The sequence below is a fragment of the Ranitomeya variabilis genome, chromosome 5 (genome assembly GCF_051348905.1).
Source record: "Ranitomeya variabilis isolate aRanVar5 chromosome 5, aRanVar5.hap1, whole genome shotgun sequence".
NCBI lineage: Eukaryota > Metazoa > Chordata > Amphibia > Anura > Dendrobatidae > Ranitomeya > Ranitomeya variabilis.
The window spans coordinates 496,993,856-497,282,213 of record NC_135236.1 but is presented as its reverse complement, the minus strand read 5'-3'; the positions used below and the strand labels follow the sequence as shown (position 1 = coordinate 497,282,213).

The following is a 288,358-nucleotide window of genomic DNA, read 5'->3' as shown; positions in this document are numbered from 1 at the left end:
CCGCGCTGGGACTGGTTCCTTCGCAGCCATTTTCTGTCCAACCAAACAGCCGATTCGTGCAGGGAGCCAACCAGGGCCGCACTGGAGGTTTGTGCCTGGCTTCGGCCAATGATCGCTAACCGATTCTCCCTGTAGCTCAAATGAAATGTCCGGAGCCGGCAGTGCTTGTGCCGCCCGCCTTACTAAAGTGCCCGAGTATTTAGGGAGGCACCGGGAAGCGGCGGCCGGGCACGTCTCCCTTTGTCAGCACTGCCGCGCTCAGTGTGATGGCAGCTGCGGGCATGCAGCGCACATCCCGTGCTGTGCTTGGCGGCGTGGGCTGGACGGGGATCCCAGCTGTGGGGTGACCGGGGAAGGAGCGGGACGGGGGTGATCGGGCAATGGCCGGGGGTGCTGCTGGGAATGGTGGCGGGAGGAGGGGGCACAGCGCACTGCAGCCTCCATTGTGTGATCCCGGGGCTGGCGGCGGATAGCGCCCAGTGCACACAGCTCTGCGAGCCGCTCCTCTGCCGGGGACAGGCAGCGGCGTGTGATATGGCGTGTAATGACCGGTGTGGTGTGTACATACATGTGATATAGCCGTGTAATGACCGGTGAGGTGTGTACATATGTGTAATATGGCCGTGTAATAACCGGTGTGGTGTGTACATACGTGTAATATGGCCATGTAATAACCGGTGTGGTGTGTACATACATGTGATATAGCCGTGTAAGGACCGGTGTGGTGTGTACATACATGTGATATAGCCGTGTAATGACCGGTGAGGTGTGTACATACGTGTGATATGGCCGTGTAATGACCGGTGTGGTGTGTACATACGTGTGATATGGCCGTGTAATAACCGGTGTGGTGTGTACATACGTGTAATATGGCCATGTAATAACCGGTGTGGTGTGTACATACATGTGATATAGCCGTGTAATGACCGGTGTGGTGTGTACATACATGTGATATAGCCGTGTGGTGTGTACATACGTGTAATATGGCCGTGTAATAACCGGTGTGGTGTGTACATACGTGTAATATGGCCATGTAATGACCGGTGTGGTGTGTACATACATGTGAAATGGCCGTGTAATAACCCGTGTGGTGTGTACATACATGTGAAATGGCCGTGTAATAACCGGTGTGTACATACGTGTGATATGGCGTGTAATAAACGGTGTGGTGTGTACATACGTGTAATATAGACGTGTAATGACCGATGTGGTGTGTACATACGTGTGATATGGCGTGTAATAACCCGTGTGGTGTGTACATACGTGTGATATGGCGTGTAATAACCGGTGTGGTGTGTACATACATGTGAAATGGCCGTGTAATAACCGGTGTGGTGTGTACATACGTGTGATATGGCGTGTAATAACCGGAGTGGTGTGTACATACGTGTGATATGGCTGTGTAATAACCGGTGTGGTGTGTACATACGTGTGATATGGCGTGTAATAACCCGTGTGGTGTGTACATACGTGTGATATGGCGTGTAATAACCCGTGTGGTGTGTACATACGTGTGATATGGCGTGTAATAACCCGTGTGGTGTGTACATACGTGTGATATGGCCGTGTAATAACCGGTGTGGTGTGTACATACATGTGAAATGGCCGTGTAATAACCGGTGTGTACATACGTGTGATATGGCGTGTAATAAACGGTGTGGTGTGTACATACGTGTGATATGGCCGTGTAATAACTGGTGAGGTGTGTACATACGTGTGATATGGCCGTGTAATAACCGGTGTGGTGTGTACATACGTGTGATATGGCCGTGTAATGACTGGTGTGGTGTGTACATACATGTAATATGGCTGTGTAATAACCCGTGTGGTGTGTATATACATGTAATATGGCCGTCTAATAACCCGTGTGGTGTGTACATACGTGTAATATGGCTGTGTAATGACCCGTCTAATAACCCGTGTGGTGTGTACATACGTGTAATATGGCCGTGTATGACCGGTGTGGTGTGTACATACAGTACGTGTGATATGGCTGTCTAATAACCCGTGTGGTGTGTACATACGTGTAATATGGCTGTGTAATAACCCGTGTGGTGTGTACATACGTGTAATATGGCCATGTAATGACCGGTGTGGTGTGTACATACATGTGATATGGCCGTGTAATAACCGGTGTGTACATACGTGTGATATGGCGTGTAATAAACGGTGTGGTGTGTACATACGTGTAATATAGACGTGTAATGACCGGTGAGGTGTGTACATACGTTTGATATGGCCGTGTAATAACCGGTATGGTGTGTACATACGTGTAATATGGCCATGTAATGACCGGTGTGGTGTGTACATACATGTGATATGGCCGTGTAATAACCCGTGTGGTGTGTACATACGTGTGATATGGCCGTGTAATAACCCATGTGGTGTGTACATACGTGTGATATGGCTGTGTAATAACCGGTGTGGTGTGTACATACGTGTGATATGGCTGTGTAATAACCGGTGTGGTGTGTACATACGTGTGATATGGCTGTGTAATAACCGGTGTGGTGTGTACATACGTGTGATATGGCTGTGTAATAACCGGTGTGGTGTGTACATACGTGTGATATGGCCGTGTAATAACCGGTGTAATGTGTATATACGTGTGATATGGCCGTGTGATATGGCTGTCTAATAGCCCGTGTGGTGTGTACATACGTGTAATATGGCTGTGTAATATGGCTGTATAATAACCCGTGTGGTGTGTACATATGTGTAATATGGCTGTGTAATAACCTGTGTGTTGTGTACATATGTGTAATATGGCCATGTAATGACCGGTGTGGTGTGTACATACGTGTGATATGGCCGTGTAATGACCGGTGTGGTGTGTACATACGTGTGATATGGCCGTGTAATGACCGGTGTGGTGTGTACATACATGTAATATGGCTGTGTAATAACCCGTGTGGTGTGTACATACGTGTAATATGGCTGTGTAATGACCCGTGTAATAACTCGTGTGGTGGGTACATACATGTAATGACCGGTGTGGTGTGTACATACAGTACGTGTGATATGGCTGTGTAATAACCCGTGTGGTGTGTACATATGTGTAATATGGCTGTGTAATAACCCGTGTGGTGTGTACATACGTGTAATATGGCCATGTAATGACCGGTGTGGTGTGTACATACATGTGATATGGCCGTGTAATAACCCGTGTGGTGTGTACATACGTGTGATATGGCCGTGTAATAACCCATGTGGTGTGTACATATGTGTGATATGGCTGTGTAATAACCGGTGTGGTGTGTACATACGTGTGATATGGCGTGTAATAACCCATGTGGTGTGTACATACGTGTGATATGGCCGTGTAATAACCGGTGTGGTGTGTACATACATGTGATATGGCCGTGTAATAACCGGTGTGTACATACGTGTGATATGGCGTGTAATAAACGGTGTGGTGTGTACATACGTGTAATATAGACGTGTAATGACCGGTGAGGTGTGTACATACGTGTGATATGGCCGTGTAATAACCGGTGTGGTGTGTACATACGTGTGATATGGCCGTGTAATAACCGGTGTAATGTACATACATGTGATATGGCCGTGTAATAACTCGTGTCATGTGTACATACGTGTAATATGGCCGTGTATGACCGGTGTGGTGTGTACATACAGTACGTGTGATATGGCTGTCTAATAACCCGTGTGGTGTGTACATACGTGTAATATGGCTGTGTAATAACCTGTGTGGTGTGTACATACGTGTAATATGGCCATGTAATGACCGGTGTGGTGTGTACATACGTGTGATATGGCCGTGTAATGACCGGTGTGGTGTGTACATACGTGTGATATGGCCGTGTAATGACCGGTGTGGTGTGTACATACATGTAATATGGCTGTGTAATAACCCGTGTGGTGTGTACATACGTGTAATATGGCCGTGTAATAACCCGTGTGGTGTGTACATATGTGTGATATGGCCGTGTAATGACCCGTGTGGTGTGTACATACATGTAATATGGCTGTGTAATAACCCGTGTAATAACTCGTGTGGTGGGTACATACATGTGATGATCGGTGTGGTGTGTACAAACATATAATGTGGCCGTGTAATGACCAGTGTGGTGTGTACATACTTGTAATATGGCCGTGTAATAACCCGTGTGGTGTGTACATACGTGTGATATGGCCATGTGGTGTCTGTCCATATATCTAACCTGTCGTGTACATACATGTAATAACCGGTGTGTGTGTACATACATGTAATGTGGCCCCGTAATAACCCGTGTGGTGTCTGTCCGTATATATCTAACCTGTCATGTGTACATACATGTAATAACCCGTGTGGTGTGTGCATGTATCTAACCTGTCGTGTGTACATGTAATATGGCTGTGTAATAACCTGTGTGGTGTGTGCATGTATCTAACCTGTCGTGTGTACATGTAATATGGCTGTGTAATAACCTGTGTGGTGTGTGTCCACACATGTAACCTCTTGTGTGTGCATACATGTAATATCCCTTGTGTATGTCTGTGTCGTGTGTACATACATGTAATATCCCGTGTGGTGTCTGTCTGTGTATCTAACCTGTCATGTGTACATACATGTAATATGTATGTGTAATAACCTTTGTGGTGTCTATGTATGCAACCTGTGTTATATGTGAACTTACATGTACCATGTCCATGTCACTCGTGTGATATGTGTCTGCGCATGTAACCTGTGCCATATGTGTACATCCGGTACATGTAATGTTCATGTAGCCCATGTTATGTGTCAGTGCATGTAATTTGTGGTCTGTGTGTGTACATACATGTAACATGCGTTATTTGTACATTTATGCTGTTTGCATGCTTGGAGCCTGAGTTCATATATATGGAGCCTGTGTACACACATGAAGCCCATGTATGTGCACTACATACATGAATATTAAACCCATATTCCGTAAAGTATCATACGGATTTAAAAAGGAACCACTGGATAAAATCAATAATTCTTTATTTAGAAATGTAATTAAAAGTGTAATTTAAAATAAACTGAGTGGCCAATAAAGGGGACTCCACAAAAAGGTGAGTGATCAGTCGCTGTGTAGATGGAAAGCATCAAAAAATAATAGTAATGAAATTTGGGATAGGAATATCCAAGTGGCTTCCTATATGAAATATGTTTCCTAAACATAAATACCCAAATCTTACTAATACAATAGATAAGAATGATGTAATCCCAAAAAACCCCCCAGAAATGACTGAACAAAATATGACACCCAGTAAAGCCTGACCCTAGGACCTGCCTGCAGTAATGCCCAGAAAGTATCTAGGTGAGAATAGCGGAGTCCAAGGTTAATAACCACAATAGTGACTGAGTACATGGACTCTATAGAACCCCCTATAGCCATGGGGACAATCAAAATAGAGTGTAAAGCAGATCACAGACATGGCACAAAACTAAACTCATTTCAAATGACAACTTTCTGGCTTTAAGAAACACTAAAAGAAATCAAGAACAAAAAATGTGGTAGTAATGGTTACTTTTTTTAACCAAGCATAGGGGAAAAACTTTGGAATCGCTCAGTTCTGAGGAAAAAAAATTATGGAATCACCCTGTAAATTTTCATACCCCAAAATAACACATGCATCAAATTAAATCTGCTTGTTAGTCTGCATCTAAAAAGGAGTGATCACACCTAGGAGAGCTGTTGCACCAAGTGGACTGACATGAATCATGGCTCCAACACGAGAGATGTCAATTGAAACAAAGGAGAGGATTATCAAACTCTTAAAAGAGGGTAAATCATCACGGAAGGTTGCAAAAGATGTTGGTTGTTCACAGTCAGCTGTGTCTAAAATCTGGACCAAATACAAACAACATGGGAAGGTTGTTAAAGGCAAACATACTGGTAGACCAAGGAAGACATCAAAACATCAAGACCGGAAACGTAAAGCAATATGTCTCCAAAACAGGAAATGCACAACAAAACAAATGAGGAACGAATGGTGGAAACTGGAGTCAACGTCTGTGATCGAACTGTAAGAAACCGTCTAAAGGAAATGGGATTTACATACAGAAAAGCTAAACGAAAGCCATCATTAATACCTAAACAGAAAAAAACCAAGGTTACAATGGGCTAAGGAAAAGCAATCGTGGACTGTGGATGACTGGATGAAAGTCATATTCAGTGATGAGTCGCGAATCTGCATTGGGCAAGGTGATGATGCTAGAACTTTTGTTTAGTGCCGTTCCAGTGAGATTTATAAAGATGACTGCCTGAAGAGAACATGCAAATTTCCACAGTCATTGATGATATGGGCTACATGTCAGGTAAAGGCACTGGGGAGATGGCTGTCATTACATCTTCAATAAATGCACAAGTTTATGTTGATATTTTGGACACTTTTCTTATCCCATCAATTGAAAGGATGTTTGGGGATGATGGAATAATTTTTCAAGATGATAATGCATCCTGCCATAGAGCAAAAACTGTGAAAACATTCCTTGAAAAAAGACACATAAGGTCAGTCATGGCCTGCAAGTAGTCCGGATCTCAATCCAATTGAAAATCTTTGGTGGAAGTTGAAGAAAATGGTCCATGACAAGGCTCCAACCTGCAAAGCTGATCTGGCAACAGCAATCAGAGAAAGTTGGAGCCAGATTGATGAAGAGTACTGTTTGACCCTCATTAAGTCCATGCCTCAGAGACTGCAAGCTGTTAGAAAAGCCAGAGGGGGTGCAACAAAATACTAGTGAGGTGGATTGTTTTTTGTTTGTTTTCCATGATTCCATAATTTTTTCCTCAGAATTGAGTGATTCCATAATTTTTCCCTATGCTTGGTTAAAAAAAAGTAACCATTACTGACTACCACATTTTTTTGTCTTGATTTCTTTTAGTGTTTCTTACATCCAGAAAGTTGCCATTTGAAATGACTTTAGTTTTGTGCCATGTCTGTGATCTGCTTTTTTTTTTTTCTACAAAATTAAACAACTAAATGAACATCCTCCAAGGCCGATGATTCCATCATCTGGGGTAAGACGAATATTCCCAGCCTAGGTACATTACTCTACATTTCTCAACAGTTATTTAGTTTGTGTCTTGCACTGTCCACACTTTGTGCTTGTTGTCTATGTGGTCGATCACTAGTTACTGAGAACATCCTATACCCTCCAGCTCTCTTACCTCGTCTACATATATGAGATCAGATGTGACCTCTTTACTTTAGAGATCTGAGCTCTTTGAATTAGTAGTTCTCTAAAGATGATGTTTCCATTTTCAGATGGACGGTGATAACTCTACAACAGACACATCCCAGTTAGGAATTTCCGCTGATTACATTGGCGGGAGCCATTATGTAATACAGCCCCATGATGGTAAGTCTGGAAACCATGCTCTCTGTGCCTTGCTTCTTGTTCTTGACTTTTAGAATGGATTGTGAGAACTGTCAAAGTTCTGTCCTAAAAGGACCCTCCTATAATTTGCAAGTTTACTGAACAATTATTATACAGTACTCAGTTGTCAGATAATGTAAAGAGAATATAGCGTTATATCTATAATTCTGGGAGGAATCGATGAAGGTTTCCATTCGATGACTTGAAAACTATTGGAAACGGGTGCAGAAAAAATATAAAAAAATTGAAAACTTTTCCATTGTTCAATGACTTATATTTTACTTCTAAAATTGTAATATCCATTGACCGTAATTCTGTCTTACAGTCCATACCAGAATGATGCTAACTCAGCCTATTCTTGTTTTCTCTGTTTCAGGAGATACAGAAGACAGTTTAAATGACCCAGATGACACAAATGGCTCAAAAGAAAGTTTCAGAGAGCAAGATATTTACCTACCAATTGCCAATGTGGCAAGGATAATGAAAAACGCCATACCACAAACAGGAAAAGTAATGTCTATACATCCCACTTTTTGTATCAATATTGCACAGCTTTTTTTATTTTCTGGTCAGTTCCATGTTTTTTTTTTTTTTTCTAATGGGTTCCTAACTGCTGTCTATGAAATAAATGTCCAACTAGATTTACTTACAAGGTTGTAGATTTGTACTTTTGCCAATACAATTCGTAGACCTGGCAGCTTCTGGTAGAGCGTTGGTTTTTGATATGAGACCCTTTAGACAATCCGCAGAGACATGCGTGGTGGTCAGCTCGCCCCTAATACTAAGGTGTGAGCACGATGCTGCCAGTGGCAGAGAAGGAAATAAGCATAAATTGGTTACCTATTATTCATGACCAGGGCCGGACTGGGACTAAAATTCAGCCCTGGCATTTGAAGTCACACAGGCCCACTTGTCACATGGTGACTGTATAATATCTTTGTACACTTGTAGGCTACAAGAAGTGAGGGGAGTGTAACACGACTATATAACATATAATTACAGCTGTATCCAGCATTACAGCTCAGCCCCCATAGAATGTAATACAGCACAGCCCCCATAGAATGTAATACAGCCAGCCCCCATAGACTATAATACAGCACAGCCCCCATAGACTATAATACAGCACAGCCCCATAGAATGTAATGCTGCACAGCCCCCATAGAATGTAATGCAGCACAGCCCCCATAGAATGTAATGCAGCACAGCCCCCATAGAATGTAATGCAGCACAGCCCCCATAGAATGTAATGCAGCACAGCCCCCATAGAATGTAATGCAGCACAGCCCCCATAGAATGTAATGCAGCACAGCCCCATAGAATGTAATACAGCCAGCCCCCATAGAATGTAATACAGCCAGCCCCCATAGAATGTAATGCAGCACAGCCCCCATAGAATGTAATGCAGCACAGCCCCCATAGAATGTAATGCAGCCAGCCCCCATACAATATAATGCAGCACAGGCCCATATAATGGAATGCAGCACAGCCCCATAGAATATAATGCAGCCGAGGCCCATAGAATGGAATGCAGCCAGCCCCATAGAATATAATGCAGCACAGGCCCATAGAATGGAATGCAGCACAGCCCCATAGAATATAATGCAGCAGAGGCCCATAGAATGGAATGCAGCACAGCCCCATAGAATATAATGCAGCAGAGGCCCATAGAATGGAATGCAGCCAGCCCCATAAAATATAATGCAGCACAGGCCCATAGAATGGAATGCAGCACAGCCCCATAGAATATAATGCAGCAGAGGCCCATAGAATGGAATGCAGCCAGCCCCATAGAATATAATGCAGCACAGGCCCATAGAATGGAATGCAGCACAGCCCCATAGAATATAATGCAGCATAGGCCCATAGAATGGAATGCAGCACAGCCCCATAGAATATAATGCAGCAGAGGCCCATAGAATGGAATGCAGCCAGCCCCATAGAATATAATGCAGCACAGGCCCATAGAATGGAATGCAGCACAGCCCCATAGAATATAATGCAGCAGAGGCCCATAGAATGGAATGCAGCCAGCCCCATAGAATATAATGCAGCACAGGCCCATAGAATGGAATGCAGCACAGCCCCATAGAATATAATGCAGCAGAGGCCCATAGAATGGAATGCAGCACAGCCCCATAGAATATAATGCAGCACAGGCCCATAGAATGGAATGCAGCACAGCCCCATAGAATATAATGCAGCCGAGGCCCATAGAATGGAATGCAGCACAGCCCCATAGAATATAATGCAGCACAGGCCCATAGAATGGAATGCAGCACAGCCCCATAGAATATAATGCAGCAGAGGCCCATAGAATGGAATGCAGCCAGCCCCATATAATATAATGCAGCACAGGCCCATAGAATGGAATGCAGCACAGCCCCATAGAATATAATGCAGCATAGGCCCATAGAATGGAATGCAGCACAGCCCCATAGAATATAATGCAGCAGAGGCCCATAGAATGGAATGCAGCCAGCCCCATAGAATATAATGCAGCACAGGCCCATAGAATGGAATGCAGCACAGCCCCATAGAATATAATGCAGCAGAGGCCCATAGAATGGAATGCAGCCAGCCCCATAGAATATAATGCAGCACAGGCCCATAGAATGGAATGCAGCACAGCCCCATAGAATATAATGCAGCAGAGGCCCATAGAATGGAATGCAGCCAGCCCCATAGAATGGAATGCAGCACAGCCCCATAGAATATAATGCAGCAGAGGCCCATAGAATGGAATGCCGCCAGCCCCATAGAATATAATGCAGCACAGGCCCATAGAATGGAATGCAGCACAGCCCCATAGAATATAATGCAGCAGAGGCCCATAGAATGGAATGCAGCCAGCCCCATAGAATGGAATGCAGCACAGCCCCATAGAATATAATGCAGCATAGGCCCATAGAATGGAATGCAGCACAGCCCCTACCCCAATAGCTCCACAATCCAGTCATCACTCATTGATTAAAAAAAAACACTCTACTCACCTTTCCTCCTGCCCCGCGCTGCTCTGGCTCTGGTCTCAGCAGTCGCAGTCTGCCCGCCCGGACACACAGCAGGTGCGCGATGATATGACGTCATCGCGCACCCGCAGTGTCAGCGGCAGGCAGAGCGGGGAATGATGGGAGAGGGGGCGTCAGCAGACGCTCTCTCCTCCATCATTGCATTCAACTGTACCGGCTAGTTGAATGCGGGGCCGGGAGTGTGCCGACAGCGGGGAGAGTGTGCCGACAGCGGCACACTCGAGCGGCCCACTACTGCCACCGGCCCTTCTGGCATTTGCCAGAACTGCCCGATGGCCAGTCCGGCCCTGTTCATGACCACGCGGTTCTGCAGAACATGATCCATTTTGTTTTGTTTTTTACCTAAAGTAACATTATTTTTTCATATTTCCTGAATTGGAGCTACAATATAATATAATGGGATTCTTGTTTGCCAATTTCCAACAAATGAAAGCACCAAGGTGAATATGTAGAGTATATTGTGTGGGGATGTCTGATCAGGAGCCAAGTGTCATCCATGTGTTTCCTATACTGGTGATACACAATGGTGTTTGGGGGCATAGAACCGCTTTTTCCTTGTGATTCAATGGTTAGGTTAGGCTCCATGCATACTAGCATGTCTTAAGTTTATAATGGAGCCATGATGGCTTTAATTTATTAAGACTTTCATGTAGTAGGTATATAATATTAGCAAACCCTTCCAATTAAGAAATATATAATTCTCCTGATTCGCTATGTCGCTTACCCCATGTGCAGGGCATTGCAGTAGCTTAGGTATCCATGGTTATGACCACTCGTATAGTGACAGTTAGTTGTTAGTGGTCGTACTTATTGGGATAGAATCTTGGAGATGGGAATACCCTTGAAGTTTCTCTCAAGGTTCTGCTATTTTAGGTTGTATGAGCAGTACTGCAGACTGTAACCACTTTTCATAACGCAAATGTGAATAGAGTTCAATGAATTCACCCCTCTCTGACATCGGGCATAATAGTACGCCGATGTCAGACTCCCTGTTTAGGGCCGGAGCCCGCACCTTTCCGGGCACATGACAGTTGACATATACAGCTGACGTGTGCCCGCAACAGCCACGGGTGGAATTGAGATTCACCCGCAGCTGTTAACAGTAAGCGTGTCACTTAACATGCCCATTGATGACCTCGTCACATGATCACAGGTCACCGATGGGTCGGCATGACAACCAGAGGTCTCCAGCAGACCTCTATGGTTGTCATAGCCAGATTGCTATGGTCGGCTCTCATAGCACGTGAGCATTTCTGCTACACACATATGCCTATCTTTAAGCTGGACCATTAGTTTTAAAGCATATGATAACCCGCTTAACATTTTGCTGTAGGTAATTCTCATTGGTGATTGATTATACAGCGACCTTCCAGTCTGACATAAGAGTGAATGATTAGGACATTTACCTGGCACCTTCTTTTTCCATAACTGTGCGACTGATGCTGATTGTCAGGCTTCTTTTCGCCCCCCTAAAATGGTGCTTGGTGAAACACCTCAAGGAATAAGAAGGAGGGCATCAGGTAGCGTTACTCTCTTAATAGCGTTACTTTTTTCTGTCCAATTGGAAGGTCACTTTAAAGGGAACCCGATAGCCAATTGGTGCTCCCCGAACCACTGGCAGTATGACTCGGACTGTAGCTCTGTCATTTCGGGTATGCATGTTTTAATGTGATACGCTGCATCAGTTCAGAGTAGACATGCATTTAAAAGCAGACCATGGAACTTGCTGCTCAGGTGACCACTCCTAAAGGCTGGTCCCTGGCACCCTGCTATCCTTGGGTGACAAGCCGCTCCTTACACGTGTGTGAGACCTGTCAGTCAAGAGGAGCAGGGCGGGGAGAAGCCGCCAGACTGGCATTCCTTGCCTGCTTTTAGACATGTTTTCCCTGAAACGCCACAGCAAACCTCGCTGAAGGGACGGAACTCGTATCCACCTCATAGTGATCGGGCTTCGTGCCCCATGAATTGGCTGTGAGGTTCCCTTTAGTTATATGCTCTGTAATTGTCTACTTCTTATCATACAGGACTTTATCCACACTGTTTTGTTCTCCTGCCGGAGCAGGTAGAATTGTCTCAGTATGACCAGTTTCCCCTTTCTTTTTTTCTTAGATAGCGAAAGATGCCAAGGAGTGTGTACAAGAATGTGTGAGCGAGTTCATTAGCTTTATAACGTCCGAAGCAAGTGAGAGGTGTCATCAAGAGAAGCGGAAGACCATCAATGGAGAAGACATTCTCTTTGCCATGTCAACCTTAGGATTTGATAGTTATGTTGAACCACTGAAGTTATACCTTCAAAAATTCAGAGAGGTTGGTACTGTCCTAGTGGGGGAAAAGCACTTATTTACTAACCCCTGTAAAATCTTGTGGAACTAAAACTAGAGGCTTGTTTATGTGCAAGTAGACAGGTGGTAGGCCTATTTAATGCATGGGAACAGGTGGTTCTCTTGCTGCAGAGTGCTGACGTTACTTGTAAAGCAGGCAGGTTGCTGGCAGCACAGCGTGTTTATTCTACAAAGTGAGGAATAATCTAGTCAATCAAGCAGATTTTCTCCATAAGAGAGAGAATTAGAAACTCCACATCTTCACCTACTAGACCTGGACTTCTCCGTACTGCTAAAGTTCTCTCCTGGCTTCCACTTCCAGCAGGGTCCGTCAGGTGACTGCAGCCAATCAGCAGTCATGGTCACCCAACGATCCCTGCTGGCAAAGGAAGAAGACTGGTGGGGGACACCAGGCAGCGTCTATCACATGCAATAGGACTTGTTATAATGGAGGCCATTATAGACAGAATCAGTTTACACTATTATCATAGCCCTTGTACATTACCAACATTCCCCATCACTGACCACTCATCCATTGGGAGTTGAATTTTTCCCTTGAATGTCCCCTTTGCCCAAACTGCAATATTAGGAACTACTCTTAATGCTGCTCTATTACGTGTATTTGCAGAATGATTAATTCCACAATTTCTGGTTTTAAAAGGCAATGAAAGGTGAAAAGGGCATTGGTGGGACTGTAACAACAGGAGATGGCCTTGCGGAGGAACTCACGGACGAAACCTTCAGTAAGTACACATGCAATAATGAGATATGCATAACTGAGCCAGGCCTCTGCTATGTAGAGCCTAGAAATCTATGTTGGGGCACAGGGCTCAATTCTACAAAGCTCTCACTCCAGAATTCAGGCATAAAAGCTTTGCAGAATCGCAAAACACCAGCCTTGTTCATTAGATGTTGATTCTATTGCTGGGATTTTCCCTCCTCCACTTCAGCCAGCACACTGATGCATATTACAGCTGCTGCAGCTAAAAAATTGGAGCAATACTCCAGGATCCTGGATGCTTCTCATGGTTTCCTGCCAGACCTTTTTAGCTTCTTCCCAACCTTATTCTCCTCAAAGATCCTCTTGCTCCTCTTCAAATATTGACCAGAAATTTGCCCAGATTCTGTCAGCCATCAACAACTGTCAAGCCATGATGGTAACTGAAGTGGCCGAACTCCGGCAGCATTTGTGATTCTGAAACATGACTTGCAGAAAATTAGAGAGCGCACAACAGATGCACAGAATCTCGGATGTAAAGGATACTTGGAGGCCTATTCCATCTCAGATTACAGAAATAAAGAAACCAAACAATTCTTATAGTGAAAGAGCGGATGATTTTGAAAATCGGCTCAGAAGAAATAACATCAGGATAGTGGGCCTGCCGGAGAAACCATTCATTGAAAACTGGTTGAAAGATCTGCTGGATGCAGAAGTCTTCTCACTGTTCTTTACCATTGAGCGAGTACGTAGAGTTACCACATGACCAGGTCCTCCTGTAGCCCTTCTAGGCCATTTTTGGCCCAGTAATTGCATTACTGTGACAGAGATGCCGTACTCGGGGCTATCTGCTATAAGGGTGAAGTGCTGTTAGAAAACAAGGTACTCTATTTTCTGAAGTCCGCAGCAAGCTGCAAGAGAAGGGTTACAAATACTTGTATGTTATTCCCAGCAAGGCTGAGAGTAGTGGACGGGAAATCTACCCAATTCTTCACATCTCCTGCCAATGCGCTCATGTGGGTTGAAGCTGCCCCTCATACTCACCGTGAGAATGCGGGAAAAAGAACCCACCATTCCGGCTGCTTTACATATTGCTCTGTGGACTCTTGGACATTATAAAGAGCCCTAGTGGGTGTACTCATCAGGTCTATCTTACCAAATCCTAACTGCTTTAATCTAACCTTTTATTTCTAGGGTCACGGATTTGGAACTTCTAGTACGTATTTGTTCTTGGGTTTTTCTAAAAGACTGTAGTTCTTCAGATAGTGTTTTTAGGGTCTAGGTCTACACTATTTCGGCTATATGCACACGTTCAGGATTTTTAGCGTTTTTAGGTCGTTTTCCGCCGGAAAAAAAAGGCTAAAAAAACGCTTACATAAGCACCCCATCATTTTTTATGCATTCTGCATTTTTTGTGCACATGCTACGTTTTTTACCGCTGCGGAATTATATTCTGGGAAAAAATGCAGCATGTCCATTCTTTGTGCGGAATCGCGGGGATTCCGCTCACATAGGAATGCATTGATCCGCTTACTTTCTGCATGTGGCTATGCCCACCATGCGGGAAGTAAGTGGATCATGTGCGGTTGGTACCCAGGGTGGAGGAGAGGAGACTCTCCTCCAGGCCCTGGGAACCATATAATTGTTAAAAAAAAGAATTAAAATAAAAAAATCATGATATTCTTACCTTCCGGCGGCCCCCACAGCCTTCCCGCTCCTCGCGATGCTCCCGTTCCCAGTAATGCCTCACATAGCATCAATAGTAAAAAGTTGGTCACACTTGTCAAACACTGTTTGATAAGTCAAAAAAACACTTAGTGAGCGGGCACCATCTGTATATATAGTACACTTTAGGGGATCACCACCTGCATACTAGATATAAATAGAACCAAACAAGACAGAGTGTATGCATATAAATTGGGATCACCACAACAATTCAGAATTTATACAAAAAACATCTTTATTTAGGGAACACCACACAAAAAGCATAAAAACATTTAAAAACCCCATAGTACGACCTGGGGTAACGGGTCCATACAAATAACAGGTAAATACTATAACACGGCATACAACATTGTACAGCCAATATGCATAAATACACAAATCACAGAGCCAATATTCCCAACATGTGGACGTGGTATAATGTAATGTGGTACCACAAACCAAATTATATACCCTTAAATAAAGCCAGGCACATATTACTATGCCCCATGAAAAAGGATCCAAAAAGAATTTTGTTGGGAATATTGGCTCTGTGATTTGTGTATTTATGCATATTGGCTGTACAATGTTGTATGCTGTGTTATAGTATTTACCTGTTATTTGTATGGACCCGTTACCCCAGGTCGTACTATGGGGTTTTTAAATGTTTTTATGCTTTTTGTGTGGTGTTCCCTAAATAAAGATGTTTTTTGTATAAATTCTGAATTGTTGTGGTGATCCCAATTTATATGCATACACTGTGTCTTGTTTGGTTCTATGTTTGATAAGTGTGACCAACCTGTCAATCAGTTTTCCAAGCGATGCTACAGATCGCATGCAAAACGCTAGTGTTTAGTGGGAATACGCATGCCAATTCTGCATGCGTATTTCCCGCGGCAGGGAGTTGCAGAATTGCTGCGGAAATTTCCGCAGCAATTCTGCAACGTGTGCACATAGCCTTAGTGTTAGACCAGGTACAGCAGGAATAATGTTGTTACTTGTTGGGGAATGTTATTTTTAATAATTACCCCTGGTTTTCTGTATGGTATGATGTGTGTTGTTTGTGTGTATGGTGATTGCTTGGGGCCCTGGTTCTCTCCCAGTTTTCCTCCCTTCCATCACTCTGACTGTGATACTGTCTGGGTCAGTTTCGATGTTTTGTGATGACCACTCTTAGGCCAGGTGCCCACGATCCGAAAGCTAGCACTTTGGATGGTGTGCATGTTCGCTGCATCCAAAGCGCTGCCGTCTATTGAACGCAGTTAAAATGTGGACCGTGCGGATTCACAGTGTCCAATACATTGTATTGGTGAAATTTCTCTTGCAGAGAGTACTGTCTCCACAAGAGAAATTGGTATGCATCATGTCAGTCTCCGCGGGTGATCCGCAGATGCACGCATTGTGAACATGGCATTGCTTGAAATCCCATCCACTATGCTGTAACATCTGGTTGCTGCGGGTTTGACACTGTATAAATATGCAACGTCCAATCCACTGCAATGCCTGAACATGGGCACGTACCCTTACTGTGCTGAGCTGGAATGTGGGAAGGCTTAATTCCAAATTTAAAAGAGCCATTGTAGTGGATTTTGTTGAGAAACAAGTGCTACACACCAATTGCTTAGGCCTCTTTCACACTTACGTCTTTGAGCTCCCGTCGAAATCCGTAGATTTTTGAAAAAACAGGATCCAGCAAATTTTTCTGCTGGATCCTGTTTTTTCTCATAGACTTGTATTAGCAATGGATTGTGACGGATGGCCTTCCTTTTCATGTGCTGGCTCCGTTGGAAAATCGCTGTCCGTCGTGCGGGGACAGCGCACAGAGGAACGCTTTATCTTTACGTCGGAAAATCTCTCAGCGACGGATCCTGCGCTGTCTGTCGTTGGCTATAATGGAAGCCTATGGGCGCAGGATCCGTCACTGACTGTCAAAAGCAGGAATCCAGTGACAGGTTCCGTCTTTTGAAACTGAGCATGCGTGGAAGAATTTCCAGTCAGGGAAATTCTCTCTCGCGCGCTCTCTCTCTCTCTTTTTACTATTGATGCTGCCTATGCAGCATCAATAGTAACAAGATATAATGTTAAAAATAAAAAAATTGCAATATTCTCACCTTCCGGCGTCCCGCGCAGCATTACCGATGCTTGCGGCAGCTAGCGTTCCCAGTAATGCATTGCGAAATGACCCGATGACGTCACAGTCTCGCGAGACCGCTACGTCATCAGAGGTCATTGCACGTAAGGCATTACTGGGAACACTAGCTGCCGGGAGCGTCGCGAGCATCGGTAACGTTGCGCGGGACGCTTGAAGGTAAGAACATTGCAATTTTTTTTTTATTATTAATAACCTGGGTTGTGTTGTGTATGCGTTTTCGCAGCAGAAAACCGCTGCGAAGACACATACACAACAGGTGTACATAAACTCGACGGGTCCGTCAGAAAAATGGGCCCAGTGCACCCGTTTTTTACAATCTGCACAGGATCCGTCTTTTCAACATTTTGACGGATCCTGTGCAGATTGTAAAAACGGAAGTGTGAAAGAAGCCTTACAGGAGACATCTCACAGGCCAGAAGATTCTTACATTAACAACAGCCTGGATTACTAGAAGTTACCATGCCTCTTATTCTAACTAGATTCCTCGGTGGTTTATGCTCTGCACATGTTGATTTCTGGGCTCACCATACGGATCACCCAAACCCATTAGTAACATGGCAACAGTTAGAGGGGCGTTTATTTCTGGTGTTGCAGGTCAGAGAAGCATTTTTAAAGATAGGGAGATGTCTCTGACTATCGAGGTCTAACGGGCAGTGCCGGCATATATTGCTGATCCCATCCATTGTAAGCAGCAATGGGCCCAGGTAAAGAGGGAATTCCTTACTCTGACCAATACTACGTGGGCTGTGTTATATGCTATGTGACTGTGCTATATTTCTCTGCTGTATCTGTGCAGCATGAATCGTGGTATGTGTTAAAGAGGGAGGGTCACTGAGACACTTTCGCCCGGGGCCCTCAAAAACCTGGAGCAGGCCCTGGCTTCACTGATTGGTCACGCCTGGCCAGGCGTGACCAATCAGCAACAGGCGCAGCCCGGCCGCGAATTGGCGTGGAATTTGAACCACGCTTTGCTAATTGGTCGCGCCCGGCCGGCCGAATCCTGTGTATAAATTGCATTATTCTGAAAACTTCATAAATAAACTACATACATATTCTAGAATACCCGAGCCTTCTGTATATTAAGTTCTATCATATGTCTGCGTAAGATGTTAATCTGGGAGGTGGGATGGGCATGGGGACCGGTACGATTGTGTGTTGTGTATGTATATGACTCCTGTTGTTAATAATTTCATTGTCTTACAAAAAGAGAAATGCCAGCGAGGGCATGGATCTCGGCAAGCCCCATTTTAGGATCTGTGTAACCACCTCAAACGTTGAGTCTCTGCTGTTGTACCGAGCGTAACTTGGACCATCGCTGTGTGGGCAATTCTCTCCATGACCTTGCCTTGTGAACTCGCACAACCCATTGATATCCATTTTGGTAGATCATGCTCACATAACAGGAGATTGAACATGATTTGTGAGTGTTATTCCTGCCTCAACGTGTCCGTTTTACTTTTGTAGCAGGTCAGTTACCAGCTGGTTTAATAACTACAGATGGACAACAGCCCAATGTTATGGTCTATACAACTTCATATCAACAGGTATGGTTCAGGAGCTGCCTATAAAGCCTTTTGACTTCTCTCTGCACTTGTGCATTTTATGGAAAAATGAATATAGGATTTGATAAGTTATATGGAGATGATTCTTCTATATTCTTGATCATTATAATCAATAGAAGAATCAATGCTAGAATGAATCCATATGTATTGCTTTTTTGTTGGAAGGTGTGTAAGTGGTGGAAAAAAATGAGCACAACTATTAGCACTGCTCTCGTCCGGTGTCCTCTTTGATAGGTAGACCAGGGCAACATCTGCACTAAAGTGCCACAGTTCTGGGTGCCTCTTACAATTTCTAGGCTCCATTTACATATACCAAGATGTCACTGGTGCGGCTGCCACAGTGTACTGAAGTGGCCACTGGTCTAGGGTATTGCAAAGTTTTGGGCTCATCTCTAAATGTGGACATTAAGTAATGGTTACATTTATTTTATTTTACTCCATATAACCGCACTTAGTAGTGTTCTCATTAAAGTCGTTGATCACTAAACATTTACACTTGCTTTCTTTAACCACAGATATCCGGCGTTCAACAGATCCAGTTCTCCTGATTTTAAATGGCCTATACAATCTGCAAACATGAGTCAGGAAGAAAGCTATACATATGTGAATGCTACGATGAATTGCGATGGAGTGAGAGGTTGTTTTTTTTCCATTTTAATTTAATTTTTGTATATTAAGTTGCTGTACTGTAGTTTCCTCGGGCATGTGATAGAGGGTGATTAAACACCACCTTTTGTGGTTCCTTTTCCCCCCTTTCATAGATTTTAAGTATTTGGTTTTAAAAACATTTAGAGGTGAGGTTTTGTTTTTGTACAAGAGTTGTTCTGACTCCTGTATGCATTGTAAATTAATGGTTTATTACTGTCTGAGATTTGTAGACAGTTTCTTATTTTCATATTGAATCATGTAACTTCTTTTGTAAATCAAATAAAGAAAATTACATAACTTGCGAGGTGTTTTTTTTTTTTGTTTTTTGTTTTTTTACTCTCTACAGTAAGGTTCTGTTCACACAAACCGACCAGCTCTAAATGACTGCAGTACAATCTGCAATCGATCATTCAGTACGCATAGGCTAATATTGTTCTCGTAAGAAAATATCCCAACAGCACATATTCATCATAGGGTAAGGGACTAGAGCCTAGTGTCCACACATACAGTATATGAAAAAGTTTGGGCACCCCTATTAATCTTAAGCTTAATGTTTTCTAAAAATTGTTTTTTTTTTGCAACAGCTATTTCAGTTTCATATATCTAATAACTGTTGCACACAGTAATGTTTCTGCCTTGAAATGAGGTTAATTGTACTAACAGAAAATGTGCAATCTGCATTCAAACAAAATTTGACAGGTGCATAAGTATGGGCACCTCACCAGAAAAGTGACATTAATATTTAGTAGATCCTCCTTTTGCAAAAATAACAGCCTCTAGTCGCTTCCTGTAGCTTTTAATGAGTTCCTGGATGAAGGTATTTTTGACCATTCCTCTTTACAAAACAATTCCAGTTCAGTTAAGTTTGATGGTCGCCGAGCATGGACAGCCCTCTTCAAATGATCCCACAGATGTTCGATGATATTCAGGTCTGGGGACTGGGATGGCCATTCCAGAACAGTGTAATTGTTCCTCTGCATGAATGCCTGAGTAGATTTGGAGCGGTGTTTTGGATCATTGTCTTGCTGAAAGATCCATCCCCTGCGTAACTTCAACTTTGTCACTGATTCATGAACATTATTGTCAAGAATCTGCTGATACTGAGAGGAATTCATGCGTCCCTCAACTTTAACAAGATTCTTGGTGCCGGCATTGGCCACACAGCCCCAAAGCATGATGGAACCTCCACCAAATTTTACTGTGGGTAGCAAGGGTTTTTTTCTTGGAATGCTGTGGTTTTATTGTCGCCATGCATAACGCCTTTTTGTATGACCAAACAACTCAATCTTGGTTTCATCAGTCCACGGGACCGTCTTCCAAAAAGAAATTGGCTTCTCCAAATGTGCTTTTGCATACCTCAGCCGACTCTGTTTGTGGCGTGCTTGCAGAAATGGCTTCTTTCACATCACTCTCCCATACAGCTTCTCCTTGTGCAAAGTGCGTTGTATAGTTGACCGATGCACAGTGACACCATCTGCAGCAAGTTGATGCTGCAGCTCTCTGGAGGTGGTCTGAGGATTGTCCTTGACTGATCTCACCATTCTTCTTCTCTGCCTTTCTGATGTTTTTCTTAGCCTGCCACTTCTGGCCTTAACAAGAACTGTACCTGTGTTCTTCCATTTCCTTACTATGTTCCTCACAGTGGAAATTGACAGGTTAAATCTCTTAGACAGCTTTTTGTATCCTTCCCCTGAACAACTTATGTTGAATAATCTTTGTTTTCAGATCATTTGACAGTTGTTTTGAGGAGCCCATGATGCCACTCTTCAGAGGAGATTCAAACAGGAGAACAACTTGTAAGTGGCCACTTTAAGTAGCTTTTCTCATGATTGCATACACCTGGCTATGAAGTTCAAAGCTCAATGGGGTTACAAAACCAAAAAAAGTGCTTTAGTAAGTCAGTAAAAAGTAGGTAGGAGTATTTAAAACAAGAAAATAATAAGGGTGCCCATACTTATGCACCTGTCAAATTTTGTTTGAATGCAGATTGCACATTTTCTGTTAGTACAATAAACCTCATTTCAAGGCAGAAACATTACTGTGTCCAACAGTTATTAGATATATGAAACTGAAATAGCTGTTGCAAAAAAACCCAATTTTTATAAAACATTAAGCTTAAGATTAATAGAGGTGCCCAAACTTTTTCATCTAACTGTAAGATTATAATACTGCAACATCAAGTGGTGGAGTACCCCGAACAGCATACACGTAGCAAAGAAAGAACTGGAGTAGCCATAAACCACCAATAAAGTTAAAACAACAGTATTTATTAGAAAAAGTCAATTAAAATAAATATCAAAACAGTGTAACAAAATGTCAAATTATGGAGGATTACCAAGCAGAGAATCACCAGACCAATCTGAACTATTGAGCACAATAACATATATAGTAAGTCACCATATACAGTACAGACCAAAAGTTTGGACACACCTCATTTAAAGATTTTTCTGTATTTTCATGACTATAAAAATTGTACATTCACACTGAAGGCATCAAAACTATGAATTAACACATGTGGAATTATATACTTAACAAAAAAGTGTGAAACAACTGAAAATATGTCTTATATTCTAGGTACTTCAAAGTAGCCACCTTTTGCTTTGATGACTGCTTTGCACACTCTTGGCATTCTCTTGATGAGCTTCAAGAGGTAGTCACTGGGAATGGTCTTCCAACAATCTTGAAGGAGTTCCCAGAGATGCTTAGCACTTGTTGGCCCTTTTGCCTTCACTCTGCAGTCCAGCTCACTCCAAACCATCTCGATTGGTTCACGTCTGGTGACTGTGGAGGCCAGGTCATCTGGCGTAGCACCCCATCACTCTCCTTGGTCAAATAGCCCTTACACAGCCTGGAGGTGTGTTTGGGTTAATTGTCCTGTTGAAAAATAAATGATGGTCCAACTAAGCGCAAACCGGATGGAATAGCATGCCGCTGAAAGATGCTGTGGTAGCCATGCTGGGTATGCCTTCAATTTTGAATAAATCCCCAACAGTGTCACCAGCAAAGCACCATCACACCTCCTCCTCCATGCTTCACGGTGAGAACCAGGCATGTAGAGTCCATCCGTTCACCTTTTCTGCGTCGCACAAAGACACGGTGGTTGGAACCAAAGATCTCAAATTTGGACTCATCAGACCAAAGCACAGATTTCCACTGATCTAATGTCCATTCCTTGTGTTCTTTAGGCCATCAAGTCTCTTCTGCTTGTTGCCTGTCCTTAGCAGTGGTTTCCTAGCAGCTATTTTACCATGAAGGCCTGCTGCACAAAGTCTCCTCTAACAGTTGTTGTAGAGATGTGTCTGCTGCTAGAACTCTGTGTGGCATTGACCTGGTCTCTAATCTGAGCTGCTGTTAACCTGCGATTTCTGAGGCTGGTCACTCGGATAAACTTATCCTCAGAAGCAGAGGTGACTCTTGGTCTTCCTTTCCTGGGGTGTTCCTCATGTGAGCCAGTTTCTTTGTAGCGCTTGATGGTTTTTGCAACTGCACTTGGGGACACTTTCAAAGTTTTCGTAAGTTTTCAGACTCCCTGACCTTCATTTCTTAAAGTAATGATGGCCACTCGTTTTTCTTTACTTAGCTGCTTTTTTCTTGCCACAATACAAATTCTAACAGTCTATTATAATAATAATAATTTTTTATTTATATAGCACCAACATATTCCGCAGCGCTTTATTCAGTAGGACTATCAGCTGTGTATCCACCAGACTTCTGCACAACACAACTGATGGTCCCAACCCCATTTATAAGGCAAGAAATTCCACTTATTAAACCTGACATGGCACACCTGTGAAGTGAAAACCATTTCCGGTGACTACCTCTTAAAGCTCATCAAGAGAGTGCAAAGCAGTCATCAAAGCAAAAGGTGGCTACTTTGAAGAACCTAGAATATAAGACATAATTTCAGTTGTTTCACACTTTTTTGATAAGTATATAATTCCACATGTGTTAATTCATAGTTTTGATGCCTTCGGTGTGAATGTACAATTTTCATAGTCATGAAAATACAGAAAAATCTTTAAATGAGAAGGTGTGTCCAAACTTTTGGTCTGTACTTTATAATAAAGACCCAATGGAGAGGATGAAACAAGAGATTGGTTCATAGGTTGGCATGCTTACCCCCAGTAACGGGGGGGAGAGGAAACTTGGTGGGACACTGCCAGCACTATCCCGATGTGAGTTTCGCATGCAGCTTTCTCAAGGGAAGGTGTCGGTTCTTTAGATCCTATCTGATCTATATAGGGCGTCCACAGGTGCCAAATTAGATTATAATGACAGTGAAGAAGTACACAAATATGGTGACTTGTAACATGATTATATAGTAACAAAAACATATTTTAGGCAAATATAACATGAGAATACATAAAGTGCACAGTGACAATGTGAAATAAGTGATGCATATCACTACTAGAGATGAGCGAATATCTTTGGCTCCCTCTTTATTCAGCAAGCTATAGCGGCTACCGAATAACTGCATCGGTAACCTGGATCGCTCCCGATAATCAGCTGTTCGGTCTCGCGGTTGTTTCACAGTCACAACACACAGGCTTTTCATGCATGTATTGTGACTGTTACACAGCTGTGACACATGCAGCTGTGGCAGCGGGCCGCTGATCATCGGTATCGCTCCAGGTATCCAGGTTCCCGATGCAGCTTATTCGGTAAGCGCTATAGCTTGCTGAATAAGGAGGGAGCCAAAGATATTCGCTCATCTTTTATCACTACAAATATACACATATGAGATACAGATATTGGGAGTCAGAGACCCCTCCCAGATTCATCACATAATATAATACACAGCACCAACATCTATCCCACCACATGTATCTCCATTTAATAAAGTGTCATGATTTAATACAGGATAAAAATTCATGAAAATACACAGTGATCGTATGCAGTCTAATCAAAAAAGCAGAGACCAGATGATGGGGAGTGTTAGGGAGTAGAAGAGGCCCCCACATTCAAATAATGCAATATATGGTTCCTACATAGAAATCTCCACCCCAAAGCACCCATCACCCACGAATGAAGGGAAATCCATCCCCCTATTACAGATAGAAGAATAGATATCACTAAAAATACATTATGGTGAAGAACGGAGAACAAATTCCACAGATACGAGTCAAAGTTGATGAGACGTGTCTCAATTTTGAGGCTCATCAGATGGAGATAATACATCAAATTCATCAAGAGACTATCTTGAATGTGCAAAAGCGGAACATGATTTACAACGAAAAAAATGACATAAAAACAACTATTAAAAACAGGACATACAAACAGAAAATTAAAACAAATTGTAAAGGATAATCACTTGAACAAGAAAATATATATATAGTCATGGAAAGGCCACGCCTTACACAATAAAAGGACCTAATGAGAAGGTAGCTTTACTTCCTTCCTTTAAGTCCTGCCGGTGGTAACAGAAATCCAGCGACATGCCCTCTGGGAAAGTATTTTATTTTCCCCGCTGATACCAAAGCTGATCTTATCGATGCCCCACATCCTAAGATGTAATATGTCTAATATGATACTCGTGCCCAGTCCGAGGAGAGAAAAGAAATCGACCTCACCATGTTGGGACATGCCAGACAATTGCTGTAGGGATAGAAACCAATAGTAGGGCCCCTGGTGCTAAATGGATTAGTGACCTTGGCCACATAGTGACTGTGCACCAGATGGTTCTTTAGGTTTCTACCCCTGCGGGGTGTCATTTTTGGGATAGATGGCAAGTTCCTCACCAGGACCCTACATAAAACAGTCCAGTGTCTTGTCAGGATTATGCGAATGGTTTCCCAGTGACAATTAGAAGTGAATACAAAACTAACATCCTTATTCTTTTTGTCACGTTTTCGTGTTTGTAACAGCAAGTCGTCAGGTGATGTCACCTTGTCTCTTCGGTACCCATATTTGATAATCCTCCTGCTATATCCCCTCGATTTGAATCTCCTCTTTCAAGATGTTAGCCTGTTGTTCAAACTTGGCAATGATTGAACAGATGTGTCAGGCCTGACCAACTGGGATAGCTCTGGTAACTGGATGAAAATGTGCCGATGGATCAGAGTTAACCGTTGTCTCCTTGCGAAACAGGTCTGTTTGTGTAGAACCATCCTTCTCAACACATAATTCAGTATCCAGGAACTCAATCTTTTGTCTTTGCCACTTATATGTAAAGCAAAGATTGAATGAAATTACATTAAGGGTGTGTGTGAATTGGACCAGTTTACTCTACGAGCCCTGCCAGATCATCTATACAACGTAACCAGCCCTGTATTGGATCGGCGGAGTGTACTGCGTTGCCATAAAAAAATCTTCCTCTCCCAAAAAACGAGAAACAGATTTTCACACGCCGCCCCAATGGCTGTCCCTTGTTTCTGTAGATAGAACTTGTCCCTAAAAACACAGAAATTATGCTTAAGGATTAATTCCAGTAGTTCAAGGATAAATTCACATACATGGCCATCGCAGTTAGTCATTCCCAGGAAATATTGTGCTGCCCGTAATCCATCTGTATGGTGTATTGAAGTGTAGAGAGATTCTATATCGATCGTAATCAAGATCATGTTTTGTTTGAGAAACATACCATTAACCCCGTGTAAGGTTTTACTCACTCAGCTGCCGTTTGAGGTAGGTACAGGAAACGATTTTCATACAAAATGTCCAGTCAGGTTTATTAGTTGGGCAGCATGGGGGCTCAGTGGTTAGCACTGCAGCCTTGCAATGTTGGAGTCCTGGGTTCAAATCCCACCAAGGACAATGTTTGCAAGGAGTTTGTATGTTCTCCCCCGTGTTTGTGTGGGTTTTGTCTGGGTACTCCAGTTTCCTCCCACATTCTAAAGACATACTGATAGGGAAATTAGATTGTGAGCCCCATTGGGGACAGCGATGATGTGTGCAAACTGTAAAGCGCTGCGGAATATGTTAGCGCTATATAAAAATAAAGAATATTATTAATATTGGTTCTATAAACCTGCTTAAGCACAAGCAAACAAAAGCACAAAGTGAAAATAAATGGTCCATATAGCACTGCGGATCTGCCCACTCAGGTCAGTGTCTTTAGCAAACACACTGGAGGGCCTCCACCTCCAGTCACAGACACTGAATGAGACGCTCGGTCTCCATTTTATCTGCCAAACCACGCCCGTGGTGTGAGGATATGTGAGCAGTCATTCCCACCTATCTCTTTTGACTGCTCGTAAACCCCGCCCTGGAATGGCCTAATAACTCTCGCAGCACTACATGTGCTGGAGCATGCTTTCCAAGCTCACATCACATAAGCTACCAACTGCAATGATACATATCTCCCCTCAAGGACCTGTTCAGTGGTCATCTTACATACCCCCCCTCTGCTCAAAGCCGGGGGGTTTGGCTCCTTTTGTCATCAAACAGTGGACTTTCGACAGAGCGGCAGCATTGCCATGCAGTTTCCCTGGCCTATGCTCCACATGGAATTTAAAATCCTGAAGTGCTAGGAACCACCTGGTCACTCGGGCGTTGTTTTCCATCTTCTCCCTCATCCACTTCAGTGGCGCATGGTCTGACACTAGCCTGAACTTCCTAAGAGGTGACCGCTCCCAGCACTTTAACCCCCGCAATACTGCGATCGAACATGATCACAGCATTCCGGAAGCCTTAGCATGTCCAACGTCCACTTCATGGCCAAACATTCCTTCTCCACTATGGAGTAATTCTTCTCGCAGGATGACAACTTCCGACTCAGATACATTATGGGGTGCTCTTTCCCGTTCATCTCTTATGATAAGATGTGTTCATCTGGACCACAAACTCCTTGAAGAAATCCGGTGCCACCAGCACTGGCTGTTTACACAGGGCTAGCTTCAGTTCTTGGAAGGCCGTCTCAGCCTCTGGAGACCGCTTAGCCATAGTCGACTTTGTCCCTTTAAGGAGGTCCATCAGAGAGGCAGCTATCATGGCAAAGTTAGGAATAAACTGGCGGTAATGGCCCACAATGCCCAGGAATGCTCTAACCTGTTTCTTTAAGAGGGGACAGCCAACTCTGAATCGACTCAACTTTATTTGGAGCTTTATTTCGCCTCTGTCTATGACATAGTCCAAATATTTAGCTTCCTCCATTCTTATGGCACATTTCTTCGGGTTTATGGAAAACCTCACCTTCCGTAGAGCATCAAGTATCGCCTGGACTTTGCTTAGATGGCTTCCCCATTCCTGGCTGAAGATCACGATGTCATCTAGGTAGGCCACTGCGTACCTCTTGTGGGGAATAAGTATCCAGTCCATGGCTCTCTGGAATGTAGCTGGGGCTTCTTGTAAGGCTATTTTCACATTTCCGTCGGTAGTCGTCCGTCACAAAGCGTCGGCGCGACGTACCGACGGATGTTTGTGAAATAGTTGATATCATGAGCAGCGGACGCAGTTTTTCAACGGGTCCGCTGTCCAGTCTAAAGTCCCAGGGAGGAAGAAGAGAGACAGCGAGATTTCCTGCCGGGCATGCGCAGTCGGAAACACAGGATACAACGTACAGAAAAACGTTCCCTTGAACGTTTTTTGCAAAAGACGGGCCGTCACATTTTGCACGATCCAGTGCACGGCGGACAAAACGCGAGTCCATACGTCGCTAATACAAGTCTATGGGAAGATGCAGGATCCTGCGAATTTTTTTGCAGGATCCTGCATTTTCGAAAATTGACGTATTGCGACAGTAGCAGAAAGACGGAAATGTGAAAGTAGCCTAACCTGCACGACATGCTTGTGTACTGGAAGCATCTGTCTGGCGCTGAGAGGGCCATCTTCTCTTTGGTGTCATGGGACATAGGAATTTGCCAATACCCTTTTGTGAGGTCAAAGGTGGTAATGTACCGGGCCAGCCCTAGCCTCTCAATCAATTTATCGACACGGGGCATCGGTACACTACGAACTTAGAGACCTCATTCAACTTCCTATAGTCATTACAAAACCGCCATTCTCCATCTGGTTTTGGCACTAAGACTATGGGACTGGACCAGCCACTCTTGGACTCTTCAATGACTCCCATGCTCAGCATCCGCTTACCTTCTTTCAAGATCACCTCTCAGCACGCTTCTGGAATCTGATATGGCTTCAAGTTTACCCGGACATGAGGCTCCGTCAGAGCTTCATGCTCTATGATCTCAGTACAACCTGGTAGTTCTTAGAATAGGTCTCTGTTCTGATGTAGCAACTCTCAGCACTGTTGCTTTTGGGCACATGACAGCGTCTCTGCCACTTTAATCCCTTTCTGACATCAGACGTAATATTCCATCCATGTGACCTGGGCCTATTTGACCATGGACGGAATATTACGTCTGAGCGATTGGCCGCGCTCATGGGGTGTGTGCGGGCGATCGCTGCCTTGTGTCAGCTGATTCTGACACCTGGCACTAGGTGCCAGGAGCGGTGACCGCTCCCAGCACTTTAACCCCTGAAATACTGTGATCGAACACGATCGCAGCATTCCGGAAGCCGGCACAGGGCTGACAGCCCCTCTGCCTTTGGATCGGAGACCCCGCGGCGTGACGCGGGGTCTCGATCGTTGCCATGGTGAGCGGATGTCGTCATGATGACATCCGGGTCACCAGACCTAGGAACCTTGTTGATCATGTGCAGTGCATGATCAGCAAGTCTACCTGTCAGTTCAGCGCTGAGTTTCCATAGCATGCAGATGCTGCTTCATCTTCATGCTATAGAAGCGATTAGCCTGCAAAAAATGATTGTCCCATAGTGGGACAAAGTAAAAAAAGTTAGAAAAAAAGTAAAACAATTTTTTTTTAAACAATTGTAAAAATATTTTTAAAAATCAAAAATAATTATAAAAAATCAATATATATATAGCAAAAAGTGGAATGACACGAGATAAAAAAACAGATATAAATAAACATGGTGCAGCTGAAAACGTCATTTTGTCCCGCAAAAAAAACAAGCCACCATACAGCTCCATCAGCAGAAAAATAAAAAAGTTATAGCTCTCAGAATAAAGTGATGCAAAAATAATTATTTTTTGTATAAAACAGTTTTTATGGTATAAAAGTGCCAAAAAATTAAAAATAACTACATAAATGAGGTATCGCTGTAATTGTACTGACCCGAAGAATAAAACTACTTTATCAATTTCACCGCACGCGGAACGGTATAAACGCCCCCCCCCCAAAAAAAATAAATTCATAAATTTCTGGTTTTTGTTCATTCTGCCTCCCAAAAATCGGAATAGCAAGCGATCAAAAAATGTCATGTGCCAAAAAATGGTACCAATAAAAAGGTCAACTCGTCCCGCAAAAAAAACACGCCGTCACATGACTCTGTGGGCAAAAATACGGAAAGATTATAGCTCTCAAAATGTGGCGATGCAAAAACAATTTTTTGCAATAAAAAGTGTCTTTTAGTGTGTGACAGCAGCCAAACATAAAAACCCGCTATAAGGTCTCTTTCACCCGTTCTGATATTTACGGCACCAGAGATGTCAGTGTCCGTTTGTGTAATACTTGCGGCACACGTGTGGCATCTGTGTGCAGCATTAGTACCACACGGACGGGCACCAGGGAAGAAGCGTTACATTAAGCGCTGTTCCTCGGTGCCGGGTGCTGAACACAGCTCACATCATTCTCCCCTGCCGGCGATCGGCGCAAGCAGGGGAGAATGATGAGACTTGCATTTAAGTGATAAAAGAGACAGTAGGCGGCGGCTGATGGGACTATTACTCCCATCAGTCTATCCCTGCTGCTACTAATAAGTGACAGCAGGAGTGGCTGATGGGGGTATTCATCAGCTGCTGCCTGTGCTATAAATGAATAAAACGGCGTGGGTTCCCCTGTATTTTCTCTAACCAGCCAGACAAAACTCAGAGCTACACAGTTACAGGTCTGTGAGAGCCAGAAATCTTGCATGTTTTAATTTGCAAAATAAATCTTGCCAAATCAGACAAGGTGATTTTCTGGATTTGTTTTCTCATTTTGACTCTCATAGTTGTGGTCTACCTATGATGTCAATTACAGGCCTTTCTCATCTTTTTATGTGGGAAAACCTGCGCAATTGGTGGCTGACTAAATACTTTTTTCCCCGCTGTAATCTGTCTACCCAACAACAAGTTCCCCTTATGGAAGTGTTAAAATTCCTTCAAAAAGGCCTTCAAAAAGATGCCTCTCCAATAGGACTCTAAAAGTACAGGTCTCTGCCCATTATTTGATAAGAAAGAAAAAAAAACCAATGACCACCCATGACCACCATCAAAGCTTCTTTCTCTTCTAGACCAGTATGTGCTCCCTAAGGTGGCTCATTAGGACCTAAATTTAGTTTTGAATGCCCTTATAAAACTCAGTTTGAACGCATATCATCAGCTTCTTTTAGGGTCTCCACTTCTAAAAAGATACTTTTAGTAGCTCTAACCTCGTCTAAGCAGATGGGTTGCAGGATATTTCAATTAATCTGCCCTTCACAACTATCCTAGAGGATAAAGTAATTTTAAGACCTGACCCAGCTTTTTTTTTCCAAAAGAGGTATCCAGATTTCATAGAATTCTGGAAATAATCCTCCCTTCCTTTTAAAACAGCCCAAAAATCTCAGGGTAAACTAGTCTTTAATTTCCTAGATATCAGGAGATGTCTCCTTAAACATTGGGAGGTAGCAAGTTCCTGTAGGAGGTCTTCGGCCATGTTTATTTTGTTCCAAGGCCAGAATAAGGGTGGGAGAGCCACTAAATCCACCTTTGCTAGATAGGTTAAGATGGCCATATATTCTTAGCCTACTTGGCCTCGGGTCAGGGTCCCCCTCCGGATGTTAAGGTACATTTTACTAGGGCCACTGCTACTTCATGGGTGGAAAGGGCTAATGCTTCCATTGATCAAATCTTCAGGGCGGCAATATGGTCTTCCCCCTCCACCTTATTTAAGCACTACAGGTTAGATCTGGGGATCTCTAACCTCTCCTTTGGAAGAAAGGTTCTTTCAGCTGTGGTCCCTCCCTAGAGATTTTTTCTATTTTGGTCTTGCAGTACCGTGCTGTCATGGTGAAGGGGGAACTATGATAATTGCTTACTGGTAATTGGATTTTCCCAAACTATACCAGCACCCTGCTATATCTCTCCCTTTAATTTCTGGTGGTGGAATATTTCCCCTCTCTTTTTCACTGGGTATAATTATTTAAAAATAAAAAAGCCATTTAGTATGTGGTGATGAAAACAACCTGGTGTTTGTATAAATATATATAACATACAGTACAGACCAAAAGTTTGGACACACCTTCTCATTTAAAGATTTTTCTGTATTTTCATGACTATGAAAATTGTACATTCACACTGTAGGCATCAAAACTATGAATTCACACTGAATGCATCAAAACTATGAATTAACACATGTGAAATTATATACTTAACAAAAAAGTGTGAAACAACTGAAATTATGTCTTATATTCTAGGTTCTTCAAAGTAGCCATCTTTTGCTTTGATGACTGCTTTGCACACTCTTGGTAATCTCTTGATGAGCATCAAGAGGTAGACACCGGGAATGGTCTTCCAACAATCTTGAAGGAGTTCCCAGAGATGCTTAGCACTTGTTGGCCCTTTTGCCTTCACTCTGCGGTCCAGCTCACCCAAAACCATCTCGATTGGGTTCAGGTCTGGTGACTGGAGGCCAGGATGTTGTACAATTTGTCCTGAGTACGCAGATACCCCATATGTGGGGGTAAACCACTGTTTGGGTGCATGGCAGAGCTCGGAAGCGAAGGAGCGCCATTTGACTTTTCAATGCAAAATTGACTGGAATTGAGATGGGATGCAATGTTGCATTTGGAGAGCCCCTGATGTGCCTAAACATTGAAACCCCCCACAAGTGACATCATTTTGGAAAGTAGACCCCCTAAGGAAATTATGTAGATGTGTGGTGAGCACTTTGACCCATTAAGTGATTCACAGAAGTTTATAATGCAGAGCCGTAAAAATAAAAAATCATATTTTTTCACAAAAATGATCTTTTCGCCCCAAATTTTTAATTTTCCCAAGGGTAAGAGAAAAAATTGGACCCCAAAAGTTGTTGTACAATTTGTCCTGAGTACGCTGATACCCCATATGTGGGGGGGGAACCACCTTTTGGGCGCATGGGAGAGCTCGGAAGGGAAGGAGCACCATTTGGAATGCAGACTTAGATGGAATGGTCTGCAGGCATCACATTGCGTTTGCAGAGCCCCTAATGTACCTAAACAGTAGAAACCCCCCACAAGTGACACCATTTTGGAAAGTAGACCCCCTAAGGAACTTATCTAGATGTGTGGTGAGCACTTTGACCCACCAAGTGCTTCACAGAAGTTTATAATGCCGAGCCGTAAAAATAAAAATCATTTTTTCACAAAAATGATCTTTTCGCCCCCAATTTTTTATTTTTCCAAGGGTACGAGAATAAATTGGACCACAAAAGTTGTTGTACAATTTTTCCTGAGTACGCGGATACCCCATATGTGGGGTAAACCACTGTTTGGGCGCATGGCAGAGCTCGGAAGGGAAGGAGCGCCATTTAACTTTTCAATGCAAAATTGACTGGAATTGAGATGGGACGCCATGTTGCGTTTAGAGAGCCACTGATGTACCTAAACATTGAAACTCCCCACAAGTGACACCATTTTGGAAAGTAGACCCCCTAAGGAACTCATCTAGATGTGTTGTGAGAGCTTTGAACCCCCAAGTGTTTCACTACAGTTTCTAACGCAGAGCCGTGAAAATAAAAAATCTTCATTTTTCCCACAAAAATTATTTTTTAACCCCCAGTTTTGTATTTTTCCAAGGGTATCAGTTGAAATTGGACCCCAAAAGTTGTCCAATTTGTCCTGAGCACGTTGATACCCCATATGTGGGGGGGAACCACCGTTTGAGTGCATGGCAGAGCTCGGAAGGGAAGGAGCATCATTTGGAAAGCAGACTTAGATAGATTGGTCTGCAGGCGTCACATTGCGTTTGCAGAGCCCCTAATGTACCTAAACAGTAGAAACCCCCCACAAGTGTCCCCATATTGGAAACTAGACCCCCCCAAGGAACTTATCTAAATGTGTTGAGAGAACTTTGAACCCCCAAGTGTTTCACTACAGTTTATAAAGCAGAGCCGTGAAAATAAAAAATATTTTTTTCCACAAAATTTTTTTTTAGCCCCGTTTTGTATTTTCCCAAGGGTAACAAGAGAAATTGGACCCCAAAAGTTGTTGTCCAATGTGTCCTGAGTATGCTGATACCCCATATGTTGGGGTAAACCCCTGTTTGGGCGCACGGGAGAGCTCGGAAGGGAAGGAGCACTGTTTTACTTTTTCAACGCAGAATTGGCTGGAATTGAGATCGGACGCCATGTCACATTTGGAGAGCCCCTGATGTGCCTAAACAGTGGAAACTCCCAATTATAACTGAAACCCTAATCCAAACACACCCCTAACCCTAATCCATACGGTAACCCTAACCACACCCCTAACTCTAATCCCAACCCTAATACCAACCGTAAATGTAATCCATACCATAACCCTAACTTTAGCCCCAACCCTAACTTTAGCCACAACCCTAACTGTAGCCTTAACCCTAGCCCTAACCCTAATGGGAAAATGGAAATAAATAAAAATTTTAATTTTTCCCTAACTAAGGGGGTGATGAAGGGGAGTTTGATTTACTTTTATAGCGGGTTTTTTAGCGGATTTTTATGATTGGCAGCTGTCACACACTATTTTTTTTTGCGTTACCACATTTTGAGAGCTATAATTTTTCCATATTTTGGTCCACAGAGTCATGTGAGGTCTTGTTTTTTGCGGGACGAGTTGACGTTTTTATTGGTAACATTTTCGGGCACGTGACATTTTTTGATCGTTTTTTATTCCGAGGCAGAATTACCCAAAACCAGCTATTCATGAATTTCTTTTGGGGGAGGCGTTTATACCGTTCCGCGTTTGGTAAAATGGATAAAGCAGTTTTATTCTTCGGGTCAGTACGATTACAGTGCTACCTCATTTATATATTTTTTTATGTTTTGGCGCTTTTATACGATAAAAATTATTTTATAGAAAAATAATTATTTTTGCATCGCTTTATTCTGAGGACTATAACTTTTTTCTTTGATGACGCTGTATGGTGGCTCGTTTTTTGCGGGACAAGATGACGTTTTCAGCGGTACCATGGTTATTTATATGTCTTTTCGATCGTGTGTTATTCCACTTTTTGTTTGGCGGTATGATAATAAAGCGTTTTTTACCTTTTTTTTTACGGTGTTCACTGAAGGGGTTAACTAGTGGGACAGTTTTATAGGTTGGGTCGTTACGAACGCGGCGATACTAAATATGTGTACTTTTATTTATTTTTTTTATTTAGATAAAGAAATGTATTTATAGGAACAATATATATATATATTTTTTTTTAGGAATTTTTTTAAATTTTTTTTTACACATGTGAATATATATATTTTTTTAACACTATAACATTGCCCCAGGGGGGGTATCATGTTAGTGTAAGATCGCTGATCTGACACTTTGCTGTGCACTGTGTTAGATCAGCGATCTGACGTGCACTCCTGCAGGCTTACCAGCGCTTGCTCTGAGCAGACGCTGGTAAGCCACAACCCTGCAGGACCCGGATGCAGCCCCGCAACCATTTTGGATCTGGGCCTGCTGCAGGGAGGAGGTAAGAGACCCTCGGAGCAACGCGGATCACATCGCGTTGCCCCGGGGGTCTCAGAGAAGCTCGCAGGGAGCCCCCTCCCTGCGCGATGCTTCCCTATACCGCTGGAACACTGCGATCATGTTTGATCGCAGTGTGCCGGGGGTTAATGTGCCGGGGGCGGTCCGTGACCGCTCCTGGCACATAGTGCCGGATGGCAGCTGCGATAGACAGCTGACACCCGGCCGCGATCAGCCGCGCTCCCCCCGTGAGCATGGCCGATCGCTATGACGTACTATCCCGTCGGTGGGCATACAGGCCCACCCCACCTCGACGGGATAGTACGTCTAATATCAGGGGATAAGGTAATGAATATTAAGCTCCACGCCTATGGGCGTGGAGAAAGGTGAATATTACCTTAATGAGCGGGCACCCGTGAGTATCCGCCTGGATACTGCTGGAAGCCGGCGGCTGCAGCTGTAACTGTGCGCGCGCTATAAGAGAAATGAATATTCATTGCCAGTGCAGTGAATATTCATTTCTCTTTAGCAGCAGGCACAGACTTTAGCCACAGCCGCCAGCTCCGACCTCCTGTGACCCGCTGCTCCACCTCTCCCCCTTCCCCGCTGAAAACTGGGACAATGACTCGCGTATAACCCGGCGGGGGGCGGGGCATTTTCAGCACAAAAAAAATGTGCTGAGAAACTCGGCTTATACATGAGTAGATGTAGTAGTGGTCCAAAATAATACAATAAAACATTGTTTTTCAACTTACATGTTGGAATTTCCAAGCAGAAAAAATATAAACAGCATGTGCAGCAATAAAGGCACCCCTAATTAAAGCTTGGTTGGACCTCCTTTGGCATTGATAACAGCCTCAAAACTTTTTTTTGTAGCCATCTTTAAGCTTCTTGCACTTCTCAGCTGATATTTTCTCCCACTCTTCCTTTGCAGTTTATACAAGCTCTTGATTGTTTGCAGGGTTCTTTTTCCCAATGGCAGATTTCAGCTGACCCCAAGATTTTCAATGGAATTGAGGTCAGGACTCAATGATAGCCATTTTAAAACTGTCATTTTATTCTTTTTCAACCATTCCTGTGTACTTTTGGATGGGTGCTTTGCATCATTATCTTGCTAAAGGACCCATGATCTTTGACGCAACCAAGTTTTCTTACTCTGGGTAGGACATTTCGCTCTAAAATCTCTTGAGAATTTTCTGATTTCATGATTCCTGTGATACGATCAAGGCCTCCAGTACCAGACGCAGCAAAGCAACATTATGGATCCTCCACCATGAACAGGAGGGGAGGATGAAGCTCAACACAAACATCCAGTATATATAATGCAAAAATGTATTAAGGGCATTATTATGACGTTCCAGAAACACGTCAGGTTTTGTTTTTAGTAAATATAGAAAAACTGACTGAACAGCAATATAGTCTGAACTGGCGCATAACCAGAAAAGTCATATAGCAAATAGATCAATGGCTGCACTCAAAATTTACTGTGCTAAGGCAAGGAAATGTGCGATACATGAAATGTGAATAGCATAATGGCTTGTGAAATTTATGAAAAAACACATGAGATTCTTAGCACAAGATTTGGCCAAAAGTTGTGAGCCCATCCACCAAACGTCAAGGTAATCTCAAAACGGATCGGTACCTGAGCTGACTGCCTAGTGTGAACACTTACCTATGGCTAATAACATGGTAAAGCCTGCTTTTATAGGAAGCTCAGAACCAACTGTATTTGGATTTTTCTATATTTACTATGTACTATTTTTTCTGACTTGAACGCCCCGCCCTTCACCATGCTGTGATTTTAATTACATCCAAACACAGTTGGTTCTAACCTTCCTATATATGCAGGCTTTACCATGTTATTAGCCATAGGTAAGTGTTCACACTAGGCAGTCAGCTCAGGTACCCATCCGTTTTGAGATTACCTTGACGTTTGGTGGATGGGCTCACAACTTTTGGCCAAATCTTGTGCTAAGAATCTCATGTGTTTTTTCATAAATTTCACAAGCCAGTATGATATTCACATTTCATGTATTGCACATTTCCTTGCCTTAGCACAGTAAATTTTGAGTGCAGCCATTGATCTATTTGCTATATGACTTTTCTGGTTATGCACCAGTTCGAACTATATTGCTGTTCAGTCAGTTTTTCTATATTTACTATGTACTATTTTTTCTGACTTGAATGCCCCGCCCTTCATGCTGTGATTTTAATTACATCCAAACGCAGTTGGTTCTGAGCTTCCTATAAATGCAGGCTTTACCATGTTATTAGCCATAGGTAAGTGTTCACACTAGGCAGTCAGCTCAGGTACCCATCCGTTTTGAGATTACCTTGACGTTTGGTGGATGGGCTCACAACTTTTGGCCAAATCTTGTGCTAAGAATCTCATGTTTTTTCATAAATTTCACAAGCCATTATGCTATTCACATTTCATGTATTGCACATTTCCTTGCCTTAGCACAGTAAATTTTGAGTGCAGGTTTTGTTTTTAATCATGCTTTTCACTTAACTTTTATTTACTGGAAGTTTGTGCTGAGTTTCATCCTCCTCTCCTGTTCTACATTGCTGCAATCACCGGCTGCATTTAGCACCTTCCAGGAAAATATCGAACCAGGACTTCGCATTGCATGGTGTGGTAAGCTGTTTTTTTCTTTATTAGATCCTCCACCATGCTTAACTGTTGGTATGGCATTATTTTCCCTATAAGCTTCATTGCGCCGTCTATAAAGAAACTGTTGCTTTGCATTGCCAAAAAGCTCTGGTTTTGTTTCTTCTGTCCACAGAACAATTTCCCAGGATTGTGGTTTGTGAAGGTAGGGCAGCTCGGTGGCTCAGTGGATTGCACTGCAGCCTTGCAGCGCTGGGGTCCTGGGTTCTAATAAACATTAGACAACATCTGCAAGGAGTTTGTATGGTCTCCCTGTGTTTGCATGGGTTTCCTCTGGGTTCTCCGGTTTCCTCCCAAATTCCAAAGACATACTGATAGGGAATTTAGAGTGTGAGCCCCATCGGGGACAGCGACAATAATGTGAGCAAACTGTAAAGCGCTGCGGAATATGTTAGCGCTATATAAAAATAAAGATTATTATTATTATTATTAAGGTACTCTTAGGCAAATATCAGTCTTTCCTTTTTATGTATTTTCTTCAGCAATGGTTTCTTCCTTGGCTTTCACCCATAAAGCTCTGCTTGGTTTAGTGTGCAGTCTATGGTACTTGTTGAAACCATAACCCCAGACTGTTTTGGGTTGCCCTTCAGGTCTTTGGATGTTTGACGTGGTGGTTTTTTCCACCATTCGCACCAAGCTTCAAAGACATATTCTTGTCAATTTTCCTCTTGGTTCCATGCTTGGCAAACTTCTGAATAACATTGCACACTGTTGAAACTGGGATTCCAAGGTCTATGGAGATGGGCTTATACCCTTTGGAAGACATGTATTTGCTAATAATAGCAGTTCTGATGTCCTCAGACAGCTTCTTTGTCTTCACAATTTTTTTAAAAACACTGAAGTCATCATTCATTGGCTAATTCATGTCACATTTGCATCGAGAATTAATCACAGGTGATTCTCATTTGTGATTTAACACAGGCGAGTCAAAATGCATTTACAAACTAATTTAATATAAAGGGTGCCAATACCAGTGTCACAGCAAGCTTTAGGTTTTTCTATTTTTCCCTCCCATTGTTTTTTGTTTTAAATTATTGTGTATCATTTGCTCTTTTGTATTTGTGCTCTATACAAAAAACAGTTTTGCTTAATTAATTTATTCAGGAGATATTCCACATTATGTACGTAAACTTCATTGGCGCCAATAATGATGAGCAGGACTGTATGGGGGAAAGATTTGATCCCTTGCTGATTTTGTAAGTTTGCCCACTGACAAAGACTTGAACAGTTTATAAATTTAAGGGTAGGTTAATTTTAACCTTGAGAGATAGAATATCAAAAATAAAATCCAGAAAATCACATTGTATAAATCATAAAAATTTACTGCATTTTGCAGTGAGAAATAAGTATTTGATCCCTTTGGCAAACAAGACTTAATACTTGGCAAAAAACCCATGTTGGCAAGCACAGCAGGAATTTTGGTCCACTCCTCTTTGCAGATCATCTCTAAATCATTAAGATTTTGAGGCTGTCGATTGGCAACGGAGCTTCAACTCCGACCATAAGTTTTCTATTTCTCTATGTTCTCTATGACCTTAATGTGCTTCTTTTTGAGCCACTCCTTTGTTGCCTTGGCTTTGTGGCTTTGTTTTTGGTTATTATCTTTCTGGAAGACAGAGCCACGACCCATTTTTATTGTCCTGGCGGAGGGAAGGAGGTTGTCACTCAGGATTTTACGGCACATGGCTCCATCCATTCTTCCATTGATGCGGGGAAGTAGTCCTGTGCTCTTAGTAGAGAAACACCCCAAAAACATAATGTTTCCACCTTCATGCTTGACAGTGGGGACGGTCTTCTTTGGGTCATAAGCAGCATTTCTATTCCTCCAAATACGGCAAGTTGAGTTAATGCCAAACACCTATTTTTGAGAGAAGGTGCTGTGGTCAGATGAGACAATCACTCACAAAATCATTCAGGTGTTCATTGGCAAACTTCAGACGTGTCTGCACATGTGCCTTCTTGAGCAGGGGGACCTTGCGTTCACCTGCATGATTTTAAACCTTTATGGCATAATGTGTTGACTGTGGTCCCAGCTGCCTTGAGATCATTAACAAGCTCCCCCCGTGTAGTTTTAGGCTGTTCTCTCATCTTCCTCATGATCAAGGATACCCCACGAGGTGGGATTTTGCATGGTGCCCCAGATCGATTTCGATTGACAGTCATTTTGTATTTCTTCCATTTTCTTACTATTGAACCAACAGTTGTCTCCTTCTCACCCAGCGTCTTACTTATGGTTTTGTAGCCAATTCCAGCTTTGTGCAGGTCTATGATCTTGACCTTGACATCCTAATAAAGCTCTTTGGTAGTAGAGGTTGGAGCCTCGCCAACCACCCGAGCTGCCGCCTCACCACCACCAGTGCTGCAGCACCCCGACCTCCTGTCTCTTCCCCATTATCCTGAAGAATGTAAGCCTGCAAGGATCTGTCGTTGCACACACTCAACTAGCACCACTAGGTACTTGGTCCCCAGCCGCCACTATTTCTCCCAGTGTGCCGTCCCCGCATTACACAAGCACGTGTCCCACAACATTAGCCATTACCTCAACAATGCTGTTACTGGGAAAGTCCAACTAACCACAGACACATGGACAAGTGCTTGTGGGCAGGGACGGTACATCTCGCTGATGGCACACTGGGTTAACATAGTGGAAGCCTGGGCCCAGTCGGACCTTGGGATGGAACACGTCCTCCCAACGCCGAGGATGTCAATCAGGGTTGCCCCCACAGTCTACAGCTCCTCCACCTCCTTCTCTTCAGCCTCCATCTTCATAATGACCACATCAGTCACAAGCTGGAAGCACTGCCTCAGCCAATTGGCAACAGGCTGTGCTGAAGCTAAGATGCTTAGGTGACAAACCGCACAATGCTGAAGTGTTGTGGACAGCTCGGAAAGAGCAGGCAGATCTGTGGCTGACATCGTTGATCCTACAGCCAGGCATGGTCATGCTTGACAATAGCCGGAACCTCTTGGTGGCTCTTGAGGTGAGCTCACACACGTACCATGCCTGGCCCATGTGCTTAACCTCGCTGTTCAACGGTGAGTGGCAATGACACCATAATTAGCATCACCATCTCGCTCCTGTGTTCTGAAACACTCTCTGCTCACAATCAAAGAGGATGCATTGCATGCGGCGCATGATGAGATGGAGCAAGGACAACATACAGGGTGATTACACATAGCCCAGCCTCATGTTATCCCAACGTGGATTGGTTGTCAATGAGGAAGAGGAAGAACAGGAGCCACTTTCATGCGCTATAGACAGTACTACAAGCACAGCTGTCATACCGCCTGTTCAGCGTGGATGGCCTGCGGAGGAGAGCATGGTCAGTCGTCCTCTTGGTGAGGACACGGAAGTCTTGCCTGTTATCAGTCTGGCACGTATGGCTGACTTTATGTTGCACTGCCTTTCCCGTGACCCTCGTATTCTCAAAATTTTGGGTGACAGTCATTACAGGTTGGTGACACTTCTAGACCCACGCTACAAGGAGAACTTTCAATTTCTTCTTCCAGAGGCAGACAGGTGTACTAAAATGGTGCAGTACCAGAAGGCCCTTGTTGTGGAATTATTAAAAAATTCCCATCTGAAAACGTTGGTGGCAGAGGTCACAGTTCTTTGGACAACCAAGGAGTACAGGTGAGAGAGGCACAACTCCAATCCAGCAGAGGCAGGGGAACACTGGAAAAGTTCTGGGAGAGTTTTCTCAGACCCTCTCATCGTAGTGGCCCTGAGGCGTGGGGTATTGTCACAAGGAGTGCAAAGTTTTGGAAGATGCTGAGGGAGTACCTTGCTGATGTAACATCCTCCATGATTTCTCTGTGCCTTATAATTATTGGGTTTCCACGTGGTATGAACTGACTCTCTACACCTTGGAGGTCCTGGCGCTAGCGTTTTGTCAGACCAGATTTTTAGTGTCGCTGGTGGAATTATAGCTGATAAGTGCATCCGCCTGTCAACTGAAAATATTGACAGACTGACTCTTATAAAAAAATGAACAAGGGCTGGATTGGGCCAAAGGAACAAGGGCTGGATTGGGCCAGACTTCTCTACACCACCGAATGATAACAGCGAAACATAACCTCAAATCCAGTGTCATTTTTTTGGAGGTATATTCCCATGCACCTCTTCACACCCACACAAGGGTATACATGATTTTGGCTATTTGCTGTTATCCTCCTCCTTCTCCTCATCATCCACCACTAGATCAGCATGGTGACTGTGGTCCGCGATGCAACAGCCACGTTACTGTGTTAAAGGGTGTTTTTTTGATTCACGTAATAACAATGTTTACACAGTATGTTGATGTGTACCCCCCAGGAGGAAATGATTGTCAGCCCATACACTTAAGACCCCGTCTCACATAGCGAGATCGCTGCTGAGTCACTAGTTTTGTGACGCAACAGCGACCTCAGTAGCGATCTCGCTATGTGTGACACGTACGAGCGACCAGGCCCCTGCTGCGAGATCGCTGGTCGTGTCGGAATAGCCTGGACCGTTTTTTGGTCGTTGAGGTCCCGCTGACATCGCTGAATCGGTGTGTGTGACACCGATCCAGCGATGTCTTCACTGGTAACCAGGGTAAACATCGGGTTACTAAGCGCAGGGCCGCGCTTAGTAACCCGATGTTTACACCCTGGTTACCAGCGTAAATGTAAAAAAAAACAAACAGTACATACTCACCATCTGATGTCCGTCAGGTCCCTTGCCGTCTGCTTCCTGCTCTGACTGAGTGCCGCCGTACAGTGAGAGCACAGCACAGCAGTGACGTCACCGCTGCGCTCTGCTCTCACTGTACGGCGGCACTCAGTCAGAGCAGGAAGCAGACGGCAAGGGACCTGACGGACATCAGATGGTGAGTATGTACTGTTTGTTTTTTTTGGTAACCAGGGTAAACATCGGGTTACTAAGCGCGGCCCTGCGCTTAGTAACCCGATGTTTACCCTGGTTACCCGGGTGCTGCAGGGGGACTTCGGCATCGTTGAAGACAGTTTCAACGATGCCGAAGTCGTTCCCCTGATCGTTGGTCGCTGGAGAGAGCTGTCTGTGTGACAGCTCCCCAGCGACCACACAACGACTAAAGGCCCCGTCTCACATAGCGAGATCGCTAGCGAGATCGCTGCTGAGTCACAAGTTTTGTGACGCAACAGCGACCTCAGTAGCGATCTCGCTATGTGTGACACGTACCAGCGACCAGGCCCCTGCTGCGAGATCGCTGGTCGTGTCGGAATGGCCTGGACCTTTTTTTGGTCGTTGAGGTCCCTCTGACATCGCTGAATCGGTGTGTGTGACACCGATCCAGCGATGTCTTCACTGGTAACCAGGGTAAACATCGGGTTACTAAGCGCAGGGCCGCGCTTAGTAACCCGATGTTTACCCTGGTTACCAGCGTAAATGTAAAAAAAACCAAACAGTACATACTCACCATCTGTTGCCTGTCAGGTCCCTTGGCGTCTGCTTCCTGCTCTGACTGAGCCGCCGTAAAGTGAGAGCACAGCAGTGACGTCACCGCTTTCTCTAGACACTCAGCTTTTCCTTTCTCCTAGACAAAGGTAACTTACCCCTTTTAAATTACCTCTCGAGTCCCACCTGACATCTTAGCGGGTCCAAAACCTGGAATGTGGTACAGGAGTGAGCATCCCACCCAGTATTTACACTCACTCCTAAATCCCAGACCATAGAGTCCACTAAAGAACAGACTTGGCAACTAAATGCGCACATTTTTCCGAGATTCATACTACTGAGATCCCAACCTCAGTGACACGTACCTGCAGTTATTTGCAAAATAATAGCAGTCTAATATCACTAATGTGTTTAATTACTTTGTCCGAAAACATGGAAAAAAAATTACTACTGTCTAGCTGTAGGCAAGTAATAGGCATCCAACAGAATCAAGTCATGATATGCAAGCTGCTATTTGGGTGTAATTGACTAACTTATGGAAGTTGCCCACTACTTGAACAACTTCTTCTCAAACCCCTCCTTTGGCCCCCATAAAATAATAAAGCCTATACTCCCCTCCAGTGATAGCACTCCATGTTCCCGGACTCCCGTCTGTTGTGGCACGTGACGCCGCTGCTCCCTCAGCGCTGGCATCACTGTCCCCAGCTCCTGTCGAATTGAGAAAGAAGAGGAAGTCAGAGCAGCTGCAGCCTGGACTTCCTCTTGTCCTAAGTTGGGGACAGAGATGGAGTTGACTGGGTGCCAGCGTGGCGTCACAATAACCACGAGAGCTCCAGGATCACGAGTGCCAACACCACGGAAATGGCACTGGCACAGAGAGTATAGGCTTCATTATTTTGTCGGTGCAAAACATTTTGATCACGAAGGGGTTGTTCTGGTAGTGGACAACCCCTTTAAAGGGAACCTGTCAGCAGGATTGTGCACAGTAACCTATAGACCGTGTCAGGTCGGCGCCATTATACTGATACCTTGGCTTGATTAAATCCACTTTGTGGTGGTTGTTTAATCTTTAATTTTCAGTTAATGATATGCCCGTGCTCCGGGGCGGCCTGGGTGTGGGGGTCTTCATGTGGTGCTCTGATTAGGTATTCAAGTGTATGACTTCTGACGGTTACTGATCTCTCAGGCCCTGGTCAATAGTGTAGAAAATTAATATTATATGTATAAAGCTTGGGAAAAAAACCCTTCTGCCTGATCACATATCTATTGTGCATATATTCAATTTTGTTTCATTTTATCCTTATATTGATTTTAAACAAATCCGTTTGAAAATGGCCGTGCCTGCACAGTAGCAGCTGATATCTGCTAGTGTGCAGGTACCAGCAGCGCCATCTTGCTAGTGAAAAAAAATTGTCCTCCTCCAAGATGGCAGCGCAGGCGGCGCCATCTTGGAGGAATTGGTTTTTTTTTCTCTAGGAAGATGGCGCCACCAGCGCCTGCACACTAACAGATATTGGATCACCAATCGCTGCCACCAGTGCCTTCACACTAGCAAATATTCGATCACCAATAGCTGCTACTGCGCGGTCGGCACCATTTTCAAATCGATTTTTTTTTAATGAATATAAGGATAAGATCATACAAAATGATTATGTGCACATTACATATGCGATCAGGCTGCAGCGCAGGCGCCACCTCCTGCACCTGCCTGCAGAAGGTTTTTGTTTTCTAAGGAGATCTTCAGTTACCTAGGTGCCTTCTAACGTTTGCAGGATTCATATGTGTAGTTACACTATTTGCAAGAAACCCTCGTAAAGTACAACTGGTTAAAAAAAAAACAAGGACATGTTACAGCTTGCTAAATAACACAAGGACTGGCCTAAAAAGAAGAGGCATAACATTATATGGCCAGATTGGGAACAAAATTGTTCTTATTAGGGCCAAAGACTGCAGATGGCTTGTGAGATGACCCATAAACTCTGAATTCAAGCCACAGTTCACTGAGTACTGTAAAACATGGAGGTGCAAGCATAATGGTTTGGGGAGGTTTCTCATCCTATGGAGTTAGGCCCATTTATGACACACCAGGCACCATGGACCCAGTTTGAATATATCAAAGTACTGGAAGAGGTCATGTTGTCTTATGCTGCAGAAATGCCCTTGAAATGTGTTTCAGCAGGACAACAGCCAAACACACCAGAAAGTGGGCAACATCCTGGTTCCAGCCCAACAAGATGGAGGTTATGAAGTGACAATCCCCAGACCTCAATCCAATTGAAAGTTTGTGCAGGGACCCAAGAATGAAAAAGAACTGTGGAATATAGTCCAGTCAGCTTGGGCTGGGATATCTGATGGCAGGTTTCAGATGTCAGTTGACTCATGCCACAGATATAAATCAGTTATCAAAAAAATAGTGTCCGCATTTTCATTTACAAACTCAATTCTTTACAGTATAAACTGAATTTTTTTCAGACTTCGCTTTTCTGTTAATCATAGTGATGAGCGGGCTTGTAGACAATCCTTGCATGTGTTGCGGCTGTCGAACAGGCTCAAGCCATGCAGCCGCGTCAACTCAAACATAGTATTATAGCACACCGAAGATCCTGTATTTTAACCCCGAGCATGCTCGGATACCACCTTATACAAGTACACTCGCTCATCACTAGACTGAACTAATATTTATTCATATGACCTTTAACGTATGAGCAGCCTATTCCTGTTTCTTCATTTTCATTTTAAAAATTGATATTTTGTTCACGTTTTCATTTGGAATTGAATGTGCCAGTGACTTTGTGTATGTGGAAATAAATGCTATTATGAGGACTGAGCTTTTTCGCAGTGGTTTTCAACACACTGCTATTATTTTGCACATGACTGTACCTGCTGGCTACTTGCTAAATGCCAAGCACAGACGTGGTTAACGTAAAAAGGATTCCAAGCTTTTGTTCTATCAGTACACTAAGGCTCTTGTAGATACTGTATAAACTCATGGGCAACGCAAATGGAAAATATGCAGCCCATTACAAGAAAAAAAAACAAGCTATGGCTTAATCAAGAGCTATCTGCCACCCACCGAGGAGCTCCGTAATGAAATATTTCTTCAGTGTCATAGATGAAGCGTTAAAGTCAATAATGACAACCTTAAACAATATAATGCAAGTTTATTTCATTCATTTATAACATGAAGCTTCAAAGTTCAAGCAAAAGGCCGATTTACTGTAAACAGGTAAAGAACAAAGTCATTTTGATACAGGCAAAGCGCACTTTGGTCAAAATTAACAAATGACAACACATTAATTAAAATATTCAGTTTGGCAAAACGAATCATATTTTATAAAAAACAGAAAAAGTGCCACAGAGCAAAAGCAAACTATATAGTCCTTGTATATTAAAGCATGCAGATAAGGCAATATACAGAAAAAGCAGTGATTGTCTTAATGTTCACCACGTAAATACCCATTTACTAGAATTCCTGGACATGGTCAACTCACTTCTAGCGAACAAGGGTCTTTACTATTTCTGGCCATCTATAGCAGATAGGTGGGAGCCTAACTTGCGGCATCACTGAGCCGGCTGTTTTAGGGGACCATAGCCTGGTACACAGCTCAGGCACAGCCCCTATTAAAACTAAGGATCTGTGCGTGGTAAACTATGAAGGGGACGTGGCGCTCCCTAGAGTGCTGTAATGATACTTAATCTTTAGTGGGATCATCTAAATTTGTTAATATTTATCTATTCTATGAAACATCAGTGAACTGCTTCAGGAAAACACTTCGGTGGGGTGGGGTGATGAGCCAAGACCCTGTAGGTAATAAAGGGGACTGCGAGTTCCTTTGAAATCCCAAATCCTTCACTATTTTGGAGGCATCAATAATTTCAAAACTGAGCGGAGTCCTAGTATAGATTTCCTGATCGTTGTGAACATTTGGGGAAATTCATGCTCTAGGAGCCTTTATACAGCTCTTTCCCCCCCCCCCCCCCCCCCCTGTGAGCAGAATAGAAAATATGCTATACTATGCTGCCATTACATAGGGGATCATAGCAGTCACTTTTGATATGTCACATTGATGTGCCAATAAGCTGGAAAAAGTGTCAATATTTTACAGTGTAGTGTCAGGAAAAGGAAATCTCTATTCCAAGGATTAGGGGGTATCCAAATTTGCTGCCCCTCCCCCAAGAATTCCAAAGCCTGTAGTTCATATTAATTCTAAGGGTATACAGATTGTGGCACGCAAGTCTAAACTAAATACTGCTAGTGAAAGCCATGTTCTAAGCAACTAACTCGACACCATGTGAGAGAAGCACAACTCTCTTAAGATATAGATATATATTTGATATATATATAAAAATGCATTTTTAACATTAATATAATCTGTGTACAAAATCCATGACGGCACAAAATATATATCATTTACTATTAACTCACTTACGGTTACATTAAGGAACAACAAGAACTTTTACGAAGTATAAGCAGCACTGTGGGAAATGGGGTTTCCATTTTACCCCTCAATATTGTGCATGCCAGTATTGCAGCATGCAAGCTTTGCGGAAGCAGAGTTTCCACGTTCCTATAACTCTGGGCCCATCACCCGCTCATATTTGCACACTAGGCTCGCACCGCCTGGTCATGAGGACACTATTTCTACTTAACAGGACGACGGCTTTTATTCATTGCACATGGAGAGATGTCAGACAACTATTCTGTAAAGTGCGGCAACCTAAAGCCACATGCATGAGGTCAATAATGAGATTAGTGCAAAGCCAGCCTGAATCTAATGGAGGAGACAATGAGCTGGAGCGAGCTGTAAACATTGGTGGGTAAGGCTTGTAACCATTTTACATTAAACTTGCATTTATGACTAGAGAAAAGGCAGCATTACAAGCGGATACTTAGAGGCACACAAAAGGCTTGCACCACACAATTCACAATCTGATATGGAGTCAGTACAAAGCAGGCAGCGACAGTACAAAGCAGGCAGCAACAGTACAAGGCAGGCAGCAACAGTACTGTCAACGCTAAGCCACTTTAATGTCACACCGGCAACAAGAGTACAACTTGGTAGCATGGGACACTGGCAACACTGGATCAGATCCCTACTCTAATCCTATCTGCATATTTCTCAGGACAGGTAGAGGACTAGTAACTGAATACCAGCCGTAGTATTTCTGGAAAACAAGTACATTATTATACAAGTTAGAAATATTAAGTATCTAGAAGCAAAAATAAAACTTTCATTAGCTAATGTAAATATTGGGTTTGTCCTCCACGTATTTATAGAAAATATTTCTCAAAATTGTATAAACTGTATTGAACTATTCTTATTACAGCTAAGATTTGCCATAGAGTGTTCAGTGCCATCTCCACAGACTGATATACAGCCCGGTAGTCAGGCATTTGAAAGGCTGGGCACTTCATTAAATAAATGTATTAAAAATGATAGCGCCGCCATTGCCTAAAATAAAGAACATCTCACCCAAACCCTGGGTTTGAGGTCTTACCAATATCCCCCCTGTAGTGGCTGCTTCTGGCACGGTTACATTAGTTTGAAGCATTATTTCACAAAAGCACTATCTGCAGAATACAAAAAATATTCCCTTTATTGTTCTGAATATAGGCACAGCAATAAAATATGCTCATATACACTCACACACAAATTATATCATGTGTATAATATATACACACATGCACGTGTATATGAAACCTCCTGCCAAATATGGGGCAGGCTTCCTTGTGCTCTGACTCCTCAAAGCATGCACTCCACAAGAACTATGGTGGTGTCCTGTTTTTTCTGGAACCAAGATGTTAGCAGCAGATTAGTTGCTCCATGGTTAAGTTCTGAAACATGGCGCAGGATCAGTGATGGCACTATGGCTGGTCTACATGGCCCCAGTGATGGAAGCCGTGGTTTGAGTAGTATGGCATGTGACGACAGCAGTCATTGATTTCATCTGTCACACTGATCACATCTAAATAAAGACTATATAGACGGAAATGCCCAGAGCTGCAAGTGTGAAAGTTGGAGAACCCCCTAAGGCCAGGGCCACATGAGCATATATTGTCTCATGAGCTAGAACAGGGCCAATTATGCTAATGACACTTGGCTCAAACTTTCGCAATTCTCTTGCATGAAAGAATCATAGCACAGGTGCAAAGACGGAGAGCTTAATTTCTCCATCTTCTCCATTGTCTGACATCCAAGCGCAGTCTGATGTTTTACACGCACCCAAAGACTTGTATGAGTGTGCATGATCCAAATTCCAGAGCCACTAGCAGCATGCTGAATCGGCGGGAGAAAAAAACCCAGAAGTCTCCACTGCTCCATAGCATAGCATTGGTCCGGGTGATATCCAATAAAATATCAGATAGAACTAGTCTATGTTATACGCTCACGTGAGCGAGCCCTAACTTCATGAACTAACTAATACGGGCCTCTATCTAACAGGAGAAATTGTATTATGTAAGTGACTAGTAACAAGTACGTGTGAAAGTCACGGCCATTTGTCGCAGATTTGTATAGTATATCTCTCAACAATCTACACAACCCTAACTTTTTTCTTATTTTCTTCTTTTTTCAAGGGTTTATAGTCACAGATACAGGTATAGGTGTCTTTAATGGACATGAAAAGGTCCAGTACAAATACAAAGTACACAAAAAATGGCTCCAATATTCCTAATCCACCACCCGTATGGTGATAGAGGTTTCTCTAAGCTGGCCATACCTATGAACATAATTAACCTGACAGATGAAAACTGCCCATACTGGTCACAGTTCAGCTCGAGAATGACACCGATGATGAAGAGAACCCTTATTATTAAAGGGAACCTTCCATGCCCCCAAACGCTATTAACCTGCAAATATGGGGTCAATCTGCAGGCCCATTGTGAGGCCGCTGCGCAGAAAGCACGGCTACCTAAAGGAAAGGAACCTTATTCTTACCAGCAGCCTCCAGCTTTCAGCCATACAGGCGCAGCTTCCGTCACCGCTCAGGGTACACTGCGCGGCGGTTAGAAGCACGCCCCGGCACGGACTGACAGTGGCTCAGCAGTGTATCAACGCAGAGGTGGCTGTCAGTCAATGTGTCAGGACATGCTAAAAGCCGCAACTCGCTGCATGCCGAGCGGTGAGCTATGGAACGTGATTAACCTGTAGATTAATCCCAGATCTGCAGGTTAATTGTGTTTGGGGACAACAGATATAAGAGTATGGCCATCAAATTACATTTTTCTGTTAGGGCACACTCACAATATAACCAGGTTTATAAGAAATACCAATTAAGGTGCCACCTGGTGCTAAAATATCATGATAACTTCACTACTAAACTGACAGTTTTGTGGGGCTAACAATTTATCACAAAAAAAAGCCAGAACACTTGTATTTTTGTGTTGCCAGCTTGACATGTGCTTGTATTTGGCAGAATTAGTCGACGTTTTCATTGCTACGATTTTGGGGCATGTACAACTGTTTTACGGCATTTTGTTCATCTTTTTGACAATTGTATTAAGTATTGTTCGTTCTTCTTTAAAACCACTCACTGTGTGGGATAAAGATCATGATGTTATAGTTTCAATTGCCAAGAATGTGGCATCCTGATTTTTTTTCCCACTATGGCACTCAAACATGTAACCATTACATATAAAACAGTGCAATGAAGAGGTCCTGCAATATATTATGTCTGTCAGTAAAGATGGGAAAATCAATTCGCAGGACTCTGAGCAGGTCAGTAATATGTGACCACTGTACGCGAGTCTTCCTGCTTCCCGACTTTTCTTCTAATTAGCCCAGCATTCTAGGGGGTAAGGAGATTCGCAGATTACTGGCCTGGACCTTAAATGTATGGCATGCCCAACGTTCTTTGTTAGGCCTCCCAGCAATCATGGCAACTTCAGAGATGTGGGGGGTGGAGAGTACGGAGCCTTTGGGCTTACAGAGGGAGCCCCCTCCCAATGTAAACCCCCCATGTGCTCCAGTGGCTACACAACATCTAGGGTGTAATTGGTTGGGATCGAGATCATGTATGTCACAGCTGGCACCCGCACCACATGGTGCAGGCAGCCATCTCTGTGCTGTAGAAATAGGGCACACTAAGATCTACCTCCCAGTGAGGTCATTTTGAGATGTAAAATAGGATTAAATTATTTTGCATTGTTTGTATGATCTAACAGAAAAATTGAGACAACCTATGTGTCCACGAGATTAGCAAGTTCTCTAAATCCCTGGCAGACAAAATTTTATAGCAACCACGACCACTACAGTTTCCCCATTGTATCATTCCCATGTGGTGGCCAGTATGGCGGACAGGTTTAGGCTATAATTGTAAAGCTCATATGCTTATACATTCCTAAAGCATCGCTTCTTCCTCATCTATGGCAATCAATAAGCAATCAGCAGCCTTTAGCTGAACGTGATCGGTATTTATGTCATTACAACCCTATGATGCATTAAATTAACACACTATGCTGTTAAAAAAAACAAAAAAAAACACAACAAAACTCATTTTTCTGGAAATAAAACATATAGGACCAGATTCATTATCTGGCTTTTTTTTATCTTTACGTCACTTTTTTTGTTGCCTTATGGCATTAGTTAACATTTTTTCCCCATCACATTTTTCAAAATGGCGCTCGCGGTTCATGAATTTTATAAAATCCCTAATAATGAATCCGTCAAAAACATCTAGAAACTCCAAACTCTGTAACTATAATGAATATAAGAAAAAATAAACAGGTGAACACATAAAAAAGGCACAAATGAAAATCAGAATACAGCACAACTGAAAAACTAGACTAAAAATGGCACAAATGCAATGATGAGTCAGGCCCATAAGGTTTAAACAGTAAAAATTTGGCCTATGGGGTCCTTGCCAAACTAGGACAATTAAGGTTGGCATCAGCAAATCTATATAGCAGCCAGTTACCTTTAGAAAGCGAATTGGGACATGAGGTCAATACTATGCACAGTAGGTCAAAGTGTGATTTAAAAGGGGTTGTCCACTATATGGACAAACTTCTCAATTGCTATATTCCAAGTATAAAATAAATGACCTATACTCCTCACCAGTGCTGGAGCAGTTCCTCGACATCAACGCCTGGTCTCCGATGGTTCACGTGAAGTTGTTATGCAGTGTGATGTCTGCACCCAAATCACAGCTGCTTCAGTCACTTCCTTCAGATGTAACTGACATCTGGAGGCAGTGAGAGCAGCAGCAGCTCTCTTCATCCGGGTGTCAGTTCTGCATCTGGAGGCAGGGAGAGCAGCAGCAGCTCTCTTCATCCGGGTGTCAGTTCTGCATCTGGAGGCAGTGAGAGCAGCAGCAGCTCTCTTCATCCGGGTGTCAGTTCTGCATCTGGAGGCAGTGAGCAGCAGCAGCTCTCTTCTTCCAGGTGTCAGTTCTGCATCTGGAGACAGCGAGAGCAGCAGCAGCTCTCTCTTCTTCCGGGTGTCAGTTCTGCATCTGGAGGCAGCGAGAGCAGCAGCAGCTCTCTTCTTCCGGGTGTCAGTTCTGCATCTGGAGGCAGTGAGAGCAGCAGCAGCTCTCTCTTCTTCCGGGTGTCAGTTCTGCATCTGGAGGCAGTGAGAGCAGCAGCAGCTCTCTTCTTCCGGGTGTTAGTTCTGCATCTGGAGGCAGTGAGAGCAGCAGCAGCTCTCTCTTCTTCCGGGTGTCAGTTCTGCATCTGGAGGCATTGAGAGCAGCAGCAGCTCTCTTCATCTGGGTGTTACTTCTGCATCTGGAGGCAGCGAGAGCAGCAGCAGCTCTCTTCTTCCGGGTGTTAGTTCTGCATCTGGAGGCAGCGAGAGCAGCAGCTCTCTTCTTCCGGGTGTTAGTTCTGCATCTGGAGGCAGTGAGAGCAGCAGCAGCTCTCTTCTTCCGGGTGTTAGTTCTGCATCTGGAGGCAGCGAGAGCAGCAGCAGCTCCTTCCAGATATCAGTTCTGTCCAAAAGAAGTGAGAGGAAAGCTGATTGTAATGCCATGTGAACCCTGCAGCCAATGTCATGTGAGCCACGGGATACCAGGCACGGATGTCTAAGGACCGAAGCTAGAACTAGAGTTGATGTTCGGCTATTTGTATTTTATACAGGGGGATATAGCAATTGAGCAGGGGTTGTCTGAGTAGTGAACAATCCCTTCAACAAAGTCTAAAAGAGAATCCAAGTGGTGGGTCCCCTTCGGTCTATAGAAACTGTACATACATCCTATACAAGAATAGGCTAAATACTGCCTGCCTAAGCATTACTTAGCTTACCTATAATATATGCAAATCCTCGTAAGTCATATCTCCAAAATCCTGTATTAGTTATTGCACCAAAATGAAACAAGTGGCCCATCATGTCTCCAGCAATATTCAGTCTTGTAAATGTGCTCCCAAGCATCGCATGTGTGCTCAGAACTTCATCTTAATCATTCATTCATTGGGATTCCCTTTTAATATTTTTGTGCAATATTTACTTCACTTTTGAAGATTTCTGCTTACTGTCAGTGAGTGAAAACATTCTTGTTACCATTCATCGGCTGGATATCCATCCTGATCCTGCTGGTTAACATAGCAGCACTCATTAGCAAGGAGAGACAATTTCCAGCTAAGGAGCAGCACAATTCAGGCTTGGCATGACTATTTGTCTGGAAGTTTACACATGGCGATTTAAATTCTGTATTTTTCTGCAATAATTAGGTAAAAACAGAGTGAACCGGCCATTAGACACGTAAAAGAATCATGTATGAAAATATCCAACAAGCCCTGCACTTGTGCCACAGAAGGTTCTGGATTGCAACAAGCAATCGTCCATTCCTGACAGATCTTGAAAATCCTGAGTAATTGATACATAAAACTATGATAGCTCAAGAACTTTCTAGAATGATGGAGATTGGAAATGTATAGGTGTTCCCCATGTTTCCAAGCAACCATCTACTTAGGCGAGGAGGAGGGGGTGTCATAATTGATCATGGTGGTACAGGTATCATGTCACCGCTTCCAAATGAAACGGTGACCATTACAAACTGGTTCTTATACAACAGGACAAACAAAAATACCAACAACCACCTCTGGCCGGTTACACATGTCCAAGTTTCATGGTCCATCTTGGGATTACATTTCTGGTCCAGCCCCAAAAGGTCTCCTGACCATAGCTGGCGTGGAGGCCGCAGCCTGTGCGCAGACCATGACAGTCGGACGTGTGAAACCGGCCTCGCTCCTACAAAAATATTAACAACTTCACCAAATTTGCAGAAAAACCTCAACGTTGAAATTTTGTTCTGTTCTATTTTTCAGTGTGACACAATGAAGTCATCCCGACCCACTGCATAATGTGACACCACCAAGTAGTTTTTAGATGTATAATTCTTCCCACAAAAATAAATGTAAGCACTCTATCGGTCACCAATGCTCAAGTTAAGTCCGTATTATGGGAAAGGCGTAATCAGAAAAACACATCATTTAAAACAGAATTTTTGTGTTAAATATATAATATTTGGCATTTTTTTTTTTTTTTAAATATTACAAACTAATAATAATCTTGCAATTTTCACATTGGCCATTGAGGCTTCTTTAGACTCAACTCCCTGTTCTGTCAGAAAATGCACATGTACACTAGGTGCAGCAGACTGAGCCAGACCTAGCTTTTGTATTGAAGCGTCTAATGAGCCTGCCCAATCGGATGCTGGGGGGCGCTGAGCCGTCGGTGTCTTGATTGACAGTTTAGCCGTCCAATCAGAGTTAGGGTATTGCCTGAGCTTCATCCAGGTGTCTCCTGTTCAGGTAATTACCTAGCTACTTAGCCAGTTCTCTGCCTCAGACTAGTGCCAATTGTAGCCTCATGCTCACTGGTGTATGCTTGCCTTGTTTCCCTGTGCTCCTATCTACAGCTTCCTGACCTAAAACCGCAAAAAAAACAGCATTTTACTGTACCAGCAAATTGAATGCTTTTTATATACTATTTTTTCACCCCATACACTTAAATGAGTGAAAAACGCTTAAAAAAAACAGAAACAAAAAACCTGCTGAAACAATGGACACGCAGAAATTTTAAACTGTCATATCTGCAAGGAAAAAACAAAAGTAGCAATCTGTGCATGAGACTTCAGACATCTCATTCATTTGGGACTGTAAAGCGCAGAGGTTTTGGTGCAGAAAGGTCTTCTGAAAATACTGAATGTGTGCACACAGCATAGAACACAGTATGTTCACATGTTGCATTTTTTGCGGTTTTTCTATACCAACAAAGTTATTGAGAATTCTGAAGCCTCATATAGACACATACCAGTCATTTTTTCTTGCAGATTTGAAGCAATATCAGGTCTTCAGCCTGTCCATTCTTTGAGCATTGTTGCGGAGTATATCACCCATGCAAATGAATGGAGAAATAAACGCATCAAAAAAGCATGCATTTTATGCAGTGTTTGTCCTGCAAAGAGACACCTTTTTGGTGCAGAAATGTTTGTCACAAATACTTCAAGGGATTTTCCCATCTCCAAGATCTTATCCCAATATGTATTAGGTTTAATATTATTATTATTAATATTAATAGCAGCAAATACTTTAATTAGAAATGTAGTATAGTTTTTCTGACTCGCTATGTCTCTTTCCTCATGTGCAGGCATTGCAGGAGCTTAGGTATCCATGGTTATGACTACTAGCAACTAGGTAACTGTCACTATATTAGTGGTTGTAACCATGGATACCTAAGATCCTGCAATGCCTGCACATGAGGAAAGAGACATAGCGAATCAAAAGAACTATACTACATTTCTAATTGGATGTATTTGCTAGTATTATTATTATTTCACCTATTATATATTGGGATAGGATCTTGGAGATGGAATACCCCTTTAAAGGGAATCGGTCAGTGGGATCAACCCTCCTAAGTCACCTATATGGGCCTGCAGGTCATAGAAAGTTGAATAAAATGATAGCTTGATATCTGCCAACTGATGCTTTATTTCACAGAAATCCACATTTTTCTTGTATGCAAATTAACTGTATGGGCCAGGCACAGATCTCTGAGAATCTGTCTCCAGAGCTTATTTGAAATAAAAGGAGGGCGTTACCAGTGTGAGACGTGTAATGATTAACAGCCTGCTCTTATTACTCACACAGCTCTGCAGTGAGATCATAACAGTACAGCAGAAGTGAACTTTGTCTCATTACAAACATTTTCAGCTGTAGTTCTCTCGCCGTATTTCAGGTTCCATCTCATAGGCAGCCAGTGTGGAGGAAGTGCAGTACAGCAGAGCGGATAGCACTGTGAGAGGACAAATATGCTTGTGTTTGTAATGAGACAAGGTTCACTCTGCTGTACTGTGTCAGTTATAATCGGGCACAGTTCTGCAGCAGAGCTGACCACACTACGAGAGGACAAGTGCTGCTCTCAGATATCAAGTTATCATTTTATTCAGCTAACTATGACTGACATGTCCATATAGACGGCTTAGGAGGGATGCTCCTACTGACAGATCCCCTTAAATGGCTGCACATACGCTATCTGAATGGGTAAAAAAAGCATGCAAAAATGCTGAAAGAATTGCATGTTGCAGACTTGAAAAACGCTTTGAGGGTTGAAATCTGAAAGGAAAAAAAAAAAAAAATCAGCATATGCATGAGATGTCAAACATCTCATTCACTTTGCTAGTACAGTAAAAGGCAGCTATTTTTCATGGCAAAAATGTAATGTGTGAACAAGCGCTAAAAGTGGCTGCTTATCCAGAATATATTTTACATATGCTACATTTGTATTGACCCAAAGGGCACAGAAACCAAAACACTTTAGAGTGTTCACATCTGTGTAATATGTAACAGTGCCACATAAAATTTGACCTTCTGTAGAAAAAATATCAGAGAACAAAATTTCAACATATTGATACAAGGCTCAGAATTAGTATACAAGACATGGTATACCCTGTGGTTTCACAATGATAGCAGACAGAAAAAAAAGCTATAAAAAGCATCTGAATGAAGTGAGCACTCTGAAGAAAGCGGACTTCATTCAGGGACTGCACGACTCACGGATAACGCCATTGTCCTGCAGATATAGAGTTAATCTGCAGGTTAATAGCATTAGAAAGGTGCCTGGCTGCTGTAATGAAAGCGCAGCCCCTGGGAGAAAATTAACTTTATTTCTCCCTGGAGCCGCTGGCTTTCAGTCATACAGGTCAACCTGGAACAATTTCGACCACAGCTCAGTACACAGTGAGTGGCGACTGTAAGCATACCCCAGCACTTGGGCTGACAGCCGGTTCTCAGTGGGAGTGCTGGGGCGTGCTTACAGTCACTGCTTACACTATAGTGAGCCATGACTGAAGCTATACCGCCTGTATGACTGAATGCTAGTGGCTCCTAGGAGTAAAAAGGTTAGCTTTCCCCCAGGTGCTGCATTTTCAGTATGGCGGACAGGCATCTTTCTAACGCTATTTTACCTGTAGATTAACGATTATCTGCAGGTTAATCGGTTTATCTGACGTGACAGGTTCCCATTAAACTCCTAGAAAATAGAGGTGAAGTATCCCAAGATCGGTTATTTACTGAGCAGCTAGAGCCAGCTGGGCTACTTCAGAAATATACGGTAATTTACTCCTCCAAGATAACCTGAAAATGCATATGCAGACTACAGGCTGCATATGCAGAATCCAATGCCCCCCAAAAATCTAAATGACCTGAAAAATGGCCAATGTAAAGACAGCTGCAATATTAATCTAGAGCCATTTTTGTACATTATATTGCAAGTAAAAACAAACATTTAATAAAAAAACACAATTTGAGATTATATACATCTATGTTATTTGTTTTTTCAGCTCTCACACTAACATTTTAGAATATATATAAAATTGTTGGTACCCTTGTGTCATCAGGTTTTTGGGACGTAATCTTGAGAACCCTATAATGTAAGAGCAGAGACCCTGATTACAGCAATGTCTCACTCACTGGGCTGTGTTCTGCTGTTTCAGTACAAATCAATGTTTTATAAGCAGATTATCATCACTACAGGACAACAGCCTCGCAGGGTCTCAAGTCCCTACATCATGCTGCCGTCAGATTACATAGCAAAAAGCTGCTGACAGATTCCCTTTAAGACCCACAATGGTCAATGAAAGCTTAAAACTGACAAAAGTAATTAAACATTTCCTGAACTATTGAAATTTAGATCTTTCTTTTGAACTGTGGTTCAATGGAAAACAAAAACAAAACTAATGACCATTTTCACCCTTTAAATAGCTAGACTGACTGATTACAAGGTAGTAGATCCATATTATGCCAATTACAGTGCACACCTTAGTTTAACATGCCCCTAAGGTCAAATTATTTTTGTCCAGGCCATTTTCATTAATTTGATTGTTTTTATTTTGGTTTGACCACAATTCAAAAGCAATGCTTGATTTTCAGTAAATGTGAAATTACTTTGTCAGTCTCCAACTATTTCAGTGACTATCGTGGTTTTTTTCTTACTGTAAAGAGAAGGGAACCAACAAGTTTTGCCAGTGTGTGGTTAGATAATATTATATTAAAAATATATATATATATATATATATATATATATATATATATATATATATATATATATATATATATATATATATATATATATATATATATATATATATATATATATATATAGATATATATATATATATATATAGATATATATATATGTCTAAGATTATTATTGCAGCTGTTTTTGCTTACCAAAATTTTCTGGTCATTTTCATTTTTTGTGTGTATATACTATAAAGGTGCAGTACAGATACACAATGTAATGTAAACATATATAGCTTGAAAGGAAGAAAAATAAAGTATTCTGATGCAACACATTGTTACTTCAGAGTTATTCTTTCATGGGAAAACTGGCAGGAAACCCCTAGATTCAGGGGAAGTGCTATGTGCCTACTATATTGCACTATGAGATCCCTCCCGTCCCTTTGCACAATTTTATTGCTTAAAAACTAGATACAAATATATGCAAGTGGTAAAAAAATGGAAGCAGAAAGGCAGTTTCTATTTAGAAACTGTACCACATTGTCCCACCTGAGCACATATCACTAACATTTATAATATAACATGAAAAAGTATATACTGTCATCATATATTTAGATTATATGTATATCTATACAATTAGAAGCATAATGAAAAAATAAACATTTTGAGATTTACAAAATATTACAAAAAGTGAAACATACAGCTCTAATAAAACACTTTGAAAAAGGATTCCTTCCAGCAAAGTTGCAAACAGATCAGAACTGTCTCTTTGATCAGCCTGCTCTATAAGCCTCAGGTTTTCTCTGAAAAGAAAGCAAAAAGAAGAGAAGAGCCTTTAAGTAGTCAATCACTATAAGTCATCTTATTACTCCACTGCTGTATTGCACCCAGCTTAGCATTATGAACAAATGTGTGCAGGTAAGATTGCTGAATTATGATTGACAGGTCGGCCCAGAAGTACTAGGAAACTGCACCCACCCACTCTCTGTTGGAGTCCCCCAAGGCTCTGTTCTAGGACCCCTACTATTCTCAGTCTATACACTTGGCCTGGGACAACTCAAAGTCTCATGGTTTCAAGTACCACCTTTATACTGATGACACTCAGATCTACTTCTCTGGCCCAGACGTCACCGCTCTGCTGCCCAGAATCCCGGAGTGTTTATCAGCCATATCCTCCTTCTTCTCCTCTCGCTTCCTCAAACTCAATGTGGACAAATCTGAACTCATCATCTTTCCTCCATCTCATAGATCTTCCTTACCTGACCTATCTATCGCAATTAACGACATCATGTTTTCCCCTGTACCGGAAGTCCGCTGCCTCGGAGTAACCTTTGACTCTGCCCTGTCCTTCAAACCGCTCATCCAAGCTCTTTCTACCTCCTGTCGCCTCCAGTTCAAAAATCTCTACAGAATCCGTCCTTTCCTCAACCGTCAATCTACTAAAATGCTTGTGCATGCCCTCATCTCCCGCCTTGACTACTGCAACATCCTTTTCTGTGGCCTCCCTGGTAAAACCCTTGCACTTCTCCAGACCATCCTTAACTCTGCTGCCCGACTAATTCATCTCTCTCCTCGGTACTCCTCAGCTTCCCCCCTCTGCAAATCTCTTCACTGGCTCCCATTCCCTCAGCGTATCCAGTTCAAATTACTAATACTGACCTATATCTCGTTAAAGGGTCAACATTGACTTGTAGGATTGCTACCTTCCAATAGGTGGCACTAGAGTTCTAGCTCTCTTCCTCTCTGAAGAGGCAATTTGCATAATAATGACCTACAAAGCCATCCATAACCTGTCTCCTCCATATATCTCTGAACTAATCTCCCGATATCTTCCCTCACGTAATCTCCGATCCTCCCAAGACCTCCTTCTCTCCTCCACACTTATTCGCTCCTCACCCAACCGCCTCCAAGACTTCTCCCGAATATCCCCCCATCCTCTGGAATTCTTTTCCCCAACACGTCCGACTATCAACCACATTCGGATCCTTCAGACTGAACCTGAAAACCCATCTCTTCAGGAAAGCCTACAGTCTGCACTGACCCTGCTGCCTCCTCATCACTACTGAAGCTACCGCCTCACCAACACCGGAGCTCCTGCAACCCTCAACCTATTGTCTCCTTCCCCATAATCCTGTAGAATGTAAGTCCGCAAGGGCAGGGTCCTCGCCCCTCTGTATCAGTCTGTAATTGTTAGTTTGCTTACTGTAAGTGATATCTGTAATTTGTATGTAACCCCTTCTCATGTACAGCACCATGGAATCAATGGTGCTATATAAATAAATAATAATAATAATAGTAATAAAAGTAAAAAAAAAATGTGAGATGTCCCATATAGTCTTATAGTTATCAAGATCTATTATCATATTAGATAATGTACAGTAGTAAGAGAAGGAAGTCACTCACCTTGCAGCCACCTAACTTGGATAGCTGGACCGTAACCCTTTTCATTCTTGGCAGAAATCCTAAACACCACCGCAGGCCGGGAGCTGCAGTCAACATGCGCATTTGCCAGCTGGGAAGCCGTTACAGTGCACGAGGTCTCTAAGCCACTGTAAATTTTAACAAATGCAAGCTGGTTCTGAGCCTCGGGAAGAGAAGTGCGAATGGCTAGATACGCAGAATATTCTAAGATATTTCCTGTTGGCGAAGAAGGCGATTCCCAGGAAATATGAACACAGTCTGTACTCTGCAAAAGGAAACATTTGTGTTTAATGGATTATTAAATATTTCTAATAGTCCATATAAAAGTTATTCATATTATTGAGAAACCTCCCCTTTGGAATGCTCTGCCACATTGCTTAAAAAGGTTAAAACTGGACAGATTTTGCACTTTTGCTCCTGCTGCTCCACTGATATTTCATTTTTTTTTTTTTTTAAGTGCCAATCATGAGGTTCCAGAGATACTTTTTTTTATTTTATTTGATGGTAATTTTTATGGCCTCAAAACACCAGTCCAGTGTTTTTTTTTTGTTTTTTTTTTAATGTTACCGCTGGAGTGGTACTTCTAATGTAAGGTTCCTGTCCCTACTCTCATACTTACTCACCACCGTCTATACCTTCTATCACTGCAGCTCCGGTCGGTCTCCAGTAGTTTGTGACCTTCTGGATTGCTTCAGTGTTTACTGTGTGAGACGGAGGTCACTTTTCAATGCATAATTAATAAGAGCCTCATTCTGGCTTCCGTTGAGAACTTGTGACGTAACTTCTGACTTCCGGTCAGTCAGAAGCGGTCATAAGATGACGCCAAGGGACAGAGGGGCATCAGGAATAGCTGAAGACTATGGGTGGCGAGTATAATACTAGGGGAAGGGATCTTGTGTTAGTAGCACCACTCCAGTGCTGAAATAAAAAAGCCACTGGAGTAGAGCTTTAAAGAAAGGGGCATTGCTCACAGGATACTGGGGGAGGCAAGGGCGTAACTACCACGGTCGCAGCGGCGACCGGGCCCGGCTGGTCAGGTGCACGCAGGGCCAGCGTTAGGGGCAGGAAGCTGCCTAGGGCCCCCGCTCCCCCAGCCAGTGGCCTGCCGCTAATAGCGGCACATCACGCAGCCGCTGTGGGCCCGCCTGCCGCCAGCACCGACTCCCCCGCCGCATTGAACTATACCGTAGACGCCGGTACAGTTCAAAGCAATGATGGAGGAGAGAGCGTCAGCTGACGCTCCCTCTCCAATTATTCCCCTCTGCCCCTGACACTGCGGGTGCATGCTGATGTCACTTCATAGCGCACCCGCTGTGTGCCGGGCCCAGGCAGTGCAGCATCTGCACAGGTGATGGCGGCTGCCATATTGGTGGACCCTGTGGTGGCTGCTGGGACTGGGAACAGGCGGCTCCAGAGCTGGAGGGGGGCGCGTGGACCAAGCCGCCCAGGAAGGGGATGCCGCAGCGGCTCAGCCATCTGGAGGATCCGGGGGTGAACATGGAGGTGTATGGGACCGGCGGCAGTGAGGTGTGTCTGCTGCCCGTGTGTCGCCGTCCCCGGCCACCAGCCACGTTTCCTCCCTGCTCTCCAGTGCCCCATGTCCTCGTAGGCCCCCAGGTTCAGGTCATCGTGCTCCTCCGAGACCCCATACGTGCCTTGTCCCTCTTCCCGTGGTTCCCCAATGCTCCCCATCTCCCGTCCCTATCTACTCTGCCCTAGGAGTCCCCCTTGTGTCCTCTTGTGCCTGTTTCCCTTGCCCCCTAGTCCTTGTGCCCTCCCCTTCCTCCTAGTCCCCATGAGTCCCCTTGTGCCTGTCTCCCTTGCCCACTAGTCTCTGCGTGTCCCCTTGAGCCTGTCTCCCTTGTCCCTGTGTGTCCCCTTGTGTCAGTCTCCCTTGCCCACTAGTCCCTGTGGGGTGGCTGCATTATACTGTATCGAGGACTATGGGGAATACATTATACTATAAGAAGAACTGTGGGGTGCATTCTACTATGGGAAGTGAATTGTACGACATGGATGACTATGGCGGTGTATTATACTATATGGAGCACTATGAGGAGTGTATTATACTACTGTATATGGAGGACTGAGCAGTGTATTATACTATGTGGAGCACTATGAGTATATTATGCTATATGGAGCATTATGAGGAGTGTATGTTAATATATGGAGGACTATGAGGAGTGTATAATACTATATGGAGGACTATGGGGAGTGTATTATACTATATGGAGGACTATGAGGAGTGTATTATACTATATGGGGGACTATGGGGCACATTATATTATATCGAGGACTATGCGGTGTGCATTTTACAATATGGAGGACTGTGGTGCACATTATAATATATGGAGGACTATAGGGAGTGTATTATACTAAATAAGCAAAATGCTGCATATTCATCAAGTGATTGGACTGTTTATGCCGGAACAGAAATCAATGTTCTCAGAAGCACATTGCCGGTGTAAACTGTAGAAGTGCTGCTGATAACATGACCTGAACACAGCGCACGTAAATACAACAAAAATGCTTCTGTGTGATGTGCGATATGTTAGCATTTGGGGCCCTTGCCCTTGTCTTGTGGGAGGTGATGAGTTCTATGTTTCTTTTTCCACTGTCACCACCTTTCTCACTTGGGCTGGGGATGAATTATTGTAACTCATTCTCTTTTGGATGTTTCAATAAGGTGGGCCCATGGTAACCTGTATCTCCCCTCTATACATTGACATATGTGGGATCGCAAGGTTCCCACTTATCTGTAGACTGGGGGTCCTTATAAACAGGGCAGCCCACGGAGAAGAGTGATTGGTATAGCGGTAGCGCACGAGAGACCACAGCTCCATTCAATGACCACCGCTCCATTCCAATCAACATCGGACTGGTCATCTGGCAACACTCGCAAATGCCAGACAGGTGGTCTGGCGGTGGGCCACATCTGCCCACAACACTCATAATATTTTATGGAGGACTATAGATGTGCATTATACGTCTTATTGGATCCCCATGACTTCTATGTAAGCCTCTGATGAGTATAATGGTTTATTTTCTTTTATACATTACAGAACAACAAAATCTATATGCACATCCTCAATTTAGCGTACACAGGCAAGACGATAAATTGCAAAGCATAAAAGATTAAAAATTGAATCTTCATTATTATTTAAAAAATAAAAAGGTTAAAAAATTATATTTAATCAAGCTTCAGGAACAAGAAAAGTGTACGGGAGCATGGAATCACAAGGTAAGTACCAACAATCATGTGCACATAGGGTACTCAAACTCAAGTGAGATAGAAAAAGTCTTCATTAAAAATGATAAGTTATATATTAGGTGGCAATAGTTAATACTATAATATAATAATAAAGATTAATTTTTTAATCTTTTTTTACGCTTTGCAATTTATCGTCATATCTCTATATACTAAATTGAGGATGTGCATACAGATTTCGTGAGCAGATGTTTTTGCCCTACTCTTTATAAGACTGTGTTAATATATTACAGAACAATGGCAGTACGGGAGACAGACAAATATATAACAGGATGGGGCACCGGATAGTTAACGCCACTGAGGTCAGACTCTACAACCTTGCAACAAAGCTATAGTGTGCAAAATGAATAGGGAAAATATTTTGACATGGGGGGGGGGGGGGGGGGAAGACATTTGTAAGTTCGCACATAACTTTGTAGTTACACCACTGCGGGGAGGGCATGTCTACCATATATGCTGCTTTGCAAGATTTTTCATAGCAACATTTTATTAAGAGTTGTAAAAGTGAGGAAGACAGGGAAAAGCAAAGGAAAAGGGGGTGCAAATGCAAGGTGTTCAGACATGCAGTGATCTCCGGCATCAATATCTTTACCTATGATATACATACACACACCCCTGAAGTAATATTCAGTAAGAGTCATCCCTAACACGGTACACCAAAGTGTGAGAAACACTTTAGGGTATGTGCCCACGATCGCTGTTCGCTGTGTTCAAAGCGCTGCCATTGAACACAGGTGAATCTGCATGTGTTCAATGAACCGTGCGTATTCACCACATCCAATACATTGTATGGGTCAAATTTCTCTTGCGAAGACTAGCGTCTCCGCAAGAAAAGTTGACATGCTGCGGTCTGGAAAGAAGCGCTACATGTCCGTCTCCGCAGGTGAGCCATGAGCATCGGTGGATGCATAGTGGACATGAGATTTCTAGAGATCCCATCCATTATGCTGTAACATCTGGACACTGCGGGTTGGACGCTACACAAGTACACAACCTTCAACCCGCAGCGTTTACGGATTGTGTGCACATACCCTAAGGGGATGAAAAATTATAATCAACAAATTACCCAAAAGGTAAATAAATCCTAATTAAAGGGAAGCTGTCACCCACCCCCCACCCAGGCGTTTTAACTAAAAGTGCCAACTGGTGCAGCACTAATGCTGCATTCTGTCAAGGTGGCTCTTATAGTTCGGGTCCCTGCCAACGCTGAAATAATCGTTTTTACAATTTGCCCCTCATACCTGCAGTTTGTCAGGGGGGCATGTCTTTTCCCCCCTGACATAAACACCTCCCAGCTGTCACTCAGGACCTCCGTGCGCCACCTCCAATTCTTTCCTGAACGTCCCCGGCGCCTGCGCTGTAAGTTCCCATCATGTGATGGGAATCGAAGGGCAGCACAAACTGCACATTCCAGAAAAAAAAAAAAAACAACTCACAGTGCAGGCACCGGGGACGTTCAGGAACGAAATGGAGGCGGCGCCCGGAGGCCTTGAGTTACGGCTGGGAGGCGTTTGTGTCAGGAGGGAAAAGACATGACAAACTGCAGGTATGAGGGGCAAATTCTAAAAACGATTATTTTAGCATTGGCAGGGACCCGAAATAAAAGAGCCACCTATTAGACAGAATGCAGCATTAGTCCTGCACAAGGTGGCTCTTTTAGTTAAAATCGCCTGGGGGGGGGGGGGGGGGGGGGGGGGGGGGGGTTAGTGACAGGTTCCATTTAAGTGATGCAGTAAAACACGACTTTTTAATATTCATTAAAAGGTGGTCTAAATTTAAGATTACTAGAGTGAACGTGTATTATTCCAATATCTCAATGACTATCCTAATAATGGAACCCTCCCCCCATTAGCCAAGAATGTTTAACCTGTTCGTAAACCTATGCTTTCTTCTCTAGATCATGGATGCAGTCCATATTGCACTTTTCAGGTACCGTACATTATGTTCATTTTCTTTCATAGACCTATCACTCACGACACTAAAAAATACATACGGTATATAGCCTCCCAAACAAGTTTCACCTATACAGGTCTCCTTTTCTACCCAATACGAACATCTCACTTGCTGCATATAAAAGCTTATACACAATAAGAAGAATATTAACTTCACATATCCATGCAGGGCCTTTGTGGATGTTCCCACTTTAGTGATATAACTTTTTTAAGCAATATAGAAATATTTTATACAAGCTGTGAGTAGTAACGCTTAGACACAGCTCACTCGCCAGTCCAGACAGACCTAAGGATGGGGCTTCATAAATTCCAGAAGATCCAGTTAATAGTTTTATAGTATTCCACACTCCCAGAACATATGGATTACAGTCCCATAATCCATTCGACATGTTGGAAATTCCACAGATCCCAGCCTACCCATTGTATACAATCGTGAGAGGGTGTAATAGATCCTATTGAGGAACTTAAAGAGGTATTCTCATGTTGTCTCTTAAGCAGCTCAAAGCTATGCAGTCTCCTTAGCTTCCTGGCTTCTGGCAGGGCAGGCTCTCCTCCTTAAATGACAGTTCCGGTGAATAGTGGAGCTGTAGCATTAGTAGAACTATAAAGCTCAGAACAAGTTCTGCTGTATCATATTCAGCCATCAGTGATTTGTATGGAGTGTACACTGTTATCAATGTATTTCCATATAAAGAAAAGAGCATTTGAGAAAGCCACACAGCTCAGGTCAGAGAGGATCCCAGCCATCATCAGAAGACCTGCTCAAGCTGGTGATTTCTAACTGCAGCTCTCCCAAAAGATTGTTGGGAGGAGGAAGTGCACAGCTATTCAGCTGTTGTATATATGGAAAGAGCGGACCGAAATGTTAAACGTTAACCACTCTCCTGGCATGTAAGTTCTGCACACACTGGCCAAGGTCTAGAGGCCAAACTCCAAGGAAGCCAGCTTCTTCAAGTTTGCAATTGACTTGCCTTTTTAACCAATTAAAGCAATTTAAAAACTTGAGAATACCGCTTTAATTTGTTGTATCAGTTTATCCCACACATTGACAAGAGTCCGTGGGTATTGAAGCTAGAACCGCAGGCATCTTCTTCATCTATATCAGTTATATCCTCCCCGCATTGCTGCAGAATTTTTATTTTCATCGGGACAATATGTCTAGTTAGATAAATATAAAAGCTATAGACAGTGGTTTAGCAAGGAGACTGCTTTGCATTATTAGCCTGTGAGCACTACCTCCTTGTTAAAGACCATAAATATTAGCTTTAAATTAAAAGGCCTATAAACTCCAGTCCAGTATGGAAGAGCTCAGCAAATTAAAAATAAATAAATAAAAAAAAAATGAGTACTTGACGGAGCAGTCAGAATAAAGTAAGATTAAAAGATAGATTTTTGGTACTCACAGTAAAATCTCTTTCTTGGAGCTTTGATTGGAGGACACAGGTAACCATGGGTGTATGCTGCTGTGACTAGAAGGCTGACACTAGGCAAAAAAAACAATTAGCTCCTACCCAGCAGTATACACCCATCGACTGGCACAAAGCTTGTCAGTGAGTGAAAAAGCATTAGGAGAACAATAAATAACTATATACAGGCAACAGAGGCACTCAGGCCCAACATAGGCAAAAACAAAGGAGGGGTGCTGTGTCCCCCAATAAAGGCTCTAAGCAAGAGATTTTATGGCGAGTAAAATAATCCTACTTTCTTTATTGCTGCATTGGGGGACACCGGTAACCATGGGATGTCCTAAAGCAGTTCCAAGGGAGGGAGCAGAAAAACTTGCACAAATCAGGATGGACAGCTTGCAGGACCGCAACTCCCTGGAGGAAGATTTTGACCTGGGGACGAGAAGCTAAACTCTTGAGAGTACTGAGAGAAAACCTGGAGGAGTCGAGGATTTACTGGAAGAAAGCCAGGATGGATCGAAGAGAACAAGACATAGGGGCTGAGTGGGTTTCTTCACATCAACAAAAAAAAGGTCTTCCAAGTCAGATGATAAATGCATGAGGATGAGGGCTTTCTTGTATTGATCATGGTCTGTATGACCTGGGATGAAAAACCTGCTTCCCTCAGAACGGCAGGACCCTGTGAGAGTAGGTCTGGAAATTTCCAGGGAACGTCAGAGCAGATTTACTAACTCTCCGTACCAGACCCTTCTGGGTCAGTCTGGAGGGATTACTGAGACTTCCTCTGCCTCGTTCTTCTTGACGACTTTCGGGATCAGCGGGAGAGGTTGAATGAGGTAAGGAAGCTGAAAATGAGACCATAGAATGACCAGGGTGTCGTAACCGACCGCCAGTGGGTCATGAGACCTGGCTACAAAGAGAGCCACCTTGTGATTCATCCGAGATATAGAACCAAGAGAAGAAACAAATCTCTTAAATATAGCTTTTATTAATAAAATTCTAAAAAAGCATCAGTCTGTGTAGACATACACCTGAACAACAGTCTATCGGACACATGCATTCTATTTGGCAGGAGCTGCTTTGAGTCCCTTACTTTGTCTTCCCCAGTTGAACCCCTCACTGCACTGATGGGGGGGGGGGGGGAGAAACTAGTTGGGATAGGGTACTTTGATTTGAAAGATAAGCGACATGAACATTATATAGGAGGGATTTATTATAATCCTATATCTATTATATGTCTTGAATTCGGTTTATGAAACATGTCTTTAATGTAGGCACTATCACAGGCTGTGTAAAGGGGTGTATGATAAGCAGAATCGCAAATATGGCATGTATGGGATTATTAGACATTTTATTATTTGCCTGTGTATTATCATGATATGTTTGGAGTCTGCAATCCCATATGTGCTATACTTGCAAAATTTGTGTAATCTCTTAGTTGTTATCTGCATGTAAGTGCCCATTGAAGAGAGGGTCACACGTAGTAAATCGATAGTAAATCCTATTTGTGACGGATATTGATATATGTGATCCCAATCATTTTATCACATATTTAATCCCTTTAGAGTAAGTGTACTAAATAGGTTCATCTGTAAGAAAATCAAATGAGCATATATTGATCTATTTGTATTAATAACGGGCACTCACACAGCTATTATCATAAAGGAAAATTGAGTGTCAGGTTTTTAGGAAATATCTCTATAGCACTTAAGTACACTTATGCATAGCTGAAAAGAATATGAAGGTGGGCGCCTCAGAGAATGAATCACCAGATGGAGAGCTGAGATCTTTTCCTGTGGAAGAAGGACCTTGGCGCGATCGGTATCAAACAACATCTTCCCCTGATTTCATTGAGCCGGAGTCGGTAAAGATTTTGCCATGTGGACAATCCTGCCAAGACGGGCAAGAGTGTCCAAGGTGATCTGAAGACTCTGGCAACAGTCTCGGAAGGACGGACCCTTGACGAAGAGATTGCCCAGATAGTAATTATCCCCTATCCCCTTAGATCGAAGGGTGGCCATGACTCGAAGGCCACTCTGGGGGCAGAGGCTAGGCCGAAGGGGAAAGCAGTGAACTGATAATGTTCCCCCTGAACCAGAAATCAGAGAAATTTCTGATGGGGTATGCAGATTGGAATATTAAGCATCCTGAATGTCCACCGAGCAGAGGAACTCCTTGGGTTCAATAGAGGTGATTACCGAGTGAAGAGATTCCATCCTGAAGTGACGGAACCAGACTCGGAGGTTTAGACGTTTGAGGTCCAGAATCGGACGGAGAGAAACGTCCTTCTTTGGAACAACAAAAAGGTTGGAATAAAAACCTGAAAAGAAATTTTGAGAAGGAACAGGTACGATGACTCCTGTCCAAAGTAGAGAGGAGATAGCTTGAAAGAAACCTGGGACCTGAGGTAGGAGCCTTGGGGGTTGGGACATGAAAAAAGTCTTACTGGGGGGTGGAGAAAATTATATTCAGTAGCCGGAGGTCACGATCTCTCTGACGCAGGCATCATCGACCAAGGATATCCACAATATGACTCCTCAGGCAAAAGAGAATCTATTAGAGCGGGACCTTGACAGTTTTGATCCACGACCTCTTGTGTGCCAGTTAGGGGCGGGCTTAAATGACTGTTTCCTTCTTTCCCACTGGGCGGAAGAACGACCTGTTAGGAGGGGTTCCCAGAATAGGAGACGAAAAGTACAAATCTGAAGGGAAAGTCTCCTGGTGAAAGGGTGTTTAGGCTTAGGCTGAGGAAGGGAGGTGCCCTTACCACAGGTAGCGTCCGAAATGATTTGATACAGCTTAGACCCAAAGAACCCTGAAAGGGAAGATTGGTAAGAAATTTATTAGAAGCCCGGTTCGCATTCCAGGAGTTAAGCCAGAGGACAATACGTATGACAATGATATTGCTAGCGACACGGGCTGAACAGCGGGCAGCAAGGTCAGCCAGCTCGTCTGGGGGGCACGGCTGATAATATTTCCTGCCAGCGAAGTTTTGCTCAGGTGAAAACAGACTTGTCTACCCACGTGAAAGCAAAGGAAGGAACAGAGGGATGAGCCACCAGCCTCAAAGGCCAATATGGCTAGGGATTCGATCTCCCTGTCGGTGGAGTCCTTGAGAGAGGAACCATCGGGCAGAGAAAACAGTTTTCGCAGGCAGCCGGGAGTCCGGCAAATTGACGGCCGACGATTTTGTCCACTTGTTAATCAGGACTATTTCCTCAAACTCTTTGTGATTGGAGAACCTCTGGGAAGGACGTTTTACTCTCTTGAAACAGAATTGTCCTGGGCATGGGGGAGGGGGGGTGACACTCATTCTCCTCAATATTGAGGGTCTCCTCAACGGATGATATGAGGCTGTCGACCATGTCCTGTAGCTTGGAAGTCTGATCCATGTCGGGCTCAGAATCTGACTCGGACTCTGATTCAGACCCCAGAGCCACCTCGTGGGAGGAGTTGTGGAATACCGAGGGCAACCTGGAGGAAATAACAGGGATGAAAACCTGGATGAGGAGCTAGAGTGAGCCCGCGTTTTGGATCTAATCCTTGATCTGATATTCTGAGAGAGGTGTTGAGGTGCCTGCGAATCGTTTTGAGAAACGTTGGGAGCACTGGTGGCAGCAGACCAGTTAGGAAAGCGTTCTAGGACCTGTACCAGGAACTGAGATGCCTTGGTTAGGTCTGTGATGTTAGGTTAGGCCTGTGATGCTAACATGGAGGAAGGGCTGCAAGTTTGGCACAAGGCAGAGGTCTGGCCAGTGAGCTACTTGTTTTTGCAGAGGGCGCAGATGTATTGAATGATAGTGGTTGAGGGATGGGATTGAGGCTCCCTGGGTTTGGGCATATGAAAAGGAGGAAAAGGAAAACTGCTGTGGGGGGGGGATAAGCCAAGAAAAAAAAAAAAAAAAAAAAAAAGAAATACAGCCTGGACAGAGTCTAACTGGTCCTGAATGAGGAGAGCCTTGCCAGCGCCAATCTGTCGGAGCAGGTGCTGCGGGCACAATCTGGAGCTGCAACTGGATCAATGTTGCTGAGACTGAGTCATTGCACGGGAGAGGAAAGGAGGGTCCAGGTCGGGCGAGATGCGAAACCCCACTGTGAGTCGGGTGTTCCAATAGGATGGTGGAAAAAAGGCACGCACAATGTTTGGCAGACCCCCCTGAAGGGAGCGTAGCGCTCTGGCAGGAAGAAGTGCTGGAATAGGCCAAAAAAGCGTGCGTGAAGGCTCTTCGCATTGATAGGCTGGCGCACACTGGAGGGGGAAGCGAGATATACAACTGCTCTCATAGGAAGAAAAGTGAGCAAGCAAATAGACACGCGGTGAGTGGATGACGGGCTAGGGGTGGGGGCATATCCAAAGGTGAAGGCCATAGGAGAAGTCGGGGGTTAAATTACTGTGTCATAGCGCCCTTTAGTAATGCATTGGGAGCAGCATGTAGCAGGCTCCACCGCTACTCCCCCCAGTAGGAACGAAGAGGGACAATACCTCGTGATTCCCGACTCCTCCTACTCATGTTTGAGGATGGCATCAGAAGCCACCCCAGGGGAGAAGGGGGGGTTCACTGGAAACAAACAGCATCCTCCTCCTCGCACCATCACGGTCCTAGACAATGCCAGAAGACTGTACATAACTAAAAAGGGTGAAGGTCACTGCAAAGTGACCACCGTCTTCCTCCCGGTCTGCTCTGAGGAGGGGGCTGGGGTAGGGAACAAGCAAGGGCAGGCCACCTCGAATTACCATGAAGCACTGTGAAGTCACAGGGGATAGGGTCCTGCCTAGTTGACCCAAGAGTGGACGATGTGGGTGACACCACACTGTTCTCTCAGTCGTTCATGTGCAGGAAAACAGGGTGAGAAAACACATACTGTTACCCTGAGAAGAATCCGAAAGAAAAAATTAATTTAATTTAAAAAAAAACACAAAACAGGGTGACCTGATAAAGAAAAGACGGATCTGAGATCAGATCCAGGTCTGCTTCCTACTGGCAATAAGATTAAAGTGATGAGTTTTGTGCCAGTCGGTGGGTGTCACAAGAGTTGTCTGGTGAACCGGGACCAGGGGCTCCTTTCCGGTCCCTAACACTAGGGGGCGCCCTAGCTCGCCCCGCTCCCAGGGATACTTCAGATGGCAAAGATGCCTGTACCGCCACCCCTGCCTTATCTTCTAAGTTAGCCCTCCGTCTGTTCTCTTCCCCCACCCAGGGAAGAGGGGGCACTACTGCACCAACCAAACAAACAAGGGTACACAGACATGGGATAACTGAAAACTCTAGGCATACAAAATATTCACTCACATGTAACAGAGGAATGCACCGGGTTGTGAAGGTAAGGAAATAAAACCAGAAGAGGTTAAGGAATTACCATGCATACAAACCAAGCAACAGTCACTAATAACTCCTTCAACTCTCCTTCTTATATGTACTCCTATCCCCATAGCCATGCAGCAAATGCTAGCTCTGACGAGGATTAGTAACAGAGCCCAGATTATAAAGGGAAAAGGAGTGGCTAACTGAGCACAGAGATCTCCAACATGGCTGATTAACCCCTTCTGCCAGAAGAAATAAACACATTTAAAATGAAGAAGTGCTTCTTCGCAGCGCCGAAGTAGGAGCAATCAGACGCTGTGGTCTTCTGGTTCCACACTGTCATGGTAACCCCGTCACAGTGGGTGTAAGGAGTCAATGACAGCCTTCTAGCGACAGCAGCATACACCCATGGTTACCTGTATCCCCCAATTAAGCGATAAGGAAAACTGACCACTTTTGGCCAGGTAACAGGTCCTCTTTATAGGCAGGTTATAAGGCTAAGATAGAAAAAAAAAAGACTCATATATGAAACAGTAAATATAGGAAAACTGACTGAACAGCAATCTAGTCTGAACTGGTGCATAACCAAAAAAAGTCTTACATAGCAAATAGATAATGGCTGCACTCAATTTTACTGTGCTAAAGCAAGGAAATGTGTGATACATGAAATGTGAATAGCATACTGGCTTGTGAAATCTATGAAAAAACACATGAGATGCTTAGCACAAGATTTGGCCAAAAATTGAGTGCAGACATTATCTATTTGCTATGTAAGGCTAGGGTCACATTGCGTTATGTGACCGCGTTTAACGGACTACGTTACACCGCGGCATAACGCGGTGTTAACGTAGTCCATTAACGCCGCCATAGCCTGTAATAGTGAGCGCGTCGCTAGCGCCCGCCCACATTGGGCGGGCGCTAGCGATGTCGCGTCATTTGAGTGATGGACCTCGGACGCTGCTTGCAGCGTCCGCGGCGCGCCCGAGGTCCGTTCCTCGCTAGTGCAGATCGGGGATCTGCGCTAGCGGGGACGCCGAACGCGGACCCTAGGGAAGCATTGCATTAGCGCAACCCGCTAGCGCTATGCACTTAACGGATTGCCCTAACGCAATGTGACCCTAGCCAAGACTTTTTTTGGTTATGCACCAGTTCAGACTAGATTGCTGTTCAGTCAGTTTTCCTTTATTTACTATGTACGGTTTCTTCTGACTTGAACGCCCCGCCCTTCACCGTGCTGTGATTTTAATTACAACCAAACACAGTTGGTTCCGACCTTCCTATAAATGCAGGCTTTACCATGTTATTAGCCATAGGTAAGTGTTCACACTAGGCAGACAGGTTAGTTACCCATCCGATCTGAGATTACCTTGACGTTTGGTGGATGGGCTTACAATTTTTGGCCAAATCTTGTGCTAAGCATCTCATGTGTTTTTTCATAGATTTCACAAGCCATTATGCTATTCACATTTCATGTATCGCACATTTCCTTGTTTTAGCACAGTAAAATTGAGTGCAGCCATTATCTATTTGTCATATATGAAACAGTCATTTTCTTTTTTACCTTTGTGACTTTTACTGATGAAGGAGCCCCAGGAAATCCAGGAATACAAGTCTTAAACTGAGTGATCTTACTGAAAGGACCGATACCACGTCCATTTATTGCAGCCACTCTAAATCTGTACACACTTCCGGGCCACAGGTCATGTTTCTTCAAGATCATGTAGTCGGAAAAGTCAACATCACCACCCTACAAAGAGGAAAATACATAGCAACTAAAAGAATATTGCAATGTTAGTCAGTAGGTATTACAAGATTACCATGGGATCTTAACCTTTTAAAAACTAAGAACACGAGGAGAAATGATCCATCTTGAGGCGGAGGAGGCTAAAACTTTGCGAAACTTTATTGGACAACTTGAAAATGTATAATGTTCTTCAAAAAGTATGCATAGCAAACACATGGCACACCAGTGAGGACGATCATCCTCACTGGTGTGCCAGGTGTTTGCTATGCATACTTTTTGAAGAACATTATACATTTTTAAGTTGTCCAATAAAGCTTCAAAGTTTTAGCCGCCTCCGCCTCAAGCTGGATCATTTCTCCTCTTGTTCTCATTTGACATGGGTGCTCACCCCGATCCGTGCTGGGCACTGGCAGGTTTGGGGATTTCATCACAGACCGGTCAGCTGACTTTTTTTTTTTATTTATTTTAAAAACTAAGGCCTTCATATGGCAGGGATAATAGGGAGCAAGACATACATTAAAGAAGGGCCCAAATGTAATAAATCCATGGTCAGCCCACTGATTTCAAGCAAGGCAACAAATTCTTACCCTGGCACGAATATCAGGTTTCTAAAAGAACCATTATTGTGTTAAAGAGCTGTTCAATTTCAGCATTTTTTTTTTTTAAACTCTTAGGGCATGTTATGATTTTTTTTCCCCAGGTGGTTCTGCTCTTAAACCCACCTGAAAAAAAAAAAACTTACCTAGAATATACTAATGGATATATTAGTGGCTATGGCCTTCTACAGCAGAAAATACAATGCTAGTACCTTGTTGGTTGAACTCTGACTGCTGTCTGGAAGTAGAAAGAAGTGTGTAACCACAGCACTATTGCTTTGGAAGATACCGACATCGTACCACAGCCTCCATCCATTCTTCAGCGTAGTCTGTTCTCCAGTCTGACCATTCGTCTGTCAGCAAATCACAAAAGAACACCTTTAGGAAGTCTATCCATAATTTGTGCTTTCTTTTGGTTTCGGGAAATGTCTATGTCAGTATGGTTCGGTTCTCTGAGGAAATCATATAATTTTAAAAAATGATCATGACATACAATGGCAAAAGTGAAAGTCCCTGAAAAATGGCTTTAATGTCATAGTATTACATGCACACATTTGTTGAATGAGCAAATTAGAATTGGTTTGATATTACACTTCTTGTTACATTTACCAACACTGAGAAACTATATTCAAGAAGCTAAGGGGTGCTCACTGAAAATATTGTTGGTGCTCTGAAGAAAACGTTTAAAAAAAATAGCAAAAAACTTCGGCACTCAAACAAAGTTTATTATTCATATGAAAATTAGAGGAAAAAAACAAAAATACATAAAGCGGCCCTTGTGGATCCAGATATAGTTCAGCAACGTTTTGGCATTAATATGCCTTTTCAAGCAATATCTGATCTGGTGTCTATTGTGGAATCTATTAAAGCCCATGACGCTCCAGTTTGCTGCTCTTGTGGTTCCTACCATTCAGGCATCACCACCTAGTGATCCCAACCTCTCACTACAATTACATCAATGATTGATATCTTGTCATCACTTTACATCAGTCTCTGAAATATCATCTTGCAGGACCTCATTCTTGTGATCTTCAATCATTCCAAATTCTTTCAAGAACAATCAGAAGAATTAGTGCATAGCCTTCTTACAAGCTTGTAATGATCCCAAAGGTGCCACCTTTAACATTCAGGGATGTAACCATTACTGGCGTCAGCGTGAACAACTAGCACTGTAGAATGGCATTATTCAGACGTGCGGCAATGTGGAAGATGTCCAGTAAGATATGGCGCTGTGTATGGACTCTCCTCTCCCCCGGGGACCCACTTTCTCCTGAAAGGGGGCATTGACGCTGACAACTCCTAACAGGAGTTTTCGCGCTAACCAAGAACCTGTGAATGGTACTCCAAGGTCGAAAAGACACTATTGCTGAGCCAAAAGATTACATCCTATGGGTGGATAAATCCCATTTAGGCTATGTTCACACTTTGCGGCGTCCTCTGCGGGTTCTCCCGCAGCGGATTTGATAAATCTGCAGGGCAAAACCGCTGCGGTTATCCCTGCAGATTTATCACGGTTTGTTTTGCGGTTTCCGCTGCGGGTTTACTCCTATACTATTGATGCTGCATATGCAGCAATATGCAGCATCAATAGTAATGTTAAAAATTATAAAAAATGGTTATATACTCACCCTCTGACGACCCGATCTCCTCGGCGCTGCACGCGGTGGTCCGGTTCCAAAGATCCTGTGCGAGAAGGACCTTCGTGATGTCACGGTCATGTGACCGCGACGTCACCGCAGGTCCTGCTCGCACACCAACCCTGATACCGGACGGCCGCGTGCAGCGCTGAGAGGTGAGTATATCATTTTTTATTTTAATTCTTTTTTTTTTTTTTACACAAATATGGTTCCCAGGGCCTGGAGGAGAGTCTCCTCTCCTCCACCCCGGGTACCATCTGCACATTATCCGCTTACTTCCCGCATCGTGGGCACAGCCCCATGCGGGAAGTAAGCAGATCAATGCATTCCTATGGGTGCAGAATCGCCGCGATTCTGCACAAAGTAGTGACATGCTGCGGAATGTAAACCGCTGCGTTTCTGCGCGTTTTTTCCCGCAGCATGTGCACAGCGGATTGCTGTTTCCATAGGGTTTACATGTAAATGTAAACGCTATGGAAACTGCTGCGGACCCGCAGCATCAAAATCACCGCGGATCCGCTGTAAAACCCGCAAAGTGTGAACATGGCCTTATCCCATTAAAAAGGTCTTTTTGCTCAATCTACATAATGCATATTTATTTATTCAACTTTCTTTTACCCTTGAAAGTCAGATGTAACCGAAGGGCATTGGCAAAGGTGTCCAACTGAGAAGAGCAAATTGTCCAAGGGACTTGTTCTTAGGTTAACCTCTATTGCTGCAATAAAGTAGCATTAACCAACATTTCCTAGGTGTAAGTATACCCCAAGAAAAAAAGAGGGTTGCTCACAAAATCATATATTTTAAAATTAGTTTTATTAAATATCTTTAAAAGTTAATCAATAAAAAAATTCAAGAGAAGATAAACAAACAGAAAAAAAGATGGATGAGGGAGTCAAAAAAGTAATCAACTGCTACATTGCAAAGGTAGAATCATATCCCCACTAATGGTGAACATTACATTCATAGATAGCTCTTTTTTGTATGGCAAAGAAAAACCACACTTATGAGAGGAGTACCCAGCTGGACGAACAATTAAAGTGCCAAGTGCTTCACACATATACTTATGAATAGGGAGCTGAATTTCTCCAAAAATAGATTTACAGGTGTGTTTATAGTAGCTCAATAAATACAATCAATAAATTTCTATCTCAAAGATCAACCAGTGCACCATGGTTGAGAGGCACAACAGCATAATTAGTTAAGCACATGTGCCTGGAAACCACTGCAAGGTAATCAATATGAGAAACCAGCTGAATTAACATCCAAATCACCTCATTTTGTTAGTTGCCATTACAATGTACTTGGAGCCACTTAAATGTAATATAAATGAAGTAAATCAATAGGGGGCATGAAGCTCCCTTACCTGGATCCTATTAGCATGTAATTAGTCTGTCAGACTCCTGCCCCTCTGCCCCGACGCGCACGTTTCTCCCTGCTTCTTCAGGGGGCGTGTCACAATGTAGCAGTTGATTACTTTTTTAAAAAAATTTGTTTATTAATTGCAAAATAAATCATACAATACACACATTTGCATTTGTGACCATCATTATCAATCCTAACATAAAGAACATTAATTACAATGTATCGTCACGTCTGGGGTATTACAAGAGTAACAAATGGTGTATGTCAATCATTAATATCCTATAAATCTCCTAGTGAGTAACCTTAACTACATTAACTACCAATAGAACGCTGCCAAAAAAAAGAGAATTACTCAAATTTTACCCTGTAAGCAATGCCCCCAAAGCCACGGATCTTACGTCTTACATATATATTAAATTATCGATTATAGAGTATGGTAAGACTTCCATCTACCCCATATTTTCTCAAATTTATCTTGACATCCTCTATTCTGATAGTGTCCGTTCATATGGGATAATTGAGTTCACTAAATCAACCCAAGCTCTAAGAGATGGGCAAGAACCACCCATCCATTGCAGCGCTAGTACCTTTCTCGCCATAAACAGTGTCTCTCGCAGAAAAATCCCAGTGTAATGGTCCTAGGTTTCCGCATCCCACACCTCAAATAAACAGATCAGTGGCTCAAGTGGGACAGGAATCGACAACAAGGATGTCAATAATGTTGTCACCTCCCTCCAATACTGAAGAATAACAGGACACCTCCAAATCACATGAATGAAATCTGCATCATTGGAATGACATCTCAGACAATCCGACGAGTGGAGGCGACCCATTTTAAAAAGTCGAATTGAGGTTAAATAGGATTGGTATATGATGTACAATTGGGTCATCCTATTGTTAATTGATGGGGAAACTTTAGTTGGAGATTCCAAAATATCATCCCATTCTTCCCCCAGTGTATCAGGAAGAAGCCCCTCCCATTTTCCTTTAATTGAATCTATAATAGACCCCCCTCCTGTGGATAACAGATAGATATATAAGGAAAAAAATAAGTCCTTGAGGACCTTGTGAATTTAGAATTCCTATTAGAGGTAAAGATGAGATGGCTCGACCCGTACCCACATTCCGCATGTGCGATTGAAAGGCTGATCTTCTAGATAGCGGAAAAATTGAGACCTCGGGATATTATAGGTATTTTGTAATTGTTCAAAGGAGATAAAAATCCCCTGGTTATGTATATTGCCTACCGAGAGAACCCCACGCGATCTCCAAAATTCCGTGGATGGGTGGCCCAATAATCCCGAGAAATAACTTATTCCACAGTGGCATTTCCGCTACTATATCTACAAATTTAGTGATTTTTTTAATTTGCCTCCATGTTGATCGTGCCAACCGGAGTAGAGGTAGCAGACGAGGAACACTAATTTTCTCCAGCTCCAGAAACCCCAGTGGACAATCGATCCGGGCAGAATAAAGCAGGTGGCTCTCAGAGTTAGTGAGAGAGTTATTGGGCATCCATTTATTTATCATCTTAGCCTGCCCGGCAAGATAATATAGATAAAAGTCCGGCAGAGTCCGCCCCGCCCCCTTGTTTCGGTCTCTGCAAAGCAGATAGCCTAAGTTTAGGCCTGGTCTTCCCCTATATAAAGGACGTAATGAGTGAGTTTAGAGTCGCAAAGAGGGATTTAGGTATTGGGACAGCACTGTGTTGAAAGCAGTAACTTAATTTGGGGAGCAGTATCATTTTGATCAGATTGATACGGCCAGCTACAGAAAGTGGGAGCTTATCCCAGGTAGCAAATTTGGATTTAACCAAATCCAATAATGGGTAAATATTAAAATTGTAAATCAAGTTGACTACGTTGAGACATATGAATTCCCAGATATTTGAAATTGGAGACAATGGGCAACGGCGAGAGAGTTTCGAGGTGTGACATCTGGGTATGAGAAAGAGGCATCATAGCAGACTTATCCCAATTTATATAAAGACCGGAGAATTTGCTAAATTTGTCTATGAGCGTTATTACTTTTGGCAACGTATCCTCTGTTTGATCCATAAACATCACCATATCATCAGCATAAAGACCAATAATGTCTACTCGATCCGCAATGTTTATCCCCTTGATGTCAGTGGAGGACCTCATCCGTATTGCCAAAGCCTCTATCGTTAGGGCAAATAGAGCCGGGGAAAGGGGGCATCCCTGGCGAGTTCCCCTATGTAAAGAAAAAGGCTCAGATATAGAATTATTTACAACCATACGTGCCCTGGGTTTCGTATATAATGTACCTATCCCTCAGAAATTTGTCCCCAAAACCATACTTCCGCAAACACGCAGAAAGGAAGGACCACTCAAGGGAATCAAAAGCCTTAGGTGCATCCAGCGATGCCAATGCCCACTTATTATCCAATTCTAGAGAGCTATATTGGATGACTGATTGAACCCACCTAATATTGATGGAAGTACTTTTTCCAGGCATAAAGCCAGTTTGGTCCGTGTGTATAAGATCTAATATGATCATATTCAGCCTGGTAGCTAGAATTTTAGTAAAGATTTTATAATGTACGTTCACTAGAGATATAGGTCGATATGATCCACAATCCAGGGGATCCTTCCCCTCTTTCCTAAGCACAATAATGCTGGCATCATAAAACGTTTCAGGCACAGACTCTCCCTCCCAAATTCCTTTAAGTACCTTTAACAGAAGTGGTGCCTTCCTCCAGAGTAAACTCAGCATCCATAAAGGCTTGTTGGGATGGGCTCAATAAGGGGAACGTTATATCTGATAAGTAATCCAAACATTCATAGACATCAAATCCGCTACCAGATTTATATAATGATTTAGAATAATCATAAAAACATTGAAGTATTTCATCAGTAGAGGATACTAATGAGCCATCAAGTGTACGAATCTGCAATATTGTGTTGGAGGTGTTATGTTGGCGCACTAAGAAAGCCAGAAGTGTACTGGCCTGGTTCCCCAGCTCAAAGTAGGACTGACGGGTGAAAAATAATTTGCGTTTTGATTTAACGTCTGCATGCTGGGTATACATCCTCTGAGAAGTAAGCCATTCAACCCTGTTACTGCTAGTCTGGTTAGCAATATATGTGGCCTCCGAGTCTTTTAATCGCTGCTCCATCTCATCATCCTCCCTCGCCGTTACCCTTTTAATATAAGAGATCGTAGAGGACAAGCACCCCCTCAGGTATGCCTTTAGGGTATCCCAAAATAAACCAAGATTCTGGGGTTCCGGATCTGTTAAAATAAAACAATTTAACTGGTCGATCGTCCTATCACTAGAATCTATTAATTTCAACCAAAAGGGGTTCAATTTCCAGGATCTATTGTTATTGGACTGCCCATATTTAAGTTTAAGGATAACCGGACTGTGGTCCGAAATCCCCCTATTGCCATGTTCAACACTATCCACCCATAATGCCAAGCCACTAGATCCAAATATATAGTCTATACGAGATAGAGATTGCTTAGTAGATGAGTGGCAAGTATATCCCCTAGCCTCAGGGTGACTTATTCTCCATAAGTTCAGCCAACCGCTGCCATCCATAAACAGCGCCAATTGGGAAGGGGGCTGAGACAAAGACTCCCCAGACACTATCATTCAGTCTCAATCTGTCCATGGAATGATCCATGACTAGATTAAAGTCACCCATACAAAGAACATTAGCATCTGGATATTTTAAGGAGAAACTCATTGCCATACGGAGAACCGACATGCTAGCAGGGGGAGGGTTATAAACACACAGTATCACATATTCACGCGAGTTAATGAATGCATGCACAAAGACAAAACGGCCCTCAGGATCTCGCCATGCTTCCCTGGCCTCCCATCTAACATCCCTGTGTATCAGCAAGGAGACCCCTCTTGAGTAGCTGGTATGAAATGCATGGAGAGACCACTGTACCCACGGCTTTTGCATACACCGAACCGCATCCCTAGTCAGGTGTGTCTCCACTAGTGCCACAACATGAGGGTGATATCTTTTAATCTGCGAAAATACCTTGATTTTTTTCCGAGGAGTCTTAATTCCCCGTATGTTCCAGGTCATACAAATAATTTCAGATCCCATTTTTATATGTAAAAGGAAAAATAATACGCATCATTGTTATTCGGGCGCGGCTCAGAGGCACCACACAGAGCAAAAAAGTAATATTGGCGGCAACCATACACATCAAACAACCAAAACTTATGTAAAACCAAACTAAACAAAACTTGAAAACTTGAACAATGGAGGAGTATGTTTCCACACTCCTACAGTCAGATAGAAAAGGGGATACCCTCACTGAACTCAGTGTCCGGTATTGTTGACATCTTTCGCACCCATACGAAGAGCTCCATGTGAATTGCCGTCAGATAAAGAACCCAGATTAGGAGTCTTTCACATTGGACCCCCGTGAGACCGTAACCAGTCGGCAACCTCCGCTGGGTCTGTAAAGAATAAAGAGGAACCCCCATGGACAACACGGAGCCGAGCCGGATATAGCATGGAATAGATGATATTCTTATCTCTAAGTTGTTTCTTGATGTCCATAAATCGCGCCCTCTGCTTTTGGAGTTCCAGAGAAATCCGGAAATGTTATGGCGCTGGTAACGAAGTGTTTATCTGATAGGGGGACGCAGGGCCCAATTTCTCAGGGCACACACTGCACCACCCCTTTGTTTTCTCAGGTTATGCGCTCACCTTCCAGGCAGCACCGCAGATGTGATAGAAAGCGCCGCTTCCCTTACTGATAGGGCGCGTGCTGTATCAATGGCCGCTACCCCCTGCAGGCTCCGTCATCCGCCCCTGGTTCCCCGGCTCCTATACACGAGCACTCCACAGCTCTCACCGCTATGATCTGATGACCGCCGGTTTCAAGAAGGAGGAGGCCCGGCACCAACAGAAGACGGCGCCGCGTCCTGTATCCTGGAGCGCGCACTCCGAAGATGGCCGCCACTACACGTGGTGTCCTCTGACCGTCTCGGCCCTCGCAGCTCCCGACGTCGCAAATCCTCCCCGCTGTCGTCCGGAGGGTCCACCAGGCTCCTAAGGATATAGGGTTCCAGCCACAGACGGTACCGTACGCCAATGCAGGGTATAAACGGCAGGATGAGCACAGGATGTGTGGAGCTCTCACTAGATGCGTCCTTCTTCCTCGGCTACATAGCCACGCCCCCCAGTTGATTACTTTTTTGACTCCCTCATCCCTCTTTTTTTCTGTTTATGTATCTTCTCTTGAATTTTTTTATTGATTCAATTTTAAAGATATTTAATAAAACTAATTTTAAACTATATGATTTTGTGAGCAACCCTCTTTTTTCTTGGGGTATACTTACACCTAGGAAATGTTGGTTACTTCAGTTGGAAGTTGAAGAGGGTGCACCTATGATTATAGGGCAATTATTTAGGACTTAAAAATTGGTTAAATAAAGTAGCACTATTTTTTTATATTTCATTCCATAAACCATAGTTATGTGTACAGTAAATGTATTAAAATATTTACCGACCGTAATCTACTATTTAACACACCGTACTCGTCCTCCTATGACCACAGTTCTGACTAGCCGGCTGGCACATCTTCTGTGTGGGCTGGAAGGTTCTTTCTCGATGTGAGACGATGTGAGTCTCACAGACTTGCATTAAAGGGTTTTTTCTCACTACTTCCCAGGCCCAAGGAATCTTGTCTGCTTAGGAACTCGCACGTTCCTGCCGATTTAGACCAGAGGCGTTGTTGCAGCACTGAAGCCAACTATCCACTCTCCGACAGTGGAAGCAGAGGGAGCTTTGCCTCTGTAGCACCGCACTAAAGCTGGATTAGATGCTATCAGTGTGCTCCAGTATTTCGGGACAACCTCTGTGTAGTGCTTACATCTCCAAATATTCTGTTTTGAGGGACTTGTGAAATGCAGTCAGCTACTGCAATACCCATCTTCAATGGAGAGTTACAGGCGTGCAGGGTCTCCTCCTCTCGAGAGTATTGACTGGGGGAGAAGAGCACCCAACATTCTCCAGACATGTGGAGTCCTGATATTGGAATATACATCCTTTATACTTTTTTGGCAAATACTTTTGATATGCCATAAACCTTTCAAAAAGTAAACCCATTTAAGTTTTATTGAGGCCCTTAGAGATTATTGAATATGACAATGTGGCCATTGGACTAAAAATGGTGGTGCACCCCTATGCTAGACGTTAAAAAAGGATTCCACAGATGTTATGAAATGGCTGTAGTATGACAGCAAAGATACATTTAATGACACTTACTGAGGTCCTCGTTGTTTGGGAAGTGCATTGTTCACCTGAAGAAACTGCAGCTAAAAAGGTAAAAAAATAAATAAATATGAACTAGATATTCTCTTAAATTAGCAATATGAAGCCACAAACATACAGTAACTGATGTCATTGTTCAATATTTTAACATTTATCAATCAAGTACATACATTTTAGTAGTTAGTTTGTTTATGGGGTATGGTGGCACTACTATTCAAAACCTAAAAGTGTTTTCCCCTTTTGCAAAATATAATAATAATAATAATAAATTATTGCACTTTACTCACCGTCCCCGAGTCCAGAGCAGAGTCTCTGCTGCTTCTCCTGAATTCTAATATTGGCTGTGCGTAGACATCATGCAGACAGTGCTTCAGCCTATTGGCGAGTTCAGCGGCTCCAAGAGCCAAATCAGTCCACATGGGCAGAGCCGCTGAGCTCACTGATTGGCTGCAGCGCTTGTCTACATGATGTGAGTGCTGCAGACAATATCAGACACAGAGTGGCAGCAAACACTCAGCTCTGGACCCAGGAGGGCGAGTAAAACTAGGTTTCATTTTATTACTAATTTCAACCTGGAGACTGAATTTCTGACAGGGGACAACCTATTTAAACAAGAGATTATCAAAGTAAAAGGGGCATTAAAGTGCAGATATATACAGAACAATTACCAAAGAAATTAGATTTTATTAACATACAAAAAAACGCACAAAAAACATAAAACCTATTCTGATACACAAACTATAAAACACCATCATTTGTAATACACACACAATATTAATCTACAGCTCTAGCAATGTTAACCCTGACATTTGACAAACATGGCTGAAAATGCAGTACGTGAAACTTGGATCAAACCTTCAGAGTGTGTAGTGAGTGCAGCTAGTGAAGTCTCATCTCTAACAAGTGCCCCATTTGTACGGGATGACTCAGTTTTAATGCTCTGCTGGGTTACCATAGATTGTGCACTGGAGACAATGCAGGATGCAGAAACCTCAGGTGTTAAAATTCCTATGTCCAAGTCACGCACATCATTCAATTTAGATGATGTATGAAGACCTAGGACACAAAGTAAATGACAACCCATTAAACGTGTCTTTCACTGCACTCCGATACCAAAAAGGTACATTTTACTGCTAAAGGCAAAGCTTCTCAATGAATGCTTTACACTGCAAAGCATGTGTCCAAGATACCGGCAACACCAGTGTCTAGTCGCTCTCTAAACAGACATTTTAATACATTCTGTATGAACCTTAATAGAAGCGTATAAACAGGAGGATTCCTAGTGGAGCACATGGTAAAACACTCATCATGCCTGCCAATACATGCAGGCTGTTCTCTCCAGACAGGTGTCCCTCTTACCTATTTTTGATCCTTTTAATTTGCCATTTATCTCGGTATTTCCACTAAAAACAGATGGTTTCTCGGACAGCGATTCCTTCATTTCCACGACCTCATGATTTGAAGCACTATGCTGCACAAACCCCGACGTAGACACCTGGTAAATAAAAAAGGAACCATAAATTGCAAGCAAATTACAAATAAAAATGCAGAATATTTTAAATCTGGCATTCCTAAATAATCTGGCTCCTCGAGGAACTGAGGCAATGCCATCAGACAAAGGGTTAACAAACAGGATGGATCACACAACAGCACAGATAAATGACAGACTACTCCTGCTCACCTGACTGCTCAGGCCGCTGCTGTTCTGGTGACAAATGTCTTCCCTGACCTCGGGAGACGCCGGACTGTCCACACCTGCCGTACAGATTAGATTAGATTCTCAGAAAGGATTAGTGCCGCCAAGCGGATTACTTGCTCTACATGTTATTAGAGGACTCATCACTTGGGTTACGCTTAGAAGTCACTGGAACGGCAGCGGTGCCAACATACAGGTGCAGCCATCCCAAATATAACAAATGCATACATTGTTCTGTGCTGCTGCAGGCACAACAGATCATATGCGTGTGGGGATACACGTGTGTGCACGGCTAAACATGGCGGCTTTTATTTCCATTTTATAATCAGCCTGGGGAGCAAAAAACAAAACATTCAGCTACAGGACCCATTCATTGGCATCCATTTTTCCTAGAATATTTTCAGTTTGCATCTGTTCTGTAATCAGTTATTTTGTACATTTTCCTTCTAAATAAAAATAATAATAATAATAGCAGTAGAAGGAACTTCCATCACTTGTTTTTATCATTAAAAGTCTTTGCTAAACAGTTCATACTGGTTTGTCATTACATCATCCCTTTAACCCCTTCCCGCCGCGGCCCTTTTTCATTTTTGTGTTTTCGTTTTTCGCTCCCCTCCTTCCCAGAGCCATAACTTTTTTATTTTTCCGTCAATATGGTCATGTGAGGGCTTATATTTTGTGGGACGAGTTGTACTTTTGAACAACAGCATTGGTTTTACCATGTCTTGTACTAGAAAACAGGAAAAAAATTCCAAGTGCGGTGAAATTGCAAAAAAAGTGCAATCCCACACTTGTTTTTTGATTGGCTTTTCTGCTAGCTTCACAAAATGCTAAAACTGACCTGCCATTATGATTCTCCAGGTCATCACGAGTTCATATACACCTAACATGTCTAGGTTATTTTTTATCCAAGTGGTGAAAAAAAATTCAAAACTCTGCTAAAAAAAAAATTGCACCATTTTCCGATACCCGTAGCGTCTCCATTTTTCGTGATCTGGGGTAGGGTGAGGGCTTATTTTTTGCGTGCCGAGCTGACGTTTTTAATGATACCACTTTTGTGCAGATACGTTCTTTTGATCGCCCGTTATTGCATTTTAATGCAATGTCGTGGCGACCAAAAAAACGTAATTCTGGCGTTTCGATTTTTTTTTTTCTTGCTATGCCGTTTAGTGATCAGGTTAATGCTTTTTTTTAATTGATAGATCGGGCGATTCTGCATGCGGCGATACCAAATATGTGTAGGCTTGATTTTTTTTTATTGTTTTATTTTGGATGGGGCAATTTAAACACTTACATTTTTTTAATTTTTTTCATATTTTTAAAAACCATTTTTTTTAACTTTTGCCATGCTTCAATAGCCTCCATGGGAGGCTAGAAGCTGGCACCACTGGATCGGCTCTGCTACATAACAGCGATCATCAGATTGCGGCTATGCAGCAGAAATGCAGGCTTGCTATGAGCGCCGACCACAGGGGGGGAACTCCCAGCAGGCCGGCATCAGTAACCATAGAGGTCTCAAGGACCTCTATGGTTACCATCCTGAAGCATCGCCGACCCCCGATCATGTGACGGGGGTTGGCGATGTGCTCATTTCCGGCCGCGCAGCCGGAAGCGCCGGTTAAATGCCGCTGTCAGCGTTTGACAGCGGCATTTAACAGGTTAATAGCGGCGGGTGAATCGCGATTTCACCCGCCGCTATTGCGCGTACATGTCAGTTGTACAAAACAGCTGACATGTCGCGACTTTGATGTGGGCTCACCGCCAGAGCCCACATCAAAGCAGGGGACCCGACATGCGCCGTTCTAGTACTGCGCATGTCGGGAAGGGGTTAATGGATCTCTTATTAGCACTAGTGATGAGCAAGTGTACTTGTTGCTCGGGTTTTCCCAAGCACGCTCTGGTGATCTACGAGTATTTGTGACTGCTCGGAAATTTAGTTTTTGTCTCTGTAGCTGCATCATTTACAGCCATTAGACAGCTTGATTACATATGGGGATTCCTTAGCAACCAGGCAACCCCCACATGTACTCAGGCTGGCTAGTAGCTGTAAATCATGCAGCTGCTGTCATCAAAAACAATCTCTAAGCAGTCACAAACAAATACTCGGAGACCACCCGAGCGTGCTGGGGAAAACCCGAGCAACGAGTACACTCGCTCATCACTAATTAGCACTTTTAGAGTTCTAGAAAGTCACAATGCTGAGACACATCTACTAAAACTGGACTCATTCAGAGCGGATCAAAAAGGCATACAGAAATAGGGATTTTTCTGTACTCACCGTAAAATCCTTTTCTCCGAGCCATTCATTGGGGGACACAGACCGTGGGTGTATGCTGCTGCCGCTAGGAGGCTGACACTAAGTGATACAAAGAAAGTTAGCTCCTCCTCTGCAGTATACACACTCCTGCTGGCTCTCAGCTAACCAGTTCGGTGCAAAAGCAGTAGGAGAACAATAACAACATATGAGAGTATAGCATATCAAATTATATACATATGACAGTATAGCATGTCAAATTATAAAAACAAGCACAAAGGGTGGGAGCGGTGTCCCCCAATGAATGGCTCGGAGAAAAGGATTTTATGGCGAGTACACAAAAATCCCCATTTCCCCTTCGCCTCATTGGGGACACAGACCGTGGGACGTCCCAAAGCAGTCCCTGGGTGGGGACAACAGCAGATCAGGCCCTGTGTAACCGCTACTTACAAGTAGGCCACCACGGCCTGCAGAGTCCGCCTGCCGAGACTCACATCTGCGGAAGTCAGGGAATTATAGTGCTTCAAGGATGCATGCGGACTGGACGAACCCGCAAAACTGACAGACGTGCCTTGCTGACTCCTGGTGTCTAGAACCCAAGAAAAAACTCGATCGATCGAGTGGAGTGAAAATAGGCTGACGTCTCACACGGAAGGACTTCTGGATGTGTGAAGAAACCACTAGGCTAACATGGCCGAAGAAACGGCTAAGCCCTTCCTGAAAACGTCAGGAAGCCCAAATGAAGTGTCCATCCTCTGGAAGGACGCCAACCTCGACACCTACGTACTCAGGGCCCTCATATTGTCCAGGGTATGGGGAACCCATTCCGTTTTATGGACCGGAGCGGAAAAAGAAGAGGGAAGAACGAGACCCTCGTAACAGTGGAAGTACAATACCACCTTTGTAACAAGAGACGAGGATGGCCTGAAGACAACCTTGCCTGGATGGTAATAAGGAAAAAGGTCTGAAGGAGCAGAGCGTCCAGCTCCGAAGACACAGCTGAATGACATGATCGCAGAGAAAAAAAGGGGAGGGGGGACCTCGCAGTATAGCAAAGTCTATCTAGATCACAAAGAGTCTACTTTAAGACTCCCAGAACTATTAGAGACCCAAAGTGTAAAGACATACGATAGGGAGAGACCACATGTGAAAACTCTCTGCGAGAAAGTCCCTACTTGCAGTTTTCTAGCAATAAGGCGGAAAAATACTAGGTCCACCAAAAAAAGAACCTAACACCTGACTTGGCCAGTGCGGATCTCCCAGGAACACTGGGGTCTTCCTGCTTCCTAAAAGCCCTCTGGAAGAGGCGTGATGGAGCTGGTATCACAAAAGAACCAGAGCATGCACTGCGATTGCTTTTGGGTCTCGAGGTCGAACCATGAACTCGAGTACATTGGCGTCCAGTCTGGACGCCATTTGATCTACATCTGGAGTGCTCCAGTGAAGGCAGATATGTCGGAAGACTTCTGGATGAATTTCCCACTCACATGAGGCGACCCTGGCAGCTGAGGAAAAACTGCCGGTCAGAGTTCTACTCCTGGGATGAGTACTGCCGAGATCACCGAATGATAGATCTCGGCCCATCAGAGAGTGTGAGGTACGTAGGTCAAGGTGCCTGACCGCGGGTACCTGCTAGAGGATAGATGTATGGCACCGCCGAGACAATATCCAACTGAATTTGGATGGGGAGACGTGACAAAAGGCATTGGGACTGCTGTAGGAGCAGAGGTACTGCTGGGGATCCCCAGGAAACTGATCGGGCGACTGGATTCCCGAGATAATCAGTGGCCCTGAGCAGTGTGGTGACGCTCCGTAGTCACTAGTAAGTATTGAACCGGGAGAAAGGATCTCCCCCTTATGAAAAAGACGCTCAGAGACTACCCTCTGGAAACCTGTGTGCCCTGTAGAAAGCAGGCGGAGCGAAGGTAACTGTCTCCATTGCTATTATTTTTCCTAGGGATCTCATTGCCGTTCGGATGGAATGAAGGCAGGAATGGACCAGGGCTGAAATTCAGCCATCCTGAGAACCCGCTTCGTTTATTGACGTAGCAGATAAGATAGCCCACGACCAGACAGGCCGTTCTGGCATTTGCCAGAATTGCCGGATGGCCATTCCGGCCCGGAATGAGGGGATGAGTGACCAAGTGCGGAGGTTCCCTGTGAAGGACCACAGCCTGGTCTCAAGCGAGGATTACCAACCCTCTGGAGGTGGCCAGGATCATCCTTAAACACGATATCTGCTGGGCTGGAAATGAGAAAGAACAGTCTAAGCCTATCCGCCATCCCAGGTGAAGAAGGGTATCGTAAGGTACATATAGAGAGGCTCAGCGTAGACCTGGAAGAACAGCTGGAAGTCGACCAGATAAGGCAGGATGGCCACACACTTAGAGTGCCAAAGGGACATGACAGCCGCCATGATAATGGCGAACACTCTGGGAGCGGTAGCAAAGCCGAAGGGCAAGATTGTGACTTGCCTGTTCAAGCTTGTTAAAAGTTAGAGGTCCAGGATCAGTGTAACTTTTCGGTCCCCTTTTTTGGAACCAAGATCCCTTAGATCTAGACTGTGCTGGACAACTCTTCCACTGTTGGTTGGATCTATAGGACACCTGCGATCCCTTGTTCCGGGGGGAACACCTCCCTGCTCACCGAATAAGCAACCACTCTGTAAGGGAGTGATGTCAGAGGCTTTTTTTTTTTTTTACGCGGAGTACGATTCCGTTCTCTGATCCATCAAGCCCTTCTGAATGAAATGGTATTCGCTGCAGAAAGCGCTGGACAACTAGAAGCATTCAAAGAGGCGTGCACCACAGTCTCCCGCTCAAGAGGTTTGATTGGCCAGCTGTACTGTCTCCAGAAAAGAACAACGGTTCTGAATCAAACAAAGATAGACCAACATAGATAGACCAAAGTAGCTAAGGTCTCCGGCCAGGGGACCATTGCTGTGGCAACCCGTGCGGGGCTAAAGAAAGGCAGAGTGCTGAACTCGGGGCCGCAAGACGGAACGAGTCAGATTGTTTGAGTCCGTGGTATGTTTAAAAGATGATCCATCGGGCAGGGATAAAGGTAGGTATACCATAGGAGTTAAGCTGCTAGGTAGCTGCCGTCATAGAATGTGCAGAGATTCAAAGGTGAACCCTCAATCAACCATCCTCTTAACAGGGAGGTGGAGAGGGATCGTCCGCCTCTACGCATCATCCATTAAATAGTGGAGATGCAGAGGGGGATTGCTCGGACGTCAAAAGCAGGGCGTCTGTACATCTGCGGAGATCAAGTCCCCTGAAGGACCAGGTTGACATCAGGCCCGGCTGTAGCAGAGTATACGTGGAGGCGATACTCCATGTGCTGATTTAATGATGGTGTGAGGAGATCGGTGTCCTTCGAAGGACCTGTCTGTTGTGAATTAGACTTTTTTGGCTCCCTCTTGTGGTCACTAGTGATATGACTCTGGGATTGTCTTTCCCTAGTTTGGCACCCACCTGGGTCGTTAGTCCAGGGGTGATGCTATATAAACTTCCTGAATTCTCAGTCTGGTGCCTGGCATCGTTGTAATCAGTTCCTTTCTGTTTGCTCCTCTCTGCTGGTCGTGGTTCTTGCAAAATTAAGCTAAGTCCTGCTTCCTTGTTTTTGGTTATTTGCATTGCTCTTATTTATTTGTCCAGCTTGTACTAAATGTGATTCCTGATTTTGCTGGAAGCTCTAGGGGGCTGGTATCCTCCCCCCGGGCCGTTAGACGGTTCGGGGGTTCTTGTATATCCAGCGTGGAAATTTTTGCTGACCGTATAAGTCATCTTACTATATTCTGCTATTAGTCAGTGGGCCTCTCTTTGCTAAATATCTAGTTCATTCTTACGTTTGTCTTTTCTTCTTACCTCACCGTTATTATTTGTTGGGGGCTTGTATCCAACTTTTGGGGTCTTTTCTCTGGATGCAAGAAAGGTCTATCTTTTCCCTTCTAGGGTTAGTTAGTTCTCCGGCTGGCGCGAGACGTCTAGAACCAACGTAGGCACGTTCCCCGGCTGCTGCTATTTGTGGTGCTAGGATTAGTTATACGGTCAGCCCAGTTACCACTGTCCTATGAGCTGGTTTTTTGTGTTTGCAGACTTGGTAATTACTTCTGAGACCCTCTGCTATTGGGGTCATAACAGTATGCCAGGCCCAAGTTGAATGTTTAATGCATTGCAGAAGTGGGATAATAAGAAAGGAAATTCTGAGTTTTTTTTTTTTTTTTTCTTTCTCCCTCCCCTTTACCTTTGAGTGGCTTGTGCTTGCTGCAGACATGAATGTCCAGACCTTGATTACAAGTGTAGATCAGCTTGCTGCTCGTGTGCAGGGCATACAAGATTTTGTTACTAGTAGTCCTATGTCTGAACCTAAAATACCTATTCCTGAACTGTTCTCTGGAGACCGATTTAAGTTTAGGAATTTCAGGAATAATTGTCAATTGTTTCTGTCTCTGAGACCCCGTTCATCTGGAGACTCAGCTCAGCAAGTTAAAATTGTTATCTCTTTTTTGCGGGGCGACCCTCAGGATTGGGCTTTCTCGCTAGCGCCAGGAGATCCGGCATTGGCAAATATTGATGCGTTTTTTCTGGCGCTCGGATTGCTTTACGAGGAACCCAATCTTGAAATTCAGGCAGAAAAAGCCTTGCTGGCTATTTCTCAGGGCCAGGATGAAGCTGAAGTGTATTGCCAAAAATTTCGGAAATGGTCCGTGCTTACTCAGTGGAATGAGTGTGCTCTGGCCGCTAATTTCAGAAATGGCCTTTCAGAAGCCATTAAGAATGTGATGGTGGGTTTCTCCATTCCTACAAGTCTGAATGATTCCATGGCGCTGGCTATTCAAATTGACCGGCGTTTGCGGGAGCGCAAAGCCGCTAATCCTCTGGTGGTGTTGTCTGAACAAACACCTGATTTAATGCAATGTGGTAGAATTCAGACTAGAAATGAACGGAAAAATCATAGACGTCAGAATGGGTTGTGTTTTTACTGTGGTGATTCTACACATGTTATATCAGCATGCTCTAAACGCCTAACAAGGGTTGTTAGTCCTGTCGCCATTGGTAATTTGCAACCTAAATTTATTTTGTCTGTGACTTTAATTTGCTCATTGTCCTCCTACCCTGTTATGGCGTTTGTGGATTCAGGTGCTGCCCTGAGTCTTATGGATCTGTCATTTGCCAAGCGCTGTGGTTTTGTTCTTGAGCCGTTGGTAAATCCTATCCCTCTTAGAGGCATTGATGCTACGCCATTGGCGGAAAATAAACCGCAGTTTTGGACACAGGTAACCATGTGCATGACTCCTGAACATCGGGAGGTGATTCGTTTTCTTGTGCTGCATAAAATGCATGATTTGGTCGTTTTGGGTCTGCCATGGTTACAGACCCATAATCCAGTCTTGGATTGGAAGGCAATGTCTGTGTCAAGTTGGGGCTGTCAGGGAATTCATGGTGATTCCCCCCCGGTGTCTATTGCTTCCTCTACTCCTTCGGAAGTTCCTGAGTATTTGTCTGATTATCAGGATGTATTCAGCGAGTCCAGGTCCAGTGCTCTTCCTCCTCATAGGGACTGTGACTGTGCTATAGATTTGATTCCAGGTAGTAAATTTCCTAAGGGAAGATTATTTAATCTGTCTGTACCTGAGCATACCGCAATGCGTTCGTATATCAAGGAATCTCTGGAGAAGGGGCATATCCGTCCATCCTCTTCCCCTCTTGGTGCGGGATTCTTTTTTGTGGCCAAGAAGGACGGATCTTTGAGACCTTGTATTGACTATCGGCTTCTGAATAAAATCACTGTTAAATTTCAGTATCCTTTGCCTCTGTTGTCGGACTTGTTTGCCCGGATTAAAGGTGCCAAGTGGTTCACCAAGATAGATCTTCGTGGTGCGTACAACCTTGTGCGCATTAAGCAAGGAGATGAATGGAAAACTGCATTTAATACGCCCGAAGGTCATTTTGAGTACTTGGTGATGCCTTTTGGGCTCTCTAATGCTCCTTCAGTGTTTCAGTCCTTTATGCATGATATTTTCCGGAAGTATCTGGATAGATTTATGATTGTTTATCTGGATGATATTCTGTTTTTTCTGATGATTGGGACTCGCATGTAGAGCAGGTCAGGATGGTGTTTCAGGTTTTGCGTGAGAATGCTTTGTTTGCTAAGGGCTCAAAGTGTCTCTTTGGAGTACAGAAGGTTCCCTTTTTGGGTTTTATTTTTTCCCCTTCTGCGGTGGAGATGGACCCAGTCAAGGTCCGAGCTATTCATGATTGGACTCAACCCACGTCAGTTAAGAGTCTTCAGAAGTTCTTGGGTTTTGCTAACTTCTACCGTCGTTTTATCGCTAATTTTTCTAGCGTTGTTAAACCTTTGACGGATATGACCAAGAAAGGTTCTGATGTTGCTAACTGGGCTCCTGCAGCCGTGGAAGCTTTCCAAGAGTTGAAGCGCCGGTTTACTTCGGCGCCTGTTTTGTGCCAGCCTGATGTCTCACTTCCCTTTCAGGTTGAAGTGGATGCTTCTGAGATTGGGGCAGGGGCCGTTTTGTCGCAGAGAGGCCCTGGTTGCTCTGTAATGAGACCATGTGCTTTTTTCTCTAGGAAGTTTTCGCCCGCTGAGCGGAATTATGATGTTGGCAATCGGGTGTTGTTGGCCATGAAGTGGGCATTTGAGGAGTGGCGTCATTGGCTCGAGGGTGCTAAGCATCGTGTGGTGGTCTTGACTGATCACAAAAATCTGATGTATCTCGAGTCTGCTAAACGCCTGAATCCTAGACAGGCCCGTTGGTCATTGTTTTTCTCCCGTTTTGACTTTGTGGTCTCGTATTTACCAGGTTCAAAGAATGTGAAGGCTGATGCTCTTTCAAGGAGCTTTGTGCCTGACTCTCCTGGAGTCGCAGAACCTGTTGGTATTCTTAAAGAGGGAGTAATCTTGTCAGCCATTTCTCCGGATTTGCGACGTGTGTTGCAGAGATTTCAGGCTGGTAGACCTGACTCTTGTCCACCTGACAGACTGTTTGTTCCTGATAAGTGGACCAGCAGAGTCATTTCCGAGGTTCATTCCTCGGTGTTGGCAGGGCATCCGGGAATTTTTGGCACCAGAGATTTGGTGGCTAGGTCCTTTTGGTGGCCTTCTTTGTCACGGGATGTGCGGTCATTTGTGCAGTCCTGTGGGACTTGTGCTCGAGCTAAGCCTTGCTGTTCTCGTGCCAGCGGGTTGCTCTTGCCTGTCCCGAAGAGGCCTTGGACACACATTTCCATGGATTTCATTTCAGATCTTCCGGTGTCTCAGGGCATGTCTGTCATCTGGGTGGTATGTGATCGCTTTTCCAAGATGGTCCATTTGGTATCTTTGCCTAAGCTGCCTTCCTCTTCCGATCTGGTTCCTTTGTTCTTTCAGAATGTGGTTCGTTTACACGGCATTCCTGAGAATATCGTGTCTGACAGAGGATCCCAGTTTGTTTCCAGGTTCTGGCGATCCTTCTGTGCTAAGATGGGCATTGATTTGTCGTTTTCGTCTGCCTTTCATCCTCAGACTAATGGACAAACGGAGCGAACTAATCAGACTCTGGAGGCTTATTTGAGGTGTTTTGTTTCTGCAGATCAGGATGATTGGGTGACCTTCTTGCCGTTGGCTGAGTTTGCCCTTAATAATCGGGCTAGTTCCGCTACTTTGGTTTCGCCATTTTTCTGCAACTCTGGTTTCCATCCTCGTTTTTCCTCGGGACATGTGGAGCCTTCTGACTGTCCTGGGGTAGATTCTGTGGTGGATAGGTTGCAGCAGATTTGGAATCATGTGGTGGACAACTTAAAGTTGTCACAGGAGAAGGCTCAGCGTTTTGCCAACCGCCGCTGCGGTGTGGGTCCCCGACTTCGTGTTGGGGATTTGGTATGGCTGTCTTCTCGATTTGTTCCTATGAAGGTCTCCTCTCCTAAATTTAAGCCTCGCTTCATCGGTCCTTACAAGATATTGGAAATCCTTAATCCCGTGTCCTTTCGCTTGGATCTTCCTGTGTCGTTTGCCATTCACAACGTGTTCCATAGGTCTTTGTTGCGGCGGTACGTTGTACCTGTGGTTCCTTCTGTTGAGCCTCCTGCTCCAGTGTTGGTTGAGGGCGAGTTGGAGTACGTGGTGGAGAAGATCTTGGATTCTCGTCTCTCCAGGCGGAGGCTTCAGTATCTGGTCAAGTGGAAGGGCTATGGTCAGGAGGATAATTCCTGGGTGGTTGCCTCTGATGTGCATGCGGCCGATTTAGTTCGTGCCTTTCACGCTGCTCATCCTGATCGCCCTGGTGGTCTTGGTGAGGGTTCGGTGACCCCTCCTTAAAGGGGGGGTACTGTTGTGAATTAGACTTTTTTGGCTCCCTCTTGTGGTCACTAGTGATATGACTCTGGGATTGTCTTTCCCTAGTTTGGCACCCACCTGGGTCGTTAGTCCAGGGGTGTTGCTATATAAACTTCCTGAATTCTCAGTCTGGTGCCTGGCATCGTTGTAATCAGTTCCTTTCTGTTTGCTCCTGTCTGCTGGTCGTGGTTCTTGCAAAATTAAGCTAAGTCCTGCTTCCTTGTTTTTGGTTATTTGCATTGCTCTTATTTATTTGTCCAGCTTGTACTAAATGTGATTCCTGATTTTGCTGGAAGCTCTAGGGGGCTGGTATCCTCCCCCCGGGCCGTTAGACGGTTCGGGGGTTCTTGTATATCCAGCGTGGAAATTTTCATAGGGTTTTTGCTGACCGTATAAGTCATCTTACTATATTCTGCTATTAGTCAGTGGGCCTCTCTTTGCTAAATATCTAGTTCATTCTTACGTTTGTCTTTTCTTCTTACCTCACCGTTATTATTTGTTGGGGGCTTGTATCCAACTTTTGGGGTCTTTTCTCTGGATGCAAGAAAGGTCTATCTTTTCCCTTCTAGGGTTAGTTAGTTCTCCGGCTGGCGCGAGACATCTAGAACCAACGTAGGCACGTTCCCCGGCTGCTGCTATTTGTGGTGCTAGGATTAGTTATACGGTCAGCCCAGTTACCACTGTCCTATGAGCTGGTTTTTTGTGTTTGCAGACTTGGTAATTACTTCTGAGACCCTCTGCCATTGGGGTCATAACACCTGTTACCCTTAAAAACAGTTAAAGCAGGCATGGCATCTGGTGTCGCTTGAAGAGGCATCTGTTTCCAGGGCAAGTCCATTTGCGATTGTTCATGGTGGGGCTGGAACCCTGGACTCCTATGCTGTAAAAAACACCAGTGTTCACCACTGCGCTACCATGGTGCTCGCCAGTGAATCGCTTATCCGGACGCTCGCTGTCCAGGAAAATGGCAAATGCACTACAAAGGAGTTTATCTCCGTTTGGAGTCCTTGTCAAGCCACAGAGATTGGATGATGGTCTAAATAGGTGAATCCAGCTTGTGCTGAGGCTTTGGAGAGTCCAGATCCAAGGTCACCTCCGATTCAGATGCGGAGTCTAGTTCTCAGCAAATCATCGGTGAGGGAGATCAAGAAATGAAGCTCCCGTTTTCTAGATGCCTGTACGTTTCTAGAATACTTGCGGCCCCTGCTAGCCGACGGCTCCTATGTAGGAGAGGATCCATGTGTATTGGTCCTGCGAGCACTCCGAACCACAGCGGGTTCACATAGGGATACAATCTCCTGGTGAGCGAAGCTATGGATTGTGGCAGTGACGAAGCCACTCTGAGGAACTAGCTGGGATCGGCGGCAGGCTCCTGCGCTAATTTGAAGTAGGTACTCTGGGAAAGGTGACCGGCTTCGGGCTGGTTATGCTAGACGTCTGTACGTTTCTATGCCTTTCACACCAGGGTATACTGGTCATGTACATTTCAGACCAGGGAATGCTGTTTATGTACCTTTCAGACCAGGGAATGCTGGTCATGTACCTTAAAAGACCAGGGAATGCTGGTCATGTGCCTTTAAGACCAGCTTTAGGACCAGGGCCAGGAATGCTGGATATAGCGTTTTTGCTGGTCGTGTGCCTTTAAGACTAGGTTTAGGACCAGGGAATACCGGGCATAGCGTTTTTGCTGATCGACTGGGCATAGTTTCCCAATCCATTATGCACCTCTGTATGGGAGGACTGTTGAAGGATATCTTCTACAACTGAGTCCAGAATCGCCAGCTTCAACTGGTGCTGGAAAGCCTGCTCCCCTCAGTGAGATCTTCAACAGTCTCTCCAGCGCTGAATACCGCCGGGTCCGATGCAGCAGCCGCTTCCGGTTGTACACAGCTCGTGTCCAGAAGCGGCAGGAGGATGAATATGGCCGCCGAGAACATGCTGTGTTCTCGTCCTGAACGAGAAGCACCTGAATAGGGGGCGGAGCCATAACGCACGGCCCACCATGGGCGGAGGTGCCGGGTTGCGGCCTACACGAACCCGGGGACTAAATTTTTAGTGGCGGCTGGCGCCGAGCGGGAAAAACGACCCGTCGCTGCAAAAAAGTAAAGGGGAAAAAACGGCGGTTGCGCAGAGCCCTCCAGCCGCTAGATTCTCGGCACTTACCTAGGAAGCTGCCGCAAGGCCGAGTATGCAGCTCTGTTCAACAGGTCAGGGAAGTTAGAAGAGATCCTCTGCTGTCGCTGCTGTTTGGACGGTACAGGGATAAAGAGGAACCCTCAATCCATGGTCCCTTTAGCAGGGAGGTGGAGAGGAACCGTCCGCCTCCTTGTACCATCTGCTTTCAATAGTGGTGGTGCAGTGGGGGCTGCTCAGACGCCATGAGGTAGGCCTCTGTACATCCAAAGGGATAATCACCTAGGATGGGACAGGGCTGAATGTCTGGCAATAGGCCTGGCTGGGGAAGAGGATACATGGAGGAGACACTCCATGTGCTCGTCCGTTCATGGTGTTGGGAAATTGGTGCCCTTGAAGGGACCCGTCGCCCCTAAGACTCAGCTCAGGCGTGGCATCCCACGTCGCAGGAGAGGCAACACTCTCCGTGCTCGCCTGTTGATGGTTCGGGGAGATCGGAACCTTGAAAGGATCCATTGCCCCTTCGTTGTTGAAGGTAAAATCAAAAATGTAAAAGGTAAAAATAAAATAATAAAGAGTTTTGGGTCTGAATAGCAGACCCGTCCGTGTGCCTCCTACAGGCGCTAAGCAAGAACTGGTTAGCTGAGAGCCAGCAGGAGGGTGTATACTGCAGAGGAGGAGAGAACTTTCTGTGTATCACTTAGTGTCAGCCTCCTAGTGGCAGCAGCATACAACCACAGTCTGTGTCCCCCAATGAGGCGAAGGAAAAAGATATAATACAATGTTCTGGCATCCGGTTCTCCGCACCTCTTCTTACTCCCCTTCACTGCATGTCCTGTCTTCTTACATGATTAGGCCTCTGACATCATTCAGCCGTGCCATTCCTCGTGTGCAGCTACGTCAGAGACCTAGTCGTGCTGGAAGCCATGGCCTGAGGTGAAGAGGCGAAGAGGATGCACACAATAGGATAAGAGGGGGGGAAAAGGCGATTTTTTTTTTTAACCATTTAGCCAGCCCTCTACCAGGTGACCGCCATGTTTCTGAATTGTGGAGAACGAACTACAAAAAATACATTCTGGAGGCCACAAATTTTTCGCAAAAGCAGAAGAGAAATCAATTACGCACAAATACATTTGCTCATCTCTAATTGTGATGGTGGGGCCTCATTGGGGTGTTTAGATCAGAGGGGCACATGGTATCACAGCCCCATTACACATGTGTTTTATTGGCCATCTCTGTTATTTTATTATATTTCTGCTCTATTCATAATTACTATTGGTTTAATTTTAATATGAGGAGTTTTACTTTACTTGGTTGTGCTGGGAACTGGGCAGATTTTGGAGCAATTTTTTATTGGAAGTTCAGAGGGGTTAGCACAAGCATGTACCAGGTTTAGTCCTTGGTGCCAAGACAGATGTTTTTTCTTATAGAGGTTTCTGATTGGACAGTGAAAATAGTCAGGAAGGAGTGATGTTGATAAATACCTGGTGTGAAGGTCTTCTCTGCCAGTCAGAAGAAAGAAGAGGAAGAGCAGTGCCTGCCCTCCTTCCCAGAATTATTTTTTAATTTAATCACAATGTTTGTTGAAGGGAGATTATATTGCCCCCCTATGCTGGGTGGACTAAGTGACTGTTTCATGGTTTGGTTATTTTAACGATTTATTAAAGTTTGATTGATATTTATCCATGTCAGTTATTTATTGGGTAACCTCATTAAGAAACATTGTGGTCTATTCAATCCACAATTCCAGTGTCTCTCATAATACGTTGGAAGGTGTTCCAGGTATTAGGGATTGGGGCTTGTGATACCATGTCTCTTCAATTTGAAGAATATAGAAGTCACAGAAATATAATGGAAGACCATCCTGCTGCTTACTTATTTCACTGCTGGCATACTACACAAGTCTGAACAAAGCAACCCATCGCATGCAGAGCGCCAGCCAGCAATCAGGGCATACATGTTAGAGTACCAGCCAGTAATGAAGGCATACATGTCAGATTACCAGCCAGTAATAAAGGCATACATGTCAGATTAATTAAGGCACACATGTCAGAGTACCAGCCAGTAATCAGGGCATACATGTCACAGTACTAGCCAGTAATCAGGGCATACATGTCAGTACCAGCCAGTACTCAGGGCACACATGTCGGAGTGCCAGCCAGTGATCAGGGGATACATGTCAGTACCAGCCAGTGATCAGGGCACACATGTCAGAGTACCAGCCAGTAATCAGGGCATACATGTCAGTACCAGCCAGTGATCAGGGCATACATGCTTTGAACTTACTTTCCTCAAACCGCTGAGGGCACACAAGCCCGCTCTGTGAATGCAGTGGACCAGCACGTGCTGTGGATGTGATGGTAGAACTCAGAGCAGAGATCTCACTGAGGGGAGCAGGCTTTCCAGCACCAGTTGAAGCTGGCGATTCTGGACTCAGTTGTAGAAGATATCCTTCAACAGTTGGAATCTCATTCCATTTCACATGAAAAGAATTTGTGGTGGCCAATACCAGCTGCACCTGTGAAGGCGGAGGAGGCTTCTCTGAAACAGAATGAAACATTCATGAACTGCATGAGGTGATGGCAACTAGCACTTTAACCCCCACGCAATTCTGACCAGTGTCAGTTTATGAGGTAATAACTAAGGCCTCTTTCACACTTTCGTCGCAATGCAGTGAAGCGACGTATCGATGGATGTTGTGAAAGTAGCGGAAAACGTGTGTGTGTGTGTGTGTGTGTGTGTGTGTGTGTGTGTGTGTGTGTGTGTGTGTGTGTGTGTGTGTGTGTGTGTGTGTGTGTGTGTGTGTGTGTTTCCCTGTCTAGAAAATCCTTCCGGGCATGCTCAGAACACAAAAACGTGATACGTCGCTGAATTCCTGTTTTTCAGAGACGGATCCTGCGCCCATAGGCTTCCATTATAGCCAGCGACAGGCAGGATGCGTCGCTGAGCGATTTTCCGACGTACAGAAAAAACGTTCCTCTGAACGTTTTCTCCACCCGATGGACCGTTTTTGGCCGACAGAACCAGTGCACGACGGATGAAACAGATGGCCATCCGTCACAATCCGTCGCTAATACAAGTCTATGTGAAAAAACAGGATCCTGCAGAAAAATTTGCAGTATCCCGTTTTCTCAAAACTCGATGGATTGTGACGGGAGATAAAAGACGAAAGTGGATCCGTCGGGCGGTGAAAACGTTCAGAGGAACATTTTTTCTGCAAGTGGGAAAATCGCTCAGCGACGCATCCTTCGCTGCCCGTCGCTGGCTATAATGGAAGCCTATGGGTGCAGGATGCGTCGCTGACTGTGAAAAACAGGAATCCAGTTACGTATCACGTTTTTGTGTTCTGAGCATGCCTGGAAGGATTTTCTAGTCAGAGAATCTCTCTCATACCTGAAAATTCAGGCAGGAACTCCTTCGACGCATCCGTCATAACACTGGATGCGTTGCACACGTTTTCCACTACTTTCACAACATCCGTCGATACGTCGCTTCACTGCACTGCGACGCACCCGTAGCGACGGAAGTGTGAAAGAGGTCTTACTCTTCAATGTATCCCACTGATTCTGATTCTAAGACTGTTCTTTCGTGACATATTGTACTTCATGATAAAATTTCTTTTACATGATCTGTGTTTGTGGAGAGAAAAATAAATAAATAATAATAATAAAAAAAAAAAAATCGGACATCTGGCTAAAATTATGAAAATTAAACCCTTTACCCCCAAGGGTGGTTTGCACGTTAATGACCGGGCCAATTTTTACAATTCTGACCACTGTCCCTTTATGAGGTTATAGCTCTGGAACGCTTCAACGGATCCCGGTGATTCTGACATGACATATTGTACTTCATTAATAGAGGTAAAATTTCTTCGATATAACTTGCGTTTATTTGTGAAAAAAACGGAAATTTGGTGAAAATTTTGAAAATGTTCGCAATTTTCCAACTTTGAATTTTTATGCCCTTAAATCACAGATATGTCACGCAAAATACTTAAGTAACATTTTCCACATGTCTACTTTACATCAGCACAATTTTGGAACCAAAATTTTTTTTTGTTAGGGAGTTATAAGGGTTAAAAGTTGACCAGAAATTTCTCATTTTTACAACACCATTTTTTTTTTTTTTAGGGACCACATCTCATTTGAAGTCATTTTGAGGGGTCTATATGATAGAAAATAACCAAGTGTGACACCATTCTAAAAACTGCACCCCTTAAGGTGCTCAAAACCACATTCAAGAAGTTTATTAACCCTTCAGGTGTTTCACAGGAATTTTTGGAATGTTTAAATAAAAATGAACATTTAACTTTTTTTTCACACAATTTATTTCAGCTCCAATTTGTTTTATTTTACCAACAGGAGAAAATGGACCCCAAAAGTTGTTGTACAATTTGTCCTGAGTACGCCGATACCCCATATGTGGGGGTAAACCACTGTTTGGGCGCATGGAAGAGCTCGGAAGGGAAGGAGCGCCATTTGACTTTTCAATACAAAATTGACTTGAATTGAGATGGGACGCCATGTTGCATTTGGAGAGCCCTGATGTGCCTAAACATTGAAACCCCCCACAAGTGACATCATTTTGGAAAGTAGACCCCTTAAGGAACTTATCTAGATGTGTGGTGAGCACTTTGACCCAACAAGTGCTTCACAGAAGTTTATAATGCAGAGCCGTAAAAATAAAAATTAATATTTTTTCACAAAAATGATCTTTTCGCCCCCAATTTTTTATTTTCCCAAGGGTAAGAGAAGAAATTAGACCCCAAAAGTTGTTGTGCAATTTGTCCTGAGTACGACGATACCCCATATGTGGGGGTAAACGACTGTTTGAGCGCATGGCAGAGCTCAGAAGGGAAGGAGAGCCGTTTGACTTTTCAATGCAAAATTGACTGGAATTGAGATGGGACACCATGTCGCGTTTGGAGAGCCACTGATGTGCCTAAACATTAAAACCCCCCACAAGTGACACCATTTTGGAAAGTAGACCCCCTAAGGAACTTATCTAGATGTGTTTTGAGAGCTTTGAACCCCCAAGTGTTTCACTACAGTTTATAACGCAGAGCCGTGAAAATAAATATATATATATATTTATTTTTTTCACAAAAATGATTTTTTAGCCCCCAGTTTTGTATTATCACAAGGGTAACAGGAGAAATTGGACCCCAATAGTTGTTGTCCAATTTGTCCTGAGTACGCCGATACCCCATATGTGGGGGGGAACCACTGTTTGGGCGCATGGCAGAGCTCGGAAGGGAAGGAGCGCCATTTAGAATGCAGACTTAGATGGATTGGTCTGCAGGCATCACGTTGCATTTGCAGAGCCCCTGATGTACCCAAACAGTAGAAACCCCCCACAAGTGACCCCATATTGGAAACTAGGCCTCCCAAGGAACTTACCTAGAGGTGTTGTGAGAACTTTGAACCCCCAAGTGTTTCACTACAGTTTACAACGCAGAGCTGTGAAAATAAAAAATCCTTTTTTTTCCCCACAAAAATGATTTTTAGCCCCCCAAATTTTTATTTTCCCAAGGATTACAAGAGAACTTGGACCTCAAAAGTTGTTGTCCAATTTGTCCCGAGTACGCTGATACCCCATATGTTGGGGTAAACCCATTTGGGTGCACGGAAGAGCTCGGAAGGGAAGGAGCACTGTTTTACTTTTTCAAAGAATTGGCTGGAATTGAGATCGGACGCCATGTTGCGTTTGGAGAGCCCCTGATGTGCCTGAACAGTGGAAACTCCCCAATTCTACCTGAAAACCTAATCCAAACACACCCCTAACTCTAATCCCAACCCTAATCCCAAAAGTAAATGTAATTCAAACCCTAACCCTAACTTTAGCCCCAACCCTAACCCTCACTTTAGCCCCAATCCTAACCCTAACTTTAGCTCCAACCCTAGCCCCAACCCTAACCCTAACCCTAATGGGAAAATGGAATTAAATACATTTTTTTTATTTTATTATTTTTCGCTAACTAAGGGGGTGATGAAGGGGGGTTTGATTTACTTTTATAGCGTTTTTTATAGTGGATTTTTATGATTGGCAGCTGTCACACACGAAGACGCTTTTAAGAGAAAAAAAAGTTTTTGCGTCTCCACATTTTGAGACCTACAATTTTTCCATATTTTGGTCCAGAGTCATGTGAGGTCTTGTTTTTTGCGGGACGAGTTGACGTTTTTATTGGTAACATTTTCGGACAAGTGACAGTTTTTGATCTCTTTTTATTCCGATTTTTGTGAGGCAGAATGACCAAAAACCAGCTATTCATGAATTTCTTTTGGGGGAGGCGTTCATACCGTTCCACGTTTGGTAAAATTGATAAAGCAGTTTTATTTTTCGGGTCAGTACGATTACAGCGATACCTCATTTATATCATTTTTTTATGTTTTGGCGCTTTTATATGATAAAAGCTATTTTATAGAAAAAATAATTATTTTGGCATCGGTTTATTCTGAGGACTATAACTTTTTTATTTTTTGGCTTATGATGCTGTATGGCGGCTCATTTTTTGCGGGACAAGATGAAGTTTTCAGCGGTACCATGGTTATTTATAGCCGTCTTTTTGATCGCGTGTTATTCCACTTTTTGTTCGGCGGTATGATAAAGAGTTGTTTTTTGCCTCTTTTTTTACGGTGTTCACTGAAGGGGTTAACTAGTGGGACAGTTTTATAGGTCGGGTCGTTACAGACGCGGCGATACTAAATGTGTGTACTTTTATTGTTTTTTTTTATTTAGATAAAAAAATGTATTTATGGGAAATATATATATATATATATATATATATATATATATATATATATATATATATATATATATATATATATATATATATATATATATTTTTTTTTTTTTATTATTATTATTTATTTAGGAATTTTTTTTATTTTTTTTTTACTTTGTCCCAGGGGGGACATCACTGTATAGTGACAGATCGCTGATCTGACACTTTGCAGAGCAGTGTGTCAGATCAGCGATCTGGCGTGCCCTGCTCATAGGTTACCAGGGCCTGCTCTGGACCCGGAAGTAGTCCCTGCAAAACCCAGAAGTAGCCCCGCGGCCATTTTGGATCCGGGGCCTGCAGGGACAAAACGCTCGGTACAAGGTGAGTACATCGCCTTGTACCGATCGTCTCAGGGAAGCCCGCAGGGAGCCCCATCCCTGCGCGATGCTTCCCTGTACCGCCGGAACACTGTGATCAAGTTTGATCGCAGTGTGCCGGGGGTTAATGTGCCGGATGTCAGCTGCGATAGTCAGCTGACACCCGGCCGCGATCGGCCGCTCTCCCCGCGTGAGCGTGGCCGATCGCTATGACGTACTATCCCGTCGAGGGTCAGATAGGCCCAGGTCACCTCGACGGGATAGTACGTCTAAGGTCAGAGAGGGGTCAAGCAATTTTAAAACTTTGAATTCTTATGCCCTTAAATCAGAGAGATGTGTCAAAATAGTTAATAAATAACATTTCCACATGTCTACTTTACATTAGCAGAATTTTTAAACAATTTGTTTTTGGTCAGGAAGCTATAAGGCAGGAATCACACCAGCGTATATACTTGTTATACGGTAGTGTGACTCCAGCCTAAAGGTTAAAAGTTTACCAGCGATTTCTTTTTTCCACAAAACACTTTTTTTTTTTTTTTTTTAATAGGGATCGTATCACATTTAAATTGACTTTAAGGGACCTATATGACAGAAAATGGCCAAAAGTGACACTTCTAAAAACTGCACCCCTCAAGGTGCTCAAAACAACATTCAAGAATTTTATTAATCCTTCAGGTGCTTCACAGGAACTAAAGCAATGTGGAAAGAAAAAAACATTTTCACAAAAATGTCAGTTTAGATCCAACTTTTTTTTTTTATTTTCACAAGAGTTAAAAGGAGAAAATGGACCCCAAAATTTGTTGTACAATTTCTCCTGAGTATGCAGATACCCCATATATGGGGGAAAACTACTGTTTGGGCACAGGCCAGGGCTTGGAAAGGAAGGCGCGACGTTTGATCTTAACGCAAAATTGGCTGGTATCGGGAACCGACGCCATAATGGGTTTGGAGAGCCCCTGATGTGCCTAAACCGTGGAAATCCCCCACAAGTAACTCCATTTTATAAACTAGACTTCGCAAGGAACTTATCTAGATGTATGGACCCTAAAGTCTGTTGTGCAATTTCTCCTGAGTATGCAGATAGCCTATATGTGGAGGAAAACTACTGTTTGGGTGCATGGCAGGGCTCAGAAGGGAAGGAATGACTTTTGGAATGAAGACTTTAATGGAATGATCTGCAGGCGTCATGTCGCATTTTGAGAGTCCCTGATGTGCCTAAATAGTGGAAACCCCCCACAAGTGAACCCATTTTGGAATTGATCTAGTGTTTCCTGGTATGTGAATTTTATAATGTAGTGACATATGCAAGTTGTGTAGAGTAGTTGGCATACGTAAGTTGTGTAGTTTTCGTCAGGTTGGCATATGTGACCTTTACTTGAAAGGCCACACACCAAAGGAGACGTTCGATGATGAGATGAAAGAGGTTTATGGTGATGATTCCCCATTATATGATGTAGTCAAGAACTGGCATAGTCAATTCAAATGTGGTCAGACTTCGGAGCAAACAGCTCAAATTCCAGGGCGACCCCACTCTGCTATTGATGAACACACTATCCAGCAAGCGGAGTTCGCCATTTTGGAAAATCGCCACGTAACCATTTGCCACTTAACCCAAAATGTCAAGATAAGTGTGGGGTCCGTGGAAAAAATCATCCAAGACCATCTTCACATGCATAAGGTATCTACTTGCTGGGTTCCCCGGCTGTTCACACCTTTACAGAAGCAGGAACAAGTCAAATGCTCTCAGGCTCTATTGACAATGTGCCATGGATACCAGGAGGACTTTTTCAACAGAGTGATCACACAGGATGAAAGCTGGGTCCATCACTGTGATCCTGAGACTAACGTCCAGCCGATGCAATGGAAGCATCATGACTCACCACCTCTCCAAAGAAGGCACGTGACCAACCCTCGGCAGGCAAAGTCATGCTCACAGTATTTTGGGACCAGTACAGAATAGTATTGATTGGTTTCCTAGCAAAGGGTACCACGATCACGGGGGAATACTATGCTTCACTGCTACGGAAATTCACAAGACCTCACACCATTGGACTTCCACCTCTTTCCAACAATGAAGTTATTTTTGAATGGAAAGCATTTTCAAGATGATGAGACTCCGATTTCCGAAGTCACAATGTGGCTTTCGGAGCAACCTGTCGACTTCAACAAGTGAGGTGTTTACAGTTGCTTAAAGAGATGGAAGAAGTGTGTGTCCCTAGGTGGCACCTATGTAGAGAAGGACTAATAACTGTGCCAAGTTTCATTGCTCTCCATCCACAGGAAGTGGGTCAGGGGAAATCTTTAATGAATGTCCCTCGTACGAGAGTTGTACAAGTGACAAGTGAATATAGTAGTCCATGGATGTGTGGTACAGTTTGAAGCATTATTTTATACATAGGCATGGTATGTCAGGGCAAGTGTCGCATTGATTACTGGTGTCCTTGCATATCTCCCTTCTGTAACAAACTTGGCACCTCTTTTACTACCTTCCTTTCTTTGTGGTTTGAGGGACCTGCCAAGAGAAATGTTGGCCTGGTACAATACGAGCACCTTCAGTTCCGGAAGTACGGTACTTGGGCCCACTCCTTCTTAACTTCCAAAGATTAGAGCCTTGATCACTAACTCCTGGAACTGAAGGTAAACGTACCAGTCTGGCCTGCACATCATGATAGCACGAAAGCCTTGTACATTGGCATATGTACGATGTGCACGGCCAGCTTCTTGTTCCACACCTTGGCTTTTCTCATGGCACTGTATGGCTGGAGGACTTGATCAGAGAGATCAACGCCCCCCATGTTCTTTTTGTACCGAAGTACACAGTTTGGTTTGTGGTCCTATGTCGAGGTACCTCGTGCAGTGGTGGGGGTGCTGGAATCACTATTTATGGTGGTCAAGAAAAGGGCGTCTCTCTTGTTCTTGTACTTGACCACCATCATGTGGTCTACATTGGGCTCTGCTCTAGTCCTTTTTAAGCAGCTGACCAATTAGCATCTTAGTGTGGGGTCATTCCATATCAAGTGATCCAAATATGAATATTTTTTTTACCTGACGTCTTTAGATTTTTTTTATTTTTGTTATTATGAAGTACAACTTTAGTTAATTGCAAATTAAAAGTTTTGAATTTTTTTCTTCAACAGTTAATTTTTTGCAGATTTCTAAAGTTTTGAAAAAGCGCGGATTTTGGCCTGGTATGGTTTTACATTTTTTATCATATCTCGAGCTAGAATTAAGATAAAGAGGTGGGAGATGCATCATTTTTCTCAGAACGGTACAGGCTTTCATTTGATATGTCACAAGACTAGGTTTCTTTATATTTTGTTTTGGAGAAATCAAAGTCAAAATTTTGATGTGCAATTGTGAAAAAAACATGTTTAAAAATTGTGAAAACATGCATGTGTTTTACTTGTGTTCTTGTTTATATTTGTACAGGGATTCAACTTGAGACCTATCAAATTTGTATTTTTTTTTTTAAGCCTTGAATCATCTGATTTTATGTTTGTGCGAATTTCTTCCTTTTTTCTTTTCAAATTACAACTAATTGCATTCAACATTTATAAGCAACAATAAAAAAACACAAAGAACTACTGAAGTGCCAGAATAAATACATCTTAATCATCATAGCACAACTTGTTCAATGCATTCAGGTTGAAAATCGTGAGCAAGCCAAAAGAAAAAAAAAAGGTGATCGTATCCTCAAGTGTGATTTTCTAAATACAGTCTAATCCTAATTATATGTTAAAAATCAGATTAAAAGAACCAATATTTTACCACCTATTTATACTTGTAACAATTTTTTTTTTATTAAATCACTAAACATGTCATTTATGAAGTGTTTAAGAAGAATAGTACAGTAGTTAAATCCTTGTTCTATAAAATATAAACTAATCAAACAATTAATAGTAGGTTTTTACACTGGCCTTCTATCATCAATGTGTCCCTTCTAGTGGGTGAAATGTCATCTTGCCCATAAGCGCTCCCTAGCAATGGCCGTTTCCTTCTGTGTCAGAGTATGTGCGGTCTGTCATGGTGCTCGGCTCCACCTGAGTTATATCTGATTTTTGTTAACTTTTAAAATGCCTGGTTTTCTTGGATACACAAAGGATGGCGCTGGACCAGAAGGTGCAGAAAAGTCACTTCTACCTCTTCATTTTCACAATCTTTGGAGAGGACAGTAGCCGTCACCAGCGCCAATCATATTCACAGGTCACATAGCCAGTTGTGTCATCCATTGCCGATCTTGTGCCGCCTTCTACCACGTCATGGACGTCACTGTCTTTATTTCCACTACATGGGATGACAGTCCGGTATTGCTGAGTCCCTGTGATGGGTTCGGCTTCCTGTAACCGATGTTTTCACAAACTCTCCTCCTCTTCGTAGTCCTGGTTTGTACAATACATGAACTGGATGTTAAGAATATTTTTCTCCCTCCATTTGAGGAGTTGCCTGGGTGTTAAGATTAGGTGTGAATATGTCCCCTGGAGGCAGGAGCTGCCGGCCGGTCATTAGCTCTCCATTCACTGTCTACCCCTGGTCATTCTCAGGTTGGGCCCTACCAAAGCTTTCTCCTCTGTCCTCTCCTGCTTCTAAGACTCTGTAACATAATAAAATAATAAAGTAATATCCAACAATCATGGATTATTTGGTAAATATGGACCCCACACTTCTACACCACAGGCTGAACAGATCTGAATTCCAGATTTTCAAATTGACACTAATAGTTTTATTTTTTAAAATATGATCCCAACTTGTATTTTGGTGCAGATGTGGCTAGGAGCATAACAGGCACATGTGCAGTTTTTGACATTTTGAAATTAAACGTTTTTTTTCGGAAATGCGGTTTAAAATTTTGCGTTTCCATTCGCATGGGTAAAATTTTAACAAAGATACTCTTGTGACATTTTCTGGTGAAAGCCTGTACAGTTCTGAGTAGAATGGCGTTTATTTTGTTTCTCTATCTTTTTTCTAGCCTGAGTTATGAGGAGAAATGTAAAGGCAGGCAACACCAAAATTCGCACTTTTTCCAAACTTTGAAAAATCAATTAAAAAAAAAATATCTAGAATTTTTTTTTCTTCACATTTTGCATTCTCTGACACACTATTACAAAATAACAAAATCTCTGGTATAAAAGTTGTCTACGTAGATGTGAATCTTGATCCAGCAGTGGATGCATCAAATCCTACACAATTTTCCCACTCACTTACAGGACAGGGGGATATTCAGAGGGTTCAATCCAGGTGTCTAAACTGTGGGTGTACCCTGAGGTACTCATACAGCTTGCAGAAGTTAATTCCGTACCTGGTTCTTTTGCTGGGCAGGTTTTGCTGGAATTTAAGCATCCCATTGTATTAGGGACTCATCCACGCAGATTTCCATTTAGGGAATGTACACCTCAGCAAACTTGTTGCTCAAGTGATCAATGACTGGATGAACTTTGAAAAGTTGTTCAAAGTTGGGGTCATCTTGGGTAGGACATTGTGCATTATCGTTGTAATACAAAATATTTTGGATTGCCTCAAATCATTTATGGGTCATAGCCACGCGGAACACTGGAGTGTTGCATACAACATCAACACTCCAATATTGTCAAACTTCTCATTTCTTCACTAACCCCATGTGAAGGATCATGCCCCAAAACAATTTTTACTGTGTCTACAGGGGTCCAGTTAGAAACTGACAAAGGGCGTCTTTGTGCCAAAAATTGCTGGGCGTACATTTTTGGAAGTGCATTTGAACAGCAAGGTGCAGGGGTGGGATTCAGCCGGTACGACCCGGTACGGGGCAGCCGTTTACTAAAATTTCTAGCTGCCAGCGTTCCGGTAATCAGGGCCGTATTTCCCACTAGGCACTTGAGGGCACGTGCCTAGGGGCGGGAGGATGCGGGGGGGCGGCGCCTGAGCAAGGTGTGTTTTTGTTTTTTTTTTAATAATGCGGGGTAGCGCCCATCCAAACCCACCCGCCCTCCCTATCTCTCTCTTCCCTATCTCTTCCCCATCTCCCTCTTCTGGCCCCTGCGCTGCGCTATCACATATGCTGCAGTGGAGGCCGGGAGCTGGAGGAGAAATACGTCACACTGCAGGCCCCGCCCCCCACTATTCGAGTGGGGTCTCGAATATGGAGGATTGAGATTTTTCTTCTAGTATGCACCTTAGTTCCTTCACTCCTGCTTCCTTCATGACTTTTAACTGCTCATTGTTTTCTCACCTGCAGCTGGTTAGTTTTTAATAGGGCCAGCAGGTCACAGCCGCCGCGGAGTGGGGGCGCCAAATAATCTATCAGGGTGCCAACCTCCACTGTTAGGCAGGGATAGCAGGGGAGTGAAGGGTTAATCATCAGGTTAGGTGCACCTAGAAATCTCTGGAGCCTATTTGTATATATTTTTTTCCTTTTTTCTGTTTACACTGGGAAGTGGTATTTTTAAAGATATTCTAATAAAGATTTAGATTTTTTAAGGGAATTTATGTCACATGGTTAATTCTTCCCTTCTGGACCAAAATTGTTCGCTTCGAATATTCCCTCTGCTGCTGCCTGTGCCCTGCTGCTGACATGAGGCTGTGAACAGAGGGGGAGGTGCTGAGAGGAACATCACAGTGATCAGGACATGGTTAATGTCCTGCTTCAATTAGGGGGCCTCTGCAGTATGTGGCCGCCCTGCCCCATGTACACCTTCCAGCAAGGCTTGTTTTTATTATTCTGGAGCTGCTGTAGAACCATAAATTCCAGAATTCCCAGCCTTTGTGTAAGGGGGACTTGTACGTTCACGCCCTGACTTTTTTATTCTGTAGCTGCAGAATAACTACAGGTTTAGGTTACATGTCCTGTCGTTCTAATTATGGAGATGTAGGACTGCAAATCCCAGCATGCCCTGTGGTTGGTACTGTAGGGACTGCAAATCCCAGCATGCCCTGTGGTTGGTACTGTAGGGACTGCAAATCCCAGCATGCCCTGTGGTTGGTACTGTAGGGACTGCAAATCCCAGCATGCCCTGTGGTTGGTACTGTAGAAACTGCAAATCCCCAGCATGCCCTGTGGTTGGTACTGTAGGGACTGCAAATCCCAGCATGCCCTGTGGTTGATTCACTAGGGACAGGTAGTGATGGCTACTAGCCAACATGTGCGGCACTTGCGGTGAGACAAAAAAACACTGCTAGCAGTGTTTTTTTTCCGTTGCTGCAAGTGCCGCACATGTCCGCAAGTCCCATAGGGAATGAATGAGGCCGTGTGATCTTACTGTACACCGGACATGAATTACCGGCTTTTCAAAGGACGCCGGTGCATAAAAATCGGACAGCACTCGCATGGTGCGAGTGCTGTAGGATTTTTTTTCTTTGCACCCATTGACTTGCATTGGCGATTCTCAGCTGATATACGAGTGAATTGTCCTGTGCAGTACATTTGCTTTAGTCGTTTGTTTCTTTGAATGACTTTAATACCGTATGTCACAACGTATTCTTGTCATTAAGGGAGACAAACTGCTTCAAAAAATATGAATCGTGCCACTGGGCGTGGCTTATTAGTATGGGCGGGGTTATTGAAAATGGGCGTGGTCAAAATTCGGGCCGCCGCGACTTAGAGGACCTGTTGTTAAAAATTTGAATCCCACCCCTGGCAAGGTGGCTTGTTGTTGAAGGGAAATAGAGGAAAAAAAAAAAAAAAAAAATCTTTAAATCTTCAGCACAGCGAGTGTGAGCGAGCTGAGTGTGACCTGAGCGTAAGTGTGGACGGCGGTAAGTGTGACTTGTGACTCAGTGACTTTGGAATCAGGGAGTTTCCAAGGGAGGAATTGCTGTTCCAAGTGTTAATTAATACTTTGTATTTATTTGTATTTAACGTTTCTGTCTGGTGCAATCCCCATTAGGAAATGTGCTCCACAATTGTTAATGCCATCCAGTGCACATCTTGCCACATGCATGCAGTCCTTGATCAGCTGGTCGAGGGTGCATACTGCTGTGCGAGATGTGAGCACGTTGTGCATTTGGAAACCCAGATACTGGATCTAAATGTGCAGCTGGCAACACTGAGATCCATAGACAATATGGAGAGGAGTCTTCTGCTCACAGAGCAGACGCTCAATGGGATAGATGAGGAGGGGGATGGTAGGATGGAGCTGCAGGACAGTGAGGCAGTTAGCTGGGTGACAGTTAGGAAGCGGGGTAGAGGGAAGAGTGCCAGGGAGGCTAGTCCTGATCTTTCACACCCCAATAAGTTTGCTAAGTTGGCAGATGAGGGGGGTGCCAGTACAGGGGTAGCACTGCTGCAGCCAGGCATGTCCTCTGAAAGCCGGAGGAGTGACTGCTCCAGTAAGGAGGGAAATAGGAGAGCAGGGCAGGCCAGACAGGTGCTGGTAGTGGGGGACTCAATTATTAGGGGAACAGATAGGGCAATCTGTCACAAAGACAGGGATCGTCGAACGGTGTGCTGCCTACCTGGCGCTCGAGTCCGACACATCGCTCATCGGGTGGACAGATTACTGGGAGGGGCTGGTGAGGACCCAGCGGTCATGGTGCACATTGGCACAAATGACAAAGTTAGAGGTAGGTGGAAGGTCCTTAAAGATGATTTCAGGGAATTAGGCTGCAAGCTGAAAGCAAGGACCTCCAACGTGGTATTTTCTGAAATACTGCCTGTACCACGTGCCACGCCAGAGAGGCAACGGGAGATTAGGGAGGTTAATAAGTGGCTCAAGAATTGGTGTAGGAAGGAGGGGTTTGGGTTCCTGCAGAACTGCGCCGACTTCTCAGTGGGCTACAGGCTCTACGCTAGGGATGGGCTGCACCTCAATGGGGAAGGTGCAGCTGTGCTGGGGGAGAAAATGGTTAGAAGGTTGGAGGAGTGTTTAAACTAGGGAATGGGGGGAGGGTATTCATTTTATAGGTGGGGAAGATAGTGCAGATAGAGACCTGGGCACAAATAAGGAAGTTGGGGGTGGCGGAGGCATGGGGGGTGGGGTTAGAACAGTTAGTAATTTAAGAAAGAATAGAGGTACAGAGAGGAACATCAAGTGCATGTATACTAATGCCAGAAGCCTCGCCAACAAAATGGACGAATTAGAACTAATGTTGTTGGAACATAATTATGACATGGTGGGGATATCTGAGACGTGGCTGGATGAGAGCCATGACTGGGCTGTTAACTTGCAGGGCTATAGCCTTTTCAGAAATGACCGTACAGATAAGCGGGGGGGTGGGGTGTGTGTTTGTAAAATCGACCTTAAAACCCATCCTGCGTGATAATATAGGTGAATCTAATGAAAATGTAGAGTCCCTGTGGGTGGAGATAAGGGGAGGGGGAAAAAATAATAAATTACTGATAGGGGTTTGTTATAAATCTCCAAAAATAATGGAAGCAATGGAGAATATCCTTGTAAAGCAAATAGATGAAGCTGCGACTCAAGGAGAAGTCATTATTATGGGGGACTTCAACTACCCTGAAATAGATTGGGGAACAGAAACCTGCAATTCCAGTAAAGGTAATTGGATTTTGACAACTATGAGAGACAATTACCTTTCACAACTGGTTCAGGACCCAACAAGAAGGGGGGCACTGCTAGACCTAATATTAACCAACAGGCCAGACCGCATATCAAATATAAGGGTTGGGGGTCACTTGGGGAATAGTGATCACAAAATAATAAGTTTTCATGTCTCCTTTAATAAGATGTGTAGTAGAGGGGTGACAAGGACACTAAACTTCAGGAGGGCAAATTTCCAACGGATGAGAGAGGATCTTGGTGCAATTAACTGGGACGATATCCTGAGACATAAAAGTACACAAAGAAAATGGGAGACATTTATTAGCATCCTGGATAGGACCTGTGCACAGTATATACCGTATGGGAATAAACATACTAGAAATAGGAGGAAACCAATATGGCTAAATAGAGCTGTAAGGGGCGCAATAAGGGACAAAAAGAAAGCATTTAGAGAATTAAAGGAAGTAGGTAGTGAGGAGGCATTAAATAAATACAAAAAAATAAATAAATTATGTAAAAAGCAAATCAAGGCAGCAAAGATTGAGACAGAGAGACTCATTGCCAGAGAGAGTAAAAATAATCCCAAAATATTCTTTAACTACATAAATAGTAAGAAACTAAAAAATGATAGTGTTGGCCCCCTTAAAAATAGTCTGGGTGAAATGGTGGATGAGGATGAGGAAAAAGCCAATATGCTAAATGACTTTTTTTCATCAGTATTTACAAAAGAAAATCCCATGGCAGCCAATATGACTAGTGATAATAATTCCCAATTTAATGTTACCTGCTTAACCCAGCAGGAAGTACGGCGGCGTCTAAAAATCACAAAAATTGACAAATCTCCGGGCCCGGATGGGATACACCCCCGAGTACTGCAGGAATTAAGTACAGTCATTGATAGACCATTATTTTTAATCTTTAAAGAGTCCATAATAACAGGGTCTGTACCACAGGACTGGCGTATAGCAAATGTGGTGCCAATATTCAAAAAGGGGACAAAAACTGAACTCGGAAATTATAGGCCAGTAAGTTTAACCTCTACTGTGGGTAAAATCCTGTAGGGCATTCTAAGGGATGCTATACTGGAGTATCTGAAGAGGAATAACCTCATGACCCAGTATCAGCACGGGTTTACTAGGGACCGATCATGTCAGACTAATTTGATCAGCTTCTATGAAGAGGTAAGTTCCGGTCTGGACCAAGGGAACCCAGTAGATGTAGTGTATATGGACTTTTCAAAAGCTTTTGATACGGTGCCACACAAAAGGTTGATACATAAAATGAGAATAATGGGGATAGGGGAAAATATGTGCAAGTGGGTTGAGAGTTGGCTCAGGGATAGGAAACAAAGGGTGGTTATTAATGGAGCACACTCGGACTGGGTCACGGTTAGTAGTGGGGTACCACAGGGGTCAGTATTGGGCCCTCTTCTTTTTAACATATTTATTAATGACCTTGTATGGGGCATTCAGAGTAGAATTTCAATATTTGCAGATGACACTAAACTCTGCAGGGTAATCAATACAGGGGAGGACAATTTTATATTACAGGCTGATTTATGTAAACTAGAAGCTTGGGCTGATAAATGGCAAATGAGCTTTAATGGGGATACATGTAAGGTCATGCACTTGGGTAGAAGTAATAAGATGTATAACTATGTGCTAAATTCTAAAACTCTGGGCAATGAAAAAGTCAATGAAAAAGACCTGGGTGTATGGGTGGATGACAAACTCATATTCAGTGGCCAGTGTCAGGCAGCTGCTACAAAGGCAAATAAAATAATGGGATGCATTAAAAGAGGGATAGATGCTCATGAGGAGAACATAATTTTACCTCTATACAAGTCACTAGTGCGACCACACTTAGAATACTGTGCACAGTTCTGGTCTCCGGTGTATAAGAAAGACATAGCTGAACTGGAGCGGGTGCAGAGAAGAGCGACCAAGGTTATTAGAGGACTGGGGGGTCTGCAATACCAAGATAGGTTATTACACTTGGGGCTATTTAGTTTGGAAAAACGAAGACTAAGGGGTGATCTTATGTTAATGTATAAATATATGAGGGGACAGTACAAAGACCTTTCTGCTGATCTTTTTAATCATAGACCGGTGACAGGGACAAGGGGGCATCCTCTACGTCTGGAGGAAAAAAGGTTTAAGCATAATAACAGACGCGGATTCTTTACTGTAAGAGCAGTGAGACTATGGAACTCTCTGCCGTATGATGTTGTAATGAGTGACTCATTGCTTCAATTTAAGAGGGGACTGGATACCTTTCTGGAAAAGTATAATTTTACAGGGTATATATATTAGATTCCTTGATAAGGCGTTGATCCAGGGAACTAGTCTGATTGCCGTATGTGGGGTTGGGAAGGAATTTTTTTCCCCATGATGGAGCTTACTCTTACCACATGGGTTTTTTTTGCCTTCCCCTGGATCAACGTTAGGGCATGCTAGGCTATGGGTTGAACTAGATGGACTTAAAGTCTTCCTTCAACCTTAATAACTATGTAACTATGTAACTATGTACAAATTTGGTTGGGTCAATATGAGGTTTACAAAACCTCAGAGAAAAAGACTTTGAAAAGTCTATTTCTGTGAGACCGGTGGTGTCGAATTTGATTCCTGATTGCACCACAAAATCAGGAATCAGTGGCTTAATCTTCAGGGCGTGAGTAACGGTGGGTGCTGGTTCGTTTTCTGTCCTGGGGCGTCTGCGTGGCAGTTCAGTATCACTTGAGGGAGAAGAGGAGGAGGAAAAAATAAAGGAAGATGGGGTTCTTTCCCTCACTTATCAGCATCGGAGGCACGGAAGGGGCATTCATCCTCCAATGAATACAGTGACTGGGACGAGAGGGACTTTTTTTGCATATGCTGCGTGTGTATTTGGTAACTTTTTTTTTTTTAGAAGAGAAAAATAGTGAAGTAAAGAATCTAGAAAGAGAAAAAATGAATATAAAAATTTGGTAAAATAAAAACTAAACAAAAAAAACTTACTAAACTGACGGGACGTTAGTAAGAAAAAAATTTTTTTACTGGGGGTCCATGAGTATCTGACACTAGCCCTGACTCAATTCAGTAAAAAAATACTGTAGCAGATGCAGATTACTACAGAATATTTTTACAGTCTCTGTTCTACTACTAACAACTCATCAACTTTTTTTTGCCTTTTTTTTTTCCCCACAAAAAAAAAAAAGCAACAACCGCTGCACAACTGAGCAACAAGACAAGTACATTAGTCTGTAGTTTGAAAAATCGACGCCTCATAAGTCCTCAACTGGCAGCTTCATTAAATAGTACACGCAAAACGCCAGTATTAACGTCTACAGTGAAGAGGTGACTCCGGGATGCTGGCCTTCAGGGCAGAGTGGCAAAGAAAAAGCCATATCCGAGACTGGCTAATAAAAGGAAAAGATTAATATGGGCAAAAGAACACAAACACTGGACAGAAAAAGATTGGAAAAAAGTGTTATGGACAGACGAATCCAAGTTTGAGGTGTTTGGACCACACAGAAGAACATTTGTGAGATGCAGCACAACGGAAAAGATGCTGGAAGAGTGCCTGACGCCATCTGTCAAGCATGGTGGAGGTAATGTGATGTCTGGGGTTGCTTTGGTGCTGGTAAAGTGGGACATTTCTACAAGGTAAAAGGGATTTTGGAGAAGGAATCACTCCATTTTGCAATGCCATGCCATTCCCTGTGGACAGGGCTTGATTGGAGCCAATTTCATCCTACAACAGAGCAATGACCCAAAGCACACCTCCAAATTATGCAAGAACTATTTAAGGATGAAGAAGGCAGCAGGTATTCTATCTGTATTGGAGTAGCCAGCCCAGTCATCAGATCTCAACCCCATTGATCTGTTGTGGGAGCAGCTTGACCTTATGGTACACAAAAAGTGCCCATCAAGCCAAACCAACTTGTGGGAGGAGCTTCTGGAAGCATGGGGTGAAATTTCTCCAGATTACCTCAGCAAATTAACTGCTAGAATGCCAAAGGTCTGCAATGCTGTAATTACTGCAAAGGCAGCATTCTTTGACTAAAGCAAAGTTTGAAGGAGAAAATTATTATTTCAAATAAAAATCTTTTTCCAGGTCACCACATGACAGCACACTGGAGGACGTCCTTCTTATCCATCTCGGGACAGGAAACACGAGAGGTTAAAAGGACCCTCCCCCTACTACCCTTCAGTGTTTTTCCTGTCCCATTATGGATAGGAACGGACGAGAGGACTGACCGTTCTGTGCAGGAGTGTGGATCGGGGGAGCTTTGCTTCACCCTTCCCTCCAAGAGGCACCTGCTGGCCGACACCCGCCCGAGGGTCCCTCTGCCTACCAGCGCTGCTCCTGATATAAAGGTCGCTTCCCTCTGCCAGGGGCTCTCGACCCTTCCGTCGCGCCCCCTGGTGCATGCGATCCCGGCGGTGGCCTCTGATGATGGCGGCGTCTCCATGCGGCTGCCGGGGGAAGCAAATCCACGCTGCACTGTGCTCAGTTTCCGGCCGCACATCACTTCCAGTTTGCGGCCGAGGGGGGAGGGCAGCATCTCGGCAAGCGACAGGAAGTCTTGCAGCGGTCAGATGGTGCGGAAGCGCTACATCAAGACAAACAGAATAAAAAAGGTATGTGCCTGGGGCATTAGGCGATCTCCAGCAGGGTCCAGTTCTAAGGAACATGGAGGACGCAGCCAGATCAGAAGGGCAGGAGTCCATAGCGCCAGTAAGTGGGTTTTGCGGGGAGATGACAGTTGATACTGACCATCCAAATATCCCAAGAATCCTTGACTTCCTGCAGGCGGGATTCCAAAAAGGCCTTAGACCTAGTACATTAAAAGTCCAAATAGCGGCCCTGAGTGTGTTTTTCGATTTCCCTCTATCTACTCACCCCTGGATTAGTCGGTTCTCAAGAGCAGTTCAGAGGTTAAAACCGTTAATTAGGAGATCGGTCCCGCCGTGGGATCTTAATCTGGTCCTGAACTTTCTGTGCGAACAGCCGTGGGACAAAACAGGAGACAGAGATTAACAAACTCTCCCTTAAAACCGCGTTTTTAGTAGCGATCACGTCGGCAAAAAGGTTGGGAGAACTAGAGGCTCTATCAGTGCAGAACCCGTATTTACAAATCTTCGGCGATAAACTAGTGCTAAGACTCGATCCGGGTTTTCTCCCAAAAGTCGTCTCAGATACTAATATGAATCAGGAGATTGTCTTACCGTCATTTTGCCAGTTCCCTAAAAACCAAAAAGAAAGTTTCTACCATAATTTGGACATGAGAGAGACGGTACTTAAGTACCGTATATACTCGAGTATAAGCCGACCCGAGTATAAGCCGACCCCCCTAATTTTGCCACAAAAAACTGGGAAAACTTATTGACTCGAGTATAAGCCTAGGGTGGAAAATGCAGCAGGTACCGGTGAATTTCAAAATTAGAAATAGATACTCCATACCATTCATTATGGCCCCATAGATGCTCCACATAAAGCTGTGCCATATATAATGCTCTGCACCGTTGCCCCATAGCTGTGCCATATATATAATGCTCTGCACCGTTGCCCCATAGCTGTGCCATATAGTGCTCTGCACCGTTGCCCCATAGCTGTGCCATATAGTGCTCTGCACCGTTGCCCCATAGCTGTGCCATATAGTGCTCTGCACCGTTGCCCCATAGCTGTGCCATATAGTGCTCTGCACCGTTGCCCCATAGCTGTGCCATATAGTGCTCTGCACCGTTGCCCCATAGCTGTGCCATATAGTGCTCTGCACCGTTGCCCCATAGCTGTGCCATATAGTGCTCTGCACCATTGCCCCATAGCTGTGCCATATAGTGCTCTGCACCGTTGCCCCATAGCGGTGCCATATAGTGCTCTGCACCGTTGCCCCATAGCTGTGCCATATAGTGCTCTGCACCGTCCATTATTGCCCCATAGCTGTGCCATATAGTGCTCTGCACCGTTGCCCCATAGCTGTGCCATATAGTGCTCTGCACCGTTGCCCCATAGCTGTGCCATATAGTGCTCTGCACCGTTGCCCCATAGCTGTGCCATATAGTGCTCTGCACCGTTGCCCCATAGCTGTGCCATATAGTGCTCTGCACCGTTGCCCCATAGCTGTGCCATATAGTGCTCTGCACCGTTGCCTCATAGCTGTGCCATATAGTGCTCTGCACCGTTGCCCCATAGCTGTGCCATATAGTGCTCTGCACTGTTGCCCCATAGCTGTGCCATATAGTGCTCTGCACCGTTGCCCCATAGCTGTGCCATATAGTGCTCTGCACTGTTGCCCCATAGCTGTGCCATATAGTGCTCTGCACCGTTGCCCCATAGCTGTGCCATATAGTGCTCTGCACCGTTGCCCCGTAGCTGTGCCATATAGTGCTCTGCACCGTTGCCCCATAGCTGTGCCATATAGTGCTCTGCACCATTGCCCCATAGATGCTCCACATAAATCTGTGCTGCTGCTGCAATAAAAAAAAAAAAAACAAAACACATACTCACCTGTCTTGCTTGCAGCTCCTCGGCGCCATCTTCCCGGCGTCTCCCTGCACTGACTGATCAGGCAGAGGGCGGCGCGCACACTATATGCGTCATCGCGCCCTCTGACCTGCAAAGTCAGTGCGGAGAGACGCCGGGAATATGGCGCGGCGCCCGGCGTGTGGAACGCGGACAGGTGAATATGCGATACTTACCTGCTCCCGGCGTCCCGCTCTTTCCCCCTGCCTGTCTTCGGTGCCGCAGCCTCTTTCTCTATCAGCGGTCACCGGCACCGCTTCATTAGAGAAATGAATAGGCGGCTCCGCCCCTATGGGAGGTGGAGCAGCCTATTCATTTCTCTAATGAGCGGTCCCACGTGACCGCTCAGGGGAAGAGGCTGCGGCACCCGGAGACCGTGGGACGGGCAGGGGGAGCGCCAGGAGCCCCGGAAGCAGGTAAGTATATGTCAGTGCTCACCCGCCGACCCCACCACCGATCATGACTCGAGTATAAGCCAAGAGGGGCACTTTCAGCCCAAAAATTTGGGCTGAAAATCTCGGCTTATACTCGAGTATATACGGTACCTTGATTTATCTAGACCCTGGAGACAAGATAACCTGTTTGTCCAGTTCAGGTGTCCAAATAAGGGGGGAAAAAGCGTCTAAGGCAACTACTGCGCGGTGGATTAAGTCCACAATCGATTTGGCTTATAAAGCTAAAGGGGAGTGTTCCCCGGTTAACCTTAGAGCCCAGTCATCTAGAACTATGGCCACGTCATGGCAGAGAAAGGGGGGGCTACGGCAGATCAGATCTGCAAAGCTGCATCATGGTCTAGTCTTAGTACCTTTTCTAAACATTATAAATTAGATGTGGTATCGCCTCAGTTGGCTTTTGGTAGAAAGGTACTTCAAGCGGTGGTCCCACCCTAAATACCATTCTCCTTTGGTATTTCTCCAGTGTGCTGTCAGGTGGTGACCTGGAAAACGGTAATTAATCCTACCGGTAATTGTATTTCCAGGAATCCATCCTGACAGCACTATTAGTTCCCTCCCTGTTGTATGATCTTTATACTCATGTGATGTAACATTTGTATCATGGATTATTATGTTGAAATAAACCTTGTGTTTGCATCCATCCAGATGTGTTACTTTGAAAAGCACTGAAGGGTGGTAGGGGGAGGGTCCTTTTAACCTCTCGTGTTTCCTGTCCCAAGATGGATAAGAAGGACGTCCTCCAGTGAGCTGTCAGGATGGATTCCTGGAAATACAATTACCGGTAGGATTAATTACCGTTTTTTCGAACCTTGTCAATGTCTGGACTAGATTTTAAATTCATTTGGCAACTCATTTGATTAATAAAAGTATGAGTTTTTATGGAAAACACAAAATTGTCAGGGTGACCCTAAACTTTTGAACGGTAGTGTACATATATACGCTCGCTTTTTGCAGATATTTTTTTCTCGATATAAAACATAATATATATATATATATATATATATATATATATATATATATATATATATATATATATATATATATATATATATATATATATTTATTAACACACTGTTCAGAATTGAACAGCCAATTACAGCGATCGTAGGAAGACTCCCGATGCCTGCTGAGAATCAGCAGGCATCTTAATGTGATCATTGTGACTGTAGTCGCGGTGTGTGATTAAAGATATGACATATCCATACGTCCAAGGTCAGTAAGTACCTACCGACTTAGACGTATGGATATGTCCAAGGTCATAGGTTATACAGAGCTCAGAATTCAGAGAACTGCTAGATCTTGCAGCAGATAAAACACTGATGTTATTAAAACTGTTGCAAGCACCCTAGTAAGTGATACATCGCTAGAATTGGAGTTTTTCTGCTTCTACATCATGTTTTCAGATGGGGTAGCAGACACCTTGTGACAGATTGTCTTATGAAAAAATGCCAAACTAAGGGAATTTTCAGTAAAACTGTTTGTTTCTTGATATGTGGCCAAATTGCAGTCAAGCCATTAGGACTTAGCAGCCACTGCAGTCTTTAAATTGATTGTTAAAAGGGGAGCATGATTTTACATAACAGTTGTTTCACTGAGAAAACATGGCCGTTAATCATTTTACGAAAGTATTGTCCGTGAAACAGCTGTTCTCCCAGAAATTGCTGGACCAGTTAACAATCAATTTACAAACACCAGCGACTGCATGCGGCTACAGTTTGCAGCCACGTTCGCACAACTCCACCTGACCTTACCCTAAAAACTATGTGAAAGCAGTGAAATGAGAGGAGAGCTCAATCGGCAGTCTGTGTTGCAATGGGCACCGGTCTAACCTATTTTCAGATTGTAAGATTATGACAATGGAAAAACCAAGGTAAATCAGTGCCCCCGATGCTGGAATTAGATTATTATTTCAGTAAGCAGCAGAAAGTCTGAGGCAGTGAGGAATCCTAAGGCCTCATTCAGACACCCATTTTTGTATACGACTGTGATGGATCCGATTTTCATCCATTCCTGTTCCACACATCCATTTTATTAATAACCATTTTTTAACAAGTGTATCTTATTACAGAAAATCAGAAATTATTGTGTTACAGTTTCCCATACACAGAATCTTGTAGATCAATAAAACATTTATCATTGACAAAGATGGCTCAGTTTGTGATTATTTCTCATTTACATAGATTATAATTCGCAGCAACAACACAAATAAGTACTCTTGTCATATTCAGAAGCATACATATCAACTTTATATTTTAAAAAGAAAGCTGAGATAAACTAGAGTCTTAATCCTAAAACTATCAACTTATTGCAGAAACTATTCTAGAAGGAGAAAAGTTTCAAAGGATGCCCTGTGGCTAGAGAGTCACTGTTACGCCAGTTGGTAACTAATTATACCAAGTTATAATTTCAGTTATACTGGTTTGCATATTCTGTCCGCATATTGAAACTGTCATGTGGCAATGAATTCCTAAAATCCCAAACTCTAAAGAATTAGGACAATCTCTAATATGATTTACTGTGCGTGCAAATGGTATTACTGAATTAACTGGTTCAATCCAAGCCCATATTGTAGGCGAGAACCGTCCATCCACCGCAAAGGTAGTAACTTCCTTGCTGAAAAATAAGGTTCCTGGTAATTTGTTTTTTTAACGCACTCATCCGCATGCCTGCGCATATTTGACGGAAATTTGCCACCTCCCCGCCCCAGAAAGCAAAAAGGAGATTTTTGTGTACTCACCGTAAAATCTTTTTCTCCGAGTCATCATTGGGGGACACAGGACGAATGGGTGTTAGGGCCCCTTCACACTGGTCGATTCTGCTACGATTACGACGCATTTGCGTCATATTCGACATCGCAGTACGAGCTCGTAGCCAGCGGTCACACTCTACGATGTTAACGCTTTTTCTGACGTAGTTGCGATGTGAACGTCACGCGTCGCAATCGTACGCTACCCTTCACACCGCCATAGTCCTACGACTCCGAGCGTGACGTATTACCAGCATGGGCGTGCTAAAACGTCACGCCCAATCAGGAGACAGGTATGCGGAAGCCCAACCCACGTAGTCGCATTACGAGCTCGTATGACTGCCGTCACATACTACGATTTCGACCGCCACAGCGAGACATTTACGACGAAAGAAAGTTCTGCTCTTTCTTTCACATCGTACGATGCTGGGCTGCGTCGCAGATCGTAACGCCATGTCACACTTTGCAACCTCGGAACGAGGACGGATAAACGTCACAAATCGAACGCTCGTTCAGACTTTGATTGCACAGTGTGAAGGGGCCCTTATGCTGCTGCCACCAGGAGGACACTAAGTTAAACACACACAAAAGATTAACTCCTCCCCTGCAGTATACACCCACAGGCTGGACAATCCAGAGCCAGTTCGGTAACAAAGCAGTAGGAGTAAGCCAATTAACAAACAGACAACGTGTCATAGTCAAAAGACAGACTGAAAAGAACAATTGAGCCAACTAGGCTAACAGGGAGGGTGCTGTGTCCCCCAATGATGACTCGGAGAAAAAGATTTTACGGTGAGTACACAAAAATCTCCTTTTCTCCTACGTATCATTGGGGGACACAGGACGAATGGGACGTCCCAAAGCAGTCCCTGGGTGGGCCAACAAGAAGTTATAAATGCTGTGCGTGCCTACGAGCTACAGATGAGACACTGCCGCTTGTAGGATTCGCCTACCGACGGACGCGTCTGCCGAGGCCTGAGAGTGCACATGATAGTGCTTCGTGAATGTATGCAGGCTGGACCATGTAGCAGCCTTGCAGACCTGCGCTGCCGATGCCTGGTGCCGGATGGCCCAGGACGCGCCGACTGACCGGGTAGAATGAGCCTTGATCCCCGGAGGTGCGGCGTGACCCTTGACACGGTAGGACTCTTGGATGGCGGAACGAATCCACTTGGCAATGGAGGCCTTGGAAGCAGGAAGTCCCTTCCGTGGCCCCTGCGGAAGAACGAACAAGGCGTCAGACCTACGGAGAGACGCAGTTCTGGAGACGTAACGTCTAAGACCCCTCACTAAGTCCAGAGTGTGGAGCGCCCTTTCCGTGCGGTGGAAAGGAGCAGGGCACAGTGAGGGAAGGACAATCTCCTCATTAAGATGGAAGGAGGAAACGACCTTCGGAAGAAAAGTCGGACATGTCCGCAGAACCACCTTGTCCTGGTGGAACACAAGGAAAGGAGGTCGGCACGACAGAGCTGCCAGCTCAGAGACACGTCTAATAGACGTGACAGCCACGAGGAAGGCAATCTTCCAAGACAAGAACAGCAAAGACACTTCATGCAAGGGCTCAAAGGGGGGCTCTTGAAGAGCACGGAGAACTAGGTTCAGGTCCCATGGTTCCAAGGGCATCTTGTAAGGCGGAGCCATATGAGAAACACCCTGGATGAAGGTCCTGACCTGCAATCTGTTTGCAATCTTTCTCTGAAAAAGAACCGAGAGAGCAGAAATTTGGCCCTTAAGAGAGCTGAGAGCAAGACCCAAGTCTACGCCTGATTGGAGGAATTCCAAAATGTGAGGGATAGAAAAACGGAGGGGGAAACGTCCCCGCTTCCTGCACCAGGTGAAGTATACCTTCCAGGCGCGGTGGTAGATGCGCATAGAAGAAGGCTTGCGTGCGCGGAGCATGGTAGATATCACCGTCTGGGGCAACCCCTTCTGCCTCAGTACCCAGGACTCAACGGCCACACCGTTAAACACAGGGCCTCTGAGTTCGGGTGGTAAATGGGCCCTTGAGACAGGAGGTCTGCGCGACTCGGCAGCCTCCAAGGTACGTCTGAGACCAGTTGAACCATCTCGGCATACCATGTCCTGCGCGGCCAGTCCGGAGCGATGAGAAGTACTGGGATCCGTTCTGCCTTGATCTTCCTGATCACCTTTGTCAGAAGAGGAATTGGGGGAAAGATGTATGGGAGTCTGAAAACCTGCCATGAGAGGACGAGAGCGTCGGCTCCGAAGGCTGAGGGGTCGTGAGACCTGGCCATGAAGACGGGAACCTGGCAATTGAGGCGAAATGCCATTAGGTCCACGTCCGGGGTCCCCCATCGAGAGCATATCTGGTGAAAGATTGCGGGATGGAGAGACCACTCTCCGGGATCGAGGCTGTGGCGACTGAGAAAGTCCGCTTCCCAGTTTTCCACGCCTGGGATAAAGACTGCTGAGAGTATGGAATGATGTGTCTCGGCCCAGCGGAGAATTAGCGTCACCTCGACCATGGCCGCCTTGCTGCGAGTGCCCCCTTGGCGGTTGATGTAGGCTACCGCAGTGGCGTTGTCGGACTGGACTCTGACCGCACGGCCGGAGAGGAACGGCTGAAAATGATGGAGAGCCAGTCTGATTGCCCGAATCTCTAGGATATTGATGGGCAGCTGGGACTCCTGCGGAGACCAGCGACCCTGAGTCGAGTGACGCTGGAACACTGCACCCCAGCCGAAGAGACTGGCGTCCGTTGTGACAACCAGCCAGTGCACCGGAAGGAAAGACTTCCCCCGAGTCAGGGAGGACCTCTTGGTCCACCACCTGAGGGACTGTCTGATTGGGCGAGAGAGAAGGAGACGGCGGTCGAGCGAGGCGGGATTCCTGTCCCATACTGCCAGAATGGCATGTTGTAAGGGACGGAGGTGAAAAACCGCAAAGGGCACTGCCTCCATTGCCGCCACCATCCTGCCGAGTACCCTCATGGAGAAGCGTAGGGAGTGAGAGCGAGGTTGAGTAAGCTTCCGGACTTCTCTCTGAAGAGTGGATACCTTTTCCGGAGGCAAAAGTACTAGACCCTGGGAGGAGTCTAAGATCATTCCCAGGTAGGATATGGTTTGGGCCGGGACTGGGGAAGATTTTTTGAAATTGATTTTCCAGCCCAGGCGCAAAAAGGTATTTATAGTGACGTCTACCGCTTCTGAACAGGACCGGAAAGAGGGGCCTTTTATGAGGATGTCGTCCAAGTAGGGCAACACCACTATGCCCCGAGCATGTAGAATGGCCACGGCAGCTGCCATGACCTTGGTGAACACCCGAGGAGCAGTGGCCAGCCCGAAAGGTAGGGCGACAAACTGAAAATGGTGCCCCTGGACCGCGAAGCGGAGGAAACGCTGATGAGACGGTAGGATGGGAATGTGCAAGTAAGCGTCTTGAACATCTAGAGATGCAAGGAACTCGCCTTCTTCCAGAGAGGCAATTACCGAGCGGAGGGACTCCATACGGAATTGACGTACACGGACGTACTTGTTGAGGAGCTTGAGGTCCAATATTGGACGTACTGAGCCGTCCTTCTTTGGTACAATGAAAAGATTGGAATAGAAACCTTGGTACCTCTCGTTCTGAGGTACCGGGATGATGACCCCGTCTTCCCATAGCGATCTTATGGCCTGAAAATACTGACGGACCCTTGCTCTGGGAGGAGGGGACTGGAAGAAACGAGATGGGGGAAGAGAGACAAACTCTATCTTGTAACCGAAAGACACTAGGTCGCGGACCCATCGGTCGGGAACTACCGAGAGCCACGCGTCCCGAAAGAAGAGTAGGCGGCCGCCAACTCTGTCGGTGTCCTTTGGCGTCTGCCAAGAGTCATTGAGGTGGAGACCTGTTGGGTCTGGGCCCCCTGGACCCCTGTTGTCTGGGTCTGCCTCTCCAAGAGGGAGAAGGTTTGTAAGATGGCTGGGAGGTTCTGTCCTTGCGCTGACCTCTCCCGGCGCCGGGTGGCGCGGAGGGAGAATTGGACCAACTGGAGCCGAAACGGAAATATCGGCCTCGGCCCTGTTGGTTGCGAAAGGGACGAAAGGTCCGTTGCTGGGGAAGGAATTTGCTCTTTCCCCCTGTGGAGTCTGCGATAATTTTATCTAGTTTGTCCCCAAAAAGGCGTTCGCCCTGGTATGGAAGGGACGTGAGAGATTTTTTGGATCCTGAGTCCGCTTTCCAGTCCCTGAGCCAGAGGGATCTGCGGATCGTGACAGCATTGGCCGCTGCCTGTGAGGCACAATTGGCCGCGTCTAAGGATGCGGAAACTACAAAGTCCCCCGCTCTGGCAATCTGAGTGGCCAGGTGTGAAACCTCGGGGGGTAAGTCGGCGTGTAGAGCTGTAGAGGCTAAAGACTCGGCCCAATGGGTCATGGTTTTTGCAACCCATGTGACGGCAAAAGAAGGGAAGAGAGAAGCCGAAGAAGCTTCAAAAGCCGAGCGAGCCATCTGGTCAATTTGTCCATCAGTGGGATGCTTGATGGACGCGCCCTCGGAGGAGGATAGAACCGCCTTGGTGGCTAGCCGCGACACTGGCGGGTCCACGGAGGGTGAGTGAGACCACTCCTTAGCAAGGTCCTGAGCAAACGGATACTTCAATTGCATAGCCTTCTGACCTGAGAAGCGTTTATCCGGACGGACCCTGTGGAGATCGACAATGTCCTTAAATTGAGGATGCGTAGGAAAAAATCTATGAGCCTTTGTGGATCGCCCGAATGACACGGGATGAACCGCCTTGGACGGGGTTTCCTCCTCTAACTGTAGCGTCTGACCTACCGAGTCTATGAGAGAATCTAGGGTCTCCTGGTCGTGACGATACTCTGGGGAACAGGACACGCTGGATGCGTCGTCCAGAAAGGATTCCCTGCTATGAGCTGGGGATGAGTGACGAGAGACTTCGCTCTCTGAGCCGGAGGGCTGATCACGGACCGGAGATATTACCCTGGACTTCTTTCTAGATGAGAGAGGGCTTCTGGAAACGGAACGACCTCTAGGCCGAGAGGGGTTTTTAGGCCGCGTTACATCATCCGTGGAAGCGCCCTGGGTAAGGGACGGGTCACGGAGGGACTGTATCGTCCTTTCCAAGGATGCCACAGATCGAGCGAGGGAGGACGCCCATGCGGGGGTACCAGGCTCACTACATTCCGGGTCAGAGGCCGGGGTATCCTGTGCCGCAGACATTTCGCAGGCGGAGCACAGCGGGGTAGAGTGACCTCGGGGCAGAGATACCTTGCAGGAGGTGCACACAGCAAAAATAACAGAGTGGGTCTTTCCAGTCCGTTTTTGCCTAGACTGTGACATCTTTGCCATAAAGTGAGCGTACTGGCAGGGGAAGAGACAATCCTAATGAGTGCGTCTCACCAAGTTCCGCGGTGCTTGGCAGAGAGATCCTGAAGTCCTGTGCGCTGTGGTGCTGCAGAGCCGCCAGCGCACTTCCTGGTCCAAGATGGCCGCCGAGATGTGAGAAGGGCGCTTCTCGGGAACGAGAAGCGCCCAGAGAGGGAGAGAGAGAGGGAGGGGGGCGTGTCATGGGCGGGCGGTGGATTCCCTGCTATGCGCGTCGGAACGCTGCCATATTCCCTGCTATGTGCCACAGAATGTCCGTGGTGGAATCCGGACCAGGGACGGTAAACAGTGCCACCGCCCTAACAGAGCGCCGAATTGCCCGTGCTCCGCGGCTGCAGCGCCGCATTAGAAAGTGGATCCCTGAACGGGCGGTCCCCTGTCAGCTGGTCGGCCCCCGCACTTACCTTGTGCGATGGGGCCGATGCTCCATCCACCTTCACCTTAGTAGGGAGAGGGTGGAGAGCTTCTGCCGCCGTGCAACATCCGCTATGTTCAGTGGTGGTGCAGTGGGCGGCTGCACGGACGCCATGGTAATCTGTCCGGCTGTGCCCTGGCTCCAGGAAACTTAGGTGGATGATTAGTCCCCGTGGTCGCCTGACAGGGAGGGAGGGAGATCGGAACGCTAGGGAACCGTCGCCACACTGGAAAGTGAGCCAGGGCTGGCATCCATCGTCGCGGGAAAGGATACAGGAGGAACGCTCCATGTACTTGCCCGTTGTTGGTGCGGGAGAGATCAGAGCTGAAAATTTGCCTGTCGCTCCCTTCCGTTAAAAAACAAAAATTGGTGGGGTCCTGAGGACCCAAGTGCCTCCTGAGACACTAAGTAAGAACTGGCTCTGGATTGTCCAGCCTGTGGGTGTATACTGCAGGGGAGGAGTTAATCTTTTGTGTGTGTTTAACTTAGTGTCCTCCTGGTGGCAGCAGCATAACACCCATTCGTCCTGTGTCCCCCAATGATACGTAGGAGAAAATACGCATGTGTAAGCAAACGCAGGCAAACACATGCACCTGCGTCTACACTGTTAAAGATAGGAAATCAAGACACATGCGGATGTATGAGGCAGAAACGCTGCGGACACAACCGGAAATGTGAAACCAGCCTTACACTTCTATATTCAGCCTACCAGTACCCTCACACATCTATCATGTACTGATCCATTTACAAAAACTTGAACGTATAAAAAAATTAAAAAAAACAACCCACACACTTAAATTGCATGCTTGGAGAACCACTTTAACACAAAAGAATTCTTATCATGAATAAAGTATATAATTTATTATTAATAAAAAAAAAAAAAAAAAAAAGCAACAACAGTAATGGCATTGCAACTACCTGTGTCAATGTACCAAAGGTCTTTGCAACAAACTTGGCAGTTCCATGCCTTCTTGTAACCATCCCGTCCACTCCAGATATATAATCGTTTCCCAATTGTGACTGCACAGTGCCCGGCTCTAGGCCATGGCCAATCCTTCCGATCTTCTGCAGAGTCTGACATTAAAGACATCCATTCCATGGAGTCTAGATGAGATCAGGAAAAAAAAAAAAAAAGTCAGTCATTATGTATATCTGCACAACCAAACCGCATACAGAACATATAAAAAGTACAGGTCCGAGTTACAAGTTGTTACCAAATCTACTATATAATTGTCTAAAGGTACCTTCACACTGAACAACTTAACAACGATAACGATAGCGATCCGTGACGTTGCAGCGTCCTGGATAGCAATATCGTTGTGTTTGACACGCAGCAGCGATCAGGATCCTGCTGTGACATCGTTGGTCGGAGCTAGAAGGCCAGCTCCTTATTTCGTCGCTGGATCACCCGCTGACATTGCTGAGTCGGCGTGTGTGACGCTGATTCAGCGATGTCTTCACTGGTAACCAGGGTAAACATCGGGTTACTAAGCGCAGGGCCGCGCTTAGTAACCCGATATTTACCCTGGTTACCATTGTAAATGTAAAAAAAAAAAAAAACACTACATACTTACATTCCGGTGTCGGTCGCGTCCCCCGGCGTCCGCTTCCCTGCACTGTGTCAGCGCCGGCTGGCCGTAAAGCAGAGCACAGCGGTGACGTCACCGCTCTGCTTTACGGCCGGCGCTTACACAGTGCAGGGAAACGGACGCCGGGGAACGCGACAGACACCGGAATGTGAGTATGTAGTGTTTGGTTTTTTTCACATTTACACTGGTAACCAGGGTAAACATCGGGTTACTAAGCGCGGCCCTGCGCTTAGTAACCCGATGTTTACCCTGGTTACCCGGGGACTTCGGCATCGTTGGTCGCTGGAGAGCTGTCTGTGTGACAGCTCTCCAGCGACCACACAACGACGAAACAGCGACGCTGCAGCGATCGGCATCGTTGTCTATATCGCTGCAGCGTCGCTTAATGTGACGGTACCTTAAGGGTTACTTCCGTCTGTCTGTCCTTCTGTCTTTCTGTCCTTCTGTCTGTCACGGAGATTCATTGGTCGTGGCCTCTGTCTGTCATGGAATCTAAGTCGCTGATTGGTCGTGGCAAAACGCCCGCGACCATTGCCACGACCAATCAGCGACGCGCACAATCCGGAAGAAAATGGCCGCTCCTTACTCCCCGCACTCAGTGCCCGCATATACCCCTCCGGTCACCGCTCACACAGGGTTAATGCCGGCGGTAACGGACCGCGTTATGCCGCGGGTAACGCACTCCGTTACCGCCGCTATTAACCCTGTGTGACCAAGTTTTTACTATTGACGCAGCCTATGCAGCTTCAATAGTAAAAACGTCTAATGTTAAAAATAATTAAAAAAATTAAAAATCATTAGATACTCACCTTCCTCCGCCTTTCCCGCTCCTCGCGATGCTCTGGCCGGTCCATGCAAGCGGCACCTTCCGGTGGCAAGGATGGTCTGGGAGAAGCAGCTGCCATGACGTCACGGTCATGTGACCACGACGTCATCACAAGGCCTGCGTGAGAAGGACATGCCATGACGTCACGGTCATGTGACTGCGACACGGTCATGTGACCGTGACGTCATCACAGGACCTGCGCGAAAAGGACCTGCCATGACGTCACGGGCACGTGACCGCAACATCACACCCTGGGACCGGAAGCTGCCGCCTGCACCCCACACAGGCGACAGAGCTACAACGCGCCTGCGGAAGGTGAGTATATGTTTATTTTTTTAACCTGTGACATACGTGGTTGGGCAATATACTACGTGGCTCTGTGCTGTATACTACGTGGCTGGGCAATATACTACGTGGCTGGGCAATATACTACGTGGCTGGGCAATATACTACGTGGCTGGGCAATATACTACGTGGCTGGGCAATATACTACGTGGCTGGGCAATATACTACGTGGCTGGGCAATATACTACGTGGCTGGGCAATATACTACGTGGCTGGGCAATATACTACGTGGACGGGCAATATACTACGTGGACGGGCAATATACTACGTGGACGGGCAATATACTACGTGGACATACATATTCTAGAATACCCGATGCGTTAGAATCGGGCCACCATCTAGTGAATTATACATACCCAGATCCAAAAAGAAAAAGGAGTTGGTGCATTTCCATTGGCTCTCTTGAGGGCTAACATTGTCTAATGTCAGTGGGACCCAGCCACCAAAAACATACATTCTGAAAGAAGGAAAAAAAAAAAGTAATCGTTCACATAATGTAAAGGCAAACAAATTATAAGGGAAGGAATTGAACACTTGGTCCTGGGTCTCCCTCCAGATTGCAGCGGATCTCTGAAGGCCCCAGTAGTGGGATACCATGTGAAGATCTCAATATCACGGGACCATTGTAAAATAAAATGTTAATGGAACGTGGACTTTACAACTACACACAAATGTATATTATTATAAAGAAAAAGGAAGTCAGATGCTGATTTGTCAAAAAAAAAGTGAACAATATTTTATTTCAACCAATAAATCACACGAAAATTCTTTTAAATATATTAAAAAGTTAAAGCGACATATAGAGCAGTATTTCAGAAGAAAATGTAGACACTGGGTCAGTGACAAAAATCCAAATTAGTGAGTACCGATCACAATGCACAAGCACCAAGAGTATTTAGTAGATTGAGTTACTGCTATAGACGTAATGTCAATATGAAACAATGGGTTAATTCAGCTCAGAAGAAGGCAGGGGGTCACACTAAATATCTCAGCAGTGCCTGTCATTGCCAAATGTAGTTGTGTATTTAGTTTCTTTTGCTGCTGTTTACAAAGCGACTGAAGATGACCATTAAGTCTATGTAGAACGCTGAGCTTACCTATTTCCTATAACATTGGCGGTATGAAGACTTCTGGGTAAAGGCAATACTCCCTTGGTCTCCGGACTACTCCATGTCATAGATTCTACAGGAAGCATAGAAAAACATTAACTATGAAAAGATCACAAATTGTAAAATCAAAGCTGACATTGTAGAGTACATGTACAAGCATTCTAATTCGGGAATATGCAAATGTGTCCAGAAAGGTGCCTCACTACCAAAAATGGGACAAATGGTGCTGTCAACTCTTCATCTTAAAGAAGGTTTTCTAGAAGATGTCAATATCCTACACACAGAGAAGTTGACTGTCTCCACAATACTCTGACCTCATCTCAAGTATTGGTGGTCTCCTGACATGGCATCGACAGCCGCTTGTCAGGTTTTGTGCACCTGTCCTAATAACAAAAGGATGTGCACAATACATGGCAAGAGGCCATCAAAGCCATGCCAGCAGTGGCTCTCGCTACTTGAGTAAGAGGCACTAGATTACCAACCTTCTTTCAATTTTGGGGGGTAAAGTAGGACTCAAACTTAAATCAAGACTTGAACTCTCAAGCCTCTGAAAGCTGACAAGTGAAACTTGATGTCATACCATGACCAGCTATCCAATTGTCTTCGGAGGCAGTTTTGATACATCTCTTCCACTGTCTCTTCATGGCTGAACTGATGTCAGAGGTAGACAACAATTAACCACAAAAAAGCTGCTTATTTTTGTGCAAATGTATGCTTATATAATCAGGGTAGATGGCAAATTGGGCTAAAAAAAATAAACCAGAAATGTGCTCAATTCTGAGGAAGTAAGACTCTATAAGCATCGCTGGATTGTAGGCATTTATTTGGAATGAGGTTGGTTACACAGGAGCCAGTGGGCCAAGTGAGTCAGGAATATGAAATTACCAACCAGTTAATTAGAGCGGCTTTGTCGTATCTTGTGTGCCATGCTGTATGGTGGATGCTCAGGACATATTGTTGTCTATGGTTTCATTCTATATTTGTCATGTAAAAAGCTGTTTAGCTGCTACCAAAAATCATAGAGAAAGCCTGAGTGCTGCTTCTCCTGTACCAGACAAGGTACGAATCTGCAGATCTCTCACCCATGTCTAGTTCCCAAAGGTCACAGAGTCGACTTCCAGACATTCCTCCAAATATATATAGCTTTGATTTCCCACGATCTTTCTTGCTGTATATTACTGCTGAATGGGACTCCCGTGTTGTAGGAGGGGAACCTTTGGTTTGAGGTATACTCCAGCCCACAACTCCACTTCCTTGACGCAACTCAAGCTCATAGAAGTCATTTAGATACCTTACATGTGAAGAAGAAAATGAGCACAGATTAAACTAAATCATTTACATTAGACTCTAATCCACAATTCAAGTTTTTGAAGATGGACTTTGCATTTGCAGACTCTACAGTTAATAAATGCAAAGTACATCATCCCCATGTCATTTTTCGTTTGCATTGGTTTTTTTTTAGTAGCCTTATGCAAAAAAAACACAGCAATATTGTATAGGAGCAAACAAAGCACAATACAGTTCAGATAACAGACAATAGTACATTTTTAATTTCTGTAGTGCTGACAAATCCCACAGGCTTTACAGAGAAGAGCCATATTATTGGAAGGTGTGCGTTATGTGTATCTGTGCAAAAATTCTCACTTTTGTTGTATGTTTTTTGTCGGACCTGCCATTTTTAGTTCAAAAAGTGGGTGAGGTTTAGCAGGATGGCAAAGACAACCACTGCCCGCCGGATTCATTATGATTTACATGAAGAGTGATGCAAGTTACAATCTACTCCAGCTCATAGCTTGCATACATTTCAGGTTCTTGACAGTCTAAAGCCACGTTCACACGTTGAGCATTTGGTCAGTATTTTACCTCAGCATTTGTAAGTCATAACCAGGAGAGGAACAATCAGAGGAAAAGTATAATAGAAACACGTCACCACTTCTGTATTCATCTCCCACTCCTGGTTTTGGCTTACAAATACTGAGGTAAAAAAACCTAAGGCTATGTTCACACGGTGCGTTTTTTGGTGCGGATCCGGAGCGGAATTTCAGCTGCGGATCCGCATCCGTTTTCCATGTAGGTTACAGTACAATGTAACCCAATGGAAAACAAAATCCGCTGTGCCGACGATCCTTTTTTCCCCAGGAAAATCCGCGCGGATTTGCCTGCGGAAAAAAGAAGTACCATGTCAATTCTTTCTCCGGATTCCGCTGCGGGTTTCCAGCAGCACCAATAGGAAACTGCATTTGGAAACCCGCAGTGGAATCCGCAGAAGAAAAAGGATCAAAATCCGCAGCTAAAATCAGCGCTGAATTTTAGCTGCGGATTTTCAAAACAGGACAGGAAAAAAAACTGATGAAAAAACTGAACGTGTGAACGTAGCCTAATACTCCACGAGTGCACATGGCCTAAAAGGTGCACAAAATCTATTAGGGCTGTCCCACACGTCCAGATAATTCCGGTACCGGAAACAATCGGTACCGGAATTATCCGTGTCCGTGTGCCCCTGCGTTTCTGGTGAACATCAGTGTGGCACACGTGTGCCGCCCGTGTGCCCACTGGGTACCACACGCACCGTGCTGGGTACCACACGTACTACCAGCATCTGGTGCTGAATCAGCAATTCATATGTTCCCTGCAGCAGCGTTTGCTGCAGAGAAAATATGAATAATAGTGTTTAAAATAAAGATCTATGTGTCCGCCGCCCTCCCACCCCCTGTGCGCCCCCCCCGCTGTTCTGAATACTCACCCGCTCCCTCGTTGGCTGTCGCTCCTTCCTGGTCTGGCCGCGGCTTCCACTGTATGCGGTCACGTGGGGCCACTCATTTACAATCATGAATAGGCGGCTCCACCTCCCATAGGGGCGGAGCCGACTATTCATGATTGTAAATGAGCGGCCCCACGTGACCGCATACTGTAGAAGGCGCGGGGCAGAGAGGAAGCATCTACAGCCAAAGTGGGAGCGGGTGAGTATTTTCTGAACAGCGGGGGGGCGCACAGGGGGTGGGGGGGCGGCGGACACATAGATCTTTCATTTAAACACTATTATTCATATCTTCTATGCAGCAAACGCTGCTGCACAGAAGATATGAATCGCGGCTTCAGCACCATGTGGGGGGGACAGCGCTTACTGTAGCGCTGTCTCCGGCACGCCACACGGAGAACGTCCGTGTGAGGTGCGTGTTTTACACGGACCCATTGACTTTAATGGGTCCGTGTAATACGTGCGCTCCCACGAACACTGACATGTCTCCGTGTTTGGCACACGGAGACACGGTCCGCAAAAAATCAATGACATCTGCACAGATGCATTGATTTTAATGGGTCTACGTGTGTCAGTGTCTCCGGTACGTGAGGAAACTGTCACCTCACGTACTGGAGACACTGACGTGTGAAACCGGCCTTAAGAGGACTGTACCTCTTAATTTTTCTTGCACCAAGGCTGGTGGATGAAATGTCAATCTTGATAATGTCCCTATAAGTACAACAGCCTAAACAGGAAAGCAATAACACAATGACAAGTCAAAGCATGTTCACATAGGCACAATAGGCCAGTTTTATGAATCTGTTTCACGTTATCTGACTATAGACGGTGATGAACGGACTGGCCACGGGTTTCCTCAACCGAACATGACAGCTACATAGGCATATTTGTGGCTGTTGAGCCCAGGACAGGAGACCTGTGCCCAGTGCAAGCATCGGGGTCTGTACTCTGACCGTAAAACACAGACGTGTGAATCCGGCTTTAGAGTAAAAGATGAATTGAGAGCAGGGCAGAGAGGTGCTGGTAGAGGGGGACTCCATTATTTGGGAAAACGAGAGGGCAATCTGTCACAAAAACAGGTATCACTGAATGATATATTGTCTTCCTGGCGATAGAGTTCTGCACCCCGCTGATCGGGCTGACAGGTTACTGGGAGGAGCTGGGGAGGACCCAGAGGTCATGATGTACATTGGCACCAATGACAAAGTTAGAGGTAGGTGGAAAGACCTTAAAAAAGGAACCTGTCAGAAATCCCCCCACCCCCCGTGCCCTCCAATCCAGCAGCATTCAGCCATTTGTGATTAAACTCCCTCCCTAATCAGCCCTGTTTAAAATAATGCCTTTTTAAAGCACTTATTCAACTGAATTTAAAACCTCCGCTTTCCTTATGCTTATCAGGACTTTGACTAGAAATCTCTTCAACCAAAGAAAACCAACAGCACACAGCTGAAGGCTGCACGCTCCAAAGTCCAGGGATCCAATAGGACCAATACTCACAATAGAAAAAGAAGGAGCAGCAACCATTCCAGGTGAAAAAATGTCCAAAGTCTTTATTCCGCCATAGTAAAATTACAACGTTTCGGCCATGATGGCCTTTATCAAGTATACTTGATAAAGGCCATCATGGCCGAAACGTTGTAATTTTACTATGGCGGAATAAAGACTTTGGACATTTTTTCACCTGGAATGGTTGCTGCTCCTTTTTCTATTTTGACTAGAAATCTGTCTGCTCAGTGCAGAATAAATGTGAGCCGAGCCTTAGGCTGCCGTCACACTATCAGTATTTGGTCAGTATTTTACATCGGTATTTGTAAGCAAAAACCAGGAGTGGGTGATAAATACAGAAGTGATGCATATGTTTCTATTATACTTTTCCTCTATTTGTTCCACTCCTGGTTTTGGCTTACAAATACTGATGTAAAATACTGACCAAATACTGCTAGTGTGATGGCAGCCTTATTGCGATCTTTGGAAGGCAGAATTTAAAAAAAAAAAAAAAAATCAATTGCAGGTGAAGAATCTGTTTTATATATTTTTTACGCCGGTCCTCATGCGGTAGAAGTGATTAGGCGACTATTTTTCGGGTTGGTGTGATTGCAGCGATACCAGATTTATATCAGGTTTTTATTTTATTATATTTGGCTGCTGTCACAGACTAAAAAAAATGCTTTTTATTGCAAAAACTAGTTTTTGCATCACCATATTGTGAGAGCTAACGTTTTTTCCATATTCTGCCGACAGTCATGTGAGGGCTTGTTTTCTGCAGGACGAATTGCCGTTTTTATTAGTATGGTTTTTGGTCACAATGTTTTTTTTTTTTTTTTTATAGCTTTCTATTCCGATTTTTGTGAGGCAGTAGGAACAAAAAGACAGCAATTCAGGAAAGGTTTTGCAGTGAAATTGATAAGGCAGCTTTATTATTCTGGACAGTACGAGTACAGCAATACCACATTTATATTTTTTTTATATTTTGGCACTTTTACACAGTAAACTATTTTATAAAAAAAATAATTATTTTGCATCAAATCATTCTGAGAGCGAACACTTATTTTTCTGCCGATGGAGCTTGTAAGGTGGGTTGTTTTTCTTGCAGGACAAGATAACATTATAAAACAAAAAAATAAATATGTTACACAAAGATGTACCTGCTATTATTTTTTTATTTAATACACAAAAAAAACCTGAATCCGGCATTTTTTGTTGCCCTTTAGCACTTACCCATTGCATTCTATGGGTGAAAAAAAAAACAAACAAACAGGAGTGACAGCTGAAAATTGGCATAAAAAAACCCAAAACACAAAGTGTGAACATAGCGCATGCATGCGTTCAATCCATCATAAAAAAAAATACAAAGCACATGTACATGTCCATGAATGAGCCCCAATGCTTACAAATACTGAATAAGGATATGTTTCCACGTTCAGGAAACGCTGCGTTTGACGCTGCGCAGAGTCTAATGAGGGCACACGGCTAGACTCCCAATACCAGCAGATTAACAAGACAAAAGTACAGCGCTGACATATGCACATCACTGGACAGAGTTGATAAATGATGCCTTGAAAAACATGAATCAGAATATACCTGGGAATATTGTTATTGTTGTCTTCACTCTCATTGGCAAGGCCACCGAATAAATAACATTTATTGCCATGGAGTGAAAAACTGTGCCCGAGACGAGGACAGGGCAGGGACCCACTGGGTAAAGGGTGAGGCTTCAACTTTTTCCATAGCCAACGACTTGCCTTAAAGGAAAAAGAAAATAAATGTACGATTACAATTTATAGACGTTATACTTATTCTTCATATATTATAGCTTATATACCACACAACCCTCATTGAGATGCCATCATATTGCGGGGGGGGGGGGCTGTGTATAGATATTTCAATTTTTAGTTTTTTTTTTTCCTTCTCTGAAGCACTATTACTTTTTTGTGTGGCAACTCAGAGGGCTTTATTATAGTATGTGGGGGATTCAGGAGTGGTTATGAAATACTAAGTGGAAATTTAAGAGGCATTTTTACATTATCGGGGCAGATAGTACATTGCAAGTATCAAACAGACTCACAGAAGGCATTATTACTTTCTAGGGCACTCACAAATGTCGTTCATATTTTTGAAGGAGCAATTTTACTTTCAAAGGGACACTACTATGTGTGGAAGTAAGAGGAGCGCTGTTGCCACAAAGCAAGTGCAGAGTGAGGTAACAGGGACAAATACAGCAGCAGCCAGCTCAGCGCTGGGGTATCAGTAGGACGAGGAATGTCTGTGGGTTGGGAATAGATGGGGGACGGGGCTGGAAGAGTGAGAAGTCAAAATGTTTCTTTGCAGAAGTTATGCCAACTACTCCAGATTTTCTCAATATCTGACATGAAATCAGGATAAACCTTTCCCTAGAGCGGGGATCCCCAACCTGTAGCTCGGGAGACACATGTGGCTCGCGGGCCCATGAATTGTGGCTCGTGGCTGTCTGTCAGCTTGGTACATTAGCTCCAGTACTAGCAAACAGATATGAAGAGCACATCTGAAAATGGTGAAATTTGTGAGCAGCCCTGCACAAAAGAGCAGATCTGGGAGCACATATAATGGTCTTAGGGGTTTTGAGATGATTTAATTATGGTACGTTGGACACAAGATGACCCCACCTGTCAGAGGAGGTTACTTAAGCTGGATGTGACAGTGTCTTGGGAGTGCTTTATAGGAGAAAACGGAATGGGGGGGTATTGTAGGAACCCCTGGATCTTTGTATATTGCTTTGGGGTGACTGATTTTTGTGGTAAAGCTTTGGTTACCATTATTCCTGTAATGGGGGCTTTGGGTGCCACTATTGTGAGAGGGGCGGGAGCTGAATGTGGTTCGCGACCCTCTCTCAAAGCTGAATGTGGCTCTCAAGGTCAGAAACTTTGGGGACCTGTGCCCTAGAGGGAGAGAGCGGGAGAGGGAGAGAGATGCCCTCCCTCAACTTCTGGCACTTTATTCTGTGTAGCTTTCAGCTCCCTCTTCCCTCCTCTTCTTTCTGTCTCTAAGGCTACTTTCACACTTCCGTCGGTACGGGGCTGTCGCAAACCGTCGGCCCGACAAACGTTGTGCTAAATTTAGCACAACGTGGGCAGCGGATGCAGTTTTACAACGCATCCACTGCCCATTGTGATGAGCGGGGAGGAGGGGGCGGAGTTCCGGCGGTGCATGTGCGGTCGGAAATAGCGGATCCGACGGACAAAAAAAACTTTACATTTAACTTTTTTTGTCACGACGGACCGCCAAAACATGACGCATCCGTCGCACGACGGATGCGAAGTGTGTCCATCCGTCGCAATCGGTCGTCCATTAAAGTGTATGGCAAAAAAACTAATCCTGCGGGCACATTTGCAGGATCCGTTTTTTTGCCATAACGACAGAGGAAAAAAGACGGAAGTGTGAAAGTAGCCTAAGGGGTTATAAGCTTTTATCATGATTTTGTTAAGTTTCCTCACAGGATCATGTGTATGAAAATCTGCCTGGCAACAAGATTCTCATTGGCTGTGCTAAATTTAGCAGGCTCAGTGCAGGTATTTAACCCCCTGCGCTCTGGCTACTAGGCAGTTTACCTCACGATCAAGTAGAGGAGCCTCGTTTTGGATATCCTTCCACAAGCTTCTCACAATAGTTGGTCAGAATTTGGGCCCATTTCTCCTGACAAAACTGGTGTAACTGATCCAGGTTTGTAGGTCGCCTTGCTCGCATCTGACTTTTCAGATTTTCCCATATATTTTCAATAGGATTGAGATCAGGGCTTTGTGATGGCCACTCCAAAACCTTGTTATCCTTAAGCAACTTTGTTACAATTTTGGCAGTATGCTTCAGGTCATTGTCCATTTAGAAGACTCATTTCCGCCGAAACGTTAACTTCCTGGCTGGTATTTTGTGAAGTGCTCCTATCCCTCCTGCAGCAAAACAACCCCACATCGTGATGCTACCACCCCCTTGTTTCATAGTTGGGATGGTGTTCTTAGGCTGCCAAGCTTCTCCCCTTTTCATCCAAACGTTACGATGGTCATTATGCCCAAAAAGTTCACATTTAGTTTCATCAGACGACAGGACTATGTCTTAAAAAATTAAGGTCTTTGTTCCTGTGTGCATGTGGAAACATTAATCTGGCTTTTTTTAATGTTTCTTTTGGAGTAATGGCTTCTTCCTGGCAGAGTGGCCTTTTAGCCTATGTTGATACAGTACTCGTTTCACATTGGATATTAATACAATCTTACCAGCTTCTGCCATCATCTTCACAAGGTCTTTTGCTTTTGTCCTTGGGTTGACATGCATATGTCGGACCAAAGCACGTTCATCTCTAGGACACAGAACTCGTCTCCTTCCTGAGCGGTATGATGGCTGGACTTTCCCACATTGTTTATACAGATTAATGAGGCACCTTCAGGTATCTTGAAATTGTACCCAAAGATGAGCCAGACTTGTGCAAGTCCACGATTCTCTTGCAGATATCTTTGCTGATTTCTTGAGACTTTCCAATGATGCTACACAAAGAAGCAGTGTGGTTCAGGTGTGCATTAAAATACATCCGCAGGTGTGTCTCTAATTCAGATGTTGCCAAAAAAACTATCAGAAACTTGACATCATATGAGCAGTCCAGAATTGTTAACCCCTTTACCCCCAAAGGTGGTTTGCACGTTAATGACCAGGTAAATTTTTTTTACAATTTTGTCCACTGTTGTACTAACTCTGGAGCGCTTTAACGGATCTCGCTGATTCCGAGACTTTTTTCGTTACATATTGTACTTCATGACAGTGGTAAAATTACTTCAATATGACTTGTGTTTATTTGGGAGAAAAATGGAAATTTCGCCAAAAATTCGTAATTTTTAAACTCTGAATTTTTATGCCCTTGAATCAGAGATTTGTCACACAAAATAGTAAATAAATAACACTTCCCACATGTCTACTTTTACATCAGCACGATTTTGGAACCAAATTTTTTTTGTTAGGAAGGGTTAAAAGTTGACAAGCAATTTTTCATTTTTTCAACGAAGTTTACAAAACCATTTTTTATTAAGGACCACCTCACATTTGAAGTCACTATATGACAGAAAACTCCCAAAGGTGACACCATTCTAAAACCTGCACCCCTCAAGGTGCTTAAAACCACCTTCAAGAAGTTTATTAACCCTTCAGGTGCTTCACAGGAATTTTTGGAATGTGGGGAAAAACTATAACTTTTTTTTCAAAAAAAATTTACTTCACATCCAAGTATTTTTATTTTGACAAGGGTAACAGGAAAAAAATGGACCCCAAAATTTGTTGTGCAATTTCTTCTGAGCATGGTGAACCTATATGAGGGAGAAACCCACTGTTAGGGTGCACGGCAGAGCTCGGAAGTGAAGGAGCGTCATTTGACTTTTTGAATGCAAAATTTGCTTGAACAATTAGCGGACGCCATGTCTCGCTTGGAGAGCCCCTGATGTGCCTAAGCAGTGAAAATCACCCACAAGTGACACCATTTTGGAAACTAGACCCCTCAGGGAACTGATCTAGATGTGTGGTGAGAACATTAAACCCCCAGGTGCTTCACTGAAGTTTATAATGTAGAGCCCTGGAAATAATAAAATCACATATTCCCTTCACAAAAATGTTGTTTTAGCCCCAAGTTTTTAATTTTTCTAAGGGTTAATAGGATTTTTTTTTTTTTTTTATTTTACATCAACTGATGTCCATTTTTTCCTGAATGCACCAATATCCTACATGTAATCAGGAAATGTTTTTCAGGCACAGCGCAAAGCTCAGAAGGCCAGGAGCGCCAGATTTTACTATTATGGTTTGCAGGTACCATGACCCACTGGGAGAGCCCATGAGGTGCCAGAACAGCAGAACCCCCCATAAGTGACCCTATTTTACAAACTACAACTCCCAATGAATTTATCTAGGAGTGCAGTGATCATATTGACACCACGAGAATTTTATATCATTACGCAGTGAAGAAAAAAAAAAATTTAAACACCAAAATTTTGTTTTAGCCCCAGATTTTACATTTCCACACAAGTAGTGGGTAAAAACGGCACCATAACTTGTCCCACAATTTCTACTGAATATGGCAATACCACATATGTGGCTGTACAGTACTACTTATACGGAGACAGTTTGCAGACTCCATATATAGAGCCCATAGTTGCTAGAAAAGCAGAATATCCCCCCCCTAAAGTGACCCCATTTTGGAAACTATACCTCTTTGGGTATTTATCTACCGTGAAAATAATAAAATCACATTCTCCCCACAAAAATGTTATTTTGGCCCAAGATTTTGCATTTTCAAAAGGGTAACAGGAGAAATTTCACCATATAATTTGTTGTGTAATTTCTCCTGAGTATGCAGATACCCCATATATGTGAGGGAAAACTACTTTTGAGGCACGGTGCAAAGGTCAGAAGGGAAGAGGCGCCATTTTGGAGTTCAGATTTTGCTGGAATGGTTTGACGGTGCCATATCACATTGGCAGAGCCCCTGAGGTGCCAGAACAACAGAAACTCCCCCATATGTGAACTCATTTTACAAGCTTCACCCCCCAATGAATTCATCTAGGGGTGCAGTGATCATATCGACACCAAATGTGCCTCACAGAATTTTATACAGTGAAGAGTGAAGAATAACATTTCTTCCAATAAAATGTTGTTTTAGCCCCGTTTTTAATTTTTCCAAGGGCAAATAGGACTTTTTTTTTTATTTTAACAACAAACCGAGGTCCATTTTTGCATGAGTGCGCCAATACCCTTCATGTAAAACATTTTTCAGGCAGAGTGCAAAGCTCAGAAGGCAAGGATCACAAGATTTTACTGTTATGGTTTTCAGATGCCATGACCCACTGGGAGAGCCCCTGAGGTACCAGACAAGCAGAACCCTCCACAAGTGACCCCAATTTACAAACTAAACCTCTCAATGAATTTATCTAGGGGTGCAGTGATCATATTGACACCACAGGCGTGTCACAGAATTTTATATCATTGTGCAGTGAAGAAAAATAACTACATTTTTACCACCAAAATTTAGTTTTTAGCCCCAGATTTTACATTTCCACACAAGTAGTGGGTAAACTCAGCACCATAATTTGTCCCATAAATTCTACTGAACCTGGCAATACTCCATATGTGGATGTACAGATGGAGAAACTCGGGAGGGAACGGAGCGCTATTTGCCTCCGGGAGCACAGACGGTCCCTAATTGATAGAAGAAGCAGAATCAGCCCTCAAGTGACCTCATTTTGAAAACTATACCCCTTGGGGAGTTTATGCACAGGTGTAGTGAGGCTTCCATGGGTATTTTCCAAAAACAAGCAGCAATGAAGGTTGCAATCTGCCGTTGCAGTCGCCAGTACGTTATGCCCAGCTCATGCTTCTGGAGGCATGCACCTGTAAGTAAGGGAGGAGGGTGAGGAGCCATTTAGCTTTTCCAGAGCCTTTGTTCTACCAGTAAAGTGGACAGATGATGGACCTGAGTGGGGACTTGCTTTTTTTATGGATTTAGTTGAAGCTTTTATTGGGAACATTTTACATAACATTTGGGATCACATTTATCCGGCACTCTACGCCGACCACATACTTTGGGGTTTCCATCTAAATCTCTGAGTGATGTGATTAAGATGAAACCCCCGAGGGATCCATTCACTATAATGAGGCAGCAGAGTTACTCTGGACTCCGTCTGGCCTCTGTTCAGTGGTGTCCTTTTCAGAAGTGCACAAAACTGTGGCCGATGGCACTTTTATGCAATCTTAAAAAGACAGACACTGCCGGATCACAGATCAGACGGCGTCCACAGTTCCTCTATCTGCCTCATTATAGGGAAACGTCTGTTGAGGATTCCATCTAAATAACGCATTTCAGAGATTAAGGCTATGTGCACACGTTGCGGATTTTGCTGCGGATCTGCTGCTGTTTTCCATGCGTTGTACAGTACCATGTAAACGTATGTAAAACAAAATCCGCAGTGCACATGCTGCAGAAAAAGCTGTGAGGAAACGCAGCTGTGTTTTTTCATTTCATTTCAATTCTTTGTTCAGATTCCACAGCGGTTTACACCTGCTCCTCAATAGGAATCCGCAGGTGGAATCTGCACAAAAACCGCGGTAAATCCGCGGGTAATCCACAGTGAGGTTGAACAACAGCAGGTGAAGAATTTGGTTTTATTTATTACACTGTTCCTCATGCAGTATAAGTGATTAGACGACTTTATTCTTTTGGGTCTGTGCGATTACAGCGATACCAGATTTATATCAGGTTTTTATGTTTGGCTGCTGTCACACACTAAAAGACGCTATTTATTGCAAAAAATAGGGTTTTGCATAACTACATTTTGAGAGCTATAATTATTCCAAATTTTGTCACACAGAGTCATGTGAGGGCTTGTTTTTTTGAGGGACGAGTTGATGTTTTATTGGTACCATTTTCTGGCAGATTACCATATCTTTCTGACCATAAGACGCACTTTTTTCCTCCAAATTTGGGAGGAAAGTGTGTGCGCGTCTTATGGTAGGGATGTAACGTGGGGAGGGGGCAGCAGCGAGTGGGATCACACTGGGAGGCAGAAAAATGTCCCTGCCCGGCTTTAGGAATCAGCCCTGGGGAAACCACATGGTCCCGATGATTAAAGTGCAGTGAATATTCATTAGCCGCTTCCCCACCCACCTGTCAGGGAAACCACATGGTCCCGATGATTAAAGTGCAGTGAATATTCATTAGCGGCTTCCCCACCCACCTGTCAGCACTGAGCGGGAAGCAGCAAATGAATACTCCTTCACTTACCCAGCAGACCCACATGGTTTCCCCAGCGCTGGATTCCTGCAGCAGCTGGGGAGATCTGTGTGTCTGGTGGAGGAGGCAGCAGGGGCCAAGATCGCTGCATACCTGCCTGCCGGTGCTGTGCTGGGTGCGGAGTGCTCCAGCACAAGGACCTGTGTGATGTCATGAAGTGGACGGGCTGGAGCATCACATGGCAGTACAGAGCCCTCCCTCTTCTTGATGTGATCACAGGTCCTTCAGACACCACACTACAATCTGCAAGCTTACTCATGTGTGTGGAGAGGCAACAAGAGAGATGATTCTGTGGTGTCATGGGATGGGATGCTCCAGCATTTTACTTCACCACAGCCTGGCTGGCTGGCAGCCACAATAAAAAGGTTAGTCTTTACAACACACAATAAAGCACTCTGCCACTCCAGTGGTGAACTATAACTCCCAGCATGTCATAGGATCTGCAGGACATGCTGGGAGTTATAGTTCTCCCATGGGTTCTTAAAGCAGCACTCCAGTGTTATTTTGCAGTGCTGGAGTGGTGCTTTAAATAGAAGCCCTGTGCCCCCATTCTTATACTCACCCTCCAGCATCTTCATACAGTACTTTACAGACACCACACTGGTCCCGCAGCACCATCTTCTACCCGTAGCTTCCAACATAATAATATATTATATATAATAGTAACACCACATATAATAGTATGTTATTAAATATTTTACCACCATTTTTGCTTCAAATATTTTTTCCTGTTTTCCACCTCTGAAACCTGGGTGCGTCTTATAGTCCGAATGGTGGCTTGTTTTTTTGCAGGGCAAGACTACATTTTCAGCTGTACTATTTTTATTTATATCCGTCTTTTTGATCGCGTTTTATTCCACTTTTTGGTTGGCGGTATGATTATAAAGCATTACAGAATGCTGTAGATAAGCCCCTGAGTCTGGTGGGCTTAGCTCACCTTCGATTTTGGGGGTGATAGGTTCCCTTTAAACTCTGAAAAACATCTAAAATTAGTATTGCTCAAGACAAGATGAACTGCCACCTCAGAGAAGTATCATGCTACAGCTCTAACTCCATGGAGGAGCATGGAGCATTCAGTACAGTAAGCTAAAAGCATCCATGGGCAGATGAAGCTGCAATATTATTGCGTTGCATGATTCACAGCTACACAGCTCAGTACTATGGTGTTATGTCTACTTCTGCTACGTGATGAGTCTGCTTTCTGTGTGCTGTGTATGGGAATCAGATAGTCTCCTCTCAATTTTCAGTTGTCCTTGACCTAAAGTCTCAAAAAGAAAACCCACAAGCTGTCCTTTATTCAAAGGGTAGCAGGATGACTTCTTAATCGTTGGGGGTCCCTACAATCTCCACGATTCCCCCGAAAAAGGGTTACGTAGCACAGTCAAAGCAGTTGGAACCCCACTGATCAGCAAGTTATCCCCTATCCTATGGATGATTTTTATTTTTTTTAAAGGCTGCAGAAAAAGGCTGTTGAAAATGCATGATAAAAGGCATATAATTACCAGACATTGTGTTATTCCTTATGTCCGCTTACACATGATGGCTTAGGCTTCTTTTACACTTACCATGTTTTTTGCGGCCCGTTATAGCGGGCCTTTTTGCCGCAATTTTCACGGTTTCCCGCAATAACGGACCGTTTTTCGGGTTTCCAATACTATGGCAAAAGTATTGGGAAAAAAACAGAAAAAACGTCTGCAAGACCGGAAGTCACGGTGCACCGCAAAAACAACCTTCCATTGTTTTTGCGGCCCCATTGATTTACAATGGGGGCCGTGTCCGTAAGCTGTGAAAAATATCGAGCATCGTGGAATTATTGCGGCCCCAGAGAAATCTATTGGGGCCGCAAAAACGGGACACAAACCACGGTTAGGCTAGGGTCACATTGCGTTAGGGCAATCCGTTTAGCGCTAAGCGCTAGCGGATTGCGCTAACGCAATGTCTTTTTCGGGGTCGCGTTAAACGTCCCCGCTAGCGCAGATCCCCGATCTGCGAGAGCGGGGAACGGACCTCGGGCGCACCGCGGACGCTGCAAGCAGCGTCCGAGGCGCGCTACAAAAGACCGGCACATCGCTAGCGCGTGCAGAAAATGGCACACGCTAGCAATGCGCTTTAAACATTGCGGGCAATGGGAGCGCTAACGGACGCGTTGCACGGCGTTAATTTCCCCGTGCAACGCTGTCCGTTAGCGCTCAGCCATGAACGCAATGTGACCCTAGCCTAAGTGTAAAAGAAGCCTTATTCTGAAAAGTTACCTGAAACATTAGATGTGCATTACTGCCTGACCCTAAACTAACAGTCTCATAAGCAAATATGAAGGTGTGGGAATGTACACTTGCTACATAAAACTGGCATTAACTTGTATAAGAAATCAAATCAAACTAACCTTTGTAGTCTTACCTACAGGTTAAGTAAACTGACAAAAGCATGAGAGTAGAAGTAGGTCAACACAACCACGAAGATCAATTGTTGCCATCTGATGTCTCAACTGTAACGTCATCATAATGACTTCTCCGGCATTGCCAGAAAACAAGTTATAGGAGAGAGCAGGAATCAACGGGGAATACAAATCTAGACAGTGAGCAAAAACTGACTGCTTTTTATATTTTGGAGTTGTAGAAGGTTATTATAGGTGGAAAAGTCCTTTAACCCCTTTACCCAGATGGTGGTTTGTACCTTAATGACCAGGCCAATTTGTACAATTCTGACCACTGTCCCTTTACGAGGTAATAACTCTGGAACGCTTCAACGGATCCAGGCGATTCTGAGACTTTTGTGACATATTGCACTTCATGATAGTGGTAAAATTTCCTTGATATGACTTGTGTTTGGGGAAAATTTGGTGAAATTTTGCAATTTTCCCCACTTTGAATTTTCATGCCCTCAAGTCACAGAGAGGTGTCAGAAAAAAATACTTAATAAGTAACATTTCCCACATGTCTACTTTATATCAGCACAATTTTCGAACCAAAAGTTGTTTTTTTTTTGAGGAGTTATAAGCGTTAAAAGTTGACCAGCAATTTCTCATTTTTACAACATTTTTTATTTTATTTTTTAAAGGGACACCACATCACATTTGAAGTCACTTTGTGGGGTCTATATGACAGTACCCAGAAGTGACACCACTCTAAAAACTGCACTGCTCAAGGTGCTCAAAACCACATTCAAGAAGTTTATGAACCCTTAAAGTGCGTCACAGGAATTTCTGGAATGTGGGGGGGAAAAAAAACAACATTTAACTTTTTTTCCAAAAAATGTTACTTCAGATCCAACATTTTTTATTTTGACAAGGGTAACAGGAAAAAATGGACCCCAAAAGTTGTTGTGCAATTTCTTCTGAGTAAGCAGATTACCCCACATGAGGGAGAAAACTACTATTTGGGCTCACGACAGGACTCGGAAGGGAAGGTGCGTCATTTAGCTTTTTGAATTAAATGAGGTATTGGTTAATATTTTGGCCAAAATAGATACGCTCGCAACCCAATGTCAAGGGTCCTCATTACTTGCGAGTCCTACCACTAGACACTGTGCATCACACTTACCTGTGTGACTGGCATCCTATGTTATGTTAGCTTTTTTTTTTTATATTAGTGGTAGGACTCGCAAGTAATGGGGACCCTTGACGTTGGCTTATAGCTTATCTATTTTGGCCAAAATATTAACCAATACCTCATTTAATGTATTTATCATATGCATTCATTTTTTGCACTTTTTATCATATATTTTTACAGGATGTGGCCAGGCCTCTTCTTGTTGGCTTGGTCTATTGGGGCGTCTGTCCCTGTGTGTGGCATATGATAGTGCTGGGCAGCCCGCCTGTTAATACAAGGCTGTCATTAACAGGTTGCAAACCAGACACTTTGCATCACACTTACCTGTGTGACTGACAACCTACGCAAGCCATATCTATGTGCATTTTTTCTACTAGGCAGCCAACCCCTGCAATGTGTGGCTGGTGTGGGGGTGGCTGTTTTTATCAGTAGTTTGCACCTGTGCTGCCCCTTGCCTTTATTAGTGGAGGCCTGCTGCATCCTGCTAGATGTGCATCTGTCATCAGACAGGGTTTTGGGAAGGCTGTATCTTATGGTATGTCTCATTTGCTAGTCCCCTTAGGGGATTTGAACCTGGGATCATTCAATCGCTTATACTATAGACGGCATTACCATAGGATTGCAGTATATAATCTAAATTTTAGCCAACTCTGTAGCTGAGCATATGCAAAACATTGGACAGCACTCTGTTGTCATCAGCGTGCAGGACAATTTACTCGGACTCAGACGATGGATGGAGAAATTCATGTCTCCATCTTCTCCTCTCATGTGATCTGAGTCGCTCATGCCAGAGAATCGGATCACAGTTTGATGACACTCGGATTAAACTCGACCAGAGTGTGAGCGGAGTGTCATTAGCATAATCGGCCAGATTCTCTCGCCTGAGAAAATTGTCATGTGAGAGAGCCCCATATGTCAACTTCAGAGGAGGACCAAGTTGGTGGTGATGGGGCCCCTCTGCAGGCCACCAGATGCTTCAATAGCCAGGGCCCCACAGAGAGCTGGTAAGCACGCGCAGCAGCACACGTTCCATTTAAATGTCACAGACAGAAGTTGAAAGCGGCGTTTGACGAGTTAACGGCAGACCTTAGAGAGAGATGCTGGCTATATAATATGGCCAGTATCTGTCATGTGTGGAGAGAGCTCAGCTCCTGAGTCCACTCCACACACGATCACATACATGTAATTACATTAAAGGGTCAGCCACTTTCTCTTGTTGCTGCAGCTTTCCTCACAAAATGACTAGCCTCCTGTCTGTCCAGAAGCTGCCTGCTAATGGAAGAAAATGTGACCAGACCAGTCTGCCAGCCTCCTCCAACAGAAAAGCAGCTTTCCCCTGTGAGGCGTTTTACAACTGATGGAGGCTGCAGGACAGGTCTGATCACGTGACCCTTCACCAGCAGCCATTTTATGGACAGTTTATGAGGAAAGCTACACTAACAAGAGAAAGTGACCACGTCTTCAAACAAGCACTGAAACTTTTCAGGGAAACGGAAGTGGCTGTTTAAATGGCAGATAAAAGGCCACAACGGTTCAGAACTGAAGCAGTTTTTCGTAGCCTGTACACAGTTTTTTTTTTGTTTTTTTAGGAGGTTTACTAGTAGAAATTGCTACTGGACATGCTCCTTCTTTGGGGAGTTTTTGGAGAAGTCTTTCATTTCCTGAAATGGTTTTGAAGACTTTTTGAAAGTTTTTCTCCACATCCCTTTCATTGGACAGTGCATAGGATCTGCTGAAAACTATCAGGATCCTCTTCAAAGTGGCAAGCACCTGAATTCTTACCATCAGGAGTTTGTCAGATTTTGGACTGCAGATTCTTTTTTTCTTGGCAAGGTCAGGTTCCTCTGGCTTCGGCTCGGTCAGAGTACACAGGAGAGCTCGGCAGAGTGAGTAAGTGCTCCCGAGTATAGCATCTATTTTGCATGAGGCCCCTTATCTATAAATTGCATGAGAAACCTCAAGCGAGGGAGCTATATCATACCTGCAACTCATACAAGTCATTGCTGTATCTTCCATATTCCACCATTCCTCCAAAAACCAGAACCCTCGTCCCATCACATACAAACCCATGAGCAGCACAACCCGGCGGTATATCACCTCGCACAGCTGGGAGGAACCATTGATTTGTTGCTGTAAGAAAGCAAAAAAATAAAAACATTGATTAAGACTATGACAACCAAAGTCCTCCCTTATAACAAGATGTAAACACGGCGAATGTAGAAATGCTTGTACATCCTAGGCTCGGCTCACGCAAAAATTCTGACTTTCCCATTGTAGAAAAACAGAACTTGTGCAGGAAACATACCCATCACATGATGGAGACAAGCAGTGTCAGACGCACTCCACTGACTGCAGCGGGGTCTCTGTTGGGGTGTCTGAAATTTTACTGTTAATCTTTATTATTGCTGTCAAATTAAACAATAATTAGGCAAAAAAAAAAAAAGAAAACAAGTGCCCTTACATAAACAACACATACAAAAGATACCCCCTGAGGAAGGAAGTTCTTACTTCCGAAACGCGCGTTGGGGAGAGCGGGCGAGTGAGCGTGTGTGTCCCTGCGCCACCAGGTATGTGATTGGAGACGTTGCCACTGTGTACTTTTGGCTCTTCTACTAATGTTTGTAACTTAGTGTTGTCTCCCAAGGCGGTCACATGCTTCCTTACCGCTGCCTTTGGTATAATCTGTCACTTTTAGCCATGTTTCTGCCATCTATCTTTTGTAACTATCAATAAACATTTTTTGCAATATATTTTAGTCTTTGGACTTTATTACACTGATTAGTGTTGTGGTGTTTTTCCAGTAGGATTTCAGTGTGTCTGCATACGTCCTGTGATTTGCTATGGGGTATATATATATATATATATATATATATATATATATATATATATATATATATATATATATATATATATATATATTTATGGTACTATACGCTAATATGTCGTATCTCCCTGGCTATATGTGTTTTTCTATTTATTACATACAAAAGATAGAATATTGACACAGAAGATACTGAGAAGTTACTTAACATATTAGTGCTAGGTATTATAAAATGATATTCTACATCGAGGTCATTAAAACCATATTTGTGTGTTTAAGAAGGCGCAATATTACTCAAAAGTATACAAGAATTGTTCAAGATGGGTGAAAAAAACAGAAGGGAAAAGTGGCAGAAAAAATTTAAAGAAAGTGTCCAAATATCAAGATACACCTTAAACATGACCTTCTAATATGGAGCAGAGTCCAACTAGTCGCCATTTAGGAGGTACAACTGAAAGGGCAGATGTTGGGAAATGGAGGTTTTCTTTTTGCAGAAGAAATAGAGCCTGGAAAATAGACAATTTGGCTACTTGAACAGTTTTAGGAAGCCAAAATATACAGAATAAAATTGTAAAGCGCTTGTAAAAGCAGTTTGTTCCTAAAAATCCTCTCAGTTCCAAAAACGAGAGGATTTTTAATTTTATAGGGCATTGCTTGCTGCCTAAATTATCAGCCACCGCTGCGGTCTACCAGCTGTGGCCGAACACGCCCAGTACTTAACATTTCAGTGTCTCTGCTGGATTGTAGGCTGTATGGTCGCATTATGCAACCATGCAGCCTGCCATCTAGATGTAGCAGAGCTAGACCAGTCATGGGACAAATGGATCATCATCATCTCTGCAGAAAGGTGAGGAATATTGTTGTTTGTTTTTTAAACTCTTTTGCAGATGACAATGGCATCGGTGGAATGGGCGAGGTCATAAGGATGGTAAAATTAAGATGTATTAACCCATTTGAGACGTTGCCCTTTTTCGTTTTTGCGTTTGTTTTTCGCTCCTTTTTTCCTAGAGACATAACTTTTTTACTTTTCCGTCAATATGGCCATGGGAGGGCTTGTTTTCTGCACGACAAGTTGTACTTTTGAACGACACCATCGGTTTTACCGTTTTGTGTACTCAAAAATGGGAAAAAAATTCCAAGTGCAGTGAAATTGCAAAAAACTGCAATTCCACAACGTTTTTATTTTGTTTTTGTTTTTTTAAACATTTTCACCATGTTCACCAAATGCTAAAACTGACCTTTTATTATGATTCCGGGTCATTACGCGTTCATAGACACCAAACATGTATAGGATCTTTTTTTAGTTTAAGTGGTGAAAGAAAAATCCAAAATTTGAAGAAAAAAAAATAAATAAATTGCGCCATTTTCTGAGACCCGTAGCGTCTCCATTTTTCGTGATCTGGGGTCGGGTGTGGGCTTATTTTTTGCGTGCCAAGTAGTGATGAGCGAGTATACTCGTTGCTCGGGTTTTCCCGAGCATGCTCGGGTGGTCTCCGAGTATTTGTAACTGCTCAGAGATTTAGTTTTCATCGCGGCAGCTGGATGATTTGCGGCTACTAGCCTGCTTGATTACATGTGGGGATTCCCTAGCAACCAGGCAACCCCCACATATACTTAGCCTGGCTGGTAGATTTAAATCATTCAGCTGAGGTGATGAAAACTAAATCTCGGAGCAGTCATAAATACTCGGAGATCACCAGAGCATGCTCCGGAAAACTCAAGCAACGAGTACACTTGCTCATCACTAGTGCCGAGCTGACGTTTTTATTGATATCATTTTGGTGCAGATACATTCTTTTGTTCGCCCGTTATTGCAATGTTGCAGCAACCAAAAAAAAACAAACCCGTAATTCTGGCATTTTTACTTTTTTTCTCACTATGCCGTTTAGCAATCAGGTAATTTTTTTTTATTCACAGATTGGACCGATTCTGAAAGTGGCAATACCAAATTTCTGTATGTTTGATTTTTTTTTTTATTGTTTTATTTTGAATGGTGCGAAAGGGGCGTGATTTAAACTTTTATACTTTTATTTTTTTAATAACTTTAATTTTTTTTTTTTTCCCACTTTCGGCATGCTTCAATAGTCTCCATGGGAGACTAGGAGCTGCTATAACCCGATGATCAGATCACCTGTATGTAGCAGAATACCTCACTTGCTATGAGCACCAACCACCGGGCGGCGCTCACGGCAAGCCAGCACTGTTAACCATAGAGGTCTCCAGGAGACCTCTGATTGTCATGCCAGCCCATCGGCAACCTGTGATCACTTGACAGGGTCACCGATGGGCAGATAACTATTCCACCTGCGGCTGTTCCGGACACATGTCCTCTGTTCAACACCTGGCTTGATGTCACCTGACAATACAAAGGTGAGATAAAACGTCCCCCCAGCCATCACCCCACTTGCCACCACTACAGGGCAAGCGGGAAGAGCGAGGCTAAGGCCAGATCACACTTGTGAGTTTAATTCGAGAAACTCGCACGAGTCTCTCGCATCAATCCCCGGCACTGCCGCCAGCACTCGGCCTGGAACTTTCAGCTGCATAGAAATACATGCAGCCGCACACTCTGGTCTCGAGTGCTGGGTATTGATGCGAGATCCTTGCATTGCACTCGCAAGTGTGACACTGGCCTAAGTGCCAGTATTGGCATATCTTAGATATGCGCCTTTTCAGGGGCGGCTGAGGGATGAGGTTTCTAGCCGAGGGGGGGGGGGGTCAATATCCATGGCCCCTTCCTGGGTTATTAATATCAGCCCGCAGCTGACTGCATAACCTTTGCTGGTTAGGGTACCCCATTTTAACAGCCAGTAAAGGCTAAGTATACAGCTGTGAGCTGATATTAATAGAAGGGGAAGCTCCAAGGTTATTATCCTGTTTCCAGGCTATAAACATCTGCCCCCAGCCGTCGTCTTTCCCTCTGCTGGTTAAGAAAATTATGCGGGAGCCCACACCATTTTTGTTAAACACATGTACAGAAAGCTGAACACACTACACGAAGTGAATATTTCAATGACATCTGTATATCTACCTATTCTATATGTATTCACTGTATGTAATCCATCTCATCTATCCTGTCGGCTCCTGATGTGATTTTACTCTACGTGGCTACTGAATTGCCGCGGCTATCTATCGGTGATAGAGAATAAAAAAAATATATAATATATATATATATATATATATATATATATATATATATATATATATATATATATATATATATGCCACTGACATTCTTTATATGTAATTTATGTGTATATATCTATTCTAACCTGTCACAATGTGATTTTACTGTACGTGCTTATGAGTTACCGGCTTTTCAGAAGACATCTGTGCGTAAAAATCGGACAACACTCGCATGGTCCGAATGATGTGATTTTTTTTCTCGCACCCATAGGCTTGCATTGGCGAGTCTCGCATGATATACGTATACAATAGCAGCATGCTGCGATTTTACACACGATGAATACGCCTGAGAAAAAATACACGGTGATGTGAGCTGCCCAATAGATTAACAGTGGGCTAAGTGATATTTTATCGCATAGTACTCGTCCATATTCAATGGTAGTGTGATGACGGCCTAAGGGTAAAACACCTATGTAGGATCGTCATAGCGGCTCTCAGGGCTTGACGACGAGGAGCGTGGGCACCTTCACGTGCATTGCCTATTAGGGTGCCAGCCTCTGCAGATAGGCAATTTAGGGTCTTACAGAAAATTATATATATATATATATATATATATATATATATATATATATATATACACACACATTTTTTTCCTCACTTCGCACCTTTTAAATGTACACTCATTAAAGTATTCGTCTTTTAACAATCAGTGTTTCCTCACTTGTTAGAATGACTTTTCAACCCTTATATTCATTCCAATTTGGTTAGCTGGCTTTGAATTTCCAAAGCAGCACAGTGGTTAAAAGAAGCGAGATGACCATTCTTCAGGCGTTTTCTCACTTTAAAGACGCTCGATACAAGGCAATGGGATGTCTCAAAGACGACAGAAACGCATTAAAAATACGACCCAAACAAAAACGCAAGATGAGATGCTTCTGGAATTAAAATGAAAAAAAGTGTTTTTGTAGAGTCTGTGTCTTGGAAAAGTTGTCAGATTCGCCTGCCTAAAGAAAACGTTATGTACGTCCCCGATGGCATTTTCCCATGCACCACAGGAGGGATACTCATCTAGCGAGCCCTGGTGGACACTGTGCAGTGTTGGGAATAGCCTCGAGAGTGGCGACCATCTAATGGAGTAGTACAGGCTCGGAACGGACCCCATGGACGGTGAGAAAACTCTTATGTTAATTAAACAGCAATCCGGCATGCAGGGCCATTGCTGGGGTGAAACTGATCATTACCTGTGCAGGACCTGTGCCAGTGTGAACACAGCCTGTACAGCAAGTAATACTAGCCAGTGACAGCGTGACACCAAAGTGACGTCCTTTATACGGTGACACTATCTGGGCTCCAGTATTCCCATTGGAGTCACTTTGGTTCCATTCATTGCTGCTCCCCATAGAGATGAACGGAGCATCCTCACCAGAGCTACAAGAATAGCCCCCTACTAATAACATGCCACAGGCACCGAGAACATTGGCACCAACCCCTCACAGGCTCCTAGGAAGTGACCTGTACATAATATCCACCCAGCTGCATGTGCCCACCATCCCCGGTCACCAGCGCCATATACACCGGACCACCCAGCTGCATGTGCCCACCATCCCCGGTCACCATATACACCGGACCACCCAGCTGCATGTGCCCACCATCCCCGGTCACCATATACACAGGACCACCCAGCTGCATGTGCCCACCATCCCCGGTCACCATATACACAGGACCACCCAGCTGCATGTGCCCACCATCCTCGGTCACCATATACACAGGACCACCCAGCTGCATGTGCCCACCATCCTCGGTCACCATATACACAGGACCACCCAGCTGCATGTGCCCACCATCCTCGGTCACCATATACACAGGACCACCCAGCTGCATGTGCCCACCATCCCCGGTCACCATATACACAGGACCACCCAGCTGCATGTGCCCACCATCCCCGGTCACCAGCGCCATATACACAGGACCACCCAGCTGCATGTGCCCACCATCCCCGGTCACCATATACACAGGACCACCCAGCTGCATGTGCCCACCATCCCCGGTCACCATATACACAGGACCACCCAGCTGCATGTGCCCACCATCCCCGGTCACCATATACACAGGACCACCCAGCTGCATGTGCCCACCATCCCCGGTCACCATATACACAGGACCACCCAGCTGCATGTGCCCACCATCCCCGGTCACCAGCGCCATATACACAGGACCACCCAGCTGCATGTGCCCACCATCCCCGGTCACCATATACACAGGACCACCCAGCTGCATGTGCCCACCATCCTCGGTCACCATATACACAGGACCACCCAGCTGCATGTGCCCACCATCCTCGGTCACCATATACACGTGCCCACCATCCCCGGTCACCATATACACAGGACCACCCAGCTGCATGTGCCCACCATCCCCGGTCACCAGCGCCATATACACAGGACCACCCAGCTGCGTGTGCCCACCATCCCCGGTCACCAGCGCCATATACACAGGACCACCCAGCTGCGTGTGCCCACCATCCCCGGTCACCATCTACACAGGACCACCCAGCTGTATGTGCCCACCATCCCCGGTCACCATATACACAGGACCACCCAGCTGCATGTGCCCACCATCCCCGGTCACCATATACACAGGACCACCCAGCTGCATGTGCCCACCATCCCCGGTCACCAGCGCCATATACACAGGACCACCCAGCTGCATGTGCCCACCATCCCCGGTCACCATATACACAGGACCACCCAGCTGCATGTGCCCACCATCCCCGGTCACCAGCGCCATATACACAGGACCACCCAGCTGCATGTGCCCACCATCCCCGGTCACCATATACACAGGACCACCCAGCTGCATGTGCCCACCATCCCCGGTCACCATATACACAGGACCACCCAGCTGCATGTGCCCACCATCCCCGGTCACCATATACACAGGACCACCCAGCTGCATGTGCCCACCATCCCCGGTCACCAGCGCCATATACACAGGACCACCCAGCTGCATGTGCCCACCATCCCCGGTCACCATATACACAGGACCACCCAGCTGCATGTGCCCACCATCCTCGGTCACCATATACACAGGACCACCCAGCTGCATGTGCCCACCATCCTCGGTCACCATATACACGTGCCCACCATCCCCGGTCACCATATACACAGGACCACCCAGCTGCATGTGCCCACCATCCCCGGTCACCAGCGCCATATACACAGGACCACCCAGCTGCGTGTGCCCACCATCCCCGGTCACCAGCGCCATATACACAGGACCACCCAGCTGCGTGTGCCCACCATCCCCGGTCACCATCTACACAGGACCACCCAGCTGTATGTGCCCACCATCCCCGGTCACCATATACACAGGACCACCCAGCTGCATGTGCCCACCATCCCCGGTCACCATATACACAGGACCACCCAGCTGCATGTGCCCACCATCCCCGGTCACCAGCGCCATATACACAGGACCACCCAGCTGCATGTGCCCACCATCCCCGGTCACCATATACACAGGACCACCCAGCTGCATGTGCCCACCATCCCCGGTCACCAGCGCCATATACAGGTCCTTCTCAAAAAATTAGCATATAGTGTTAAATTTCATTATTTACCATAATGTAATGATTACAATTAAACTTTCATATATTATAGATTCATTATCCACCAACTGAAATTTGTCAGGTCTTTTATTGTTTTAATACTGATGATTTTGGCATACAACTCCTGATAACCCAAAAAACCTGTCTCAATAAATTAGCATATTTCACCCGTCCAATCAAATAAAAGTATTTTTTAATAACAAACAAAAAAACAATCAAATAATAATGTTCAGTTATGCACTCAATACTTGGTCGGGAATCCTTTGGCAGAAATGACTGCTTCAATGCGGCGTGGCATGGAGGCAATCAGCCTGTGACACTGCTGAGATGTTATGGAGGCCCAGGATGCTTCAATAGCGGCCTTAAGCTCATCCAGAGTGTTGGGTCTTGCGTCTCTCAACTTTCTCTTCACAATATCCCACAGATTCTCTATGGGGTTCAGGTCAGGAGAGTTGGCAGGCCAATTGAGCACAGTAATACCATGGTCAGTAAACCATTTACCAGTGGTTTTGGCACTGTGAGCAGGTGCCAGGTCGTGCTGAAAAATGAAATCTTCATCTCCATAAAGCATTTCAGCCGATGGAAGCATGAAGTGCTCCAAAATCTCCTGATAGCTAGCTGCATTGACCCTGCCCTTGATGAAACACAGTGGACCAACACCAGCAGATGACATGGCACCCCACACCATCACTGACTGTGGGTACTTGACACTGGACTTCAGGCATTTTGGCATTTCCTTCTCCCCAGTCTTCCTCCAGACTCTGGCACCTTGATTTCCGAATGACATGCAAAATTTGCTTTCATCAGAAAAAAGTACTTGGGACCACTTAGCAACAGTCCAGTGCTGCTTCTCTGTAGCCCAGGTCAGGCGCTTCTGCCGCTGTTTATGGTTCAAAAGTGGCTTTACCTGGGGAATGCGGCACCTGTAGCCCATTTCCTGCACACCAGACTCAGTCCACTGCTTCCTCAGGTTCCCCAAGGTCTGGAATCGGTCCTTCTCCACAATCTTCCTCAGGGTCCGGTCACCTCTTCCCGTTGTACAGCGTTTTCTGCCACATTGTTTCCTTCCAACAGACTTACCATTGAGGTGCCTTGATACAGCACTCTGGGAACAGCCTATTTGTTGAGAAATTTCTTTCTGGGTCTTACCCTCTTGCTTGAGGGTGTCAATGATGGCCTTCTTGACATCTGTCAGGTCGCTAGTCTTACCCATGATGGGGGTTTTGAGTAATGAACCAGGCAGGGAGTTTTTAAAAGCCTCAGGTATCTTTTGCATGTGTTTAGAGTTAATTAGTTGATTCAGAAGATTAGGGTAATAGGTCGTTTAGAGAACCTTTTCTTGATATGCTAATTTATTGAGACAAGTTTTTTGGGTTATCAGGAGTTGTATGCCAAAATCATCAGTATTAAAACAATAAAAGACCTGACAAATTTCAGTTGGTGGATAATGAATCTATAATATATGAAAGTTTAATTGTAATCATTACATTATGGTAAATAATGAAATTTAACACTATATGCTAATTTTTTGAGAAGGACCTGTACACAGGACCACCCATCTGCATGTGCCCACCATCCCCGGTCACCATATACACAGGACCACCCAGCTGCGTGTGCCCACCATCCCCGGTCACCATATACACAGGACCACCCAGCTGCATGTGCCCACCATCCCCGGTCACCATATACACAGGACCACCCAGCTGCATGTGCCCACCATCCTCGGTCACCATATACACAGGACCACCCAGCTGCGTGTGCCCACCATCCCCTCACCATATACACCGGACCACCCAGCTGCATGTGCCCACCATCCCCGGTCACCATATACACAGGCCCACCCAGCTGTATGTGCCCACCATCCTCGGTCACCATATACACAGGACCACCCAGCTGCGTGTGCCCACCATCCCCTCACCATATACACCGGACCACCCAGCTGCATGTGCCCACCATCCCCGGTCACCATATACACCGGACCACCCAGCTGCATGTGCCCACCATCCCCGGTCACCATATACACAGGACCACCCAGCTGCATGTGCCCACCATCCCCGGTCACCATATACACAGGACCACCCAGCTGCATGTGCCCACCATCCCCGGTCACCATATACACAGGACCACCCAGCTGCGTGTGCCCACCATCCCCGGTCACCATATACACTGGACCACCCAGCTGCATGTGCCCACCATCCCCGGTCACCATATACACAGGACCACCCAGCTGCATGTGCCCACCATCCCCGGTCACCATATACACAGGACCACCCAGCTGCATGTGCCCACCATCCCCGGTCACCATATACACAGGACCACCCAGCTGCATGTGCCCACCATCCCCGGTCACCATATACACAGGACCACCCAGCTGCATGTGCCCACCATCCCCGGTCACCATATACACAGGACCACCCAGCTGCGTGTGCCCACCATCCCCGGTCACCATATACACCGGACCACCCAGCTGCATGTGCCCACCATCCCCGGTCACCATATACACCGGACCACCCAGCTGCATGTGCCCACCATCCCCGGTCACCATATACACAGGACCACCCAGCTGCGTGTGCCCACCATCCCCGGTCACCATATACACAGGACAACCCAGCTGCATGTGCCCACCATCCCCGGTCACCATATACACAGGACCACCCAGCTGCATGTGCCCACCATCCCCGGTCACCATATACACAGGACCACCCAGCTGCGTGTGCCCACCATCCCCGGTCACCATATACACCGGACCACCCAGCTGCATGTGCCCACCATCCCCGGTCACCATATACACAGGACCACCCAGCTGCGTGTGCCCACCATCCCCGGTCACCATATACACAGGACAACCCAGCTGCATGTGCCCACCATCCCCGGTCACCATATACACCGGACCACCCAGCTGCATGTGCCCACCATCCCCGGTCACCATATACACAGGACCACCCAGCTGCATGTGCCCACCATCCCCGGTCACCATATACACAGGACCACCCAGCTGCGTGTGCCCACCATCCCCGGTCACCATATACACAGGACAACCCAGCTGCATGTGCCCACCATCCCCGGTCACCATATACACAGGACCACCCAGCTGCATGTGCCCACCATCCCCGGTCACCATATACACAGGACCACCCAGCTGCGTGTGCCCACCATCCCCGGTCACCATATACACCGGACCACCCAGCTGCATGTGCCCACCATCCCCGGTCACCATATACACAGGACCACCCAGCTGCGTGTGCCCACCATCCCCGGTCACCATATACACAGGACAACCCAGCTGCATGTGCCCACCATCCCCGGTCACCATATACACAGGACCACCCAGCTGCATGTGCCCACCATCCCCGGTCACCATATACACAGGACCACCCAGCTGCGTGTGCCCACCATCCCCGGTCACCATATACACCGGACCACCCAGCTGCATGTGCCCACCATCCCCGGTCACCATATACACAGGACCACCCAGCTGCGTGTGCCCACCATCCCCGGTCACCATATACACCGGACCACCCAGCTGCATGTGCCCACCATCCCCGGTCACCATATACACAGGACCACCCAGCTGCGTGTGCCCACCATCCCCGGTCACCATATACACAGGACAACCCAGCTGCATGTGCCCACCATCCCCGGTCACCATATACACAGGACCACCCAGCTGCATGTGCCCACCATCCCCGGTCACCATATACACAGGACCACCCAGCTGCGTGTGCCCACCATCCCCGGTCACCATATACACCGGACCACCCAGCTGCATGTGCCCACCATCCCCGGTCACCATATACACAGGACCACCCAGCTGCATGTGCCCACCATCCCCGGTCACCAGCGCCATATACACCGGACCACCCAGCTGCATGTGCCCACCATCCCCGGTCACCATATACACAGGCCCACCCAGCTGTATGTGCCCACCATCCCCGGTCACCATATACACAGGACCACCCAGCTGCATGTGCCCACCATCCCCGGTCACCAGCGCCATATACACCGGACCACCCAGCTGCATGTGCCCACCATCCCCGGTCACCATATACACAGGCCCACCCAGCTGTATGTGCCCACCATCCCCGGTCACCATATACACAGGACCACCCAGCTGCATGTGCCCACCATCCCCGGTCACCATATACACCGGACCACCCAGCTGCGTGTGCCCACCATCCCCGGGGGCAGGTTATGCAGCACACATGATAAGCGCACAGTTGTCAGGCTCGGGGCATGGCTGCTGACCTGAGGACATGGTGGCATGCCATGCACAGGGCGGCACAGCCGGTGGTCCCCGGGCACTATGGGTCTGCACGACCTGCGCCCCCTGCTGCAGCCCCGCGGCCTCTCACCTGTGTTGTAGACGTGCAGCTCCTCCGCTATCCCCTCGTTCCCTCCCCCAAACAGGATCATGAGCTCCCGTATGACCACAGCGCGATGCCCGTGCCTGGCGCTCGGCACCGGACCGGTAAAGGAGGTCACGTGCCTCCAGTTCAGCTGGACGGGATCTGCCGCCATCAGCTCCCGGGCCGCCTCCTCTAATCCCCCATCCCACAATGCAGCGGGGCGGCGGGGTCACCAGCAGGGCGAGCGGCGGGGGAGGCGGGGACAGGCCTGTCGCTGAGCTGCGGAGGCGGCATGGTGGTGCAGGATGCCCAGGCTGCAGTGGCCCGGCGTGTGCCCTGAGGGCTGGCACTGACAGTGACGACAGACAGAGGGGCAGGCGCCATCCCTCCCTGCCCAGGTACTGTGGTGGCCAGTTGCTTGGCATTAGTTACACAGCCGCCATTTTTCTTTTAAAGGGGTTGTCTTATTAAATTATTATTATTATTTATTATTATAGCGCCATTTATTCCATGGCGCTTTACATGTGAGGAGGGGTATACATAATAAAAACAAGTACAATAATCTTAAACACTACAAGTCACAACTGGTACAGGAGGAGAGAGGACCCTGCCCGCGAGGGCTCACAATCTACAAGGGATGGGTGAGGATACAGTAGGCGAGGATAGAGCTGGTCATGCAGCGGTTTGGTTGATCGGTGGTTAATGTAGGTTGTAGGCTTGTCGGAAGAGGTAGGTCTTCAGGCTCTTTTTGAAGGTTTCGATGGTAGGTGAGAGTCTGATGTGTTGTGGTAGAGGGTTCCAGAGTAGGGGTGATACGCGGGAGAAATCTTGTATGCGATTGTGGGAAGAGGAGATAAGAGGGGAGTAGAGAAGGAGATCTTGTGAGGATCGCAGGGTGCGTGTAGGTACGTTCACATTAGTGTCGGGCGCCGCAGCGTCGCCGCATGCGTCATGCGCCCCTATATTTAACATGGGGGCGCATGGACATGCGTTGTGCTGCGTTTTGCGACGCATGCGTTTTTTTGGCCGCAAGCGTTGAGCGCAGAGAACGTAGCAAGTTGCATTTTTTTTGCGTCCAACTTTCGGCGAAAAAGGATGCATGCGTCGCAAAACGCAGCGTTTTAGCGTGCGTTTTGTTGCATTTTGTTTGCGTTGTGCGTTGCGTCGCCGACGCAGCGGCGCACAACGCAAATGTGAACGTAGCCTAAGTACCGGGAGACGAGGTCACAGATGTATGGAGGAGACAGGTTGTGGATGGCTTTGTACGTCACAGTTAGGATTTTGTACTGGAGTGTCTGGGTAATGGGGAGCCAGTGAAGGGATTGACAGAGGGGAGAAGCTGGGGAATAGCGGGGGGATAGGTGGATTAGTCTGGCAGCAGAGTTTAAAATAGATTGGAGGGGTGCGAGAGTGTTCAAGGGGAGGCCAACAGAGCAGGAGCTTACAGTAGTCAAGGCGGGAGATGATGAGGGCATGGACTAGGGTTTTTGCAGATTCTTGGTTTTGGAATGTACGGATCCATGAAATATTTTTGAGTTGAAGGCGGCAGGAAGTGGAAAGGGCTTGGATATGCATTTTGAAGGAGAGATCAGTGTCAAGGATTACCCTGAAGCAGCGAGCTTGTGGGACTGGGGAGAGTGGGCAGCCGTTTACTGTAATGGATAGGTTCGTTGGGGAGGTCGTGTGAGATGGGGGAAAGACAATGAATTCGGTTTTGTCCATGTTAAGTTTTAGAAGTCTAGCAGAGAAGAAGGATGAAATAGCGGATAGACATTGAGGGATTCTGGTTAGTAGGGTGGTGATATCTGGTCCAGAGATGTAGATCTGTGTGTCATCAGCATAGAGATGATGAAAACCGTGAGATTCTATGAGCTGTCCAAGGCCGAAGGTGTAAATGGAGAAGAGCAGGGGCCCTAGAACTGAACCTTGCGGGACTCCGACAGATAGGGGGCGATGTGGTGTGTGAATGGGAGACACTGAATGTTCGGTGAGTTAGGTATGACGGGATCCAGGATAGGGCCAAGTCTGTGATGCCAAGGGATGAGAGGGTCTTTAGTAATAGGGAATGGTCCACTGTGTCAAAGGCAGAGGACAGGTCCAGGAGGAGGAGGATAGAGTAGCGTCGCTTGCTCTTGGCGGTTAATAGGTCATTGGTGACCTTAGGGCAGTTTCAGTGGAGTAGTGTGACCGGAAGCCTGATTGTAAGCGGTCGAAGAGGGAGCAGGAAGATAGGTGGGAGGACAGTTCAAGATGGACGTGTTGTTCCAGTAGTTTTGAGGCATAGGGGAGAAGTGATATAGGGCAATAGCTAGATACAGAGGATGGGTCAAGAGAGGGCTTTTTGAGGATAGGTGTGATTGAGGCATGTTTAAAGCTTGAGGGGAAAACACCAGTTGTTAGTGATAGGTTGAAGAGATGGGTTAGGGTTGGGATGAAGACACTGGCGAGGTTTGGGATGAAGTGGGAAGGGATCAGGTCAAGTGCACAGGTGGTGAGATGCGATCTTGAGAGTAGAGTGGAGAGTCGATCTTCTGTAATGGTGGAGAAGTTGGTTTTGGAGGTGGAGGGCTGGGTAGTTGGGAGGAAGGGCACTGGGGGTTGTCGACTAAAACTGTCTCTGATGTTCTCAATCTTCTGCTTGAAAAATGAGGCAAAGTCTTCAGCTGAGATGAGTGAGGAGGGAGGAGGTGCTGGGGGACGGAGGATAGAGTTGAAGGTGTTGAATAACTGTTTAGGATTGTGAGACGGAGGATATGAGAGATGAGAAGTAGGTTTGTTTTGCTGTGGCAAGTGTGGTCTTGAAAGTAGTGAGGGACTGTTTAAATACGATGAAGTTTTTAAGATTTCTGCGAGGGTGTGCAAGTTTGTGGGGTGGGGATTGTAGACAAGGAGTGGAGAGGGAAGAGAATGTGAATAGATTGTGGTCAGAGAGAGGAAGAGGTGAGTTAGAGAGGTTAGATAGGGAGCAGAGGCCGGTGAAGTTGAGGTCTAGTGTGTGACCATCTTTGTGAGTGGCTGCAGAAGACCATTGAAGGAGGAAGTGAGAGATAGAAGTTTAGTGGCAGCTGAGAGGGAAGTGTCAATGGGGATGTTGAAGTCGCCCATGATGATAGTGGGGATGTCCGCAGAAAGGAAATGAAGTAAGCCAGGTGGTGAAGTGGTCAAAGAAAGTGGTGGCTGGCCCTGGGGGGCGGTAAATGACAGCCAGTTGGAGGGGGAGTAGATGCGCACAGAGTGCACCTCAAAGGAAGGGAGGTAACAGAGGGTGGCAGTGGGATTGGGGTGAAGGAGCAGTTATCTGACAGGAGAAACCCAACTCCTCTGCCATGCTTGCTGCTGGATCAGGGTGTGTGAGAAAGGTGGAAGCCACCATACGAAAGTGCAGCATGAGAGGCTGTGTCAGAAGGGGTGAGCCAGGTTTCGGTGATAGCGAGGAAGGAAAGTTTGTTAGTAATAAAAAGATCATGGCTGTAAGAAAGCTTGTTACAGACAGAGCTCCTGTTAGTGGTACTGGGGAAGCGGGGGCCGGGCGAATGGGTATAAGGTTAGAGAGGTTATGGAAATTTGTGATAGAGCGTGGATGGGAGGTAGAACTGACTGTGGGGATATGGTGAGGAGGACCAGGATTTGGAGAGATATCACCAGCAGTGAGAAGGAGCAGAGAAAGTGTTAGCAGGTAGGAGCAGGAGAGGGCGTGAGGTGGCTGTCTGTGCTTTGAGACAGAGGATTGTATGTTGAGGAACAGCTCTGAGGAGGAGGTGAGATGGATGGGGAGGATTGAAGAAGAGATGAACAGTTCCTTGGTGTAGTGATTAGGGGAGTTTGCAGAAAGTGAAGGATTATAGGGGTGAAAGTGAAAACAAACAGAAACATTGTTTACAGTGACTGTATCCAGTTACATTCAGTTCTCTTCTGGTTCAATTCTGGTTTTAATTCTAAATCTTCACACTTCTAGGACACACTTATAGGATCACACAGCAGACTTAATGTGGCGTTGGTGGTGTGCGCATGTCCAACAGAGAATATCCACTGCCCAGGAGATGAAAAAGAGCGCGATCTGCGCTATTCAGCCGTTTACCGGTGGGCGCGGCCATCTTTCCTGTGGCCGCGCGTGCGCAGTTGGAGCGCTCTGCTGCCCGGGGCTTCAGGAAAATGGCCGCGGGATTCCGCGCGTGCGCAGGTGGAGATCGCGGCGGCCATTTTCCTGAAGCCCCGGGCAGCAGAGCGCTCCATCTAGGACCAGACCAGCGTGAGTGACAGCAGAAAATGGCGACTTTACAAAGGTATTTCAGCAGCATAGGTGGGTAATAAAGGCACACAAAGACACTAATGTAACGCCCAGCTCTGCCCCTATTTAACGCTATTTTTAGCTCATCTTCAAAAAACGGGGTGACAGGTTCCCTTTAATTCTTTGGTTTACCACTCATTTCCATGGTTACCAGCCTCTTTAGAGGTGGCCGGTTTCCTATGCAATGATATAAAAAAAACTCAGCAAAATTTCATGGTGGGAACGCAGCCTTACAGGCTTGTACTTGCTGCTGGGCAAAGTGTTGGAGCCAGCTAGTGTCAGTGCGCTCCTCTGATAGGGCAGAAGCAAAGCATCATGGGAGAGCATAGAGTTTGGCGCAGCGGTGCAGACATGCTTCTGGTGTGTGCTGATGATCAGGAGCACACCGCCCCCTGCAATCACGTGGATAAGGCAGAAGAGAGCACCATGAGGTAACCTCTATTAACCCCTTCATGACCCAGCCTATTTTGACCTTAATGACCTGGCCGTTTTTTGCAATTCTGACCAGTGTCCCTTTATGAGGTAATAACTCAGGAACGCTTCAACGGATCCTAGCGGTTCTGAGATTGTTTTTTCGTGACATTGGGCTTGATGTTAATGGTAAATTTAGGTCGATAATTTCTGAGTTTATTTGTGAAAAAAACGGAAATTTGGCGAAAATTTTGAAATTTTTGCAATTTTCACATTTTGAATTTTTATTCTGTTAAACCAGAGAGTTATGTGACACAAAATAGTTAATAAATAACATTTCCCACATGTCTACTTTACATCAGCACAATTTTGGAAACAAAATTTTTTTTTGCTAGGAAGTTATAAGGGTTAAAATTTGACCAGTGATTTCTCATTTTTACAACAAAATTTACAAAACCATTTTTTTTAGGGACCACCTCACATTTGAAGTCAGTTTGAGGGTTCTATATGGCTGAAAATACCCAAAAGTGACACCATTCTAAAAACTGCACCCCTCAAGGTGCTCAAAACCACATTCAAGAAGTTTATTAACCCTTCAGGTGTTTCCCAGCAGCAGAAGCAACATGGAAGGAAAAAATGAACATTTAACTTTTTAGTCACAAAAATGATCTTTTAGCAACATTTTTTTAATTTTCCCAAGGGTAAAAGGAGAAACTGGACCATGAACGTTGTTGTCCAATTTGTCCTGAGTACGCTGGTACCTCATATGTGGGGGTAAACCACTGTTTGGGCGCACGGCAGGGCTCGGAAGGGAAGGAGCGCCATTTGACTTTTTGAATGAAAAATTGGCTCCAATCTTTAGCGGACTGTTGTGAATCCGCTTTTTGGGCTCCCCTGGTGGTTGCTGGTGGTACTGGTGACTTGTGTGTGCTTTGCTGTCTCAGTTCACCTGCTCCCATCAGTGTTTGGGAGTTTCCTATTTAGCCTTGCTCTCCAGTCATTTCCTTGCCGGTCATCATTGTAACCAGAGCCTTCGGTTGCATGTTCCTGCTACTAGTCTGCTGATCAGCTAAGTGGACTTTGTCCTTTTGTTTTGTATCTTTTGTCCAGTTTGCAGTTTTTGTTATTCTCTGTAGCTGGAAGCTCTTGCGGGCTGAAATTGCCACTCCTGTGTCATGAGTTGACACAGGAGTCTTAAAGTAATTTCAGGATGGTTTTTTGAAAGGGTTTTCAGTTGACCGTGAAGTCCTCTTTTGTATCCTTCTGCTATCTAGTAAGTGGACCTCTCTTTGCTAAATCTACTTTCATACTGTGTATGTCTTTTCCTCTTAACTCACCGTTATTACATGTGGGGGGCTGCTATCATCTTTTGGGGTATTTCCCTAGAGGTAAGCCAGGTCTGTTCCTTCCTCTACCAGGCGTAGTTAGTCCTCCGGCTGGCGCGTGGCATTTAGGAAGTCGTAGGTATGCTCCCTGGCTACTATTAGTTGTGTGGTAGATTTAGCTCACGGTCAGCTCGAGATTCCATCACCCAGAGCTCGTCCGTTATTTTTGTGTTCTGATGTTTCCCTGCCATTGGGAATCATGACAGCGGACACCATGTCGCGTTTGGAGAGCCCCCGTGTGCCTAAACATTGGAGCTCCCTCACAATTGACCCCATTTTGGAAACTAGACCCCCCAAGGAACTTATCTAGAAGCATAGTGAGCACTTTAAACCCTCAGGTGCTTCACAAATTGATCCGTAAAAATGAAAAAGTACTTTTTTTTTCACACAAAAATTCATTTAGCCTCAATTTTTTCATTTTCACATGGGCAAAAGGATAAAATGGATCCTAAAATTTGTTGGGCAATTTCTCCTGAGTATGCCGATACCTCATATGTGGGGTTAAACCACTGTTTGGGTGCACGGCAAGGTTCAGAAGGGAAGGCGCGCCATTTGACTTTTTGAATGGAAAATTAGCTCCAATCGTTAGCGGACACCATGTCGCGTTTGGAGAGCCCCTGTGTGCCTAAACATTGGAGCTCTCCTACAAGTGACTCCATTTTGGAAACTAGACCCCTCAAGGAACTTATCTAGATGCATAGTGAGCACTTTAAACCCCCAGGTGCTTCACAGAAGTTTATAACGCAGAGCCGTGAAAATAAAAAATAATTTTCTTTCCTCAAAAATAATTTTTTGCCCGGAATTTTTTATTTTCCCAAGTGTAACAGGAGAAATTGGACCCCAAATGTTGTTGTCCAGTTTGTCCTGAGTACGATGATACCCCATATGTGGGGGTAAACCACTGTTTGGGCACACGTCAGGGTTCGGAAGAGAAGTTGTGACGTTTTGAAATGCAGACTTTGATGGAATGCTCTGCGGGCGTCACGTTGCGTTTGCAGAGCCCCTGATGTGCCTAAACAGTAGAAACTCCCCACAAGTGACCCCATTTTGGAAAGTAGACCCCCAAGGAACTTAACTAGATGTGTGGTGAGCACTTTGAACCCCCAAGTGCTTCACAGAAGTTTATAACGCAGAGCCGTGAAAATAATAAATGTGTTTTCTTTCCTCAAAAATATTTTTTTAGCCCAGAATTTTTTAATTTTCCCAAGGGTAACAAGAGAAATTTTACCCCAAGAGTTGTTGACCAGTTTCTCCTGAGTACGGTGATACCCCATATGTGGGGGTAAACCACTGTTTGGGCACATGCCGGGGCTCGGAAGGGAAGTAGTGACGTTTTGGAATGCAGACTTTGATGGAATGGTCTGCGGGCATCATGTTACGTTTGCAGAGCCCCTGATGTGCCTAAACAGTACAAACCCCCCAAAAGTGACCCCATTTTGGAAACTAGACCCCCTAAGGAACTTATCTAGATGTGTGGTGAGCACTTTGAACCCCCAAGTGCTTCACAGACGTTTATAACGCTGAGCCGTGAAAATAAAAAATAATTTTTCTTTCCTCAAAAATTATGTATTAGCAAGCAATTTTTTATTTTCGCAAGGGTAACAGGAGAAATTGGACCCCAATAGTTGTTGCCCAGTTTGTCCTGAGTATGCTGGTACCCCATATGTGGGGGTAAACCACTGTTTGGGCGCACGTCAGGGCTCGGAAGGGAGGGAGCACCATTTGACTTTTTGAACGCAAGATTGGCTGGAATCAATGGTGGCGCCATGTTACGTTTGGAGACCCCTGATGTGCCTAAACAGTGGAAACCCCTCAATTCTAACTCCAACACACCCCTAACCCTAGTCCCAACTCTAGCCACATCCCTAATCACAACCCTAACCCCAACACACTCCTAACCCCAACCCTAATCCCAACCCTAATCCTAACCCTAATCCCAACCCTAACCACAGCTTTAACCCCAACACACCCATAACCCTAACGACAAGCCTATTCTCAACCCTATTTCCAACCCTAGCCCTAATTCCAACCTTAAGGCTATGTGCCCACATTGCGGATTCGTGTGAGATTTTTCCGCACCATTTTTGAAAAATCCGCAGGTAAAAGGCACTACGTTTTACCTGCGGATTTACCGCGGATTTCCAGTGTTTTTTATGCAGATTTCACCTGCGGATTCCTATTGAGGAACAGGTGTAAAACGCTGCGGAATCTGCACAAAGAATTAACATGCTGCGGAAAATACAACGCAGCATTTCCGCGCGGTATTTTCCGCACCATGGGCACAGCGGATGGTACTGTAAACCTGATGGAACACTGCTACGAATCCGCAGCGGCCAATCCGCTGTGGATCCGCAGCCAAATCCGCACCGTGTGCACATAGCCTAATTCTAACGCTAACCCTAGTTCTAACCCTAACCCTACCGCTAACCCTAACCCTACCCCTAGTTCTAACCCTAGTTCTAACCCTAGTGGAAAAAAAAATATTTTCTTTACGTATGGGGGTGATAAAGGGGGGGGGGGGGGTCATTTACTATTTTTTTTTATTTTGATCACTGTGATAGGTTTTATCACAGTGATCAAAATGTAGCTGGAAGATATCTGCCGGCCGGCAGATTCGGCAGGCGCACTGCGCTTGCGCCCGCCATTTTGGAAGATGGCGGCGCCCGTGGAGAAGACGGACACCGGGAAGCTCGGTAAGTATGAGGGAGTGGGGGATCGGAGCAGGGGGGGTGATCGGAGCGGGGGGGTGGGATCGGAGCACGGGGGGAGCGGACAGGACGACGGAGGGGAGCGGAGCACAGGATAGAGGACTGGGGAGGAGATTGGTGGCGGTGGAGGGGTGCAGACCAGTGTTTCCAGCCATGGCCGATGATATTGCAGCATCGGCCATGGCTGGATTCTAATATTTCACCAGTTTTCATAGTGAAATATTACAAATCGCTCTGATTGGCTGTTTCACTTTCAACAGCCAATCAGAGCGATCGTAGCCACGGGGGGGTGAAGCCACCCCCCCTGGGCTGAAGTACCACTCCCCCTGTCCCTGCAGATCGGGTGAAATTGGAGTTAACCCTTTCACCCGATCTGCAGGGATGCGATCATTCCATGACGCCACATAGGCGTCACAGGTCGGATTGGCACCGACTTTCATGACGCCTACGTGGCGTCAAAGGTCGGGAAGGGGTTAATATCACCCTAGTCCCATTTACTACCACCTGTGTTAGTCCATAGTGAAAATACTCTAACTGTAGAGAACACTTCCCTATATTGGTATTTCTCATAGCTTTCCTACACCTCTAAACGCCACCTGGAATAAATTGTGCCAGTTCTATGTATGACAATAATAGGTGAGAGAGTAACCAGGGTTGTGGAGTCGGTAAGCCAAACCTCCAACTCCGACTCCTCAATTCCCATGACTCCGACTCCACGACTCCCTCATGCATGGCCAATGTTTAAGTGATAAATTTACTGTAGTAAAATGGTAACATCAGGCTTTTAATCATTATTATGATACAATAATCAATCCATTTAGATAGAACATAAAATATATTTATCGGAAAACAACTTTAGAACAAAAAACTTTGCATATTTACAATTTATTATACACTATGCAGTAAGTGGGGGAAAAAAACAGTTTTCAACAAAAACGTACTGAATAGCATTTGTGCAGTCTATGAATTTGTTCTGAGAAATAGTATCGCCTCCATCAGATCATCTTTTATAGATGACCTCAAATCTGACCTAATTATTTAAGGCTAAAGAACAACCTCTCTACACTAACTTGGATTGGTGGCAAAGCAGTAACCACATGGGCAACATCTCTGACAATTTCAGGGTATTGGAATTGCTTCATGCACAGTTAGTTTTGATGAACGGTTGAACTCTTCTACTTCTTTGAGAGCGAAAAATGTTGCTGAAATATGATCAATCTGTTTTCTATAGGAGTGGAATCTTTTTCCCTGCGGCAACGCTTTGCCTGCTCCATGTCATCCAAATACTTATCGAAATCAAATTACTTGTCGAAATCAAACTCGTCATCTGATGAGGATGAAGAAATGGTAGCAGCAGCACTGGCAGGACCCGAGTGCTCTTGCTCTTGGTCTTCCTGTAGCCCACTCATCCTGCTATCTCAATCAAAGCTTCTTTTCCTTTAGTAAGCTGTTGATCATCCAGAAATATACAATGACTCGGGTCCACATAAACAGCTGCCAGAAGAATTTTATTTTCTAATATCAGTGGCTCTCTCCGTTTCATTGAAGCAGTAATGCCATCTGCGATTTGAACCTCCTCTTTGGGACAGGCAAAACAACAAATTCTTCCACTCCTTTATAAAAGTGCCAGGAGTTAAATCCTCAGCTTGTAACTTTTTAGTCACTGTAAATGGGTGATGCAGCAATTCCTTCAATTCAGCCACCTGTGTCAATTGACCTTTATGTAGTGTTACCTGAGGGTTGGCCATATCTACAAGGACGGGTTTCAGCACAAGCAATCGCTCAATCATTAAATAGGTGCTGCCCCACCGAGTGGCTTCATCCACAATTGCCCCTTTTAACAGCATGTCTCTTCAAGATGGAATCACTTTTAGGGGTTCTGGCAGCAATAGCCAATTTCCTAACTTTGCTAATCAGAGTTCCAGCATGTCCCTCTTGCAGACTCTCATTGCCAGCTGCAGTGTGTGCACAACACAGCTCATGTGATGAATAGGAAAGAGGTGTGAAGCAGCTTCAACAAGATCATCTAATTGTAAAGAATCATTTTGCTGTTCTTCTGTAGTAATATCTGTTGCTCCTCCGATATGGGAACAGGACTGTAGCCTTCCATCTCCAACATACTGAATGTGAAATGTTCTTCTAGCTGCTGTTCACCTTCATTATTCTCATTCATCAGTTTAATTGTACTTATCATGTTTTAAGCATTATCAGTTACAATAGCAACAACCTGTTCTTTTTTCAGTTCATAATCTTGCAGAACTTTTTCCACCAAGGTCTGGAGAAACTGGCTGCTGTGATGAGCTTTAGTATCTTTTACTGCCAGTGTCTTAGTAACAATTTTTTTGTTGTCACAAACATATCGAATGTTGATAGCAGAATAGTTCACTCTGTGACGTGTGTAGGCATCCATTTTAAGAAATACAAAGCGTCTCTTGAGAGTCTTTTTAAGATCTTCATTTTGACTAAGGGCTTCTTCATTCACTAAGTTTCTAATACTTTCTCTTTCAAGAGAAACACCAAGTTTGCAAGCCATTTCTCCATTAAGGCTGTTTGCACACGTCGCTTTTTTTTGCTGTTTTTTCACATTTTTTGCTATAAAAACGCTATAAAACCGCGAAAAAAACGCTCACTTTAAGCATCCTATTTAATAGAATGCAATCTGCATTTTTTGTGCACATGCTGCGTTGTTGTTTTCCTGAGCAGAAATGCTTTCCAGAAAAAAAACGCAGCATGTTCATTAAATTTGCGGAATCGCAGGGATTCTGCACACCTTGGAATGCATTGATCCACTTACTTCCCGCATGGGGATATGCCCACCATTCAGGAAGTAAGCAGATCATGTGCGGTTGGTACCCAGGGTGGAGGAGAGGAGACTTTCCTCCACAGACTGGGCACCATATAATTGGTAAAAAAAAAAGAATTAAAATAAAAAATAGTGATATACTCACCTTCTGATGGCCCCCGGAGTCTTCCCGCCTCTCAGCGGTGCACGCGGCCGCTTCCGTTCCCATGGATGCTTTGTGTGAAGGACCTGCAAAGACGTCGTGGTCACGTGACCGTGACGTCATCGCAGGTCCTGAACACAAAGCATCTATAGGAACGGAAGCCGCCGCGTGCACTGCTGAGGAGATTGGGGGCCATCAGAAGGTGAGTATAACCATTTTTTTTATTTTTTTATTATTTTTAACATATATTTTAACTATTTATTCTGCATAGGCAGCATCAATAGTAAAAAGTTGGTCACACTTGTCAAACACTATGTTTGACAAGCGTGACTAACCTGTCAATCAGTTTTCCAAGCGATGCTACAGATCGCTTGGAAAAAGCTAGCATTTTGCAAGCTAATTATGCTTGCAAAACACTAAGAATATGCATCCCAATTCCACATGCGATATACCCACGGCAAGAGTTGCAGAATTGCCGTGGAAATTTCTGCATCAATTCTGCAACGTGTTCACTTAGCCTAAGAGCTGTAAAAGCTGGTCGTGCAAATAATGATAATGTACACAGTCCTTCACAACAAGCTCGATGATCTGTCTTTTAAACACATCTGCTATCATTGTTACAGTAACTGTCACTTACAAAATATCTTGTAACTGACAATTGAGACGCTCTTTCCTCCTCCATTGCCTAGCGGGAAGAGCTGGTCTCTGGTTTCTTGGTGCTGTTGTGATCTTTTTCAGTCACAGCTTTTTAAACTTCTGGGTGGTAGCGTTGTAAATGTCTTTTTAGATTGGAAGCTCTTGAAGGAGCTTTTTTACCACTGCCTGAGTATGCACTGATTTTGGCATCACAGTGTTTGTTTTCATCTGGGTCACTTATACACTGACACACAAAATGTTTATTATCTTGAGTCACTGTGAAATGCTCAAATACAGCTGACTTCATAGGATGCTTCTTAGACATTTTGTAATTATGTAAATCGCTCTCAAAATAATTTTGTCCTGTAAAAAAATAAAGTATATTGTAATTCTTGCAAGAATAGGGAATCATGCACTGTATAATTTGGGATAGAAATAAAACAATCTTTGCATAGATCAATAGGACAGATAAGTATAAAGTTTGTAAAATTAGTTGTTAAATAGCTTTACTCTGAACTTTCAATGTCAGGCTTGTCTCAGGGCACAGCTACTAAATGCTTCACATCATATTTCTTCACAGTCTGTGAAGAGGGGAGGAGGGAGGGAGCATGTTTGTTCTGAATCACATTCCAGAACACACACACACACAAATATATATGTCCTCGTCGATCCTGTTACTGTATTTCCAAATTTGAGATGTTAGAAAACATTTTTTCCCTTTTCCCCTTATATTCTATGTATAGTGTATATAAGAGCAGCAATTTTCTCCAAACATGAGCTAAGAGGAAAAACAAACTAAAACATCAAGCTTACAGAGATAACATATACTGGACTATTGATTTATGCCCATTTTAGTGAAAGTTTAGATATGCTTTAGGAAGTACTTACCTTCTTTAATCCTGCTTTCCTGTTCACTCCAGAAGTTCTGAGATAAATGTAGGCATTCCTTCCCTGTGTTTATTTTTTCCCCTTAACTGTAGAGGATGAGCTTCACTACTTATCATGAACATAAACTGCAGCACAGATTCATCTCAGCTAAAAGTCTAGACTTTAGATCAGGAATAGGACAGACATTTATAGGACATTTCATAACTTTCCCAAATTCTTATGAAAAAAATATTCCCCACAAACTGCATTGAACTACTGTACCCAATTTATTGTATATTTTAGGAGTCGGAGTCGGTCCATTTTATACCGACTCCAACTCCACCAAAATGGGCTCCAACTCCACAGCCCTGAGAGTAGCGGCATTTTCAGAAACACGTGAAAAGTTAGAAACTGTGTATCAGACAGATCTGCTTCATCTCCGCCAGGGCTGATCAGTCACTCTCAGATTTCTCAGTTCATAGGTAAAATGTGTATTCAGTGATGAAATACAGCCACATAGGAGAGAAGAATATAAGGGCTCATGGAGTTCTAGAGGGAGCTGTAACTATTGCTATAGGGAACCTAATGGGATAATGTCTGGTTTTCTCCGGCTCCTCCCTCCATAACGTTTTAAAAACACAGAATGTCATCTCCGTAATTAAAAAATGTATCTTCACTGAATACAGATTTAACCTCAGATTTGAGAGGAAAAGATCAAACCAGGTTATATTACAAAGTTGCTTATTTTCATGTGTACTATTGATTTATGCAATGAAATTATAAACAACGGTCACTCTTTAACCCCTTCACCCCGAAGGCCAATTTCTACAATTCTCACCACTGTCATTTTATGAGGTTAATAATAGTTCTGGAATGCTTCAACAGATCCCAGTGATTCTGAGATTTTCTCTTGACATATTGTACTTTATGATAGTGGTAACATTTATTTGATATGACTTGCGTTTTTTTGTGAAAAAAAACCCCAGAAATTTAGCTACAATTTTGTAAATTTCACAATTTTCAAACGTATAATTTTTGTGCCCTTAAATCAGAGAGTCATATCGCACAAAATAGTTAATAAATAACATTTCCCGCATGTCAACTTTATATCAGCACAATTTTTGAAACATAATTTATTTTTTGTTAGGATGTTATATAAGGGTTAAAATTTGACCAGCGATTTCTCATTTTTACAACAAAAATTTCAAAGCCATTTTGTTAGGGACCACCTCACATTTCAAGTGACTTTGAGGGGCCTATATGACAGAAAATACCCAAAAGAGACACCATTCTAAAATTGGAAAAAAGCAACAAAGATCAGCTCACCTCCTCTCAGTCCCACCGCAGTGCTGCAAGTAGTATGAAGGTGAGGCAGAAGTCCAGCGTGGATGATATCCATAAAAAATTACTTTTATTCCATTTTCATTAAAAGCACATAAGTCCAAAATCCATCTTTATATCCAGAGACACAAAAACGGGTGATTCCTACCAGTGGCAGTCACAGGCTTCAAGTGCATTTACAATCAACGGCCGTGCCGCCTTAGTCATTGTGGTAAGAATAAAATGAAAGAGGGCTGCGATAAAGGACTAGGCCCATTAGGTTACACCCTCTGAACCTGCAGAAACAGGGCAACACCTACAGGTAATTAATGAGTTTAACCTGAAATTTGCATGTACAGATACTATGCTTAAGGCATTAGGAAGAAGAAAAAAAACACAAGAATTAAAGCTTATCATCATTCATAATAATTCATAAGATCCTGCGGGATGTTCATGCCTAGGGTAGCTCTGGACTTGAGTTGATACATCCACCATATCTCTCCGTTGGTTATTAATTTTTCTTTTTATATCTCCCCCTCGAAACGGAACTTTAATCCTTTCAATGCCACGGACCTCCAATGAGCTGACATCCCCATTATGTTTATGGATGAAATGTTTGTATGCAGCAGAGCTCTTATGGGTGATTTTATTCACTGCATCAGAAAGGTGCCTTCTTATTCTCACCTTCACCCCACATATTGCTGGTCACAAGTGGTGCGATTAATCAAATACACAACATTGGGGGTATTGCAGTTAATGTAGTGGTTAATTTTGTACATCTTTTTGGTGACAGATGAGTGAAATTCCTTACTGTTCACCATATATTTACAGCAGGTGCAGATATTATGCCCACACTTGGATATGCCTTTTGTACTGAGCCAGTTTTCCTTCTCTTTTAGCTTTTTGTCCTCACTAACAAAGAGGCTGGAGGATAAGATGTCATTCAGACTAGGGGCTTTTTCAGCGATGTAACGCACTGATTTGGACAGGATTTGGTTCAGCTTTTTATCCTGGCTCAACATAAGGATTCTTTTTCTGATGACATTAGGGTCATTCCATGTCAAGTGGACCAGTGGTCCCCACTCGACCTTCTCCGATTTTGCAGAAAATTTATAAGGATGTACATGTATGTTTGAAAAGAGGTTCTGTAAATTTTTAGGGCCAGATCTCAAATACATTGGGCACTGTTCACCTTTCAGTGGAGGTTCCACCAAGCCTGCGACTTCAGCTAAGAGGATGTTGCAAACTTTGGCACATAGCCATTAGAGTTCTATACTGGCTATGATGCTGAAATTTGGCATACTAGCTCAACTTTTGCTGCTAAACACGATAAAATTATTACCGGCTATGACAAAGCAATATTTCGGCCGCAATTTTGTGTCAAAGTAGCTTGAAAAACGCGTTGCATAAAATTTATGCCAAACTTTGCCCATATATAACTCAAGACCAAAAATATGTGGGTGTGAATATTTCCACAAATACATATGCTTTGCCCTGTACATCAAACATCTACATGACTTTGCATTGCTGCAATATCACGGTCAAAGCATATGTATTTGTGGAAATATTCACACCCACATATGATGAAAAACTTAAAAAAAACGAATTTTACCTATTTTTAGGTCAAATTTCTCAAAAAGGGTACCCCTAAAATATATTAATTCTGATATCATTAGAAAGAGCACATTTTTCTCTACAAGGATCATTGGGGTTTTTTTTGGAGTCTCTCAGTTTAAGAAATGAAAAATGCCACTGAACATGGTGTTATTTATTAATACGCAATGAATGGTAACTGCACTATTCAAACCCTTGCGTTGGTCCATGGTGGTTATACCATAACCAATTCCCTAAGAATTGGTATTATAATCCTATTAAGAATTGTAATAATGCTGTCTTTCGAGAATTGGCAGCCCCATCGCTTAGGAGCCATGGCCGATAGCCGTGCAAGGCGAGCCTCGGGTGGTCTCTTTATCGCAGGTTCCGAAGCCTGAGGGTGGGTGTCTTTGCCTAGGATCCCAAGCCTAATATTGGGTATCTTTTGTTGGTTCCCAAGCCATAATGTTCAGTCAAAGTGGTCTGGAATTGTTGCTGAATTTGCAACATAATCGGTTCAGAGAAGCTGTATTGTCGGCCCATTGCTGTCTAAAAAGGTCCAAATCTTTACATTGGCACCTAAAAGTTGGTCCATTAAGGCTATATCAGACGAATTCGGTGTCTCTGAACGAATGGTCAAACAAGCTCGAAAGCTTAAATGTGAACATGGGATCTTAGTCTTACCTAGAATCAAGTGTGGCAAGAAAGTTTCTGAGGAAGTGAAGAAAAATGTGCAGGCATTTTTTGAGGATGATGAATTCAGTCGAATGTGCCCGTAAAAAAGACTATGTATCAGTGCGAATAGCAGGATAAAAAAAGCAGATGCAAAAGCAACTATTACTGAGCAATATGAGGGAAATGTTTGTTGCCTATCGGAATGGCCCTGAAATTGGATTTTCCAAGTTTTGTGAGCTTTGGCCAAAGTGGTGCATAACCGTTGGATCTGCTGGAACACATTCCGTTTGTGAGTCTACCATTCACCAAAATGTCAAACTAATGCTTGCAGCATGCCCAATCAATGATGACTACAAAGAGCTTATATGCAAAATGGTCTGTGGAATTGAATCCAAGGACTGTATGCTTGGCCGTTGTGATAAATGCCCGGGTCATGAAGTTTTAAAAGAATTTCTAGTCAATGTGTTTGTCAACAGTGACCCTGAAGATATTATTGAGTTCAAACAATGGATTCACACTGATCGAGACACGCTTGATACCAAACAACTGACTATAGAAGATTTCATTGAAAAATAGGTTTTGAAAATGTCTAAACTTTGTAGCCATCACTAGATCGCCAAGCATCAAAGTTGCTATCTGAAATCGTTGAAGGAAAATCTGAGACCTGGAGAGCTTGTGATCCTTATGGACTTTGCTGAAAATTACTCATTTATTGTTCAAGATGCCATTCAAGGTTTCCACTGGGAAAATAGTCAAGCTACAGTACACCCATTTGTAATTTACTTCAAGGAGTAAAATGGTGAAGCTGCACAGAACATCAGCTTGTGCATAATCAGTGATTGCTCACGACATGACACAGTTGCAGTCCACACTTTCTTAACAGTAATTGTGGAGTATCTCAAGACTCTCATCTATGGGATTCGTCATATCCACTACTTCAGCGATGGATCTGCAGCACAGTAGAAAAATTTCAAAAATGTTCTCTACTTGTGCCACCACAATGCTGATTTCAATATCAGCGCTGAATGGAATTTTTTTGGTACCAGTCATGGAAAGTCGCCCTGTGATGGGCTTGGAGGGACAGCAAAGAGGTTGGCAGCTCGTGCCAGTCTTCAACGCCCAACTGAAAACCAAATACTGACCCCGGTGGATTTATTCAACTTTTGCAACGAGCAACTGCATGGAATCAAGTTTTTTTTTTTTTGTTCCAAAAGAAAAAATTGACGAAATACGGGTAGTTCAAGAGGAAAAATTCAAAAATGGACATACAATTGCTGGAACAAGAGAAAATCACCAGTTTGTGCCAATTCATGACAAAAAGATTCGCATTTCATGGGTGTCAAATGACCCATCATCTTTCATTGCCCATGTAGATACATTTGTCAGATCAGAAATGCCTTTTGTGCCAATTGCAAACCTCCAGCCAGGGCAATACATTGCCTGCATTTACGATAGGAACTGGTGGATTGGAAATATTTCTGAAATTTCAGTCGACGAGCATGATGCATTAATACATTTTATGCATCCTCATGGACCAGCCAGCTTCTTTCACTGGCCTGTGAGAAATGATACATGCTGGATTCCCGAGCAGTCAATCATTGCAATAATTCCAGCACCAGCTGCAACAGCAATGGGCCGACAATACAGCTTCTCTGAACCGATTATGTTGCAAATTCAGCAACAATTCCAGACCACTTAGACTGAACATTATGGCTTGGGAACCAACAAAAGATACCCAATATTAGGCTTGGAATCCTAGGCAAAGACACCCACCCTCAGGCTTCGGAACCTGCGATAAAGAGACCGCCCGAGGCTCGCCTTGCACGGCTATCGGCCATGGCTCCTAGGCGATGGGGCTGCCAATTCTCGAAAGACAGCATTATTACAATTCTTAATAGGATTATAATACCAATTCTTAGGGAATTGGTTGTGGTATAACCACCATGGACCAACGCAAGGGTTTGAATAGTGCAGTTACCGGTAATTCATTGCGTATTAATAAATAACACCATGTTCAGTGGCATTTTTCATTTGTTAAACTGAGAGACTCCAAAAAAAAACCCAATGATCCTTGTAGAGAAAAATGTGCTCTTTCTAATGATATCAGAATTAATATATTTTAGGGGTACCCTTTTTGAGAAATTTGACCTAAAAATAGGTAAAATTCGTTTTTTTTTTAAGTTTTTCATCATATGTGGGTGTGAATATTTCCACAAATACATATGCTTTGACCGTGATATTGCAGCAATGCAAAGTCATGTAGATGTTTGATGTACAGGGCAAAGCACCAGTTACTATTGGTTTTTGGTCTTGAGGGGCAAAGTTTAGCATAAATTTTATGCAACGCGTTTTTCACGCTACTTTGACACAAAATTGCGGCCGAAATATTGTTTTGTCATAGCCGGTAATAATTTTATCGTGTTTAGCAGCAAAAGTTGAGCTAGTACGCCAAATTTCAGCATCATAGCCAGTATAGAACTCTAATGGCTATGTGCCAAAGTTTGCAAAATCCTCTTAGGCTACGTTCACATTTGCGTTGTGCGCCGCAGCGTCGGCGACGCAACGCACAACGCAAACAAAAACGCAGCAAAACACACGCTAAAACGCTGCGTTTTGCGACGCATGCGTCCTTTTTGGCCGAAATTGGACGTAAAAAAAATGCAACTTGCTGCGTCCTGTGCGCCCTGACGCGTGCGCCGCAAAAAACGCATGTGTCAAAAAACGCATCACAACGCATGTCCATGCGCCCCCATGTTAACCCCTTCACCCCCGGAGCTTTTTCCGTTTTTCCATTTTCGTTTTTCGCTACCCTCCTTCCCAGAGCCATAACTTTTTTATTTTTCCGTCAATTTGGCCATGTGAGGGCTTATTTTTTGCGGGACGAGTTGTACTTTTGAACGACATCATTGGTTTTAGCATGTCGTGTACTAGAAAACGGGAAAAAAATTCCAAGTGCAGTGAAATTGCAAAAAAAGTGCAATCCCACACTTGTTTTTTGCTTGCCTATTTTGCTAGCTTCACTAAATGCTAAAACTGACCTGCCATTATGATTCTCCAGGTCACTACGAGTTTATAGACACCTAACATGACTAGGTTATTTTTCAACTAAGTGGTGAAAAAAAATTCCAAACTTTGCAAAAAACAAAACAAAACAAAATTGCGCCATTTTCCGATACTCGTAGCGTCTCCATTTTTCGTGATCTGGGGTCAGGTGAGGGCTTATTTTTTGCGTGCCGAGCTGGCGTTTTTAATGATAGCATTTTGGTGTAGATACGTTCTTTTGATCGCCCGTTATTGCATTTTAATGCAATGTCGTGGCGACCAAAAAAACGTAAATCTGGCGTTTCGAATTTTTTTCTCATTACGCCATTTAGCGATCAGGTTAATGCTTTTTTTTTATTGATAGATCGGGCGATTCTGAACGCGGCGATACCAAATATGTGTAGGTTGGGGTTTTTTTTTATTGATTTATTTTGATTGGGGCGAAAGGGGGGTGATTTAAACTTTTATATTTTTTTTATTTTTTTCACATTTTTAAAAACTTTTTTTTTTTACTTTTGCCATGCTTCAATAGCCTCCATGGGAGGCTAGAAGCAGGCACAACGCGATCGGCTCTGCTATGCAGCAGTGATCATAAGATCGCTGCTACACAGCAGATTTGCAGGTGTGCTGTGAGCGCCGACCACAGGGTGGCGCTCACAGCCACCGGCAATCAGTAACCATAGAGGTCTCAAGGACCTCTATGGTTACCTTCCTGACTCATCGCCGACCCCCGATCATGTGACGGGGGTCGGCGATGCGCTCATATCCGGCCGCACGGCCGGATGCGGTAGTTAAATGCCGCTGTCTGCGCTTGACAGCGGCATTTAACTAGTTAATAGCGGCGGGTGATCGCGATTTCACCCGCCGCTATTGCGCGCACATGTCAGCTGTAAAAAACAGCTGACATGTCGCGACTTTGATGTGCGCTCACCGCCGGAGCGCACATCAAAGCGGGGGTCCCGACATGTGACGTACTATACCGTCACATGTCGGGAAGGGGTTAAATATAGGGGCGCATGACGCATGCGGCGACGCAGCGGCGCCCGACGCTGCGTCGCACAACGCTAATGTGAACTTAGCCTTAGCTGAAGCCGCAGGCTTGGTGGAACCTCCAGTGAAAGGTCAACAGTGCCCAATGTATTTGAGATCTGGCCCTAAAAATTTACAGAACCTCTTTTCAAACATACATGTACATCCTTATAAATTTTCAGCAAAATCGGAGAAGGTCGAGTGGGGACGATTTTTAAAACTGGTCCACTTGATGTGGAATGACCCATTAGTAATTTCTGTATGTAGTGGTGAAGGTGATATGCTCCTCACTAGACATACATTTTTTACAAGCCTTATTAAGCATAGTATCCCGATCAATATCATCCACAATGCTCTCAGCCCTCTGTAACATCCAGCTGGGATAACCCCTATGAGCCAGCCTGGCCTTCACCTCCCTTTTACTCCTGTCATAAACTTCCTTGGTGGTACTGTTCCTCTTAACCCTTTCACGACATGCGCCATACTATTACTGCGCATGTCGTGTCTCCCCCTTTGATGTGGGCTCCGGCGGTGAGCCCACATCAAAGTCGCGACATGTCAGCTGTTTTGTACAGCTGACATGTGCGCGCAATAGCGGCGGGTGAAATCGCTATTCACCCGCCGCTATTAACCTGTTAAATGCATTTAACTACCGCTTCCGGCCGTGAGGCCGGAAATGAGCGCATCGCCGACCCCTGTCACATGATCGGGGGTCGGCGATGTGTCAGGACAGTAACCATAGAGGTCCTTGAGACCTCTATGGTTACTGATGCCGGCCTGCTGTGAGCGCCCCTCTGTGGTCGGCGCTCACAGCACACCTGCAATTCAGCTACATAGCAGCGATCTGATGATCGCTGCTATGTAGCTGAGCCGATCGAGTGGTGCCAGCTTCTAGCCTCCCATGGAGGCTATTGAAGCATGGCACAAGTAAAATAAATAATGTTTTTAAAAATATGAAAAAAATATAAAAGTTTAAAACACCCCCCTTTCTCCCCATCCTAAATAAAACAATAAAAAAAATCAAACCTACACGTATTTGGTATCGCCGCGTTCAGAATCTCCCGATCTATCAATAAAAAAAAAGCATTAACCTGATCGCTAAACAGCGTAGTGAAAAAAAAATTAGAAACGCCAGAATTACGGGTTTTTTTTGGTCGCCGCGACATTGCATTAAAATGCAATAACGGGCGATCAAAAGAACTTATCTGCATAAAAGTGATATTATTAAAAACATCAGCTCGGCACGCAAAAAATAAGCCCTCACCCGACCCCATATCACGAAAAATGGAGACGCTTCGGGTATCGGAAAATGGCACTTTTTTTTTTTTTTAAGCAAAGTTTTGAATTTTTTTTTCACCACTTGGATAAAAAATAACCTAGACATGTTAGGTGTCTATGAACTCATAATAACCTAGATAATCACAGTGGCAGGTCAGTTTTAGCAGTTAGTGAACCTAGCAAAAAAGCCAAACAAAAAACAAGTGTGGGATTGCACTTTTTTTGCAATTTCACTGCACTTGGATTTTTTTTTCCATTTTCTAGTAAAAGACATGGTAAAACCAATGGTGTCGTTCAAAAGTACAACTCGTCCCGCAAAAAATAAGCCCTCACATCGCCATATGGACGGAAAAATAAAAAAAGTTATGGCTCTGGGAAGGAGGGAAGTGAAAAACGCAAAAACGAAAAAGGGCCGCGACTTGAAGGGGTTAAACCTGTAGAGTTCCCCCACAGGTATGTTTTTTATGACATGTCTTGGATGACGTGATTTGGTGTGTAATATGGAGTTAGTGGCGGTACTTTTCCTGAAAGGGGAGATTGTGATGATTGAATCTGAATTTAGGACTATAGTAACATCTAAAAAATTAATGTTTCTGCCACCAATTGTATAGGTGAATTTCAAATTAATTTCATTATCATTCATATATTTGATAAGTTCAGATATCAAGTCCGCAGGTCCCTCCCATATTAGGAGCAAGTCATCCAGATAGCACCCCAGCCACCTAATATGGGGGGAGAAGGGGTTAACAAGAACAAACTCTCCCAGGCTGCCATATACAAGTTAGCGATAGATGGCGACAACCCTGCGCCCATCGGGGCTCCGCAAACCTGCACTGGTAGGAATCACCCGTTTTTGTGTCTCTGGATATAAAGATTGATTTTGGACTCGTGCTTTTAATGAAAATGGAATAAAAGTTATTTTTCATGGACATCACCCACGCTGAACTTCTGCTTCACCTTCATTCTAAACACTGCACCCATCGTGGTGCTCACAACCACATTCAAGAAGTTTATTAAGCCTTCAGGTGCTTCACATGAATTTTTAAAATGTGGAAGAAAAAAATAAACAGTTTACTTTTCTTTCACAAACATTTTTCTTTAGACCTATTTTTTTTACTTTCCCAAGGATAACAGTAGAAAATGGACCATACAATTTGTGCAATTTATCCTGAGCAAGCCGATACCCCATATGTGGGGGAAATCTACTGTTTGGGTGCACGGCAGGGCTTGGAAGGGAAGGAGCGCCATTTCACTTTTTGAGTGTAAAATTTGCTGGAATACTTAGTGGACACCATGTCATGTCCTGTGCTTCACAGAAGTTTATAACGTTAAGCCATGAAAATAAAAAATCACATTTTTCCCAGGGAAAACTTTTTTAGCTCCAAATTTTGCAGTTTCATAAGGGGTAACAAAAGATATTGCTCCTTACAATTTGTTGTGCAATTTCTCCTGAGTGCACAGATACCCAATATAGGGAGGAAAACAACTGTTTGAGCGCACGACAGAGCTTAGAATAATTAGCGGATGCCATGTCGCGTTTGGAGATCCCCTGATGCGCCTAAACAGTGGAAACCCCCAACAAGTGACACCATTTTGGAAACTAGACCCCTTTGTGAACTTATCTAGATGTGTATTGAACACCTTGAGCACTGGTCAGACCACACTGTACACTAAAGAGACGAAGGGAGACAAACAAGGGGGAAGATGCTTATCTTGAGCAGACTCAGAGAGGTAACACCAAACATCCTCCAATAGCACAGGAGAGGAACTAAGCCGACTGCTATTGCTCCAAGCCTTCACAAGGCAAAAATGTGAATATCGCTGTCTCTGAAGCAGATTGGGAGTCTATAAACACCCAGGTCCAGGTGTGTCAATTAGAGCGGGATGGATGTTGCCACTGGGTTCAAAAGTCAGAAGGATTAAGAAGGCGTCTGCTATGCCAAACACAGAGACCTGCAGCCAGATGCAGAGCGACTGTAGCATCTGACACAAAAGCACGATAGACTACAGTTTTGTGTACCGTTAAAAAGAAGTACAACACTGAACAGAGACCATGTGGAGTCCAGATTATCTCTGCTGCCTCATTATAGTGAATAGGTTTCTCAGGGGTCTCATCTGAATCTCGTCACTTAGAGATTTAGATGTACACACCGATGTAAGAGCTCAGTGTATGGTGCCAGATAAATGTGATTCCAAATGTTATGTAAAATGTTACAAACAAAAGCTTCAAACCAATCCACAAAAAAAGCAAGTCACCACTCAGCTCCATCATCTGTTAACAGAAATATAGGGGGCTTCCACTTTACTGGTAGTGCAAAGGCTCTGGAAAAGCGCTATAGCTCCTTGCCCCACAAAAGAAATTGAGAAAATTTTGCGCCCCCATACCATATTTGCTTACTCAATAGAAATTGCACTACAAATTTTGGGGTCCATTTTTTCTGTTACCCTTGTGAAAATAAAAAATGTAGGTTAAAAAACATTTTTGTGTAAAAATAAATTAGATTTTTTCCATTTTCACGGCTGAACTTTATAAACTTCTGTGAAGCACCTGTGGTTTCATGGTACTCTAGATACCGTATATACTCGAGTATAAGCCGACCCGAGTATAAGCCGACCCCCCCTAATTTTGCCACAAAAAACTGGGAAAACTTAATGACTCGAGTATAAGCCTAGGGTGGAAAATGCAGCAGCTACTGGTAAATTTCAAAACTAAAAATAGATATCAATAAAAGTAAAATTAATTGAGACATCAGTAGTTTAAGTGTTTTTGAATATCCATATTGAATCAGGAGCCCCATATAATGCTCCATACAGTTTACGATGGGCCCCATAAGATGCTCCATACAAAATACGCCCCATACAGTGCTGCACAAATGTTGATTATGGCCCCATAAGATGCTCCATACAGACATTTGCCCCATATAATGCTGCACAAATGCTGATTATGGCCCCATAAGATGCTCCGTAGACACATTTGCCCCATATAATGCTGCACAAATGCTGATTATGGCCCCATAAGATGCTCCATAGACACATTTGCCCCTATATAATGCTCCACAAATGCTGATTATGGCCCCATAAGATGCTCCATAGACACATTTGCCCCATATAGTGCTTCACAAATTTTGATTATGGCCCCATAAGATGCTCCATAGAGATATTTGCCCCATATAATGCTGCACATGGCACCATAAGATGCTACATAAAGATATTTGCCCCATATAATGCTGCACATGGCCCCATAAGATGCTCCATACAGATATTTGCCCCATATAATGCTGCACATGGCCCCATAAGATGCTCCATACAGACATAAAAAAAATGACATACTCACCTCTCAGGCCCCCGGCACTTGCTATATTCACCTGCTCCCCGTTCCACCGATGGGCGCCACTGTGTCTTCCGCGTCCTCTGTTCAGGCAGAGGGCGGCGCGCACTAATCGCATCATCACGCCCTCTGACCTGAGCGTCACTGCAGAGGATGCGGAAGACAGAGCGGCACCGAAGGTGGAACGGGGAACAGGTGAATATCGCGCACTGCGTTATACTCACCTGCTCCTGGCTCGGTCCCTGCACGTCGGTTCCCAGGCGCTGACAGCTTCTTCCTGTAGTGAGCGGTCACATGGTACCGCTCATCACAGTAATGAATATTCGGCTTCACCCCTATGGGAGTCGGGTCCATATTCATTACTGTAATGAGCGGTACCATGTGACCGCTCACTACAGGAAGAAGCTGTCAGCGCCTGGGAACCAGGAACGTGTAGGGACCGCACCAGGAGCAGGTGAATATTATTACACAGCTGCCGCTCCCCCTCCCCTGCCGACCCCTGAGAATTGCTCAAGTATAACCCGAGAGGGGCAATTTCAGCATAAAAAAATGGGCTGAAATTCTTGGCTTATACTCGAGTATATGCGGTAAGTTCCTTGAGGTGTCTATTTTCTAAAATGGGGTCACTTTTCGGGGGTTTCCACTCTTTAGGCACATCACAGACTCTCCAAACTCGAAATGGCATCCATTAATGATTCCAGCAAATTTTGCATTCAAAAAGTCAATTAGCAATCCTTCTATTCAGAGCCCTGTTGTGTGCTCAAACAGTAATTTTCCTCCACATTTTGGGTATTGGAAGTTTTCACCCACATATGGGGTATCGGCATACTCAGGAGAAATTGAAAAACAAATTGTGTCTTGCAATTTCTCCTGTTACACTTGTGAAAATGTAAAATTTGGGGCTAATAACATTTTTTTAAAAAAAATTAGATTTTTTTTATTTTCACGGCTCAACTTTATAAACTTCTGTGAAGCACCTCAGGGTCCATGATGTTCACCACACATCTAGATAAGTTTCCCGAGGGGTCTACTCTCCAAAATGGGGTCACTTGTGAACAGTTTCCACTGTTTAGGCAAATCAGGGGCACATAATGGCATCCGATAATTAGTACAGCAAATTTTATGTTAAAAAATCAAATGGTGCTCCTTCCCTTCTGAACCCTGGCGTGCACCTAAACAGTAGTTTTCCCCCACATATGGGGTATCGGTGTACACAGGAGAAATTGGACAACAAATTGTAATGTGCAATTCCTCCTGTGCCCTTGTGAAAATGCTAAATTTGGGGATAAAACATTTTTGTGTGAAAAATGTGATTATTTTTATTTTTTTAAATTTTCACGGCTCAACATTATAAACTTCTGTGAAGCACCTGGGGGTTCAATGTGCTCACAACACATCTATATTATTTGCCTGAGGGGTCTAGTTTCCATAATGGTGTGACTTGTGAGCGGTTTCCCCTGTTTAGGCCAGTGTTTCCCAAACTCCAGTCCTCCCGGACCCCAATAGGTCATGTTTTCAGGATTTCCTTAGTATTGCACAGGTGATGGAAGTATCAGGAGTTCTCCCACTTGTGCAGCACTATGGAAATCCTGAAAACATGACCTTTTGTGGTCCGTCAGGCCTGGAGTTTGGGGAATACTGGTTTAGGCACATCAGGGGCTCTCCAAACGCAACATGGTGTCTGCTAATTATTCCCGCAAATTTTACAATCAAAAAGCCAAATAGCGCTTCTTCCCTTCTCAGCCCTGCTATACGCCAAAACAATAGTTTTCCCTCCGCATATTGGGTATCGGTGTACTCAGGAGAAATTTGTGCAACAAATTTTGGGGTTTATTTTTCCCTGTTACCCTTGCAAAAACAAAAAAAATTGGAGTCAAAGTAAATTTTTTGTGAAAAAAAAAGCTAAATCTTAATTTTTTCCTGCGATATTCCATTAATTGGAGCACCTAAAGGGTTAATAAACTTCTTGAATGTGCTTTTGAGCACCTTGAGGCAGTTTTTAGAATGGGGTAAATTTGGGGTATTTTCTGTCATATAGGCCCCTCAAAGTCACTTCAAATCTGATCTGGTCTCTAAAAAACTGGTTTTGTATATTTTGTTGGAAAATGAGAAATCGCTGGTTAACTTTTATCCCTTTTAATTTTCTAAGAAAAAATGTGTTTCAAAAATTGTGCTGATGTAAAGTAGACATGTGGGAAATGTAATTTATTAATTTTTGTATGTGACATACTGTATCTCTCTGATTTAAGGGCATAAACATTGAAAGTTTGAAAATTGACAAATTTTCGCCAAATTTTTGATATTTTCACAAATAATGCAAGTGTGTTAAATATTAATGGTTATTCATTCTGTATTGAGTATATTGCCCTGTGGAAGGTTTAGCTGACCTTACATGTGTTATTCCTGTACTTAGCTTAGGGTAGATGGTAACACCATATATAGCAAACACATGCTATATGGGACATATATATAACCAGGTGACCCACACTTTATACAAATGGACCCCAGGTTGTACAGCTGATATGTGAATTAACTATGTGCTTCTTTATTCAGCCATGCTTTTGACAGAGACAGACACAATCTGCCATTCAAGATCCCAGGAAAGATGGGGAACAAACTTCAATATGGACAAATGGACATTCTCTTCGCAACTATTTCATCTATTTTATCTTTTGCTGCATTGATGCTTTTTGGTGGACAATCGAATAAACCACTACATTTTTTATAAGAAACATTGTGACATTTTCAGAGTTCTGAATAAATAAATATACAAAATAAGTATATTTAACAAGTGGTATCGAAATTTTACCACTATCATGAAGTACAACATATCATGAGAAAACAGTCTCGGAATCAGTAGGATATGTTGAAGAGCTCCAGAGTTATTACCGCATAAAGTGACAGTGGTCAGAATTGTAAAAATTGTGCTGGTCAGGAAGTTGAAAACAGGCTTAGGCGTGAAGGGGTTAAATCTCCAGGCAAGCATATTTTCAGTCCTTGTGCTGCTCTGTGTGCACCATGGACAAGTTTTAGCCTTTAGTGCTAGTGGACATGGATAACTGTCCACACACAACTCAGACCCTCATGGGAAAAAATCACAGCATGCACTAATCTGTACTAATTTACTACCCATCAGCTGTTTTCAGCGCTGTTAGTTATAAGCAGTGGATGAAGTGGAACAGCACAGCTCTGTACACTTGTTAGTGACTGCTGAAAAGAATTGCCGCACAGCTCCTATTCACTTATGACACCTGGTACCAGGGGTATATCTAGGGTGGACAGGTGGGACATTTGCCCCAGCACAGTCAGCAATGGGGCGCCGTCAGGCCACCATGCCAGATCCCAGCATTCAATTGTAAAGTTGTGAATATAATTGAAGCCTTGAACACTGGCCCCCTGTAAGATGAAAGCTGAGAGGAACCTGCAGATGTGTCAAGTATAATCACACACAGCTATGCAGTGAGATCAGGAGAGCGGCCATTACATGTCTCACATTGGTAACACTGGTAACCATTACACATCACACTGGTAACCATTACACATCACACTGGTAACCATTACACATCACACTGGTAACCGTTACACATCACACTGGTAACCATTACACATCACACTCGTAATTGTTACACATCATTATTATTATTCATTTATATAGCACCATTAATTCCATGGTGCTGTACATGAGAAAAGGGTTACATAGAGGGTTATAGATATCATTTACAGTAAACAAATTTACAATGACAGACTGGTAAAGAGGGGAGAAGGACCCTGTCCTTGCGGACTTACATTCTACAGGATAATGGGGAAGAGACAGAAGGTCGGGGGTTCGGCAGCTCTAGCAGTGGTGAGGCGGCTGCTCTGGCTGTGGTGAGGCGGCAGCTCTGGCTGTGGTGAGGCGGCAGCTCTGGCTGTGGTGAGGCGGCAGCTCAGGTGGTTGGTGATGCGGCAGCTCGGATGGTTGGTGAGGCGGCAGCTCGGGTGGTTGGTGGGGCGGCAGATCGGGTGGTTGGTGAGGCGGCAGAATGGTTATTGCAGGCTGTAGGGTTTCCTGAAGAGATGGGTTTTCAGGTTCTGTCTGAAGGATCCGAGGGTGGTGGATAATCGGACGTGTTGAGGCGTGGAATTCCAGAGGATGGGGGATATTCGGGAGAAATCTTGGAGGCGGTTGTGTGAGGAACGAATAAGTGTGGAGGAGAGAAGGAGGTCTTGGGAGGATCGAAGATTATATAATTACGTAAGGGAAGATAGTGAGAGATTAGTTCAGAGATATAGGGAGGGGACAGGTTGTGGATGGCTTTGCAGATTAGTGTTAGTAGTTTGAACTGGATTCGTTGGGGAATTGGGAGCCAGTGGAGGGATTTGCAGAGGGGAGAAACAGGGGAGTAGCGAGGAGAGAGGTGGATTAGCCGGACAGCAGAGGTGAGGACAGACTGGAGAGGTGCAAGAGAGTTAACGGGGAGGCCACAGAGGAGGGTGTTGCAGTAATCGAGGGGGAGATGATGAGGGCATGCACAAGAGTTTTAGTAGATTGTGGGCTGAGGAACGGACGGATTCTGGCAATATTTTTGAGTTGGAGGCGACAGGAAGTGGCAAGAGTTTGGACGTGCGGTTTGAAGGACAGAGTCGAGAGATACCATGAGGTAGCGGATTTCAGGTGCGGGAGAGAGCGTGATGCTGTTTACCATAATAGATAGATCAGGTAGGGGGGATACGCAAGATGGGGGAAAGATGATGAGTTCGGTTTTGTCTACATTGAGTTTTAGGAAGCGAGAGGTGAAGAAGGAGGATATGGCTGATAGACACTCCGGGATTCTGAACAGCAGAGAGGTGACATCTGGGCCAGAGAATCGTCACACTGGTAACACATAACCATTACACATCACACTGGTAGTCGTTGCACATCACACTGGTAACCATTACACATCACACTGGTAGTCGTTACACATCACACTGGTAACCATTACACATCACACTGGTAGTCATTACACATCAAACTGGTAACCATTACACATCACACTGGTAGTCGTTGCACATCACACTGGTAACCATTACACATCACACTGGTAGTCGTTACACATCACACTGGTAACCATTACACATCACACTGGTAGTCGTTACACATCACACTGGTAACCATTACACATCACACTGGTAACCATTACACATCACACTAACGCTTGTAACCATTACACATCACACTGGTAACCATTACACATCACACTGGTAACCATTACACATCACACTGGTAACCATTACACATCACACTAACGCTTGTAACCATTACACATCACACTGGTAACCATTACACATCACACTGTAACGCTGGTAACCATTACACATCACACTGGTAACCATTACACATCACACTGTAACGCTGGTAACCATTACACATCACACTGGTAACTCCCCATTTTACTTAACCCTTTCATGATATGTTGTGTCCCTGCCTTTGATGTGGGCTCTCATGCCAAGCCCACATCTTACCCGGCAAATGATGACTGATTCAATCAGCCATCATGTGCCTTTAACAGTGTAGCGGAGCTGTCAATCTTTGACAGCGGCATTTAATACTCGTCGACAGGGAGGCGCATCGTTCCACACTCCCATCAGCAAGCCCGTGACGTGATCGTGGGACCCTGATTTGTTGTTATGACAGCCGGGGGGCCTCCTGATGACCCCTGGGCCTGTCATTACACCCTCCTGTGAAAGTTAGCTTGTGAATAGTGTTCATAGGAGATTGTGATTTTCACTGTACAGAGCAATGTTAATGCTTGGTCCCTAATGGGACTAACAACAGTAAGGGCTCCTTCTCACTTGCGAGAACTACGTCCGAGTCTCGCAGGTTAAAACCCTGCTCTGGCGCCGGCACTCCAGAACGCAGCGCGCGGCCGCACAGCAATACATGGAGCTGCACGCTCCGCTCTAGAGTGCCAGAGCAGGGTTTAAACCTGCGAGACTCGGACGTATTTCTCGCAAGTGAGAAAGAGCCCTAAAAAGTGTAAAAAAAAAGGTTTTTAAAAAAATCACCCCTCTTTTGCTCCATTAAAAATAAAACAATAAAAAATACACATATTTCGTATCAGTGCGTTTGTAAAAGTTCAAGCTATCAAAATATAAAATGGATTAATTTGATTGGTAATTGCATAACGAGAAAAGAATATCAAAAAATCAAAATGCCATAATTACATTTTTTTGTCAGCTGCAACATTGCAATATAGTGCAATAAGAGGTAATCAAAAAATGTATCTACCACATAGTAAAACGTCAGCACAAAACAATAAGCCTTCGCACAGCCCCATATTCCCATATACAAATTTCCGAATTTATTTTCACCACTTACATATTTTGTACCCACATGCTCTTACTGATCTGTGGAATCATGCTGCCAGGTCAGTTTTACCATTTAGTGAACATGTTGGTTTTTTTCCCATTTTCCAGTGCACTATGTGGTAGAATGAATGGTGCAATTCAGAAGTACAACTCATTCCACAAAAGAAAAACCTTCATATTGACAGAAAAATAGTAATAAATATTTAATGTTATGGATCTTGGAAAAGGGTGAGCATAAATGAAACAGAAAACAGATAATCGCCAGGTTAAAATAATCTCTGGAGGCAGATTCTCATGCAGATCAGTGTCCGGCCCATAGCCCTGAATCCCTCATTTACATACTAAAATAAATGGATTTCTCTGGAATAAGGCTAGGGTCACATTGCGTTATGTGACCGCGTTTAACGGACTACGTTACACCGCGGCATAACGCGGTGTTAACGTAGTCCGTTAACGCCGCCATAGCCTGTAATGGTGAGCGCGTCGCTAGCGCCCGCCCACATTGGGCGGGCGCTAGCGATGTCGCGTCATTTGAGTGACGGACCTCGGACGCTGCTTGCAGCGTCCGCGGCGCGCCCGAGGTCCGTTCCTCGCTAGTGCAGATCGGGGATCTGCGCTAGCGGGGACACCGAACGCGGACCCTAGGGAAGCATTGCGTTAGCGCAACCCGCTAGCGCTATGCGCTTAACGGATTGCCCTAACGCAATGTGACCCTAGCCTAAGACATCGCATCACAGATATCGAGGTATCACATTATTCAGCTTCTTATGACCTACATGCCCATATAGTTGGCTTAGGAAGGTTGCCTACTGACAGATTCCCTTTAAAAGATCAAGCGGGTTCAAAGGCATGAGGGAGCCAACAAAATATTAAGCAGATGGTTTTAATGTTATGGTGGAAACTTGTATATGACAAATTTAGCATTTTTTTACTGTAGTGCTACCTTACAATGCCAGATACATATGGCATACTAAATTGCCCAGTGTGCTAGACTGTGGCTGGGTGTCATTCAGTGCTTATATAAACCTAAACATCACCTATATAATATCCTCCTTTGATACCTTGACACATATAGTGCCAAACAACATAAGCAGATTTTTTATGCCCCAAATTATACCAATTAGGATCGCTAGGGGTTCAACTGCTCAGTAAGTTCTCTCCTATTCTATTATAGGGGAAAACTTTCAAATGAGGGAACTTTAATAAATGTGATTCACAATTCTTGCTGTGATCATAGAAAACGCTTTATGAGCGCTGTCCCGGCTATTAAGGAACAGGTCTATAGATGTACAGTGAAGAGTATATTTACTTGCATATAAATAAAGATAAATGAATTAACGTATAATCCATCCACCAGCAACAAGGCGATCTCATTGGATGGACCCTAACTCTATTTCTAAGCTCATGTTGTGTTGTTAGACTTTTAGTGGCACCCTTACAGTAATATTATTATTTTCCATTCAGAAAGCCAAAAATCCTTATGCGAAGCACAAGGGGGATTTGCAGATGTTGGAACAGTTTTCATCTGGATCTCATTTTTTTCTGTCTGTGCTTGCAAATGTAGCATTGTATTCATCACGTTGGATAGAACAAAGGAGAATCCAGAGATCACAATCAGTGCCTCCGCCAGCCTGGTGGTACACCTTTGCTCACTAAAGAATATACCGTAACTTTCAGCATTGTTTTTTCTGCTTCCAGTAACACAGGCTTCTGTGGACATTTTTTTCCTCCACTCCTCCCATGAAATCTCCGATAAGGAAAACTTGGCTTAAACTGTCGCCTTCTTGGTATGTAAAATCCAACTGTTAAAATATTGTTATTTGCTGCGAATAGTGATTTATCTTGATCTTTGAAATACATTATATACTGTATATAAAGTTGGATTTGTATCCCTGAATTACGATAAATTAAATGTGCATTACAAATGTTGGCAAAGTCTACACTTGTTGGAACTGTCGGGACTTTTATGGTTAAAAAATTTCAAGTATTCTTGCCGTTCAGGAAATGAAATGTACCGTATATTTTTCTGCCTGTAGACAGAGGAAGTAATACTCAGTTTTTGGCTGAGCTTACCATTTAATTTAACCTTTTCCAGACTTTAGGCCTAGATATGTACCAAATATTCCTATTACGATTTGTATATTGTTAATAGTATGACATAGTTCATTATATAAATTCCAGTCTATATAGGAATAGGAGAGTCGGATAATGTGAAAATATTTATCTCTTCTAAATATGTCTGTAATGTAGTGTAGGTGCATTAAATACCTATATTGCTGTCTTTCCTGGTTACCAGCACCACTACAGTCCACTTCTGGATCTCGTGACCTCATTCTCAAGGGGAATAGTGGTGGAACCCAATGTGTCGTGGACCGAGGGGCATGACTAGGCGAACATCTGACTCTTCCCTAGAGCCCCTGCTACTCCAGGGCAGACCTCGGATACATGGCAGCTGACCCCCAAAAGAGCAGGTAGTTGGAACGGCCAGGAATGGGTAGACTTGGCTGGTATAGGCAGGCATGATGTCAACGTCTGCTGCAGCCGCTAATGCGGCCCAGCCCATAGACGCCCCCACTCCGACCGACCACGACGGCGTGGGGCGCGCATCCCCCGGGGACGAAATACGGACCCTTTATACTGCAGAGGGGGACCCGGGCCTACCCGAACTAGGGGAGGGCAGAGACCGGGGTTCTGTGGCAGCTGAGCATGTGGACAAGGAAAGAGAAGCGTAAGACTTGATTACACCGCACAACTTCAGGTTTAGAGAAAGTAAAGTTTACTAAAGTAAAGTCACATAGTACATAAAAAAAACATAATGAGGTCAGGCTCCCGATTCCACACCTCCCAGAAGGGTACCACCCAGTGGACCCCAAGGCACCAACGGATCACCAAGGCACACATAGGCGAGACATCAGGACACTGGCAGGACATTAGGGTACATGAGGTCATCAGGACGCAGGCAAGACATCAGGGTACAGACAGGACATCTGGTCACAGGAAGGACATCAGGACATAGGCAGGGCACCAGGAATACCGGATAGACATCTGGGACACTGGCGTGGCAGCCCAGGTCATCAGCTGGGACACTGACGTGGCAGCCCAGGGCATCAGCTGGGACACTGACGTGGCAGCCCAGGGCATCAGTTACATCAGGACATCGGACACAGGAAGGACATCAGGGAACACGAGGTCATCAGGACGCAGGTAGGGCATAAGGGTACAGACAGGACATCTGGACCCAGAGTCACCGGCAGACATCAGACAGGAGTCATTCGGTTCCGGACATCCGACACGAACTACAGGCACTACCACAGTCATCAGGCTCCAAGCTCCAGACAGCGGTCATCAGGTTCCAGACTGCGGTCGTAAGGCTCCGGGCATCGGACCTAGGAAGGAACTCAAGCGGGATGGTGCTAGATCCGCAGGAGTGATGGGCTTGCCAGGAGCTAGCACCGCATGGTAGCCAGAGCACAGAGTAGTAGTTGCTCAGCAGAAACACCGGTTACAAGAGACTCAGTCACTGGGTGCAAGACCCCAGACGCAGAGGGATTCCAGGAACATAATCACAGCAGACACAGTTCAGACAGGGTCAGGTACAGGATCAAGGATTCGGGCCTGAATATACCACCTCCAGGACAGGCGCCAGAACAGGACAAAACAGGAATCAAGGCAAGGACTTTGGTACCAAAACATAGACCGGAGAGGTTCAGGAACACAAACACACATAGCAAAGTTCAGGAGCTTTGTGAGTAGCTCAGGCCCCGCCTATAGGGCAGGGGAACTTTATATAGGAGCTGCCCCTAAGCAATTGGCTGGGAACAGCATTTCAAGTACACACACTAACCCTGATAAAAGCAGGGGAGGTGTGGCCGCGCACACCCTTAGCACAAACAGAAACCATTACAGCACAATCAGTGCAGGAACTGAGGCTCAGGGCACACGTGGAAAGTCATGCACCAGCTGCAAATGACCTCACAACCCGCGGACAGCTTCCACAGTGGCAACCAGGGACTGCACATGCGGATGGCCATGCAGCAGAGCAAAGACCTAACCACCTATGTACGGCTACGCAGCAGAGCAGGGAACTGAGAAGGCTCCATACAGGTAACAGCCAACAGTATCCCAGCTCAATTAGGGGGAAAGGAGCAAAGGGTTAAAGCTGCACCTGCCTACGCCTGCCATGCAAGTCTGTATTCAAGCCATACCTGCCAGTACCTGCATGCTTATCTACACCTGCCTAGTCTTCTAGTATTCCTGTCGTGTGTCACGCCGAAAACCAGATACAGACAGAACGGCGTGACACACGACAGGAATACTAGAAGACTAGGCAGGTGTAGATAATAATGCAGGTACTGGAAGGTATGGCTTGAATACAGACTTGCATGGCAGGTGTAGGCAGGTGCAGCTGGTATACAGACTGGTATGGCTGGCATACAGGCTGACACGGTATGGTATGGCTGGTATACAGGCAAGCAAGGCAAGTGCAGGCAGATTCTGAAAGGCACAAGCAGGGACAGGCAGGAACGAGCAAGAACAAGGGGGTACTTGAAGGTACTTGCTGGTACTAGCTGGTACTGGCCTGGCAGGAACTAACAGACAGGGGACCTGAGAATTAGCAAGTGTGCAGACTAGTAGAGTACACATGTTGCTCAGGCACCTCCCAAAAGGTGGAGGTGCTTTAACCCCTTTCTGACATGTGACGTACTATCCCGTCAAGGTGGGGTGGGTGTTGTGAATTCTGCTTTTGGGTTCCCTCCGGTGGTGGTAGGTGGTAATGCAGTTGTCCCTGAGTTGCAGTCCTGGTCAGGTGTTTCTGCTGATTGCAGTTCTGACTGGGGTATTTGGGTGTGCAGGATCCATTAGTCCTTGCCAGTTGTACTGTTATGATCCGGTGACCTTGGAGCCGCATGAAACTTTCTCTGGAGTAGGTGGAAACTATACTGACCGCAGATCCTGAACTAACACCGCAACTAGAAGTAGCCGTGGGGTGTGCCTAACAAACCCTAGACACCTCGACACAGCCGGAGGACTAAATACCCCTATAGATGGAAATAGGAATACTACCTTGCCTCAGAGCAGAACCCCAAAGGATAGGCAGCCCCCACGAATATTGACTGTGAGTAGGAGAAGAAAAGACACACGCAGGCAGAAAACAAGATTTAGCAAAAGAGGCCACTCTAGCTAAATAGGAAAGGATAGGACAGAATACTAGGCGGTCAGTATTAAAACCCTTCAAAAAATATCCACAGCAGATAATACAAAAAATTCCACAATCTAACTAAAGACGTGGAATGAATATCTGCAACCCCAGAGAATCCAACAAGACTGAGAAAATACTGACACAATCTAAGCTGGACAAGAAAACACAAAAGAATAGCACTGAATCATAAAGCACACAGCATGTGTGCCACAGAAAAAAAACCAGACACTTATCTTTGCTGATTTGGCAGAAAGGCAGGAGGAACCAGGCAGAGGTCCAACACCTCCCAACAACAATTGACAACTGGCAAGGACTAATGGATCCTGCACACCTAAATACCCCAGTCAGAACTGCAATCAGCAGAAACACCTGACCAGGACTGCAACTCAGGGACAACTGCATTACCACCTACCACCACTGGAGGGAACCCAAAAGCAGAATTCACAACAGGTGGGCATGTATGCCCACCGACGGGATAGTACGTTATAGCGATCGGCCACACTCACGGGGGGAGCGCGGCCGGGTGACAGCTGACTATCGCAGCTGACATCCGGCACTATGTGACAGGAGTGGTCACGGACCGCTCCTGGCTCATTAACCCCCGAAACACTGCAATCAAACATGATCGCAGTGTTTCGGGGGCATAGGGAAGCATCGCACAGGGAGGGGGCTCCCTGCGTGCTTCCCTGAGACCCTCGGTACATCGCGATGTGCTCGCGTTGTACCGAGCATCTCTTCCCTGCAGGCCCCGGATCCAAAATGGCCACGGGGCTGCATCCGGGTCCTGCAGGGAGGTGGCTTACCAGCACCTGCTCAGAGCAGGCGCCGGGAAGCCTCTCTGCAGTGCACGTCAGATCGCTGATCTGACATAGTGCATTGCAAAGTGTCAGATCAGCGATCTTACACTATAACATGATTGCGCCCCCCCCCCCCCCCCGGGGGCAATGTTATAGTGTTAAAAAAAAAAAAAAAATTCCCATAAATACATTTCTTTATCTAAATTAAAAAAAACAATAAAAGTACACATATTTAGTATCGCCGCGTCCGTAACGACCGTACCTATAAAACTGTCCCACTAGTTAACCCCTTCAGTGAACACTGTAAAAAAAAATTAAAAAAAAGAGTAAAAAAACAACGCTTTATTATCATACCGCCGAACAAAAAGTGGAATAACACGCAATCAAAAAGACGGATATAAATAACTATGGTACCGCTGAAAATGTCATCTTGTCCCGCAAAAAACGAGCCGCATTACAGCATCATCAGTGAAAAAATTAAAAAGTTATAGTCCTCAGAATAAAGCGATGCAAAAATATTTTTTCTATAAAATCGTTTTTATCGTATAAAAGCGCCAAAACATAAAAAAAATATAAATGAGGTATCGCTGTAATCGTACTGACCTGAAGAATAAAACTGCTTGATCCATTTTACCAAACGTGGAACGGTATAAACGCCCCCCCCCCAAAAAAAAAAAGAAATTCATGAATTGCTGGTTTTTGGTCATTCTGCCTCACAAAAATCGGAATAAAAAGCGATCAAAAAATGTCACATGCCCGAAAATGTTACTAATAAAAACGTCAACTCGTCCCGCAAAAAACAAGACCTCACATGACTCTGTGGACCAAAATATGGAAAAATTATAGCTCTCAAAATGTGGTAATGCAAAAAATATTTTTTGCAATAAAAAGCGTCTTTTAGTGTGTGTGACGGCTGACAATCATAAAAATCCACTAAAAACCCGCTATAAATAGTAAATCAAACCACCCTTCATCACCCCCTTAGTTAGGGAAAAATAAAAAAAATTTAAAGTATTTATTTCCATTTTCCCATTAGGGTTAGGGTTAGCGCTAGGGTTAGGGCTTGGGTTAGGGTTGGGGCTAGGGTTAGGGTTTGGATTACATTTACGGTTGTGATTAGCGTTAGGGGTGTGTCAGGGTTAGGGGTGTGGTTAGGGTTATGGTTGGGATTAGGGTTGTGTTGGGGTTAGGGGTGTGGTTGGGATTTGGGTTAGGGGTGTGTTTGGGTTAGGGTTTCAGTTAGAATTGGGGGTTTCAATGTTTAGGCACAACAGTGGCTCTCCAAACGCAACATGGTGTCCCATCTCAATTCCAGTCAATTTTGCATTGAAAAGTCAAACGGCGCTCCTTCCCTTCCAAGCTCTGCCATGCGCCCAAACAGTGGTTTACCCCCACATATGGGGTATCAGTGTACTCAGGACAAATTGTACAACAACTTTTGGGGTCCAATTTCTCCTGTTATCCTTGGTAAAATAAAACAAATTGGAGCTGAAATACATTTTTTGTGAAAAGAAGTTAAATGTTCATTTTTTTTTTAAACATTCCAAAAATTCCTGTGAAACACCTGAAGGGTTAATAAAGTTCTTGAATGTGGTTTTGAGCACCTTGAGAGGTGCAGTTTATAGAATGGTGTCACACTTGGTTATTTTCTATCATATAGACCCCTCAAAATGACTTCAAATGTGATGTGGTCCCTAAAAACAATGGTGTTGTAAAAATGAGAAATTGCTGGTGAACTTTTAATCCTTATAACTCCCTAACATAAAAAAAAATGTTGGTTCCAAAATTGTGCTGATGTAAAGTAGGCATGTGGGAAATGTTACTTATTAAGTATTTTGTGTGACATATCTCTGTGATTTAAGGGCATAAAAATTAAAAGTTGGAAAATTGCGAAATTTTCAAAATTTTCGCCAAATTTCCATTTTTTTTCACAAATAAACGCAGTTAATATCTTTTCAAATAATTTTTATTGTATCTTTTGAAATTTAGTATTAACATGCAAAGATAGTCATATAATCAGCTCTCAAGGGAATAAGGGTAAGGAGAGGGAGGGAGGTAAGGGAAATGGGACTGGGAAAAGGTAAAACGCAGTTAATATCAAAGAAATTTACCACTATCATGAAGTACAATATGTCACGAGAAAACAGTGTCACCGGGATCCGTTGAAGTATTCCAGAGTTATAACCTCATAAAGGGACAGTGGTCGGAATTGTAAAAATTGGCCCGGTCATTAATGTGCAAACCACCCTTGGGGGTAAAGGGGTTAAAAAGTGTCTCCCAGCCATTGACTGAGGACATTTTAAGATGGCAAGAGCTGTTTTTTTAAGACCGGGAGCGCTCGCGTCCTAAGTGCCAGTGGATCTGCAAGCCGTGCACTAACCCCAGGCAGCCCCAGGAGGAGTAGGAAGTGCAGGACCGGGGCCACGGCAGTGAGTCAGCGTCCGTGCAGGGAGATGGGAGGATGGGAAGCGTGCAGGGACGCTTACACTACACTCGCCGGATCACATAGGGGTTTATGGGTGGATCAGAAGTCACTTTCACAATGTAGATCTGTGGACCATCGATCTGAGACTCCATAGAGTTGCATTAGAGGAAATACCACAAACGCATACAAAAGGTACCTGTGTGAACTGTCAAAGGAGAGGAGTTCTCATGTGATCCAGAAAAGAAACAGCGATGTTGGAAACCTAGGAAAAAGGCAATAGTTAAAGGGGTTGTCCACTACTTAGACAACGCATTTTCAATCACGTTGTTTCACACAAATAAAATAATAGCACCTATAGTCACCTCCACTGCTGGCATCATTTCAACGGTGTTGACACTGGCTTGCGTGACATTATACGATCCTTGCAGTCAATCAGCAGCTGCTTAACTTTCCTCTCCTTCAGATAAATCAAACATCCAGAGGAAGTGAGGGAGCATCCGCAGCTTTTTATTCCTACTTGATGTCAGCTATGTCCAAATGAGAGAACAGTGAAGTGGTCGCTAATAGGCTGCAGGCAGGGCCAGACTTGAGCCCCGGGACACCAGACGATTCTTTGGTGGGCCCGAGTTCTCAGCGGGCCTTCGAACAGGACGTAGAGGGAGCCCGCTGGTTTCAACTGAATGTATTGCGGTGCATAAAGTCTGTTCCACAATAGCTACCATGGTTGCCGACCTATCAAAGGCCAGCGGCTGATGCGAGTGCGCCCGTGCAGGTAGCGCATGAAGGTGACCTCGCACTGACAACATCTGCCTGTCTCTTATAGGTTGGTAGCCATTTTAACACGACTGCTCCGGATTTGAAGGGAGAGGGCGCCACGCCGTGCCGGAAGCGCAGGCAGGTAAGAAAAATCTTTTTTTTTTCTTATGTGGATGCGGCATGATGCAGGATCAAGACCAGGGACATGGGACCAGGAACATGGGACATGGGGCCAGGACCAGGGACATGGGACCAGCACAAGGGAACTGATGCCAGGAGCCAAGGACATTAGGGCCAGCACAAGGGACCTAGGGCCAGCACAGGGGATATGGGGCCGGGACCAGGGACCTAGGGGCTATCACCACCAGTTATTGATAACTGTTTTTTTCTGAAGAGACAAGTCCTGGCTGGAATAAGTGGCATGCTGCGCTAGATGAAGAAGATAGAGGACTTCAAATAGAGACATCTGGTAAGTCAGTGTGTTACCTGTACACTTCTTTTTCTCAGAAGAGGCCATTTGAATATTTAATTTCCCAGAGGAGCATTGCATGGCGAATAAGCCTCCTTACCTTGACAAGCCATCTGGTATGTCACTCTCCATAAGGAGAAACGTTACCCCTTAGACCCCAGTCCAGAGCCTCTCACCTAGCCAAATCAGTTCTCATGCTTCGCACTGACGAGGGCCAACAGCCCGAAACACCGTGTCTGCGAATTGAGATACTGATTTGGCTTTTATCCTAAGTCATATTGCACAACTTGTTAAAGGGTTGATTGTGACTTGTAGGATCGCTACTTCCAACAGGTGGCGCTATAGAGTTTAAGTCCTCTTTTTTTCAGAAGAGGCAATTTGAATATTCTATACTATATGCAGAGTTCCTGTGTATAATGTCACAGGTGATCACTATGTTACCTGTACACTATATATAGAGCTCCTGTGTTTATTGTCATTGGGGATTCACTGTATTACCTGTACACTATATACTGTATACTATATACAGAGCTCCTGTGTATAATGTAACCGGTGGTAATAACAGTGTTGTTGGTATTGTGGTTTTTATTAATGATCAATGTTGTAATATTTGGTCACCATGTTGTAATATGTGGTCCGGTTATGGGGTGGCAATATTTATCCCTGTATGTGGTATTATTTGGTCGCTATTTGCTGATAATATGTTCTCTGGTCATGGTGTAGGGGTATTTCTCCCTGGTACAGTATATGGTATTATTCTGTCACTGAATGGTGGCAATATGTAGTCCAGTCATGGTGTGCCGGTATTTGTCCAGTATGTGGTATTATTCGGTCACTATGTGGTAGTATTATGTAATCGAGTCATGGTGTGGCAGTATATCTCCCTTGTGCGTGGAATTATTTGGTCGCTATATGCTGGTAATATCTGGTCTGGTCACAGTGTTGTGGTATTCGGTCACTATGTGGTCTGGTCACAGTGTAGCGGTAGTTCTCCCTTGTATGTGGAATTATTTGGTCTCTTTATGCTGATAATATGTGGTCTGGTCATGATATAGTGGTATTTCTCTATTGTATGTGGTTTTATTTGGTCACTGTGGTGGTAATATGTGGTCTGGTCATGGTATGGAGGTATTTCTCCCTTGTATGTGGTATTATTGGTCTTGGTACAGCCGATTGTGTTGTGTATGGCAGTCATCTGTTCTCTCTGCTATTAATTAGGAGAAGATTCTTTATTTCCATTAGAAATTAAATACTTGAAATACAGCGACAGAGATGCACTTACAGGGGTTCTCCGGTGAAAACAATAATCACCTCTCCACAGGATAAGTGATAACTTATTGATTGGTGGGGGTCTCTTTGCTGGGTCCTGCACCAATCAGAAGAATGTGGAGCTTTTATCTCCATTAGACTGGAATGGCACGTGCAACTTCACCACTGAACTATTCTTTCCGTCAGTGGCTGCGAGCGCTGCTCTTGTTTTTTTCTGGAAGCACCAAAGAGAATGAATGGAGCTGCAGTGAGACTTCCAGGGGATAAAAGTGTCCTGTCAGGGATAAATCTTCACATTCTTCTGATCGGTGCGGTTTCCAATGGTCGGAATTAAACGATCAATTAGTTATCACCTATCTTGTGGAGCCCATGGATCAGTGTGTTATGGTGGTTCACGGTAGATGTGCAGGAGCCTCCTGTATTTTACAGTCAATGCTCCACTATAACGGGAATAACGGCTTAAAGGTATTTGCATATAACTATAGGGTGGGCCCCTAGGGTCAATTCCTCTTGTGGGCCCGAGACACTCAAGTCCAATGCTGACTGCAGGGATCGCATGAAATAATGTCACACGAGCCCCTGGAGAGCCAGTGCTGACACCACTGGAATGCGTGAACCCCGGAAATGAATATAGGTGTTATTATTTTTTATATAAGAAATTTGAGGGCACTCACCAATCTTCATAGAAAACGTCCTTTATTAACACATAAATTCATAGCCGGAGTCGATGGAGCCGAAGCTCATGTGAGCAGGGGGGATCACAGACGACGGCTGTTTCGCGCTTGTGCCTGCGCTTCTACGGGTTCTTCGGCTCCATCGACTCCGGCTATGAATTTATGTGTTAGATTTTATTAATAAAGGACGTTTTCTATGAAGATTGGTGAGTGCCCTCAAATTTCTTATATAGACATTATGCACACTTGTTGTTTCCAGAGGAGCACCCGGAGTCCGGATTATAAGGTTGCTTAATCCATTGGGATATATCAAAGGCACCGTTGTGACAGTCTGCAGTACGCCTCTTATAGTTAGTGCCATCTCATTTTTTCTATATTTGTGTGACTATTCGGTGTTATTATTTTACTTGGGGTAAGCGAGTTGTGAACAACCTCTTTAAACATTTTAATACATCTACACTGTTACAGATACCTTTAGAAAAGATTAGAGGATTTTTTTTTTTTTTTCTTGGAGAGCTGAGCTTCTTTAAACACGTTTTTACTTTATTGTAAGCTCAAAATGTACAGTTAATATATAATACGTACCTTACCTATTGTGCTCTTCCCTGCTGCTGGTCTTTTATATCTCACTAGCTGTACTACCCGGCTTCGCCCGGGTTAATGACTGCTGTTAGCAAAATAGAATGTGTTAACAAAAATTTATTCTGCACACAAAAACCACAAAACAAATAGATAGAAATGTAATTATTAAAAGGCAAAAACTAAGCAAATAGAAGCATTTCACAACATATATTAGCTTTGTTATACTGAGAATGTCTTTGTTGCCTATATTAACCAATCAGAGCTCAGGTTAATTAACTGTAGCAAAATAGAAGCTGAGCTGTGATTGGTTGCTATTGGCAGCCTGATAAATCCCCAGCCAACAGGAAGCCCTCCCCCCTGGCAGTATATATTAGCTCACACATACACATAATAGACAGGTCATGTGACTGACAGCTGCCGTATTTCCTATATGGTACATTTGTTGCTCTTGTAGTTTGCTTATTAATCAGATTTTTATTTTTGAAGGACAATACCAGACTTGTGTGTGTTTTAGGGCGAGTTTTATGTGTCAAGTTGTGTGTGTTGAGTTGCGTGTGGCGACATGCATGTAGCGACTTTTGTGAGATGAGTTTTGTGTGGCGACATGCGTGTAGCAACATTTTGTGTGTTGAGTTGCATGTGACAGGTTAGTGTAGCAAGTTGTGTGCAGCAAGATTTGTGCATGGCGAGTTTTGCGCGTGGCGAGTTTTATGTGTGGTGCATTTTGAGTATGTGCAAGTTTTGTGTGAGGCAACTTTTGCATGTGGTGCAACTTTTGTACATGTGGCAATTTTTCTGTGTGTGCAAGTTTTGCATGAGGTGAGTTTTCCATGAGGTGAGTTTTGCACGTGTGGCGAGTTTTGCGTGAGCCTAGTTTTGCATATGGCGAGTTTTGCATGTAGCGAGTTTTGAGTGGTGACTTTTGTGTTTCGACTTTTATGTGGCGAGGTTGGTGTGTGTGTGTGGTGAAATGTGTGCTGAGGGTGGTATATGTGTTCAAGCACGTGGTAGTGTGTGGCGCATTTTGTGTTTGTGTTCATATCCCCGTGTGTGGTGAGTATCCCATGTCGGGGCCCCACCTTAGCAACTGTACGGTATATACTCTTTGTCGCCATCGCTCTCATTCTTTAAGTCCTCATTGTTCACATCTGGCAGCTGTCAATTTTCCTCCAACACTTTTCCCTTCACTTTTTCCCCATTATGTAGATAGGAGCAAAATTGTTTGGTGAATTGGAACGCGCGGGGTTAAAATTTCACCTCACAACATAGCCTATGACGCTCTCGGGGTCCAGACGTGTGACTGTGCAAAATTTTGTGGCTGTAGCTGCGACGGTACAGATGCCAATCCCGGACATACACACATACATACATACACACATTCAGCTTTATATATTAGATATACCTGTATGTAATCTCCTGTATATAGTATATACCTGTGTGTCATCTCACCTATATATAGTATATATCTGTGTGTCATCTCCTGTATATAGTATATACCTGTATGTCATCTCCTCCTATACATAGCATATACCTGTGTCATCTCCTCCTGTATATACTATATACCTGTAGGTAATCTGCTCCTGTATATAGTATATACCTGTGTGTCATCTCCTCCTGTATATAGTATATACCTGTATGTCATCTCCTCCTGTATGTAGTATGTACCTGTATGTCATCTCCTCCTCTATATAGTATATACCTGTGTGTCATCTCTCCTGTATATAGTATATATCTGTGTGTCATCTCCTCCTGTATATAGTATATACCTGTGTGTCATCTCCCCTGTAAATAGTATATACCTGTGTGTCATCTCCTGTATATAGTATATAGCTGTATGTCATCTCCTCCTGTATTAGCCCTCGTTCACACGTTATTTGGTCAGTATTTTTACCTCAGTATTTGTAAGCTAAAATGGCAGCCTGATAAATCCCCAGCCAACAGTAAGCCCACCCCCTGGCAGTATATATTAGCTCACACATACACATAATAGACTGGTCATGTGACTGACAGCTGCCGGATTCCTATATGGTACATTTGTTGCTCTTGTAGTTTGTCTGCTTATTAATCAGATTTTTATTTTTGAAGGATACCAGACTTGTGTGTGTTTTAGGGCGAGTTTCGTGTGTCAAGTTGTGTGTGTTGAGTTGCGTGTGGCGACATGCATGTAGGGACTTTTGTGAGATGAGTTTTGTGTGGCGACATGCGTGTAGCAACTTTTTGTGTGTCGAGTTGCATGTGACAGGTTAGTGTAGCAAGTTGTGTGCAGCAAGTTTTGCGCATGGCGAGTTTTGCGCGTGGCGAGTTTTATGTGTGGTGCCTTTTGAGTATGTGCAAGTTTTGTGTGAGGCAACTTTTGCATGTGTTGCAACTTTTGTGCATGTGGCAATTTTTCTGCGTGTGGCAATTTTTCTGCGTGTGCAAGTTTTGCGTGTGGCGAGTTTTGCACGTGTGGCGAGTTTTGCATGTGGAGAGTTTTGCGCGTGGCGAGTTTTGAGCGGCGACTTTTGTGTTTCTACTTTTATGTGGCGAGGTTGGTGTATGTGTGGTGAAATGTGCACTGAGGGTGGTATATGTGTTCGAGCACGTGGTAGTGTGTGGCGCATTTTGTGTGTGTGTTCATATCCCCGTGGTGGTGTGATTATCCCATGTTGGGGCCCCACCTTAGCAACTGTACAGTATATACTCTTTGGTGCCATCGCTGTCATTCTTTAAGTCCCCCTTGTTCACATCTGGCAGCTGTTAATTTGCCTCCAACACTTTTCCTTTCATTTTTTCCCCATTATGTAGATAGGGGCAAAATTGTTTGGTGAATTGGAAAGCGCGGGGTTAAAATTTCACCTCACAATATAGCTTTGACGCTCTCAGGGTCCAGACGTGTGACTGTGCAAAATTTTGTGCCTGTAGCTGCGACGCCTCCAACACTTTTCCTTTCACTTTTTCCCCATTATGTAGATAGGGGCAAAATTGTTTGGTGAATTGGAAAGCGCGGGGTTAAAATTTCACCTCACAACATAGCCTATGACGCTCTCGGGGTCCAGACGTGTGACTGTGCAAAATTTTGTGGCTGTAGCTGCTACGGTTCAGATGCCAATCCCGGACATACATACATACATACATACATACACACACACACACATTCAGCTTTATATATTAGATGACTTGGCACTCTTGTCAATTTCATAACTCTCACACAAGCGAATAGAGACTGCCAATAATGCACAGTCTCCTCTCCACTGACTGGTGGGCAACCAGGCCCTGTTCTAAAGAGATGAGGCTCTCACCAGTGCAACTAGAACCACAGACATTTATGGCACATTTCCATATGGGAATAATTCTTTACATGCAACTATCAATATACACTGCTCAAAAAAATAAAGGGAACACTAAAATACCACATCCTAGATATCACTGAATGAAATATTTCAGTTGCAAATCTTTATTCACTACATAGTGGAATGCATTGAGAACAATAAAACATACATATTATCAATGTAAATCAAAATTAATATCCCATGGAAGTCTGGATTTGGCATGATAATCAAAAAGGAAAATCAAATTATAGGTTGATCCAACTTCAGTGAAAATGCCTCAAAACAAGGAAATGATGCGCATTAGTGTGTGGCCTCCACGTGCTGGTATGACCTCCATACAACACCTGGGCATACTGCTGATGAGGCGTTGGATGTTTTCGTGAGGGATCTCCTCCCAGACCTCAATTAAAGCATCAGTCAACTCCTGGACAGTCTGTGGTGAAACGTGGCATTGGTGGATGGAATGAGACATGATGTCCCAGATGTGCTCGATTGGATTCAGGTCTGGGGAATGGGCGGGCCAATCCATAGCATCAATGCCTTCATCATTCAGGAACTGCTGACACAGTTCAGCCACATGAGGCCTAGCATTGTCATGCATCAAAAGGAACCCAGGGCCCACTGCTCCTGCATATGGTCTCACAGTGGGTCTAAGGATCTCATCCCGGTACCTAATGGCAGTTGGGGTACCTCTAGCCAGCACATGGAGGGCTGTGTGGCCCTCCAAAGAAATGCCTCCCCACACCATTACCCACTGTCAAACCGGTCATGTTAGAGGATATTACTGGCGGCTGAATGATCTCCACAGAGTCTCCAAACTCTGTGACACCTGCTCAGTGTGAAGCTGCTGTCATCCGTGAGATGTCGAATCTGCCAATCTTGGTGTTCTCTGGCAAAATGCTAACCGCCTTGCACGGTATTGGGCTGTAAGCGCAACACCCACTTGTGGACTTCGAGCCCTCATACTACCATCATGGAGTCTGTTTCTGACAGTCTGAGCAGACACATGGATGTTAGTGGCCTGCTGGAGGTCATTTTGCAGGGCTCTAGCATTGCTCCTCCTGTTTCTCCTTGCAAAAAAGGAGGAGGTAGGAGTCCTGCTGCTGGATTGTTGCCCTCCTACGGCCACCTCCACGTCTCCTTGTGTACTGGCCTGCCTCCTGGTATCTGCTCCATGCTCTGGACACTGCTGAGAGACACAGCTTTCTTCTTGCCACAGCTCGCATTGATGTGCCATCCTGGATGAGCTGCACTACCTGAGCAACTTCTGTGGAATGTAGACACAACCTAATGCTACTGTACAGTGTCGTAAAAAAAAAATCTTTACAAGTTCAACAAAACCACCAAATCTTAACATTCAAGTGTATTCTTTTGGATATTTTGTTACAATCAGTATCCTGTCATGTCATCCTTACATTACCCTTAAGTTTTTTTTTTGCCAAACAAGTGTAAACATTTTTTTTGCCAGCTCTGTACAGTACTTCTAGGGGTGAGAGCAATGACAAAATGTAAAAGTGACCAAAGCAGCCACAAAGTATGAGAACAGAGAAATGGTCTGTGGTCACCTCCTGCAGAACCACAGAGGTCATCTGTTCCTTTTGCACAACAGCAGGAGACATTTGTTCACAGTGTTGCTTTATAACTGGACAGGTTGAAGTGTGGTTGACTTGCAGTTACTTTGTGTTGTTTAAATGTTCCCTTTTTTTTTGAGCAGTGTAGGTAGCTATAGACAAAAGGAACTTACTGCATGTTTATTTCCACATTTGTTATATATGCATCATTACCAATTTGTCTTCTTTCCAGATAACGCAGTATAGATTATACATATGGCTATTTTACGAAAACGTAAGTACGGTAGTTCTTATTTATCTACGATTAATCTGATCCTTCTAAATCTACTAAAACTATTTATACTTGCATATATCAGTATTGCATGTGAATATTAGACATGACACACCAAAAAAAAACTTTTAGTGTAATACAATACAAATAATTCAGGGGAGGAGGGATATGTGGCTGCATTATCTTATTTAGTGTATTAGTGAAACAATAAGGGTATGTGCATACGTTGCGGATTTGCTCTTGTAAAAATCTGTGCGGATTCTTCCTCTCTTGGCAGGAAACGCAGTTGAAAATCCGCGCATTTTTGATGTGGATTTCCATGCGGATTTTCATGTGGATTTGCAAGTTAAATAAAGATATACTGATTAACAAAAAAAATTGTGATGTAATTTCTTAGTCCAACCCCTTCTTTTACATTCTCCATTGAAGACCATAATATAATATCACTACATACCATGTTCAGATATAATGTTTACACACACAAAACAAATATAAGTGTATATAAAATAAATATATGTAATTTCAAGCCCGAGGTTTAGTAATAAACAGGTGTCAGCCAGATACTCTCATTAATAAAATGCTAAATAAAGAGTTAAATAAAAGACACACACACGAAATCTGTGTGAAGCGCAATATCTGTTTAATTTTCAAAAACTTTATAAGGGTATGTTCCCACGGTCAGTAAACTGTTGTGAACTCTATTTTTGGGCTCCCTCTAGTGGTCACAAGCGGTACTGTGTAGTGTTGTCTTTCTGCAGGTTGGCAGCATCAGCTGGTTCGTTATCCTTGGTTGGTTTCCTATTTAGCTCACCTGGATACTCAGTTCCTTGCCTGCTCTCAATGTATTCAGTGCTCTTCAGATTCCTTGTGACTACCTTGCTTCCAGTCTCTCCAAGACAAGCTAAGTTTTTGTTTGTTTATTTTTTGATTATCAGCATTCATCATGTTTCTTGTCCAGCTTGCTAAAATGTGATTTCCTCGCTTGCTGGTTGCTCTAGGGGACTGAGTTTGTCCCCCCACACCGTTAGTTGGTGCGGGGGTTCTTGAAATCTCAGTGTGGATATTTTGTAAGGGTTTTTTACTGACCGCACAGACCCCTTTTCTATTTTCTGCTATCTAGTATTAGTGGGCCTCATTTGCTGAATCTGCTTTCACCCCTGTGTATGTGCCTTCCTCTTACCTCACCGTTATTATTTGTTGGGGGCTTCTATATCTTTGGGGATTATTTCTCTGGAGGCAAGTGAGGTCTTTCTTTTCTCTCTAGGGGTAGTTAGTTCCTCAGGCTGGCTCGAGACGTCTAGGATTTTAGTCACGTTCACCGGCTATCTCTAGTGTGTTGGATAGGTTCAGATTTGCGGTCAGTCCAGTTTACCACCTCCCTAGAGCTTGTCCTATGTTTTGTTACTTAGCTGGAGTATTTTGTGATCCTCAACCACTAAGGATCATAACAGTAAACGCTGTGGGTTGGACGCTGCGTACATCCGCAGCGTCCAACCCACAGCGTCCAGATGTTACAGCATAGTGGATGGGATTTGAAGAAATCCAATCTCCACTATGCGTGCGTCGGCGCACGCAGCTTCCCTACGGAGACGGACATGCGGCGTGTCTTTCCAGCATGTCTATTTATCTTGCGGAGACGCTAAGTTTCCGCAAGATAAACGTCCCCGTACATTTTATCGAGCGCGGTGATTCCACACAGTTCAATGAACACATGCGGAATCACCTGCCTTCAAAAGCCGACAGCGCTTTGGACGGAGCGGACATGTGCTGTGTCCAAAGTGCTGCCAGTTCCTGACCGTGGGATGGGAACATAGCCTTAAAAAAATTTCTTAACTAGCAGAGGGAAAGCTGAGGGCTGATGTTAATATTCTGGGTAGGAGCCAATAGCCATAAAGGTTCCCAGGCTATTAATATTAGCTCACAGATGTTTGGTTAGCCTTTACTGGCTAGTTTACAGGGGAACCCCAGAAAAAAATTGACATGGGGTCCCCCTATAAAATCGAACCAGCAAAGGCTAGGCGGACAGCTGCGGGCTGATATTAATAGCCTGGGAAGGGGCCATGGATATTGGCACCCTCCAGGCTATAAACATCAGCTCTCAGCCGCCCCAGAAATGGCTCATCTTATAAATGCACCAATTCTGTAGCGGTGGCAAGTAGGGTAATTTTGTGGGGTTGATGTCATCTTTGTATTGTCAGGTGACATCAAGCCCAGGGATTAGTAATGGAGAAGCGTCTATAAGACACCTATCCATTACTAATCGTAGAGTTATATGATAAATTAAAACACAGCCAGAATTTAGTTCTTTATTAATCTTAAAGGGAACCTGTCACCCCCCCCCCCCCAGGCGTTTGTAACTAAAAGAGCCACCTTGTGCAGCTCTAATGCTGCATTCTGACAAGGTGGCTCTTTTAGTTATTGGTGCTGTTTTGAAATGAGCCGGCGCCTGCGCTCTTTTCTCATGCCTTGGGCATGCGCAGTAAGCATGCGATTAGGGATCAGCTGACCCTGCACAGTCTGAAGAAGGCAGAGGGAGATGAGTGAGAGGCTTAGATATGCACTGCGCATGCTCAGGAATCCCAGCCCCGCAGTGAGAATAAATCAGAAGACACTGCGGGGCGGGATCTCGGGCAGGGCGGCCGCACAGGCGCAGTCAGCTAGACTGCAAATGAGGACAGAGGATGGGCAGCACTCACTGCGCATGCCAAAGGCATGAGAAAAGAGCGCAGGCGCCGGCCTGATTTGAAAACAGCGCTGACAAGGCGGCACCAAGAGGACATGAGTGACGGCGGTGCTGCGTTTGCAGCAGGGGGGGAAAGACCTGCCTCCAGGACTGATTCAAGGTATTTGGGACAAATTATAAAATGGATTATTTCTGAAGTTACAGCACCAATAACTACACGGTGTTCCAAATTATTATGCAAATTGGATTTAAGTGTCTTAAAGATTTAATTGTTTTGTTTTTCAAATAAACTTGTGCATGGTATTGTGTCTCAGGGCTCAATGAATCACTGAAATCAATCTTAAACACGTGATAATTAGTTTTCCAGGTGATTCTAATTAAAGGAAAACTACTCAAAAATGAGTTCCACATTATTATGCAGGTCACAGGTTTCAAGCAATATGGGAAATAAAAAAGATCTCTCTGCTGCTGAAAAGCGTTAAATAGTGCAATGCTTTGGACAAGGTGTGAAAAAATTAGATATTTCACGAAAACTTAAGAGTGATCATCATACTCTGATGAGATTTGTGACTGAAACAGAGCGCAGACAGAGTTCATGCAAATAAAGGCATAATGAGGAAGTTTTCTGCCAGACAAATTCATTGGATCAAGAGAGCAGCTGCCAAAATACCATTACAAAGCAGCAAACAGTTATTTGAAGCTGCTGGTGCGTCTGGAGTCCCTCGAACCTCAAGGTGTAGGATCCTTCAAAGGCTTTCTGTGGTGCATAAACCTACTATTCGGCCACTCCTAAACAGTGTTCACAAGCAGAAATGGTTGCATTGGGCCCAGACATACATGAAGACTAATTTTCAAACAGTCTTGTTTACTGATGAGTGTCGAGCAACCCTGGATGGTCCAGATGGATGGAGTAGTGGATGGTTGGTGGATGGCCACCATGTCCCAACAAGGCTGCGACGTCAGCAAGGAGGTGGAGGAGTCATGTTTTGGGCTGGAATCATGGGGAACCAGCTGGTAGGACCCTTTAAGGGTCCTGAAGGTGTGAAAATTACCTCAGCAAAGTAAATAGAGTTTCTGACTGACAACTTTCTTCCATGGTCTAAAAAGCAGAAACGTGCCTTCAGGAACAAAATCATCTTCATGCATGACAATGAATACCTCTGAGTAATTGGCTGCTATGGGCATAAAAGGAGATAAACTCATGGTGTGGCCACCATCTTCCCCTGACCTCAACCCTGTAGAGAACCTTTGGAGTATCATCAAACAAAAGATCTATGAGGGTGGGAGGCCGTTCACATCAAAACAGCAGCTCTGAGAGGCTATTCTGACTTCATGCAAAGAAATACAAGCAGAAACTCTCCATAAACTCACAAGTTCAATGGATGCAAGAATTGTGAAGGTGATATCAAAGAAAGGTTCCTATGTTAACATGTATCTTGGCCTGTTAGGATGTTTTGGAGTTAAATAGCTTTTTTGTTCAGTGAATGTGACCTCCTAATGCTGCAAATTCCACAAATGAGCATTTTCAGTTCTTTAAAACATATCAAATGTTTAGAAATTCTACTGTGCCTAATAATTTGAAACAGTGCATTTTGAGTTTTTATTCATTTTGGAGATTATACTGTTATCATTGGGAGGTTTCTTCAATAAAATTCGATGTATACTCTAACGGGTGATGACTTTTATTAAACTGACTGTCATTTGCACTGACCATTTAGGAAAATCCGAGAAAAATGTCATTTGCATAATAATTTGGAACATAGTGTAAAAGAGCCACCTTGTCAGAATGCAGCATTAGTGCTGCACAAGGTGGCTCTTTTAGTTACAAATGCCTGGGGGGGTGACAGGTTCCCTTTAATTAACCATACATACTGTATCGCCTAATCCCCAAATCCCTCAATCTCCTTCACCAAAAATAAAATAATAAACCAACACAAATACTCCCTGGTCCGACGGAGTCCTAAATAACGAGTGACCCACGAAGATCTCCCGTGTAGAACAGTCACATCTCCCGATATGACTGCTCTACACGGCCTCCTGCGATACACTGAGAGTTCACCGGAGTTCGTGCTCTCACTTATGGCACCACTGCGTGAGAATTTTCTCACACAGCGGTGCCGCAAGTGACAGCACGAACTCCGGTGAATTCTCACGGCGGCGTAGTGATACACTGTGGGAGGATACTTCCTGTGAGTGTATCGTTGGAGCAGTGTAGAGCGGTCACATCTCCCGATGTGACTGTTCTACACGTGAGATCGTCGTGGGACTACGGCGGAAAGGTAAATATATGGTGATTTATTTTATTTTATTGCAGGAGATCGAGGGCATCGGGGAATTAGGTGTTTGGTGAGTATGAATGTGTGACTGATTATGTAAATGTGTTTTTTGGTTTTTTTAACAGTTGCCGGATGATGGGACTACTGCCCCATCATCGGCTCATGCTGTCACTGTTATATGTGACAGCAGACATAGCCGGATAGGAGCAGTAGTCCCATCAGACGATGCCTGGCTACGCAGACACTCGCACACACACAGACACCCGCACAGTCCCGCACACAGCCATGCACTCACCCACACACACACACACACAGAGACACGCAGACACACAGAGACACATGCACACAGCCGCGGACACACGCAGACACCCGCACACACACACAGTCCCGCACACAGATGTGCAGACACCCGCACACACAGAGAGACACGCAGACACCTGCACACACACAGAGACACATGTACACAGCCGCGCAGACACCCGCACACACACACAGACACCCACACAGTCCCGCACACAGACGTGCAGACACCCGCGCACACACAGAGAGACACGCAGACACCCGCACACACAGACACATGTACACAGCCGCGCAGACACCTGCACACACACAGAGACACATGCAGACATCCACACAGCCGCGCACACACCATCAGACACCCACACACAGAGACACACACAGACACCTGCAGACAGACCCTCACATATTCTCTGCTCACAGTCTCCACCCACACACATATTCTCTGCACACACATACTCTTCCTCCTTTCTGCAGCAATTTTGCCACGCAAATCCGCAGCTAATCTGCAGACCTATCTGTGACCTGTTTTGGTAATATATTGGGCTGCAACTAAAACACACCGTCACTGGTGTACAAGTTTTTAGTGCACTCTGCACGTACTTAAAGGGCATATTCTCTCCCGCAAGGAAAAGTGGTTTAAGCGTGAATATACTTTATTTATTTATTATTTCTTTTTGACAATTGTGTGGTTATTGTCTTATTTGCTGCTGGACCCTTTTTACATCAGCGCCACTAAAGTCGAATATCCTCTTTTTCACGTATGTGTTTAAACATGAACATGTGAAGGACGTCTAAGTGCAGATCTCTACAATAGGATATCATGGTGTTATGTTCTGCAGTTATTCATAACACAGCTATTTCTCTAAGGATTCCATCTTTTTTATTTCAGTTAATCACATATTGCTGTTTCTGCTGGTGCTGACATTTTGTGCAATATGGTATAGTGCAACCTACAAGGCACCGAGCCCAAAGGAACAAGAAGGTAAGTGCAGGATGAGATCTTCAGGTACAGTATACCCAAACTTACTAAGATTCTACAGGAATTGTGTCATATACTGTGTATTGTAGATGCTGCTTTGGAAGTGGAGGAAGAAGAGGATGAGGACGTCATTCCAGTTGTTATATGTGCTGCTTCTGGCCGCATGGGTGCCACCATAGCCGCGATTAACAGCATTTACAGCCACACTAAGGCCAATGTGCTATTTTATATCATTGGTCTGAAAAACTCCTTGGTTCATATCAGGTAATGGAAGATCGTATGGAATTAATAACTGCACCACATTTTGTGGTCTCTTGTATTCAGTTGGTTAATGCTGTATTTCAGAAAATGGATTGAAGGAACACAGCTGTCAGAAATCCAATATAAAATTGTGGAGTTTAACCCTATGGTTCTTAAAGGAAAAATTCACCCTGATGCAGCCTTCCCTGAGCTTCTTCAGCCTGTAAGGAAATCTTATAAATACATTAACAAATGACATCAGATCATATTTCAGTTCCAAATCTTTGTATCCTTCTCGTCCAGGCTGTACAGTTCTACCATGTTTGCTATATTACAGGAAATTCAATTTTCTAGAGAATTGTTTCATAATAAATTAAGAAACAGTTTTCTCATGTCTGATTTGGCTGAACGATGGTTGGGATGATGGTACGACTAGCAGCTATCTCCCCGACTCACCCATCACTGTGTTCTCTCTATGAGAGCCACATCCAGATACCTCTGGCAGCAGCGTATCTCATAGAGATCAAAAGGACCGTCAGTCCAAGATCAGACATGCCAGATCCTTATCTCCGCTGACATATGTTGGGGGGAGAGTAGTGGGCTCCTAAAAAAGATTAGTTGGCCAACATAGGTCTAATGGGTATAGGGGTCTTTACTGTCTTTGGTCTGGTGCCATACATGCCAGCCTCACTGATGAGGCTCGTAACAGAGACTGGCACTCAGCAGCGGGGGCTTTATCTGATGAGCGATGGTTGTCTTGTTTTATGCCATTGATTGCCCTTATCACACAAAACACCGTTAATCATTCAGTAGCGTAGTCTCGGGCTTTGGGCCTGAAATGTCAGAGCATTATATCTCGGCTGTCTCCTTTAAGCTGTGCAGCTCTAGCCATAGTAGACATTTTGACTTGTGTTATATTCCGTTTCTTGCTTTATCATTTATGTATATATATATATATATATCTCTTTCTCTCTGTTTTAAAAAAAAAAAACAGCTGAATTTTGTCCGTTTTTATCTGCCATTGCTTACCTCGGAACATGAGAAAGTCATTTATTTGGATGACGACATCATTGTTTTAGGTAGGATTTGTTTCTCTTTTACATAATTATCAGATAATTTATTTCAGATTAAAGGGTGATCACAAATTAAATTTTACTTTACTCCTAAATGTTTATCCACTTAGTGTGTCATAATCTCATATTTTTTTCTAATGTACGGTACTTTCTTTAAAAATTCCCTATCCTTCCTTCGCTCCACTAGCTAACGGCTTTTTTTTCTACTACTTCCTCTTTGATGTCACCTTGTTCTAGAATCCCCAGGGCATGCTGGGATGGCATGCTGGGATATCCAATCAGGATGCAGAGGCTACTGTCACTGGGACATCCTCCGGTTTTTGCTATATAATCCGAGATCAACATGATGTAGGAGCGGAGAACGATTCTAAGGCTGGAGTCACACTAGCGAGTTTTACGGACGTAAGAGCGCAGAAAATACGTCCGTAAAACTCGCCAAACAAACGGCACAATTATTCTCAATGGGGCTGCTCCTATCAGCCATATATTACGCATCCGTAATATACGGTCTTGTACGGCCGTAGAAAATCGCAGCATGCTGCGTTTGTCAGCGTTTTGCGCAAATAATACGCCAATGAAAGTCTATGGGGGCGAGAAAAATACGGATTCCACACGGACCAGCAGTGTGACTTGCGAGAAATACGCAGCGGTGTTAGTGAAAAGCCGGTAATTCAATTGCCGGCTTTTCATTTCTCCTTCCCAAACCCGACATGATATGAGACATGGTTTACATACAGTAAACCATCTCATATCCCTTTTTTTTGCATATTCCACACTACTAATGTTAGTAGTGTGTATGTGCAAAATTTGGTTGCTGTTGCTGCTAAAATAAAGGGTTAAATGGCGGAAAAAATTGGCGTGGGCTCCCGCGCAATTTTCTCCGCCAGAATGGTAAAGCCAGTGACTGAGGGCAGATATTAATAGCCAGGAGAGGGTCCATGGTTATTGGCCCCCCTGGCTACAAACATCTGCCCCCAGCCACCCCAGAAAAGGCACATCTGGAAGATGCGCCTATTCTGGCACTTGGCCACTCTCTTCCCACTCCCGTGTAGCGGTGGGCTATGGGGTAATGAAGGGTTAATGTCACCTTGCTATTGTAAGGTGACATTAAGCCAGGTTAATAATGGAGAGGCGTCAATTATGACACCTATCCATTATTAATCCAATTGTATGAAAGGGTTAAAAGCACACACACATTATTAAAAATTATTTTAATGAAATAAACACACAGGTTGTTTTAGTATTTTATTGATCTCTCAATCCACCTGAAGACCCTCGCTTGGCAAAATAATAAACCCACAATATACATACCATCCGAGGATCTGTCAGGTCCCATGATGTAAATCCTTCTGAAGGGGTTAAATCAATTTACAGGCAGGAGCTGCGCTAAAGCACTCGCTCGTGCCTGTAATCCCCGGGTGCTGAAAGGAAAGCTGGGTGATCTGTACTTACATTGAGTTGCGGTGATGCGCCCTCTGGTGGATGAACTCATGAACTCGAGCGTGGGAACTTTTCCAAGGCTCCAGTTCATGAGGACATCCAGCAGAGGGCGCCTCATGTCTCATATCCTGTCGGGTTTGGGAAGGAGAAATGAGAAGCCGGCAATTGAATTACTGGCTTTTCACATATATCGCGCTGAATTAAATATAAATACAGAATATATATATATATGTGTGTGTCTCAATGACATATATATACAGTATATATATATATATATATATATATATATATATACTGTATATATGTTTTAACGGACATTTGAGCACATAAATCCATTAGATGTCGGTTTTGCAAGCCTGCGAGAAAATATCACAGTACGGATGCCATACGGATTACATACGGAGGATGCCATGTGCAAAATACGCTGACACACCCTGCCTACGGAGGACATACGGATCACTATTTTGGGAACATTTCTCCGTATTACGGCCGTAAAAATCGGACCGTATTGTCTTACGCTGAGTGTGACTCCAGCCTAACTATGTGTCGCTTACATCAGACTGTGTTTAACTGTTTCAATAAAATTAGGGTTTCATCAGCAGAAGATTATCTAGAGGACTAGGTGTCTCATGCTATCTAGTCCTTCTGCTATGTATAACCCCACCTCCACCACTGATTGGCAGCTGATGTGGTGTGGGCGGGGTTATATAGAGATATAGAGCTCAGGATTCTGAGCTCTGCTATATCTGCAGAAGAGAAAACTGTGATTGTATCAAAATGATAGCAAGCAGCCCAGCAAGTGACACATCGCTGAAATCAGGATCTCATCCTCTATATCATGATGCTCTCAGATTACATAGCAGAAACCTGGTGACAAATTCCCTTTAAGGGGTTAGTTCATAAGTGTGCAATTTACAATTTCAGTTCAAAATGTATATTGTTTCTAATTCTAGAAATAATTAAGATGGAGCTTTAGTTCAATTGATTTGACTTTCTTATTATTTATCATCTCGAATATAATCCAACACATTTATTTGCATTTTGCTCAATCACTCACACCTGGATCTCAGATTTTTTTTGGGTGTAATGCATTTATTGTTGGCAAAAAATATAGAATTTGTTTATTTTAAACATTTTCAACTTTTTTTTTCTGAACGCTGTATATAGCCATGTGTAACTGCCCTGTAGAGTAAGAATGAAGTGGTGGTGCACATGTATGGCCACACTCCTCTGCAATATGGCATTTTAGAGCACCATTCTAGGAATCAGAGGGGGTTCCAGCAGTCAGACCCCCCTGATCCGCAAGCTATAATCTAAAAACACATGTATATATAGATAATATATGTACTTGTAGGGCTCATACTGTGCATAGCTCTCCGGCATGGGTTATTGGGGTTTCATGCTGCAATGCCCTGACAGTAAGGCTTCTTTCACATTTCCGTCGATACGGGGCCGTCACGAAGCGTCGGTGCGACGTACCAACGGAAGTGTGTGCTTTCACATTTCCGTCTGCGTTGCCGGGCAGGAAAGAGTCAGAGAGAGACATTTCCTGCCGGGCATGCTCAGACGGGAAAACTGGATGCGACATACAGAAAAACGTTCCCTTTTCTGGGGGCGGAGTTTCGGCTGCACATACGCGGTCGAAAATGGCGGACTAGACGCACAAAAAAAGTTACATGTAACTTTTTTTGTGCCGGCGGTCCGCCAAAACACGACGCAACCGTCGCACGATGGATGCAACGTGTGGCCATACGTCGCAATGCGTCGGTAATGTAAGTCTATGGGGAAAAAACTCATCCTGCAGACAACTTTGCAGGATGCGTTTTTTCTCCTAAACGACGCATTGCGACGTCCGCCTAAAAACGCTAGTGTGAAAGTAGCCTTATACTTTTTGTTCTCTGTAATGTTGAGGATGTTTAGAAATACTTTAGTCTTATATGGTTTACACCATGTACCGTCATCCCATAACATAGTAGTCTTTTCCCAGCTGGTTTATTTAAGTGGGGGGTTTTTTTGTCACTCACAGGAGATATTCAGGAACTTTACAACACTGAAATATCAAGAGGACACATTGCTGCCTTTTCTGATGATTGTGACTTGCCATCACTTCAAGACGTTATCGCGAGTGTAGGAATACAGGTGTGTCTTACAGAAGACCTGTCACTTGCTATAAATGTCATTTTTTACCTGGTGTAAATGCAGTGGTTCTACTGAATTTGGCAGAATGTTGTCCATGTTCCTGAGCTATGGCCTCTTCTTCCCTCTATATAATATAAATCCAGTCCTTATTTTCAATTGGGCATGGCCATCAACTATTCTCTGTGGGTCTTCTTGAAGACCATGCCTAGTCAGAGAAGACAGGGCTATATTTCAGGAATGGAGAGATGAAGGAACAAAAAATAAACCATGAAAGATTCAGAACAGCAGCATTTACATCCCGTAAGAAATGACATACCGTATGTATGGCAAGTGTCAGGTCTACTTTAATGGGCTACTGCGATATTACTATTATATTTATATTACTCACTTATATAGCGCCATTAATTGCGCAGCGCTTTACATACATTATTGGCATTGTCCCCATTGGGGCTCACAATCTAGAATCCCTGAGTATTGTCTTTGGAGTGTGGGAGAAAACCGGAGACCCCGGAGGAAACCCACGCAATCACAGGGAGAACATGCAAACTCCTTGCAGAAGTTGTCCTTGGTGGGATTTGAATCCAGGACTCCAGCGCTGCAAGGCTACAGTGCTAACCACTGAGCCACCGTGCTAGTTCTATTTGTTTTTGATAAGACATAACAAATACTAGATAACTTTCTAGAATGACATACTGTACTTATATAAACATGCTTTTAATTAGTTATGCTCTATGTAATGGAGAACTATCCATCTCTTGTAGAACACATACATGGGGTTCCTTGACTACAGAAAGAAGGCAATTCAGAAGCTTGGAATCAGCCCACGTACCTGTTCTTTCAACCCCGGTGTATTTGTAGCAAACATGACTGAATGGAGACAACAACACGTTACTAAAAAACTGGAGAAATGGATGAAGAAAAACGTGGAGTAAGTTATGTCACATACACCAATAATTCAGTGTAATACACCAGTGACTTGTGAATGCCTGAAAAATACATTTTGGTTGTTTTTAAATGTCAGATTAAGTATGCTAAAAATTACGTCACTGCTGACATACGATTCCTTAAAACATCCTTAGAACATTTACCCAATTTGTGCATTAAGAGGATCCACATTACTGACACATTATATTGTATTATTTTCAGAGAGAATCTGTACAGCAGCACTGTTGGAGGTGGCGTAAGCACTCCCCCCATGCTTATTGTGTTCCATGAAAAATATTCCACTATCCCTCCAGCCTGGCACATTCGGCATCTAGGTAACTATGCCCATGCCTCATTATTCTGTATTATTTTGACATTGTTTTCAATTCCTAACATTTGTTAATTGAGCATTTCCCATTGCAGTAATGCTTAACTGTGGTGTAGGTACACTGTGGGGCTCAGAAGGCATGGGGGCATTTGGATTTGGGGGCACAGGTATCGCTGCATTTTCTTTTTGGGGGGAGACCAACCACACCATCCAGAAACATGGATAGCCAAACAATTATATCTCCAGCAGTAAATCAGTAATAAAAATGCCTTTATTGGGTAGAAATGGCAATTTAATAAAATATTTAATAAAAAAAAATTTATTTTATTAAATTGCCATTTCTACCCAGTAAAGGCATTTTTATTACTGATTTTCTGCTGGAGATGTAATTTTTTGGCTATCCATGTTTCTGGTTGGTGTGGTTGGTCTCTCAACTAAGTGGTAATCACTGGCTCTCACAGAACACCGCTACTGCTGATTTAAATATATGCACAAAATATATACACACACACACACACACACACACACACACACACACACACACACACACACACACACACACTCTCTTTAAATATTGTCCGTGGTGTGTCTGTGTTTTAGCTCAAGGCTGTGGAGTCAGTCTGTGTCCATTTTGGTGGAGTCAGCATAAAATGGATCAACCCCTAAAATATAGAATACACTGGGTATAGATGTACAATGCAGGATGTGCTGTAAATGTTTTCATAATAATTTGGGAAAGGTCTGGTATGTCCTATAAATGTCTGTTCTGCTCCTGATCTAAGGATCTGGGCTGTTAGTGGAGATGAATCTGTGCTGCACTTTCTGTACATGCTCAGTAGTGATCAGTGCTGGGGAGTCGGAGTCATAAGTCAGGCAAATTGAGTAATCGGTGTTGGAGGTTTGGCTTACCGACTCCACAGTCCTGGGGAAGACATCTCTTTTTCCAAGGTTTTGTGCTACCAATAATGTGGCAACCCCTTATATTTCCATTCCATCGATAGATGATGGACACAGAGTTTTTTTTGGGGTGGATAGAGTTGGATGTATTTATTGGCACCATTTAGGATCACTTTTAGGGCTCGTTTATCAAGTGCTCTACACTGAACACTTCCATTGAGGTTTCCATGTGAATCTCCAAAAGTGACCCTGACGGATCCATTCTCTATAATGAGGCAGATGGAGTCATTGTGAAGTACATCTGACCTCTTTCCTGCAGTGCTCCTTTTTTGGGAGGTGCACAAAAGCATAGTCAACTGAGTTTTTTGTGCATGAATTAAAGGATGGGAAACTACCAGAACGGAGGACAGGTTTTTTTTTTCTTTGTACTTCATCTCTCGTTGGGACTTGACAATTTTACATTTTAATCACTGGTCTAATAGTAGTCTGTAATACTTAAGTATTATGTCAGACGTTATGGTAAGCCCTAACAAGCCAGCATACCTGGCAGACCCAGACGTCACTGTATGACCTCAGGGGGCCATGCCCACCTTCAGCACCACTTGGTGGCATCTCAAGGGGACTGAAAAGAAAGAATGAGTCCACTCCCTCTCACATCCTTTTAAATGCTGCTGCAGGAGGTCAGCTATCTTCCACAGCTCTTGTGCGCACGATATTCTGGACGTATTGGTACATCCATTTGCAGGAACATTTAAGAAAATTGGAAGCACCAATGTGTCTTATTTTAAGAACAGGATAAAGGGCATACTTAAAACTGTGATTGATCAAAATTAACAATGGTGTAGCTCTTCCCACAGTACTGGGGCAGTCTTGTAGACAGGAAGTTTAAGATTATGGAGTCTGAAATCATTGGGATAAAGTAAAGAATTGTAGGGTCCTTTGGCATTAATAATAACGTCTACAAACCTTCCATCTTGAACCAGGTTCACAGGCTTATTTGTTGGTGTTATATGGCTAGGTTGCAAAAAAAAGTATGAAACATTGTTCTGACGCCTTTATCTTCTATCATTTATATACCAAAGGGTTGAGTCCAGAAAACCAGCTGTCTCAGAATGTGGTTCAGGATGCCAAGCTGCTTCACTGGAATGGACGATTCAAACCATGGAAGTTCCCCTGCTCACACTACAAGCTTTGGGAGAAATGGTTCATTTCTGATCCCACTGGAAAGTTTCAGATCCGCCGCGTCTAAGTAGATACTGTATGTTTAGCTTCTTTCAATTACCTTAGAATGTTTTCTGAAATAAATTGGTTTGTAAATATTTTACTATTTGTGCATTTTTGGGTAAAGCTTTACCACCACAGCAGGTTGGTGCCATTTATCCACATTTTGCTATTACTGGCACATAGAGCAAATCCTGCATTTTATCTACTGTTACCACACACCTGTCCCAAAGCGATCAACCATATTTCACTAGCTACATTAAGGCTATGTGCACACGTCCGGAATTGCTGCGGAAATTTCCACGGCAATTCCGCAACTCTGCCCCAGGTAAAACGCATACAGAATTGGCATGCATTTTCCCGCTAAACACTAGCGTTTTACATGTGTAATTAGCTTACAGAATGCTAGTGTTTTCCAAGCGATCTGCAGCATCTGATTGACAGGTTGGTCACACTTGTCAAACATAGTGTTTGACAAGTGTGACCAACTTTTTACTATTGATGCTGCCTATGCAGCATCAATAGTAAAAAGATCTAATGTTAAAAATAATGAAAAATTATAAATCGTGATATTCTCACCTTCCAGCGTCCCTCGCAGCATTCCTGCTCCTCGCGATGTTCCCACATTGCGGCAATTACCCCAGATGACGTAGCGGTCTTGTGAGACCGCTACGTCATTGCCGCAAAGCATCACTGGGAACGGAAGCAGCGTGAGGAGCGGGAAGACTGCGGGGATGCCAGAAGGTGAGAATATCAGAATTCTTTTTTTTTTTTTTTTACAATTATATGGTTCCCAGGGCCTGGAGGAGAGTCTCCTCTCCTCCACCCTGGGTACCAACCGCACATGATCCGCTTACTTCCCGCATGGTGGACATAGCCACATGCGGAAAGTAAGAGGATCAATGCAGTCCTATGTGTGCAGAATCCCCGCGATTCCGCACAAGGAATGAACATGCTGCGTTTTTTTCTGGAATGCGGAAAAGTCCTGAACGTGTGCACATAGCCTAAAGTTGGAGAGAAAAAGACTAATGGAGTTGTGTAGCCCCCCAAGCTGCAGTGATTGCCAAATCCTAACAGTGCGTAATATACACACACTTCCAATATGGCTATACTTGCTTGTGGTCATGTGCCATCTAGCTTCTCATCAGTTAAAGAGTATTGAGTGAAGTAGATGAGAAGCTAGTCAGCAACAGATTTGTATAATTGCGGACACCTGATGACCGATCAAAATGGCAAGTAGAGCCAAATCCTAACAGAATGCCGTGCTTGTCAAAAAATTCTCTAGAGCTGGACAAACCCTTTAAAAAGGGACAACATTTAATATTCTGGCACATTTGTGATCAGAAAACCCTAGTTTCTTTAATGACCCCAGTAAAGGGAATCTTTTTTAAAAAAATCCATACCCCTGAATATGGTTATACAGGTCTTGGAAAAATCCATTGATACATAAATTTTTTCTTTCTATCTGTTGTTGCATTCCCATTAAATCTGCATTTTAAAGCGAACATGTCACCCCCAAAATCGAAGGTGAGCTAAGCCCACCGGCATCAGGGGCTTATCTACAGCATTCTGTAATGCTGTAGATAAGCCCCCGATGTATCCTGAAAGATGAGAAAAAGAGGTTAGATTATACTCACCCAGGGGGGGTCCCGGTTCTGTTCTGGTCCGATGGGTGTTGCGGTCCGGACAGGGTCTCCCATCTGCTTACGATGACGTCCTCTTCTTCTCTTAACGCTGCAGTGCAGGCGTACTTTGTCTGTCCGAATAAAAAAGAAAAAATGCGGCAGCACTCACCAGGTGACGGGTGGTTCAATCCTTTATTGAAGACAAGAAATCCATAACATCGTGTTCACGGCTCGGGGGAGTACGGACAAAAGGGAGGTGAGCAGGGATCAACAACAGCCGTTTCACGCTATTCCAGCGCTTCTACAGAGACCTGTAGAAGCGCTGGAATAGCGCGAAATGGCTGTTGTCGATCCCCCGAGTCCGTACTCCCCCGAGCCGTGAACACGATGTTATGGATTTCTTGTCTTCAATAAAGGATTGAACCACCCGTCACCTGGTGAGTGCTGCCGCATTTTTTCTTTTTTATTCATGCTGAATTGTCTTTTTCCATGCGAGCACCTCCAGTGACTGAAGTTTCACTTCATTAAAACACACCCACAATTGGCTGGATGTCATCTGCTCCAAGTTCAGAGGCTGTGCAGCGCTAATTTTTTTCTGTTTTTTGATAGTACTTTGTCTGTCCTGTTGAGGGCAGAGCAAAGTACTGCAGTGCGCAGGTGCCAGGAAAGGTCAGAGAGGCCCAGCGCCTGCGCACTGCAGTACTTTGCTCTGCCCTCAACAGGGCAAAGTACGCCTGCGCCGGAGCCGCAGCGTGAAGACAAGAAGAGGACGACATCCTATGAAGATAGGAGGCCCGAACCGCAGCCGGACCGCCCCTGGGTGAGTATAATTTAACCTCTTTTCCTCATCTTTCAGGATACATCGGGGGCTTATCTACAGCATTACAGAATGCTGTAGATAAGCCGCTGATGCCGGTGGGCTTACCGTATATACTCGAGTATAAGCCGACCCCCCTAATTTTGCCACAAAAAACTGGGAAAACTTATTGACTCGAGTATAAGCCTAGGGTGGAAAATGCAGCAGCTACCGGTGAATTTCAAAAATAAAAATAGATGCTCCATACCGTTCATTATGGCCCCATAGCTGTGCCATATAGTGCTCTACACCATTCATAATTGCCCCATAGCTGTGCCATATAGTGCTCTGCACCATTATTGCCCCATAGCTGTGCCATACAGTGCTCTGCACCATTATTGCCCCATAGCTGTGCCATATAGTGCTCTGCACCGTCCATTATTGCCCCATAGCTGTGCCATATAGTGCTCTGCACCATCCATTATTGCCCCATAGCTGTGCCATACAGTGCTCTGCACCATTATTGCCCCATAGCTGTGCCATATAGTGCTCTGCACCATTATTGCCCCATAGCTGTGCCATATAGTGCTCTGCACCATTATTGCCCCGTAGCTGTGCCATATAGTGCTCTGCACCATTATTGCCCCATAGCTGTGCCATATAGTGCTCTGCACCATTATTGCCCCATAGCTGTGCCATACAGTGCTCTGCACCGTCCATTATTGCCCCATAGCTGTGCCATACAGTGCTCTGCACCGTCCATTATTGCCCCATAGCTGTGCCATACAGTGCTCTGCACCGTCCATTATTGCCCCATAGCTGTGCCATACAGTGCTCTGCACCATTATTGCCCCATAGCTGTGCCATACAGTGCTCTGCACCGTCCATTATTGCCCCATAGCTGTGCCATATAGTGCTCTGCACCATTATTGCCCCATAGCTGTGCCATATAGTGCTCTGCACCATTATTGCCCCATAGCTGTGCCATATAGTGCTCTGCACCATTATTGCCCCATAGCTGTGCCATACAGTGCTCTGCACCGTTGCCCCATAGCTGTGCCATATAGTGCTCTGCACCGTCCATTATTGCCCCATAGCTGTGCTGCTGCTGCTGCAATAAAAATAATAAAACACATACTCACCTCTCTTGCTTGCAGCTCCTCGGCGCCATCTTCCCGGCGTCTCCCTGCACTGACTGATCAGGCAGAGGGCGGCGCGCACACTATATGCGTCATCGCGCCCTCTGCCTGAACAGTCAGAGCGGAGAGACGCCGGGAAGATGGCGCGACGCCCGGCGTGTGGAACGAGGACAGGTGAATATGACATACTTACCTGCTCCCGGCGTCCCGCTCCTTCCCCCGGACAGCTGGTCTTCGGTGCCGCAGCCTCTTCCTCTATCAGCGGTCACCGGCACCGCTGATTAGAGAAATGAATTATGCGGCTCCGCCCCTATGGGGGGGTGGAGCAGCCTATTCATTTCTCTAATGAGCGGTCCCACGTGACCGCTGAACAGGGGAAGAGGCTGCGGCACCCGGAGACCGTGGGACGGGCAGGGGGAGCGTCAGGATCGCCGGGACTAGGCAAGTATGCCTCAGCGCCCTCTCCCCCTCACCCGCCGACCGTGACTCGAGTATAAGCCGAGGGGGCACTTTCAGCCCAAAAATTTGGGCTGAAAATCTCGGCTTATACTCGAGTATATACGGTAACTGACCTTCGATTTTGGGGGTGACAGGTTCCCTTTATAGAATCTCCATAAAAGAGGGATTTTTGGTTCTTACCGTAAAATCTCTTTCTTGGAGCCTTCATTGGGGGACACAGGTAACCATGGGTGTATGCTGCTGTCACTAGGAGGCTGACACTATGCAAATAAAGAAGTAGTAACTCCTCCCCGGCAGTATACACCCTCCGACAGGCACCAGGCAACTCAGTTGGTGCAAAAGCAGTAGTAGGAACAGGAATATAAAACTCAACCTATGTACCAACCCACAACAACGGCACATTAGCCAACACGGTACAACTTCAAGGGAGGGTGCTGTGTCCCCCAATGAAGGCTCCAAGAAAGAGATTTTACGGTAAGAACCAAAAATCCCTCTCTTTCTCGCTTCATTGGGGGACACAGGTAACCATGGGACGTCCCAAAGCAGTCCCTAGGGCGGGTATTCTGCAGAAAAAGAGGAGTCAGGTTGGCCGGTGAGAAACCGCCGCCTGCAGTATCCTCCTACCCAGGCTCGCGTCCGCAGAAGCCTGAGTATGCACCCCGTAGAATTTGACAAAGGTGTGCATGGAAGACCACGTAGCGGCCTTGCAAACCTGCGAGGCCGAAGCTTGGTGACGAACTGCCCAGGAAGCTCCCACTGCCTGGGTAGAGTGAGCCTTCACCCCCGAAGGAGGCTGTTTGTCTTGGACGCGGTATGCCTCCAAAACCGCCGAACGAGTCCAACGAGCAATCGTGGACTTGGAGGCCGGAAGACCCTTTCGACGCCCATCCGAGACGACGAACAGAGGATCGGCCTGACGAAAAGAGGCAGTTCTGGCAATGTAAATCCGGATAGCCCTGACCACATCCAGCTTGTGAAGGGATTTCTCCAATGGATGAACCGGGGAAGGGCAAAAGGACGGGAAGACAATGTCCTCGTTGATATGAAAAGATGAGACAACTTTCGGTAAGAAGGAAGGAACCGGACGAAGAACCACCTTGTCTTGATGCAGGACCAGAAAGGGAGAACGACAGGATAAAGCCGCCAGCTCTGAAACCCTTCTAATGGAGGTGATGGCGATCAAAAAGGCTACCTTCCAGGATAGAAGCGAGAAGGAAACATCCTGAAGCGGTTCAAAGGGCGGCCGCTGCAGGGCATCTAAGACGAGGTTGAGATCCCAAGGCTCAACAGGAGACCGGTAAGGGGGAGCTATATGAGCGACCCCCTGGATGAAGGTCCTCACCTGAGGCAGGGAAGCCAGGTCTCTTTGAAAAAGAATTGATAGAGCGGAGATCTGACCCTTCAAGGTGCTAAGGGAAAGACCCGAATCTAGGCCCGTTTGAAGAAAGCTGAGAAGGGAAGGAAGGGAAAAGGTCATAGGAAACAGATTGTTATCCTGACACCACCGGAAAAAGGCCTTCCAACATCTGTGGTAGACACGCGATGAGGCCGGTTTCCTCGCTCTTATCATAGTCTGGATGACGCTATGAGAAAAAACCCGCGTTCTTCAGGACCGCGGCCTCAACTGCCATACCGTTAAATTCAGCGACCGAGAATTCGGGTGGGAGAGAGGCCCCTGTGAAAGAAGGTCCGGAAGATCCGGAAGTCTCCACGGAACATCCGATAACATGTTTATCAGCTCTGCGTACCAGGCTCTGCGAGGCCAATCTGGAGCTACCAAGAGTACGGGGACCCCTTCCGACTTGATCTTCTTTACGACCCTTGGGATCAGAGGGAGAGGCGGGAACAGATAGGGCATCCGGAACTGGGCCCAAGAGATCACGAGAGCGTCGCATCCGACGGCCATCGGGTCCCGAGACCTGGCGACGTACTGGGGAACTTTGTGGTTTGCCCGGGAGGCCATCAAGTCGACGTCTGGAACGCCCCACCGCTGGCAAATCTGGCTGAAGATTGCTGGAAGAAGAGACCACTCGCCCGCCACGATGCCCTGGCGACTTAGAAAGTCGGCCTCCCAATTGTCCACCCCTGGGATGTGGACGGCTGACAGAGGGAACATGACCCTCCGCCCAGCGGAAAATTTTTGCTACTTCCGCCATGACTTGACTGCTGCGAGTCCCCCCTTGGTGATTTATGTATGCCACGGCCGTGGCGTTGTCCGACTGAATGCGGACCGGCTTTCCCGAAAGGAGGGACTCCCAGCGGATGAGGGCTAGGAAGATGGCTCTGATTTCCAAGAGGTTGATCGAGAGGCACGCCTCTCGAGCAGTCCAGCGGCCCTGGGCTGTGAGGTGGAGAAAGACCGCTCCCCAACCTTGGAGACTGGCGTCGGTGGTAATCACCTGCCAGTGGGGGGGGGTAAAAATGACCTCCCGCGCAGAATGGAGGTGGACAGCGTCCACCAAGAGAGAGACTGTCTCGTCCTGGGGGAGAGGCGAAACGGACGGTCCAGGGAAGACAGAAGAGCCAGCTGGAGGGGACGAGAGTGGAACTGAGCATAGGGGACCGCTTCCATAGAAGCGACCATTCTCCCCAGAACTCTCATGGCTAGACGAAGGGACAGAGGACTCGGACCCTTTAGCGCTCTGACACCCCGACGAAGAGAAAGAAACTTCTCCTTGGGAAGGAAGACCTGAGCCCGAAAGGTATCGAATTCCATGCCTAGGAACTCCAGCCGCTGGGTTGGAATCAAGGAAGACTTCTGGTAGTTGATCAACCAGCCTAGGCGAACTAAGGTGTCCAGAGTAAGATGGAGGCTCTGGCTGCAATCCCCCTGGGATGAGCCCTTGAACAATAGATCGTCAAGGTATGGGATTACCAGAATCCCTTTTGAACGCAGGATGGCCATGACAGCTGCCATGACCTTCGTAAAGACCCTGGGAGCAGATGCCAGCCCGAAGGGGAGGGCAGTGAACTGGTAATGATGCTCCCTGATCGCGAATCGGAGGAACCTCTGATGCTGCACGCAAATAGGAATGTGAAGGTACGCATCCCGAATGTCCACTGAGCACAGAAACTCTCCCGGCTCCATGGACGCGATCACCGAGCGCAGAGATTCCATTTTGAAGTGTTGAATCCGAAGGTGGCGGTTCAATCGTTTGAGATCCAGAATCGGACGGAGAGAGCCGTCCTTTTTTGGAACCACGAACAGGTTTGAATAAAACCCGGAAAACCGCTGGCGAAAAGGCACCGGCACTACGACTCCCGAGGCGAGGAGCGAATCGACGGCCTGGAGAAGCCCTGGAAGATGAGAGGGCTGTTAGGGAGGACGAGAGAGCATGAAACGTCTTCCTGGGGGCGAAGAAAACTCTATTTTGTAGCCTGACGTGACGATCTCCCTGACCCAGGCGTCGTCGACTACTGAAAGCCAAACCTCTGAGAATAGAAGAAGGCGGCCTCCCACCCTGGAAGGAGTTCCAGGTGGGGGCGACCCGTCATTTATTAGAAAACCTGCGGCCCCGAGATCCCGATGGTTTTGCGGGGTGGCTCTTGGCTCTCCAGCGTGGCGGAGGCCTGAAAGAAGGTTTTCTACGGTCCCCTTGTGAGGAGGAACGGTCCTGGACGGGGTTTCCCGAAGAGGCAAAAGACCGAAAGGGACGAAAGGACTGGGGACCCCTCCTGTTGAAGAGACGTTTAGGCTTGGACTGGGGTAAGGAGGTACTCTTGCCGCCAGTAGCGTCCGAGATCATTTGATCTAGCTGCGAGCCGAAGAGTCTGGAGCCCTGGAAGGGCAGACCAGTGAGCGATTTCTTAGATGCGGGATCAGCGTTCCACGCCTTTAACCAAAGAATCCGGCGAATGGCGACAATGTTGCCATTAGCCCTGGTAGAGCAGGCCGCTGCATCAAGGGAGGCATTCATCAGGTATTTTCCTGCCAGTGAAATCTGATCCACTAATTCAGACAGTTCTTCAGCAGGAGCAGAGGCCGAAATGCCCCTGCGCAGGGTCTTGGCCCAGGCTGATACAGCCTTGGCTACCCATGATGAGGCGAAAATAGGGCAAAGGGAGGCTCCGGAGGCCTCAAATGCTGATTTTGCTAGCGCCTCGATTTGTCTGTCCGAGGGGTCCTTAAGGGAAGCCGCGTCCGGAATAGACAGAACTGTCTGTGAGGATAGCCTGGACACAGGCGGGTCGACCTTAGGAGACTCGGACCACTTGGAGACCAGGTCGGAGTGAAAAGGGTATAACACATCAAGCAGTTTCCTGCCTGGAAAACGCTTGCCAGGGTTTTCCCAGTGAGTGGCGGTAGTGTTGTCAAACTCCTTGTGATTAGGGAAAACCCTAGAGGGACGTTTAATCCGTTTAAAAGCAATGGAGACGTCCTGAGAGCTTGCCTCATCCTCCTTAAGATCAAGCGTCTGAACGATAGCTGAAATAAGGCTATCAACCATGTTTTGTGTTCCGGAAGTCTGATCTGCATCCGAGTCAGATTCCGACTGAGAAGTTACGTCAGACCCGAGGTCCGCCTGTGAGGAAGGGGAACGGGCAGATAGGGGAATCCCGATATGGTCCGGTGAACTGGAGAAGGATCTAGATAAGGTCCGTTTTCTGTCTCTTTTGTCCGGTCTGCCTCTGTGAGAGTCTAGGACAGGTGCGGGCGAATCGCCGTGAGAGGCGTTCGTGGCACTGGTGGCATTAGAGAGAAGCAGGATGCGTTCAAGTGCCTGGACCAGGGACTGAGAAACCTTAGTCAGGTCGGACACAGATTGAGACATAGCAACAGCCCACTCCGGGGGAGGGGGGGTGCACTCATCCCGGGACCCTGAAGCTTCCAGGGGAGCTGACATGGTGGGAGGAACGCAGGACGGGCAGAAAGGAGAAGGCTGACCTGAAACCCACTTTTTCTTACAGTGAGCGCAGGCGTAATGGATGGCCGTAGGGGCAAAGGCCGGGGTGGGGTCGGACATAGGTGAATATTACCTTGTCCCCAGAGAATACTGCCAGGTAGAGTAGAAGGTAGCGCTGAGCCTGGTGAAAGACAGCGGTAACCGCAGGTGCCTGTGTTCCCCCGAGAAATCCTGTGTCCCACGCGATGAGCAGACGCTGACACGCTGACAGGGAGCAGGAAGCAGGAGAAAAGAGCGCGGAGAAAGTGCGACGCTGTGGGCGTGCACAGGACCGAAGGGGGGAAAGAAAGGAACGCCCCCTGTAAAACTGAAAGCAATCCGGCCGCTATACCGTCGACCGCCACAAGAGGGTGCTCAAGCGGCAAGAAAGGGAAAAGCAGGGAGACGCTGCACATCCCGGCCGCACTAATTCCGGCCACCACCAGAGGGCGCTCAAGCGCTAAGAAAGCAAAAACATGAGGCAGAGAGAAATGGCGGGCGAACGAGCCTGCAAGTTTGAATAAGGAGGGGGAAAAGATGCCAGCCTTCCTGCTCCCATTCCTACGTGGTCTCAATGCCCGAATATGCAGCCCACTTCCCTGTCAGATGCTCCCCTATGGTAAGAGGAGATCGCTGCTGGGCAGAGTATTGGTGGGGGAGGGGATGGGGGGTTTGTTGATTGAAGATTCCCTACCTGCAGATGAGGAATCATCAGGATCCCTGGTAGATAGAGGGTCCTGGAAGTAGTCCTCCTTCCCGCGCCACGACTCTCCGGCGCAGAAGACGGCGTCGACCCCTGAACAGGGGGAGAGGGTCACTGGATGTGACCGCCGTCTTCCTCTCAGCCCGCTCCGAGGAGAGGGATGAGGAGGGGAAACGGGCAGGACTGGCCACCGAAGAAAGGGTCACCCTGAACACCCGAATGGGTGACAGGGGACAAAGTCCTGCCCAGCGGGTCCGAGAGGGTGCGATGTGGGTGATACCACACTGCTCTCTCGGTCGCTCAAAGTGGGGAAGACAGGGTGAGAAAACTGCACCCTGTTACCCTGAAGAAAGTATCTGAAAAAGAAAGGGGAAATGATTAAAAACACACAACAAATCCCTGTAAAAGAAATGCGGATCTGGTGTTAGATCCAGGTCCGCCTCCTACAGACACTAAGCAAAAACTGAGTTGCCTGGTGCCTGTCGGAGGGTGTATACTGTCGGGGAGGAGTTACTTCTTCTTTATTTGCATAGTGTCAGCCTCCTAGTGACAGCAGCATACACCCATGGTTAACCTGTGTCCCCCAATGAAGCGAGAAAGAAAGTAATTTTAACCATTGTTTTCAGTCATGAAAGATGGAGAATGAATTGTTCATGGTAATAGGTTTCATAACCAACTTATTTTTGCAGGATCCAATAATGCTTGGCATTGTGCTAGTTCCCCACCACTGACTGTACTGTAAAAATGATAAGAACTACAATTGTGAAGCCAGTAGTTTGTCTCAGGCTGGTACCGGTACTATACGCTCCAGGGCACGAGCGACACTAAACTTTATTTGCAACATATGTGGAAACAAATGACCAAGTATATTCTACCAAGATTAAAAGACAAAACCCACACTGCTTGTTTTACAGTTTTTCTATTTAATTCAAGTAAATAAAACCATGTAGAATGTAGGTTGCGGACTTTCATTATCAATTCGCTAGTTTTTTCTTTTTTTTTTAATACACATCACAAATATATATATAGATATATAAAAAATGACCCAAATAGTAATTATCTGTCTACATCATATTCTATAGCATTTAAAACAGGAAAACTGCCAGTTGCAAGGAAAAAAAACAACAACAATCTGACATACTGGTATTGTACTGCTGTTACACACATGTGCAACAAGAGCAAAACATAGCACCAAAATTACTTACTTAGAATGGAATGACCCATATCTGACATGTCCGCTTGGAGTTTAAAAGGGATACTGCATTTTCAGAAAAGAACTTTAAAAAATAATGTAAACTAATTTCCAGTGTACATTCTGTATCAATTTCTCATTGTTTTCAAAATCTCTGCTTGCAGTCGCTGAATATGAACCTCCACCAATTATTTTCAGTAAGTAGAAATCTGTCCTGGTCACTTGTATAGTTCATCATAAGACCGTACTTAAGAAACCAAGCACTTCAAGAACCCATCTATGACCCACAGGAGCTAATCAATGAATATCCTCATCAGTGATTGCACGTACAGAGCTTCAGAACCAGAAGACACCAATACGGAAAGTGGATTAGTATTTTATATAATTATTTAAAAACATTCTTTTAAATTCACAGTCATCAGAATTAAGGGGGTACTTGGGTCAAATTAAGTTATCTACCCGCAGGTTATAACTTATACACCAGTTCATGTCCGACCACGAGGACCACCACCGATTGGCAGAGCAGGGAACTTTTATTCCCATTAGAATGAATGCCTGAGCGCTGCTACATTCATTCTCTATGGGGCTACCAGAAAAGAGGAGCACAGCGCTCGGTAGTCACATACGGCTCTATGGGGCTACCGGAAAAGAGGAGCGCAGCGCTCGGTAGTCACATACGGATCTATGGGGCTACTAGAAAAGAGAAGCGCAGCGCTCGGTAGTCACATACAGATCTATGGGGCTACCAGAAAAGAGAAGCGCAGCGCACGGTAGTTACATACGGATCTATGCGGCTACTAGAAAAGAGAAGCGCAGCGCTCCGGTAGTCACATACGGATCTATGGGGCTACCAGAAAAGAGAAGCGCAGCGCTCGGTAGTCACATACAGATCTATGGGGCTACCAGAAAAGAGGAGCGCAGCGCTCGGTAGTCACGTACGGATCTGTGGGGCTACTAGAAAAGAGGAGCGCAGCGCTCGGTAGTCACGTACGGATCTGTGGGGCTACTAGAAAAGAGGAGTGCAGCGCTCGGTAGTCACATACAGATCTATGGGGCTACCAGAAAAGAGAAGCGCAGCGCACGGTAGTTACATACGGATCTATGCGGCTACTAGAAAAGAGAAGCGCAGCGCTCGGTAGTCACGTACGGATCTGTGGGGCTACTAGAAAAGAGGAGTGCAGCGCTCGGTAGTCACATACAGATCTATGGGGCTACCAGAAAAGAGAAGCGCAGCGCACGGTAGTCACATACGGATCTATGGGGCTACCAGAAAAGAGGAGCGCAGCACTCGGTAGTCACATACGGATCTATGGGGCTACCAGAAAAGAGGAGCGCAGCGCTTGGTAGTCACATACGGATCTATGGGGCTACCAGAAAAGAGGAGCGCAGCGCTCGGTAGTCACATACAGATCTATGGGGCTACCAGAAAAGAGGAGCACAGCGCTCGGTAGTCACATACGGCTCTATGGGGCTACCGGAAAAGAGGAGCGCAGCGCTCGGTAGTCACATACGGATCTATGGGGCTACTAGAAAAGAGAAGCGCAGCGCTCGGTAGTTACATACGGATCTATGGGGCTACCAGAAAAGAGAAGCGCAGCGCTCGGTAGTCACATACAGATCTATGGGGCTACCAGAAAAGAGGAGCGCAGCGCTCGGTAGTCACGTACGGATCTGTGGGGCTACTAGAAAAGAGGAGCGCAGCGCTCGGTAGTCACGTACGGATCTGTGGGGCTACTAGAAAAGAGGAACGCAGCGCTCGGTAGTCACATACGGATCTATGGGGCTACCAGAAAAGAGGAGCGCAGCGCTCGGTAGTCACGTACGGATCTGTGGGGCTACTAGAAAAGAGGAGCGCAGCGCTCGGTAGTCACGTACGGATCTGTGGGGCTACTAGAAAAGAGGAGTGCAGCGCTCGGTAGTCACGTACGGATCTGTGGGGCTACTAGAAAAGAGGAGTGCAGCGCTCGGTAGTCACATACAGATCTATGGGGCTACCAGAAAAGAGAAGCGCAGCGCACGGTAGTTACATACGGATCTATGCGGCTACTAGAAAAGAGAAGCGCAGCGCTCGGTAGTCACGTACGGATCTGTGGGGCTACTAGAAAAGAGGAGTGCAGCGCTCGGTAGTCACATACAGATCTATGGGGCTACCAGAAAAGAGAAGCGCAGCGCACGGTAGTCACATACGGATCTATGGGGCTACCAGAAAAGAGGAGCGCAGCACTCGGTAGTCACATACGGATCTATGGGGCTACCAGAAAAGAGGAGCGCAGCGCTTGGTAGTCACATACGGATCTATGGGGCTACCAGAAAAGAGGAGCGCAGCGCTCGGTAGTCACATACAGATCTATGGGGCTACCAGAAAAGAGGAGCACAGCGCTCGGTAGTCACATACGGCTCTATGGGGCTACCGGAAAAGAGGAGCGCAGCGCTCGGTAGTCACATACGGATCTATGGGGCTACTAGAAAAGAGAAGCGCAGCGCTCGGTAGTTACATACGGATCTATGGGGCTACCAGAAAAGAGAAGCGCAGCGCTCGGTAGTCACATACAGATCTATGGGGCTACCAGAAAAGAGGAGCGCAGCGCTCGGTAGTCACGTACGGATCTGTGGGGCTACTAGAAAAGAGGAGCGCAGCGCTCGGTAGTCACGTACGGATCTGTGGGGCTACTAGAAAAGAGGAACGCAGCGCTCGGTAGTCACATACGGATCTATGGGGCTACCAGAAAAGAGGAGCGCAGCGCTCGGTAGTCACGTACGGATCTGTGGGGCTACTAGAAAAGAGGAGCGCAGCGCTCGGTAGTCACGTACGGATCTGTGGGGCTACTAGAAAAGAGGAGTGCAGCGCTCGGTAGTCACATACGGATCTATGGGGCTACCAGAAAAGAGGAACGCAGCGCTCTGTAGTCACATACGGATCTATGGGGCTACCAGAAAAGAGGAGCGCAGCACTCGGTAGTCACATACGGATCTATGGGGCTACCAGAAAAGAGGAGCGCAGCACTCGGTAGTCACATACGGATCTATGGGGCTACCAGAAAAGAGGAGCGCAGCGCTTGGTAGTCACATACGGATCTATGGGGCTACCAGAAAAGAGGAGCGCAGCGCTCGGTAGTCACATACGGATCTATGGGGCTACCAGAAAAGAGGAGCGCAGCGCTCGGTAGTCACATACAGAATGTATGGAGCCGCCGTCAAGCATGCGCACCACCATTCCATTAGAATAGGATATAAGTGCCTGATCTGCCCATTGTTGGGGGTCACAGATCAATAACCTATCGGCAAACTAATTTTATTGGTATGTGCTATAGATAATTCACACCTGTAGTCTGTTTTTTTTTTTTTAAAAAAAAAAAAAGCAGTAAAGCGCAGCTATTTGCTGCATTTTTTACATAGAATTTTACTGCCAGGAATGAGTGTTTTAACTGCAGAAATTTTTTTTCATAAAAACACGAAGTGTGAACATACGGGTTTTTTTCTAAAAATGCCACAACTGAGAGTTAGCATTTTACACACTACACTAAGGCCACGTGCACACGTTAAGTTTTTGGTGCAGAAGTTTCTGCATATTTCGGCAGTAAAAATGCAGTGTTCAAAATACGCATTTTTTTCGTGCCTTTTTGACATGCTTTTTTGGTGCAGATTTTTTCACCACTCATCCTTATGAATGAAATCTGCAGCAACAACACTTAAGAATACATGCTGCAGATTTAAATCTGCAAGTCGAAAATCTGCAATGTGTGCACGAGGCTTCGGGATTCACATTCACTTTGCTGGGACTAGGAAACCCTTCAGGTTTTGTGACAAATCTGCGCAGGAACAATTCTGCAACGTGTGCACAGCCCCTTATATGTGACTATTTTTACCCCAGATTCCTTTAGAAAACTCAGTCCGTTTGCCATAGTATAGCCAGACTATCCTCGGCTATGGCAAACACAATGTAGTGTTGTTCATGAATTCATTCCTTTCAGCTGCGATTTTCCTGCACACGTAACACAGGTATGTATCTAAAAACTTGTGACCTCACATTTACTGCGGTCATATAACAACTTAATCCTTGCCACTGGATTTACTTCTAGCCATTCTTCAAGTATAGAAACATTGTAAGATAATAAATAAATCGCTGTCGTGATCGCGCTACTGTAGCCATGGAGCAATTTCTATTATTTCATATCAAAGGTTGAGTTAAAAATGGAGCCGAACCGACGTCCGGTTACCGTACAGTACACATACCTCTCTGATGAAAAGTATCATAGGAACAAAAGAAGAGAAAACAACAACACATACTTGGCACATGCCTCGGTGGGCACACCTCAGTACCGGTGGGCCAAGCAGCATTTTCATAAAATAAAGTATGTCCAACATTTACAGAACCGCCTTTCAACACAAATCCATATAAAAAGGCAGAACAGATAACGTTTCCCCTCCCCCCCAGAATAAAACGATGTGCAGCAGTTTGGGACTGCAATAAACATCCAACATGACATTAAAAAAAAAAAAAGAAAAATGGCCGAAAAGGAAAAAAGTCTACACACTAAGTGGTCTAAAAAAGGTCAAATCTTCCAATAGGCTGACCTACTTGAAAAGGTAATAGCTACTGTTAATGCTTACACTAAGATCAGAGGTAAAATGAGAACAAAAAGGCATCAGTTCTTCAACTGAGGTTCAGTCCCTTGCGCCTGCACTAAAACTGCAGTGTGCTTGCATAGCTGGGAGCGCCGGTGGTCCTCAGACGCTGCCGCCTTCTTCCTGCTGGTCTTCACTGTGATTATATGTAGACATCTGTTCAACGAAGGGCTGAGGCACCCACTGTCCGTTCTGAGACTGATCAGCCGGCTCCGAGTTACGGGGTGCTGGATAGATCAACGAAAATACACACAGAAAAACATTAAAGGTCACATACTTTTGGGGATTTTTTTTTTCTAGTTGCAACAATCCATATTTTGCTACGTAATCTAAGAGCAGCATGATGTGAGGGCGGAGAGCCTGATTTCAGTGATGTGTCACTTACTGGGCTGCTTGGTGCTGTTTTTATAGTAAGGTTATGTTCACACGTTGCGTTTTTCCTGTGTTTTTTAAGCAAATTTTCACAGTACTCCTGACTGTTTAATCAAAGGCCTGCATTTTTGCAAAATGCAGCATGTCACTTCTTTCAGTATCCGGTTTTGGTGTCAAAACCTGATAAAGCTGAATCAGATTATTTTTTATGAACAAGGGAAATGTACCTGGGCAAAAACTAATCAGAAAACGCTGCAAAAACTAAGCTAAACCTGCCTATTGTAAGCAGCTTAAAATCTGCTTACAAAAAAAGCAGCAAAAACACAGCGTGTTAACATGGCCTAACTGTTTTGTCTGTTGTAGATGTAGCAGTGGTCAGCATGCGGAGCTGGGTGTGAACCCGAATTGGCAGCTTTCTGTGTACACTGCACATTGTTACCAAGCCGTGTGCAGACAAGCGCATTTTTGGTCCTAGTGCAATCTGACAAAACATCAGTGTTATTCTATGGGGCTGTGCACGTCAGATTTTTTTCCTTGGACTGCGCCAATCTGAGAGGGAAAAAAAAAATAAATAGCTGCATATTCAAGTTTGAGCTGATATTAGTATCGCACTTGGCCATGTAAGTCAATGAGTTGGTGGAAGCCAATGGACTGCACTCTGATGACATATGACTGCAGTTCGATTTCCACAGAATGGAGGAGGGGGGACATTTTTCTCTCCATCTTCTCATCCGAGAGAATTGGTCACACTATGATCAGACTGTGATTTGCAGAATCAACCCTGTTCTGTAGGATGAGAGAATACATGATCGTCTACACCTGCCCCAAGATCTAGTTATGTAGTGATAATCTCCTTCTGATAAAACACTGATTGTCTTGAAACTGCAGCACACAGCCTAGTAAGTGGCACATCCCTAGATTCAGGCTCTCTTGCACTAGAATATGCTGCTCTCAGATTAAAGAGTAAAATCAGGTTGACAGATTCCTTTAACAAAGGGACCCTATAGTAAAAATATACCACTGTATGCCTTATACACTGGCATATATCAACACCTATCTAGTATAGATTGATAGCATTATCCAAGCATGCTCCGGTGTTATCCAAGTATCTCGGGCCTGCTCAAATACTATTTTCGAGTCCCTGCGGCTGCATGATTCATGGCTGTTTGACATCCGCAACATGTGGAGATTCCTTAACAAACAGGCACTCCCTGCATGTGTTGAGGCTGTGTAAGGCATGCAGCCGCAGGGACTCGGACAGAATATACGAGCACGCCCGAGATACTCGGATAACACGGTATTAGTGATACTGATACTGATTAGTGAAATGCGGCTACTGGTTTTCAATAGGCGCTATCACTAGCTCAGTAATTAAGTAGGGTACTCTGTGTAAGTAAGACCTCCTAACATGTACTTCCATTTGACATCAGATGGGCAGAGAGGAACTACAAACGGCTGCATCTGTTTGGACTCATCTAACAGGATCTCGGCTGCACTGGTAACTGCAGAGAGATTGTGTGAACACCCACAGCTTCCAGTCGGTGGATAAAGACACACAGTCATGGCTGAAAGTGTTAGCACCCTTGAAATTGTTCCAGAAAATGAAGTATTTCTCTCAGAATATAATTCCAATTACACGTGTTTTGTCATACACATGTTTATTTCCTTTGTGTGTACTGGAACAACGCAAAAAAAGAGTGGGGAAAAAAGGCAAATTGGACAAAATTACACACAAAATTTCTAAAATGGTCCGGACAAAATTGTTGGCACCCACAACTTACTATGTGGTTGCACACCCTTTGGAACAAATAACTGCAATGAATCACTTCCTATAACCATCAACAAACTTCTTACACCTCTCACCTGGAATTTTGGACCACTCTTCTTTTGTTCTAAGTTTCTCTTACTTGAAGGGTGACTTATTCTAACAGCAATTTTAAGATCTCTCCACAGGTGTTCAATGAGATTTAGATCCGGACTCATTGCTGGCCACTTCAGAACTCTCCAGCGCTTTGTTTCCATTTCTGGGTGCTTCTTGAAGTATGTCTGGGGTCACTGTCCTGCTGGAAGACCCGTGACCTACGACGCAAACCCAGCTTCCTGACACTGAGCATTACATTGCGACCCAAAATCCTTTGGTAATCTTCAGATTTCACGATGCTTTGCACACAGTCAAGGCCCCCAGTGCTTGAGGCAGCAAAACAACTCCAAAACATCTTTGAACCTCCATGAGCTTGACTGTAGGTACTGTGTTCTTTTATTTGTAGGCCTCATTCCGTTTTCGGTAAACAGTGGAATGATGTGCTTTACCAAAAAGCTCTATCTTGGTTTCATCTGTCCACAGGACACCTTCATTAAGGTTTTTGGCTTATTCACGTACACTTTGGCAAACTGCAGTCTAGATTTTTTTATGTCAGCAATGGGGTCTCTTCCTGGGTGTCCTGCCATTTTGTTTCATTTCACTCAAGGGTTGACTGATAGTTTACACTGAAACTGATGCACGCTGAGCCTGCTGGACAGCTTGAATTTCTTTGGAACTTGATTGGGGCTGCTTATCCACCATCTAGTGTTGCAAAATGTCACCACTTTTTCTCAGCCGTCTACGTCCAGGGAGATTAGTTACAGTGCGATGGGTTTTAAACTTCATTATGTTGCGCACCGTGGACAAAGAAACATCGAGATCCCTGGAGATGGCCTTGTAATCTTGAGATTGTTGATATTTTTCAACAAGTTTGGTTCTCATGTCCTCAGACAGTGCTCTTCTCCTATTTCTTCTCTACATGTGGCACACACAGACACACAATGCAAAGATTGAATCACAGTTTCAGGTGTGATTTTCATATTGCTCACGCGTGTTACTTGCCACAGGTGAGTATGAATGAGCATCACATGCTTGAAAAAAAATTGTTTACCCACAAATTTTGAAAGGTGCCAACATTTTTTTTCCAGACCATTTTGGGGGTTTTGTGTGAAATAATGTCCAATTTGCCTTTTTTTCCCCTCTTTTTTTTGTGTTGCTCCAATACACACAAAGGAAATAAAACGTGTAATTGCAACAATTTTCTGGGAGAAGTACTTCATTTTCTAAAAAAAAAATATCAAGGGTTCCAACAATTTCGGCCATAACTATATATAGATAAGGTCACACAATGAAATCTATTTTGTGTGCATGGAATAGCTTGCTGGTAACATTGGGACAGTTTGGTAAAAGATCCAACAGCAAAAACTGGTAGAATTCCTTGTTATTCTGTAAAAAATCTGCAGGCAATAGTGTACATTTTTCATGTATCAAAAAAGCTTTATGAATGAAATGGGGTAAACATGTTAAGACACAGGCAGAAGTTTCCTTTACTAGTACTCCTACAGTAACATTTTTTTTCATTATTAACAAATCGTATTATGCACCAAAAATAATGGGGAAATGTACTAGGGGTGATAAGATCCAATGCTTCAGGCGTGGGATCAAAAAGCAGATATGGTCTGGCTTTGTAATGTTATAATATTTGATTAAATATAACAAAGTGCTTAAATAAAATATTTAATGTTCTGGATTCAGACAGACTAGAGGTATTTTTTTGAGACATCGTGAAACACTAAATGTTATAGAGGCAACAAAACGAGCCTTGATTGAATTGTTGTCCATGACAGTACAGAATGTTGGAAGTCGGGGGAGGAAAATGACTAATATGATGATCAATTACAGATATTGAAAAATACTCATAGGTACAAAACAATGGTTTGGGGATATATAGAGGGAATGATTATTAGCAACTCCTGTAACAAAGGGGATTTATACATCAGAAATAAAAGAAGGGATTGGAGATGGGGGTGAGGGGAGAGGTTCTATTTTTTTTTTCAAATTGGCATGGGAGGGTTGTGTGGGTAATTCTTAATGTATGGGATATTTCTAATTATTATTCCTAACAAATCTTCATTCATTTTCCTTTGTAGAATATAGATGAAGTATTATCAGTCTTTAAAACGTGGAAGCCGCTGTGTGCAGTTCTCCAAGCGATCAATAAAGTGTTGGATGTTTTGCCAGTGGTCGGTTGATCGCCTGAGGGCTAGTCCACTTGGGACAGCAGAGTGAAACAGAACTTTTACAACTAAGCACAACAATCAGAAGTCACATTCCCATCCCAGTAGTAATCTCACTGTCCACATTACCTGCAGGGTCTGACGGGTTACTGCTTCCACCCTCTGCATTGGGGGTCTCTTCGGGGGCACTCCCAAAAGCTGCAGCATCATACCCAGGATCATACTTCTCCTGCTTCACGGCCTGCCGCTTGGCATCCTCTGTACAGCAGAAGAGGAGAACAAATACCAAGATGTGAGCAGGACATTCCTTCACAAAATAGCAGAGTAAGGTATGGTCATACTGAAGGGTCCTCCATACTGGTTACATATATCTCATGTACGAGAGCATAGCCGCGGCTCAGATCTAATAGCACACATTTTCATTTATTTGCCAATCACTAATCTATGGAAAGATGTTCTAGGAGCTGTTGTGCTTAGAACACCAGTGTCACATCTGTCCATAGGAGCTAGGCATGAGAAGTTATCCATGGTCCTGGCCATTATGGTCTTGGCTTACTGAGAAGCAGATTAGAAAGCATAACAGATCTAGCTCAGGAAACACAGGGCAGTTGTTGGGCGCTTACATCTTGTCATCATATCTTGGAGGAAAGGAGTCAAGATTATTTCTGATAATAGTGGAAATATGTGCATATACACATCTCATCACCTCCTGCGCTCAACCTTCTGAATCTTGGAGATACTAGATAGTGATGAGCGAACATGCTGGGATAAGGTGTTATCCGACCGTGCTCGGGTGCTATCAGTGTCTTCGGCGTACTCGAATATTATATTTGAGTCTTTGCTCCTGCATGTCTCATGCATGGATTGCCTAACAAACAGGTAATCCCTTCATGTGTTGCGGCTGTCTAACAACCACGAGACATGCAGGAGCGAAGACTCGAATAAAGTATTCAAGCATGCCGAAGACACTCTTAGCACCTGAGCATGGTTGGATAACAACTTATCCAAGCACATTATCTCATCACTAATATTTGATCCTTTTATTCTGATAATATACAACATTTTATGTACATGCTCAGTAGTGAGGCAGCGCTGTGGAGTATGGAGTCATGGAGTCGAGAGTCAGGGAAATTGAGGAGTCAAAGGTTTGGCTTACTGACTCCAGAGCCCTGACGGAAAGTGGAAAAATGTTAGGTTATCCACTACTTTAGCATTGAAGACCACTGAAGACGAAGCAGCTCTGCAATTGAGCATTTCTGTCTGGCGGCCACTGCCGGCAGAGAACCGCTGATCGGTGGGGCTGCTGGGTGTCGACCACTGACCAGTCAGACATTGATCAAATATTAGAAAATAGCCGACAGCACAACTGATATAGGGATGCCCGTCCTAGTTCCACTGGACCCAAATGGAAAAGTACATACCGCAGCAAAGTGAAGGACAGCATCCAATCCAGGGGAAGTATAAAGAGTCCTTTATTGTGCCAAATGCAACGTTTCAACCATATAGGTCTTTTTCAAGCTTGAAAAAGACCTATATGGTTGAAACGTTGCATTTGGCACAATAAAGGACTTTTTATACTTCACCTGGATTGGATGCTGTCCTTCACTTTGCTGCAGTCAGACATTGATGACCTATCCTATGGATAGGTCATCTATGGTAAAGTAGTGGACAACCTCTAACTACTAATGGACAATGAATAAGAAAAGACTATATTATAGCCCAAAATAATGTTATTCTTAAACAATACATACAAATATATACACATAAGATAAAGTGCTGCTGTAAAATATGGGGACATATAAAGTGAATATCCCAACTAATCCAGCTGTACTGTTGTAGAGAACAGTAAATCCCTTACAGTAGGAAGTGATAACTCCTTCCCCGTGGATTGAATAGGTTGTCCAACTAGTACTGATAATGTAGTATGGCACTTACTAGTGTAGCGTGTTGGCTAGATGTAGTGTCCCCAACGCACGTTTCATGTATCTTCTTCAGAAGTGTGTACAATACAGTATGGAGGGTGTGTGGGTCATGTCACATCAGGAGTGTATGGAGAAGTGGAGGCATAATGTGGCGCATGTCACGCCACCGCAATACCCCCATGGGGTGCCTCGATTCGCGGACTTCTGGAACAAAAGTTCATCACCACTGCCTAAGCAACGGCACTTTTCCAAAGTGGAAAAAAAAGGTTTGTTTATGCACCAATTGTTGACAAACAATATTAAACAAGTTTTTACTTTTTTGTGCTCCTGCTTTCATTTTGGGGACATTTGGTGGAACTGCACGGTGAACACACTGTCATTTGATAATTTTTTATTGTGAAATGTGAACTTGTTTAAGACTGGCTTACCTTGTGCCAACTGCAAGTCGAATGTGTACTCCACCTCATGAACTTCCCGGGTACCCTCAATGCCCTTAATTTGGTCTCTCAAATCCTTTAATTTGATATAGTGATGGACCTTGTCTTGAGCTCGAGGAAATTGTGCACACCGAGCACTCGATGAAGGCATGACATAACAAATCTGTATGCAAAAAGAGGACAGGTGGGATTAAACACTTCCTGCTAGAGGGTGATTTTCAGCAAATCTTGGTGGCAGAGCAGAACATTTATTAGCCCAGTAAAAAGAAGATTTGGGGGTTTTACCGTAAAATCTTTCTCGAAGCCTTCATTGGGGGACGCAGCTAAACATGGTTTCCCGTGTCCCCTAACGAAGCGAAAGAGAAAAGGACAAACCCTTCCTGCAGCGGAGCAACTAGCTCAGCTATCTAAAGGAGAAATTTAGAAAAAGGGATTTTCTTTTTTTTAATATAATATAGGAAATCATACAATTTTCTGAAATACATGAATATATTGTTCATCTCACAAACTTTTTTTTAACCTGTTCAGGTCCCACATATTTGGGGTCTTCAGGCTCAGACTCCAATTTGTTGTTTTTACTATACAGTAGTTAATGGGCAAAGCCTTTTTTGCATTTTGATCTCACAAATTTCACGTAAATGTTTTTAGGCTTAAAAGATTAATGTTTTATTTTAGATTCCAGTTCATTTTCCAATATAAAGTCATACCCTACGTAGACCACTTGTGTTCGCCTTTTAAATGTATTGATGGACTACACCCCTAATTCATTAAAGTGTTTTCACCAGAAAGTTGTTATAAAACACTGATAAATCACAAATTTTGGCTCAATTCGAGGGTTCACAAAAAGTTTGATTAAGTTTTACCAAAGCGGGGGAAAGTGGGACAGGACAGGGGCGTGAAGCCAAAGCTCATCTACTTCATGGTGAGCTGTGGAGCATCTTAAACCAGAAATCTTACTTCGAAGATTTCAAATTCATTCTAATAGCAAAAATCATTTTTTAGTCCCAAATACATTCATTTCAGTAAAATTAAAAGTCCCGCAAAAGGAGGACAACCAAATTATACGGCCACATGGGAGATATGGAGAAGAATGAAAGGGTCACCAGTCATGATCACGAGACGCTGCAGTAGGATTATCTGTAGGATACTTATAACATTATGTGGATGGAAAAAGACATTATAATTCAGTATATAATAAAGATAATGGGGAGATTTACTAAAACTGCCTAATTAGTAGTCAGTGTAAAGACAGACTAGGCCGCCATGAATGCCCCAATGCGGTTTGGTAAATGGGGCATGTTTAGACCTTCTACTCTGACTCTGCCCAACTATTAGGTGTCGTTCCCACGATGAGTATTTGATGTAGCAGATAAATCCTACACACGCTGCTGGAACAGTAAGATACTGCGCAGAAAAAATACACAGCCTCATTATCTCACCAGATACTCATGGCGGAAGCTTAAATCTTAGCAGGCTTACTTATTGCCACGTTACGCCACACCTCATTTTACACACTTTCCGGTAAGCCATGTCCCCTTGATGAGCATCTAAGACATAAATTTAATGTAATGCCAGGCGAGAAAGCCAGGTTTTGGGCATTTAGCAAAGTAAATCTCCCCCATTGATTTAAGTCCAAGAAACTGACTGTATCCGTCTCTGGAACTCGGTGTGGTTGGATTCCGAAATCAAACTTTTTAATCTTGACACCAAAAATTTCTTTGCTAAATATTTCGTATATACCTAAAAGGAAAAAGAAAGGATAAGATTAGGACCCTAAACTCTAGGAGGAAACAATACAGCAACAATTTGGAATGAACATAGGGGGAGGTCAGCTTACATTTCCCATTAAAAGCGGCTATACGAGGTTTGTATTTCTGTAGCTTTTGTACCAGGATTCTTCCTCCTTCTCGGAACTCCTTACTAAAGAGAAGACGTGGACAGAAAATACAATAAATTAAAGAGAATAGGTCACCAGATTTTTGCTATTCCATTTGAGAACATCATGGTGTAGGAGCAGAGACCCCGATTCCAGCGATGGATCGCTTACTGGGCTGCTTGCTGTCATTTTGCTAAAATCAAGAGTTTTCTCTGCTGCGGGTCAATCGGTTCTCTAAATAATGAGCTCTTTATAACCCAGTCCACGCCACTGATTGGCAGCTTCCTGGATATGTACAATCAGTGGCGTGGACGGGGTTATACAGTGCTCATGAATATGGAGGACTACCCGGCAGCAGGTTTACTAGTCCTCTAGAAATAATCTCCTGCTGATAAAACATTTTATTTTATCGAAGCTACACTAAGCAGCCCAGTAAGTGACATATCGGTGGAATCAGGGTCTCTGCTACTATATTATGGTGCACTCAGATTAGCAGACAAAAACCTGGTGACAAATTTCCTTTAATATTTTCTGTGCAATAAATTAATTATACCTTTTCCTCTAAACAGCCTCCACTCACCTAGAAAGGTCTTTGCTTCCTGGGGTTGTTCTCTCAACCATGTTGGTGAAGCCGATGCCATACTTCTCAGGAAGAGCGTGATCGTCCATGTGGTTCAGTTGCTGATCACTAAGCCCCGATAAGAAAAGGCATTTCCCTAGAAGAAGAATAAACGTATTCCATGCAGAATTAATCCATCTGAAACCTTCCTGTGTAAAGCAATAATTGGTACAACAGCACAGATGTGACACCGAGAATTAGACCAATTAATTCTGCAACGCTCACAGCAAAGGGAAACATAGCACACAGGAGACATCAGCGGCAACAAGGAGCTGCTTGTGTTATAGCAAGGCTGACTTTTTTTTTTTTTTTCAGATGAATGAACACAATTGTTTGAGCATTAGGAAAAACAAAAAGATCACAGTACCAAACATATAAATTATAAAATGTCTTATTTAACCCCTTTCTGCCAGCTGACGGAATAGTACGTCAGCTGGCAGATCCCCTGCTTTAAGGTGGGCTCCGGCGGTGAGCCCACCATAAAAAAGCCGCGACATGTCAGCTGTTTTGTACAGCTGACATGTGCGCGCAATGAGCGTGAGCGGAATCGCGATCCGCCCGCGCCCATTAACTAGTTAAATGCCGCCGTCAAGCGCTGACAGCGGCATTTAACTAGCGCTCCCGGCCGCAAGTGCTCGCACCGCTGACCCCCGTCACATGATCGGGGGTCAGCGGTGCATTGCCATAACAACCAGAGGTCTCCTTGAGACCTCTATGGTTGTTGATGGCCGATTGCTTTGAGCGCCACCCTGTGGTCGGCGCTCAAAGTACACCTGGATTTCTGCTGCATAGAGGTGATCTGTACTTCACCTCTATGTAGCAGAGCCAATAGAGTTGTACATGCTTCTAGCCTCCTATGGAGGCTATTGAAGCATGCCAAAATTAAAAAAAAAAAAAAAGTGTTTAAAAATATAAAAAAAAAATAAAAAAATATATAAAAGTTCAAATCACCCCCCTTTCGCCCCAATCAAAATAAAACAATTAAAAAAAAATTAAACATACACATATTTGGTATCGCCGCGTTCAGAATTGCCCGATCTATCAATAAAAACAAAGGATTAACCTGACTGCTAAATGGCGTAGCGAGAAAAAAAATAAAAACGCCAAAATTACTTTTTTTGGTCGCCGCGACTTGCATTAAAATGCAATAACGGACGATCAAAAGAGCGTATCTACCCCAAAATGGTATCATTAAAAACGCCAGCTCGGCACGCAAAAAATAAGCCCTCACCTGACCCCAGATCATGAAAATTGGAGACGCTACGGGTATCGGGAAATCGCGCAATTTTTTTTTATTATTATTATTTTTTTAAGCAAACTTTGGAATTTTTTTTCACCACTTAGATAAAAAATAACCTAGACATGTTAGGTGTCTATGAACTCGTAATGACCTGGAGAATCATAATGGCAGGTTAGTTTTAGCATTTGGTGAACCTAGCAAAAAAGCCAAACAAAAAACAAGTGTGAGATTGCACTTTTTTTGCAATTTCATCACACTTGGAATTTTTTTCCCGCTTTCTGTTACACGGCATGGTAAAACCAATGGTATCGTTCAAAAGTACATCTCGTCCCGCAAAGAATAAGCCCTCACATGGCCATATTGACGGAAAAATAAAAAAGTTATGGCTCTGGGAAGGAGGGGAGCGAAAAACGAAAAAAGCTCCGGGGGTGAAGCGGTTAAAGTACTAATAGCGACACTGATATCCTCAATCTTAAATGGTTAAGCCAAAAAAAGCATACACAAAAGAGACACTAAAACACGAGGCTTTTTTTAAGAAAAGGCTAAAACAGAGCTTTCATTACAATACATTAAAAAATGAAAGTATACATGTAAAGAAAATGGGGAATACAAATACAGAAAAACAAAGGTGGGTATACCTGGAAATGAATGGCGTATGATGCCCTGCTAGAGTCTATTATAGGTCAATCCAGTGTTCAGGGCTCTAATAATAATAATAATACAAGAGGACTAGCATATAACACACATTATGATAAATTCATAACATACAGAGACTATTGTGGCACTCATCAATCTATTGTAGAGCCACAACAAGCTTTAATAAATATCAGGATAGAAAATGTCCAAGTATGGGACCAAAAAAGAGCATGCATATAAATTAGCCAGAGTATACAGACATCATAATGAAAATAACATTACCAGCAGAGCAAGGCACCCACCACACCCGACGCGCGTTTCGCTATGGAAATCTTTTTGAATTTATCATAATGTGTATTAAATGCTAGTCCTCTTATAGTAATACAAGAGCCCTGTGCATCATACGCCATTCATTTCCAGGTATATCTGCCTTCGTTTTTCTGTATTTATATTCCCCAATTCTTTAAAAATGGTTGACCAACTGCAACCTTGAGCTGAGATGAATTTCTTAAAGGGGTTGCCCAGTCTTACGGTACAAGTCTGCATTCATTCTATGAGACTGCAGGCTGGTGAATCCTCAGAGTTGAGCCTAAATTTTGGGATTATTGGAGTCTCTCCGAGTTTTTCCAAGCTTTGCTGATATGGCGGGACACTGACTGGAGTAGGATTTGTGGCGAGGCGCAATCATAGGTGCACACTGCTCTTCCAATGTTCCTGTTTCGTGAAGAGGCGTACTAAAAATGGAAGAGTCTAACAAGCAAACAATGATAAGATCTTCATGGACTTACAGAAGTGGTTTCCAGGGCCCGGATAGTGATGGCCTTTGTATGCTGCCATAAGACCTGGGTTGATTCCAATCTGTGCAAAATTAAAAACAAAACAACAAAATCAGCCAGCACCACACCAAAGCATCATCATACCATTACAGTCACACTATTCCTAGATACTTACAATGACTATGTCCAAATTAAAAGTTAGGATATCTGGCAACGTTTTAGTTAAGAGCTCAGCTTCAGATACTCCGTTAAATCGGTCAACCTTCCTCTTCACTTTGAAAGCGTCTGTGATCTTCTCTTGTTTGCCTGCCGATTTAGGGGCTTTTGGAGCTTTTTCCGCTTTAGGAGCCTTAGGTGCTTTAGGAGGTTTAGGGGCTTTGGGGGTTTTTGCAGCTGACTTCTTTGGTTTGGGTTCAGCTGGAGCTTTGCCTCTTTTTCTTTTTCCATTGGTAGGCTCTTCTGAAAAAAATTTTAATAAATAAATGCTTTCTGGACAGGTATCAAAAATGTTGGACAATTCCTTTAACAATGTATTTATATTTCACAATTGTACTCCCATAAAAAGGATGATTTCCTTAACTCACCTTGCATATCTCCCTGAGCAATGTCTGGAGCACCCATTGACACGTGCATATTGATGGGTTCGTTGGCTGGCACCCCCGTCAAGGTGTGCAGAACATGTGGCTCGTTGGCTGCCATACCAGAAAATGCCTGAAGTTCATGGGCTGGGACTCCAGTGAGAGTGTGCAGGGTCCTTTGTTCATTACCTAATTCCATGTTGGATGGACTGTTCATCATTTGATGGAATGGATAGGCATAGAAAGCCTGGGCTTGCTGGAAGTTGTAGTAACTGGAAAGGAAATTAAATAAGCATAATTATGACATGTTAAAAAGGAAGATCTGTGAAAAAAAAAGCTTCATGCTGTGAATATGCCAGGGTCACAACAGCCTTTAAAGGGTTATTCCCAGAGCATGCTATGCACTATGCTGATGCAATGACTCTTAAATGTTTCAGACACTGGCTGTAGGATCTCAGCCAAGTATGTTTAAGGCCGGCGTCACACTGGCGAGTTTTACGGACGTAAGAGCGCAGAAACTACGTCCGTAAAACTCGCATTACATACGGCACAATTATTCTCAATGGGGCTGCTCCTATTAGCCGTATATTACGGTTCAGTATTATACGGCTTTCTACGGCCGTACAAAATGGCAGCATGCTGCGTTTGTCAGCGTATTGCGCAAAAAAATCGCTAATGAAAGTCTATGGGGGCGAGAAAAATACGGATTCCACACGGACCTGCAGTGTGACTTGCGAGAAATACGCAGCGGTGTTAGTGAAAAGTCGGTAATTCAATTGCCGGCTTTTCATTTCTCCTGCACAAACCCGACAGGATATGAGACATGGTTTACATACAGTAAACCATCTCATATCCCCTTTTTTTTTGCATATTCCACACTACTAATGTTAGTAGTGTGTATGTGCAAAATTTCAGCGCTGTAGCTGCTAAAATAAAGGGTTAAATGGCGGAAAAAATTGGCGTGGGCTCCCGCGCAATTTTCTCCGCCAGAATGGTAAAGCCAGTGACTGAGGGCAGATATTAATAGCCAGGAGAGGGTCCATGGTTATTGGCCCCCCCGTGGCTACAAACATCTGCCCCCAGCCACCCCAGAAAAGGCACATCTGGAAGATGCGCCTATTCTGGCACTTGGCCACTCTCTTCCCACTCCCTGTAGCGGTGGGATATGGGGTAATGAAGGGTTAATGCCACCTTGCTATTGGAAGGTGACATTAAGCCAGATTAATAATGGAGAGGCGTCAATTATGACACCTATCCATTATTAATCCAATTGTTGGAAAGGGTTAAAAAACACACACACACATGATTTAAAAGTATTTTAATGAAATAAACACAGCGGTTGTTGTAATAATTTATTGTTCTCTCAATCCATCAGGAACACCCTCGCTTGGAAAAATAATAAACGCACAAGATACATACCTTCTGGTGAACCGTCTCGTCCCACGATGTAATCCATCTGAAGGGGTTAACTAATATTACAGGCAGGAGCCCTGCTAAATGCAGCGGTGCTCCGTGCCTGTAATCCCCGGCGAATGAATGAAATGTAGGTCATTGACCTACATTTCCTTCAGTCGCGGTGATGCGCCCCCTGGTGGATGTCCTCATATGACCTGGAGCGTGGGAAAAAGTTCCCAGGCTGCAGTTCATGAGAACATCCAGCAGGGGCGCATCACCGCGACTCAATGTAAGTACAGATCACTGCTTTCCTTTCAGCACCCGGGGATTACAGGCACGGAGCACAGCTGCATTAGCAGGGCTCCTGCCTGTAATATTAGTTAACCCCTTCAGATGGATTACTTCGTGGGACGAGACGGTTCACCAGAAGGTATGTATCTTGTGCGTTTATTATTTTTCCAAGCGAGGGTGTTCCTGATGGATTGAGAGAACAATAAATTATTACAACAACCGCTGTGTTTATTTTATTAAAATACTTTTAAATCATGTGTGTGTGTGTTTTTTAACCCTTTCAAACTCAGAAACTTAAATCAATAAATAAGGTTGTAATATTCAAGAACTAGCAAGAACCTTAGAGCACTAAAATGATAGTAGATAAAATCTTCAATTTTTATTAAGTATTTATTAAAACCTTTAACCATACAACAAATGATACACACAACCGTGCTCACTATAACTGACCCTCACACTGTGAACACTCACTTACCCTGCCTATACAGCGGAGGTTGGCACCCTAATAGAATATCGAGAGAGGCGCCCCCGCTCCTCGACGACTGATCCTAGAGCTCCTACTCAAATCACTGGGAAAGGTGATACAGCTATACCCCAGTCTCACACGGCAGGAAAGTAATAAATAGGCATGGTAGATTGCTTGATGGAGCGTATTGTAAACAATGTGAAGAAAAGTGATGCCGTACCTTAAAGTGCAGACAAACAGTGCAGACAAAAACAAACTTGACTAAAACTGACCCCTGTACTGTAACCAACTACCTATCTGTGGGGGTTGGCGCCCTACTGTGCAGCGGAGGTGGCGCCCCCACTCAACGAAGGCTCTCCCTAGCAATAGCCCTGAAATCTCTAGATGTGACTATTGGTGGTAAAACTCATATATATGATAAAATACAGATAGATATAAATTCCAGATAATAATTTAGATGTAATAAACGGAGGAATACCACACCGCCACAATATAGCCACCAGGCTTAATTGATATATGCAAAAAAAGGGGAGCCACACCACTTGATAATCAATAATAAAGGTAGGATGGTTTTAAGATTATAATGCGGTATAGATAAAACTGCACACTCAGGGTATGATACCAAAAAAACAGTATCAGTTAAAGTCACAGGATACTCATCATAAATGGATGATGTTCTTGAGGACCCATGCCTCACGCCTCAACGCGTTTCACCAAACTGGATCATCAGGAGGCCCGGATAAATGATGCTGCATGGTGAACACCCAAATCCCTAATATATATAGATTATACACACGTGGGACGCCGCACACGATCCGGCGTCCCACGTGTGTTATGGACGCCGGATCTATTACCAGCAGAGCCGAGTGTATACTTATCTTTCTACCGGCAGTGTGAGCCTGGTGAGTTACCATATATCTCTGAGAAGAAGGTCTAAGTGAATGGGAGAGAAAAATGGGCGACAATCGACCTGCAGTTATTAAGGTATAGGTGCCTGATTGGCAGGGCCATTATAATCTATATATATTAGGGATTTGGGTGTTCACCATGCAGCATCATTTATCCGGGCCTCCTGATGATCCAGTTTGGTGAAACGCGTTGAGGCGTGAGGCATGGGTCCTCAAGAACATCATCCATTTATGATGAGTATCCTGTGACTTTAACTGATACTGTTTTTTTGGTATCATACCCTGAGTGTGCAGTTTTATCTATACCGCATTATAATCTTAAAACCATCCTACCTTTATTATTGATTATCAAGTGGTGTGGCTCCCCTTTTTTTGCATATATCAATTAAGCCTGGTGGCTATATTGTGGCGGTGTGGTATTCCTCCGTTTATTACATCTAAATTATTATCTGGAATTTATATCTATCTGTATTTTATCATATATATGAGTTTTACCACCAATAGTCACATCTAGAGATTTCAGGGCTATTGCTAGGGAGAGCCTTCGTTGAGTGGGGGCGCCACCTCCGCTGCACAGTAGGGCGCCAACCCCCACAGATAGGTAGTTGGTTACAGTACAGGGGTCAGTTTTAGTCAAGTTTGTTTTTGTCTGCACTGTTTGTCTGCACTTTAAGGTACGGCATCACTTTTCTTCACATTGTTTACAATACGCTCCATCAAGCAATCTACCATGCCTATTTATTACTTTCCTGCCGTGTGAGACTGGGGTATAGCTGTATCACCTTTCCCAGTGATTTGAGTAGGAGCTCTAGGATCAGTCGTCGAGGAGCGGGGGCGCCTCTCTCGATATTCTATTAGGGTGCCAACCTCCGCTGTATAGGCAGGGTAAGTGAGTGTTCACAGTGTGAGGGTCAGTTATAGTGAGCACGGTTGTGTGTATCATTTGTTGTATGGTTAAAGGTTTTAATAAATACTTAATAAAAATTGAAGATTTTATCTACTATCATTTTAGTGCTATAAGGTTCTTGCTAGTTCTTTTTTAACCCTTTCCAACAATTGGATTAATAATGGATAGGTGACATAATTGACGCCTCTCCATTATTAATCTGGCTTAATGTCACCTTCCAATAGCAAGGTGGCATTAACCCTTCATTACCCCATATCCCACCGCTACAGGGAGTGGGAAGAGAGTGGCCAAGTGCCAGAATAGGCGCATCTTCCAGATGTGCCTTTTCTGGGGTGGCTGGGGGCAGATGTTTTTAGCCACGGGGGGGGCCAATAACCGTGGACCCTCTCCTGGCTATTAATATCTGCCCTCAGTCACTGGCTTTACCATTCTGGCGGAGAAAATTGCGCGGGAGCCCACGCCAATTTTTTCCGCCATTTAACCCTTTATTTCAGCAGCTACAGCGCTGAAATTTTGCACATACACACTACTAACATTAGTAGTGTGGAATATGCAAAAAAAAAAGGGGATATGAGATGGTTTACTGTATGTAAACCATGTCTCATATCATGTCGGGTTTGTGCAGGAGAAATGAAAAGCCGGCAATTGAATTACCGGCTGTTCACAGATATCGCGCTGAATGAAATCTAAATACAGAATATATATATATATATATATATATATATATATATATATATATATATATATATATATATATATATATATATATATATATATATATATATATATATATATATATATATATATGTCTCAATGACATATACATATATATATATATATATATATATACTGTATATATGTTTTCCCGAACATTTGAGCACATAAATCCATTAGATGTCGGTTTTGCAAGCCTGCGCGAAAATCTCGCAGTACGGATGCCATACGGATTACATACCGAGGATGCCATGCGCAAAATACGCTGACACACCCTGACTACGGATCACTATTTTGGGAACATTTCTCCGTATTACGGCCGTAGTACGGACGTAAAAAACGGACCGTATTGTCTTACGCCGAGTGTGACGCCGGCCTAACTCTGAAACGCTGCATCGTTTCAAAGAGAGGTATACTTTAAAAGCCATAGGGGACAGAGCCACGCTTGTCCAACAGGTGACTTCTCCCTGCCAGCGACTGACAGGTCTCTCCCTTTACATGCAGGAGGCAGGGAGAAACTGCTGGCTTTTAAAGTAGGTCTTTCGTTGAAACTCTGCAGCGTTTCAGAGTCAAACATACATTGCTAATACAGCCAGTGTCTGATACATGCTGCCCGTGGATTTGGCAACATGTATGAACTGTCATGGTCACTTTAGGGTCTGCCACCATCAGTCCAGCATAGGTGACAATATTGGGAATAAGTAACACACAGTATGTAATATGTCATTGGCACTGCTCACCTTCCCATTCAGAAGGGAGCGGTGGTGGGCAGAGACTCCAGAAGCCTCTGGTACAAACGTTCACAATTCTCTGAGTGAGCTCGATCCATGCTTATTTCAATAGATTAAGCTGCGACCAGACATCTTTACCAGCGCCTTATCTCCTCCGGAAACAAAGGATGGGCATGCTGTATTCACTCATGCCCGATTTCTCTCCCGCCCTGGCATTGGATGCTCAGGCATAAGTGGTAGGCCCCCATACATCACTGATTATCTCCCAACGCAAGCCGTTTCTGAAGACGTATCTTGTGTACCGTCAGTTTTACTGCACTTACGAAGGCCCCTCTGTCCTAAAGATCGGTGGGAGTTAAGGCTGAGTCACACATAACGATATCATTAACGATATCGTTGCAACGTCACGCTTTTGGTGACGTAGCAACGATCCCGCTAACGATCTCGTTATGTGTGGCAGCGACCAACGATCAGGCCCCTGCTGGGAGAATGTTGGTCGTTAGGGAATGATCAGGACCATTTTTTGGTCGCTGATCACCCGCTGTGATCACTGGATCGGCGTGTGTGACGCCGATCCAGCGATGTATTCACTTGTAACCAGGGTAAATATCGGGTTACTAAGTGCAGGGCCGCGCTTAGTAACCCGATATTTACCCTGGTTACCATTGTAAAAGTAAAAAAAAAAAACAGTAGATACTCACATTCTGATGTCTGTCACGTCCCCCGGCGTCCACAGGGTTAAAACTGCTTTCGGCAGGAGCGCTGCTAATGCACGCGCTGCTGCCGAGAGCTTCCCTGCACCGACTGTATCAGCGCCCGCCGTAAAGCAGAGCACAGCGGTGACGTCACCGCTGTTACTGCCGGCGCTGACACATTCAGTGCAGGGAAGCTCTCGGCAGCAGCGCATGCATTAGCAGCGCTCTTGCCGAAAGCAGTTTTAACCCTGTTGTCGCCGGCGGGGGACGTGACAGACATCAGAATGTGAGTATGTACTGTTTTTGTTTTTTTTTACTTTTACAATGGTAACCAGGGTAAATATCGGGTTACTAAGCGCGGCCCTGCACTTAGTAACCCGATGTTTACCCTGGTTACCCGGGGACTTCGGCATCGTTGAAGACAGTTTCAACAATGCCGAAGTCGTTCCCCTGATCGCTGGTCGCTGGAGAGAGCTGTCTGCGTGACAGCTCCCCAGCGACCACACAACGACTTACCAACGATCACGGCCAGGTCGTATTGCTGGTCGTGATCGTTGGTAAGTCGTTTAGTGTGACTTAAGCCTTACAGTAATCAGCGCCCCACTGATCCGTAATACAAGAGCATATCCTAGGAATAAGCCATATTATCAATGTGTAAGTCTTGGGCTACACAGGGACTCTCTTTTATAGTATAGATGAACAGTTTGTACAGACTACTGTAACTGACGCCGGAAAGCCCGAAAGTTGCAGATGATTCAAGTCACACTTCAATTATTTCCACCATACAACTGAAAGACTAAAACCCCGGACCATAATCATGGGGTGACTGGGAACAAAGTCACACTATATAGGCCGGGTTCATGCAATCGTGTCTGTTTTTCATGCAAAAAAAATAAAACAACACAATTTTTTCCATCCATATGGCTATTTCTTTTAACCTTATATGTTATCCGTATACCTAGCTTTGACATGTTTTATACATTCACAATTAAAAGGCCAAATACAGTTTCTTCTGTAATCATTAAAATGGATCTAACCCCATGTACACTTTTCTTATTTTTCAGTAGAGGGAATATGAGAGCCTGTTTGTTGTTTGGTTATGTGTTATTGGCATCCATTTGGAGTACATAACAGGTATTAATTGCTTTTTATTACATTTTTAGGAACTGTATGGTCACAGAAAAAGGGCAGTATTGGAGTTTTGATTTTCTTTTGCTTTACGATATTTACGTACGTGGTGATACAAAAAAAAAGTCCACATTCAAAGAAGTGATTCGAACTTTATAATCATGAAAAGTTAATTTTTGTCACCACTGGGGACCTGATCCTGCGATAGTGCAATATACCACGATATTACAGTACTCCAGTGTATGGGGAAAATGACAGTCTCTGGCGATGTCCAGGCTTCAGGGACCAAGACAACCCATTGGTAAGTAGTGATCAGGGGAGATGGGTTCTGAGTGGGCTTCTGGGCAGGATCGAGCTCCCTAAATGCTTATGTCTGAGACTGGCAGCAGCATTTAGGGTGTTAAATAGTGATGAGCGAGCGTGCTCGGGTACAGTGTTATAAGAGCATGCTGGTGTGCTACTACAGCATCGAATACTATGTGCGAGGCCCTGCGGTTGTTCGACAGCCACAACACATGCAGGGATCGCCCAGCACCCAGGCTCCTCTGCTCTGCACCCACACACTGCTGTATATAGTGATCAGTATACAGGCTCCATATACCCAGGCACAGAATACAACTCCATAGGGACAATGCCATCATTTATACCAATGGCCCGATATAAAACCCTACTGTCCAGCAGTGATCGGAGACACTTACGGCCCTGTAGCGTGAATGCCATAGACTTATCATCTGAGCCCATAGTGTCTGTGTAATCATTACAAAGAGTACAGCACACTATATATATATATATATATATATATATATATATATATATATATATATATCTTCTTACATCATATTCTATATACATGTTATAGATAGATATGATGTATACAGCTGCATCCACAACTCCCTATGCACAGGCTGAGGAGTGGACATTGATGCTTCTTCCCTCCATTCCACACAATGGCAGCTCGCCTGGCGCATGCGCACGGTGGTGCTCATTAGGCCGCTGAGGAGACCCTTCGGCCCTGTGCAGGGTAATCGCTCACCTGCTGAGATCCTGAGCCTCCATGACCGAGTTCTGTGCAGAGCGGTAATTTAAAGCCTCCACGTTCACACACCGGCAATTCTGCACACAGCTGCTCCGGACCACCGAGCTCTCCTCACTAACTAGCTGGGCACACGTCACTGTCCGGGCTAACCAACCGGCAGGGTCCTGGCGGACACGTGATTCTGCCAGGAAGGGGGGCTCGGAGGGGGATGGGATGTGGGGAGATTGCGGCTAGAATCGTACAGCTCGGCAGGCTGCGCTTTACGGCAGTGCTCAGAGGTCGGGGGGCAGGAAGCGCAGAGGGCACACGGTATTCGGTACATACACGGCGGAGACTACTGCCATGAGGGCCCCTTACCGGCTCAGCAGCTGCCGCGCTCTCCCGGTGTGGGCTACACGCCTGTACAGTGTCACTGCTGCCAGCCAGGAAGTACGGAGGTGTCACCAGGGCGCCAATTATGGCCGCCGGGTGATTCACCTCACACTGCTCCGCAGCCAGTGCCACTGCTCAGAAGTAGGGGACGCCATCATCCCCGGAGGAAGAAGCGTCAGGAGCCGCCAGCCTTTATCCTGAAGTGGAGTTTTTTTTACATAATTTTTTTTTTTTGCTCACAAATTGAGGAAGGAAAAAGTAGCGAAAAGAAAGCAGGGGCTCCCCAATATTAGGCCCCTCTCACATCCGTGTCTCCAGTACATGTGGTGACCGTTCTCACACGTACCGGAGACACTGACTCACGTAGACCCGTTCATGTGAATGGCTCTGTGCACATGTCAGTGTGTTTCCACGGACCGTGTGTCCTACACGTAGACGCATTTACCGTCAGCATGGGCAGCAAAGCGTCCTGCACACGGAGAACACACATTGATGTCACCCGTGTGACGCATCAGCACCTGGGAAGAAGCACTACAGTAAGCGCTGTTCCCCGGCAGCTGGTGCTGAAGACGGCTCTCATCATTCTCCCCTGCTCTGCCGGCGATGGGTGCGAGCAGAGGAGAATGATGAGAGTTATATTACCGAACGATGACAGCAGGTGGGGGCTTATGGGACTCTTACTCCCATCATCCGACACCTGCTGCCGCTAATAACAGTGACAGCAGGAGCGGATGATCGGGGTATTCCTCTCCCGCCGCCTGCGATATAACTAAATAAATGAATGAAAAACCTGATGTGGATTTCCCCCTATTTTCTTGAACAACCAGGCAAAACTCACAACTGGGGGCTGCAACCCTCAGCTGCCAGCTTCAGTAAGGTTGGTTATCAAGAGTAGAAGGGTTTTTTTAATTATTTTAAATAATTTTAAAAAACAGCATGGGGTCCCCTCCATTTTTGACAACCAGCCTTGCTAAAGCTCACAGCTGGGGGCTGGTATCCTCAGGCTGGTAAGGGGCCATTGATATAGGCCCCCCAGCCTAAAACCAGCAGCTGCCCAGAAAAGGCACATCTGTTAGCCCCCAGCTGTGAGTTTTGCCTGGTTGCTTCAAGAAAATAGGGGAAACCCACACCGAATTTTTCATTCATTTCGTTATACCACAGGCGGCGGCTGAGGAATATCACAGCTCACATCCGGTACTAAGTGCCAGGAGCTGTCACGGACTGCTCCCGGTACTTCAACCCCCGAGACACTGCGATCAAGCAATATCGCAGTGTTCCGGTGGCATAGAGAAGCATCGCGCAGGGAGAGGCCTCTCTGGGTGCTTCCCTCAGAACAATGCGATGTGATATACTGATAGGGAAATTAGATTGTGAGCCCCATCGGGGACAGTGATGATAATGTGTGCAAACTGTAAAGCACTGCGGAATATGTTAGCGCTATATAAAAATAAAGATTATTACTATTCTGAGGTTCTCCCTGCTTGCAGACCCCCGAATCCAAGATGGCCGCGGGGTCCTGCAGGGAGGTGGCTTGTCAGTGCCTGCTGAGAGCAGGACCTGAGAAGTCTCCTTCACTGCCTGTCAGATTGCTGATCTGACACAGTGCTGTGCAAAGTGTCAGATCAGCGATCTGATTTTATACAGTGATGTCCCACACTGGGACAATGTAAAAAAGTAAAAAAAAAAATATTATACTGTGTAAAATATTTTTTACAATTCCTAAATAAAGAAAAAAATAAACATTGTTCCAATAAATACATAAAAGTACACATATTTAGCATCGCCGTGTTCGTAACAACCCGACCTATAAAACTGCCCAACTAGTTAACCCCCTCACTGCACACCATAAAAAAAAAAAGCGAGGCAAAAAACAACGCTTTATCATCATACTGCCGAACAAAAAGTGGAATAACAAGCGATCAAAAAGACGGATATGAATAACCATGGTACCGCTGAAAACGTCATCTTGTCCCACACAAAACGAGCCGCCATACAGCATCATCAGCGAAAAAATTAAAAAAAGTTATAGTCCTCAGAATAAAGCAATGTAAAAATAATTATTTTTTATCTACTATATAATTGTCTAAGGGTCACTTCTGTCTTTCTGTCTGTCTTTCTGTCAGTCACGGAAATCCCAAGTCGCTGATTGGTCGCGGTAAAACAGCCACGACCAATCAGCGACTGGCACAGTCTGGCGGCAAAATGGCCGCTCCTTACTCCCCGCAGTGAGTGCCCGCTCCATACTCCCCGCTCACACAGGGTTAATGGCAGCGTTAGCGGACCACATTATGCCGCGGTGTAACGCACTCCGTTAATGCTGCTATTAACCCTGTGTGACCAACTTTTTACTATTGATGCTGCCTATGCAGCATCAATAGTAAAAAGATCTAATGTTAAAAATAATTTAAAAAATAGTTATATACTCACCGTCTGTCGGCCCCCCCGGATCAGGAGCAGGCCTTTCCCGCTCCTCGCGACGCTTCGGTGACCGCTCCATGCATTGCGATCTCGCAAGATGACGTAGCGAGGAGCATCGGTAAACGCTTCGCCTGGATCCGGGGACCAACGGAAGGTGAGTATATAACTTTTTTATTTTAATTCTTTTTTTTAACTGGGATATGATACCCACATTGCTGTATACTACGTGGGCCGTGCAATATACTACGTGGGCCATGCAATATACTACGTGGGCTGTGGAATATACTACGTGGGCTGTGCTATATACTACATGGGCTGTGCTATATACTACATGGGCTGTGCTATATACTACGGGGGCTGTGCAATATACTACGTGGGCTGTGCAATATACTGCGTGGGCTGTGCAATATACTACGTGGGCTGTGCTATATACTACGTGGGCTGTGCTATATACTACGTGGGCTGTGCAATATACTAAGTGGGCTGTGCAATATACTATGTGGGCTGTGCAATATACTATGTGGGCTGTGTTATACACTACGTGGGCTGTGAATACTGCGTGCTTGGGCTGTTATATACTAAGTGAGCTGTGTAATATGCTACGTGGGCTGTTATAAACTACGTGGCTGTGTTATATGCTATGAGGGCTGTTATACACTCCATGGGCTGTGCTATATACTACATGGCTGTGCTATATACTCCGTGGGCTGTGCTATATACTCCGTGGGCTGTTCTATATACTATGTGGCTGTGCTATGTACTACATGGCTGTGCTATTTACTACGTGGGCTGTTATATACTACGTGGCTGTGCTATATACTACGTGGCCGGCCACGAACAATCAGCGACAGGCGCAGTCCGGCTGCGAATTGGCGCAGGATTTGAACCACGCTTCGCTAATTGGTCACGGCCGGCCAAATCCTGTGTATTCAATGTATTATTCTAAAATCTTCATAAATAAACTACATACATATTCTAGAATACCCGATGCGTTAGAATCGGGCTACCATCTAGTATAAAATAATTTTTATTGTATATAAGCGCAAAAACATAAAAAAAGATATAAATGAGGTATTGCTGTAATCGTACTGACCCGAAGAATAAAACTGCCATATCAATTTTACCACACGCGGAATGGTATAAGCGCCCCACCAAAAAGAAATTCATGAATTACTGTTTTTTGTTCATTCTGCCTCACAAAAATTGTAATAAAAAGCGATCACAAAATGTCATGTGCCCGAAAATGGTACCAATAAAAAAGTCAACTTGTCCCTCAAAAAACAAGACCTCACATGACTCTGTGGGCTAAAATATGGAAAAATTATACCTCTGAATATGTGGTAACGCAAAAACTATTTTTTGGCAATAAAAAGCATCTTTTAGCGTGTGACAGCAGCCAAACATAAAAACCCACTATAAATAGTAAATCAAACCCCCTTTATCACCCCCTTAGTTAGGGAAAAATAATAACATTTAAAAAATATATTTATTTTCATTTTCCCGTTAGGGTTGGGGCCAAAGTTAGGTTAGGGTTGGGGCCAAAGTTAGGTTAGGGTTGGTGCTAAAGTTAGGGTTAGGGTTGGGGCTAAAGTTAGGGTTGTGGCTAGGGTTTGGGTTAGGGTTGTGATTAGGGTTATTGATGTGTTAGAGTTAGGTTTGTGGTTAGGGTTATGGTTAGGCCTGGGATTAGGGTTAGGGGCGTGCTGGGGTTAGGGTTGGAGTTAGAATTGGTGTTGTGAAATTGGATTTTGGGCTCCCCCTGTGGCCACTGGTGGAATTGAACTGGTGTGCATCATCCTCTCTGTTCACCTGTTTCCATCAGGATGTGGGAGTCGCTATTTAGCCTTGCTCCTCTGTCACTTCCATGCCGGTCAACATTGTAATCAGAAGCCTTTCTGTGCATGTTCCTGCTGCTAGACAACTCCCAGCTAAGTTGGACTTTAGTCCTTGTTTGTTTTTGCATTTTGTTCCAGTTCACAGCTGTAGTTTCGTTTCTGTGTCTGGAAAGCTCTTGTGATCTGAAATTGCCACTCTGATGTTATGAGTTAATACTAGAGCCTTAAAGTAATATCAGGATGGTGTTTTGATAGGGTTTTCAGCTGACCATGAAAGTGCCCTTTCTGTCTTCCTGCTATCTAGTAAGCGGACCTCAATTTTGCTAAACCTATTTTCATACTACGTTTGTCATTTCATCTAAAATCACCGCCAATATTTGTGGGGGCCTCTGTCTGCCTTTCGGGGAAATTTCTCTAGAGGTGAGCCAGGACTATATTTTCCTCTGCCAGGATTAGTTAGTCCTCCGGCCGGCGCTGGGCGTCTAGGGATAAAACGCAGGCTACGCTACCCGGCTACTGTTAGTTGTTGCGGCAGGTTTAGTTCATGGTCAGTTTAGTTTCCTTCCTTCCAAGTGCTAGTTCTTATGTTTGCTGGGCTATGTTCTCTTGCCATTGAGAACCATAACAGTTTGACCGGCCAAAAAGGGTTAAATTAATTGACAGAGAAAGGAGAGAAAAGAGAAGTCTGCTGAAGATTTTTTTTTTTTTTTTTTTTCAGTTCTGAGTGTGCTTGTAATTGAATCTCTCGCAAGTCTGCCTATATTGCAGCCTTTCTCTCTCTCTCTCCTTCTAATCCTGGAATGGCTCTGTGTTCACCTGTTTAAAATGGATATTCAGAGTTTAGCTGCAGGTTTGAATAATCTCACCACGAAAGTTCAAAATTTACAAGATTTTGTTGTTCATGTTCCTATATCTGAACCTAGAATTCCTTTGCCTGAATTTTTCTCGGGGAATAGATCTTGCTTTCAAAATTTCAAAAATAATTGCAAGTTGTTTTTGTCCCTGAAATCTCGCTCTGCTGGAGATCCTGCTCAGCAGGTCAGGATTGTGATTTCCTTGCTCCGGGGCGACCCTCAGGATTGGGCTTTTGCATTGGCTCCAGGGGATCCTGCGTTGCTCAATGTGGATGCGTTTTTTCTGGCCTTGGGGTTGCTTTATGAGGAACCTCCGTTAGAACTTCAGGCGGAAAAGGCCTTGATGTCCCTATCTCAGGGGCAAGACGAAGCTGAAATATACTGCCAGAAATTCCGTAAATGGGCTGTGCTTACTCAGTGGAATGAGTGCGCCCTGGCGGCGAATTTCAGAGAGGGTCTCTCTGATGCCATTAAGGATGTTATGGTGGGGTTCCCTGTGCCTGCGGGTCTGAATGAGTCCATGACAATGGCTATCCAGATCGATAGGCGTCTGCGGGAGCGCAAACCTGTGCACCATTTGGCGGTGTCTACTGAGAAGACGCCAGAGAATATGCAATGTGATAGAATTCTGTCCAGAAGTGAACGGCAGAATTTTAGACGAAAAAATGGGTTGTGCTTCTATTGCGGTGATTCAACTCATGTTATATCAGCATGCTCTAAGCGTACTAAGAAGCTTGATAAGTCTGTTTCAATTGGCACTTTACAGTCTAAGTTTATTCTTTCTGTGACCCTGATTTGTTCTTTATCATCTATTACCGCGGATGCCTATGTCGACTCTGGCGCCGCTTTGAGTCTTATGGATTGGTCCTTTGCCAAACGCTGTGGGTATGATTTGGAGCCTCTTGAAACTCCTATACCCCTGAAGGGGATTGACTCCACCCCATTGGCTAGCAATAAACCACAATACTGGACACAAGTAACTATGCGGATTAATCCGGATCACCAGGAGATTATTCGCTTTCTTGTGCTGTATAACCTACATGATGTGTTGGTGCTTGGATTGCCATGGCTGCAATCTCATAACCCAGTCCTTGACTGGAAAGCTATGTCTGTGTTAAGCTGGGGATGTAAGGGGACGCATGGGGACGTACCTGTGGTTTCCATTTCATCATCTATTCCCTCTGAGATTCCTGAATTCTTGACTGAATATCGTGATGTTTTTGAAGAACCTAAGCTTGGTTCATTACCTCCGCACCGGGAGTGCGATTGTGCCATAGATTTGATTCCGGGTAGTAAATACCCTAAGGGTCGTTTATTTAATCTGTCTGTGCCTGAGCATGCTGCTATGCGAGAATATATAAAGGAGTCCTTGGAAAAGGGACATATTCGTCCTTCGTCATCTCCCTTAGGAGCCGGTTTTTTCTTTGTGGCTAAGAAAGATGGCTCTTTGAGGCCGTGCATTGATTATCGGCTTTTGAATAAAATCACGGTTAAATATCAATATCCGTTGCCACTGCTGACTGATTTGTTTGCTCGCATAAAGGGGGCCAAGTGGTTCTCTAAGATAGATCTCCGTGGGGCGTATAATTTGGTGCGAATTAAGCAGGGGGATGAGTGGAAAACCGCATTTAATACGCCCGAGGGCCACTTTGAGTATTTGGTGATGCCTTTTGGTCTTTCAAATGCCCCTTCAGTCTTTCAGTCCTTTATGCATGACATTTTCCGTGATTATTTGGATAAATTTATGATTGTGTATCTGGATGATATTTTGATTTTTTCGGATGACTGGGACTCTCATGTCCAGCAGGTCAGGAGGGTTTTTCAGGTTTTGCGGTCTAATTCCTTGTGTGTGAAGGGTTCTAAGTGCGTTTTTGGGGTTCAAAAGATTTCCTTTTTGGGATATATTTTTTCCCCCTCTTCCATCGAGATGGATCCTGTCAAGGTTCAGGCTATTTGTGATTGGACGCAACCCTCTTCTCTTAAGAGTCTTCAGAAATTTTTGGGCTTTGCTAACTTTTATCGTCGATTTATTGCTGGTTTTTCTGATGTTGTTAAGCCATTGACTGATTTGACTAAGAAGGGTGCTGATGTTGCTGATTGGTCCCCTGCTGCTGTGGAGGCCTTTCGGGAGCTTAAGCGCCGCTTTTCTTCCGCCCCTGTGTTGCGTCAGCCTGATGTTGCTCTTCCTTTTCAGGTTGAGGTCGACGCTTCTGAAATCGGAGCTGGGGCGGTTTTGTCGCAGAGAAGTTCCGATTGCTCCGTGATGAGACCTTGTGCTTTTTTCTCGCGTAAATTTTCGCCCGCCGAGCGGAATTATGATGTTGGGAATCGGGAGCTTTTGGCCATGAAGTGGGCTTTTGAGGAGTGGCGTCATTGGCTTGAGGGGGCTAGACATCAGGTGGTGGTATTGACTGACCACAAAAATCTAATTTATCTTGAGTCCGCCAGACGCCTGAATCCTAGACAGGCGCGCTGGTCGTTGTTTTTCTCTCGGTTTAATTTTGTGGTGTCCTACCTGCCGGGTTCTAAGAATGTTAAGGCGGATGCCCTTTCTAGGAGTTTTGAGCCTGACTCCCCTGGTAATTCTGAACCTACAGGTATCCTTAAGGATGGAGTGATATTGTCTGCCGCTTCTCCAGACCTGCGGCGGGCCTTGCAGGAGTTTCAGGCGGATAGACCTGATCGTTGCCCACCTGGTAGACTGTTTGTTCCTGATGATTGGACCAGTAAAGTCATTTCTGAGGTTCATTCTTCTGCGTTGGCAGGTCATCCTGGAATCTTTGGTACCAGGGATTTGGTGGCAAGGTCCTTCTGGTGGCCTTCCCTGTCTCGAGATGTGCGAGGCTTCGTGCAGTCTTGTGACGTTTGCGCTCGGGCCAAGCCTTGTTGTTCTCGGGCTAGTGGATTGTTGTTGCCCTTGCCTATCCCGAAGAGGCCCTGGACGCACATCTCGATGGATTTTATTTCGGATCTTCCTGTTTCTCAGAAGATGTCTGTCATCTGGGTGGTGTGTGATCGTTTCTCTAAGATGGTCCATTTGGTTCCCCTGCCTAAGCTGCCTTCTTCTTCCGAGTTGGTTCCTCTGTTTTTTCAAAATGTGGTCCGTTTGCATGGTATTCCGGAGAATATCGTTTCTGACTGAGGTACCCAATTCGTGTCTAGATTTTGGCGAGCATTCTGTGCTAGGATGGGCATAGATTTGTCTTTCTCGTCTGCTTTCCATCCTCAGACTAATGGCCAGACCGAGCGGACGAATCAGACCTTGGAGACATATTTGAGGTGTTTTGTGTCTGCAGATCAGGATGATTGGGTTGCTTTTTTGCCTTTAGCGGAGTTTGCCCTCAATAATCGGGCCAGCTCTGCCACCTTGGTGTCTCCCTTTTTCTGTAATTCGGGGTTTCATCCTCGATTTTCTTCTGGTCAGGTGGAATCTTCGGATTGTCCTGGAGTGGATGCTGTGGTGGAGAGGTTGCATCAGATTTGGGGGCAGGTAGTGGACAATTTGAAGTTGTCCCAGGAGAAGACTCAGCTTTTTGCCAACCGCCGGCGTCGGGTTGGTCCTCGGCTTTGTGTTGGGGACTTGGTGTGGTTGTCTTCTCGTTTTGTCCCTATGAGGGTTTCTTCTCCCAAGTTTAAGCCTCGGTTCATCGGCCCGTACAAGATATTGGAGATACTTAACCCTGTGTCCTTCCGTTTGGACCTCCCTGCATCTTTTTCTATTCATAATGTTTTTCATCGGTCATTATTGCGCAGGTATGAGGTACCGGTTGTGCCTTCCGTTGAGCCTCCTGCTCCGGTGTTGGTTGAGGGCGAGTTGGAGTACGTTGTGGAAAAAATCTTGGACTCCCGTGTTTCCAGACGGAAACTCCAGTATCTGGTCAAATGGAAGGGATACGGTCAGGAGGATAATTCTTGGGTGACTGCCTCTGATGTTCATGCCTCCGATTTGGTCCGTGCCTTTCATAGGGCTCATCCTGATCGCCCTGGTGGTTCTGGTGAGGGTTCGGTGCCCCCTCCTTGAGGGGGGGGTACTGTTGTGAAATTGGATTTTGGGCTCCCCCTGTGGCCACTGGTGGAATTGAACTGGTGTGCATCATCCTCTCTGTTCACCTGTTTCCATCAGGATGTGGGAGTCGCTATTTAGCCTTGCTCCTCTGTCACTTCCATGCCGGTCAACATTGTAATCAGAAGCCTTTCTGTGCATGTTCCTGCTGCTAGACAACTCCCAGCTAAGTTGGACTTTAGTCCTTGTTTGTTTTTGCATTTTGTTCCAGTTCACAGCTGTAGTTTCATTTCTGTGTCTGGAAAGCTCTTGTGATCTGAAATTGCCACTCTGATGTTATGAGTTAATACTAGAGTCTTAAAGTAATTTCAGGATGGTGTTTTGATAGGGTTTTCAGCTGACCATGAAAGTGCCCTTTCTGTCTTCCTGCTATCTAGTAAGCGGACCTCAATTTTGCTAAACCTATTTTCATACTACGTTTGTCATTTCATCTAAAATCACCGCCAATATTTGTGGGGGCCTCTGTCTGCCTTTCGGGGAAATTTCTCTAGAGGTGAGCCAGGACTATATTTTCCTCTGCCAGGATTAGTTAGTCCTCCGGCCGGCGCTGGGCGTCTAGGGATAAAACGCAGGCTACGCTACCCGGCTACTGTTAGTTGTTGCGGCAGGTTTAGTTCATGGTCAGTTTAGTTTCCATCCTTCCAAGAGCTAGTTCTTATGTTTGCTGGGCTATGTTCTCTTGCCATTGAGAACCATAACAAATTGGGGGATTTCCACTGTTTAGGCACATCAGGGGCTCCCCAAATGCAACATGGCATCCGATCTCAATTCCTGTCAATTTTAGTTTGAAAAAGTCAAATGGCGCTCCTTCACTTCCGAGCTCTGCCACGCACCTGTTTTTTTCACAAATAAATGCAAGTAATGGCATGGAAATTTTACCACTAACATGAAGTACAATATGTCCCGAGAAAACAATCTCACAATCACCGGGATCCATGGAAGCGTTCCAGAGTTATAACCTCATAAATGGAAAGTGGTCAGAATTGTAAAAATTGGCTGGGTCATTAATGTGCAAACCACCCTTGGGGGTTAAGGGGTTAATATAACTCATCATTCTCCTCTGTTCGCCGCCAGAGCAGGGGAGAATCATGAGAGCCGTCTTCAGCACCCAGTGCCAGGGAACAGCCCTTACTGTAACGCTTCCCTGGCTGCCATCCGTGTGGTACTGATGTGGCACATGGGCGGCACACAGTTGCCACATGTGTGCCGCAAGTATTACATTCACAACACACAGGAGCTCTGCTAATGCAGCTGTGCTCCTGCCTGTAAAACGTGGTGAATGAATGGAATGCAGGGGAATGTACTGTAGTTACCTCGAGTCGCGGTGATGCGCCCTCTGCTGGATGAACTCGTATGAACTCGAGCGTGGGAACTTTTCAGAATATTTTCCCAGGCTCAAGTTCATATGAGTTCATCCAGCAGAGGGCGCATCACCGCGACTCGAGGTAACTACAGTACATTCCCCTACATTCCATTCATTCACCAAGTTTTACAGGCAGGAGCACAGCTGCATTAGCAGAGCTCCTGGGTGTAAAAGGATTTAACCCCTTCAGATGGATTTACAGCGTGGGACAAGACTGTAATGACGGAAGGTATGGAATATTGTTGTTTGTTTTTTTTAACTTTATTTCAGGTGACAAGGGTCTTCAGGTGGATTAAAAGTATAATAAAATATTAAAACACCATGTGTCTTTATTTCATTAAAATACTTCTTAATAATGTGTGTGTGTTTTATTAACCATTTCGTACTATTGGATTAATAATGGATAGGTGTCATAATTGAAGCCTCTCCATTATTAACCTGGCTTAATGTCACCTTATAATAGCAAGGTGACATTAACCCTTCATTACCCCATATCCCACCTCTACAGGGGAGTGGGAAGAGAGAGGCTAAGTGCCAGAATAGGGGCATCTTCCAGATGTGCCTTTTCTGGGGTGGCTGGGGGCAGATGTTTTTAGCCAGGTGGGGGGTCCTATAACCATGGTCCCTCTCTAGGCTATTAATATCTGCCCTCAGTCACTAGCTTTCCCACTCTGGCAGAGAAAATTGCGTGGGAGACAATTTTTTCCAGGATTTAACCCTTTAATAGCTAGAGACCCCAAATTTTACACAGAGACACTTGTTACATTAGTAAAGAGGAATATGTAATAAAAGAAGGGATATGAGATGGTTTACTGTATGTAAACCATGTCTCATATCCTTTCGGGTTTGTGAAGGAGAGAGCAAAAGCCGGCAATTGAATTACCGGCTTTTCTGCTATCTAGCGCTAAATTAAAGGGAACCTGTCACCTGAATTTGGCGGGACCAGTTTTGGGTCATATGGCTGGGGTTTTTGGGTGTTTGATTCACCCTTTCCTTACCCGCTGGCTGCATGCTGGCCGCAATATTGGATTGAAGTTCATTCTCTGTCCTCCGCCTTGCGCAGGCGTGTACTCCGGAGGACAGAGAATGAACTTCAATCCAATATTGTGGCCAGCATGCAGCCTGCGCTGCGGCACACTATTGACTTGCGGGCCCGTGCCCGCACGTCAATAGTTAACAGCCGCTGCCAGCCAGTCGGAGGCTGGCAGCTGACTTGAGCGGCCGCAGTCGCACTTCGCCGGCGTCTGACGTCATTGTCAGACGCCGGCGAGTGTGTCCTTCACCTGCGTGGAGGAAGAGAGCTTCGCCCGCCGCAGGAGCATGGCAAGGTAAGAACTCTTTTTTTTTTTCTTTGAGCGCGGCATCATGTATCATGCAGCCCCTTCATATAGCATATTGCAGACCGCCATAGAATATAATATAGACCCTCAAAGAGTATAATGCAGCACCCCTCATATAGTATGCAGCCCCCACATAGAATATAATTTTAAATAAAAATCCAAGTTGCATTCTAGATGCCAGAGTGGTAGCACTAATTGCCACCCACCCCTAAAGGGGGAAAATCAACTCCACATAACATAGGATAAATAGGAGGAAACAGGAGTATCAGATCATTATAAATTTTATTAAAGCATTTTCATAAAATGACAATCAGGTAGAATGATGAAATACAAAAAACTGACACATGCAAAAGGGTCATACATAATAAGAAAATATGTACTAAGACATTACCCTTATACTTAAACGGTGTAGAAACAGGAGTACAGCAATGTCAAGTAATATACTCCAGTAAAAACTGTCCCACTGTCTGAGGAGTGCATGGTAATGAGAAATCCCAATATAGTAACAGATATATGGCAGGGGCAGAGCTTACCAGTGGAAAAGAGAAGACCCTGAGCCAGATGGCAAAGACCCCAACACACGTTTTGTGTGTTCCAGACGTCTTTGTACATATTTTCTTATTATGAATGACCCTGTTGCATGTATCTGTTTTTTGTATTTCTCTATTCTATCTGATTGTCATTACAGAGAATATAATGTAGACCTTCATCGAGTATAATGCAGCCCCCCTTCCATACAATATAATGTAGCCCCGTCTACAGTATTATGCAACAGCTATTTCAGTTTCATATATCTAATAACTGTTGGACACAGTAATGTTTCTGCCTTGAAATGAGGTTTATTGTACTGACAGAAAATGTGCAATCTGCATTCAAACTAAATTTGACAGGTGCATAAGTATAGGCACCCTTATCATTTTCTTGTTTTAAATACTCCTACCTACTTTTTACTGACTTACTAAAGCACTTTTTTTGGTTTTGTAACCTTATTGAGCTTTGAACTTCATAGCTAGGTGTATGCAATCATGAGAAAAGCTACTTAAAGTGGCCACTTGCAAGTTGTTCTCCTGTTTGAATCTCCTCTGAAGAGAGGCATCATGGGCTCCTCAAAACAACTGTCAAATGATCTGAAAACAAAGATTATTCAACATAGTTGTTCAGGGGAAGGATACAAAAAGCTGTCTCAGAGATTTAACCTGTTAATTTCCACTGTGAGGAACATAGTAAGGAAATGGAAGAACACAGGTACAGTTCTTGTTAAGGCCAGAAGTGGCAGGCCAAGAAAAACATCAGAAAGGCAGAGAAGAAGAATGGTGAGATCAGTCAAGGACAATCCTCAGGCCACCTCCAGAGATCTGCAGCATCAACTTGCTGCAGATGGTGTCACTGTGCATCGGTCAACTATACAACGCACTTTGCACAAGGAGAAGCTGTATGGGAGAGTGATGCGAAAGAAGCCATTTCTGCAAGCACGCCACAAACAGAGTCGGCTGAGGTATGCAAAAGCACATTTGGAGAAGCCAATATCTTTTTGGAAGAAGGTCCTGTGGACTCATGAAACCAATATTGAGTTGTTTGGTAATACAAAAAGGCGTTATGCATGGCGGCAAAAAAACACAGTGCGTTGTATAGTTGACCGATGCACAGTGACACCATCTGCAGCAAGTTGATGCTGCAGCTCTCTGGAGATGGTCTGAGGATTGTCCTTGACTGATCTCACCATTCTTCTTCTCTGCCTTTCTGATGTTTTTCTTGGCCTGCCACTTATGGCCTTAACAAGAACTGTACCTGTGTTCTTCCATTTCCTTACTATGTTCCTCACAGTGGAAATTGACAGGTTAAACCTCTGAGACAGCTTTTTGTATCCTTCCCCCGAACAACTATGTTGAATAATCTCTGTTTTCAGATCATTTGACAGTTGTTTTGAGGAGCCCATGATGCCACTCTTCAGAGGAGATTTAAACAGGAGAACAACTTGCAAGTGGCCACTTTAAGTAGCTTTTCTCATGATTGCATACACCTGGGTATGAAGTTCAAAACTCAATGAGGTTACAAAACAAAAAAGGTGCTTTAGTAAGTCAGTAAAAAGTAGGTAGGAGTATTTAAAACAAGAAAATGATAAGGGTGCCTATACTTATGCACCTGTCAAATTTTGTTTGAATGCAGATTGCACATTTTCTGTTAGTACAATAAACCTCATTTCAAGGCAGAAACATTACTGTGTCCAACAGTTATTAGATATATGAAACTGAAATAGCTGTTGCAAAATAAACCATTTTTATAAAACATTAAGCTTAAGATTAATAGGGGTGCCCAAACTTTTTCATATGACTGTATATATATATAACATATATATATATATATATATATATATATATATATATATATATATATCACAACATTCACCTCTCTGATCCTGGCTCTGCTCTGGTCTCAGCAGCTGCACTGTTGTCTGCCTGGCATACACAGCATGGTGCGCGATAAAGTGACCTCATCGCCCGCCGGCTGTGTCAGAGGCAGAGGGGAATGAGGGGGGATGGAGCGTCATCTGACGCCCTCTCCTCCATTATTGCTTTCAACTGTATTAGCATCTATGATGCCGATACAGTTGAATGTGGCAAGCGCTGGGGGAGAGCAGTGGTGGAGCAGCGAGTGACAGGAGGCAGGAGCCGGCTGCTGCGGCTAAAGCCTGTGCCTGCTGCTAAAGAGAAATGAATATTCACTGCTCCCCATGACCATGAGCATGGAGAGGAATAAATATTAGTAAAGAAAATGAATTTTCACTCCTCTCCACGCCCATGGATTAGGGGAGCAGTTAATATTCATGTCTCTTTAGTAGCAGGCACAGGCTTTAGCCGCAGCAGCCACCTCCTGCCATCCCTTGCTTCACTGCTGCTGCTCCGCTGGTGCCAGGCGAGCCCCCCTGACTTACAGGCCCCATAGCAGCTGCATAGTGTGCCGCTATTAGCGACACGCCACTGGCTGGGGGCCCCTGGGGCAGCAGATGTCAGTGCCTGGGCCCACAGGAGAATCCTCCAGTTCTCCGATGGGCCAGTCCGACCCTGGACTCCGCGATTACCTCACGAGGTCTCCAATCCAAGGGCAGGAGGGCTATCTTCCGTCTGCATCGTCCTGCTGTAATCGATCGAGTTATATCGTAGCATTTAGGGGGTTAAAGTGCCACAAAATTGTCAGGATGTAGCCATACGTCCCAGGTCAATGAATACCAGGTCGCAGGGACGTATGGATACGTCTCAGGTGGGAAAGGGGTTAAGCACAGTAGAATTTTTGTGCGAAAACAGCAGCAGAAAATATGGAGCATTTACACTCTCTGTGGTCTGAAGATGTTGAATACTGTGGTTTGGGTGCATTTTTTCTCTATAAGATTCTTCTGAAAAAAATGCATGAAAAAAACCCTGTTGCATTTTTAAACGTAGAATCAAAACTGTACTATTAAAAAGCTTTATAAACTCTGCTTCATATCTGCCCAAACATCACATCAAATAAGGGGGAAAACGCAAAAAAGAAAAGTAGCAAACATGCAGTAATCAGAAAGATTGTTATGGCATCGTCTGGTGCAGACACCTGCAGAAGAAAAAGCAGCAGAAAGAATGCAGCATTTACATTGCGTGTTAACACGGCCTCTGCATTACAGTTTTATTACATTTTTTATGGGTGTAATAGATAAAAATATCAATCATGCTTTTTTTACATCATTTATCGATTCCCATAAATAATCTGATTGCGGTGTTGTGCGGGTCATTATGATTACAGAGGCACCAAATATGTCCTTTTTATTTGCTCATTTGTGATGTTTATTATTTTTTAAAGTGTTTTATTATTATTTTTTAGCAATTTTATAGGACGAAAAAATCTAATGCTCAATCTAGAATGCAAATACATACATTGGGAGCAAAAAAATATTTTTCTTAACCTTAGTATACAGGGAACAGAGAAATGCATTGTTATACACAATGTATCTCTATGGAAATGTATAACCTGCTTCAGGATTCGTTGCCAGCAACAGAGGTCAAGATCATCAAATTCTCCTACCTACAGTGTTGTGAGCTGTGGCTCATAGGTAGAGCAACATCCTGGGAACAATGAGATATGTGAAGATGTGAGTTTGAGTCCTTAAAGACCTGATCACAGGAGAAAGAAGAGTCGAGTAATTTAAGTTATGAAGAGAGCAGCCCCATCCCCCGAAGAGGAGGCACTATGGAGGAAGAGATTAAGATGTGTCAGAGAGGTGAGTATAGAAGCCGGGAGAAGAGCTGTGATGTGATGGGAGCTATAGATCTATGTGCCTAGTGACGCCCATGATGGCCGCCATATTGGTTGTTATTCTGCATTCCCAGATGCAGATCACTAGGAAATGACACAATAACTGCTCCTACCACATTTCTCGCTGTGGATGCCTTTCTACAGCCGAGATCACACGTGCGAGAAACTCGCACGAGACTCGCATCTCAGTATGTAACACCCCAGGTAACTGGTTGTTACAGTGGCATTGCTTTCCTTTCGAGGAGGGTTATGCCATGCTTGGAAGTGAGGAAGGATCCCTTTAACAGGTAACCAGTACATGCAACACTGTTCTGACTCCATGCCAGAAGGGGGAGCTCGAGACCGGGGGCCTATAGGGGATTCTCCTTCATGAATGTTCTCTAGAGGAACAGATCACGGGGTGTCCATGAGGGTCTTGACCGCAGAAGGCATAGCCACATCCCCCACCTGTATCCAGAGTATCCAGTTCAGGCAATGCTCTGTGACCTGATTAGTTCCCAGCTGCACTTACACACTGTAACAAACCCTCTCCTCTATTATATAATAACTGTTGTCTGGTTTAGGAAACCCATTCTTCTCTGTCCTGTTAGGAAGTTCTGAGGTAATACAGGTCCTTCTCAAAAAATTAGCATATAGTGTTAAATTTCATTATTTACCATAATGTAATGATTACAATTAAACTTTCATATATTATAGATTCATTATCCACCAACTGAAATTTGTCAGGTCTTTTATTGTTTTAATACTGATGATTTTGGCATACAACTCCTGATAACCCAAAAAACCTGTCTCAATAAATTAGCATATCAAGAAAAGGTTCTCTAAACGACCTATTACCCAAATCTTCTGAATCAACTAATTAACTCTAAACACATGCAAAAGATACCTGAGGCTTTTAAAAACTCCCTGCCTGGTTCATTACTCAAAACCCCCATCATGGGTAAGACTAGCGACCTGACAGATGTCAAGAAGGCCATCACCCTCAAGCAAGAGGGTAAGACCCAGAAAGAAATTTCTCAACAAATTTCTGAGGATGAAATTATTATCGAGGCCTCAGAAGCTGCCGCAGGTTCTCTTCCCCGAGAAATACGAAGGAAATCCTGACACCATGATGTGATGGGGCCGTGAGGCCTGGAGTGTGGGGGACACTGCTGTATGCGCTCACAAGACATAGGGGGCAGCATAATAATGACTACATGGACGAGCAATGCAGTAAAGACAACACAAAGATATAGGGGTAAAAAGATTTTATTTATAGATAAGGTTATTATATATCATGTATATGTATAAATTATTCATCTATCAGACTAAACCTATTTATGGGCCGCATTGGTCCAGAGGAAGGCGAAAACCCCCTGTGAGGAATCGGCCAATTATCCTCATATCAGGGGGAAAATTCCTTCCTGACCCCAAATAAAATATGGCGATCAGAATAAATCCCAGGATCAAGGGCTGATACTGAACAGATGAGATTAAAGTAAAAAATATATAGTATTTTACTATTTCTTTTAATTGACTTTAAACTAATGTATGCCTATATTTGCCTTAACTAACTTTTTCATTAACTAATAAATATTCTATTAATAATTATTATTATTATTATTATTTATTTTTATTTAATTTTTATTTTGGTTATTTTTTACTTTTTTTCTTATGTTCTGAAAGTATGCACCTACTTATTAATCTATCACACTAAATGTATTTATGAGCCGTGTTGATCCAGAGGAAGGCGAAAACCCCCTGTGAGGAATCGGCCAATTATCCTCATATCAGGGGGGAAAATTCCTTCCTGACCCCAAATATGGCGATCAGAATGAATCCCAAGATCAAAGGCTGATACCTAAGCTGTGTAATGTACCTAACCTGTGTAATGTAACTGTCCAGTAAAAAAAAATGTTTTATTTCCTTAGTCTAATTATTGTTTTATCTTCATTGGATCTAATTTTTATTTTAAACTAAGGTATTTTTATTTTATTATAACTTGTTTCTTACGCTACTAGTGTGTGATTCTACTTATTGATCTTTTATTCTAAACCTATTTATGGCCGTGTAGATCCAGAGGAAGGCGAAAACCCCCTATAAGGAATGGGCCAATTGTCCTCATATTAGGGGGAAAAATTCCTTCCTGACCCCAAATATGGCGATCGGATTAAATCCCAGGATCAGAAGCCGATCTATTTCCTACATCAATGTGCTGATATGTACTGTGTGCTATGTGTGTGCCTGTACTGATGATGTAGTGTGGGGACCTGCACTGACCATGTTGTGTGGGTGATGTGTGATGGGTGCGATACTTACCAGGCCTGTGCTACGGTGAGTTCAGGGATAATGGCCGCTCCTTACATGCTGCTGCTCAGCGGCCCCAGGACTGAAAGGTGCGACTATTGTTCCTGAACTCACCAGATGGAAACTTAGCACAGGCCGCTCCTGGGGTAGAAGATCTTCGGGCTGGAGGGATGTTAGATGCCAGCCCAGGAGGTCAAGGGTCTGGGGCAGCAATGGCAGTGGTCCAGCATGAAGATGTTATAGAGAGATGATGTTGAAGGGCAGCCGAGGTGTCATACAGCAGCAGAGACATGAGGCACGGGTCAGGAGGCATGAAGTTCTGAGCAGTTGGCACGGGCTCATCCTGCAAGACATAAGAGGAAGACAGGAAATCTATCTACCGGATCTTCTGTTACATTAGGGGAATGGTCTTTATAATGAACCATTCCGCTATATAACATCAGATACAATGTACTGATATATATAAGTGTCCTTTATGTACAGCGGTCACTCACCAGATGGTCGTGGATTCTTTCACAGTCCAGATCTTTTCATCCACCTAAGAAAAAGAGAGACATAAAGTCATTGTTAGAAAACATTAAAAAAGACAAGATGGATGATGATTGCCTCAATATGAGAAGAGCATCTGATGAGTGTTATCCTCAGAGGAGGAGATACTTACCGTGCCCAGCTTGGTGACCCGTATGTAAATCCGGCCACGGGGTAAAGGACTGTGTGCTCCGGCCACTGCAGATGGTGGTTCTCCAGAACTGGCCTGAATGGTGTAAATGGTGGCTCTGCTCTCCTTTCCTCCAGATCCTCCCAGCCGATGGTGGTAAAGAATGGATGCTCTCGGATGTTCCCGCTCACACCCAGGCGTGTCTGAGGGTCTTTGCGCAGCAGCTTCTTGATGAGATGTTTCACGTCAGCATCAAGCCAAGATGGAAATTTGGGCTTCTCGTTGATGATGGCTTTGAAAGCCATTTGCTTGACGGGGCCGTTGTAAAATGGGGTTCGTCCTGCTGCCATTCTAGACACCACCATCCCCAGGCTCCACCAGTCCACTGCTGCGCCGTACCGTTTTCTACGATGCACCTCAGGGGCCATGTAATGGAAAGTGCCCGTCACTCCAGAGATGTTTTTGGAGGAGGAGACGCCATCTTGGGCAAGCCCAAGGTCGATGATACGGATGTGGCCATCTGCATCCAACATGATGTTACCCGGCTTTATGTCTCTGCAATGAAACAAGAAAACAAAATAAGAAATCTGTCCAGTGATACAATAGATGGAAAATGGGTCACTACAAGATCAGGTAGAATAGGCGGCAGGACACCAAGGAAGCCGAGGGCCATATCTACAGCATGTAAAGGGGACAGAGAGAAGGAGGAAAGTTCTGCTTACCGGTGGACGATGTTGTGTCCGTGGAGGAACTGGAGGCCACATACCATCTCTGCTGTGTAGAATCTGATGGAGAGAACAGAGTGTAGAATTAATGTCATGAAATCCTTCTCTGGCAATCCCCAAATACCATGGCACCCCACCTCCTGCTTCCAGCACCCAAAATATATGCCCTAGATGGTAGATTCTACATTTTCTCACCTCACATTGCCGATGTTGAGGCAGCCGCACATCCTGATCAAATCCTCCAGGCTGCCACCGGACAGATACTCCGTGATGAAATACGCCCTGTGCTGAGACTGGTGTGCGGCATAGAGGTGGCACAGGAATGGGCAGTGTCTGGCCGCCAGGAGTATCCGCCGCTCTCTCAAGATGGTGTCCTCATTGTCCCTTTTGCTGATCATTTTGACGGCCATGTTGATGTTACTGCCGGGGACAGATGCCAGGACCACCTGAAAAACACAAAAGGAGAATACTTAAAAGGTGTCTGCAGGAGTGGAAGGATCTGGATGTTATAGTGCACAAGGTACATGAGAAAACTGAGTGGTCGCTCAGTCTGCTGGTGATCAGGACAATGTAGAGGAGCAGATCTATGGAGAGGTCTTAACTAATAATCATCATTTTAATTTTTAATATTTATTTCATAAATCAAAAACACACATGAAAATAGGAAACTTTGCAATAAATCCTATCAGATAAATCTGCTCCTTTCTCCACCAGAACTGTATTTTAATTTTAAAAATTCTAAAGTAGTGAGATAGGAGATGACAGTTAGTGCTGATAACATTTTATGTAGAAGGTAGGGGGAGAGAGGAGGAGTGCTGCATTTAGCTCCTCCCTCACCTCCTCTACATAGAATATTATCAGCACCAACTGTCATCTCCTCCCAGTAATGTAACAATCTGTCTTCACTAAATACAGAAATTATCCAGAAATTAGAAAATAAAAATTCACTCCTGCTGGAGAAAGAAGCAGATTTCTCTAATAAGATTTATTACAAAGTTGCTTAGTTTTTATATTTGCTATTGATTTATAAAATTAAAATTAAAATGACAATGACTTTTAAAAGAGTTTTCCTCTGTTACCATATGGGAATAAATAGAGCAAGCATTAGTGGGGCTTGGTGCTGGCATTAGTGAGGTCCAAATATGATTGATTACCTAGAGACCAATATATACAATATGGCAGCCTGATTGTAGCCAATATTGGCAATGACATGGAAAAAAGCAATGTCCCCTGCCCCCTACTGCTGTGACCTTTGAGATGAACCCTCCAGTATAGAAGAATACCAGGTTATAGCAGCACTAGCCCTAACTATGGTGATGTTTTATATGTCATCTCACAGACGGACACTACAATGAGCAATAACAAAGCAAGACATGGTTGATAACAGAGAACAATACATGGGGATATAATAAAACTTCTGGTTTCAAATAAATAAAAAATATGTAGGCCTTACTTTGCCAAATGCGCCTCTACCCAGGACCTGGTGGATGTTGAAGAGGCTGATGTTAAGCCTGGCATAGGGGCCGGATGATCCAGGTGTTGGCTCCTCCAATATGTTGTCTCGTCTCCTCTTCTTCGTGATCTTCTTGAATCCGGTCACGCTGTCCTCTTCTCTCTTCCTCTTCTCCTCGCTCCCCTTCTCCTCACTCCTCCTCTCGCTCTCTTTTCCTCTTCCTGTAGTCGCCATTCTCAGTAATCTCTTCCCGCCTGTAGACCTCGGTCCAATCACTTCAGCCGACAGTTGAAAGTAAACGGCAGTTGGTCGTGTGCAGGTGACCAGAGGTCAGAGGTGACGGAACCCTCAGGTGGTTCCTGCAAGGCAGCGGCTCATGGCCCTGCTCTGCCCTATACACTGTGATGTGGGCATCATGGGTGACAGTTTAGAGTCCAGAGGAACGGCAGAGAACTTCATGGTGACTTCCAGTGGTTTGTTTATTACATTATTAATCCCTCTATGTGTTTCATCATCGTTCCATTTTATAACTTACATTATTTTTGGATTGTAAAGTTAATATTTTTTTTAGTTTTTCTATCTTTCTTATCACATATTTCCTCCATGTTCCTATTTACTTTATCAATTCTCCCAAGTGTCTATTCCACCATAGTGGTGCGCACCTATTACCCCCAGTGCCACCCAGCCGGCTCTACTGCACCCCATGTGCAGAATACACGGAGCTGTAAACTCTTCCTGAGCTTTTATATTCTCTGTATAACCAACACTTTCTACCAATTATTACCTCTTACCATTATCAGTAGGATTGTCCCCATATCAGTGCCAGTCATGGTGCCCAATAGAGAATGGGAGAGGGGGTCATATACTTTACCAAACAGCCACACACCAGACCGGACAGGTGCCATTGGCCGTTATATGTCCAGTGTGAATCGAGTCTTATAGCGCTACTGTACTATGTATGTGGTTACTGTGTATGTGGTTACTGTGTGCAGGAACACATGATGGTGCAATCACTTATACAGAGGTCCTGACTGGCGCTGGTATATGGCACTTTGGTTGGTGCTGCTCTGCCATTTGTACATGTAATGAGCATGTGGCCGGCTGTAGATGGTGATGTTATGTAGCCACAGTGGCTAGTATTATTACATTATACTGCCTGAGATCCTCAGTGTCAAGTTTAAGAAGAGAATGCCTTAATGGTGCTAAAAAGCAACAACATTGTTTCTCCCGCAAAACGGCGGTGTCAGGGTGGGAGCATCTGGAAATTGAGATCCCCTTTTCCCTATAGCTGCAAGTAAACACATGCTTGAAACCTTTACAATAGATCCTTACAATCATGTAAATGGTAATCTCTAACCACACTTAGGGTACCGTCTCACAGTGGCACTTTGGTCGCTACGACGGCACGATCCATGACGCTCCAGCGTCGCTCAATTATCGCTCCAGCGTCGTATA

General features: G+C 44.5%; 5 protein-coding genes across 14 annotated transcripts in view; 2 read left to right on the top strand and 3 right to left on the bottom strand.

Annotated features, from left to right (window-relative positions):
* Window positions 1-19,775, top strand: part of NFYB (nuclear transcription factor Y subunit beta) — a 20,054-nt gene extending 279 nt beyond the window's left edge. The window contains exons 1-7 of one of the 2 annotated variants that reach the window (XM_077265659.1): window positions 1-87; window positions 7,234-7,327; window positions 7,722-7,855; window positions 12,481-12,678; window positions 13,354-13,435; window positions 18,728-18,807; window positions 19,341-19,775. The exon at window positions 1-87 is cut by the window's left edge and continues 87 nt beyond it. In XM_077265659.1, the coding sequence (XP_077121774.1) occupies window positions 7,234-7,327; window positions 7,722-7,855; window positions 12,481-12,678; window positions 13,354-13,435; window positions 18,728-18,807; window positions 19,341-19,373 (621 nt within the window). In that variant the 5' untranslated portion in view covers window positions 1-87 and the 3' untranslated portion in view covers window positions 19,374-19,775. The remainder of the gene's footprint in view (window positions 88-7,233; window positions 7,328-7,721; window positions 7,856-12,480; window positions 12,679-13,353; window positions 13,436-18,727; window positions 18,808-19,340) is intronic. The other variant, XM_077265658.1, reaches the window with a different exon arrangement.
* A 33,919-nt stretch (window positions 19,776-53,694) lies between these two features.
* Window positions 53,695-165,651, bottom strand: HCFC2 (host cell factor C2). Of its 4 annotated transcripts, none has more exons than XR_013215807.1 (17): window positions 165,411-165,651; window positions 153,486-153,634; window positions 140,750-140,910; window positions 135,993-136,201; window positions 134,899-134,983; window positions 134,158-134,258; window positions 131,960-132,145; window positions 101,285-101,539; window positions 86,260-86,333; window positions 85,938-86,073; window positions 85,434-85,634; window positions 84,573-84,622; window positions 75,523-75,663; window positions 74,532-74,717; window positions 61,024-61,306; window positions 59,322-59,423; window positions 53,695-53,816 (listed from the first exon to the last, which is right to left on the bottom strand). XR_013215807.1 is itself a non-coding variant. In XM_077265649.1 (16 exons), the coding sequence occupies exons 1-16, from the start codon at window positions 165,574-165,576 to the stop codon at window positions 59,413-59,415; spliced, it is 2,394 nt and encodes a 797-aa protein (XP_077121764.1). In that variant the 5' UTR covers window positions 165,577-165,651; the 3' UTR covers window positions 58,859-59,412. The 4 variants fall into 4 exon arrangements, 2 of the variants coding, with proteins under 2 accessions (XP_077121764.1, XP_077121765.1); XR_013215808.1 differs by lacking the exon at window positions 53,695-53,816 and adding an exon at window positions 54,984-55,028; XM_077265649.1 differs by lacking the exon at window positions 53,695-53,816 and having other exon boundaries at window positions 58,859-59,423.
* GLT8D2 (glycosyltransferase 8 domain containing 2) lies at window positions 165,642-229,162 on the top strand. 6 transcript variants are annotated; one of them, XM_077265651.1, is made up of 13 exons: window positions 165,642-165,802; window positions 198,938-199,026; window positions 206,485-206,559; window positions 206,812-206,886; window positions 214,526-214,567; window positions 220,713-220,805; window positions 220,892-221,066; window positions 221,148-221,265; window positions 222,037-222,121; window positions 225,582-225,694; window positions 226,456-226,622; window positions 226,841-226,953; window positions 228,926-229,162. In XM_077265651.1, the coding sequence occupies exons 5-13, from the start codon at window positions 214,549-214,551 to the stop codon at window positions 229,090-229,092; spliced, it is 1,050 nt and encodes a 349-aa protein (XP_077121766.1). In that variant the 5' UTR covers window positions 165,642-165,802; window positions 198,938-199,026; window positions 206,485-206,559; window positions 206,812-206,886; window positions 214,526-214,548; the 3' UTR covers window positions 229,093-229,162. The 6 variants fall into 6 exon arrangements, with proteins under 6 accessions (XP_077121766.1, XP_077121768.1, XP_077121769.1 ...); XM_077265653.1 differs by lacking the exon at window positions 206,812-206,886 and having other exon boundaries at window positions 165,661-165,802; XM_077265652.1 differs by lacking the exon at window positions 198,938-199,026 and having other exon boundaries at window positions 165,665-165,802.
* Window positions 229,163-240,400: 11,238 nt separating this feature from the next.
* Window positions 240,401-265,408, bottom strand: TDG (thymine DNA glycosylase). The gene is made up of 11 exons (XM_077265648.1): window positions 265,250-265,408; window positions 256,988-257,253; window positions 256,579-256,862; window positions 256,416-256,485; window positions 253,713-253,848; window positions 253,094-253,176; window positions 252,902-252,996; window positions 251,248-251,419; window positions 249,027-249,155; window positions 242,829-244,714; window positions 240,401-240,908 (listed from the first exon to the last, which is right to left on the bottom strand). The coding sequence occupies exons 1-10, from the start codon at window positions 265,270-265,272 to the stop codon at window positions 244,590-244,592; spliced, it is 1,383 nt and encodes a 460-aa protein (XP_077121763.1). The 5' UTR covers window positions 265,273-265,408; the 3' UTR covers window positions 240,401-240,908; window positions 242,829-244,589.
* An 18,000-nt stretch (window positions 265,409-283,408) lies between these two features.
* LOC143773766 (protein kinase C delta type-like) lies at window positions 283,409-287,210 on the bottom strand. Its single transcript, XM_077261112.1, has 6 exons — window positions 286,904-287,210; window positions 285,646-285,896; window positions 285,448-285,510; window positions 284,729-285,280; window positions 284,562-284,605; window positions 283,409-284,410 (listed from the first exon to the last, which is right to left on the bottom strand). The coding sequence occupies exons 1-5, from the start codon at window positions 287,135-287,137 to the stop codon at window positions 284,581-284,583; spliced, it is 1,125 nt and encodes a 374-aa protein (XP_077117227.1). The 5' UTR covers window positions 287,138-287,210; the 3' UTR covers window positions 283,409-284,410; window positions 284,562-284,580.
* Between the last annotated feature and the right edge of the window lie 1,148 nt (window positions 287,211-288,358).

Excerpts from the sequence above, each read along its gene's own strand:
- LOC143773766 (XM_077261112.1), bottom strand. The coding sequence starts at position 287,137 with ATGGCGACTACAGGAAGAGGAAAAGAGAGCGAGAGGAGGAGTGAGGAG. Across the intron at positions 285,281-285,447 it reads GGACACAACATCGTCCACCG|AGACATAAAGCCGGGTAACA; the intron begins GTAAGCAGAACT and ends GTTTCATTGCAG. Across the intron at positions 284,606-284,728 it reads GGGTCACCAAGCTGGGCACG|GTGGATGAAAAGATCTGGAC; the intron begins GTAAGTATCTCC and ends TCTTTTTCTTAG.
- GLT8D2 (XM_077265651.1), top strand. Across the intron at positions 225,695-226,455 it reads TCGCGAGTGTAGGAATACAG|AACACATACATGGGGTTCCT; the intron begins GTGTGTCTTACA and ends CATCTCTTGTAG. Across the intron at positions 226,623-226,840 it reads TGGATGAAGAAAAACGTGGA|AGAGAATCTGTACAGCAGCA; the intron begins GTAAGTTATGTC and ends TATTATTTTCAG.
- TDG (XM_077265648.1), bottom strand. The coding sequence starts at position 265,272 with ATGGAGGCTCAGGATCTCAGCAG. Across the intron at positions 253,177-253,712 it reads GGAAGCAAAGACCTTTCTAG|TAAGGAGTTCCGAGAAGGAG; the intron begins GTGAGTGGAGGC and ends TCTTCTCTTTAG. Across the intron at positions 251,420-252,901 it reads GAGTTCCAGAGACGGATACA|ATTTGTTATGTCATGCCTTC; the intron begins GTCAGTTTCTTG and ends TTTTGCATACAG.
- HCFC2 (XM_077265649.1), bottom strand. The coding sequence starts at position 165,576 with ATGGCGGCAGATCCCGTCCAGCTGAACTGGAGGCACGTGACCTCCTTT. Across the intron at positions 140,911-153,485 it reads ATGACTTGTATGAGTTGCAG|GCAAGTCGTTGGCTATGGAA; the intron begins GTATGATATAGC and ends TTTTCCTTTAAG. Across the intron at positions 132,146-134,157 it reads CTTTTTCTTTTTGGATCTGG|ACTCCATGGAATGGATGTCT; the intron begins GTATGTATAATT and ends GATCTCATCTAG.